At 40.6% G+C, this 243793-nt stretch overlaps 2 protein-coding genes, 1 long non-coding RNA gene and 2 pseudogenes across 6 annotated transcripts; 3 read left to right on the top strand and 2 right to left on the bottom strand.

The window, feature by feature from the left end:
- The first annotated feature begins 5389 nt into the window (after positions 1-5389).
- On the top strand, positions 5390-11130 carry Lysmd4 (LysM domain containing 4). 2 transcript variants are annotated; one of them, XM_027408114.2, is made up of 4 exons: positions 5390-5449; positions 5690-5854; positions 6449-6731; positions 8392-11130. In XM_027408114.2, the coding sequence occupies exons 3-4, from the start codon at positions 6459-6461 to the stop codon at positions 8998-9000; spliced, it is 882 nt and encodes a 293-aa protein (XP_027263915.1). In that variant the 5' UTR covers positions 5390-5449; positions 5690-5854; positions 6449-6458; the 3' UTR covers positions 9001-11130. The 2 variants fall into 2 exon arrangements, with proteins under 2 accessions (XP_027263915.1, XP_027263917.1); XM_027408116.2 differs by having other exon boundaries at positions 6449-6752; positions 8392-8524.
- Positions 11131-16040: 4910 nt separating this feature from the next.
- Positions 16041-148393, bottom strand: Mef2a (myocyte enhancer factor 2A). Of its 3 annotated transcripts, none has more exons than XM_027408111.2 (11): positions 147676-148393; positions 124409-124461; positions 86749-86939; positions 70731-70934; positions 49780-49917; positions 47387-47606; positions 46424-46483; positions 34753-34940; positions 25510-25636; positions 21545-21671; positions 16041-20150 (listed from the first exon to the last, which is right to left on the bottom strand). In XM_027408111.2, the coding sequence occupies exons 3-11, from the start codon at positions 86800-86802 to the stop codon at positions 19778-19780; spliced, it is 1491 nt and encodes a 496-aa protein (XP_027263912.1). In that variant the 5' UTR covers positions 86803-86939; positions 124409-124461; positions 147676-148393; the 3' UTR covers positions 16041-19777. The 3 variants fall into 3 exon arrangements, with proteins under 3 accessions (XP_027263912.1, XP_027263913.1, XP_035298353.1); XM_027408112.2 differs by lacking the exon at positions 49780-49917 and adding an exon at positions 49982-50113 and having other exon boundaries at positions 147676-148389; XM_035442462.1 differs by lacking the exon at positions 124409-124461.
- On the bottom strand, positions 70943-80518 carry LOC118238572 (annotated as a pseudogene).
- Positions 148394-212976: 64583 nt separating the features above from the next.
- On the top strand, positions 212977-213672 carry LOC100769952 (annotated as a pseudogene).
- A 3543-nt stretch (positions 213673-217215) lies between these two features.
- Positions 217216-241920, top strand: LOC118238571. The gene is made up of 2 exons (XR_004769153.1): positions 217216-217447; positions 241663-241920. It is a non-coding gene; the product is annotated as an uncharacterized LOC118238571 (long non-coding RNA).
- The last annotated feature ends 1873 nt before the right edge of the window (positions 241921-243793 follow it).

Below are 243793 nucleotides of genomic sequence, written 5' to 3'. Positions count from 1 at the left end.
ACCCAGGCACTCACGTGCACCTGTCTGCTTCTGAGTTCATGTACTCCGAGACCCCCTGTGAACAGAATCATAGGGGTTTTTCCCTTTTCTAATTGGCTTACTTTACTCAACAGAATGTGTTCAGGAGACGTCCATGCTGCAGTGTGTGGCAGAAGCTCCTTCCATCTCAAGGCTAAGTAATATCCCATGTGTGCCTGTGTCACATGTGCGATAGCCATGCACCTGTTGGTAGGTGCCTGGGCTGGTCCCACCTTGTGGCTACTGTGAGAATGCTGCCATGTGCCTTTTTGGTATACAGACCAAATGGGGGAGGTCCTTCTGTGTATATGTTTGTCTTCTTGGTTGATAAATAAAGCACTGTTGGCCAATAGGGAAGCAAGTTAGGTGGGACTAGGAAAGAAGGAGGATTCTGGGAAATGTAGGAAAGGCCATGTGATCCCAGGAAGAGAGGACACATAAGGCTGGTGTCCTCGGTAAGATAAGTCCTTATAAAATATATAGATTAGTAGTTATGGTTGATAATTAAGATTGAGGTAGCAAATAAGAAATCCTAGTCATTGGCCAGCAGCATTGTAACTAATATAAGACTCTGTATGTTATTTGGGGGCCCTAAAGTGGCGACAGAACCCAGGCAGCTGGCAGAAAGAGTTATCGTTACACAGATCATACTTTGTGTTTTGGGCCCAGAAGAGGGCTGAATCATCTAAGTCTATGCCTAAATTTTTGAGGAGCTTCACACCCCCTTTAACTCAAGCTTGCTGCGAAATAATTTACTGTGATTGAGATTAGACCATTGCTGGTTTTCCAGAAAGTTCTGTGAGCAGCTTTGTAAACAAATCCCACTCTCTCACTCCACCTCTGCCTCCATCTCCAACAACCCCTGATTTCTGTTCCTATCACCTTGCAAAACCAACACTGTCATTTAAGATGTCTAGCGTCTTTCCCTTGGCATCATGCTTTTGAGATCTTCTCTGAGGACCACATATATCACGGGTTACTTTTCATCCCTGAGGGACTTTTACTGTAGAAATGCCATCGTCAGCTTTGCTGTTCAGGGATTGATCTGGACGACTGTGAATCATGGCACCTGTATATCTTCCTGTTCTGGTCTCTGGGTCTCAGGTAAATGCTGACAGAGGAATCAGTGTGTCCAGCTTCTCAAGAGCCCCAGATCTTTGCAGCATCACCAAGAAGCACTGATGTCTTGAGGAGATGCAGAAATTGAAAACTTGCTTGGACTCCCCAGTGCATCTGAGTGATGAGTGATGGTTAGGATCTTAGATGCCCCATCTTGAGCAACTTGGGAGGAGACAGGGCCCTGGAGATGTTGAATTAGGAACTTCCAAACCTGGATATAACTCCCAAATGCCAGAGCTCAGTTCTAAGGTTAACCAGAGGAAGTTGAAGGATTGGGAAAATGGGGTGAGGGAAAGCTTGGGGATGAGGTCTTACTCCTCACAGGAACAAAGTGGGTATGTCAATCCCCACCTCTAAAACCTTTAAATGCCTACCCATGGCATACAGAAAGGACGTGAGTGTGACTCTGAGGAAACTGAGCTGAACCCTGAGGTGAGGACCTCAAAGCAGCCCTGACTTGAAGCAAGCAAGGGCAAGTGGCTGGAAGTAGGCTGTGATGGCCCACAGGCAACCTTCAAAACAGTCCATTCCAGAAGGCCTCATGCTCCCCACGGAAGTTCCTTGCATCTGAAGGGCAGTGGCCCTAGTTGACATCTACTTAGCACAGCTAACCCTGTGCAACAGGTTCCTGTCATTCCTGTCTCCAGGCACCTCCCATCCTCAGGCCTGGAGACAATTGAGTGTTATATATTGAGGGGATTAACTTTCACAGGACAAACCTGTCCCTGCGGAAGGCTGGGCCCTCCAGATGCTCCTGTTGGAGCCCAATCTGTCAGTTTCAGCTGCCTTGACAAAGTGCCTCAGACGTGTCTCCCGCAGTTCCAGGAAAACCTGAATCAGGGTGGTGGCAGTGGTGTGGTTCTGTGTGGAGGGTGGGGGTGTGTGTGCCTTGTCTAGGTTGTAGACTGCTGACGTCTCTTCATGTTCTTGTGGTAGAAATTGGGCAAGGAAGCCATTCTATCCCCTTCACAAGGACACTGGTCCCATCCTCCTCTCTAAGGCTCGGTCTTCTAAAAGCTCCCTTCAGAGGGCAGGATTTCAACAGCATTGGAAGGGGACACAAAAGATCAGTCCACATGGAGCCTGAATATAAATTTCTTTAATGAAAAATGTACTTCTGTGCTTCTAACTATAACCTCTTGAGGATAATGTAGCCAGCATGTCCTGCTTGCTGTGTGAGCATAGCCTGCTGGACACTCACCAGGGATCATCCCAGCAATGTTTAATCTTCATAATAGCAGGGGTTATTTCAGACCCTGGTCTAAAGATGAGAAAACTCAACTGTGAACACGATTCCAGTAGACACTGGTGAGAGTGCTTTCAGAGTAGTACTCCTGGACTGGAGAGCATGTGATCTGAGAGATGCTTATAGCAGGCAATACCAAGAAGACAAATGAACAAAACTCAGGCTTAAGCCACTTAAAGAAGACTGTTACACACATGTGTCCACTAGCCTGGTGTCTGGAGGGTGGTGCCGGTGGAATTTTTCTTTGTTTTTTTGGGAGATTGGTTGAGACAATCCTTCCTAATCATGATGCTTGATCCCACTCCATGAAAAAGCCAAATGCTTCTCTTCCCTGTTCCTCACTGTTAGAAACATCCTGATAGCTGAATCTTTTAACAAGTCCCAGTCACTTCACTGGTGAATTCCTAAGCATGGGGGCTCAGGAGCAGACTCTCACAGGACATAGCCTAAAAGTGACTACTTTCCGATCTTACAAGTGTTCCCAATAGACTTGGTCCCTTGTCTATTTTTCCAACCATATTCCACAGAACACACATGGCAATGCTGTGCCTGCCCCATGTCTGTTACCTACAAAGAATATTGTGAAGCCACTTGAGTTTACATGAATTTAACTGTAAGGATAACAGGGCTTGTTTTTTCCTGTACCTCTTAAATTATTTATATGATTTGGCAATTTTTCTATAGTGTCTTTTCTTGCTTAGATGTGACATTTTTATATATAAGACGGGAACATATCAAAGATGGCAAACATTCCTGTCCAATTCATGATAATTTCTTTGAATTTTCTCCGTTTTGAATTTCTCACTGTGTGTGTGTGTGTGTGTGTGTGTGTGTGTGTGTGTGTGTGTGTGTGATGGCAGTTGAGAGACAACCTCAGAGGCCTGTATGCATGCAACGTGTTTGAGACAGAATCTCTTGATGTTTACTACTGAGCACTAGGTTAGCCGGCCCCAAAGATTCCAGTTATTCTTTTCTCTTCCCAACCCTTCCTGCCACTGGAGCAGTGGGACTGCAGACCCACACAGGGACTGATTCAAACTCAGGACCTTGTGCAGCAAGGAGCATCTCCTCTTCCCCTTCTTTGACTTGTTAATTATATTTTATGTAGACAATACAGCGTTGTCCATACCCTCCCGTGGACACTGGCATCATTTTGGTGCTGCCAGCTCTGCCTCTCACATCCATACTTCTTCCAAGGGCTTTTTTTCTAACTCAACTTGTCCACAAGTGGGAATCAGAGCACTCTATTCCTTCTCCTTTACGGGAAGAAGGCTGTGTTCCAGCAGCCACTGGATTTTCCTGAGTCACTAGAGAACACATCACAGAAGAAACCTGAGACAATGGATCATTCTCACCACTCCTGACCATCAGGGTCGACTTGGTTACCGACAGCCATCCAGGCTATGAAGAATTATCAATATCTGCTGGTGATTCATGAGGAGTGTGTGCCATAAACACAGACCATGAGCAAACTGTCATGCACAGAAGTGCAGGGCCATGCAGGGGATATCTGGACACTAACAGAAGTGGCTTTACTAGTAATTGGGCTGTGATAACAGGCATACTTTGGAGTTGTTCTAGGCAGGACTGGGTGGCATCCCAGGCATCAGGGACAATACAGTAGAAGGAGAGGACCAAGCCTCCGGAAGCTTAGGGTCAAGATCACAGTTGGTGAGTAGACAACTGGCTTTAGTCTCTGCTTCTCTCCTGGCTGTGACTACTGCTAGCTGCTGTGTCTCTTTAATTTCTCTCTACAAAATAAAAAGACAAAGCTGATGAAGCCCCACTGCAGGTCTCTGCTCAGCCTTGGAGTTTGGAGTCATATCCTGAAAGCTAAATAGTTGGCCCTCCCACCTTGCACCCTCCTTCCCAAGAGATCAGGCCTGGGAGGAGATGACATGTTTTCCAAGGGTTGGAGGGTATTCAAGTGGACACCTCATCTTGTAAGGTTGGTTTCCACTGTCTTGGGGTCAGAGCAGTGGACCTTTTCTTGTGGCTGGGCCCCTGGCACACTTTGATGGGTGGGTCATACCCCTCATATTTCTCATGCAGCCTCATCCAAGCCGGGGAAGCTGTCACACACCACAAATACCTTGGTGGGGGACGCAAGTGTATCCGTGAAGGAACAGTTAGGCATATTAGCAAGCCTAGCCTCAACCCCCAGATGTTTAAAGCCAGAGAGAAGGGCCCTGTGGCTGGCAGAGAGGGCTATGACCCACTGCCCTCCTAGCGGTAGACATTTAGAATCAGACTTTTAGTTTTATTCTAAGCCATAGGAAGGATTTCTGGACTCTTTTTTGTTTGTTTGTTTGTTTGTTTGTCGTTGACTCCCAGAGAGGTTTAACACCTTGGCTCAGCTGCCAGCCAGCCATCTTCGGTGCATTGCCGGTCCAGGTCACATAGTATCTTCCTTATTCATTGGATGAGTCTTACTCCATTAAGGATTTTAGTCCTTGATTGTGTTTGTTGCAAACACCGCCAGAATATTACCTGCTTTTTCGAATAGCAGGGGTTTTCTGGCTAGCCAGGTGATATTTATTCTTGTTTCTCTAAATCTGGTCTGTGTCGTCGCGGCAATATTTCACATCCCTGGACATTTCTTTATCTCCGGGCGGGGGCTGGCAATCAGCCGGCCCCTCAAAGGATAGGTAGTGGTGGGAGGACCCCGGGTTGGGCCACCACGCTGGGGACGCTCCTGGCTATGGATCAGGACACAGAAGTCAAAAGTCTCTCTAGCCGGGAAGAAGACCAAGGCTCAGCAGAAAGCCGTGGCCACCACGAAAGAGGCCAAGTTCCACACCTGGCTCAGAAGTGGAAACTGGGCATGGCCTGGGCAAGCGAGCTGAAGGGCGAAGGTCCAGAGCCCTGCGTTGGAGCCCCACCCTGGAGCCCCGCCCATTAGGGCCCACCCCTTCGAACAGAGTGTTCTGAACTCCCCGCACCTTCTGGCTCTGCCAGTGCCCTCCCTCCTCTGAAGTCATTGGTTGATTCTCAGTCCCCGCCCCCGGAAGGGCTGCCTATCACAGCCAATCGACGAGCGCGGCGGCGGTGGAGTCTGGGAGAGAGGTACCCCGACCTGGAGCAGGGGCTGCGGAGTTGACTTGGGGGGCCGGGGCTTGTGGGGTCGATTGTCACCGTGGGCTCGGGGGTGGGTTGCTACTCTAGGGCCAGTGGCCGTGGCTGCGTCCGCGGAGGACTGGTGCCGGCTTGTGGGGGTGGCAAGATGTGCGCTCCATGGAAAGTTGGAGCCCGCCCGTATAGGCCCAGGGGTGGGGTCGCCTCTAATTTGTTTTGTCTTCTGCTTAGGGACACCTCACCTGTCACTGAAGGGAAACGGAGGTGTCAGGGGCTCAGAGATCCGAGACCAGAGGGAGATGCACTGAGGCTGGCTGTCCCCCATAAAGGGCCTCTCGGAAGGCACTTCCAGGAATGCCTAGAATCCCATTCGAGCCATTTGGAAGGGGAAAGGAGGTTAGTTGTGGCTCTGATGTTTGGCTCTAGGTAACGATAAAAGGGAGCATGGGGGTGTAATGAGGGCAGAGTGACCGTGAGAAAGGGGCAAGTTGAACTTTGACAGGCGTTTTTCCATTGCTCGCCTCTCAGGTCAAGTCAGCCAGGGTCAAAATAAGAGACTTTGCGAGCCATGGTTGTTCTCAGTTGTCCTTGGCCTTCCTGAAGACACCTTGGAATGCCTTTCGCGGTTTTTGTACAAAGAATCTGAATGTGAGATTCTTAGTGACTGGGAGCTGAGAACAGTACTCAAGACACAAGTGCCTTCTGTGTGTAGGCTGGGTGAGGGAGGCGCAGCTATGGATAGGGAAGAGGGTGGGGACGCTTTTGTTTTTTTGTACATAGTACATAATTAGGGAAAGCATGATTTTATTTTGCCTTTTAGGGAAAGCAAGACTTTATTTTGCCTAAGTTCCATGTGGGCTAGTGTGAGGATGTTGTCATTCTGTCCTGCTAGTGTTTGCTCACTATTTGCCATGTTGACAGTTCCCTTTAGGTAGCCAGAGGGGAATATAGCATTTGTGTGGAATTAACCCCAGGTTTGGTTGCTTCCAGTTAAGAAAAAATGAGGCAGAAGGAAGTGTTAGCCAAGACCTTCCAAGGCCCAGCTGTTGTCTGTAGGACTCCAAACAGCCACGTTTACATGTTCAAGAATGGCAGCGGGGACTCCGGGGAGTCCTCCGAGGAAGAGTCACATCATGTATTACGACCCCGTGGCAAAGAGCGCCAGAAGAACAGCATCCAACAGCATCCGGGAGCAGGCAACGTGGTTCTGCTGCAGCGGGAGCTGGCCCAGGAGGACAGCCTCAACAAGCTGGCTCTCCAATATGGCTGCAAAGTAAGCCGGCTTAGTCCCTAAGTAAGCTGATTGGTCAGTTAGCTGGGAACCTCCGTTAAGGGTGTGTTTTCCTTTGTCCTGACTTTCACTGCGACACTATGAAACTGTGTGGGATTTTGAGCAGATTGCATTTAAGATCTTAGGGGCTGGAGATGGCAGGTGGAGTTTACCCAAGTTTCCTTGGCATGCTTGCTCCTCTCGCTACTCGTATCCTGACCTTTTCTTAACATTAGCTAATCTGATCAGTAGAGTTTTTCCTTCTCTCTATTAGAACTGCATGGTCTAGCCTCTGCTGTGCATCTGTATAACCTTATCTTTCTCTTTAATTATGTTTTTAGCACTCAGAGTGATTAACAGTGGCAAAGTAAGTAGGAAAGCATTTCTGGAATCGCTCTTTCCCCCCTCCCCCGGATCAAAATGACTTGTTTCGAGCTGCTAACCCCATGCTACATACCCGGCAGCAGCTTTCACCAAGGCTGTATCAGCTGCACCATTAAAAAAGTCTTTACCTCCCAGAAATTGTCTGTTGTTTATCTAACAGGATCCAAATGAGCAAAAAGGATTGTGTGAGTGTGGGGGTCTTTCCCAGCGTAGTAGGGGCTGGTCTCTAGGGACACATAGTAGCTTCATGTTACATCAGCCTTGTGTTTGGATCGTCTCAACTGCTTCTGTAGGCATAACCTACGGACCATGGGCTGGAAAACAGTCTTGAAAGTTAGACTGAGTAGGCCTCTCAGATGATGGTCTCCAGCCCGGTTCCAATTGTTCCAGTTGGAGACAAATACACGTGCTGTTCGTCTAGCGCACAAACAGTGAAAGCTGTCAAGTTGCAGGGCAATGACTAAAAGCATCCCTCGAGCCTGGTCAATGAGACCCTAAAAGTGGTTGCTGAATAAAATAATCACACACACACCATGGACCTGAATACTAAACTCTGTGGCTTATACTTACTTTCTAGATAAGGTTTGCAAAAGTAGCTTGAGAGGGAGTTTAAAATTTGGCCTCTTGTCCCTTCTTTTTTCCATTAGAAGCTTTGTTCCCCTGACTGTAGTTGGGAATGGGGAAGTCTCAGCCTGGAACTCCTAGGTAGATTGCTGATTTCCTAACCTGCTTCTAGTGAGAAGTAGGACCTCCCAAGGTCAACTGAGTCATTTCTATTCAGGGAATAAGTCCCTGTGCCTGCACTACTTCTGGGAAAGTGCTGAGGCAGCGTCCTGAGGGAACCATGGGTGGTGGAGCCTCTGAATGTGTGCCCAGAGCCAGTGCAGGCTTTGGTGAGCTTGCCTGGCCACTTGCTCATTTGGATTCTGGTGTAAGAGGGGGCACTGTTGCCTCAGCGCTTGACAGAAGGGGTGACAGTGTTGGTCCTATTTCACCTGAAGCTTTTGTTGTAGTCACAACACTTTCCAAAATTGATCAGAAATTGTTCCAAGTATAACAGTTGATGTCTAAGCTATTCATTAAGAGGTTAAAAACCAAAGACAAAAAAAAAAAAAAAAATCCAAAGCTCAGGTTACTCAGCCAAACAAAGCTGGCTGTGGGTGCAGATTCTGGTCTTCACGGGCTTCTTCGATGGGATGGCAGCAGGCTGAGGGGTTCTGCTGGGGTTGGGTACTGGTTTTAAGGAACATTGTGTATTTATAATGCATGGCTTCCCTAGGTCGCAGATATCAAGAAAGTGAACAACTTCCTCAGAGAACAAGACCTGTATGCTTTGAAATCGATCAAGATTCCGGTGAGAAAACATGGGATCCTCACAGAGACCCACCAAGAACTGACCCCCCTGGGGGGCCCATCCTCTGAGACCAGAGTGACCCTGGTAGAACTGCCTGAAGATGAAGATGCCACTGGGGCACCTGCTCAGAGTAACCAACTGATGGATTTCTTTAAGGGAATTGATGAGAACATTGAGCGGGCTGTGCAGTCTGACGTCTTCCACAGTGACAGCTGCTGTGTGGAGGCCGTAGATCAGCCACTGCTCCCCACAACCCAGAAGCCACCAGCCGATGGTGCAGACTGCGGGATTCAGTGGTGGAATGCTGTCTTCCTCATGCTTCTCATTGGGATTGTGTTGCCGGTGTTTTATCTCGTCTACTTTAAAATCCAAGCCACCGGGGAAGCCTCAAGTAGCTTGAATGCAACTGTTGTCCCCAATGGCTCAATGACACTGAGCCCAATTCCAGGACAAGCCCCCAATTTGGCAATTCCAGTGCACACCCTCCCCCCTTCAGACAGCCAGGTCAGCTCAACCACCCAGGTAGGGGCCTAAGCTCATTTATTCTAGAATTGGCAATGCTTTGGCAATTGGCTCTTGATGTATGTAGCTGTCACTGGCTGTTTGCTGGGAGTGTTGCATTTAGCTTCCTGAGATGTATGGACATTAAAGAAGTTGTCATGTCAATCTGGATTGTATGGACTGAGGAATGGCCTGGCCTAACACAAGGATGCAGGAGCCCAGACATCAACATTGCAGCGAGAGAGACATTTGCATGAAATTAGTGGCTGTTTCTTGAAGACATGTAGGGACTGGCTGTGAGGTCCTGTGCAGCTACTCTGTGGGCTCCTAAGTAGAGCACGACAAGGTATCGGCAGTATTGGTGCTCCACTGTTAGATGGGGTCAAATGTCAGTGTATCCCTGTCCTCTAAGGGTGGGGGTGAGCTCACATGTCCTGTGTCTGGGTAAATCAAGGTGCTATGCAGTAAGTCATTGAGTTTTAGAGTGATGAATTGCAGTTATGACAGCTTGACATGTTTGCCTCTTCACTTGACCCCATTGAAGCAATGTCACATCAGAAGTGACAAAGATCTAAACTGCCATCCTTTGATTTAAGCTGCCATTCGGTCCCTCACATGGTTGGAGCTTTATGTTCTTACACATGGGCATATCTTAAGCCAGACACTGGGTCACCTCTCACATTCACAGTAGGAGCATCTCTGGTGATGGATTCTCCCAGTTGGCATCTTGGGAGCAGCTGTTATTGGCAAGTAGTCTGAAGGGACTACATCTGACATTGAGGTTCTAACACATGCGCCTCTGAGGCCAATCCACTGTCAGACCAGTGTTGGCAAGAACTGTAGGCCTCTACCCCACCCTCCACCTTGTCCATGTGTGCCTGAAGCAGAGTATTTTTCCTGCTGTACCCGTGACTATTTTTTTGGATAATATTCTTAACTTCCAGATTCTGTGTCTCAGTGTTAAAACCAGACATGATGCCGGTGAGCTTTCTGTTACTGTACAAAATAATCTTAAGTAGGAAAGGTTCATCTTGGCTCAAGGTCTCAATCCATGGCCTGATTTGGGGGTGCCTTATGGTAAGGACACATCATGGAGGAGAGTGTGTGGTGGAACAAATTGCTCATAAGACCAGAAAGAGAGAGAGAGACAAGGAGGTTGTTGGGTCCCAGTGTCACCTTCAAGGCCATGCCTGCAGTAACCTAACTTCCTCCCACTAGACCCCATCTCTTAATGTTTCCACTCCTTCCCAATGCCAAGGTGAGGACCAAGCTTTTAGGATACTTGCCTTTGGGGGACATCCGAACCCAACAGGGAGACATTGGCTGTGAAAGGCTATAAAAGGCAGCACCAGACACCAGAGGGTGCAAGACGCCCAAGGTTTTCTGAGGCACTCCCTGGAGGCGGTGGCCATCAGTGTGCTGGAAGGGGTAAGTCAGCTTGCCTTGTCACAGCAGAAAGGGACCGAGGTGGCTGGGGTCTCAGCTTCAGGGTAAACAGAAAGCAAGCACATTGCTCCAGTGGTGAGCGTGGTGGATGCTCGGGCCACTTGACACTTAGGCCTGGAAATCCGATCAGAGGAGCAGAGTCCTTGAGCCAGCTAGCTGTTCAGTCAGGAAAACAATCTGCCCAGGGTGCAGACAGCAAATTTAAATCACCTTCAGAATTAAATAAACCCATGGATGTTGATACAATATTGATCATGTTAAGTGATTTCTATCTGGATGCTCATGACCATTGTGGCTGTGAAGTTTCTCTTAAATGTTGTCACCAGTAACTTCAGCAGGCAGGGCTCAGAGTCCCAGGGAAGAACCACTTTTGCCAGACAAACAATGTCGCATTTTTTTTCTGTATTCTGTCTCAAGTGTTGGGGACTGTCTATGACTGCCTGTGCACAGTCCTGTGTAGGCTCCGAAGTAGAACATGACAAGGGATCCGCAATGTCAGTGGCCCTGGGGTTGGATGGTGTCAGATGACTGTCACAGTGACCCTGCCTGCTAAGAGTTAGGGTGGGCTTGGCTCAGAGATGCGTTCTGTGTCTGAGTAGACCAAGGTGCTCTGCAATAGTATCAGTATGTCACTGAGTTTTTAGACGAGTTACAGTTTTAACTTGTATTTTCTGTATTTTTCTCAAGTGGAATAAAATATTTCTTCTGTGAAGGAAACACGACTCCCTCTTTTCACCCGTGGAAATTAGTAACAGAGTTAAAATCTGAGGGACAGGTTTGAAGAAAGATGACTGTGGCCCCGGCCTCCTGCTGGGCCTGGGCTAGTTGTCCTGGGCTCTTGCTGCACACAGGCTTATGTGGCCAGAGAAGGACAGACAGACCAAGTGGTAACCAGTTCACTCTGGCCCACTGGCCTCCATAATGTGCTTTCTAGTTGAGTGAGGTCTGTGGAAGACATGGCATGGAGTTCATTTTCTGCTAACCTATTGCATTTTGGTGACTGGCGTGCTTTTGAAAAGAACTTTTACATTTTTAAGTTCTGTGCATTTGTGTCTCTGGGTTTGTGCATGTGAATGCAGGAACACTTGGAGTTCAGGCGAGAGTGTAGGACCCATTAGAGCTAGAGTTATGGGCAGTGGGTGCTGGGAACTACATTGGGGTTCTCAGTGAGAGTACTAAACACACTGAACAGCGAGCCGTCTCTCCAGTCCCCAAGAAAGTGGATATTTTAAAGAAATAACTCATTTTGGTTGGCCATAGTGCTTCATGTTAAACACTAAGGAATTCTTAGTATTGAACATGCTGACTTTACACCAGGCAGACAAGGCTCCAGGCTGGGTTAGGCACTGCTTGCCTGAAAGGCAGGAGACAAAGACTAGGGGGAATTAACACTGTGGGTTTATTTGACAGTCCTGTGGGATAGACAGGGCCAGGCCCTGGGGCCCTACTTAACCTGGTAGAGAAAGCTTAAAGTCACCAAACGTACTAAAGTATAACCCATCAAGTTCCTTGTTCACTGGATGCTGTGCATCTTGTGCAGTCCCCTCAGGAGTAGGCCTTGGCTGTCACCACTTTACAGGTAGAAATCTAAGAGCCTACAGCTGACAAATGGGGCCAGCTGGCAGCCTCAGTATTTGTGCTCTTCCTGTTCTGTAGCCTTTCTGCCCTGGTACCCACCAGCCTGCTCCTGTTGGGGATGATGGAGGCACTGATGACCTGCATGGTGTCCAGACCCTGGTGCAACTAGGTGTCTCTGAAAGCACCAGTGGTTGTGGCCTCTCAAGGCAAGGCTTCAGGAGAAGTGTGGTGGAGAGAATTAGACAATTTGGTCCACAAGAACACTGGCCAGTGCTGGTAAGAGTCATCCATTGCAGGGTCCAAGAACTGTGGCTGGCACTGAAGTGCCCACCTTCTTTTTTCCCTTTGTGGGGAGGAAGAGTGCTGGGGATTGACCCCTAACCCTGGCATCGGTTCTACCAGTGAGGTATGCTCCTAGCTGGATCCTAATTTGTTGCTTTTAACTTTCATTTTATTTTTGTTTTTTGCAGTGCCCAGAAGTCAAAGAAAAGGTTTTGCACATGCTAGACAAGTGTTCTACCACTTGGCCACATCCCCTGCCCTAGTTCCCTTCCCCTTCTTATTTGCTGGTGTAAAACTCACTGGATGTAGTATCTAAGCCAGAGACCCAGACTTCTCCCTCGTCTAAGAGTCAGCCTCGCTTGTGCTGGAAAGAACATCCCTCCTAGTGCTCAGCGTGGTGGGACAGGGTTTGTCCATGCTCACTCCCAGGGAGAAGGGACGGCTGCTCACCAGGCTGAGCAGGGGCATCTGGGTGGGGAAAGAGCGAATAGGCCTGCAAAGCTTGGTGCAGCTGCTGAGGACAGGTGAGGCTAGCCCCGCCCCGCTGCCTCACTGCCCCTGGAACAGCACAATGATGGCATCATCAACCTGTGCCCCTTCCTACCCCTGCTCAAAGTGGCAGAAGGTTCCAGAGACTGCCCCACCAATGGCATTGGTGACAGCAGTACCTCTTAACACCTCTCCAGGCTTTATTTGGCCCAGGGAAGACTTCCTCAGCTCTTCGGAAAGCATTAATTAGTTTTTGCGGTAACGCTGGCCTATAATTTGTTATGGAGTCTAGGCCTGTCCCCATCTCTAAATGCTGCCACCTTCACATGTGGCTGCAATTGGTTATTTTAAGATGCTGTTTCATTGCCCTGAATCAGAACACATGCTACTTTTTATCTGTACTCTACCCATTCATCCATCCAAGCACACATGCTTTAGTTCATTAACCTTTCAGAACAAAAGAGGTGATGATAACCAGGGCCCCGGACCCCTGCCCTCAAGGGGCTGACAAGCTGGGAGGGGATGTGATAAAGGCTCTGGGCCCCAGAGAGGCAGATGGTCACGTGCTAACTGGGAGAGCCATAGTAGGTTCTCTAGATGAGCTGACATTTCCTTAGCTACACTCAAAAGGGCAATGGAAGTCAATGCCACAGTGGACAGGTGTTTTTAAAGGAATGAACAAAGGACTAGAGGGTGGAACAAGGGAACTGTGCACACAAGAAACTGAGTAGCCAGTGACCTGGTATGCAGGTAGTGTAAATGGAATCTTGAGGAAATGTGTCAGGAATGGTTTGGGGCCAGACATGCAACAACCTGAGCTCTACATTTCAGGGCTTGGCATTATTTCAGGGAGAGCAGAAGTGACTCATGGTGGCATGAGGAGCCAATACCATTGAATAAAGTTTCCTTACTTACTATGTCTGTTATTCCTAATTCTTTTGTTCTTAGGTCTGTGAGTTCATATAGTTCCATTTGACTTGGAAAATTGCCGTCATCCTTAAATTTTCCTGATTATTCTTCTATTGTATCACAAATTCTAATTGATTTTAATAATAAAAATCCTGAGTCAGATATAGGGATAAATGCTGAAAGATCAGAGAAGTAAAGCAGCCAGCTACTAGATGGTACTAAGTGACATTTTTCTGAGATTATTTTGGACAGCTCCTAAAGAAGGAGCGATGGGGGTCTGGGGCTATAGCTCAGTGGTAGAGTGCTTGCCTTGCCTAGTATGTACAAGGTCTGGGTTCAATCCCCAAAACTGCCTGCCCCCCAAAAGGTTAGGATGCCATTCATAAATCCGAAACACAAATACATACATGAAGCCATTTATGATGGAAGAAGGGCACACAAAATAACCCCAAAACACCTACAGGAGAGCCCAACTGTGTAACAAAGAACCATACACAAAGCAGACAGGAACAAACTGTTAAGTATGATCGTGACTAGATAATGTAAAGTTAAGGCAAAGAAGCCCCGTCCTCACTCTCTCACGTACTTTAAAGTAGCCAGTAATGTGCATTCCCCAGGAAGGGATGGGATGGCAAATCTGCAACTAGTTTCTGTATGTACTAGGATGGAGTACGTCAGAGGATCATAGGTAAGAGGAACTGGGGTTCTTCCCAGAAGTGATGCAAACAAGCTACAAGTGAAGAGAGACGAGCTGAATACAAGGCTGCAGCCAAGTGGACTCAATTAGGCACCTCTAAGAGTGAGGGAGCATCCCCACAGCTTCCAGTGTGCAGAGCTCAATTGTTAACATCCCAGTAACAATGAGCACAACTACAGCCTAGGTTTTGGTTTCAGAATGTCATTCTGTAATAATTCAAACCAGGAATCCTTGAGGAAGCACCTGGTCCAGGTTAAGGAGAGGGAAAACACAAGTATGGAACATTTTGTGGTGCGAGTATCAAGGGTGTGCTGAAGCCTGGACAGGAAGTGCTGGAGAACTGTTGTGTTGACCCGAGGGTGCTCCTAAAGGCCCAAACTACAACAGTTTGTGGAGCGACACGATAGATTATAACCCACAGACTAAAGTACATTGCTGTCGATCCCTAAGATGCAACCAAGTGAGTGTATGTGTGCGTGTGTGGGAGTGTCAGTCACACCTCAGAGTTTAATTCCCCACTGACAAATGTAGGAATGTAGGCAAAGAAGGAAACAAGCAACGACTATGCTAAAAACCCGCTGAGGACAAGATGTAAGGTAGGTAAAAATTGGGGAAACCTAGTCAAGTTACCTCCAACTACTTACCAGTTACAAAAAGGAAGACAGCACTTTACAGTGAAGCCTAGCAGGAACCATCACCCCGGAGAAGGGACAGCCATCTGTAGTGAGACATTGACACCATCAATTCCAGAACTAACTAGGACAGCACTTTGGGCTATTCTTGCCTAAATGTAGTACCTCATTCCAGTCACCATCAGACTCATCCACAGCTGAGTGGTGCTTTGATGGACAGGTGGCTGGGGGTGGGCTGTAGCCCTCCAGCTGGCACAGGGCTCTGAAAATCACTTTCCCGGCTGGTGCCACTCAGACACAAAATCAGCTTAAAACTGAGATAAAGGCTAGAACAAGGCACCCATGGGAGCTGACTAGGAACTCGAAGTGAATTGATATTAAGTAGCTGCAGCTGTGATTAGAATATTTTTAGCCACAGGACTCAAGCAGCTTTCAAAACCTGCTAATAAGAGCCCCATTATAGCCAGCAAGCAAAACCAGTGCAAAAAATTAACTTAATTTGACACCAAGAATCTGCTTAGCTAGGAGCTGGCTCTCAAGGCAAAGGAGAGGAAGAGGACATTTTTTACTGTGGGTTTGAACAACTGTTTGGGACTTCTTTGGGCTTCCTGGCTCAGTTACGATTGGAAAGATGACTGACTAGTGGGAAGGGGTCACTTGTGTGCTGTAACAGATGGCTATCTCAACTAAAGTACAGCTGTCTCTTGCTGTCTTGGGCTCAGTGCAGTGTGTATGTGACATGGACAAAATGAATCTCGCCACAAACATGAAAGATAAACAGGACATGGCAGTGAGTGCTAATGTCCACCCACCCCTTGACGATTCGGGATATTTTCTATGTGTAGAATAGTTCTTGGAGACCAAATGGATTTAACTGAGCTGCAACATAGCCAGGCTGACACTGGGGAACAGATGGCTGGCTGCTTCCAACAGGCTCCAGGGCTGTCTAGATGCCACAGGGTGAGACTGGGGGGCAGGGATGCCTGGTGGCCAACCCAGCACTTACTGTTCCCCCAGGCAAACATGACAGAGTCTGGATGTGTGGTCAAAGCCAGGCCATCTTTACTGGAGTGAGTGCAGGAGACAAACAGCTTACAAAGACCTCTAGCATTGTCTTAACCATTTGATAAAAACTTCACTATAATATTTATTGTATAATGAAGAAAAAACAACACATTCAGGGAAAATTGAGATTAACTTATTTTTCTTAAAAGGTTCATCTCAAGGATGGCAACAAAGTCCAGCTTGTGCCGCCAAACGGTTTTACATGATCAAACCGTGTACAGCTTCTTTGTGTGAACTGTTGACTACAAACATTTACCAAATACATAAATCTCTTTTAAAAAAGCCATTTTTAAATATAGCAAAGCAGTGTCTTCTTGCACAGCAAAGTGAAGAAAGTTTCTACAGAGAAATAAAAGTTTTACATTTGTAGAGTCTTTTTCACATCCTAATCATCTAGCTTTTTATGATCCAATGCCAGGAGTTTTCAGGTTCCGTATTTACTATGTATTTCTTGTGCGCATGATGGTTAATACAGAAATGATGTTAATACATTATTAGTCGTCTTTACAGTTGAAAGGAAATGGTGAAACATGTACTGTTCTTTTAGAACAAACCCCTGATTTAGTTATAACACAATGGATGTAAGTAGGGCTCAAAGGGTGGAGTTTTGACTGGGACCACCTGTGTTCACACGATGGTGACGTTTGCTCTCAGTGTCGACCCACTTAGAGTTCCAAGAGAAACAACTGGTGCGGGACTTCCTATGTCCAGTGCAACTTAAGCTTTTTTTTGTTTCTGTTTTTACTAATAAAATATGTTATCTGAAGGAAAATTCTCCTGTGATGGTGTCTTATACAAAACACGAGTCTCAAAGGGTAAGAAAGTCAGTTTTAAAGCAATTCCGTCAGGCCCGTGCCCTCCCCACTCTAGGCTGGCTTCCACTGAGAGCTGTGGATGTGGATGTGTTCACACGTGAGTGTCTGGGTGAAGGATGTCAAGCCCACATGCTCCAAATCACATTGGGCATATGGGAAAAGATTAACAGTCAGATATTCAGTTCCTGAAAACGGAATACATTGTGACTTGGTCAGTGTAATTTAAATACAAACTCCGAGCCTTGTGTAGTATCACTTTAGAAAACAGTAGTTGTACTGATTATAAACCTGCATAGAAAGAAAGACTATTAGAGATACAGTCAGAAAAGCCATCTCATAAGGCACACAAGAAAATAGACAGTAAATGTGACTGTGTTAACTCCTATTCCAATATACAGCAGAAGTTCATGAACATGCATAAATAATAACGAAAGGGCCACTTAACACTTCCAAAGCTATAAATGGTTTACAAAGTGGTAAGTGTTATCTTGGAAATTCAGTGTTGGGAGACTGACTGTCTTGTTTTAATTATGTATGACCTTATGAAGAATGTGCCTTTAAGTCGATTCAGTACATTTCAAGAAGAAAATTCGATCTTTTCTGGTAAGAGCCAAACGTTGAGACTATAGAGAGGAGACAAAACATCATCCTCGCTTTTTTGGCTTCTATTACCATGTGCTGCCAAAACTGTCAGTGAAGCACTCTCCCATGCATAGCCCGTGCTCACCACAGTGCATGTACCCAATCCCTACATGCCAGTCAGGAAGCCTGGCTGGTGAGCCTGACTGGTGGTCACAAGGGCAGATGAGGAAATGCTGAAAGGAGCATAATTTAGGGGGAAAAGAAAAATGTAAGTAAAAACTGCAGGTAGCTGCTTAACATTGTTCAATATAAAATAGCAGCCATTTTAAAACCCTTTTAAAGTTTTTCAGGAAAAGGAGTATTTAAAAATCTAGGATAAAAGATATACAGGACTTTGAATTTTGTTCATGGCACAAGCCCAGTAAACGGATGAACTTGCTATCACCAACGAGTTGTCTCCCTGTAAATAAGGCCTTGTTCAAAATCCCAGCTGAGGGTGGCACCAGTTTCCATCAGGACAGCAAGAATCATGTCAAGGATCTGCACCGTTAAGAGAGCTGCTCCCGACACGCCCTGCCTTCCTATGGGACAGCTAAAAACCCTAGTGGACTTTGTAACCAGCTGCATCATTCTATCTTTAGAGTCAAGGAGAAAAAGATCCCTTTCCCCACAAATATTTCCCTAATTATTTACCACTTATAAAACCTTTGTGCTCATCTACTATTCTGCCATTTTCTCTAATATTTAGTTAAATTAGTCATCTTTCTACTGTTTTTTTTTCTCACAAAAGGCAAGTTTTAAATAATGCCTTATAAAATCTGTTACAACACATTTTATATTTATGCAGGATGAACTTAACACCAATTTTTTTGCCACTTTGCTATTTATGTACACATATAAAATATATAATGATGCTCACCCCATACAGCACAAAGATTACAACAGAACATCACACATTCACCACCAGTGAGGGGAAACCCCTTTACACAATCCTCTGAAAAACTGGGCTAATAATTAAAATCCAAAGTACAGTATATTTAACAAAATAGTAAATATTAAACAGTGAATACTCTACTTAAGGACTTCGCCTTTCCCCCCAAATTGGCGGCAATCCACAAAAATATACTTTATAATCTGGTGACCATACAATACATAGGTACTTACATCAAAGGTGATAATATATTTAAGATGCTATATACACAAAGAGTTTGGCTCAACTTTTAATTTACATATAGAATAATAAGTGTTCATGGCTTTTTTTTTCCAAGGTTCTGCTTGCAAGATATTTTTTGTTTTTCTCCCCTCTTAAAATAAAACTAAAAAGTTAAAACAAGATAAAGCTATTCTCTAAAAAAAAAGAAAAAAAGAAAAAAAGAAAAGTTACAACATACAGCTTTGGCTTATATAAATAATTCAGCAGAATGTGTTCAAAAGTAGTGGATATAATTTTATATATAGTCATCAATTCATTAAGGGTGTTTTCTTTCATATAAAATATACATGACCTAAAATCGGTTTCTTTAATTTTAAGGATATGAATGTAAAAGAAACTTCTGACATATTCCAATTATAACTTAATATATTAATTTTATTTTGTTAATGCTCTATATTTCTAGGCTAGTATTTCTGAATATTTCATGCGTGTTTTCTATTCTCTCTTTTTATTAGCTAAAGATCACTTCTTTGACCCAATACATTTTTTTGCACGTGCAAAACAGTTATGTGTGGGGCTTTTGTTTATTGTTTGTTTGTTTAATATCAACAGCCCTTTCCCATGCACCCCTTTGCAATAGACCCATGCCAGGTTGGGTTATTAATATAAATGACATTTTATGTACAGTATTGCTTTCTTGGTTCCTGCTTTTCTACTGCTCTGTTCTACAAAGCATTTTTTTTTTTTCTGAAGTAACTACAGTCACCGCACAGTTAAATAAAACAAATAGGGGGCCCCCTAGGTTTCTGCAGGCTAATGTGGAAGAATTATATATGGGTACACGTTTCTCTGCAAAAACTGTTTATCTTACGAAACAAGTAGTCCAAGGAAGTGCCAGACTGGTCTGTGCCTACAGGGTGCTTTGTCTGCCATGTGGACACACATCTGCAGACCTACAAGGAGTTTGCAGTAAGTGCCTGATTCTGTGTATGCAACACACACCCACACATACACACACTCACACCACATACATATATATGTAAAGGGATATATATGTATGTATGTACATATAAATATATTGAACTCATGTCCTTATTCACCAATTTAAGATATGTAGGGCAGTTCACTGCAGTAACAAAGAACAAATATGAACCAGGAAGCCTTAGGTCACCCATGTGTCCATCCTCATGCGTTTTACAGAAGGGCTTTCTCTGTCCTCGGTATTTGGGGGTCGGCCAAGCACAATGGGAGAATGGAAGTCACCCCGTGGATCCTCCCGGTCACTGCCATCGTAGGAGCTGCTAGAGCTGCTCAGACTGTCCACAGGGGAGCGCCCCATTTCCTGCCGGGGTTGGGGCTGTGGAGGCTGCGGTGGTGGTGGTGGTGGCTGCTGCTGCTGCTGTTGCTGCTGCTGCTGCTGGAAGCCTGATGGGGTCATTCGATCCCGGGGAGGTGAAATTGGCTCTGACTTAATGTTGATGTTCTGGTTGGTGTTAATGGACAAATTCGAACCCTGAGATAACTGCCCTCCAGCCCTGTAGAAAAATAACAGAGGTGAGACGGTTTGGAAGCACATCTGTACAACTCATACCCAGCTCAGCAGACACTGCCTGACTAGGAAGGCTGAGGGTCTGAGATCCCATACTTCTGCAGTTTTAGTGTCTGATGCTAAAAAGAGGAACAATACAACCTTGAATTCTGTTCCCCGTCTCCCATCCCTTAGTATCTTCTCTACTGGGGCCCCATGACAGGCATATCTCATCTCCTCACAACAGCTATGAGATGGAAGCTGAATCATCCTCATTATTCACAGGAGCAAATAGCTTCAGAAAGACCAGGAACTTGCTTAGGGTAGTATGGGAGACAAGTCTTTCCCTCTATGTCTAAACTTTAAGCCATTTCCACTTATTTCTTGGCACTTATGATTTTTTTTTTTTTTTTTTTTTTTTTTTGTTATCACTGTGTCTCCCTATGTGGCCCAGGGATGGTCCTCAATTCCTGAGCAGCTGGGACTACAAGCAGCACCAAATGCCCAGCTTTCGTGTCCACCATTTTTAATGCTTCCTTCGGAACAGCCCTAAGGCTTCAATAGCTATAGGCACAACATTTCCCCAAGGAACATGGCACTTTCACCCACAACACAATTCTCAAGAGCACTGCTGACTGGAATCCACATGTGGGGTGCTTGCACCCTCCAAGAGGAAGCAGTTACCGGCTCTCAGCAGAAGGCTAAGGTGTCCCAGTCCTGATCAGGTGCAAAGCAGACAGCTGGTACTATGCTGACCCTCTTCTTGTACTAATTCCTTCTAATGTTCAAGGGGTCCGGTCTTTTCTGGGCACCACCATAAATCCTCTTTGCCTCACACCCTGCGCTTAAGGAACATGCCCTTTAGGAATGAGGCAGTTTGTGCACTGGGCCAGAAACAATCAATCGAGTCCTCTGGCATCTGATTCATACACCGAGCATTCAGTCCTACTTTTTCTCTACTAAGATCTAAGGAGAAAGGAGAGGCACAGGTTTGTACCATCTTCTCCAAAACAAAAAGAGGCAAGGGAGGCAGCAGATGAACCTGAACGTTTTCAGCCGCCTTTCTTCAGGGAGCAGATTCAGGTGATGCTGGGCAGCAAAATTCATCTGTCAGTGAGTGAGTAGGGGCACACACAGGTGGCACCTGGGCCTGGGGAATCCCCTGATACCATTTGACTCTCTATGTTAAAAGGAAAAGTTCTGCTCCTCAAATCCTTTCAAGGAATGCTGGGTTTTCTCAGCAACCATGATACTATCTAGAGCTGTGTTAAGAAAATACTTTCTCCCAACACTTGTGTCTACATAAACAGGAATCACAGCAGGGTTGTACATGACAGCCTGCAAAGCAAAAGACTCCAACCGGCCATGTGTAAAAGCTCAGGGAAATTTCCAGTTACTCACACTAGAGAGCTGAGGGCTGCTTGTCCAAGATGGTGTTGCTGCCAGGCTGAAGCCTGCCCCAGAGACAGCATTCCAGGGGAGGTGAAGCCTTGCAGGGCCGACAGGTCAGCGCTGGTCAGTGAGTAATCTACAAAAGAAGGTTCCTATTACCACAAGCCAGTCAGGCTGGAGTGTTCCTTTCCAGTTATTATTCTAGATAAATAAGCCTGCCTTCTGGGACAGAGACACACTGGACTGAACCTGGATCAACACATCTTGATTGTAAGTAGGAAAGTAAAGACAAGCTTTCTTATGTGCCAAGCTTAGAACAAAGACAATAAACTTACATCACGACACAATTTGTTTTAATGGCTTCCTGAGTGCACACATCACCTCAAGTTCTTGAATATCTTTCTATGACACACAAGTCCTTTTCTACGAATGCTTCAGTCACAGTTACTGTTCCCAAGGCTTAGGACATTAGATCCTGCCTACATGAGGTAACTTCAGCTCATTATTAACACTTGGATTTTCCATTTAGTTCAGATGAAAGGTGACAAAGACTTCTACTTTTAACTTTCTTCTCATGTCTCAAGAAAGGTGTTTAAAGCAGTTGGTCTTCCTACTGAACTAACATTTTTTTTTTTTTTAAAAGGGAAAAAAAGACTGAGTTGAGAAAGTGCAGCTGGCACTTAGGTTTTTAGGTGACTATTCTTTCATACTTGACATGCCCTGAAAGTCTCAGCCATCCCCAGAGGATGGGGTGTATATCACACTAAGCCTACCTTAGGGACACTTCTAGTCCACAACTCTCTTTCAACTTCTTGACCTGTCCAGTCACCATTTGACATGTCCCACTTGGCCATTTCTACAAACACCTTAATTTTGGCACAACCCAATCCAAACTAGGCTCACATTCTCCTGAAAGCTGCTCTTCCTTTCTTGGTAATTTTCACCAATACACCAATGACTCATGCAGTGGTGTTAACTGAGTGTTAACATTCCTTCCTTGCTGCTCTATGACTCCACCACCACCAACTCAGTCTGGTCAATCCCATCTGCCATCTCTTCAGCTCATCAGGGTTCCAGTATGCTCTCACTACTCCAGTCTAGGCACCAGGAAACTGTTACTTAGACCACTAAACTACCTCTCTATGACTTACTGGCATTCAGTTAAAAAACAAAAGACTTATTTTTATTATTTTAATTATGTGTATGTGTATCTGTGCACACGAGTAAAGTTCCCACACAGGCCAAAATAGGGTACTGAACTCGCCTGGAGCTGGAGTTACAGGCAAGTTGGAAGCCACCTGACATGGATGCTGGGGTCCAAACTTGGGTCCTCTGCAAGAGTAGCACCAAGTCTTAACCACAGAACCATCTCTTGGAGTCAAATGACATTATTGAAAACAATAGATATGACTATGACACTCCTTGATAAAATCATTTTTTTCCCTTGCTTCCCAATGTTCTCAAGACAACATGAATCTGTAACAAATTGCCCACTTCTCAGCTCAATTGTAACTGCCCTGCCTATGACATTCATCTTGTTCTGCTTAGTGGACTCCTGCCTGTGTCCTTGATGACAGGCCCTGACATAAAAGGAACATGTCTTTCCACTTGCTACTTGTCCTTCTCTTACCAGAACTCAGCTCCACTGCTGACTACATGCTCTATTTACAGTGTCTGCTAGGGTTACCTGTCACACATATCTATAGAATACATTCAGTATATCTATCTTGATGTTGGGAGTGATGTTACTGACGAGTATGAGGAAGAGTCTATGTGATTCAGACTATTTTACTTTTATTTTAAAAACAGGCTCATTCATTCATTTCTTTATTTACTGCCTGGGATGGTGGGCTTGACACTAAGTATATACAGAAAGGAAAACAATATACACAATAACATGGCAAAATTAAACCAAATAGCTACTCTAAGAAGCAGAGTAAAAGTGGTATTGGATGAAATAACTGATGCTTAGAGAAAGGCAGATGATTTTAAGGGAGGCTGATTCCACTTATGTGTTTTGGTAATTCCTGAGACTTTGTAAAAATATATGTATTCAGTATTTTGAAATACTTATAGGTATATACATTCTTTAGGAACTAATAGCATTTGTAAAAATGAGTATTATAGTAGATTTTCAAGTATACTGGACCATCTGCAATGAAACACTCAGTAGACAGCAATCTAACTCTGACAGCCAATCCAAACTTGGCCTCCTCAGCTTCACTCATCTGACTGCTCAGGGTTCCTCCTTTCCTATCTTCTCAACTTAGAGTATAACTAGAAAGTCCAACAGTGCAGGACTTCCCTACACATGCTTACCAGCTAAGCTGTGCCTGTCTCCTCATCTGAAAAAAGTGAATGTCCTTAACTCAGAATCTCTTATGCAGCAAGTGATTGATGGACTGTAACAGAATTCTACAAATGCTTAAGCTGTAACCGCTTCTGGAATTAGCTCTGTGTAAGACAAAACAACAGGCTGTACATCTTATGGACCAGGGCAATGTCTTTTTCGTAGTGGTGGCTGGAAAAGTTAAGAGCATCCCCAAGGCTCCCTTTGTCAACAAGCCCACTACAAGCTGTTGCTGCTTGAAAAGGAGTTAAAGTGCCAATCAAATGTATAAACTGCCTGTCCCTCCAGGTAGTGCCACACAGCAGTTTTAGTGCTGGTGCCAAAGCACTTATCCTGTAGTCTAAATTAGGAGATCTCCACCAAAATCCACTTATGAGCATCATAAAAGAGTGACTTCCTTGCACTGCAGTCTCTGGATGACCGACAAGGTGTAATTTACTGCTTTCCCAGAGCCACAGGTATTTGGCTCAGCTGGGGAGAAAGTGAAACCACATGTGCTTCCTGCCTGCCTTAGAATGGTAAACCAACTGCACACTAGTTCTCCATATGGTCCATGTGGCTAGCAATGCCTCTCCTCCATCACCATGACACTCCTAAACTTTCTAAACAGCTGTCTGTCCATCTTAAGAGTATTTTAAAATAAAAAGTCTAAAAGACAAATGAATGAAAACCTATTCTCAGAAGCAGAGTGGCTGGCAGTGGAGAGAAATAAAGGTGATCATTTTCCTCCCCAAATACAAACACACAGACCAAACCGGAAGCTACAGAAGGAAAACACGTCTTGCTCTGCACAACAAAGCATCTGCCATACCCTAAGAGAACTTCTGCCCTTTCCCAAAGCAGGTTTACAGCATAAAGACAATTTGATTTTAAAAATGTAGAAGGAACAAATTACTGTGCAGTAAGAGACTACATAAGAATAGCGGAGCAATTAACCCCTACCATCCATGGCTGAATTCGTGCCACACTTGACACAGCTACCTGTTTTTTTTTTTTTTTTTATCAAGGAGTAAAAGGGGCTCCCCAAAGTCTACTCTTTTGAGGGCCTTACCCTGCCTGGGGAGTGGAGGGGGTATAGGAGGGAAACGGAGAAGGGATTGACATCTGAAGCAAGCTTGTTCCTAATTTGAACTAATAAAATAAAAAAAAATTGAAGAGAAAAAAAAAAAAAAAAAAGAAGGAGTAAAAGGCCAGGCATAGCCCAGCACTTCAAGAGGCAGATGGATCTCTATGAGTGAGACCAGCCTGGTACAGAGATGTTACACAAACACACACACACACACACACACACACACACACACACACACACACACACACACACAAAACAAAAATAAACCCCCCAAAAAACAAAACAACGACAACAACAACAACAAAAAAAAAACTGCTTCAAAACAAAAGAGCAAAAGGCCACATTGGAGAAATAACTTCTTTCTATTATCAATTCATTTTACTTAACTTTTAAAAGGTTTAGCATTTTAAATATATATATTTAAATTTGAAACAAAAACCCAGAGATAATATTCTTAACAAACATCCTAAAAAAGTGTAAAAAGTATACCTTGTTTAGAAAATGGTAAGAACAGAGTCCAGGAAAAGCACCCCCCCCCCCCCCCAGACAACTCACCAGTGTTGTAGGCTGTCGGCATTGCTGAGTACACTAGTCCCTGTGGAGGCAAGCTCGGAGTTGTCACAGACACTACAGGGGTGGCAAGAGGCTGAGTGGCTTGAGAACTGCTTATCCTCTGGGCATTCTGTGAGAGAGCAGAAAAAAGATTAAGTGTAATTATGTGGTATTTATGTTAAGACTGAATATTTTAAAAATAACTTTCAATTTAAATGTGACACTTTTCACAGTTTTATGTGAATGCCATTATTTCCTGAAGCAGTGATGACATGAAAGTCTTAAAGATACTAATGGGAATCACTAAATATTTAATTTTAAGAGATCTGCTTTTATAGTAAGTATCCATTTCCTCCTTAAAAATACAGCATATTAATGCCAGATACATTGTCTTAAAATAGAAACTTATAAGCAATAACACTTTTGTGTGCTAGCTTAATGAGGGCTTGATGTCAAGCTCCATTAAATGAAGTCTGTGTGGGTTTTAAATGGCCGATGGCAGACAAAGTCATTTGAATACATGAGATCATAAGTCAAAACTACTTCCTTTGCAGTCCTTATACACTGATGTTTTAGGTTGTGGCTTATCCATGCAGCTGTGTCCTGGAGTGCTATTAACTACTCAGTGACTGGCTGTATTTACATAGTAATTTCTTAGCTAGAGTGGGAATACATTTAAAAAAAAGTCAACTATTCTTCTTGAACTCACAGAGATCCACCTGCCTCTGCTTCCTCACTGTGGCAATTAAAGGTGTGCCTATTAAAGGCCGGGCCAAAAAAATAAAACCAGTCAACTCTTCAATCATGAAGCAATTTTAGGACAGTCCCTGTCTTCCATGATTAGGTATATGACAGAATCAGTTTTTCTTCACAATGACCTTAAATTGACATTTTCCAAAATCAGGGATCAGAGAATAGAAGTCACTCCACAGTTTGTATACAAGAAAGCTAAAGAACAACTATAATTTGTTTTTACGAATGAAGTTATAGCCTGATGACTAATATTTTCACAACAGTAGAAGTATCACATAGTGCCCATAGGTTCTGAAGAGTCCGGATGAGATTAGATTTTCTCTACTGCTAATTTCAGAAAGCCATGAGATGAATGGAGGCCTCTGGCTAAACGTGAATGCCTAAAAGGTGGTCTTTTGAAGAGAATCTAGACCCCAGCTCCTTTAATGTTAGCTTGTATTTCCTAACATCTTCCTAAAGGACATCTGAAACACTTCATAATGTGTGGGTACTGATTCACCCTTTCTTAGGCCTGGAGAAAAATCACTTCACTTTCTTTCCTGAGTCTTTAACTGGTTATAGAGGGTAGTGAGACATGTTTGTCCTGCCTGGCTCCCAGTGCTCCTGCTGGCAAAAGACTATTAGAAATGCACCCAAGACAGCATTTTTACTGTCCCCGACACTTTCTGTAGTTACAGTTTTACATTAGTGGTGATTCTAATAGACAAGTACATTTATATTCCTTCTGATTCACAGCCATTCCACTAGATCTGAGATGAAATAATTCCAGAAGTTCAAGAGCAAAAAAGTCAACACAGGACTGGGAGCTGGGCTCCTTTCTTTTCCTTCATTTCAGATCAGAGACATCAAATGATTATTTTGGGGCACCAACTGTTTTGAGTAACTTTCTAAGTTCTAGTGGACTGAATTTCTTGTTTTTCTTTGCATTTCAATTGATTTAATTTTTAGAGTCTGAATTCACTTAAACTTTAAGGAATGTGAATGGCTACAGTTTCTAGTGATCTTTCTTATTTTCATGATTTCCACATTTCAATATACTCAGAAACTATTTCTGAGATCCTGCAGTTATGTGTTACTTCAAGGAAGGCAGAAAGTCATACACTGTCATATACTGGTATGACAAGTGGAGACGCATTTTAGTCTCGGCATCAAGTCAACAATTTCACTGAGTTGGTGAGGGATTTACTCTGAACTTAATTTGGTCTCAAACCAAACTAGGTAAACAAAGAGAGTGTTGAGATGGTTTGGTGTGGGCTACCCCCACTCCAGGCTTCATCTTCATGGCAACCTCCTGGTATGACTTCATAGACTTGGGTGACACTCCATTACATTGGTTCTGTCCACCAAATCTCTGCAGCAATGTATTCCATGAATAAGTGACTTTGAGAACCACTAGAGGGCAACACAGTGCTAGATAATTAAGAAAAGCATGTAGGACAACTAAAGTTAACAGTGGGGTCTAGTGTAAGATAAATTATTTCAGTTTGAATCATAATGCAACCATTAGAGGTATCTTTAACTACAGCATTCTGCCCCAAAGATATTCATTGTATAATCTGATATCATTTTATAGCTAATCAGTGTATTTCAGATACCAATACAAAATGACATCCAGAACAAGCAAGCACAGAGCAAATAAAGGACCAGGTCTTATTTTAAGGGTAGAGAACAGATAACCTTATTTAAAAAGAAAACAAACTGTGCAAAACACACCAGCATGCATAAACATGTAATAGTAAGTAAATGAAACCAATGGATGCCTTTATACCCCATGCTCTCATGCACCCCTAACCCGTCCATGCTTAAATATGAATGCTTACAAGCTTTCATTCCAAGCAACTGACTTGGAATGCATATGATGACATCTATTAAGTTAGGGTTTTCATTCCCAACAAAGAGTTGTTACTTTTAGTCAAGTTTATTTTTCAGGGGAAAAGACAACAGAAAATATTTGCTTTGGAAAAAAAGTAAAAGCTGCTTTTAAAAACCAAGTATCTTCTGATTAAAAAGTAAATTTGTGTATGTTTAATTACAGATATTTGTTTCTGTTAACAGGGAACCCCTTGTGGTTCTCACTGTCTCATGCAGAATGAAATAATTCCAACTCTGAAAAAGGTGACCTCACCAAAAATGATGTAATCTTTTTGAAAGAAACATAACACAAGATTCTGTGTTACAATCTGAGGGACTCTGAGGGTGAAGTCATTTTCTAAAAATACTTTAATAATTTGGAGAGCCACATAAGGTATTTTGTGTATTTCCTTAGAAGAAAAAGCTTGAAGTGTCTTGTGCTCATGGGCAGCTATTTCAATGTCTCCCCCTCCCCCGAAATAAAATGGACCAATATATACAACAATAAACATAAAAACTAGGGTCAATAGTACCAGCAGATGACTTTCTTAATTATGAATATTTGAATAATGGAAAACAAATAGAAACATATCTGTGTAACCAGGGAACACTGATTGTATTAAAACATTTAAAATAATTAGTACTTTTTATATATTTTTCAACTCCCTTCAAGCAGGAAACCACACTCACCAACTCCAATTCCTCTTCCTCCGACTGCACTCAGCACATAAGAGGGATAAGAGAGTTAACTAAGACTGTTGGTACTTGCAACAAGATCTTCCTTTAGAAAAACATGGCATTGGATTCTAGTGGCTGCTATATATATATTCTATATAACTTTGCAGAGGTTATATACATAACAAACCATGTAAATTACTTGCCTCTATATTATAGTTGATTTTTCAAAATAATGGAAAATTCTTTTAAATTCTCTAGTCAAGGATTTAAACCCCCTAACCCCATCTCTCCCTCCACCTACTCTTACATGGGCCTCTCCTACACATAGCAAATGTTCCTGGGATACTTCCAAGTGCAACACTGTACTTACACATTTTAATCCCTGCATCACTACCTCACCTGTCCATACAGGATACATGTCTGTCTCCTACCAGACTCTGATGTTAGGAAACTGTTGTGTGCTTTATTTTCCTGGTGGCCAGCACAGCATTATAAAGCACAAAACATGTTTGCTAGTAAATGCTACAGTTTTGAGTAATAATATATGATTACCATTTGCAAATCATAGTATTCACATGAATAAAACTATCTTAGGGGAGTAAAACCTTGCATATGAAAAAAAAAGATGGGAAGAAAAATGCAATTAAAATCTATAAATAGAAAAAATGAACAAAACATGTTTTCTCCTTTTTTTTAAGCATTTGTGAAAAGTATGTTAAAAAGTCCGCTCATTTTTATTTTCCATTTTACTTGAGTAAAAGTCAAATTTCTTCCAACTTGCAAAGTGTCTAAGCCTGACTGATACAGAAAAGTCACAACCTTAAAGCAGGTTTCTCTGCAATGAATGAGCAAAAGAGGAGCAGGGTTGATTACACAACAAAACAAGCACTTTACAAGTGGGCAAAATACAGTTCAGCTATTCAGTAAGACATATCATTTCAGTATCTCCAACTTACAAGACAGACAGCAAAATAATGTCCAACTCTTGTGTATGTAAAATACAGTGTACACTTTAACCTACACAGATAAGTATATAAAATAGCTTATATGACAAAGGTTCATAGTTTTATTTATTTATTTATTTTCTGTGACTAGATACAATTTTATTCATCGGTTTTCAAATGTAGTTTGGGTCTTTCTAACACACAAGTTTCTGTACCATATGTGACTTTTTTTTTTTTAATTTCTAAAATTTAATTTAAATTCCAGCAAGGTGAGCAAGGAACCATGCCGAATGGTTGCTCTTCTCAGGCATATTGTTATGCACATTTGTGTTAACCTTTTTATTCCACAGCAGAGAGCACCTGTAATGAGAGCTCCTTCACCCACCTTACTCAGCTTTCTGAGGTTAACATACCAAAGAAACTGTTGAGACTAGTGACCACATTTGTAAAGCTTTACGTTTCACTAAGATTCCACCAGTATTGGTGGAATGGAAGACGTGAACTTCTGAAAGATTATCTGACCTTATCAGAAGGGAGATGTCCTCTTTTTATTTTAGTACTAGTGATGTTACACTGGTTACCTAAATTAAGGATTCTCCATTGTAAAACCACAATTTTCCCTTTTGTAAACATCACATATTTAGAGGACAATTTGATGCTAAGTAAATAATGTGTTTTGCTTTAAACTTTGCCCACTACCTGCAGCATTTATTTACTAGCCTGCATACAACAACTATGGATGTTATACTGTGCTATTCTAAAGCTGTTTTCCTATTCTTTTTACCCTTCCAAATTTACTAATTAGATCAGCTATCTAAGGAGGAGGTGTCATGTCTTCCTTATTTATTCAACCATATTTGTGTGAATGATAGACTCAGCATTTCTTTCTTTTATTTTTTTTTCCTTTTGGTTTTTTGAGACAGGGTTTCTCTGTGTAGCTTTTGTAGACCAAGCTGGCCCCAAAACACACAGAGATCCTCCTGCCTCTGCCTCCCCAGTGCTGGGATTAAAGGCCTGGGCCTCCACCTCCCAGCTAGACTCAGCATTTCTTATTCCTTGGGTTATAACTTCAAATTACTATAATTTAAACTTTTCTAGTTTTGGCAACTGGGATGTTTTTTTGGAAGACTGGTCCCTGAGACCTTTTGATAACTATATCCTTATTCCCTGGCTCCTCTGGTTTATCTTGTGCTTCCCTACACCAGTTCTATAACCCACCACTTCCCCAAGGAGCCCTAGTTTTTGAATGAGAGAATGGTGCTTAGATACCACAATCAGAGTACCAGGTACACTCAGACACTAGATGAATACTCTAAGCACACAGAGAATTAGTTTACACATGATGCTAAGTCCTGTTTATACACAGACAGCCTGGCTCCTACTAACTCCAGTACAAACAAACATTCTTAAGGAAGCTCTAAAAAATGATCTTGTACTCATTTTAAAAATTGGACTATATGTTTTCTATTTTTGAGTGTCAAGAGTTCTTTAAAATATATGCTAGGCATAAGCCCTTTATCTGGATATGTGATTTGCAAATATTTTCTCTTAATTATCAGTTGTCCTTTTATTCTTTGGATAGTGCCTTTTATACACTAACTTTAAATTCCTGTGAATTCTAATAATTTCTTCCTTTATGGATCACAGGTTACTACTGTATGGTTTTCTCTTGTAAGTTTTGTAGTTTCACATATTAACTAAGTCTATGATACACTTTGAATTAGTTTTTACATAAAACACAAATATGAATCAAATTTCCCTTTGGTTTTGCAAATAGGTATTTAATTATTTCAACACCACAAGCTAAGGGTAACTACCCTTTCTACACTGAACTGACTCCATGCCTCTATCAAGCCTTGCCAAGTCTATTTTCTGGGCTATTCTGTCTAAAGATCTACTGCCCATCCTTTTGTCAACACCACATTTGGAACTGGTGAAGCATTAATAATAGGTCTTAAAACCAGGTAGTGTCTTTCTTTTTTATTTTAGGTCTTTCACCTTTCCATTTATATTTTAGAACTGGTGTGTTGATCTCTATGAAAGAGCTTGTGATTTTGACAGGGCCTGTGTTTAATTTATAGACCAATCTGGAGGGAAGAGTGGCATACTAATAATACTGACTCTGATTCCATTAACAGGATGCGTCTTTCTCTTCATTTAGGTCATCTATTTTCTTGCAGTAGACTTCTGTTGCTTTCAGCATACAGATTACAAAAATATTTTTGTGCTATTTGGCTTAGCTATTTTTCCCTTTTCTGTATATATGTGCTATTTTAAACATCAAATTCTACTTGTTCTTTTAGGTTTAATACAACACACTGCTATACTGGCTTTGTTCTCTGATCTTGCTAAACTCATTGACAGCATACAGTGTTGTGCACCAGTGCTGTTTGTTTGGGTGGGTTCTCTGTGCTTTTTTAGTATGGAAAACGTTGTCCTCTATGAATAGACACTGTACTTTTCTCCCTTCCTCATATGAATACACCTTATTTCTCTTTTTTAACTACACTGGCTAGGAATTCCAGTGAATGTGAATGGTTAATAAGTGAAATATGCTATGTAACCTAGTCTGGCTCCTGGCACAAAGATATGCAATTTAAAACTAAGGAAATGTGTGTGAATATGAACTTTAGCTAATAATAATTTATAATACTAGTCATTCATTAATGTTAATAACTGCACCACAGTAGTATAAACTATTAAAAGAAATTGTGTATGAAATATAAGGGAACTTTATGATTTTAACAATCTCTCCAATGAGTCAAAAGCTGTTTATTCCATTCATTTATTCCCTCTGTTCTTTCTCTGCTTATAGGCAAGATCTTGTTGACACGATTATTACTCCTTCAAGAAGACTTCAACATTTCTTGTAGAATAGTTTTGAAAGCAATATATTTCTATTTTCTGTTTGTAAAGGTTTTGCATTTATTTTTTAAAAACATTTTTGCTGGGTATAGGGATCTGAGTTTTTGGTGTTTATTGTTGCTTCATTTTTTACCAGCTTTAAGAGAAGTATGGTAGTAATTTCCGATCTTTAGTCTGTAAGCCATGTGTTTCTATTCACTGGCTATCTTTAAGAATTTCTCTTTGCCCTTTGCTTCTAGCCGTTTGAATGTGCATGTGTGTATCCGTGCACACTCATACTAGAAGTTTTTGTCCTACTTAGTGTTTGTTGTCTCCTTTGGACCATTGTTCCTACTGTTCTCTTTTTTGGATGAACTACAATTTCAGACATGTTACAACATGCTAAAGTCCTGCAGATCTTGGATACTATTTGGTTTTGACTCTACTTGTAGGGCCTGCCATGGCAAAGTTTTAGTTACTTTTCTGGGGAACTAGACTGGGTTTCAATGTTAGTGTTGCTGTGGTTACCTTCAGTGTATTTACCAAAAAACCCCTTTCATTCAAACCCCTCTAAAGGTGGGAGATGGGTAGGCCAGTTTCCCCCAGGACTATCCCATTCTATCATTCCTTCTGTGATGTGCCACAGACTGCCTTCTCAGTCACCCTGCCACTCTCATGGTGCCCACCATGTCTTCTTGCTCCTTAACCATGGGTAGAAATACTGTCCCTTTCTCCATTTCCAGATACAGTGAGATTCATCAGTATTTATTTCATGGAAAAGAAAAATATTCAAATAAAGCTTGTCCCTACTGCAGTGGCCAGGTGGGCTTTCAGAAAGCCTTTTCCTGTCATATTTTGTTCTATGTGGTCACTCAGTGGGGTTTACAGTGAAAAGCCTGTACAGAAAACACTCACCCTACATTAGGGCTTCCGGAATTTCATGAGGTTCTACCCGTGTATGCTTGACCTCCAGAAATTCCCTAGTTACACTCGCACCAATGTCTTTCTCCACAGTAACCATCCTTCTCTACTCTCCAGGCTATCTGACCACTGTGAATTAGCAGCACTAAAATGGGCTCAAGGGAAGCCTATTATATATTAAAGCTATTTTTTCCCCAGTATAAAGCTGAAAGCAATTCATTTTAAATTTCCTGTTTTTCTAAATGAAAGCACTTTTTAAAAAGCAGTTTGAAATTTTAAACAAATTATGACTTAAAAATCCTGGGTATGTATACTGCTACTTTGGACAAGTGGTAAGCTTTAATTCCATTTTCTCATCTCTACATGGCCATGACTATAAGCTGACTGAGAATTAAATGAGAAAATAACCCAAACAAATCACTAATGTTTTGGAATTTATGAAAAGTTACACGAATGTAGAATCATCACCATCTGAGCCTGGCTGCATCATGTTAACAAAAACGCAAATGGCAAGTGTAGAACCTGCACAGTAGAATGAGCACCTGGCATACCATTTACTATGCTAATAGTCAAACTGCTGTTGAACTAAAAATATCTTTAAAACCTGCATATATAGTCTACAATTTTCTTCATGAAGCTAAGAAGGATACACATTCTGTTCTTCACATGAAAGACAATTCAAAAACAAATGACCCTACAACTGTAAAGACACTGTCAAGAGGTGTAATAGGGAGTATTATATACCCTTGTTAAAGAGAAGGGTTATGTGAAAAGAATAAACAGAGAAAATTATTTAGGGAAAAACTCTTTCCAGTTGGCAAGCATTCTTCCCTAGATAGTCTACAACAGCTCTCTTTTGTATACAGAATTTCCTAGCAGTTTCATTACTGCTCACAGAAAAGCATGTAATATATTACTGAAAGTATGCCAAGGAGAGAACAGAAATGACATGTTTAATTCATAAACTGGAATCAGATCTCTACACAAAGTTTTTAGCCTGGCAAAATTAAAATTGAGTGTAATACCTCTCCATATTCAGCTTTTATTTTAAATAACCAATAAGCAGTTTTACTTATTTCCATAATTTGGTTTTTAAACACTGAAAATAGATTTCTCTCTTAAAATCCTAATTTTGAACAGAAAATTCATTAAGAAAAACAAATGGACACTATGGAGGCTTAACAAACCTCAAAGGAAAATGCAGACTATTAGAAACGGTGTTTAAAGAAGAAAGCTAAAGAGTGGGTTAACTTACAAGTGGGGGCATCATGCCTTTGCTTGAAGGGGGAATGACAACTCGTAGATCTGGTTTCCGACTATTCATTCCAAGATTGCCACCACCGGGTGGAGGGGGAGACTTTGTAGGCATAATTTTGCCTAAACTATTTGCACCAGTATTTCCAATCAAATTTGGAGAGGCCCTTGAGTTTACAAATCCATTCCCTGGGAAAGGGGGAAAAAAGTGCTTATTAACATGTAAAGCATCACTAAAATATTTTAATTACTAAATCTAAAATAATGCTAACTGCCCATTTATAAATCTGTTTTTTTAAAAAATGGTTAATTGTATAAACAAAATATAAGAATTTTGTTTATGACATGTAAAGTTTACCATTTATAATAAAACACAATGCCATTGTACTATTATGTTGACAAATACTCGTTTATAGTTATATACTTTAAATCTTTTCTACTTTTGTTTCTGTATTTTAAAATCTTAAAGGGGGGTGCAGCTAGACTGTACTCACTAGGTAAAGGCACTTGCTACCAAGCATGATGTTTGATCTGCAAGACCCACAAGATAGAGAGAACCTGTAAGTTGTCCTCTGACCTCCACATGTACACCTCATTACCTGCATGCCCCCCCCACCAACAAACAAATAAATGAAAGGATAAAAAGAATACTTTAAAAATAATGTTTTTGTTTTGTACTTTGTGTCTGATATGTTGCAATTTGTATATTCTTGGAAAGGCTCTGAACCTATAAAATAGAGTACTTTACTGCTTTTCATACTGCTAACCACAGGTTTTCTCTCACTACTGAACACTGATGCCTTTGACTCTAAAAACAAAACAAAGCAAAAATCCCCACAAATAAACTGCATTCTCTCTAATTTAGTGGCCATTCCCCACCTTACATTAGGAACCCAGGGGAAGAGGGCAGTGTCTTCTGCAGCTGCCATGGGGACTGCTGTCAAACCAGCATAGTTGCTACTGCAATCAACTTTCCTGACATGTACCCAAGTGAAGACAACAGAACTAGAGCACTCACAAGCAAAACCCTCAAGGAAAAGGGGATATAAACCATGAGGCAGAACACAAATTCCAACAGATGCTTAACACACAACAAAGAAACTAAAATTAAAAAGACAGTAATATTACATTACAACGCCCCCAAAAGACAGCTTCTCTGTACTAGAGAAAAGACTAGACAGCTGAAATCTGAGAGGATGTGAGTCCTACTTACAAAATGTGTCAACAACCATGGGATCAAATAAACAATAAGGAGTTCAATTCAAGAACACAAGTCACAAATTCAAAGAAGACTCACACAAGAAAGTTACCCAGTGTGGACTGAAGAAACCAGTCACCTGGAGGAAAAACATTAAGATGTGAAGGAAAAATTCAGTAAGGAAATTGAGAAGCTGAAAAAGAACCAACTAGAAATTCTGAAAACTAAAGAACCAATCAATCAAATCAAATCAAAGGCAGAAAACATCTACAGACAAGATGAAACAGGAGAGCGATTTCAGGGATGGAAGACAAGCTTGAGATAGTAACATATACAGATAAATACCAAAAAAAAACAAAGTAAAAATTTCTAAGAACCCATAATAAAGAAAAAGGAGCTAAGATAAAGTTAATGTCTCAGACAACCTGTTCACTGAAATTGTAGCTGAAAATTTCCCAAACCAAGAGAAAGAAATAGACAACCAACAAAAGTACTTAGTACTTCAAATAGACATGACCAGAGAACTCATGACAAGAACATCTGAGCCAAGACGTCAAAATTACAAGAAGGGTTGGCAATATGGACAGGTGGATAAAGGAACCTGCCAACAAAGCTGACGATCCAAGTGAGTTCAATCTCTGGAACCCACATGGTGAAAGGAAAATTGACTCCAGCAGATTGTCTTTCAACCTCCACACACATTGCAGAGGCATATGAATATACCCACATACATATACACAATGAGATAAACAAATGTAATAGAAAATAAAAAGCACAGAAACAATACTAAAAGCTAAAAGGCAGAGTGAATGAGATGGCTCAGTATGTAAATGACATTGAGTGCAGGCAGGACAACCTGTCTTTGATCCCTGGATCCTATAAAGTAGCAAGAAAAAGAAAAAGACTGGCTCCTAAAAGTTGTTCTCTGATTTCAAAGCATACGCCATGGTATGCACATGCATGCATACACACATCCAACAACCCCCAAAAAGTTGTGAGGGAAAAATGCCAACTCACAGAAGCGGAAATATTAGAAAGAAAAATAATGGTAGGTCAGCAAGCCTGAAAGTCAGGAAAGCAAAGAATAGTTTGATTTCAATACCTGAAAGTAAAAAACTGTAATTAAACCATTATTGTCAAATCCAGTAAAATAATCTATTAAACTGATAGAAAACCAAAAATATTTCAAAACAAGTACCAGTTAAAGCAATATGTGACAATTAAGCCAGCAATGCAGGAAATACTTAAGGGAATACTAAACTCAAAGGAGTTAGATGCTTTACCCACAACACAAGAGAGAGTATATTTCATGAAAGCAAACAAAGGATTAACAAAGTCTAACAGAGACAGAATTAATAAGGTTCCAAACCAGCAAACATCCAATACTACTGTGTGAACAAACAAACAAACACACAAACAATAAACAATGAAAAACAAACAAAAAATGAACAATGAAAAACAAACAAACCCAGAACAACTGCCAACAAAATCGATGGCAAAAGCAAACCCTTCTCAATAACCTGAATACAAAGTACTAATTCACCATTTATAAATACAGACTAACCAACAGTGATTAAAAATGAGGTCTATTCATTGCCCCCAAGAAACTCATAAAACCTGAGTTTGTTCAAGGCTGAAATCAAGCTACCAATGCAACAGAAAGTTGCAGAAAGTTGCCAACAAGCTGACCTATGGATCAGCTTATTGTAAAGCACAGCCTGTATCTGAATTAGTAATTTGCCTTCAGGTAATTACTGAGAAGGGTTTGCTATCACCATTGATTTTGTTGGCAGTTGTTCTGGTTAGTTTTCATTGACTGTTTCATAAAACAAACATTAACAGGCACAAAGACCACATAAGGTCCTGACACAGTATAGCAGGAGACTTTATTACCCCCTCTCACACATAAACAGGACTTATAAAAAAGGAAAGCCAGCAAAAATTCTTCATGCATAAACTATAAAATAAATCGACTGGACTCAATAGGTATCTACAGAGCATTCTAGCTAACAGAGAATAATACACAAGCTTCCCAGCAGCCCATGGTAGCATTCCTAAAACTGATCATATTACAGACAACAAAGGAAGCTTTAATCAACACAAGAAACCCTGAAGTGATTCCCTGCATCTAATCAGATCACAGTGAACTAAAACAAGAAATCAATAGCAAGATTAAGCTCAGAAAATACATAAATACTTGGAGACTGAGCTATACCTTTTTAATGAAGCAAAGCTCATCTTAAAATTCAGGGGGGAAATTTTAAAACTCGCAGATAAATGAATGCCAAAGCACAACCCACCAGAATCTCTGGGATCCAGCCAAAGCAGTCCTATGAGGAAAAGTCTGTAACTCTGTGTTCATACTAAGAAAACCAGAAGGAGCTCAAGTAAAGAACCTAATGGACCTGAAAGCTCTAGGAAGTCAGGAAACCTACCCAGGACCACAAGGATTCACTGCTGAATTCTCCCAAATGTCTAAAGAAAATCTAAGTACAACACTTCTCAAACCATGGCACAATCTAGGAAGGGAGAAAACACCACCAAACTCATTCTATTAAGCCAGTATTATCTTGATACCAAAAGCAGATAAAGATACAACCAAAAAAGAAAACTAGAAGCCAACCCCTATAATCAACAGAATCAATGCAGATATAAATATTCTCAGCAAATATTTGCAAACTGAATTTAAGATTGCATTAAGATGCTATATAATGTCCTAGTTGCTATCATCTCAGGAACACAAGGCTGATTCGACATAAGCAAATCAATAAATGTTAAAATCTATATTAACAGACTTCAATACATAAAAACCACAAATATCTCAACAGTAAAGCTATTTGGCAAAGTCCAACACATATTCATGATAAAAAGTTCTGCAGAAAATAGAAGCAGACAGAACATACACCTCCACATAATAAAGGACACATAAGACAAAATTACAGCCAATATTATGATAAATGGAGAAAACTGACAGCAATTCCTCTAAAGGCTAGAATGACACAGAATGTCAGCTCTCACCATTATTCAATAAGGTGCTTGAAGTTTTAGCTGGAGTAATAAGACAGGAGAAAGATCAAAATGATCAAATTCAAAAAGGAAAAACCATCTCTCGTGGCAGATGATGTAATTATATATTCAATAGACCTCCCCCCATAGACTTCACCAGAAAACTTTAGGTTCAAAAAATACTTTCAGTAAAGTTATGATGCAAAAATCAACATATAAAGATAGAATATATATATATATATATACATATACATATATATATATGTTAAATACACACACCCCAATATCAAACTTACTAGGAAATAAAGAAAGATATCTTGTTTTAGATTTTTAAAACCCTATAAATAAATCCAGCCAAAAAAGTCAAAGACTTCTAAAATGGAAATTTTAAGAAATTAAAAGAAAAAAATCTGATATTAGATGAAGAACTTCCATGTTCTTGAACTGGCAGAATTAACATTGTGAAATGGCTATACTACCAAAATTAAACCTTACAGTCACTGCAATTCTTAGCAAAATTCCAAAAACATTATTCATAGACTTAGAAAAACAATCCTAAAATTCATAAAGAAACATGGAAAACCACAAATAACCAAAGCAGTATTAGGCAGAAAGCACACAGTCAAATATATCTCATTATCTCAGCTACACTATAGAGCCATAGTAACAAATGCAGCATAGAACTGGCACAAAAAGACATAGAGATCAATGGAATACAATATAGGACCTGGAAATAAATCCACACAGCTAGCTGCTAACAAAGTACATTTACTCTGAGTACTCTTATATCTTATTCAATAATGGTGCTGGCAAAACTGGATATATACCCACAAAGAAATGAAATTAGACCCCTAGCTCTCCTAACTGTAACACTGTACAAAAATTAATTCAAAGTGGATCAAAGACCTTAATTAAAAAACTGGAATACTGAAATTGCTATGGGAAAAGACTTTAAGATAGAGGTATAAGCATGAAATTTCTGAACAGAATTCCAGTATCACAGCAAATAGCCCACAGAACTGACAAATGGGATTCCTTAAAATTAAAAACCCTACAAAGCAGGCTGGAGAGATGGCTCAGGTTAAGAGCACTGGCTGCTCTTCCAGAAGACCTGAGTTCAATTCCCAGCATCCAACATGGTGGCTCACAACCATCCATAATGAGATCTGGTCTGCAGGTGTACATGCAGGCAGAACACTGCATACATAATAATTAAATAAACCTTAAAAAAAAAAAACCCAAAACCCTACAAAGCAAAAGAAACTATCAGCAGGTTGGGTAGTGTAAGCAGGATGGCAAAAGCATTCATGTAAGAAAGCCAGGTGTTACAAATGAAGAGAGAACTCAGTAGTTACTGAGGATCTGAGTTCAGTTCCTAACCACCCACAATCACCTATAGCTACAGTTCTGGTATTCAAGGGCACCTGCACACACACCACACCACACCACACCACACCACACCACACCACACCACACCACACCACACCACACCACACCACACCACACCCACATTAATAGTAAATTGTAAAAGAAATAAAAGCCAGGTATGATGGTACATGCTTGCAACCCTAGTGGTGGAAGTGTGCAGACAATTAGAACCTGAGGTGCCTGCTAGTTACGCCTGTCTAACTGGAACTTCAAGCATCAGGTTCAGTGAGACCCTGTCTCCAAAAATAAGATGGATAGATTAAAAAAAAAAAATCACAAAATCAAACTCTGTCATTATGCCACATTAGCATACAACATACATACCACACACATTTTAATTCTACAAAATTTCTTGAATAAAAATGTATGTTTCCTTAAAAATAACTTAAAATTGGTATACTGCTTGGGAGTTTACAAGGCAATTTCGGGTACACTGAGTAATGTACAGTCAAATGATAAACTGACATATGAATTCTACAATTTTTTTTAATTACACTTATTTTTTGGCCTGAGGGTAACAGGTATACATGTGGTGCACACATGTAGGTAAAACCCATACACATGAAATAATAAAAGTTAAACCATTAAAAATTATAAAGATGAAGTTTTAAACAAAGTAGAGCCCTTAAAATAATTATCTGCTCATACATATTACTTAAGAGTTTTAAAAAATACTGCTATAAAAATGAATTATTTGTATGAGAAAATAAGAGGTTATCATTTATCAATGTGACATAATCAACTCTGCAGAACCCTAGCCACTCTATTCCTAAGCCTGGTACCCGAATACCACTGGCAAAGACAAGCAAAGTAAGGACAGCGTCTGGGAACGGCCCACTGCTGCTGAGATGGTGCTCTGGGATGATGACCTCACTTTTCCCTGCCCTGTCTTCACCCAATTATTGCTCTTGTGGACAGTTTTATCATATGACACACCAGTTTTATTTGTGTCCTACTTTGCTGTGAGGACTGTTATTTTAGTTAATGTTGTGAGGCTATTTCCTGCATTCTGCTTTCATTGTCTTGAAGGAAATGTATTCAATCTGGGCTCAATCTGCTTTCCACACTCTGCAGAGCAATTTCCTGCATCCCCGTAAGCTTCGGAAAGCACTGCAGTTGAAGGAAAAACAAACAAAACAAAAACTCCACCTCTAGGTCATCCCCTCAACCCCTAGCAGAGCAAAACTTACTAGTAAACTAATCCATATTTTGTTATCTGGAGGATAAAAAATAGTTTACAAATAACGTATTCAAAATTAGAAGAATTTAATAGAACTTTATACTGCAGAGCAATAAGGTTAATGAGTTTTCTCTTAATATATATAATGGTAAGAATGTGTTTTCTGAGTCTCCAATATTTGAAAGACTTTTATGGACTTGCACTAAAGTCTAAAGAACAAACAAAAAACCCCACAATATTTCAATATTATCATCAGATGGTGCAAATATGTAATTTAGAGTTATCCATCATCGAGAAGTATGAATGCTGCTTTCCCATGTGAAATCTGTGATGCATTCATATGAGACCATAGTAACCCATGAGAATCAAGTTACGGGGGGGGGGGGCGGGAGGGTTTAAAAGCATAGTATCTTAGTGTTCCATCAGGGCACTGCAGCAGGTAGTAATTACAGGATGATGTAAGTGTCTGGCAACTTGCCAGGCTGAAGCTAATCTCAAGTGCAAGCTTGTTATTTCCTAGACTGTATCTGTATATGCCTCTTAGCTTCTGTTTAAATTCTGTGGAGACACTGTTCAGAATGCTCTGTGAAGTAGTTACATAACTCCTCTTGCCATAAGTCACAAATTAGTAATGAAAATGTCTTTTCTAATTGAATAAACTTAAGTTAGTGTGATTATTGCTAAAACATGTTTCTAGTTTACATGGTAATTTATTACTCTTAACAAAAACACTCGAGTAAATGATACACCTACGTTTCCAGAAATTTAACAGGCCTAATCTCATTATGGTACTATAGGTAGAAGGTTTGCTGTTTCGTTATATCAGTTCAGCTCATATTTCAGAATGTAAATCCTATCAGTTGAAGCAATGCACTCAAGTGGATGGCAAGTTTATTCCATGGTCTGAGGACTATTCTCATCTAGCACTGAACAGTAGATGATTATGTCATTAATGTTTTACTATGAAGCCACTTTTGAAATTCAGCTGCCAAGCAAACTTCGGAGGAGTCTTAAAAATTCAAGTAAGATTCAAGCTGGAAGTAGTGGCACACATTTTTAATCTAGCACTTGGGAGGCAGAGGCAGGTAGATCAACATAAGTTTGAGGCCAACCTAATCCACATAGTGAGCTCACAGTGACAAACAACAAAACTGACATGCTCAGCAGGTTACTCAATAAATACGCAAAAATACTAGTAAAAGATTAAAAACTATCATTTAGGTGAAGATTTAAAATTTCTTAAACCACAAAAAAAGACCATGATTTTGAAATGACAATTCCCACTAAATGGACAATATGGATCCTATTAGAAATAGTTAATGAAAAGTGTTTGAGCCCTACTGTCTAAATATTACTCCTCTTCTCAATCTGTCCAGGTTGGACAGCACTAAAAACACAACTTTCTCCTCTGCCACAGAATCATAATTTCTCATGTAATGTGAGGTGTCAATGTGAATTACAAATTTCTACTTCATTTCACATAATTTTTAGTTCAAATTCAACTGCCAGGGACTACTTTTTCCAGATAAGTACTGTCATCTCAAGCCAGTGTTTCAGACATCTTTATCCAATCAATGTCATCTCCCACCATTCCCAGGCCAGCTTCATAACACTATGCATCCAAACGAGTACAGTCCATTCACCGTTGAAACGTCTTTTTCCCACCCATCCATCCAGCTGCCACTGCTCTAGCACCATGCACTCCCCAACCCACTTTCAGTCAACACTTAATAATTCCAGAAGTTTCTTGAGCTTTTCTATTTCTAGTCCAATATATTTTTCTCTTTCTCAACATGTTTTTTAAAAATTGAAATATAAGCTAGGGAGCTGGAAATCAGTAAAATTCCTGTGGTAAATGTATGATGCCCTGAGTTTAGATTCCCAGCACTCACATAAAAAAGCTTGACATGGTGGCAACTACCTGCAGCCCTAGCGTGGAAGAGGGCAGTGGGACCTACAACAGACGTCAATTCCCAGAGTTTGCTGGTCAATCAGTCTAGCTAATCAATAAACTCTGGGTTAAGTGAGAGACCCTGTCTCAAATAAACAATGTGGAAGAGTGACAGAGGAACTTCTGGTCTCTGCACCATATGTACACCCACCTACCTATATGCACATGTGCACAAAATATACCTACATACATACAAACACTGTTTCCCCCCCCCCACACACACACACGCAAGTTTTTTTTTTTTTAGTGAAGGTATTAGATACAACTTTTTTTCATTCTTGACTTTACAATATAGCCCAAAATTTAAATAAACATCCAAGCTACACTATGAGTAACACATTTATATTCTCCATAGTGAAATATACTATGTACAACTGCCAGTTTAACTAGGCAATAGTGACAGATGAAAAAAACAAACACCAAAATCATAGGGAAAAAGACCAGAAAACCAGTTTACTACAATAAAAATTTTACAACTTTAGGGATAACATCACTATCATGTCACATAAAGTTCAAAAAGTAAAATAAAGGGGAAAATACATTATTTTATAACCTAACCATTAGAATCAGCTGGGGTTCCCTTACGCTTTTTTTCTACATGTATATTCTGCATAGGTTTAAATCACAACCAAAAAAATAACTCACTTGAAAATTACGTAAAATGCTGATTTCAACTAAGTTATCATGAACCTTTACATAGTCTACTTCCTTTTTAAAAGATTTGTTTATTTTCATGTGAATGAGTGTTTTGCCTTCATGTGTGTCTGTGTACCATATGAATGCCCAGTAACCATCAGAAGCCAGAAGGTGGCATCAGATCCTCTGGATCTGGAGTTACTGGAGTTATGGATGGGCATTAGCCTCCATGTGGGTACTGGGAACTGAATGTAGGTCCTGTGCAAGAGCAACCAATCAACCAGCTAAGCAGGCTTAGCTTTTGCCTGCTAAGCCACCTCTCCAGCCCCTTAGCTTACTTTAGACAGTCTCAGAAATGGGATTAGGGGCTTACAGACACAGACATTTCATAACCACTGAAGATCTTTAAACCTGTTCATCAAGATTAATTTACAAAGTATTAAAAGCATATATGAAGACCATCAGCTTCACACCTTTCAGGAATCCCAATTAAAAGGGAGTTCCAGATGGGAACTAGCAAATAAAAGTAATATGTATTTTTGGCATTTTTTGAATTTTAGGTTTACTACAGCTTGCTGTGTGGATCAGGCTGGTCTGGAACCCAGGATTCTCTTGTCCCATATGACCTTTGGGGTACTGCAATTACAGGTATGCCCCAGACTCACACAAAGACATTAGCTCTGACTAATTGGGTACACATTGCTGTTGGGTATACATTTTGTATGTGCAATGTTAGTGGTTAAATTCAAGGTTTTATACATGCTAAACAAACATTACTGAGTATCTATAGTCCCAAGCTACTTCACACAACAGGTGTCTTCATATATTTTCTACGTTTGATCTCTTAAGCCCATATACCAGTTTCTTAATCTGTTTAAGTCCACTAAAATATCATTTGATGCAGTGAACATATAACATCAAATTTATATTCTATCTTTATCACATGTCAAGACTGGAAAGACAGTAGTGTCTTTAAATATACCTTAAAATATTTTAGAATTATTTATTTTGTGTGTGTAAGTGTTTTTGCCTACATGTATGTATGTGACCACATATATGCCTGGTACCCAGCATAGACAGAAAGCATTGGATGCTCTACATATGACCATCAAAGCAACCCACAAGAGAACCACTCAGTTCTCTAACTTGAGTAGTATGCACGCATTTCTTAGTACTCCAATTTCTGAAAACGTTTAATGTTGTTTTAAATAAAGTACTTTCTCAATAGTTTAACTTAATGATGACAGAAGTTACAGAAAGCATCTCTCTAAGAAATGATCTTAGAAGGCAGCTGTTAGACTGACATATATTAATGCACCCATATATTAATGAAACTTTCAATTTAGACAGAGAAGCTGTTTCTGTTGTGGGCAGCAGTCAATGCAGAGACTCATAATGAATGACAGTGGTGAGAATAGGTGACGACTGAGTACTCAACCCTAAATGGAACATCCATTATCACCCTTTCCACCAAGGCTCAGGAAACCTCATGCAAAAAGGGGTAGAAAGAATGTAAGAACCAGAAGATGGGGAGGAATGCTGAGAAATGCTGTTTGCTGTCTTCCAGGCATAACATGGCCATCACACTCACCACCTCACAGAAGCTATGGCTACCTGCACAAGATCAAGCCTTTCAACATTCTACCATGGATTAGGGAGGGACTCTACCTCTAGCTGAGGAGACATTGGCAGTTAACAGATTCTGGGAGAGGGGAGTTATTTTTCTTTGGAGTTATAGTTGCTAGTAGGGTGTCTATGCTCTGGTAGATGGTCTCACACTCATTAGTAAGCAGGTAGCACTAACTGAACTCAGTGGATTATTTAAAAAAGAAAAAAGAGAGAACAATAAAGGTGGAAGGAGGGTGTGTAGGCATGGTGGGTGGGAGTGTCAGGGGAATTACGAAGAGGAATGTGGGCCAGGATATGATCAAGATACACTCTGTGACACACACACACACACACGCTCACGCACACGGTGCTGTCAAAAAATAAATTTAAAATATTCTCTAAAAGAAAGATTTTGATGTAAATGTTGCATTAGAGCAACTTAGTCTTTAGGAAAGAACAATGCCTGGTATAGAGGAAGCACTTAATACATAGTAAATGAATGAACAAACTTATAGTATATGTGATGAAACAGGGTTATTGCAGTATCATTAAGTTTAATAGTTAAACTATCCCTCAGAAGATAGAAGGCATTGTTTAAGGATAATATTTAGTAGTAGTTCACATCAAATAGACACCTACAAAGTTAAACAATAGAATTCACTCACCCACTGGACTATTTCCAGCTCCATTTGGCACTGCGAGATCTGTAGTGCTCAACATCCCACCTAGCAATGTTACACAGAAAAGAGAGAATGAATAAATTGGCTTTATCTCACAGTCAAATGAGGTCATCCAACTAAAATTCACATTCTATTCCTAAAAATCAAATCAATACAAAACTACCTCAGTCTACAGTTTGCAACTAATGTATAATTTGATATAATTTACATGACATACATATATACGAAGTATATAACTACAATGTAACATGTTTAACTACACGTTTTGTGGGGGGTCTATATGTAGTATACACATACATGAATTTGCCTATTAAGCACTTGATATACCTGCCGCCTTGTGCATCAATAGTAACTAGTAAATACTAACGAGGATGAGGACAACTCATATAGAGAACTATTAAACCTAGAACTTGGAGAAAGGCAATACTAAACTACATAGACTAAGGTGGCAAATTTACTGCAAATTGCTGCTGAATTATTGAACTAACTCAGCAGGAAGAGATACATAGAACATGATCACTCCTGGATTTCTAACATGAGGTTCACACTCAACTTTAAATGTTCGCATGCAACATTCAAGTTAAATTCTCTGCCTGTCACAGCATGAATTTCCCATGATAAAGAAAAATTATATGTGGTACATTCTTTATACTATTCTGCTTTGCCCAACAATGAGCTTATGCAGCAGTAACTCTTTTTTTTGGGGGGGGGGTGTTGAAACAGGGTTTCTCTGTGTAGCTTTGGAGCCTGTCCTGGAACTCACTCTGTAGACCAGGCTGTCCTCAAACTCATAGATCAGCCTGCCTCTGCCTCCCAAGTGCTGGGATAAAACACAGTGCACCACCACACCTGGCCTGACAATAATGTTAAGACTAAGGAGAATACACAATCAGCAATTTATTCCTCATCCTCTTTTTAAAAGAATGAAAAGAGTATTTCACAACATACTTGCATTGCCAGTACTTGGTGGTCTCTGCGGAGCTCCAGGGGACACATTTCTATGTAATGTGGCTGGGGGTGGAGATAGCATGCTTGAATCTGCTAATGTTGAGCTGGCTGCCAAAGATGGTGACACAAGTGAACTCCCTGGGTTAGTGTACGACAAAGCATTAGGGCTGGTCACAGGGACTGTGACAGACATTGAGAAGTTCTGAGGTGGCAAACCAGGCTGTAAGTAAAGAACAAGGAAGAGAAAACTATTGGTTTCATTTTCATCAACATTAAATAACTTTAACTAAGTAACTCTCATTATTAAAAGCAGAGGATGGGGACAGTTTCTTCACTTGCAGTGTTAAGCTAATTTCTCTAGAATTAAACTTGAACATGAATATACCTGCCTGACATGAACTTTTGTATTTTTAATTTTATATTGATACATATATGCTAGTATAACTATATAGTATATTTCAAATATTAAAAGAGATAAAATTAAAAGTTAAAACCTGGAATTAAAATAATATTGTTGAATTTAGACATTATAAAATATATCAGATACCAAGTAAACATTACATTTAACATTACATTTCTATTGGAAGACCCCAAATAAAACCAAAGGGAAAGTATATACACATTATTAACTTAATACATCAATTTTGGGATATTATCAATAAGTCCAGTGAATTGATTGACAGACATTTTTTAAACTAGAAAAATAATTATACACAGAACACAATGTAATTTCTATGTAAAGAAATATACAAAGAAACCACCTACACAGTAAGATTAATTACTGCCAAGTTAGAATAGAGAGTCTTGGTATCTTTAAAATTGTATAATTATTAAATTATAAACATTATAGAAATGATCTTATTGTCAAAATATTTCATGCTCTCAAAGGGCATTTCCTAGTTTCCTCTGGCATTTCCTCCATAGACCAATTTCAATACATTTGTTGGCCATGATAAACAGTGGGCTGCTTCATAATTTAGAGTTGTGGGGGGGAAGTCAAGAAACAAACAATGAAGCAATTTTATTATATTCTTGCAGCTTAAAAGTTTAACTATGGGAATAACATCCCTATGAGATCAGATAAATTTTATTTGCTACTCTTCTGTTTTTAATAATGGTATTAGCTTAAAAACTTGTTTAAAACTATTTTCATGTGATTCTTTCTATAGAACTACTCTGAAGAAATGACATATGATGAGTATCATTCTTTAGGGTATAATTCAAGAGATTCAACTATGCCAATGAAAAGAAAAAGAAAAAGAAAAAGAAAAAGAAAAAGAAAAAGAAAAAGAAAAACAAACTACCAGCACTGGAGCCAACTGGTTCCACAACAGCTATACAACATACACAGAGTTAGAGAAGAGATCTAGAGTAATGGAGAGTCTAGTGAGAAGATACTCCAACATTTTCAGTCCAGGCACATGAACTCAGTATGCTCAACACGGACTGTTTCACAGGGTTAGATAACTGTGCACAGAAAAATTACAGTGACTATTTGTTATGAGATTGGTTCAAGGACAAGAGTTCCCTTAAAGTAAATCCAGTCCTCATCTGTAGTGCTGAGAGGATAAGAAAAGAACAGTTATGTATGTATTCAAGGTTCTTGCTGTTCAGTGCTTTGGGACATTGTACAAAGAGCTCAACAGTCAGCCCAGTTCTTCTAAAATGAAGACAGTTACATAAAATAAATAAAAATGATTTAGAGGGCCAGGCGTTGGTGGCGCATGCCTTTAATCCCAGCACTTGGGAGGCAGAGGCAGGAGGATCTCTATGAGTTCAAGGTCAGCCTGGTCTACAGAGCGAGTTCCAGGACAACCTCCAAAGCCACAGAGAAACCCTGTCTTGAAAAACTCAATGAACTTATATTTAGCATTCTTAAGAGCAACTATATGTGTATATACATATGTATATTAAGTTATGGGAAAGACTGAAATATATATATATACATATATACACACACACACACACACACACACACACACACACACACACATACACACACACACACACACACACACACTTTATACTAAAAATCAAGGAATTTTAAAATTAGAAACAATCTTAAAAATTATGTGAGCCAACTCATTTACTTCGCAGATCAAGCAGTTGTAATTCAGGACATATAGATAGCTTATATAAAGATATATTTAAGATAAAAAGGGCAATTAGTGGCAGAACCTGAATTGGGACATTTTCTCTTCATTTCTACACTTAAGATACCCAACATTTATAAGATTTTTGACATTTGAAAGTTCTGTAAAACCAAAGAGTTAATAAGCACCTTCTTTCCTCTTATACTTATTGTCATTAATCCTCTGTTAAAAATGAGGTAGGATGTGTGGTCAATCTCTTCATGCACATGATAAAAGCACAAGCCATACTTTAGTACTCACTGCGATTTTATGATTCCGCATCATATTATCAAATTCCTCATTAATTTTTTTATATTTTTCTTCTGTATGTGGAGTTAGCACATAGGAAGTATCAGGGTCTGGGCTGTCGCACCCTCTGTGTTCCTTCTTGTTCAGAGCCTAAATATGAAGTTAACAAAAAGGATCAACAAATAAAAAGTAAAGGTAAAGTGAAAGTACTTACAGGGCCTCGTTTGAAAATAAAATCACTATCTTCATTTAGTTTGCTGAATCTGTCCTCCGAGAGTGGACTGTGCTCAAAGTAATCGTCAGCATCAGGGCTCTCACAACCATTAAGGCCTTTCTTTCTTAAAGTCTGAAATACAATTGGAAAATTCACACAAAAAGGATACTAACTTTCCATGAGTTTTTTGTAAAATGTGTCAAGAGAGCACAGATCGAATAAACGGCATTATTTAAGAGCCACTGAATGATTATCAAATGACTACAATACACTGCATTTGCCAAGTAACATAAGCCTAAGATGGGAGCAAACGGAGCTCTCCCACTGCACATTAAGAAAAAAAGGAGTATCTGCTTGTTTGGACTCTTACTTTTCAAAGTGCTTTCATAGGATACTAAAATCACTTCATGTTTTGAGACACAGTTGGCATATGGTTAGTAAAGTTAGTAAGAAAATAACAAGATAAATATCAAAACAATGTGTTGAGAAATTACAGTATCTTTATGCACAGGTCATGTCTGCCATTTTATCTTCTGGCATTCCTTTCTATCAGGATTGATTCTATTCATTAGGAATTATCCCAGAATCCCAATAATTTACTGCTAATTTGTTTTCTTTTATATTATCATTTTCATAATATTCTTAAAATATAAAAACTTCAAACCATACTTATCAACAGTGACTCTTCCCTATGTATGATGAATGTCAACTTTCTCAGTGACTTTTCATATTTTAAAAATCTATAGTGAAAAGTTACTCAGAATACACCTCTTCTCTCACTGCTAGCTTTTGCTCTACAGTTCCTTCAGTTAACTTTAATCTAGAGTTGATTAGATAACTTTCCTGAGTGTCTATGAAGTGTTCCCCTGGACCACATTCATTTTTTTTTTCTTATTTCGAAGTTAAAAATATAAGGGATGATTAGTTTTCTGATTTCTTGGGGAAAAAAAGTCATCATGAAACAAGATCTACTTTTTAAAAGAATAAAAACCCCAAGGGTTTAAAAATAATAGAGTATCAATTTACCTTCAGAATGCTTAATTCCATTTTTAAAATTCTGGTGTTACCTCACTCAGTTTAAGGCAGAGCTACTGACAACTCAAGACAGTTTTGAACTACATTGAGTTTTTAGCACAACCAAAGACAGCACTAGAAGTTAAATGTCCCAAGTATACCTGCCATTATTGGAGCAGAAACAAGTACAATCAAAGAGTTAGCCTAGACGTATCACCAGCAAGTGATTAACTTGGATGTAATAGCAATGATCCTAGTACCCTGCAAAACTTGACTTGCAATGATTATGGTTATTTGTTTTAGTCCTGTTTTTCCAAGTATAATGTATCCACAGAACATTATGATTTGAGAACTTAGTCTTAAGTTTCTTCAAATGATTTTGAAATTTCATCTTACTCAGTATGGCTTATTTTTACATGCTAAAATTATAAGCTAGACATGCTAGCCTCCTCCAAGTGCTTCTCATATGTTAGGAATTTTATACACAACTCTTGAAACTCATTAAATATAATAATTAAATATAAGCATGTTACAAACTACATCTACTCCCCCAGTGGCCCTAAGCCCTACAGACAGTCTAGCTATATTACATGTACATTTATGTGTATTTAGCTAAAAACGTTCCTATTGTCCAGTTATCCTCACCATCCGTGGTAGCAGATTCTACTTGCCAAATTTCTAAAGTTGTTATCAGTAGTGAAAATATTAACATCAAGAATGGAGCACATTGAACCCTTAAAACCTACACAGCTCTAGAAAAAGAATGAACATAGTGGCCTCTATATATATGAATATAAAATGAAATTGATCATTTAACTTTAAATCTCTGGGTACTTCCTCAGTTTTCATGTATCTTAGAGTACATAATTCCAGGCTGGGAAAATGGCTCAGTTGGTAAAGTGTTTACTACACAAGCTGAGGACTTACTAATCCCCATTACTCCCTTGAAAATGCTTGGTGTAGTAGTCCATGGCTCTAATGTTAGCCCTGAGGCAACAGAGACAGGAGGATGCCTAGGGCTGCATAGGCTCAGTAAAGACTCTGTCTCAAAAAATAAGCCAGAGAAGCAACCTAGAAAGACACCAACTTTAATCTCTGGTCTTCAAAGTTACACACACGGACACACAGAGAGATGTCAATTCCGCCTCGCTCTTCTTTGTAGACTGAATTGTTTATCACTGAGTTTTCTACAAATACCAACCACAAAGTATGTCTCTCATAGCATTTTTAAATAGTGCAAAACAACACAACTCTGCTTTAAAATTACATGTAGTTCTTAATTCTATGAAAGAAGGTTTAACCCTATTGGTACTTATGAGGAAGTAAAGTGCTGTGGTATCTGCAGCTCTGCAACCCATCATTTCAGATGGGTTCCTGGCACAAGGAGGGAATTTAAGAGGCAGTATCAGCATTGTAGATAATAAGCTAATACAGCTCTGTTTGACAGCCAACTCTGCTCCTTATCACCAAGCATGAAGAGTGCTTTTGAGGACCCAACTACCATATAAAGACTTTCTCTCTCTTTATCATTACTAAACAGCATAGCAGTAAAAGTTTCTCCTGTCTCTGGTACTAACAAGTGGAATGCTGCAATCTATTAACAAGGCCAGGCAAGGCACGAAGAGGCCGGCCAGTTTCAGTGTTCTCACCAGTTTCCACAACACTTGCTCATCATCCCAGTGGATAGCAGAACTGGGGCTAGAATCTACTTTTTCTGATGGTCAGTCTACTTTCCACTATGCTATATTCCTTAAGCTGTTCAACAACTGTATTACTCAACAAATCAAACTCGGAACAGACAGAGGCTTGTGATCTGGTCTCATTTAATTGCTGAGAGGACATTTATTATCTATGTAGTTGCAGGCATGTCTTCCCTTCTTCCATGATCCTATACATATCTACCTCAGCTTTATCTTAGAATCTTAAGGTCTTAGTTTTATGATCGTAAAAGGTTTCACTGCAGGAATTGTAAAAACAGTATTAACACTTCTTTCCCTACACTATCCCTCTATCACAACCATTTTGGGGGTCTTGTTTTTCAGGATCTGTATACTAAGTAGCCAGACACAGTTTGTTTCCAGAGAGAACTAATTTTGCAGCTGTCTTTTAATAAAACTTATTTTGAGTACATGAAAATTTAGGAAAGAATGAATATCTTCAAAAGTCATGGTAAGGTAGCTCAGGCATTTAATCTAAGCAGTCTGTAAGTAGAAATAGGCAGATCTCTGAATGCACAAGGCCAGCCTGGGGCAGATATCAGATTTCAGGCCAGTCATGACTACTTACTGACACAGTCCAAGAAAGCAAGCAAACATTAAGTTCTGACTTCTCGGCTGTCTGTTCTGTTTTTCTCTCACTTAAAAAACAAGCAATCCCTAGGAACTTTGCCTTTTATTTTTTACCCAACAAAATTTATTGAGAATATCCCCTTAGGTTTTTTAATACTGGAAAAGATGGTAACTATATATGAAGTCTGCAGGAGTCACCCAATGGCCACTGCTTTCTTATGGTGGCAGCCATCTGAAATAGCCAGGAGGCAATCTCTGCATCTATCTCCCTGTTTACCTATTGAGCCTTATGTTCTTGCTTGTTTCAGACAAGGTCTCATACTTCAGGCTGGCACCACCATGGTAGGATTTGTCTTGTATTTCTACATGCTTGATCTCTTTCTCTTTCTTTCTTTCTTTTTTTTTTTTTTTTTTTTTTTTTGTTTTTGTTTTGTTTTGTTTTTGTGAGACAGGTTTTCTCTGTGTAACAATCCTGGCTGTCCTGGAACTAGCTCTGTAGACTAAACTGGCCTCAAACTCATAGACATCTGCCTGCCTCTGCCTCTAAAATGCTGGGATTAAGGCATGCGCCACCACTTCCCAACCTTGATGTTCCATAATCTTAAAAGGGTTATTAGATTCTGAAACACAGGAAAAGGTGTCACTCTTCAAATGATATATAAATTTGCTTCTCTGATACAAGAGCTTTCTTAGACTTCTTATCTTATAAAATTTTAGCCTGAAATCTCATCTAATGCTGACACTTGGTTTATAAACTCTCAAACATAAATTCTCTTCCTCTTTTCTTCTTGTTACACATCTGCTCAGCACTAAAGAACTCTTACCGTAATCCCTTGGGAATAAATAGGAGAAAGCAGTAGATAATTCCTAAGGCCCCAGTTTTATGTGAAGGGTAATGCATTAGATTCATCAACTTAAAAATAAATGCTAGTTTTCACCTTGCACCTGGATCTATGAGATCCTGGCATTCTGCAACTGTTGTAATGGAGATGGGTACATGACTCGGGGTAGCCAGAACCTTAAATACCTCTTCACCTTTATGTTCTTAGTGTCTCTGAGATTTTTGGCTTGGCATAATCTTTCAGATTTCTTTTGACACCATAAAAACATTTTTATTAACAGTTAAAGTAGTGTTTTTGTCTTCAGTGGGAGAATTAGTCCAGATAACCTGTCCCTGAAATACTAAATTTTTTAGGAAAAATGAAGCATTTTTTCACAAAATCCAAATGCAGTTCTTTGTTGATGTTTTTACTGCATGGTTTTTGTAAGTTAGATATAAACCAGCATTTTGTAGCTTTTAAAAGCTTAAATGCAGAACTTACAATATAACCCAGGAAATTCCACTCCTAGTTAGACATCGAGAGAAATGAAAACACATGCCCATACCAAAAAAGTCTACACACTTCAAAGCCACAGATGTACTATTATTCAGACATAGGAAAAATCTTGACACATGTTACAATTTAGCTTTGAAAACATCAATGTAAGTAAAAGAAGTTACAAAAGACAATATATTGTATGACTTCATAAATGAAATACCCAAACCGACAAGTTAGTAGGCATAAAAACCAGATTAGTGGATTAATCTTAAGTATTCCTAAATATGTTGATAAATAATTAAAATATGCACTCAATTTTATTAACAGTGAAGACAGATATCAGGTAGTATGGGAGTACTTCATGTAAGTTATTAAAAGCTTTAGAAACATTGGATATGATCATAAATAATCATCACATTGGAATTTATACTTACAAGTACTATAACTAAAGACATGGAGATGACCAGTCAACAGGAACATATATTGTTTATATCTGAAAGAAACTAAGGGAAACAATTTCCCTATTCTATGTGACTCTGGAATAGCAGCCTTTTACTCAGATGAATATATTTCAAACCCATAAATTTCTCTTAAAATGCTGTTATCTATGTCAGGTTAATATTCTACAAAAATGGTGTAATTACTAATGTTTGAAATACCTCCTAGGGTGCCCAGAGTACAGGACAAGTGCCTCTGCCTTATGAGCTCTTCCCCACTGAATTCTCCAACCCCATACTACAGCACTTTTGTGCCACATATGTGGGGATATCCATTCTGAGAACTCTATTCTGTTCTACTGAGATACATGTCTACTACTATACAGATACCATATTGTCTGGATTCCTATTTACCACCTTCCAGGTGGGACATCTGGCTAGAAAATGCTTATCACCACTCATCCTCTCCCTACTACCATGACTAGTGTACTGGAAATCTGAATGTGGGGGGAGGAATGTGTTCAAAATCAGTACAACTAAGTAATTTTAGAAAACTTGCAGAGATGTATTTGTCCTGGTTTACCTTTGATACTTTAGATTGGTGCTTAACTAGTCACTGACCAATGTGAGAGTACCTAAACTAGAACTGAGCAAGATTAAAAATTTATTCTCTCAGCTGTACTAGCATATTTCTGGAATACAACTACTTGTGGCTAATGGCTGCCACAGTGCCCAGATGGAGAAAGTACCCACCAGGCCTGTTAGACAATCTTGCCTGTGACAATATTATGTGCATGTAAGGTCTGAAGCTGCTGGCAAGCAGGAGGACAACGCTATTGCATAAGCATGGCAGAGCCTGCTTTAGCAAAGCCTAAAGTCTACCACACTGCTGAAGTTTCTGTTGTGTGATATAAAAATATTCCCACTTTTTAAAGAACAATTTTAGTTGTGTGTTCTCCTGTTTTTAACTATTATTTTCAAAATGCTTTTAGGTGCCAGGCAGTGGTGGTGCATGCCTTTAATCCCAGCCCTTGGGAGGCAGAGGCAAGTGGATCTCTGTGAGTTCGAGACCAGCACTAGTTCCATGACAGCCTCCAAAGCCACAGAGAAACCCTGTCTCACCGCAGCCTCCCCACAAAACCAAACTGCTTTTAGATAAATTATTTCAGTCGACAGTTAAAGCCCATGAGATTTACAAGTTTAATACTTTTCTCTCTTGTCTCTTAAACACTGAGCTTATTAAGTAGCAAACCATAAATAATTGGACTATCAAAATATGTCAGAATGCTAAATACAAAAATTTACTTTAAATTAGGAATAAATGAAAGATCAAATACAGTTTAAAAACCTAAATTGAAATATCTTCACAAGTGCCCACTATGAAGAGCATTATTTTCTACTATCTTACATTGGTAAGATATGTTTAAATATGCCAACTATACAAATGAGGCAAATACCGCTCTCTCCATACCGCTTCAATACTGTCCTTGAAGTTCTAGCTAGAGCAATAAGACAACAAAAGAAGATCAAGGGAATACAAATCGAAAAGGAAGAAGTCAAACTCTCATTATTTGCAGATGATATGATAGTCTACATAAGTGACCCGAAAAACTCTACCAGGGAACTCATACAGCTGATAAACACCTTCAGCAAAGTGACAGGATACAAGATTAACTCAAAAAAAGCTGTAGCCCTACTATATACCGATGACACATTGGTGGAGAAAGAAATCAGAGAAATATCACCCTTTACAATTGCCACAAACAACATAAAATACCTTGGGGTAACACTAACCAAAAAAGTGAAAGACTTGTACCGTAAGAATTTTGAGTCTCTAAAGAAAGAAATTAAAGAAGACACCAGAAAATGGAAAGATCTCCCATGCTCTTGGATAGGTAGGATCAACATAGTAAAAATGGCAATCTTGCCAAAAGCAATCTACACATTCAATGCAATCCCCATCAAAATCCCAACACAATTCTTCACAGACCTTGAAAGAACAATTCTCAACTTTATAAGACCTAGGATAGCCAAAACAAGCCTGTACAATAAAGGAACTTCTGGAGTCATCACCATCCCTTACTTCAAGCTCTATTACAGAGCTATAGTCCTGAAAACAGTTTGGTATTGGCACAAAAATAGCAGGTAGACCAATGGAATAGAGTTGAAAACACTGTTATTAACCCACACACCTACGAACACCTGATTTTTGACAAACAATCCAAATTTATATGCTGGAAGAAAGAGAACATCTTCAACAAATGGTGCTGGCATAACTGGATGTGGACATGTAGAAGAAATACCCTCGAAATAATTGGTACAGGAGCTTGCTTCCTGAACATAACACCAGTAGCATAGACACTGAGATCAACAATTGATAAATGGGACCTCCTGAAACTGAGAAGCTTCTGTAAGGCAAAGGACACAGTCAGCAGCCCACAGGGCTGCTGGGAAAAGATATTCACCAACCCCACATTTGACAGAGGGCTGATCTCCAAAATATACAAAGAACTCAAGAAGCTAGTCTCCAAAACACCAAACAATACAATTAAAAAGTGGTGTACAGAACTAAATAGACAATTCTCAACAGAGGAATGTAAAATGGCTAAAAGACACTTAAGTGTTCAACATCCTTAGCCATCAGGGAAATGCAAATCAAAACAACTCTGAGATACCATCTTACTCCTGTCAGAATGGCCAAAATCAAAAATACCAATGACAGTTTATGCTGGAGAGGATGTGGAGAAAGGGGAACACTTCTCCACTGCTGGTGGGAGTGCCAACTTGTACAGCCACTTTGGAAATCAGTATGGCGACTCCTCAAGAAAAAGGGAATCAATCTACCACAAGATCCAGCAATTCCACTCTTAGGCATATACCCAAAAGAAGCACATTCATACAAGGACATCTGTTCAACGATGTTCATAGCAGCATTATTTGTAATAGCCAGAAACTGGAAGCAACCTAGATGCCCCTCAACCGAAGAATGGATATAGAAAATGTGGTACATTTACTCAGTGGAAAAAAACAATGGAATCTTGAAATTGTAATAGCCAGAAACTGGAAGCAGCCTAGATGCCCCGCAACCGAAAGAATGGATAGATAAAATGTGGTACATTTACACAATGGAGTACTACTCAACAGAAAAAAAAAAGGGCAATGGAATCTTGAAATTTGCAGGAAAATGGATGGAACTAGAAGAAACCATTCTGAGCGAGGTAACCCAATTGCAAAAGACAAACATGGTATGTACTCACTCATATTCGGTTTTTATACATAGAGTAAAGGATTACCAGCCTATAATCCACACTGACAAAGAAGCTAATAAACAAGGAGGACCCTAAGAGAGACATACATGGTCCCTTGGAGAAGGAGAAAGGGTCATAGATCGCCTGAGCAAATTGGGAGCACAGGAAAAGGGGGGAAGGAGCTAGGAAGGTCTACAATGTGTTAGTGGAATCTTTGTCAAGAGGAGAAAGGAGGACTGGAGGAATCGTCAGAGAATATTATCTATGTTCTATTTACCAGCAGTCCTTTACAGAATGTACTTGGAGAAGGAAATGGGGTTTAAAGAAAAAAAAGAAGATGAAGAAGGAAAGGCATGTTCTAGGTCAAGAAAACAGCTTAGGTGGAAGTTAGGAAAATGTAGTTGGCACTTTATTTTAAGTTGATATGAGCTAAGTATAGCTGAAGTATGGTGTTAGCAGGAAGATAACTAAGACCTGAGAAGCAAACCAGATCCTCATGGCTCCTATAAGGCTCTGTCTTTATCTTGGAGTTTTGTCTAGTCACTGAAATAGTGCAATAGAATAGCTGTCTAGGTTAGGTTTTATAACTTGGGCTTCTCTGGTGATAAATTGTGTTGGAATTGCAAGATTACTTTAAGGGGTGGGGAGTTGTAGAAAAAGATAGAAAAAGGTAAAAGATATTGAATGTAGTAGTATTTTTATAGTTTCAATTTATGATATGTTTTTTAAGTCATACCGCATGTCACATATATTATTAGGATACTGTGATTATAATATTAAATGGCCACATTGCTGTTCAATCTCTGACACATGAACATAAAAAGAACACATAGATACTAATTAGCAATCACAAAAACATGTCTTAAGGAAATGTGAGTTCTATTACAAAGTGATGTTTCATAATTTTCCTCCCATGAACTCTTATTTATGTATTAACAACATTAATCTCTCTCTCATGGAGTAAATATAACCCTAGGAAAAAACACATTTAGAGATATATAGTTCCTTATAAAAAGCACACAACTAAAAGCCAGTAACTGGCCAGGTAGTGGTGGCACAAGCCTTTAATCCCAGCACTTGGGATGGAGAGTCAAGGGGATCTCTGTGAGTTCCAGACAAGCCTAGTCTATAAAGCGAGTTCCAGGACAGCCAGAGCTGTTACACAGAGAAACCCTGTCTCAAAAACCCTAAATAAATAAATAAATGCCAATAACTGTATCATAAACAATAATATCAAACAGATATCATAATAAGAACAGTACAATTTAAATGGTAAGAGCTATGGTGGCTGCTGTGTGAGGTGATGGTGCAGTGAGATGTGAAAGAGGAGGGCTGCAAAGACTGTGCTTCACCCTGTGAGTGAGTCATTATCCTGCTGCTTCATGCTCTGTAAGGAATAAAAGAGCAGGGCAGGGCAGGGGGCTGGAGGTGGAGATGGAGGGAAGCTTTGTCTTGTCTTCAGAAGCCTCATTATCTTTCCCTTTCCCTGCCGCTCCAACTGCAGTCCTGTAAAAAAACATTAGACGAGTCTCTGAAATACTCTTCTGTCTGTTCCAATTTTCATCTATACTATGGGGAGGTGGAGGTGGGTGGGTGAGGGGGTAGTGGCTCCCAAAGTCTCTTTGAGAATAGTGTCAGACTTGTAGAAAATCCAAATGGAATCATGTCTTCTTCCATTGCTATACAGTCCACACAAGATGATCCTTAGAGACAGAGCCAATGAACAATTTTCTTTTTTGCCCACCTAAGTTCTTTGAACGATGTGGTCACAACCCCAAATGGAGTAAATGAATGTGAAATTTGTAAAAAAATAAAAGTGGTAACAATAAAAAGTTTATGAACATACAAGGACCCCAAATTAATTTACTATCAAGCATGTAAGCTGGGCATAGTGATGCACATCTGTGACCCTTTTGGAAGATGGAGACAGTCAAGAGTAACTTCTGCTACAAAGAGAACTCAAAGCTAGACTGGACTACAGAAAACGGCTTCAACAAACACTCAAAAGCCAAACCAAAACATAAGCTTCTTCTGTGCAAATATGGGGACAGTAGTTGAGATCTCCAGCATTCATATTAAGAGGTGGGAGGGTGCTTCCTGAGTTCTGAACTCACCCTTTGCACTGGGCATGCTATCATACCATAGAAACCAGCTAATGCTGCCTGAAACAGTCCTGCTATTGAAGACTGCTACCCACTAAGAAATGTAGTTTTTTTTATTACACATGCAAAGTTTTCTGCACTTACAGAAACATAATTCATGGAAAAACAGTATTTTTCTCTTGCAATTTGTTACTATTTATCAAATTAGTGTGTCTTTGGATTATCCTACATTAAGAATGCTGAAGAACTGATGCTTGAGTTGTTAATGTGTACACACACACACACACACACACACACACACACACACACACACACACACACACACACACAAAGTATCATGGAGTCTGAGTTGAGATTAGGACAGAATTTCTAATTTCTGAAACTGCCCTTATCGTTCTGCCGTTTTGTATTTCATATTTATGTGAAGTGGCACTTTTGGCACCGTTGATTACAAAATCAAAATACCAATTAACTGAAAAATTCTCTGGATCCTGCAATATTACAAATTCAAATTTAATTCTTTATATAATGGCAACTTACACCAATATTTGGTATACTATTTTAAACCTTGTTTGAAAAGATTTCTTAAAATTATGACTCATGCTTGCTCACTGTCTGAAATTAATTCAGGATATACTTTGAGGGATAAAATGTTTGAAAAAGCTTGATAATCACTGTCAAAAAAGTATATTCACTTCACAATACAATTCCACTTAGAACAAGTAAACCAAGATTTCTTAGACCTCATCTTCAAGATTTTTCTGAAAAAGTTCTCTGATGATTTAATACTGATAGTCAGGTTACCACATTTTGAGAACTACTGGTTTTAAATAATGTATTCCTGGAACAATCACTTTTATTACCATCTTTTTTTGTTGTTTTTAAGATTTCTTTTATTATTTATTCACATGTCAAAACCCCTAGAACTAGAGTTACAGACAGTTGTGAGGCACCATGCTGGTGCTGGAAATCAAACCCAGGTCTTTTAGAAAAATAGCCATAACCGCTGAGCCATCTCTCCAGCCCATTTTTATTTTCTAATTGAAGATGAATTTTATAGTGATAGTTTTTCTTTAATGTATTAGTTCCACCTTGCTTTGTGATTTAAATGAAAGAAAAATTAAGACAAAAAAGGCTATTTCCCTGGCTTGGGCAATAGCTCTGGGCAAATTGCTTGTTGTGCAAATATAGGGCTAGCAGTTCAGCTCTCCAGTAATAGCATTAAAAGGTGGGTGGGAACAATCCCAGCCTGTAATCTCTGTGCTAGAGAGTGAGAGACAAGAGATCTACATAGCAAGCTGGACGGCTAGACAAAATGAATTGAGTGAGTGAGAAACTTTGAGTGACAAACCTTGGTTGAATGAGAACCTTGACTCACTAAATAAAACAGATCAAGAAGACCCCAATGTCAACTTCTGGTATCCTCATGTGCACCCACAAACATGAACACACACATATATGCCCACACATGTGCAAACACAAATATACATTTTAGAATCCAATTATCATCCTCTTATTCCCTTTATCAGCAGTGTCTCAGTATCCTCAGCTGTATATTAGGGACATAATATGGACTCTAAGATAATATAAATGAAAACAGTGAGTCTATCAGACAAGGGGGATCAAGTGAGGGCTCAGTGGGTAAAATGCCTGTCATGCAAGCATGAAGAACTGAGTTTGCATCCCCATCACCAATGCAAATAACTCTAGAGAAAACGGTGGCAGAAATATGGGAGATAAGTAGATTCCAGCCACTCGGGTCCAATTACTGAGGCCCACTATCAGTGAAGAAACCCTGTCTGAGGCAGACATTCATATCAATGTCTGGCTCCACACACATGCATATATGTTCATATAACCATGCACACACCACACACACAAAATAAGTGTACCAGACTAAATTTTAATAAATGTTGCCTATTACTCTTATTACAATGATCTTAATTGTCTGTTAACCTCTTAAGAAAGTAATCATAGTTATTAATGCTATCCGTTATTGATGATATGCATAAAAATTAATCTATGGTAAAATATTTCAGAGCTTCATTGGATTCAGTAAACTAGGAAGCAAAGGATACAGTTCTAATCTTCAGTTATGCTACTCACTCACTACATAACTAAAGAATTTCTCCTTCTAAAAAACTGCAATGGCTGGGCCTTGGTGGCGCATGCCTTTAATCCCAGCACTGGGAAGGCAAACACAGGCAGATCTCTGTGAGTTCCAGGACAGGGCTCCAAAACAATACAGAAAAACCTGGTCTCCAAAAACCAAAAAGAAAAAACAAAACAAAACAACAACAAAAAACCCACAAAAAAACAAAAACTGCAATGTATGACTAGTAAATGAGAACAAGTAAGAACAAAAAAGAACAAGTCCTTCCTTCCATCCTTCCTTCCTTCCTTCCTTCCTTCCTTCCTCCCTCCCTCCTCCCTCCCCCTCCCTCCCTCCCCCCCTCCCTCCCTCCCTCCCTCCCTCCCTCCCTCCCTCCCTTCCACTGCTATGGTACTCCTAGGGGAGGGGCAACAATAACAACCACACCCTCTATTTAGTAACTGTAAGATATAACAAGAAAGAGAAATGGCCAAGTTCCTCTAGTTAGTTTGACTCTTAAATGAGCACAATGATCTCTTTGACCACATATGCTACGTACCGAATGTTTTTAAATGACGCTACAGCAGTATTTAAAAAATATTACAAACAGGATATTTAATACAAGGAGTTCTGCAAAAGGAGGGGCAATGGATTAAAAACAATCCCAGGTGTTACTTAAGTAGCATCTGCTAAAACCATAAGTACAATTATTCTGATGCACTACTCTAAAGCTTACACTGTTTGTACACCTGCATTTATCAGATTTATACAAACATGCATGTGAATGAATGATGGTGACTATGTGTGCTGGTCATTTTAACTTCTAGACTTATATATTCTAAAAGAGTGTCAATATGCTTATAGTTACATACAGTTAACCTTTTATTTTCTTAAGTTTTCTGAAAAGAAACTTGGTATACTTAATTACTTTTCGTGTGACTAGACAAGTCTGCTATGTAAGCTTGGATTATAATTCAGTGGCAAAATGACTACCAAGAATGTGCAAGGCCCTGAATTTGACCTCCTGTTACCACACACAAAGGAGGGGCGTTTGTATGTGTGTATTCATATTTAATGATATGAATATAAAACACATGTCTTTGATAATATTCTTTGTGGATTCTCACTAATGAAATACAAGAATCTGAGCTCTCAGGTTGTGAATGCATCCATGTGAGGTGAGCCTGGTGCCACTGAACTTCAAAAGAAAAGAGGTTTCAGCTGGGCGTTGGTGGCACACGCCTTTAATCCCAACACTCGGGAGGCAGAGGCAGGTGGATCTCTGTGAGTTCAAGACCAGCCTGGTCTACAAGAGCTAGTTCCAGGACAGACTCTAAAGCCACAGAGAAACCCTGTCTCGAACTCCACCTCCCCCCCAAAAAATGAGGTTTCTTTCAGATCTTGTTCTACGTGCCGTTCCATCTGATAGTTCATCTGTATTACAATATATTTTATAATGAACTGGGGGTAGGGGGTGTTTCCCTGAATTCTGTGAGCTGTTCTAACAAAATGTATTAAATCCAAAAAGGAGTTCCAAGAATTCTGGTCTAATAGAGTAAGGGATTACCATCCTACAATCCACACTGCCAGAGATACTAGTAAACAAACTTTGTCCCCTGATCCCCTGAGCAAATTGAGAACATGGGGAGAGGGGGGAGGGAGCCCCGAAAATAAGAAAGGAAGAAGAGGAAGGATGCAGAGGAGGTCGTCATAAGGAAGCAGAAAGGTTGAGTCAGGTGAAGAATAGAAGAAAGGGTATGTGATTGGTAGGGTTTTAGTTGGGGGGGTGTGGTCGGGGAGAAAGGGAGGGAGAAGGGAACTGGGATTATCATGTAAAACAAACTTGTTTCTAATTCAAATAAAAAAGTGATAAAAAAATTAAAAAAAAAAAAGAATTCTGGTCTATAGCCACTTTACTGGTCCTAAGTACAGACCACAACATACTATGTGCCTGAACCTTCATTCACTGAGGTCTGATACTAACTCCAGTAGACAACATCAGAATTGAATAAGTAGGATAGCCAGTGGGTGTGTACTGAAGAACTGTTGGTGTGTGGGAAAACGTCAATATATATGATTACAGAAAGTGTTTTGTATATTAAGCATAAGGGCAAAAAGAAATCAAGATACTACTCCCCCAAACCATGCAATTACAAGACTATAAAAAAAAGGACTATATTTACTTATTATTCCATGTATCTAGGTATCCTCTTGGCACACCATAAATGGCTGGGTAAGCAATAAAGACATTACTTACAAAACACACATGTCAAAATCTCTTGTCTTCATTTCAGTAAAATCTCTGTACTATATTCAAGACTTTTGCATAACAGGTGTCCTATTAACAGTAGCAAGCTAAAGAAATAAAAGGTTAAATGCAATAATATTCTCAGTCAACACTGCTAAAATTTAAAGTAATTTTCAGGTTATTTCCTAATGTTTAAATAACCTATTAAAACATAAAATGTTAGGTTTTAAGATATGAGTGTAAGTTCATAAGAAAGCTGATATTTATCATTTTTATAAAGATGAAGCTGTTTGTAACTCAGGCATTCAGTGCATATCTAGTTGCCAGTGTAATGTATGTGTCTTACTTATTATGCTTAGATATACATGTATCCAGATTTAAAAGTAGTGAGAACTATTTAGTACAGAAAAATGTTCCTTAAGTACAATATGCAACTGTGGTCCTACTTAGGAATATTACATCATAACATAACAAAATATAACTTGCATGCTAATTGAAAAGATAGACTTAACAAGATAATCTGACTTTCCTCATCTCTAGTATCCGTTACTGCTCAAAACTCTCCTTATGCTCTCAGGGTCCCTTTCTGGGACCCTGAGCAATACATTTACTTCACAGCATTTAGTCATCATCAATTTTCATTTCAATGACAGGACAAGAAATATAGGGACACTTTCCCCGGCTCCTGAGTAGTGTTAGTTATGCCAAAAGATAAAAGATTAGATTATGTTGCATATTATAGATTATTATCATTGAAATACAAAAGTAATACTTTAGTGTATGAGTGCATCCACATGAAGCTATATTTACATAATAGCTTTTCTACAAAGTTCTCAGTGATCTATACCTATGGATATTTATGCCTTTGTGTGATCTCCTTATCTTGAATACATATTGAACCTAGACACTTTGCTTCTAACAAACAGAACATGGCAAAACAAAAAAACAAAAAACAAAAACACAAGACATTGTATTTATCTGGCACTCCCTATTGCTGGCTTTGGTGATGAAGGACAGACACACATGACAAGAAATAAGAGTGACCATTGGGTAGTGTCAATACAAGTTAAGAATGTTAGGAACCAAATCTTGTCAAAAACTATTCAAATGTTTGAATAGAGACAAACTTTGTCCCCTGATTCCCCTGAGCAAATTGAGAACATGGGGAGAGGGGGGAAGGAGCTCCGAAAATAAGAAAGGAAGAAGAGGAAGGATGCAGAGGAGGTCATCATAAACTATTCAAAAGAAGCAGATTCTTTCTCAGCTGAACTTCATGAGATTAATAGCAATATTTTTTTCTGCAGACCTGTGATAGTTCCTTAGCAGAGACTCAGGCTATTGCTACTCCCAGATTTCTAACCCATGGTAACTGTATATTGATTTGTCATAGGTTTTGTGATAATTTCTTACATAACAATGGATAACACACTATGCCACAACTGAGTACCATATCCCATAACAGAGATAACACATATTCTTTCAAAAAAATTTTTTTATTGTTATGATATGTGGCACTTTCTACACTGTGTGGCTTCAGGTCACATCCTCTTTTGTCACCACTAAATTTTTGCTTATATGATCATTAAGTATATTTTCGAAAATTATGAGCCTTTTTCTTATATTTTTTTGGCATCTACATTTTTCACCTTGAAAATGAATGGCAGCAGAGTGTAAGAATGATATCCACTATTGACATTCTGAAACAAAACTGCTTATATTACTTTTGAAAATGCATCTTTTCAATGGAATTTAAATATCTTACATGATAAAATATTCTTGATATTGGTATGAATAAACATGAAGTTTTAAAAAGTGAAATAGAATACATAAAGCATTAAAACTCATTTTTTCAAGAAATGAAATTTTTGAAAGTGGTATATAAACATTTTATATAAGATGGATTTTCAAATATAATACTAGGTCATCATTTCAAAGAAACTGAATCACAAAATCTCTTACAAAGCAAACTCTAATGACAATCCTCTAGTTAACAAATGTATAAATTTTCATTGTTGGTTACTGATATTTCCCTGTTTGACGTACAATTTTAATTGTACAGTAATACAAAGGCATATACATACAGTAGAAAATGTACTTTTGAATTGTCACCTTTACTGGGGTTAGTGATGTGCAGTACAGTATTCTGGCAGGGACAGAACTATAGTTCTCTGGCAATCTGGCATCACCAGATAAACAAACTAGACTCTCAAGTATGCTCTGCTGCTGAGCTATAACATTTGGTAAGTTAGGTGGATTTCAATTTACAATATTTTCAATTTCTGGGCTTCTAGGACATAATCACATTGTAAGTTAAGGGGCATTTGCATCCAGCTTTCTTCAGATAGGATGGATATATATATATATATGCCCACTACCCACTGTAGACTTTATTTTTGAATCCCTAAATGAATTTAAAATATGTAATTCTGTCCATTAAAAAACCTATAAAAGAATTTTTATTTATCAACTCATACATTTTTTATTTTAAATTAAAATATTAGGACTAGTTATAAAACAGACATAAAATATGGAAGAACAATCAATATTCTGTATGTGCTAGAATACTTAAGCTTTAAGAGCATTTCAGATTTTCATATTAGTTGATGCTTATCCTGTACAATATTAATTCTGCAGTATTCTCAGAAAGCTTATCTGTTCTCACCCCACTAAGCTAATACATATAATCTTATGTAGCAGTATACAGGCATGGCTAGCAGCACAGTGTGCCTATTCTTCTTTCCATAGTCATCTCAAAGGGGCTTGTATGTTAAGGATGCAACGGAATGGAATAAACCTAAAGTAGATTACTTATAAATGTTTACAACTGTTTATCCATTCACATGAGATAGCCAAGGAATCAGAAACCTCACTGTCAACTTATTAGTAGTGTATTTATATAAAATCTTTAGGTATAAGATGTAACACAGTGGTTTATAAAACCACAGTATTCTTGTGGTTCAAATTAGAAATTTCTAAACAACTGCTCCCTGCAGAGCCCGAGGCACAGAAGACCCTCAAATGTCTAGGATATGAGTAAATGAATACCAAAGTGCCTGCCTACAACTACAAGTGCTTGGAAGGAGACTGTATGAAAAAGGAAATCAATGACAACAACAAAAAAAAACTTTTCAAGAGTACTATTAAAATTTCCTCAAATGAGATACTTGTAAAGTTCCTTGAGTGGGTCACTAGAAGCTCTTTGTCATTATTACGGTTACATTTAAACTTAAGTTTGGTCTACAATAATCCTTACAGATGCATCCATGTGAACCCAGCTACTAGTGAGGACACGATGCATCATCTTTTTAAGAGAAAGGAGGCCTGCTTGAATGTAAAATCCTTACACTCATGAAGATGATTAAGACTTGCTTGGTAAAACTTTACTATACAACAAAGTAAGGCCAGGGATACAGCTCATTTGGTTAAGTGTTTACTTAGCATGCATAAGGCCTTGAGTTTGATCTTGATCTCCAGCAGCATAAACTCGTGTGGGGATACACACCAATAATCTTAGCACTCAGGAGATGAAGGCAGAAGAATCAGTCATTCTCATCTAGTTTGAGGCCTGACTAGCACACCTAAGACCTTATCTAAAAAGAGACAAAGAATTAAGCCCACAAATAAAGCCTTAAGGTTTATCCTACCACAACAAATCAGTATCTATAATATAGCTATACTCCTATATACTATAAAATTGTAACTTATAGAGAACTATTAATAAGATTCATGTTAAATTACATCTAAAAAGGAACACTTAAAAAAAAAATCAAAATCCCAATGGGTAAAAGCTGAAGACATAACTTAGAGGTTAAGAGCACTTACTGCTCTTGCAGAGGCCCCAGGTTTTGTGCTCAGCAGCTACACCGTAGCTTACAATCATCTGTAACTCCAATTCCAGGATTCCACAGGTGTGCTGCATATAAATTCATACAAGCACACATATATGCAAGAACACCAGTGCTCTTGCACATCCACGCAAACAAAACATTTAAAACTCCCAATGGGTAAGTGAACTGCCAAGGTTTTCACTGGTACTGAATATACTAAAGCAGACTGTGACACAGGAAACTGCTAAAAATGTTCAGGATTTACTCTCTTACACTTTGACTGCTGACCACAACAGAGATGAAGACTGAGGTAGTCTGAAAATTCTGAGAAGTTTAAACCAGATTATATTCTTCACATTTTCTAAAGACGTTAGCTTTAGGTTGTGCGAAGTACCCTCAATTTCCAGAGGCCAAGAACAACACTGCTGCAATGAAAGAGTAGAGTAGTTAGGATTAAGAGGGAGATTGCTTTCTTCAATCAGCATGAAAGCAGCCAGCATACCTACTTGTTCACAATTCTACTCCTTTGTTCAGTGACAGGTTGTGGAATTTTTGATAAAACTTACAGATGTTTAAAATGAAAAGTCATTTCAAACATATTTGGGACATTCTCCACTTCAAGTAAATTTAAATATAAAGTCTCTGGGAAACTTACTAAGATGATCTACTTACCAATTTATAATACAAAATGTGATTATGAAGTCTAATAGGAAAACTGTAAGATAATTTGTGTTGCAAATAAGTTCTAAGATAGAAAATATGTGCTAAATAACAGTAATTGTCAAATGACATAAACATAACTGTATTAAAGAGTGTTCCTAAAGACATGGTCATATCAAAGTAATTAACAAAAGCAAAATTAAAAAAAAAAAACAGGTCAGGTGGTGGTGGTGCATGCCTTTAATCCCAACACTTGGGAGGCAGAGGCAGGTGGATCTAGGCCAGCCTGGTCTACAGAGCGAGTTACAGGACAGCCAAGACTACACAGAGAAACCTTCTCTTGAGGAAAACCAACAAACAAGCAAACAAAAATCAAAAAACAAAAACTTCACCCTCATTTCACAGGAGGTTCAAAGCAGTGACTCCTTAAATAAATCTGGGTAAATTGGTCATTGCTTTTACTTCTTATTGGAAATAACTCATTAATAACCATAAGGTAATATGTTACTTTTTAAGATAAGAATATTTTTTTTCCAAACTCATTACTATCCAAAAAAGAACCCAAAAATGCAGGAAGATTCAGGAGAAAAATCAAATGCATCTTCATAACTATATTATGTCTGAAGTCAATAAATTTGATTCCTACACAAGATGATGACAGTTAAGATCTTCACTGCCATTTCAACTGTTGGATGGTAAAATCTAACTCAGAGTGCATTTGTTCTCGTATAATCAGTTCTGTGTCATCCTTACATGGTTTCAGTACTTTCTCCAAGGAAATACCTAATTTAAGTGATTACTTTCTAATATTACATAACTAAGACAATGAAAGTATTTTTAAAGAAAACATTCCCCTCCAAAAATTAAAATGGAACAAAATTTCTAAATATAAGGAATAATACCCAAAGGTTATTGTGAAGTTAACTTATGAGGTGGCTTACACCTGTAATCAAAGTATTCATGAAGCTAAGGAAAGAAGATGGTGGCAAGTTCAAGGTAAGCCTAAGTTATATAGCAAATCTCTGCCTTACAAACAATGAAAATCAAACAGAAACCGTCTTTCTTTGTTTCAAAGTTAAATAGGTTGACAAAACTATGAGAGACACTAAATGAAGTGTGAACAAATAGAACAAGGACTCACTGCCTCTACACACACGGTATTGTGAAAAATTTACTTCCCTTTCATTATGTTTAATGTGAGTCATCACTAACATATAATACAATGAAATAATCAAAATTGCTAAAATTATAGCAATTGATTTTTAAGCAAAATAAGTAATCATTGGTTAAAAATATATATTGCTTAAATGTTAAAATTTGTATGGTATAGAGCTTAATTCATTTTATTTGAATAAATAGGAAGTTTTACTGCCCAATTAAGCAGTAAATCAAATAGCAAATGTAGGTCCTTCTAAGAAATAGTTCAATGTTTTTAGAAGTACAAAGAAATGTGACAGTTAATGTTATTTTTAAGTATTATTTGCAATTCACACATTACTAAATATGTATGTTACCTCAACAATATCCGAGTTCGTTCTGCTTTCATGAGGCTCATTATACTCTGTGTACTTGAGAAGAACTTTGTCCATGTCAGTGCTGGCATACTGAAATAGCTTGTTAGAGCTGTTGAAAATGATGAGTGCTATTTCACAGTCACACAGCACACTGAGTTCATAGGCTTTCTTCATCAACCCAAACTTTCTCTTTGTAAAAGTGACCTAGACAAAGAAAAACAGAATTTTTTTTTATTAAAAGCTTACCTGTATTCAAAACAAAGTCTCCTTAATCATGAGTCTTTCTTTATACTGAGCCAGAGTTCAAAGGTAAAAGGTTTCTAGCTTCATGCTCCACACAATCCTCCCACCTCCACTTTGCCACAGCATTACAGCCCTGTATTTACTGTGTATGCCTAACGGCTCTAAAAGAAAGGTATTATTCTCCTACCCTTGTCTCTGACTATACAACAGAAGGCAAGGGAACAGGTAACTAGCTGTTCTTATATTTCAGCTTAAATTGGTACCATCAGAAACCAACCTCTCCTAGCTTTCAGCTCCTAAATGATGAAGTAAAACTGTTAATTTATGCTTCTCTTCGCTGCCAAGCCTTTTTACTGTCTCCACTAAAATTCAGTCTAAAACCAGCAAAATTATGTGATGCCATCAATCTATTTCTCTAATTAAAACCTGCTAACTGAGGTAGTTTTGAGACCAAAACATTTTTTCATGTTTTTAAAACAATATATCCCTTGTTCTAAAAGTTCCTGGAGGAGAAGTCCTTTTTTTCTCCCTATTTTCTATTCTTTCCCTTCAAAATTCTCAGGTAGTGAGAAGTCTCAAGCTCCTACCATGAAACCCTCCTGGAGGTGAGCATGAGGTGACACTTAATCCTGTCACTTTACCTCAAGCAGTACCACCTGACTGCTTTTCCAAGTCCTGCTCCTCATCACCGATGTCACATCCTCAGTGCTACCACCACCAATAATCATTATCACAGATAAAATTCTCAACATCACAGAGTTCTCTCTGATTGCTTCTTGTTCATCTCTTTTATCTTTGTATCATCTCTCCAGACATTCTTTTACTTTGTCAAGTCCTCAGGTCCATCTACCTTACCAGTGTGCTAATGTAGGTCAAGTAATACTCATCCAAATTTTCAGAATCCAAGTGTGTTTCAGATCTGTGTATTTCTGGAAGGTCTGCTTGTTCACAGTGAGTTAGTTATCCTGAAGACAGGACCTTGAACTAGACAATGAACTTACCTTTCATATATACCTCATGCACACAAGCTGAAGGCAATTTCACATATTATTTTTTATGTACCTACATTTTGACTACAACACATTACATACATTAGGGTGTGAGATTTTCCACTGTGGCATTGTGTTAGAACCCAAAAACTTTCAGACTTTGGAGACATTTGGGATATTTGGATTTTTCAGATTAGAGATGCATAACTATCTCTTTTCACACCTTTTCTTTACTCTTCAAGTTTGATAGTCTATTACAGTCTGACCCCTTCAAATATAAATAAATTCTTTCCTCTTCTCTCATTACTATACTTGCCTGGCACAGCCCCAAGCAAGAACCAACTTTCTAACATATACCCAATTATCAAATTATCAACAAATACATGAACACATCTAGTATCTCTGAACAGAGACATAAATCTCACATGCAATGATGCTTAATACTCCTAATTTCATGTTTATTATATTATCATCTTGTCTCCTACAACTTCAATCTCCTCCAAAAACTACTTCACACTAGATAAAAAGAAGACGACAAAGAAAGAGGAGGAGGAGAAGGAAGAGAAGAAAAGAATTACCTCAACATTCTATCCCCAATCTATCAGTTTTTGGTTCCTTCATCCACACTTTTCTTAACTTTTCCTTCCTAATCCTACTCATCCTTATATGCCTCTCTTCTCTGTTGTGATTTTATTCACTCTGGTAGATCAAATACTGCAATCCTGTAAATATGCTCTGCCATCTCTTCCAACTCCACCTTATCATTCCAGTCTAAGCCATCCCTGTGTGCTTTGAAATAAAAACACCTGAAAGAAATGTTTAAGTGATCTTGAATCTGTATGATTAAAGTCAACAATTTCTGACTATCTTTCTGTACACCTCAGCAATGTTTGACAAAATCAGCCATGCTCTTTAATTAAACATTTCTATACCAGCTGTTTATGAACTAAACTCACTGCTTCCTCTCAGCCTTTACCTACATTCCCTTCCTCTGCTCACACTCCCTACATATCAGACTTCATGTGTTTAGGTGCCTGTAGGCTTCTAAATGGGGTTCCTTCCCCTTTTATCCTCACACACTTGACTAGAGGTTGTATCATGATTTTAAAAGCAAAAAACTGAGCTCCTTCCACTCTTATCTGTTTCAATAAATGCATTATCGTCTATTCAAATAGCAAAAGCAAAACCAATTTAAAGACTTATGCTGACTCCTATTTAATAATCCACACCATCAGCAAACTGCTGGCTTTACCTCTAAAACAGACCTTGTATCTTCCCTTGTCTATCTATATCACTACCACTCAAGTTTCATGATCTCTCGGATTTCCCAACTCATCCTAACACCCCATAACTGCCAAGTAACTTACAAAGTGAAATGTTCAACCTGTTTTAAGTGAGAGCTTGGTGCTTCTCACTGCAGTTAAAATAATATCAAATTCATTCAGCACACAATAGAAACAATCTATTCTCTGCTTCTTGTTTGACTTCATTGCCCACCCATCTCCCTTGTAGCCATTAAGTGACACTGGCACAGGTATGTACATACATGTGTGTTCTTTTCACTTTAGGAACTTCATTATTCCCTGCCTGAGGAATACATATTAAAGCACATTTACCTAATGTTTGCTTCCTTTGCCTTAAAAACTTTAATTTTTTTAAAATAGTCCTTATATAAGTACACATTTAACCTGTTGCCCAGTTTCCCTTTTATATTTCTGTATGAGGTCATTAATATATACATATATTTGTATAAATAGATAAGGAATTATACTGTACTACATCATTAAGTTGGAGGGTAATAGCTCTATGGTATTCTCAAACAATTTTATATTTCACATTAGTATAATTACTCCTTTTAATCTTTGTTAATGATAGCCATGAATAACAATCTTTTCAGTGTGTATTTAATGCACTAATTTGTAATAACTTGGCAATTTCTTTTTATCTATTTTCACTTGGGATTTCCTTTCTCTATAAAGTAACTTATCTTTTATCACCTTCCTATTATATAATTTATCCAGTACTTATCTAAAATACTCTTAGGCAGATAAACTTATTGCTCTACAAATGCCTTTAAAATTTTTCATTTATGTATTAACTTTATGCACTACTGTCATTGAAAAGACTTGTTGTTGTTTCATTTCAATAAAACTAGCTTTTTTATTTATTTTTTCAAGCAAAAGGAATGGCTTACAAGCAAGTGCAGATATGGACTGAGCGGGTAGGCATGGCCTGAAGCTTACAGAGGAATTGCTGTGTCGTAACAGACACAGCAGATCAGAAGAAACAAATAGTGATGTCTTGTCCGTTTGAGGAGTCTGAAGATGCAAAGTTAATCCGAAATTTTTGTCTTTAGAAAAGGTGCTCTTGCCAGGTGTTGGTGGCACGCACCTTTAATCCCAGTACTCGGGAGGCAGAGGCAGGTGGATCTCTGTGAGTTCGAGGCCAGCCTGGTCTCCAGAGTGAGTGCCAGGATAGGCTCCAAAGCTACACAGAGAAACCCTGTCTCGAAAAACAAAAACAAACAAACAAACAAAGTGCTCTGCTGAGTTATCAGGAGACAGACACTAAAGTGGCTTCTGGAGAACTAGGTGGGCTATGCAGGTTGAGAACTGGAACCAACTCAATCTTCTCATTTCCCACATATTCTACAATTTTCCTCTTCCTGTCTTTTTCTGGAAGGCATTATTTCTGTAAATCTGAAGCTGTTTCACTAATGTCATCCAGTGCCCTGTGAGAAGCAGCCTTCTTTGAAGCAAATTCATACTCTTTGGATACCAGCATCTGCACAGCTCTGTAACAGTGCTCACACCAATTATCCTATAATGAAGATGTATTTGTCAGGAAACCTCTTATCTGCATGAATTGCAAGTGGACAGAGCCCCGGAGGCTGTAGTACAAAAGACAGAAATTCACACTCAGCCTGCTACAATGTAATTATACTCTTCCCTCACTGCCTTGGCAAGACCAGACTTCCCATGATGTTCCTTGCAACATTCTGACATGCTGTCCAGTAACTCCTACAACTGTTTCATAATAAGGTTGGGACCTTCAGCCAAAATGTTAAGATCAGAGTCAGTTATCAGACAGGCCATCTCAATCATCTGATCCTTCTCAATGTCCAATCCTGACATCTCCAGGTCCACCATTTGCTGAACGATGTTCTTCCCTTGCTGCCATGGCTGTGCCACCTTTGCTGACACCTCATTCACAGAACTACCTGTGCCTGCCACCTATGCCCCACAATAGCCTGAGGCCCAGGGATAGACCTAGCATCACCAAGCATAAGCCACCATGACTCCAGCCCCACTAGCCCAGCACATGACTGTTTGTTTTTAAGCAGGGTCTCACTATATAGTTCTGGCTGGCGTGGAACTTACTTTATAGACCAGGCTGTCCTCCAACTCATAGAGTCCAGCCTGCTTCTACCTCCCAAGTACTAGGATGAAAGGAATGCACTATCATACCCAACCCCATTTTTACTACAGACTTAATGAATACAGGTTTTCTGAATCCTGGCATTACATTATACCTTTATTAAATATAAAATTAAATAAATATTAAATATTTAAATATTAAATAAAAATATATATGGTACCAAAACAGTTAAAACTAAATTACTTATGACTTGATATACCTAGATATACCAGCTACAATGTAATTTTGAACTTCACATATACTTTCAAAATCAATAAGGTAGTGTTTAAGATGAGACAAGTAATATGTCTTCAAGTTATAATCTAGGGAAGCTTAAAGAAAATTCTTCATAATCAGTATAAAAAAAATCTCTGCTGCCCTTTTTTACTGTGTTTGTGTATGTGCGTGCAAGCATACCTGCACATGGGTTTGTACACCTGTGGAGGCCAGAGGCCAGGTATCCTCTTCTATACATTTCAATTTTTTTTTAAAGATTTATGTTTAATTACATGAATGTATTTGTGTCTGTATGGGGACATGTGCACATGAATGTAGTGCCTGGAGGCCAGATGAGGGTGTCAGATGCCCTGGATCTGGACTTATAGGTTACTGTGGTCTGGGTGCCAAGAACCAAACTCAGCCCTCTGCAAAAGAAGTACAGGCTTGTAACCACTGAGCCATTTTCTCCAGCCATCCCCACTACCTTGGGTGAGTGTAAGCCACATGTATGTCAGAGTGCCCCTAGAGGCCAGAAGAGGGCATCAGATCCTCTGGAATTGGAAATGTAGACTTCTGTAAGGTGCTCAGTGTGGTTGCTAGAAATTGAACTCAGGTCTTCTGGAAGAACAACAAGCATCGGGAACCGCCGAGTGATCTCCCCAGCCCTTCCATTTTATTTTTTTAAGACAATGTAATCACCAGCTAGCTCAAGGGATCTTGAGCCTGTCTCTGCTCTCCCATCACTAGGGGCTACAGATACTGCCATTCCACATCTAACTTTGTGTAAGGATGCTGAAGATCAGAACTTAGGTCATCATGCCTGGGCAACAAGCATTTTACTCAGCCATCTCAGCCTCTCTGCTCATCCCAAAAATACATTTTCAAAAGCATTTCTTTGAAGTCATGAATCACAAAAAGTTGATGCTAAAGGAAGGAGTTAGTGAATCCAAGAACTTGGAATGTAGCAATCCGCTCTTTGTTACTTCAACATATTCCAACTATAGTCAGCTTAGAAGAGACCTTTTCAGTATTGATTTTTTAAAAATGCTTCAATGGTGGCACCAAAGTCAATGAATTGAAAGTAATAAAGTTAATACAGTACTTTTAGGCTTTTTAAATGCAAACTTTATTTTTCCTCCAGCACTCAGTCTAATTTTTAAAAACAGAGAGTATTTTTTTTTTTAGAGTAAAAGCACAATTTCTCACAAATCTCCCATCTCTATATATGCATGTCCTCCTCTGTTATCAATGTTCCCTGGCAGAATGACATGTTATTTATCATAACTAATGAGCCCATAGTAGTACATCATTGTCACTCTAACTCCATGGTTTACATCAGAGGTCACTTCCTGTACATTTTTCAGGTTTGGATACAGATATGACATATATTACACATTTATATTACCATAAAAACTTTTCACTGTCCTAAAACTACTCAATGTTAGTCCACTGTTTGGATATACTGTAGTATATTTCTCCAACCATGTACTGAAGAACACATTAGTGTTTTTCAAATTTTGGCAATTAAAAATAAGGCTGCTATAAGCATATATATACAGGTTTTTCATGGAATTAAGTTTTCAACTCTCCTAGCTAAACACCAAGGAGTGTAGTCTTCTTGGTGGGTTCTATGTTAGCCAGATTTAGTTTTGTAAGAAAGTGTCAATGAGAAGAAAAAGACAAAGTTATCTTGAGATAAAATATCTGTGAATAATACCTCATACAGGACATTATTCAGCATATAAAAAGAACTAAAACTCAGCAATAAGAAAACTAAAAATCTTATTTCAAAAAAGGGCAAAAGATATAAGTAAGCAACTTACCAAACAAAGGAGATACACAGAAAATCAGCACATTACATTTATATATCCTATGTCTTTGAAGAATTGCCAACTAAAGTAACATTGAGATAGTATTACCTCACAGGTTATACACTACCAGAATAAGGTATAATGTAAACTATGGACTTTGGGTGCTAATGATGTGTTAGGGATGCTCCTTGCCTATGACAACTGTACAACTCTGGTGTAGACTGTAGGCAGTGGGAGACTCTGGAAGAGACAGGAGATAATATAAGTGGATACAATTATACAGGTGTAAGTTTATGATGCTTTGTTCTGAACCTAAAAATGCCATATACTTGTCTTCCTAGGAACTCTTTTGGTCCAGACTAGACAAATCACACATTAGATACTGATGAAACAGGATTTCTTCTATGATGGAAAGTCACTGTACACACTTTAGTTGCTTCTCATAGATATATAATTACTGCATGTTCTTCTAAGTTATGGCTATAATATGGATATGCAAAAAAGGAGCAACAATAAAGAAAATGCAATTTGTTTCACTTCCTTCGTAAAGTGAGAAAACTAAAAAATCAGTAGAGTAGCTTAACGATGATCATTAAGATAGTTGTCTTGAGGCCATGTTGATATCAGTGATCCATGCTTGGGGGAGGGGGGGCATGTCTGGGTCTGCGGTCCTGCTGTGGTTAGGGGCGTGGTGATATCCATAGCCCATACTACCACCAAGGCCACGTGGACGTCTGTGGTCTGTGCCACAACCTGAAGCTATGCTGATGCCAATGGGCTGGGCTCTCACCAGGAAATGCATATCCATGGCCTGTACTACGGCCAGTTCATGTTGAAGTTCACAGCAAGCACTGAGGCCAAAAGACAGGTGAATGTCCATGGTCCAGATACCATGTGGAAGCCCATGATCCATGCTCCTGCTGACTGTAAAGGACAAAGAAGCTTCTACAGCTGCAGACTCACACTCAAGAAAGACATAGAAAGCTTTTGTAACAACATTCCCCCGACACACACACAAAAGTAACCACCTAGACAGGAAGCCATCAATGAGAACACGTAAAAATTGTGATAAGGATACTGAACTACTGCTCTCCACAACAGATGGCTACTAGTGGGTGAAGGTGGGGAAGGACTCAGTTTTTTTTAGGGGGCTGGCCACCAGGAGTTTGACCATGCTCCAGTGAATATATGGATAACACAAATTGGACTTGTTTGTTTTTAATCTTTTCAGGGGAGGGAGACCAAAATGGGGGTGGGAGGTGGACCTGGGAGGACTGGGAAATAATGGTGATGGGGTATATTATGAGAAGTTCCCAAATAATCAATAAAAATATTATGCTAAAAGAAGATAGTCTGCTTTCTTTTCTTTTGATGATACATTTTAACAGTCACACATCTAGGAATAAATATTTTTCTCTTAATTTCACAAAGATCGTAATAGTCTCAAAGTCATGTTATGGTCTCAAGTACAAAAGGTATAATACTTTATCTATGATCATTCAAATATCCCACTGTCCAATGAACGTCCACTTAACTAAAAATTTAAGTCACTAATACGATGTACTGTTCACAAGACTGAATATGTAAATTGTGCCATATATCCAAAAATCACTTTTTATGTAATATCTCTCAAAAGCTATCTTTATACTTTAATGTTTTTAAAAATATGAAACACAAGTTAAAAAAAAAAATCTCATCTTGGGTCCATAAGATGCCAAGCAAACTAGATGACCTGAGTTCAATCCCAAGATCTCACAATGGAAGGAGAAAATTCCTCAAAGTGGTCTTCTGATCTCTATATGTACACTGTATCTGCAAAAGCCAACACTCTGTAAACACTCTAATGAATAAACCTCTGAAATATGTTCTTAAAAATTCTCAATGTCTTGAAATATTTGTTTATAAATACATCTTAGGAGCAACCAAAAAGAAAATAGAATATAGTGGGGGAAGAGGAGAAAGAATAAAAGGATAATGATCACAGCTTAAGGATATAGATACTACACACCAAGAATTAAAATCTAGACTCTTAGAAACAAACAAACAAAAAATCAGCAGAGAACTGGCAAACCACACACAGAGAAAAAGGTTGCATTTCACCTTGTCAAAACAGAAAGAAAAGTATCATAAAGCTGAACCAGCAATTCTTTAAATGATACAAATCACACAAATGTTATTTGCCTACTTTTAAGGAAGTATGTTCACATGTACATACACAGCAGCAACCATAACAGTAACAACTGGATAAAGAACACATGGTCTTTGCTGCAAACATGATAAAACAAGCAGCTGAAATGAATGAATGACTCAGATCTGAAAAGCACCACAACCGAGGGAAAGGCAGCACAAATGACCATGCCATCATGCGGGAAACTAAACCTAAACCCATTCTGATGTAACACTAAACAATATCCTTTCAAAGAATATATGTTAAGGAAAACAAATGAGGGATTACCTTTATAAGGGAAAGATGAGTGGATCTAAAGAAAATTATAAGAACTAAATATCTCATTTTTGCTTACAAATAAAAATATCTATAGAAACTTGTCAGGACTGACAGACTTCCAAATAATGAACACATCAATCTTTGTGCCAATTTTTTCTATATTCAACCTCTGAAAATGAATGTTAGTGGTTTTCTCTTCCTAAGTCTAGGAAGGTATCTGCATTGAGATAAGCAGAAATACATATAAAGTCTTAGAAGCAGCAAGTAATCTGAAGCAAAGCTGTTGGCTAAGTTCAATATAACGAAGAACTATACTTTTATAAATGGCACTTAGTAACAAAACCAACAAAACACAATTTGAGAGGTTAATGAGGTGGCTCAGCTGGTAAAAACACTTGCCTGCCACACAAATCTAACAACCTGAGTTCAATCCTTGCAATGGACATAAAGGTGGAAGGAGAGAAACAACTATGGAAAGTTGTTCCCTAGCCTCCACAGCATGCTGCAGACCACATGCATCTCCACAAATCACAGAACTCAAAGTAATAATAATAAATAAAATTAAAAGAATAATTTTGGGCTGGGGGATAGTGGTGCATGCCTTTAATCCCAGCACTCGGGAGGCAGGTGTATCTCTGTGAGTTCAAGACCACCCTGGTCTACAAGAGCTAGTTCCAGGACAGCCTCCAAAGACACAGAGAAACACTGTCTTGAAAAACAAAAATTAATTTGGAGGAACTAATATTTTGTTTTGTTTTTAAAGTCAAATATCTAGAAATAAACAAGTCAAAAAATGTCTACGATCCACATTCTCAGAAGCACCAAACCCAATGGAGAGGCTTAATTAAAAAACAAAAGAAAAATCAATACATTCAAGGTGATAAGAGTCAATATTACAAAGTTTTCTGTGACCCTAAATGGATGCACACATATAGTGAGGAACACCTGAATCCAGGGAAATTCTTGGTTGGCTGCCTTTGTGTAAACATTGATTTGACAGCTTCATTTGGAAATGAAAAGCAAAGAACACCCGGCCTGTCCTGCAGAAATACAATGGTAGCCAACTATGCTATCAGATAGCAAATTATAGTAATTGCAACAGTGTAGAATTGAGCAAGGATATACAAATAATCAAATGAAAGAAAATACAGGGTCCATAAATAGATCCACAAATACACTGTTATTTGACTCAAACTCAGGCAGGAGAGAAATGCAATGAATTACACTGGGTCACTTAATATCCAATTGAGAAAATAATAATCTGATCCCTACACTTCAACTCAAACATAAATTCCAAATAGATAATAGATCTAAAACATGGAAAGTAAAACAAAACACTTAGAGAAGAAAATAGAAGAATTATCTCTGCCCTTATTTGGAGTCCAAGCAGGGAGTGCAGCTACTAGTAAATGTTTGACTAAACAACATGTTCTACCGGGAACATGACCTTCCTCACCAGGCACACACCAGTAGTAAGGTGGGAGGAAACACTTGTCTAGACAGCCAATTCAGCTGAATCAACTCTGGTGATTAAATGGGGTGACATGTAACATCCAGATTGTCCTTATATCTAAAGAATTTTCTTCACTGCCTTGTGGAAAATGCAAGTTCTTAAATACAATGTAAAGAGTATCTCACCAGTAAGGGGAAGAACAAAAGGTAAACCTAGATGGAGTGGTACCCCATGCTTATAGTCTCAGCTACTTAAGAGACTAAGATGAGTGGGTCACTTGAACCCTCAAATCTGGAACCATCTTGGGCACCTTAGTGAGACTCCCCTCCAACCTAAAAATTAAAATTAAAAATGTGTGTGAGGGTATAATGGCTATTCTTAGTTGCTGACATGACTACCTTGGAATTAACCAATACCCAAGTTGCTGGGTACACATGTGATAGATTTTTCTTGATTGGATCAATATATATAATTCTATCAGTTCTGTTTCTCCAGAGAACCCTGACTAATACAGGGTGTGTGCAATATTGACTTCTGAACATGACATGGTTACTAGACTCTTGAACTCAGCAGCTCTGATTACCTACACAAAACCTGCACAAGATTAAGCCCGTCAAGACCTTGTCATGGAAAAGAGAATGGCTCCCTCTTTCCTGATAATTTATAAGCAGTTAGCACAGTTAACTGATGAGGGAGTAAGAGACATTTTCTTCAGTAATGTAGCCACTAGTAAGGTACCCATTCTCCTGTAAAAACAAAAAATAACAAACAAACAAAAAACTCACCCATGCTCAGGTAAACAATCCTAGTCAAACTCACTGGATGTGCACACACACACACACACACACACACACACACACACACACACACACACACACACAATTTTGTTGATATAAAAACATAAAAAGGCAAACAACTTCCATCAGCTATCATTGAAACTTCAGATTAAAACTTGTTACTATTGTCTTCTAGTCTATTAGAACAGAACAAATGGAAAGGGTAATTCCTAGTACTAGTACAAATTTGAAGCAGCCAGCATCATACTGCTAGCTAAATATAAATTAAGCAGAAACACTTTAGAAAATTTTTGTCAAATATGGGTAATGACAGAGGTTAAGTAATTAGGTAAGGGACCAGGGTGGAGGAGGGAACCTCCCAAGGAAGAAGAAATAGAATATAGAACAGATACTGGAATAGAAGGATTAAGTGGGTAGGGGAATGGAAAAGCAGGATAAGGGAGAAATATGGGAAGGAACAATTAACACTAACAGCCTTTTGAAACACCATATGGAACCTACTACTGTAGAAGCTACAATATGTATATGAATGAAAGGAATTTAAATGGAGTCATTATATAATGGGAGAAACAGTATCACACCTAGACATCTTATGCCACTAAGCAAAATCTCCAGTGCCAAGAATGAGCTACATTTTGTTGAGTTATTGGCCAAAGGGGTCCCCTGGACCTCTGCTTCAAACACCACAGGCTACTGCCAAGGCTACTGATAGCTCTCTGCAACCTGATGGGAAGGACCCTATTTCTGAGGATATTTACTCATGCCATTGAACAAGGAGAAGTTGAGCTAGTTCTTAACTAGATGCTTCTCCTCTACCAATTAGCATTCACAGTGCTGGAAAGTACTACACATGCTAGCATAGGTGAAAAGTAATCATTCCTATCACCCAGCTATAAATCCTGCAATATATAACACATATAAAATATACTGGTGCAACAGTGGTGCAAATATTATGGGAGTATCTAATCACTTTTTGATTGGATTTAAGGCTCATTCCATGGGACAGAACCCATACCTGACATTGCTAAAGTGGCCAAGAATCTGTGATTAGATTGGTGATGCACCTAAGGCAGAAATCTACTATCAATCTGCTAAACGAACATAGCAATAATATGACTCTCAATGTCATTCTGCTATACCCATAGATCAGTACACCTCCCTCCATCCTCATTGGAGAAACTTCTTGGTATAGATAGGAATTAACACAATTCTCTGCAACTGGACTGTGAGAGAATGAGAGATTCTGGATCACTCTATCCTAAATTTGATGTCCTCATCAAAACCCCTCCCCTCAAGATTTGGGGAGGAAATGCAAAGACTGTAAGAGCCAGAAGGGATAGCTGACTCCAAGGAAAAGGTGTCATCCATATACAACAGGACTGATAGCAGCACACATAAAACCTATACAGGTTCAGGCCAGATAGGGCTCTGGCACTGAGAAGGAAAAGAAGATGCAAAGTACCTACTCCTAACCCAAAAATTATTTGCACTTGAGTGCTGGGAAAGGGGAAATCAGCTTTCTCCAATGGGCTATCCCTGGGTACTATCAGCCCCATTCCTAGGCAAACTTCCATACTGCTGGGGGAGGTGGGGGGTAGAGGTGTTATTTTTGTCTTATTGGATTGGTTTTTTGTGTTTGTTTGGACTTTCATTTTTTGAGGGTTTTTTTTTTCCTTTTTTTTTTTTTTGGTTTTATTTGTTTAAAAGAAAAAAATTCTCATCCACCATTACAAACGCTGATCATACAAAACCCTTCTGTACTAGATAACATACATAACCAAGTGTTTATGTGCACAAAATAAGAATAATCAAAAGATAACTCTTCATATGTATCAAAGTTAAAAAATGTCTATTTACAACAAATAAACATAAACACATAAGTTGTGGTAGTCAGTTATATACTGATAAAAATATAAAAATACAATGATACACATTTATATGCAAGAGTTAACATTCATGAATTTCACAAGAACAGAACTGCTCCAAAAAACAGGTATCATACAAATAAATTAGAACAACAGGTATATTTAATCTATGGTATGGAGGATTAGTTTAATGACTTCCCTTGGGGCAGGTGACAGGACAAACAGTGGCTCTGGAGTATGTTAGCTATAAGGCCATGTTCTTCCTTCCAACATTCACTGAATTATATATGCATTTAAGATGTGTGAACTTTTCCTTTATGTTTTACCTTAATACAAAGAGGACAAACACAGATTTTGCTAGTGAAACAGCTCTTTTCTTGAAGTGCATATTGTCACAAAGATTTTCCATGTGCTTTAACTGTAGTTAATTCATACTTACAATTCAAAAAACTACTTGCTATAAGCTTTTGTTGTCTTTTGCTAAATTATCCCATTAAGAGTTACACATCCGACATACACTCTCCCAGCATCTGATCTTACTTCTATATGCTATATATTTACATCTACTAGATAGAATATATTTACATACATACATACATACATACATACATTCATACACACACACACACACACACACACACACACACACACACACACACACACACACAAAATGGTTTTTCAGGATCTAATTTAGTTCCTTAAAATATACTTGATTTGGATAAATTAGAAACTATTTTTCCTTTTATGTAAGAATGAAAAATCTTTAACTCATAATTCACTTTTTGAAAAGTGGAATTAAGATACCATTTTAGTTTATGGCAGATGTGCCTATACCAAATCTAATCTAAAAACAAACTGCCCAATTAAATCTTCTCTCCTTCCTTCTTTGCTGAGACAGTATTTAAGACATTGGACAGCCATTACCCATTTGATAGCTTCACAAAAATATCACCATCACAACCAAGTCCAAGGTAGGAACAGGCTAATTCTAATTACTAAGCTTCAGTTATAATCCATTCTACTATTATCTTTCTAATATCTCATATTGGTGATGGTGCATGCCTTTAATTGCAGCATTCAGGAGGCAGAGACAGGCAGATCTCTGAGTTTGAGACTAGCCTGGTCTACAAAGCAAGTTCTAGGACAGCCAGGGCTACACAGAGAAACCCTGTCTTTAAAAAAAAAAAAAAAAAAAAAAAAAAAAAAAAAAAACCCAGGGGGAGGGAGGGAGGGAGGGGGGAAGAGAAAATTGTTTACATCCTGCTGATTTTATAACATAAGCCAATAGAAAAACAGAATTTGATAGACTAACACTTTCTCTATAAACAACTGGTCAAGAATGCATTTATTCTACAAAACAATAGATACTTTATTTTCATCTCAGGTCTATAGATATTTCAGCCAGTAGTAACAGGACTTATAAGATGTCAAAAATAATTTATTAGTTCTTTGATAATTTTGTACAGTTTCTTTATTGTACTCATCCTTTTCCTTGACTCCTCCCAGATCTACCCTCTCTCCCTTCCTGCCCAACTTTTTTATAGACAAAGTCATCCTCTCAACTTATAAAGTTCCTATTACATAGCCATCTACACAGGCCTAGATCCTCTTTCCCTTTAAATGTGCAGTCTTCAACACATAGGTCTAGACTAGCTATGGCCAACTTAACCATGGGTATTCATGTGATGAGAGCTGGGAGATTTTATGCCATTTCTCTGCTTGATTACAAGCCTTACTTAACATTTATATCTCTGTGTTCTTGTAAAGTTATGTACAGTCTTCTTTGGACTCATTCCTTTCCAATGATGGAATGGCTATTTTATCAATCTCCCCTATTTTATCAACCTTCATAATGTACCACACATACTGTATAGGCCTTATGCCTTTTTGCTAAGCAGTCTCTATGAGCTGAAACAGGGGCTTACTTCAATCCATGATGACTCCCACTAATACCCCCTTCTCTCCCTGAGGCTCACTGAGCTGTGTCTACAGTTATATCCGCATTCAAGTAAACTTCTACACTGGTCTTGAGAAAGCACATTTTCATTGCTGTGTTGGTCCTACTGAGCTTTACAGAAGTTGTTCTTCAAGCCTATGATAAACTTCCCAGAGATAACATCTCTCCCTATTGAACATTCTTTGAACATGAGGAATGAGCAGCTCACTGTAATATTCTCTGAAATTCTTTTTTATTCTTTTCTCTAAATCAAGAGGCCAGTCCAACTTTTCTTAATACAATCGGCATCAAAGATTTAGGAGTCTGTCCACCTTAGAGTTTTATACTAACTACTCAATATAAAAGTATACAAATGAATAGGGCATGGCAGTGATAAAAAACACTAGAAAAAATAGGTAGCTAGCTTTCGGGACAGATTGCCTATCAGTTTTAAATACAACAATTGGACTCCACAGATAAGAATCATATTAAAATTATCCTGAATTTGAAAGAATTCATTGACACTGGTACTGCAAACTTAGGCATACATTCCTTAATACAAGAGATGATATTCTGGCAACAATCATAAAAAAGTAGCAAAGGTGAATTGTATATCAAAGGCTAAGCACTGCATGAAAACTATATGAGTAAAAATGGAAGGATTTCCTTTTCCACTGCACACAAGAAAACATACTTAAAGTTTTCTTTAAAGCACAGTATACCTAATATTTTTCATTTATTCTGGAACTTTAAACACATCAGAGTTGAAATCAAATTTAAGAAAGATTTGACCATTCTATGTTTTTTAAATATGATGACCAATTAAATAAAATGTCATTTACCTGCCGGTTCCTCTCATCCATTATGCGTGTGATTTGTATTTTCTTCCGCCCCATTTTCAGATACCTTTTCTTCCTTGTATTCCAAATAATTAATTCAAAAGCTAATTTCTTCAATATCCTAATGCATCGTACACAGCTTCTGTTATGTAACCTTCTAATCCAAAGCTACAGCTGAAATTTTCTTGAAAAATCTAAAAGAAAACACAAAGGAGGAAATTTTAATTCTGTACAACTTGTAAATCATTAAATGCTGCATAAATTTCAAATATGTTTTTATGCTGACACAGTCTAAGCATTCTTAGGCTAAAATTTCTAGTTACAGAAATAGAATAAAAGCAGGTTGAAGTCTTTGACTTTACCCCTAAAAATTCACCTGGATCTCTTTGTATCCTTATCTCTAAGCAAATGAAGTTACAGTATTGGAGGTTTTCACAATGTACATAACAATAACAACAGCAACAACAATAGCCAACATGGCTAAGATTTTTCTATATACCAGGCATTTTTCTAAGTATGGAAAATCTCCATTCATTCATTTTTATTTAGAATCTCTTTAGTTAGACTTTATTATCTCAGTTTTGTAAATACGGAGACTAGGGATGCAGAGACACAGAAAAATTTAAATACTGTAGCAAAGGCCACCCAGTAAAGGGGCAAACATTGAGATAACACTTCTGAAGTCAGACTCCAGAACCTTCTATCATCAGCAACACACAATATTCTTATTGCTCCTGGTGACCTTCATGCAAAAGATAACTAAGTGAGTGGTTCCCATTTGCCCTTGTTAAGTTCTTCTAAATCAATTTACCCTACAGCCAAATTTTAATACTATTCATCAGTCTACAAAGATACTACTATATAAACTTTATATTATACATTTAAGTAAAATACTATTTCTCTGGCCATTAAATGAATACTTCCTCATCTGTTAAGATTCAATTTGCATATCAAATTGATAACCAGACCAAATTTTCAACTTTATCATGCAAATTCAGGGTTAAATGCAAATCTGCTTGAAGGCAATGGGCTCTTCATTTCCTACTATCAATGCATCCCTGCTTACTCTCAAACATCAAATCAAGCATAACAATAAAATGTTCTATAGAGCTAGGGCTCTGAGGTACAACACTTGTCTAGCACGCTGGAGACCCTAGGTTCAATCCCAAGCTCAGCAAAAAAGAGAAAATGGAAAAAAAGAGTGAGGGGGAAGGGTGGGACAAAATAGAACAAGACAGGCAAGAAGAGAAGAGACAGAGAAAAGGGTGGGGGGTGTCAATAATACATGGGTCCTTATCTCTCAAAGTCCCGAGTCCACAAGGGGAAAAAGACATCAAACCATTATATGAAAATGTTGTTTATCTAACCTATACTCAACTTGGATTTGCAGGTCTGAAAATGTTCATTTGAATATGAAGATATACATACAAGAGAACATCATATGCAGATGTCCTGCAACAAGAAAGAAGGTTTAGGAACTCAAAGATGTGGGAGCCAGGTAGAATTGCACTATCAGCAACTGTGCTAATAACTTTCTGTCATTCACGAAGAGGGAACCTCAACTGAGGAATTGTCTCCATCAGATTAGCCAGTGCACATGTCAATGGAACATTTTCTTAACGTTAATTATGAAGGAGGATCCAGCCCATTGTGGGCATGCCATGCCTGGGTGGGCAGGCCTAGGCTGTAAAAAAAACTGGCTGGGCAAGCCAGGGAAGCAAGTCAATAGCAGCTTCCCTCATTGATATCTTCTTCATTCAGTTCTTGCCTCCATGTTTCTATCCTGGCTTCCTCAGATAATGAAATGTAAACTGTAAGCTGAAATAAAATCTCTACTCTCCCAGTTGCTTTTGGTTGTAGTGTTTATCACAGCAACAGAAGGCAAACTAGAATAATAATGGAACTTGACTTATTCCAAATCATGTTTCCTAACAGATCACACTCCAATTCCTATCATAAAAAAATGTGCACTGTGCTGGTAAAATAAATATTAACACACACAGCAGAGATGTGACTACTGAAGTATGCAAGATCTTCTAGTGCCTCAAAATGTACATATACACTATCTCTATAGTTGGAACAATTATGAATTCTACTATGTATCTAAGTATTTTGTTTCACAGTTGTCAAACAGGACACTCTTAAGTCAACCTTCCTCTTAGAACAACTGAAAAAATAAAACTAAAAAGTATTTTAAAGCAATGTGTAACTTTTAACACATGATAATTTGCAAGTCTGAAATCTAGAAGAAACCAGTCTCTAGACTTCTGTTGTTGTTGGGGGAGGTAGAGTCTAAAACTATTGACTATGAGACTGAGAAAGCCAACAAACCTTCTAACACATCTACAAATGGAAGTGCAGATTAGATTCTAGGCCTGCCCAGGAGGATTAGCCCTAGTAAGCACACCAGGCACCTGGAAAGACTCCAAAGGCCTATCTATCCCACAGACACACAGATACCAGAGAAACAGAACATCCCACACAGGGAGGACAGCTAGAGTCATTTCAACACCAGGTGAGAGAAAGGTATCCTGGACTAGTAGTGAGAGCTATTAGTATAGCTACCATTCAGTAGCAAAAGTAAACCTTGGCTCAAACATAACATTACCATCATATTCATATAAAATACTAGAAATTTTAAAAAAACAAAAACAATTTAAAAATGGAAATTGAAACTTACCTACCTATATTAGATCAACAAAATAGTATTATCAGGAAAATTTTGGGTTAATTTGTTCAAAGAATTGCTTTTAAATGAATTAGAAATGGAAGAATAGTCCTGGAGAGATGGCTCAGAGATTAAGAGCACTAAGCGCTCTTCCAGAGGACCCAGGTTCAATTCCCAGCAACCACATGGCAGCTCACAACTGTCTGTAACTTCAGTTCCAGGGGACCTGACATCCATTGCAAAACACCAATGCACATAAAACTTAAAAAATGGAAGAATTTTAAAAAATACAATTTTGAAGGAAAAAAATTTATGAAATGGTTTAACAACAGACTAGATACAATTGAAAAAATATAAAATCAACAAACCAGAGCAGAAGCAAGAAGAAACCACCTAGACTGAATGAAATAATAATAATAAATCCATGAGAATGAGAAACATAGAAAAGTGTATGAAAAATCAAGAGAAATGGAAAAAAGATCCAGAAACAGAGATGGAGCTAGATAACTGGAAAGAAAAATAGTAAGGAGAAATTATTTGAAAACATGGTAGCTAAGAACTTTCCAAACTACCATGATATCAAGTTGAAATCCTACAAATCCTGACCAAATACTTCAATAATAAACACCCTGAGGTACATAGGAGAAAGGCCAGCAGTATGACTCTCAAAGAAAGAGCTTAAAGGAAGGGAAAACATTTCCAAAACAGCCATAAGATATGTAGTTTGCTGATTTGTTGCAAAATGTTACAAAGTAAGAGAGAATAACAAACTAGAACTCTGTATCTGAGAAAAATATGCCTTGAAGAAAAAAAAAAAAGGTCAAAACAGAGGCATTTTTAGGTGAATAAGAAGTAGCATCTTTCACATTATACTGAAAGGGACCTCTTCAAATAGAGGAAAAATAGATACCAGATACGACTTAAATGGGTACAAAAAATTAGTACAAGAAATAGAATATATAAACAAATCTATGTAAATACTAACTAAAATGTTAACAGTAATACTTTGAGGAATTAAAATATTAGAAGACACAAAATAGTATTTTTCAGGAGGGTAGCAAATGGAGTTAAAGTGCTTTAAAATATTTTGTTGGTGAGCAAACTGAATGCTCTACTTTAGACTTTAGTATGTCAAGGGTACATGTCACAATCTCTCGGGTAAAATGCTGCAAGAACAATAAAAAGTATGTGTAGCTTAAAAAGCTACAAGAAGGGGAAATGGACTAATGAGTCAAAAGGCAAAGAGGAGGATATAAACAGCAAACGGGGAGTGACACATTTAATCCAAGTATATGGATATTTACATTAAATGTAACTAAATTAAACATCTAAATAAAAAAGATAACAGAATTCCGTTTAAAAACAAACCTCATTTTATGAGGATTACAGAGGTAGCACTTTAACATGAAAATACAAGCAGAGAAAGGTACAATGTGTAAAACACAAACCAAAGGAAAAGTTTAATGCCATAGTTTACCATGGCAAACTTCAAGGCAGGATAGGCACAGACACAGGGATGAAAACATTGGACAATTTACAAAAAAGTTCTATTCAGGCCAGTGAAATGTCTCAGCGGGTAAAGGTGCTTGCTTGTGTGTAAGCCTGTCTACCTAAGTCTGTGAATTCATGACCTCCAGATGTGCAGCATGGCACATGTACACTCACAGACACACATACACCACTACCACCATCACTAAATAAATAGTTTTGAATATATATATATATATATATATATATATATATATATATATATTATATGTCTTGCCAGCATGTGTGCCTGTATGTTAGCTGTGAGTATGGTGCCCACAGAGGCCAGAAGAGGGTGTTAGATTTCCAACAGCTGGAGTTACAAACAGCTGTCATCCATCATGTGAGTATTGGGACTCAAACCTTAGTTCTCTTCAAGAGCAACTAGGGTTCTTAACCTCCAAGCCCTCTCTCCAGTCCCATGTAATTTTTTTTTGAAGTTCATTTTACCAGTAAGATATAATACCTAATATCACATATAACCAGAAATTTTTCTTAAAAATCAGATATTCTGTCAGGCAGTGGTGCCACATGCCTTTAATCCCGGTACCAGAGAGGCAGAGGCAGGTAGATGTCTGAGTTGGAGGCCCTCCTGATCTACAGAACTAGTTCCAGGGCAGCCAAGACTACACAGAGAAATTCTGTCTCAAAAGACAGAAAAACAAAAACAAAAACAAAAACAAATCAGATATTCTATACAAAACTATAACCAAGAGCTTATTCAATATTTTTAAGTGAGGAAATTATGTTGCACATTAAGTCATGCTCTCCAATCATTCCTCTTTTTTAAAAAATTTAACTGAAATATAAAAAATGCCCATTCACAGAAGTAAGTTATCCTGGTTAGTATATAAAATACTTACTACACAATTTAACAGGCAGTGGCTTTCTCTCTGGCACTTTCCCCATTGCACTTTTCAACATTTTTATACATTGCATAAGTTTAAGAAAAATAAAGGGCTAAAGAGAAAAGGAAATCAGACATACTGAAGACACATGTACATGGCAGGTGACGGCTCAAAAGCTTTCAATAGGCCTTCCTGTCAATAACAGCAGAGACACATTCTCTTTTACTACCCAGTATAGGGACTTTAAAATGTCTACATAAGAGTCCAAAACTCTACCAATTGCATCAAGGATATATTTTCTCATACAGTTTTACTACTGTACAGAATTTTACTTTATATACAAATGGACTTTGTCAAAAAAAAAAAAAAAAACTACATAAGAAACAGAAGTATAACAAAGTCAACCCCCAAAGGCCTGTCTGCAACCAGTTGTATGTAGTATGTTGATTTTAGCAGAGCATTCTTAGCAACTCATGGAACAAGCAGTTCAAAATGAATGAGACACAACCAGGTCAACAACTTCAGTGACAAGAACACTGTATATATGACTCCAGGAAATACTTTCTTTATAATCACACACAAAACTTGTCAAGCAATTACGTGTCAGGTCAAAGGTCAATGTAGAACAAAAACTTAACCTCAAAACCGGTATCTATCTCTCTCTCTCTCTCTCTCTCTCTCTCTCTCTCTCTCTCTCTCTCTCTCTGTGTGTGTGTGTGTGTGTGTGTGTGTAAGGATCAAACTTCTAAAAGACCCACACTTTAAAAATGAGAGCTATACTCGGGAGGCAGAGGCAGGCGGATCTCTGTGAGTTCGAGGCCAGCCTGGTCTCCAGAGCGAGTGCCAGGATAGGCTCCAAAGCTACACAGAGAAACCCTGTCTTGAAAAAACAAACAAACAAAAAATGAGAGCTATAAAACATTTTTCAAGACATGTATCAGCATATAATACCAACATACCAAAATCTGTTGCAGTTCTACACACTTAATGTGAAATAAAGTATATTAATCAAGGAAATAAATACAAATATACTAAAATAATTTAAAACACTAGTTACAAATATTACTAATAGATTATAAAACTTTACATATTAAGAGGTCAATACTATGCAAAGCAATATACAATGCAATTATATTAAAATCCTCATATTTTGAAGCATCTGAAAGTCATTCTGCATTTACACTGAATCTCAAAGGAATCCAAACAGTGAAAATAGTCTTGAAGAAGACTAAAACTGGAAGACTCACTTTTTATTATGTCAACATTTACTAAAGTGACAAATTGAAATAATGCTGCATAAGCACAGAGGAAGACATGCAGACTAATAGAATAGAATAGAGGGTCCCCAGAAATAAAAATAGATGCTTTTAAATAAAAGCACCAAGCATTCAACAGCAAAAGACAGTGTTTCAAACAAATGGAGAAATGAGATGCTCACAAAGAGTAATACAGCTGTGTGCTTACCTAATGCCACATACAAACATCAACTCAAAATTAATCTGAACTTGAAATCTAAACTCTTAGAAGAAAACAGAAAAGGCTTCAAGAAAGGGAATCTGACAGTAACTTCTTAGTCACAACACCCAAACCACAACAGATTAAAGAACAACAAATATACTTAATTGATATTAAAAACATGGAAGCTGGGAAAATTGCTAAGGAGTAAAGTGCTTGCCATACAACCACAAGAACCAGAGTTTGTATCATCAAAACTTACCCAAAGCCAAGTGGACATGACAGCTGCCTAGAGTCAGTGTAGCAACAGATCCTGCCACAAAAGAGAGAGTGACCAAAGACGACACTAGATGTCAAACAACCTCAGACCTCCACATGCACTACACAGCTGCACCCACACACGTGACAAACAAACATGAATACTATACACATATATACAAAATAATTAAATACATTTCAATGAACACTACTAGCAGAAGAGTAAAAAAGCAACCCAAAGAAAGAAAATAACTACATATATGACATGAGAATAATATCCAAAATATATAAAGAACTCCTAAAATCCAAAAGCAAAAAGATCCAACTTAAAAATGGGTAAAAGAGGTCCTGCGGCAGGCGCCCAAGCCTCAGATGAGTCTGGGTGATGCTCTGCCTCCTCCCAAACTCCGACATCAACCCCTGCTCGCTTCTGGCTTAGCCCACTGAGCAAGAGTGGACCTACCCAGACTGAGAAGGCACACCCTGAGTCTGGACACACCCCATCCTTGTCCACCCAGCACCCTCTGCCATCTGGCTGTCACCAGAGGCTGAGCCCTCCACCTGCCACTGGAGGGAGGGAGAGACCCCATCTGCACTCACTGGAAGAAGGGATGGGAAGAAGACAGAATAAGAACACACTCAACAACAGAAAAACCAATATGACACCACCAGAATCTAGGGAACTCCACACCAGCAAGATGAGCAAAGCCCAACAGAGGATGAAGAAGAGATGAACTTCAAAAATTATCTTAGGAAGATGACAGAGACCTTTAAAGAGGAAACAAGAAAATCCCTTAAAGAAATAGAAGAAAAAAAAAACAGGCAAAAAAATTACATGAAATGGAGGAAAAGACAAACCAAAAAATTCAAGAAGTAAGCAAAACTCTTAAAGAATCTAAAGAAAGCCAAGATAAAACAACCAAACAAGTGAAGGAAGCACTGGAAACAGTTCAAGGCATGAAAGCTGAAATAGACAAAAAGAAGAAAACAGAGAATGAGGGGATGCTGGAAATAGAAAAGCTGGATAAATGATCAGGAACTAAAGATGTGAGTATAACCAATAGAAGAGAGAATCTCAGTTGCTGAAGACTCACTAGAGGATATACAGTCACTGACCAAAGAAAATCTCAAGTCCAACAAATCCCTAAAACCAAATATCCAGGAAATACGGGACACCGTGAAAAGGCTGAACCTAAGAATATAGGTGTTAAAGAAAGTGAAGAAATACAGCTCAAAAGTTCAGAAAACATATTCAACAAAATCATAGAAGAAAACTTCCCCAACCCACAGAAGGATATGCTTATGAAAGTACAAGAAGCTTACAGAACACCAAACAGACTCGACCACAAAAAGGAGTCCCCTCGACACAATTATCAAAACACCAAACCTACAGAATAAAGAGAAAATATTAACAGCAGCAAAGGAAAAAGACCAAGTAACATATAAAGGCAGACCTATCAGAATCACACCCAACTTCTCAATGGAAACTTTGAAAGCCAGAAGGTCCTGGATAGATATCCTACAAACACTAAGGGAGCATGGATGCCAACCCAGACTACTGTACCCAGCAAAGCTTTCAATCACTATAGATGGAGAAAACAAGATATTCCATGACAAAACCAGACTTAAACAATACATATCCACAAATCCAGCACTACAGAAAGTTCTGGAAGGAAAACTGCAACCCAACGAAGATAACTACACTCACAAAAACATAGGCAATAGATAATCCAATTTTACCGAACAAGAAAAGAAACAGGAGGGCAAATACACACACAATGACACCACCAACAAAAAATCCAAAACAAACAAGAACCAACAATCAATGGACATTAATATCCTTCAATGTCAACGGTCTTAACCTGCCCATAAAAAGATACAGGCTAACAGAATGGATACCAAGACAGAATCCATCCTTCTGCTGTATACAAGAAACACACCTCAACTGCAAAGACAGGCATTACCTCAGAGTAAAGGGTTGGGAAAAGATTTTCCAATCAAATAGGCCAAAGAAACAAGCTGGTGTAGCAATCCTAATATCTAACAAATTAGACTTCAAATTAAAATCAATCAAAAGAGATGAAGAGAGCATTTCACTCATCACAGGAAAAGTCCATCAAGATGAAGTCTCAATCCTGAACATCTATGCCCCAAATACGAAGGCACCCACATTTGTAAAAGAAACATTACTAAAGCTCAAACCACATATAAAACCACACACACTTGTAGTAGGAGACTTCAACACCCTGCTTTCATGACTAGACAGGACCACTAGACAGAAATTTAACAAAGAAACAAGGGATCTAACAGAAGTTATGACCCAATGGTTTTAACAGATATCTATAGAACACTCCATCCAAACACAAAAGAATATACCTTCTTCTCAGCGCCACATGGAACCTTCTCTAAAATTGACCACATAGTAGGCAACAGAGCAAACCTCCACAGATACAAAAGAATTGAAATAACCTCCTATATCTTATCAGATCACCATGCTTTAAAGCTAGAATTCAGAAGCAATACAAATTGCAAAAAAACATACAAACTCGTGGAAATTAGAATAACACCCAATTGCACCATTCATGGGTTGAGGAAGAAATAAAAAAAGAAATTAAAGACTTCCTAGAATTTAATGAGAATGTAGATACAACATACCCAAACCTTTGGGACACCTGAAACCAGTGCTAAGAGGAAAGTTCATAGCACTAAGTGCCTACATGAAGAAACTGGAGAATAGTCACACTAGAGAATTGACACAACAGCTGAAAGCTTTAGAGCAAAAAGAAGTAGACTCACGACTGAGGAGTAAACGCCAGGAAATAATCAACCTGAGGACCAAAATCAATAAAGTAGAAACTAGGAAAACATTACATAGAATCAATGAAAAAAAGAGTTGGTTCTTTGAGAAGATCAACAAGATAGACAAACCTCTATCCAAACTAACCAAAAGTCAGAGAGAGAACCTGCTAATTAACAAAATCAGAAACGAAAAGGGGGATATAACAATGGACACTGAGGAAATCCAGAAAATCATGAGGTCACACTTTGAAAAAATGTACTCCACAAATGTCAGGATAAATATTTCTGCCAAAAGCCACCTGAGTCCCATCGCCATGTGTGTGCTTTATGCCAGCCGCCCGCCCCGAGTTAGGCACAAATAAATATACAGAGTCTTGTATTAGGTTCAAAGCTGCTTGGCCAATGACTAGGACTTCTCATCTGTTAGCTCAGTCTTAAATATCACAAATCTATATATTTTATAAGACATCTTATCGGACGCCTTATTGGCGTCCCTCCTTGTTGTGATCACATCTTGCCGCTGGAGCAGGAGGGGAAAAAAAGAGGTGCTTCCTGTTTCTCCTTCGCTTAAATATGAGTCTCCTTGCTATGTCACTTCCTGCCTGGATCACACTTCTCTACTACATTTCCCAGAATCCTCTTTGACTCCTAGTCCCCGTCTACTTGCTGTCTCATTGGCCAAACAGTATTTTATTTAACAATCAATAAGATAAACATACACAGAAGTATTTCCCCCATCACACAAATTTTGAAAATCTAAAGGAAATGGACAGTTTCCTAGATAGATATCACTTACCAAAATTAAACCAAGAACAGATAAGCAGTTTAAATCGACCTAAACCCCTAATGAAATAGAAGCAGTCATCAAAAGCCTTCCAACCAAAAAAAGCCCAGACCAGATGGCTTCACTGCAGAATTCTACCAGAAACTCAAAGAAGAGCTAATATCAGTACTCCTCAAATTGTTCCAAATAGAAGCAGAAGGGACATTGCAAACTGTTTTTACAAGGCTACAATAACTTTGATACCCAAGCCACACAAAGATACAACTAAAAAAGAGAACTACAAGCCAATATCCCTCATGAACATTGACGAAAAAATACTCAACAATATATTGGCAACTTGAATCCAAGAATACATCAGAAAAATCATCCACTATGATCAAGAAGGCTTCACCCCAGGGATGCAAGAATAGCTCAACATACGATAATCCATCAATGTAATCCACCATATAAACAAACTGGAAAAGAAAAACCACTAGATGCCGAAAAAGCCTTTGACAAAATCCAACACCCCTTCATGATAAAGATCTTGGAGAGAACAGGAATAAGAGGAACATATCTAAACATGATAAAAGCAATATACACCAAACCAACAGCCAATATCAAACTAAATGGAGAGAAACTCAAAGCAATTCCTCTAAAATCAGGAACAAGAAAAGGCTGTCCATTCTCTCCATATCTCTTCAATATTGTCCTTGAAGTTCTAGCTAGAGCAATAAGACAACAAAAGGAGATCAAAGGTATACAAATTGGAAAGGAAGAAGTCAAACTCTCACTATTTGCAGATGATATGATAGTCTATATAAGTGACCCCAAAAAGTCTACCAGGGGACTCCTACAGCTGATAAGCACCTTCAGCAAAGTAGCAGGATACAATATTAACTCTAAAAAATAAGTAGCCCTACTTTATACAGATAATAAATGCAAATCAGAGAAATATCACCCTTCACAATATCCACAAACAACATAAAATATCTTGGAGTAATGCTAACCAAAAAAAGTGAAAAACCTGTACAGTAAGAACCTTGAGTCTTTAAAGAAAGAAATTAATGAAGATACCAGAAAATGGAAAGATCTCCCATGCTCTTGGATAGGTAGAATCAACATAGTAAAAATGGCAATCTTGCCAAAAGTAATCTACAGTCAATGCAATCCCCATCAAAATCCCAACACAGTTCTTCACAGCCCTTGAAAGAACAATACTCAACTTTATATGGAAAAACAAAAAACCCAGGATAGCCAAACAACTCTGTGCAATAAAGGATCTTCTGGAGGCATCACCATCCCTGACTTCAAGCTCTATTACAGAGCCACAGTTCTGAAAGCAGCTTGGTATTGGCACAAAAATAGACCAATGGAATCGAACTGAAAACCCTGACATTTAACCCACACACCTATGAACACCTTATTTGTGACAAAGATGTTAAATCTAGACAATGGAAGACAGATAGCATCTTCAACATGCAGAAGATTGCAGTTAGATCCGTATCTGTCACCATGCACAAAACTTAAGTGCAAATGGATCAAAGATAGCAACATAAATCCAACCACACTGAATCTTCTAGAAGAGAAAGTGGGAGATACCCTTGAATGAACTGGCACAGGAGACTGCTTCCTGAACATTACACCAGCAGCACAGACATTGAGATCTGCAATTAATAAATGGGACCTCCTGAAACTGAGAAACTTCTGTATGGCAAAGGTCACAGTCAGCAAGAAAAAAACAACAGCCCACAGAATGGGAAAAGATATTCACCAACCCCACATCTGACAGAGGGCTGATCTCCAAAATATACAATGAACTCAAGAAGCTAGCCACCAAAGCACCAAACAATGAAATTAAAAAGTGGGATGCAGAACTAAATAGAGAATTCTCAACAGAGGAATCTGAAATGGCTGAAAGACACTTGAGAAAGTGCCCAAAATCCTTGGCCATCAGAGAAATGCAACTCAAAACAACTCTGAGATTCCATCTTACACAGGCCAGAATGGCTAAAATCAAAAACACCAATGACAATCTATGCTGGAGAGGATGTGGAGAAAAAGGAACACTCCTCCATTGCTGGTGGGAGTTCAAACTTGTAAGACCACTTTGGAAATCAGTATGGCAGTTAGTCATAAAAATGGGAATCAGTCTACCTCAAGATCCAGCAATTCCTCTCTTGGGCATATACCCAAATAATGCACCTTCATACAACAAGGACATATGTTCAACCATGTTCATAGCAGCATTGTTTGTAATAGCCAGAACCTGGAAGCAACCTAGATGCCCCTCAACTGAAGAATGGATAGAGAAAATGTGGTACATTTATACAATGGAGTACTACTCAGCAGCAGAAAAAAAAAAACAATGGAATCTTGAAATTTGCAGGCAAATGGATGGAACTAGAAGAAACCATTCTGAGGTAACACAGTCACAAAAAGACAAACATGGTATGTACTCACTCATATATGAATTTTAGACATAGAACATAGGATTACCAGCCTACAATCCTCTTCACCAAAATGACAGCCTACAGAATGGGAAAAGATCTTCACCAACCCCACATCTGACAGAGGGTTGATCTCCAAAATATACAATGAACTCAAGAAGCTAGCCTAGGAAACAAGAAGGACTCTAAGGGAAAAATTCGTGGACCCCAGAAATGGGAAGGGGCAGTTCCTGAGCTAATTGGGAGCATGAGGGTAGGGGAGAGGAGCTGCCAGAATGAGAGGAGGAGAAGAGGAGAGGAGGAAATGGAGGAGCAGAAATATTGAGTTGGGGGAATAGAGTTAAGTAGGATGAGTGATACCATATTAGAGGAAGCCATTATATGTCCGAGGAGAGGTCTGGCACTAGGGAGATCTCCATAGACCTACACGGATGACACAAACTGACAATCTAGGCAATAGTAGAGAGGATAATCTAAATGCCCTTCCCCTATAATGAGACTGATGACTACTTTTTATGACATCCTAGAGCCCTCATCCAGTGGCTCATGGAAGCAGAGGCAGTCACCCACAGATATACATTGAACTGAACTCTGGAACTTAGTTGCAGAGAGGGAGGAATGAAGATCAAAGGGGTCGGTACCAGGCTGGTGAAACCCACAGAAACAGCTGGCCTGAACAAGGGGGAGCACATGGACCCCAGACTGCTGTTTGGGAGGCCAGTACAGGACTGATCCAGACCACTGAACATGGATGCCAATTAGGAGGCCTCCACACACTAGGGCCACCTGATAGTCGATTAGTATTTTTCCCAGGTTTAAGAAGGGACTTTGAGAGCCCATCCCACATGAAGGGATGTACACATGGGGGAGGGCCTAAGTCCAGCCCAGGATGATGTGGTGGACTTTGGGGAGCCCCCTTCAAGGGTCTTACCCTACCTGGGGAGTGGAGGGTGGACAGGGTGGGGGATAGGTTGAGGGTAGGGGTGGGGTGGGGGTAGGGAGAGGGAGAGAGATTGACATGTGAAACAAGCTTGCTCCTAATTTGAACTAATAAAAAAATTACAAAAAAATGGGTAAAAGATAAGGCATGCAAGATGTCTCAGTAAATAAAGATATTTGCACCAGTCTAATGACCTGAATTCAACCCTGAAACTCACAAAGTAAAAGGAGTGAGTAAACCAACTATGGGCAAAGCAAAGTGAAGGACAGTTTTGGATGCATAATGAATTCCAAGCCAGCTTTGACACAGAATGAGATCTTGTTTCAAAAGAGGGAACAGACAAGTATTTCTGAAAGGATGGATAGATGGCCAAAAAGACATGAAAAAGGGGTTCAACATCACTAATTACTAGGCAAATGCAAATTAAAACCACAATGGAAACCCTGTCTATACAGATTCAGGTGACTACTTCCATTTTATTGGGGGGGGGGGCGTACATGTGTCATAGATTAAGTGTGAAGATCCACCATGTGGGCTCCAGGGATGAAACTCAAGCCATTTAGACTAGGCTTGGTAGAACGTACTTTTACTCACCCAACCATCTTACCAACCCAAAATCACTATTACTTTTTAAAGTATAAAAAGGAGATATTAACATGCCTATATAACTGAAACCCTTGTATGATTTATGGGAACACAAAATACAACAGCTGTCGTGGTTTAAAAAAAAAAAAGTAGGACAAAGGTTTTAAAAAAGAACTACCACTTGATCCAACAATTTCACTTCTACATACATAAATTATAGAATTTAAAGTATAGGCTGAGATAGGCACACTAATGTTAAAGGGGTATGATTTATAATAGTCTAAAGAAAAAGAGGGCCAGTGAGATGGCTCTGTGAATCAAGGTGCTTGCCACCAAGCACAAAGATCTGTGTTGGATCCCCAGTACACGGTAGAAGGTAAGAAATGACTGCCAATGTCTTGTCTTTCATGCACTAAGTGTGCATGTGCAAACCCATTGTCTGTCTGTCTGTTTTTCCCTCCCCTCCCCTCCTTCCTCCCTCTCTGACTCACTCAAATAAATGAACAAATAATTTAAAAACAATTGAGTAACAACCCAATGTCCATAAGTATTTGAATGGACAAATAAAATATGGTACACAATTGTGCACACACACATACAGACACACACACACACACACACACACACACACACACACACACACACTATTTGTCCTTTAAAACTTTTGGGAAAAAAGCATCCTATCACATTATAATACAGAGTAACAATGAAGACTTGGTGCTGAGGAAACTAAGGCATAGGAGGATAATCACATACACAGGCAGAAGGTGAATGGCAATCAGGCACTGAGAGGAAGGAGGAATTTTGTGAATGAGGAATTATCATTTAATAGGTACAGAATTTAGGTGTGGGATGATGAAAACATTCTTGATACGGACACACAGAAACACAAATCTACTTAATTTCAAAACATAAAAATACTAAAACAAAATGTAAATACATGACTTAAAAACTACAGGAATCAAATTTCATAAACTCCAAGTAATGATTAACAACCTGGTTTTTCTATAAAGTACAGCTAAAGGTTTTATTAAAAGACAACATTTAGTTGTGAGCCTAGCCTTTAACAGCTGAGTCAACATTTAGAACCTACCTTTAAAAAACATTTTTCACACAGAGTAATACTATGTCTTTCCCTAGGTGGAAGGATCTCCCTAATTAAATCTCAAGTCTTATAACTGTATTCAGGTAACTCAGGAAAAATTACTTTAAACTTTCTGATAACCCAATTGTTTCTGTGTCTTTAAAACTCAGGAATTATATTAAAAAAAAAATTCCTAACTCAGATCTACTCTCCTAATTTAAGACATGTCACAGAATCAAGCATTTATGCTGAGAATAATGTGGAATTAACGATGACTATAGATAAGTAAAATACCTTAAGAATAATCATGTCCACTATTTGGAGGAAGCTTGCTAAGTAAATAAGTATTTTAAGGGTTTGGAGAGATGGTCCAGTAGTTAGGAGCACTTGGAGCTCTTGCAGAGAACCTAGGCTGGATTCCCAGCAACCACATCATGGTTCACAAACACTCCTAACTCCAATTCCCTTAGTGCCTTTTTCTAACCTCCACAAGCACCAAGCAGGCATGTGCTGTACACACATTCAGGCAGGCAAAAACACTCATACATAACATAAAAAGAATAAATGTAATTTAAAATTTCAAAAAATAAGTATTTTAAGTGCAAAGATTTTTAACAACAAAGTAAAATCTTATTATTAAACTTGATTATAAGTATCAATTATTGAGCTAATCAAGTCTCTACTTTTGTGATTCTAATCAATCACATAACAAGTGTTTCAAAAACTATTAAAACAAACTCTGGAATAAAACAATTACATATAAAAATAGCTGAATCCTTTTAATAGGAGGAAATCCTTAATAATTCACTACTTCTTCAAACAAACTTAAGGATTCCATTTTGAACATATTAAACTTGAGGTGGCCATGGACTGGTAGAAACATCAATGGGAAACTCAATCTAGGACTCATTTTGCAGGGCTAAAAATTACACATTTGTGAGTCTCTAGAATATGGGCAAACTGATGAGACAAAATGTAAATTGGAAAGAAAATAAAGTCCACCCCAAGAACAAACATACTGATATCTGTTACATAATAATAATATGTCAGTAAGAAATGGACTCTCAACTTACTTTGAAAATTTCATTTTAAGTCTACTTTCAAAGCTTGCTATAGGGAAATACAACCTGGAAAAATAAAGTGGCAAGAGATCCATGTATATGGATGTTTATCCCAATACAATCAAAATAATGGAGATGTGGGAAAAGTAGGGACAGAGCACACAGGGATGACCTCTCCATATAATGAACTATTACAGTCATTAAATGGGCTGGATAATGAAAGTTATATGTTCATAACATATTTTTGTTTTTAGAAAACAAAATTCTAGTTTTGCTTTTAAAATTCTGTGGATAAAAGATAAAATGACCTAAGTCAGAAAACTGAAATTAGTAACTTAAGGGAAGTTTCTTCAGTGTTTTCACTTAATTACTGTGATGAGAGGAAAAAATTTACTACAATCAAAAACTATTGCTGCTTTCAAAATTTAGAAAGAAAATAATCATGATAGCAAAAATATATTTAAGACTGAACTTTAAAAATTATCAAAATACTGCTTCTACTTCTGCCCTTGGTGCAATTTCTGAGTTCTATTTCTCCATAACATGTTAGTTTACAATTTCAATGCATTATCTGACTGAGACAGCATATCATGCCTTGAATGAGAAAGCCCAGATCCTACTAGCCCCAAACATACAATACCATTAAACTAGCCAGAGGTCTTGGCAATTTCTAGGTGAAAATAACCTTAACAAGAAAGTTAAAAGTAAATGCATTATATGCACCATGGAGGCCAAAATAAAATTCTCAGATATTTGGGGTGACATAATCCAAATATATGGTATCACTATTAAAAACTATTTGTTATATAACATGTTACTAATATTTATGGTACCAAACCAAAGTTAGTATTAATATTTCTTTGTCCATACAAATCAGAAAACATAAAATGGAAAACATTTCATAATTTATTTTCAATAACTGGAAGAAAACCTGTGTATGTAAAAAGTTATAAACCTCACAAAAAAAACTAGAAACAAATACTATATTAAAACATGTATACATATTTTCTTTTAAGTATAAGCAGCTACTTTTATTTGAATTCCCCATTTATTGTAAGTTACCAAATAAGAAGGAATGAAAGAATGCTACCTAAGTCAATACTGTTCTGGGACTTACTTTAATCTAAATCCGTCCTTTACAAAGGTCAATAAAGCTGCCTTTAAAAGTACCTTATAATTTTCATACAATCTTAGAAATCATTACATCTTCAGCAAAAAAAAGATGAAATCTACAGACACTGACCAGTCCAATTTTAGTTAAAATGTTAAGAATTGAGTGATCCAAGGACTCGGGTAACTTAGCAGTACCCCAACTTCTAACCATGAGTATATCAGCTTCTTAAATTATGTGCTACTCGGCGCTGTTATCCACTCTTTTTTCTTTTTATCAATCTCCTCTTTTAGTAAATATACCTGAGTAAACATTATTGCTTTTATAAAAGAAAAAACTAGTATAATTTGCCATAGTAGGCAATAGCCTCAAACATAATAAAAACATAATTAAATTAAAGCAAAATGAAAGAAACTTACTAGTTATGTGATTTTACATGTAAATCATGATATATCTACCAAAATTATACAGTAAAAACATGTAACAGATATATTTACATAATTATAACAGTAATAACACCTGATTTATAAGAAAAATGTACACATGAGAAAGAGGAATGTTTGGGCAATCTTTTTTGGTAAGATTAGAAATACTGAAAATTAATTCCAAATCAAGGAAATGGTTTTACTCAGAACTTTTGCCTCAGTTATTTCCAGAGCCTTTTTCCTAAATCTGAAAACACAGTTTGCAATATTCAAACAGTGATGGGGAAATAGGTATTACTTACATCTATCTCTGCCATACATTTTTATTAAAAGACACTTTAAAGTGTTTTGAGATAACAGTCTTGCTATATATAGTCCTGATGGCCTCAAAGTAACAACGGCTTTGCCTGAGCTTCATGAGTGCTGGAATTTTAAGTACATGCCACCACGCATGGCTTTGTAAAGGCCCAGGCATGGTAAATGACTTTTAAAAAGTCTTTTATCAGGTCTTTCTAATATGTTTTCATAGTATGTTCATATAAAAACATTTTAAAATTCATAACCTATTTATAAAATTCACATATGAAACTGTAGTACAGGCAGTAAATAAATTACTACCTTAAAGTCACAGATATTATTACATTCTAACAGAAATTCGGAAACTAAAGATGGTTCTATGGTTGAATGCTTGCTGCTCTTCCAATGGACCTGAGTTAAGTTCCTAGCATCCATCTCAAGTGGCTCACAACCACCTGTCTACAGCTCCAGGGGTTCTAATGCCCTCTTCTGGCCTCCATTTCCATGGGCACCTGCACATATGGGGCGTGAAAGTGTACGTGTACGTGTAGGTGTACGTGTACGTGTACACACACACACACACACACACACACACACACACACCCCTACCTACCTACCTACCTACCTACCTACCATTTCTTACAAAGGAACCCAAGGCTTTTATTAGTTCCTCAGAAAGGCTAGTTTCAGGTGTCATGCACCAGCCTTGCCATTGGGTCCAGGACTATCAAAACAATAATCTGCAATCCTAGTTTTATTTGCAGAAATTATTCACCTGGCTACTAGTTAATGGAATGAAAAGAAGTCAAGAATACAACCCAGAGACTTAAATAAGCTCCAGAATTGTCACAATCTGATACTTCCCTTCCTTGTATTTTCCACTCTGAGTGAGCATGCCAAGGGATAGCACAATCCTTGAATGTGCAGATGTTACTTCCTATTTGTCCACACTTGGGAATACGGATCTTAATCTATCTTATCTATCCCTTTTTTTCATGTTTTTAATTACTTATAGCAATTTTAAGTCTACAGTTAAAATAAATAGAAATATGCAGTTTTCTGCAATATAGTATATACACTGTGTTTAGCCTTCACATTATCAATACTACCTACTAGGTTAGGATTCTTATTATAACTGATGGTGCTACACTGATATAGCATTCCAACCACAGAACCTCACTGGCATTAGAATTCACTCTTGGTGTTGTTTTACGAATTTGTGTGAACATATAATGGAATGTACTCACCATTTACAGTGTATCACATAGGATAGGTTCATTATAAAAGAAATCTGTACTCTTCTACACATCTTTCCCTTCCCACTGATTCCTGGAAAACATTCATCTTTTAATAAGCCCAGGATTGTATCTTTCCCAGAACGCCGTTATCATCTAAGTCATATAGAATACATCCTTTTCAGACTGGCTTCTTCCACTTAGTAATATAATCTTTGCTCTGTCTTTTCACAGCTTGAAAACTCATATTTAAAATTTAATTAAAACACAGAGGCTGCAGAGTTGGCTCAACAATTGGCTTAATCCCAGCACCCATACAGCTGCTCTCAGCTCTAGAATTCCAGTTTCAGGGGATGAGGTCTCTTCTGACCTCCTTGTGCACTAGGCGTACACACATAGTACACATAAAAATAAGTAAGAATTTTTTTAAGTTCAACTAAAACACAATTACAAGCCAAGGGCTATTACACAGAGAAATCCTGTGTGTATGGGGGGGGGGGGGAATTACAGAGCCAGAGCACAAACACACTTTGTTAGGATCTAGCAAGAGATCTAGTTCATCTAGTCCTCCCCATATTTACCCCACCAAACTCCAGGCTTGGATTTGAATGCACGTCTTGCACATCAGCCCAGTCATCTATGTTAACTAGGATACATTCCACCTAAGTCATATCCAACCTCTAAGTCTAACCCAACCTACACAGCCTCTCTTCTGCCCCAACCTACTTTGCCCATATCAGACACAGAATTAACAAAAGATGTCCATATATGCCTAGATCTCATCACAAACATACAAACGATATGAAAGTACAAGCAATATCAAACCCCTAAACATCCACAGAAATGTTTGCCAATAAGAATTACCTAGGTGAACCCAGGACACAGAATTTAAAAGAACACGCATAAAATTCACCAAAGAACTAAAGGAGTTTAAACACAAAAATCAGCAGCTTAATGAGAAACAACTCAAAGAGATTAAATGTCTGAATGATGCCAAAGCAAAACAAAACCACAAAAATGATGGAAACCACAAAGACAACCCAGAATTTGAAAATGTAATTCAATAAAGATAGAAATACTGAAGATGATTCAAGCTAAAGCGAAGAAGGAATTTAAAGCCCAACTAGACAACTCAATGGAAAGCCTCAGTGCAGAATGAATTAAACAGAAGAAAGAATATCAGGACTTGAAGAAAGAGTAGAGGATATAGACAAAATTACAGATATGTGTATATGTTTGTATATGTATACAATACATACATACATACAAGGAACATACAGGAAATGTGGGACACTATAAAAAAAAAGTTTCAAATCATAGTAATAGATGAGGAGAAGACTCCTAAGTCAATAACATACACCAGATTTTTAACAAGATCACAGAACACATCCCAAACTTAGGAAGACATAGCCATACAGATACAAGAAGTACAGAGAACACCAGCTGACTGCAATCAACACACACCTTTAAAAATAACTTTAAATATTAATACACTCAATTCTCCAATCAAAAGACACAGGATGGCTAGCTAAATGGATCAAGAAATAAAATCCACCTGTCTACTGTCTACAAGAAATACATCCTGCTGGGAGGTGGTGGCATACACCTTTAATCCCAGCACTTGGAAGGCAGAGGCAGGATCTCTCTGAGTTCAAGACCAGCCTGATCTAAAGAATGAGTTCCAGGACAGTCCAAGCTATTATACAGAGAAACCTTGCCTTGAAAAACCAAAAAAAGAAAAAGAGAAGAAAAAAATCTTAGTTTTAAAAATAAAAGGATGAACAAAAGTACTACAATTAAATGGAACCATGAAGCAAGTGTCACTATCCTAATAAAATAAACTTCACACTAAAATTACTCAGAAGTGATAAACAATGGCACTCATTCTAATCAAGGGAACAGTTAACCAAGAAAACATTACTAACACACACACACACACACACACACACACACACACACACACACACACACACACACACACGTGCGCGGGCCCATGCGTCCAATTTCATTTAAAATGTTCTACTGGAATTAAATGCACAAATTAACATAAACCCATTAATAAATAGTACAAGAATTAAATACCCCATTTTCTCCAATAGATGGATCTTCTAGGAAAAAATATAGAGACATCAGAACTAAATGACATTATCTATTAAAACACTTAAGAATACAAATTCAACACACAGCAGCACATGGAAGCTTCTCTACAACAGACCTCATCCTGTAACACAAATCTTTACAAATTCAGAAATACACAGTAACTTCATGTATCCTATCTAACCAGCAAACAATTAAAACTTAAAATTCACAACAAATAAATCTCTAGTAAAAACAGAAACTCATGAAGATTAAACAACTCATTATAGAATAACAAATGGGTCAAATCAGAAATAAAAATAACCTGGAACTAAATGAAAACACAACACAACAAAACCTCTAGGACACAGTGAAAGCAGTCCTATGAGGGTAATTTATAGCTCTAAATGCCTAGACTAATATACTGGGAACAGCACAAATAAATGACTTAATGAGGCACATCTCAAAAATTTGGAAAAACAAGAACACATCAAATCCAAATACAGTGTATTGCAAAAACTACTAAAAATCACAGCAGAAATTAATGAAATAGGAACAAACAAAACAACAAAAATACACAAATCAATGAATCTAAGAGCTGGTTCTTTAAGGAGATAAACAACATCGATAGACCCTTGGCCCAACTCACCAAAAGAAAGAGGATCCAAATTAACAAGATCAGAAATAAATAGGGAAGCATTACAATAGGCATCTATGAAATTCAGAACATTGTAAGGGTGTAATTTAAAACCTGTATCCCATTAAGTTGAAAAACCTAAAAGAAATGGATAAATTTCTAGAGTCAGCCAAACCACCAAAATCAAAGAAAGTAAACAAACCCATAGCAAGTGAGAAGATTGTAGTAGTAATAAAAAGCCTTATACCTAAAAAGTCCAGAACCGGATGATTCACAGCAAAATTCTACCAGATTTTAAACGAAGTATCTATAACCAATCCATCTTAAGCTAGTCAAAAAAAATAAACATGAGTACTGCTAGACTCCTGTGAAGCCAGTATCACTTTAATAAAAAATCAGGTAAAATTACAACAACAAAAACCCTACAGGCCAATATCTCTGATGAACATGAATTCAAAACTGCTCAATAATAAAGATGTACAGTAAAAAGATTATCTGTCATGATCTAGCTGACTTTATACCAGATTTACAGGGATGGTTAAAAACACACAGGTCAATAAATGTAATAAACTGCATAAATGGACTTAAAGACAAAAATCAGATGATCTTACCTACAGATGCAGAAAAAAACTTTGACAAATCCAGCAAGCCTTCATGATAAAAGTTTGAAAGAGAACAGGACTAGAGGGAATATACCTAAATATAATAAATGCTGTATATGAGAAAGCTAAGCCCCACATCATCCTAAATGGAAAACTTGAAGCAATACAACTGAAATCAGTAATGTGAGAGACAAGGGTTATATAAAAAAGTCAAACTATCCTTATTTGCAGATGACATGATACTATACATTAGAGTTCCTCAAAATTCTACCAGAGAAATTCTAAAAACAAACAAATTCTGCAATGTAGAAGGAAAAACAATCAACTTCACAAATCAATAGGTTATCTATACACCACCAACAAACATATAGAACATATGGCACACTCCCATGAACAATAGCCTCAATGGAAAGAAAATATCTAAGAATAAACCTAACCAAGAAAGTGACAGACTTTTACAATAAAAATTTTAAACCTTTGAAGAAAGAGATAGAGAAAAACACTAGACAATGGAAAGACATCCCATGCTCATGGATTGTTAGGGTTAATACTGTGAAAATGTCCATTCTACCAAAAGCTACTTACAAATTCAATGCTTACAATCAAATTCCCCATCTTATTCTTCACAGAAATAATAATAATAATAATAATAATAAACTATCCTAAGATTCATATAGAACCATAAAAGGGCCCAGACAGACAAAACAACCCTGAACAAAAAGAAGGAAGGAATTATCATTCCAGATCTGAAGATGATTATTACAGAGCCACAGTAATAAAAATAATACGGCACTGGCACCAAAAAAAGACATGTAGACCAACGGAACAAAACAGAAGACTGAAACATGAGTATACATAATTTCAGCCACTTGAATATTCAACAAAGAGCCAAAAGTAATACATACTGGAAAAATAATTTAATAAATGGTGCTGGGAAAACTGTATATACATGTAGAAAAATGAATTTAGACTCATGTTTATCACCTTACACAAAAACTAATTCAAATGGCTCAAAGACCTAAATATGAAACCTAAAACACTGAAACTGCTAGAAGAAATCTCTGGCAGTATCCTACAGGATAGAGGTGTGTGAAAGGACTCTACTGAACTCCCAAGAATTAACCCCAACAACTGGCACAGGGGACATCATAAAACTAAAAACTTTTGGATAGCTTAAAAAAAAAAAAAACCAATTAAGTGAGAAGGAAGGCCTCAGAATGGAATAGACTATTGGCTAGCTATACCTCTGACAGGATTAACATCCAGAATATATAAAGAACTCAAAAAGGAGCCAAAAAATTCAAAAATGGGCCTTGGATCTAAACAGAGAGTTCATTGTCCCTAGCAGTTAGGTAAACTGTTGCAGAACATTCCTTTACACTGTGTGAAGATATGTCATTATGATTGGTTTTTGAAAGACCTAAATGGACAATAGCTAGACAGGAAGTAATAAGGTGGGACTTCTGAGAACAGAGAGGGTCAGGGAAGAAAAAAGATGGGGCCACCAGTTGGACACAGAGGAAGTAAGACATGCAAAAGGAGTGGTAAAAGCCATGAGCCATGTGGCAGCACATAAATGGATAGAATGTGTTAATTTAAGTTATAAGAGCTAGTTAGAAACAAGCCTAAGCTATAGGCTGAGCTTTCATAATTAATAAGTCTCTGTGTTATTAGGGGCTTGTGCTCCCAAAAAGCACTTGCTACAGTAAATGCCAATCAAAACAACTTTGACATTTCATCATACCTCAATCAGAATGGCAAAGATCAACAAAACAATCACAACAAATGCTACAGGAGATAGAGAGTTAAGGAAAGCCTCATTCACTGTTGGTGGGATTGCACACCACTGCTTTGAAAATCAGTGTGGAGAACTCTCAGAAGGTGAAAATAATTCTATCATATAACTAATCCATACCATTCCTTGGCATATGCCCAAAGGACTTGAATTCCTATTGCACAGATAATTGCTCAGCCACGTTCACTGATGTTCTATTCACAAAAGCTAGGAAATGGAAACAAATGACAAATGGATAATGCATATGTGGTACATACATACACTACTGAACACTATTCAGCAGTGAAGAAAAATTAAATGATGAACTTTGCAGGTAAATGGCTGGAAATAGAAAAGACATATTGAGAGGAGTAATGCAGACACATTAAGACAAATATATTCACATCTTGAGGCTCCTAACTCTAAATTTTCTGATATTCAGATGTGAGTACATAGTATAGAGTAATTTCATAAATCAGAAAAGTAGAAATGGACCAATGAGAGTGAGGAGGGCAAGAATGAGGGGAATAGCAGGTACAAGTGATCTGAAGCGGTAAATGGAGGAACATGGGGCTTCTATTTAGGTATGGGGGTGGGGAGAAGGGAAAGATAGAGAAGGAACAAAGTAAAGATATCTTAAAAAGTCATAAGGAATCATGTCATAAACTATCTACCTAAAACAACTTATAATGCATATAAAGTAGATAATAAATATCCATTCACATAGTTCAAATGAAATTTCCCCATTTTTACTGACAATGCTTCCCCCACAAGAGCCATAGACTACCTAACAAAAACCCCAACACCAGGTATGAACAGCCCGCTTTTGAGTCATTGGTTGGGGTTGTCCAAGAGAGTCCCAAAAGGTTATAAACTATTCCTATTGCCCTTGGTTTTCCCCAAGAGGTAGAAGGTTAGTCCCTGATGCTGAAGATACCATGCACTTTGTACACACTACCCAGAGAACCCAAGTTGGATCTGACCTGAAAGCACCATTCAAGCTTCCAAAGAAGGAAAGAAACCAATAGTGTTACCTAGCTATGATGCCTATGAACCATAACAGCCAGCATGGCATGATAACCCTAAGGATGCAGTGCAGTAGTGGTACACATACCTTGGTGGTAACCAATAGCTCTCTAGTTGGACTTAAGACCAGCTCAACAAGAAAGGAAATCATGCCTGGTTCTGAAAATCTAGCCAACTAACTATCCAGGGCTAATGAAGCCATGCATCTTAAAGGAGAACATATGGTGACCACTTTACTAAACCATAATAATCCCTAGCTACATTCTAAATATTTATCTTCATACCCACAGATAAGTGTACCTCAACCCTCATCAAGGAGGTTTCTCAGCATAACTCCTGCTGAGTGAAAGAGGGGACAGAAAGATCGTAAGAACCAGAGGAACAGGAAGTTTGCTGTCTCCTAGAAAAGTCAAGAAGCTACACCTATGAAGTTTCACCACCATAGCTACCTAAACATAAGCTGAACAAGGACAACAACAACAGACATGATAACATGGAAGAAAAAAGTTCACTAAGCCTCAACCCTAAGCAAAAATGACAGGTGACTAAGGAATGTTTGCACGTGAAAAATCATCTTCCTAAGTAAAGAGTACACCATTTGATTATTTGATTCCAAATGGTCAGCCCTGAAAACATACATACAAGTAACAGTATAAAGACTGTGCAGGTTGTATTTAAATATTTAGGAATACACACACACACACACACACACACACACACACACACACACACACACACTATTAAAGAAAAAGAGAACATGAATTTGAATAGGAGCAAAGGGGTTGTATGTGGGAGGTAGGAAAAGAAATGGGAAATGAGGTAATTATATTATAACCTCAAAAAACTTTGTAAATACAATTACACCATTTCTCTCTTCCTTTCCTCTCTTCAACCATTTTCATGCCCACCCACCCCCCAATTCCTTTCAAATCCATGGCCTCTTATTCCTTAATTGCTACATACATGTGTGCAAAAAATAATGTAACCTGATAATGAGTCCATTTAGTTTGTGTGTGTGTGTGTGTGTGTGTGTGTGTGTGTGTGTGTGTGTGTGTGTGTGTGTTAGGGCTGACTACTTGGGATTGGGTAAACACATAAGGTGCTCATCTCTGGGGAAGATTAATTCTCACTTTCTGGGCAGTTTGGACAGTTTTTAAATTTCCTGTAGCTCTTCATACAGGGCTGAGGCTCCATACAATTTCCCCCACTTATGTTGGTATATCAACTGTTCAGGTCTTGTTTAAGCAACCATATTATTAAGATTTCATGAGTACAGCTTTCCTGTCCTGTCTAGAGAACACAATCTTACAGAAAACTTCCTGGTTCTCTGGCTCTGAATGATCTTTCCACTCTTTCTATGCTCTTAACCACTGAACCACCTCTCCGGCCCTTTGAAATAATTTATTTCATTTTTCAATATAACTTTAGGTATATGCTTAAAAATAATCTCAAATATATTTAAAAGTTTCAAGAACTGTATAGAAAATTCATTTCCCTGAGACTTAGGTAACTGGTGCTGGGTATCCCATGTTCAGTTGTTCTCTGCATTTTGGTTGGTTGTGGCTTTCTGTAATAGTCTCCATCAACTGTGAAGATCCTTGAGGGGGTGAGAGCTACACTTATCTGTAGGTACAGAACACAGTTAGGAATTATACTTGTTCATAAAAGTGGCAGTAGTAGATTCTCTTCTGAGATCTATAACCTCACTAGCTAGCCACAGGTGGTTGGCCAAATGGAAAATATCAGGCATGGTTTCCCTCCTGTTGAGCTGGCCTTAAGTCCAATTAGACACCTGTTTGTTATCACCAAGATATAAGTGCCACTACTGCACCTTTAGGAATAGCTTGCCATCCTGATCATTGTTGTGGTTCATAGGCATCACAGCTAAGTAGGACTATTGAATAGTGTATCTATTCTCTAACAATTAACATTCATGCACACCTTAAAAGAACATATGAAGCATGTCCTCAGCAAGCATGCTTTTGTGAATTATCCTAACAATATTGGGGCATTTTTACCCTCTTTTACAACATAAACCTCAAGGAACTGGGATAGATTGATCATGTGACATCTGTAGGAAAAACTTAACAGTATAAAGGGACGCAAGGGTCAGATGTCATGAGACAGAGATTTTATTTTAAATGGAATAAAAAGCCAGAATTCATTTTAATACTGGCTCTATTATTTTGTGAGCTTGGAAATGACCTTCAACTTCTCTAAGCCTAGGTATAAGAATAACACTTTCCTCTCTATCATATTGGTACACACTGGTATGCATCAAACCAAGGGCCAGGCACTTACTAAGTGCTATGTATTTTCAGTATTTAAAAGTCTAGAATGTATAAGGTACTTTCTAAACAAAATATGTAGTTTGAAAACTATAACCTCTAATAAACATATCACTATATTTCAGGAGCTATTATATAGATTTGGGGAAAAGAAAATGTTCTTATCTCTTAAGCATGGGGTGCTATAGAGAAGGTTAGAGGGACCCAGTGCCTGTCCCTTAGAATGCAGGTTTTCTGCGCTATCTTTTCTGTTAAACAATAGCCATCTGTATAATTTCAGGTATACCTGCCTAAAATGATCACAGCTGGACATATGTAATCTTAACACACTTTCACAGAAAGAAAAGATGGACAGAGCCATCCCATCCCATCTTGATAAATATAATTAATCCCCAACTGCACAAGGTCTTAGATCTTGAGGAGGACCTACAGTGAGATTGAGGAAGACTAGAGAGAGAGAGGTCTACCTGTGTAGCTATGGGGAAGCCCTCATACATACTGGGTGAAAACTTTCCAGTGTGGATGCTTTTTGGTACCCACGCTCTTGTCAGTAATCCCTTGTACATTATCTGCAAGTAAACCCAATAAACTTTTTGGTTCCCTGGGATGAACCTTGGTGAAAAAAAATTTTTTACTACATTTCGCAACTCACAAGCATCATATTTATTAGTAGTATTTTAACTATATTAGTAATTATATAATAGTTATATTATAACTATTATATTAGTAGTATTATAACTATTACTATAGTTTCATGAACTTCTGGTTGTGGAGAAACAGTCACTATGCTTTTTTAAGTATTAATTTCATTCAATATAATTGTTAAATAAACCTATTTCTATGGTTGCAACTACATAAATAGAAGAAACAAAATTTAAAATAGGATCTTTAGAAAAAAATCCCAAGTAAAAAAGTCGATGATTAATTACTGGTTGTTTGTCTCCCTCCCCCTTGGGCATAAATGAGTTCTAGGTAATCCATACATTGCTTAAGAATGTGCTGGTACTGAATAGCAAAACAAATTTAGAACAAACAGTAGAACACACATGTTTAAAAAAGTGCAAAGATGAAGAAACTCTGAGCCATCCTTGGAACCACCTTAACAATGTTTCTCATTATAAGGAGATGATAAAAATCATCATTTATTCATTTGTATTGGCTAGCCTCTCTATTACACTTGCAGGAAAAAAATTGGCACCTACAAGCAAATAATGTAAGAGCAGATTATAATTTGTTTCCAAACGGAGAAAGACATAACAGATATTTCAAAAAATGTTTGCTAGGCCTTTTCGTAACAAATCACATTTTTTTTTCTTGGACTGTCATTTCATCCAGTAATTTTTATTTTAACCATAAAAATGGTGTGCTAACATTAAGCACTGATAAGACTTTTACGTCAAAATATCAAAAGGGAGATAAGGCTGGAGATATTCCTTGTAAATAGAGAGATAGGTAAGTCATTAAGATGAGAGCTTCCAGCTGGGCGGTGGTAGTGCATGCCTTTAAACCCAGCACTAGGGAGGCAGAGGCAGGCCTGGTCTACAAAGCTACACAGAGAAACCCTGTCTCAAAAAACCAAAACCAAAATGAGAGCTTCCTACTTATCTTTGCAACAGACTGAGACCATTACAGAAGACCACAACAAATCAAAATGCAGAATTGTGTAGTCCAGTACCAAGGACACATCTACATTACAACTCTTGCACCTAAAGCTCAGGAATCGTTTGGGAAGAGTGGGCAGAAAGATTTTAAGAGCCAGAAGAACAGGGAGTTTGCTGTAACATTCTGTCTCCTAGGGATATCACACACTATACCATAAAGTCTCACCAACATGACTGCCTAAACAAGAGCTGAACAAGGACAACAATAATAGTCTACTCTAAGGTGGACGGGAGCCCAGGAAGCCTCAACTAAGGAGGACCAAACTCTAATTTATCCTCTACTCTGAGCTTTGAATCCCTAAGAGGGCAGTATCCATCTATACTCAGAAGAACCTGTGCAGTCTGTGACCTAGCTATGACATCTCCAAAGTAGCTATTTGTTAGAAAAGTTAGAACAAGGGAAGTGTTCAGTCTTGGTCCTTCCTAAAATCAAAATGCCAAAATACCACTTTTCATAAGGCAGTTACTTCTTAAGTTTTAGGTTAAAAATTCAGTGCATCAAAAACAAACAAACAAAAAACAAAACCAGGTTTGGCTAGGTAAGAAATTAAAAACATTTTAATTGGCTAAAATATAGCATCTTTATATTTTAATTCATAAATCTTTAATAACAGGTTATATACCATCATATGTTTCAATTCTACACTTTATGGTTTGAGACACTTAAAGATGAATGCTGAAAAGTTACAGAGGCTTAAATGTGAAACATTAAGTAATGGGCTCTATATCTGTTAAAGAAATAACACATCATTTTAAAATAATAGATAATACAGTGCCCCCATCCCTAAAAATGTGTTGGTTATAAGTACTGGTTAATGAAGCATCTTGAATTTGCTAGACAAATTGGAAATTTATGTCAATAGTCACTCCTTCTAATTCTATAATACACTCAAAAATTTTACATATGCTTCCTTGAAACACAACATAATTATTTAAAACCCATAAACTATTATCATGACTAAAAAGCCGTGACTTTAAATTTTTTTTCAGAATAATTAGTCTACAAAACTACAGTTTTTGGAAACACCAATGAACTGTCAATGATTGCTAGTGACTCACTTCATTTCTTCTACTATCCTAATTCTTTTCTACAAAGCGGCACCAGAATATACTCAAAGCTCTACAGGAAAGTATGAGAACTGTTACTTACAAACAGGTAAAATATTGCCCTTAATTAAAATAATCCTATCTACACATAGCTTTTCATCCCCAAATTACATCTAACAAAGGGCAATGTACTGTCTTTGTGTGGGACACATAGGAGAAACAGACTACAAATACAGCAAGATTCGGAGAGAACATTCTCTTCCTTACCATCAACTTGCTCTTAAAAGTAATACTCATTTGTTAATGCAGACACTTATGCCCAGCCCAAATAATTTCAGGACAGCATAATAATTTCTAGGAAAAATGTTTTGCAAAAATTAAATTCTACCTAAAAATAAATTATTATTTCTAAAAAGAATCTGAGTTATTATCTATATGATTCAAATAATATATTCCTGAGTTATCTACATTATGACTGGAAGTAACATCGTATCACCTCAATGAAACCTGCGCATAAATGTAAACATTTTGTTATAGCCTTACATTCAGAACCAGAGATTTCTTTTCAAAGTATCTCATAGAGTATAGTAATACAGGCAGGAATCACAGTTTGAGTCTAGAATGTTCCCCATAGGATCTGGTTTTGAGCACTTGGTTTCTAGCTGATGTAATTGATTGGGAGTCTATGGAACCTCGAAGAGGTAAGGTTGCATGGTGAAATGATAGCACTACAGGAGTGGGTCTGTGAAAGTTTATAGTCTACCTCTTGTTCTGGTCTAGTTTTGGCTGCTGTCTCACACTATGAACACAGAGGGAGCCAGTCCAGGCCCTTTGCCTTATGCCATCATGATGGACTGTACTCCCTAAAGACACTAGACAAAATAAATCTCTCCTCCCTTAGTGTGCATCTGCCAAGAATATTGTAAGTGATAAAAATAATTAATATGTTAAGCATGCAATGGAACTTGAAATTGATATACATTTGGTATTTAATATATAATGCCTTTAAACAAAGTATGGTTTTTTTTTTCATGAAGTATAACAAAGACACACAGACAGAAAACAAAGGTACATAGCTAAAGGATTTACCATAAACACTATAATTAAATTAAATACTACAAATTCTATAATTAAAATCTAAGAGCACTTCCTGATTATTTTTATAGTAATATACAATACGTCAGTATTTAGTGAGTTCCCATAACTAAGCATCTTCTCTAAAACATGTACTATCAATTACTGGAGTTATCACAGAACCTCTTTGTGGGATTTCCTAGATTAGTAATAGGCTAAGCATCTCTTCGTATGCTTTGTAAATATTTAGATTTCCCTTATGAGGTGTTTTTCCAAGTCTCTTTCCCTTTTTACACTGGCTGGTTGTCTACTGACTGAAAGAAGTACTCTGAATCTTTGGATTTGTCCCTTTTGTCTGTTAAATGTATTGAAACTATCTTCTCCACTTTAGTTTGACCGTCTAGTCTTAGTAATCTATGAAACAGGATTTATTTAATCAAATTGCCTCCCAAATGATTATAGATTAATGCTGCTGTCAGTTGTGGTCTGAAAGGATTCTTTATGTAGTGGGCAGTGGCAACTGCTAAGATTCACAACAGGTCACAGTGCTGAGAATAAATGACGGTAAATCTTCAGTCATAAATACATCTATATCACCCCTTCCAAGTCTCAAGGAACATCCAGAAGAGGGAGGGGGAAGAGCATTAAAGTTGGAGTATGTGATGGAGTGCTGTGGAACACTATCTTCCAGACATGACATAACCATTATACTCTAGAATGCACAGCAGCTGTGATTACCTGCATTACCTATCGTGTAGCGGAGGATTCCAGAGGCTCCATCCTTCCCTAAGGATTAATAAGCAGTAAAAAATAATGAGGGGGAAGGGGCTCATGTGGCTCTACCCCTCCCTGAGGAACTATTGATAGTTAATGGTTGCTGGGAGGTAAGGTCTCCATGTTCCTGTAAATAAACTTCTCACCCATGATCCTATAAGCAAACCTAATGAAATTCATTGGGTCACCAAAAGCAAAAACTTAAAGTAGAAAGGGGACAAATTGAGAAGAAATCAACAGGAGTGGGAGGGGGCAAGATATGGTAATGGGGGTGGATATTATCAAAACATACTATGTACACGTATGAAAATATAATGAAATGTATTAGGTTTAATAAATATGTAGTAGTCAAAACACCAAAAGCCTATAAAGTTTGTTAATGTTTTATAGTAACAGCTTTAATTTCCTTTGGAGAAATCTTTGCCTATAGCAGGGCCTAGTAGTACAGGGAAACTCGGGAGGCTGAGGCACAAAGATCACAAGTTCATTATCTGTCTGAACTACTGAGTGACTTTAAGAGCAGCATGGACAACTTAATAAAATACTATCTGAAAATAAGAAAGGTAAAAAGGCTGGGCGGTGGTGAAAACACACCTTTAATTCCAGCACTCAGGAGGCAGAAACAGGTGGATCTCTGTGAGTTCGAGGCCAGCCTGGTCTACAGAGCAAGTTCCAGAACAAGCTCCAAAGCTGCAGAGAAACCCTGTCTTGGAGGGAGGGAGGGAGGAAGGGAGGGAGGTAGGGAGAGGCAAAAAGTACCAGGGATCTACTTCAGTGCTAAAGTACTTGGCCTAGCATTTACAAGACCCTAGACCTACTAGCTATGGGGGACAGGGGGATATATCAAAGTTTTAGTATTCAAAAATTATCTCCATATTCTCCTACAGGAGCTTGTAACTGTTTGAATCCTTTTCCATGTTTTTGATTCCTTTTTGCTTAACTCAGTATTGTTATTTCATGGAATTAATTATTGCAAATGATTGAAAACATCTGATTCAGCTGATATCATACTCCTTCACGAAAAAAGGTCAAACCGTTAAGATCCAGCATCCAAACAAAATATAGAAAATAAAAAGCAGCAAAAAAATGTAAGAACAGTCAATATAGAGACCCAGAAATTATAAGCTTAAAGCTTAAACAGATAAATAGATGAAGCCATTACAACAATTAAGGAACCAGGGAGGTTGCTTTGTGGGAAAAGTGCTTGTTGTGCAAGGATGAGGATCTGAGTTCAGATCCACAACACTCATGTAAAAGCTGGGCATGGCAGCATACATCTGAAACCTCAGTGCTAAGGAAGCTATAGCAAACTGAGTCCGGGCCTTGCCAGATAGCCTGTCTAGTCAGAATGGCAAGCTCCAGGTTCAAAGAGACACTATCTCAAAAAAATAAGGTAGAGAGGACTACTGATGTCAACCTTAACCTTTATGCATGCACATACAAGGACAAACATACAAATACAATCATACACATACAAGTTCCAACACCCTACACAAATTTTAAAAAGATATAATTTAGTACGTTCGAAAAGATATGGACTCAGGAGTTGGTAAAGTGCTTATCTTGTAAACATGAGGACCTGAACTTGATTCCCAGCACCCAAGTAAAAGATCACGAATGGTGGCTCACATTGGTAATCCCAGTGCTGAGGAGGCAGAAAAAGTGGGTCCCTGAGGTTTGGCGGAAGTCTGGCCTAAAGGGCAAGCCCCAGGTCCCAATGAAAAACAAAGTGAAGGATGGTCCATAAGAATTGGCACCTAAGATTGAATGATGGCCTCTACACACATATATACAAGCACACACACACACATGAAAAAGCGTACAGACAAGAAACAGTAAAGAAAGTAAGGAACATGTAATAAATTCAAATAAATCACAGAAAGAAAAAAGAAACTGAGATGAGTGCTGGTACCAGTGACAATGAAGACAATTCAAATACATACCACTTGAAATTACAGGGGAAAGACTAGGATAATTGGAGTATTTAAGAAATAGTAGCCAAGCCGGGTGTTGGTGGAGCACGCCTTTAATCCCAGCACTCGGGAGGGAGAGGCAGGTGGATCTCTGTGAGTTCGAGAAACCCTGTCTCCAAAAAGCAAAAAAAAAAAAAAAAAAAGAAAGAAAGAAAGAAAAGAAATATTAGCCAAAACATTTCTGCATTTGATTTTTAAAAATTTAAGCAAAATCATCTCAAAGAAAATCATCCAAAATACACACACCATAATCAAATGACTAAAAACCCAGTAAAAGATGCCCGACGCCCCCTCCACCAACCCTTTTGAAACAATGGTCTCACTGTGTAGAGCAGGTATGCTTGAAACTCAGTAGGTACTTCAGACATCAAGCTCATAGCAATCTTCCTACCTCAGACTCCTGAGATCTGGGATTACAGATGTGTGTCACCACAACTTTCTTTTTAAGTCTTTTAAGAGGCTGGAGCGATGGCTGGATCAGTGGTTAAAAGCACTACATGATCTTGCAGAAAACACGGGTTGGGTTTGGTTGCCAAAACCCACATGGCATCTTAAAGCCATCCACAACTCAGTTCCATGGGATCTGGTAACCTCTTCTGGCCTCCCTCAGCATCAGGCACACAAGCAGTGTATTTACATATCCATAGGTAAAACACTCATACACATAAACTTTAAAAAAATTAATTAAAGCAAAAGTCTTACAAGCAGCAGCAGCAGCAGCAGCAGAAGCAGCAAGAAAAGTTGCAGTATAAAAGTACAGCCAGGTGGTAGTGGTGCACGCCTTTAATTCTAGCACTCAGGAGGCAGAGACATGTAAGTTTCAAGCCAGCCTGGTCTACAGAGTAAGCTCCCGGATAGCCAACGCTATGCAGAAAGACCCTGTCTAAAAAATAAAAACAGGCTTTCTGTCTGAAACTACACAAATTATTCCTGTAACTACTTCATAACCTATTACAGAGATAAAGAAGGATATTTTATGGCAAAAGACCCAATTCCTCATAAAAGACATAATACTAAACAGTCATATGTATCCAATAATAAAGCTTTGAAACACATGAACCAAGAAGTGAATGAGAAACATATCCATGTATTATATTAAATTACTATATCGATCAGAATGTCAGGATGTATGCTTGAAGTGTTAAAGAACACTCAAGTAACTTGACCTAATTTTCACTTTTAGAAACCTCAACTCAGACACATCCTTCTAAGCACACATTAAAACATTCACCAACATAATCCATTTTCTATGCCTTCTCATAAATATCAAAACGTTCAAATGAATTATGTCATACAATGCATATCTTGGAACACAACAGAATTAGAGCCCTGTAAAAGAAATATGTCTGGAAATTTATGTAAATATTTGGAATTAAATAGATCACAGAAAGAAGCTCACAATGGAAATGTTATAACTTACAACTCAATGTAAATAACTATGTGACACAAGGAAGACTATGAAAACACACAAGATTAAATGTGTGTTCCTACACAAGCATGCTCTGTCCTTCTCAATGTCTGCCTATTCTTAGGCCTACATTAAAACCTTTTCATGGGCTGGAGAGGTGGGTGAGCAGTAAAGCAGCTGCCTAACATGAGAGCAAGGGTCTAGGTTTAATCTCCAGTACTATAAATAAATAATCTTTCCTCAAAAAACTCTAACTTTCCTTTAATGAAAAAAAAAAAAAACAGAAGAATCTGAATTCTTCACAAACATTTCCAGAAAGAAAATAAGACCTGCATTAGCCTAATAAAAAAAAAAAAAGAATAGGAACTAGAAGGATGGCTCAGTGGCATCATAAGGACTGGCATTCGAAACCTAGTATCCATACAGCAAGCCCAGCAGCCATCACATAGTAAAAAGTCATACTCTCAGCCACCACCAAGATAAATGGGCACAAGAATGGCTACATTCCTACAGGAGGTTCATATCACTCTATTCTGAGCAGTCAGTAAACAAAATACAAGAGAAAATTTACATTTAAAGATTTACAACTACCCGGGTTTACATTTAAATGAGAACTGGACTTTATTATTATCACCCCAATGCCTGTAAGAAACTGAAGGACACTGCTTCATTTGCAGTAACAAGCATTTCCTCTCTTGTTTTTTAGATCACCAGCTAGCACTGAATGGGCTGTTCTGCAGTCAGGCTATAAGGAGAGAAATAATATGCAGTTAAAGAACTGATATGCCTATAACATAAAAACCAATTCTTTCAGCCATTTAATTATTTAAAAAAAGTTTAGGACTGTTAAGCAGCAAAAATATTCTCTTTAAGATAGGATCTCATTATGTAGACAATACTAGCAAGCATCTTGCAATCCTCTTCCCTCAGTTTCCTTAGTGGTAGAATTAAAGTGTGCCACTATGACTAGGTACAAAAAGAGTCCCTGAAATGTCAAAGAAAAAAAAAAAAAAAAACAGCCCCACAATTAACAAGCCTTCCCCCAAGACTATGTGTTTATCAGGTTCAATCCCTATTAAATATTTCAAAATTACTTATTTTTAAATAATCTAGTATTAATACAATTTATGTGTCTTTTACCTTAAATAAAAAGTGAAATTCAGATGAGGTTTTACTCATGAAAACATCTGAGGACCACACATCTTACTTGCTTATTCTAACCCTAGCCTAGACCAATGCAATCAAAATAAATTAGTTCGTAACTTTGTAAACATAGGCTCAGAGAAGGCAGCAACTTCAAAGCCACACAAAACAATCCTCTAAACAGCCCCTAAAATGTGTTCTCTTTTCTTTTTCTCTCTGACCTTCATTTCTTCTGAGGCATGGCTAGACTTCCTTTGACTTATTACTTGAAAATCTTTCCTTTGACTATTTAATTCATGTCCTCTAACCTTATTTTTCCTTTTCCTATTTATTATCACAGGAAACAGGATGTTCTACTGAAGACGGATGTTCAAATGAAAATCAATATGCAATAACATTTTGCATGAATTACATGAGATGAAAAGTTTAAGGTTATCTTAGGGAAGCCAGATAAAATATAAAAAAGCTTGACAATATATGTTCAATATTACACATTCCAATGGGACCTTACAAATTTTCTCAATAAATTTAAACTAATCACCAAGATAAACTCTATAATTATTGTCATTCAAGGTCACAAAAATAGCTTGATTTTTCAGTAAATGTTTCACTACAGTTACATTTCATAATATGGTAAACAGAAAAATATCTTACTAGACATTAACTACTCTTACATTTGATCCTTGCAGAGAATTCTTCTTTGTTTCTTTTCCACAAGATACAATTCCTTAAGGACGAAAAAAGGAAAAAGAAAGGAACTGGGTTATTATTCTTGACTCTTAGAGAATTAAACATGTTTTATTATTACAAAATTCTAATACTTAATACCATTCTTGGTAGATAACTCCAAAAATATTTGCTGAATGATGCAAAGTTCAATTGGCAAAAGGCATTTGCTTTACTTAGCTAAAAAAAATGCCAGCTAATAAAGTGTATCTAATGTCACACCCATTTTTTTTCAGGAAATATTGCTTCAATGCTCAGTAATAATTGTAGTATGTGATTCAAAACTGGACTCCTAGACCTATTTTCCTATTCTTTACATAATATGGTATTTTTATATTAACTTCACTGTGTGTACAGCCTATTGAACTCATTAACTGCAATAAAAAACAAACTAGTTTAAAAGAGTAAATGTTCTGTATTATGTTTTTAAAAAGAAAACACACTAGAGGCCATGATTTGCATCATCCTAAGATTTGTCTGTGCTCCTATACAAGATGTATACCTCTACCTTCACCACTATCTTCTAAAGTAAATTTAAAAATAAGATAATGAACATACAAGGACAAAAATCACTTTTAACGATTCAGCTCAATTAAGAAAACCAACCAATATTCTACATACATAAAGAACATCTAGGTCTTGACATTGTTGCCTGGAGACAGTAGTGGGTCTTTTGGGTTAAAGAGAAAAATGTCTAAATCATACAGTTTAATGAAATGATACAAAAGTGGATGCTTAGGTAATTTAACTAATTCCCAAGTAAATCTACTTTATCTTATGAAAATGGATCATGTCTCTGCAGAAATCAAGTGTTAAGAATCTAACCCAACAGTTTTAATTGTTGTGAGGTCATGACTTTTGTTTCTGTTTTGAAAGGGACACATCCTTTATAGGAATCACACAAACTGCCAAATACTGTTTTTACATTAGCAAATTAACTATTAAGCACTCAGCCATTAAAAGACACACAAAGCCTCTTTTTCTTGGTAAAGGTAATAAGAAGCTTGTTTTGAAATGATGCTTTGAGCTTTTAGCCTAATTTTATTAAAAAACAGAAAATAAATAAGTTAGTATTTGCTTGGTGTGTCATAGTGGACATGTTTACCAACTTCTTTCAAGGTAAGTAAATGATTAAATAGAAATTTAATAGATCATGGTAAATATACTTCTATAAAAACTTGCTCCTCAATCTTATAAACTGTTATTAGTCATGCTTGATGATCTTCTCAAATAATTTTCAAAAGACAATATTAAGAATAAAGTTTCCTAATTCTTTTATCATGATCGATAATAAAACATACTTTCAAAAATCTAACTTCAAACTTTAATTTAGTGGCGTAGACAATTATAGAATATCTGACTCCCAAACTCACTGCCTCATCTGGCTGAGAATAAGATATCCTGCACTGCTGGGCATTGGTGGTACACGCCTTTAATCCCAGCACTCAGTAGGCAGAGGCAGGCGGATCTCTGTGAGTTCGAGGCCAGCCTGGTCTCCAGAGCGAGTGCCAGGATAGACTCCAAAGCTACAAAGAGAAACCCTGTCGCAAAAAAACAAAAAGGATATCCTGCATCTCTGTAGTTGCTAGCACTACTTCCTCTGCTATCTATTTATCTATATTGCCCCTAACTGGGACTATACACTGCCTGAACTATTAAGCTCTTCCAGGAAATGACATTCCCCTTTGTCTTCTATAGTGATCAAATAAATGTTCAGTTCAATATCACCAGTCAAGCCATTCCTGGCTATCATCACTCAAAATGAGTAAAAATATTAGTTTTCCAAGTATAAACCTCTTCTATTATACTGATAATGCATTTTGTGTTTGTTTTGTTTTTCAAGACTAGGTTTCTCTGTGTAACAGTCCTGGCTGTCCTGGAACTCACTTTTGTAGAGCAGGCTGGCCTGGAACTCATGGAGATCCGTCTGCCTCTCCCTCCTGAACACTGTAATTAAAGGCATGTACCAACACTGCCGGGCTACTGATATGCATTTTAAAAGATCTATGTACACCACTCACTTTTTTATATCTTCAATATCTAGTCAATATCTGGCACATAATTCAAAACAATTCAGAATATAGTTACTGGGACTCTAATATATTCCACACATTTTCTAAGTTCTAATGATATATCCCTACCTTTATTTCTCACCTCAAAGAACTTAAATCCTGGTGAGAAAGAACTTAACACAAGGAATAAATGTGGTAGCTTAATGGAAAACCATTAATAAGAAAAAGGTAGCAGGGAAGGAAGAACTGTTGGAGGGAAGGAATTGAAATTACAGAAAGGACATTCAGGGAAGGCCTAATACAACACTGCAACACAGTGAAGTGTTATGATAAAACAGTACACTAATTACTTGGCATATATTAACTGATAAAGGACCAAAAAAGTCGTCAGTGTCCTATTTTTATCCTCAAGAGGAAATAAAAAAATAAAGAAGCAACTCCTAAAGACATACAAGTAAAGTGGTGAAATCAGGTCAATATCAAGGAACAAGTTCATCTGCTGTGTAAAATCACATTTACAATAACAAGTGAAAAATTTTAAGCTATAGAAGACAATATAGGTTAATAACATGAAAGGAAATGACACTGTATTATAAAGAAATAAATATGATCTCTGTTATTTATTCCTGACTCTTAGCCCAAAGTTTCACTTCTTAGGATCTCTAGAGCAGTGGTTCTCAACTTCTGAGTTGCAACCCTTTTGGGGGTCAAATTACCCTGTCACAGGGATCCAATCTCAGATATCCTGCATATCAGATATTGACATTGTGATTCATAACAGTAGCAAAATTACAGTTATGAAGTAGCAACAGAAACAATTTTATGGTTGGGGGTCACCACAACATGAGGAACTATACAAAAGGGTAACAGCATTAGGAAGGTTGAGAACCACTAAGCTAAAGTGATAAATGATCTTTATGAAAATGAGATAGCTGGTGACTGGAGAGGGAGAGGGAGTCCCCTAGATAGCTTCCGGATGTGATTGGACTCACAAACAAGACTAAATCATGATTAGAATGATCATAAAATATACTCCAATCTGATTTTCTCCCATCATACCAATATCTGAGTAGAAAAAGACTAAAAGGTGAGTTGGTCAATATCTGGCCAACAGCTAAAGATGTAATAAATCATACCTAAGTAATAAACCCTCTAAAGATCCCAGGCCAGCCTGCTGGATACACTGGGGGTGTGGAGGACAGCATGTCCAGAGAGCTCCCTATGCCTGTCCACACACCTTACTCTCTGCACGTCCTCTCTGACACTTCATCTGTATACTCTGCACAACTCTTCACAACACCCATCACAGACTTGCACCCAATTCAAATATCCAAAATCAGAAACATTTTAATCACTGACATGATTCCAGAAGCAGAAAATTCTTCAAACATGAGAAGTATATTAAGAACAACATAGTATCAATAAATTTGACAACTTAAAAGAAAATTCCTTGAAACATAAATTATCACACAGACACCAAACTGTAGTAATAACCTCAAGTTTAATAAAAAGTTAAAATCATAATCAAAAGGCTTTTACCACAGAGAAAATTCCAGGTCCAAACAAGCCCACTAGTGGATTCTTTAAACATCTAAACATTTAATGTTAATCTTATAAAATCTCTCTTAGGAAAGAAATAGGAAATAGGTCTTCAATATGTTGAAGATCAGCATAAATACCTCATATAAAAATGAAGCAAAGAGACAGAAGAAAAAGAAAGTATATACTAATATTACTGATGTGTACATATGCAAAGGTTCTATAAAAAAAATTACCAGGTCAAATCCATCAATATATAAAAAGGAACATAATACAAGTGAGGTTTGTCTCAAGGACATAAGGTTGGTTCAGTCATCAAAAACATAACTCACTACATTAACATCTAGGGAAAAATCCATTCATTTAATTTTAATGAATATATTGAAAGCTATTCATAACAAAACACCCACTCATAAAGACAGGAGAGGAAATCTCAGCAAACTAGGGATGAAGGGGTTACTTCTTCAATCCAGAAAGGGCACCTATAGAAAACCTACAACTATACCATCCTTGAAGGCAGAAATAGAGCTCCTTCTTTAAGATTAACAACAAAACAGTGATGCCCACTCTCATCATATCTAATCACCATTGGGAGGGGAGCGGATCCTAATCACTGCAATAGTGCAAGGAAAACATACCCAGACTGTAAAATAGCTTCTTCACATACCTTACATGACAACATATACAGAAAATGCTAAAAGATTATAATAAAGTAACTAAAACTAAAAAGTGAGTCTTGCAAGAGTAAGATACAAATCCAAAATTAGCATTTTTATATTCTAATAATGGAAAACACAAAATTCAAAAATTGTTTAAGATTTATTTTTATTATATATATATATGTGTGTGTGTGTGTCTGTCTGTCTGTCTGTCTGTCTGTCTGTCTGTCTGTATGTATGTATGTATGTGCATGTAAGCAAAGGTGCCAGTAGAGGCCAGAGGCTACTGGAGCTAGAATTATGAGCATTTATGAGCCACTGAGTATGGGGCTGAGAACCCAACTTGAATCGTCTGCAAAAACAATTATGTGCTCTTAACCTCTGAACCATCTTTCAAGGCCCAACATTTTAAATTTTAAAATGTCATTTATTTTGTCCTCAAAAGCATAATATATGTAAAGACAAATTTAGCAACACATGTGCATGACTAACATGGTGAATACTAAGAAATGCTAAAAGAAAAAGGAAAATCTAAAATAAATGGAGATGCCATGCTCATTCATCTGAACCTCAATACTCATGATACAGTCTCCCCAAATTACCTACAGATTTAGCATAGTTGCATTCAAACTTCCAGCAAACATTCTTACAAAAAACTGACATGGGCAGGGAGGTAGTAACAGAGGCAGGTGGCTTTCCATGAGTTCAAGGCCAGCCTTGAGTTCCAGGATAGCCAGGGCTACACAAAGAAAAGTGCGCGTGCGTGCGTGCGTGCGTGCGTGCGTGCGTGCGTGCGTGCGTGCGTGTTGGGGGAGCAGGGTGGGAGAACTGATCACTGCCATAATAGTACACACCTTTAATCACAGCACTTGGGGGGCAGCAGCAATTTCTGTCAAGATCAGCAAAGGTGACAAAGGGAGAACTTGACTCAGAAACAAAAAATGAAAACAACTGACATGGCAATTCACAATTGGTAATATAAATGCTATGGTTTGAATACAGAGTGTCCCTCACAGGTGCATGTGTTTCAACAGTTGGCCCCCAGTTGGTGGTGCTGTTTTAGGAGGTTCTGGAACATTTGAAAAGTAAGGCCTAATTGCAGGAAGTGGGTATCTGGAGGCTGGGTTTTGAGGCTTACAGTCATGCTTCCTGCTCCATCTCTCCTTCCTTATCTCCCCAAAAGTGAACAGCATGCCCCATACTCTAAGCACCACAGCTCAGAGTCACTCTGGCCACCACACCTTCCACACCACTGAACCACAAGCCATGAGCCAAAACAAATCCTTCCTCCCCTCTGTCTATTTTGCCAGTTACTGGGTCAGAGTTAAAAATAACACAACCACTAACACACTTTTATGAATAATCAAATACAGGAGGACTTATTCTACCTGATTTTCAGAAAATGTAATACGGTGCACCCTTGTAATTAAACACCCCTACACACAAATCAGTTGAAAATAGTGAATATAGTGAGCACTCTGTCTTTCCACTCTTCTCTCCCTCGCCCTGCCCCCATCTAATCTTCAACAGACATACCAAATAAAAGTCTCAGCAACAAATGATAGACAAACAGATAGACAATGATATTAATTGCCATTTACAAACAGAGCCAGTGAGATGGCTTATCAGGTAAAGGCTTTTTCCCATCAAGCCACACAACCTGAATCCAATAATCAGAACCAACAAGGTGGAAGGAGAGAAGCAACTCTTGCAGGTTGCACACTCATCTGCCGGGGGGTGGGTGGGTGGGTGGGTGGGTGGGTGTGTGTGTGTGTGTGTGTGTGTGTGTGTGTGTGTGTGTGTGTGTGTGTGTGTAAGGATAAATAAAAATTAAAACGGTATATATTTCATAAACCTTAATTTTTTCTTAATTCTGCTAAAAGGCATAGGTTTGCAAACAGTGTACAAAAAAAGATACATTAAATGAAAACACTTGACAAAGAAAATGTTAACCAAAATTGAAACCTGTTCTTTGAAAGAAATCATTAAGAGATTAAAAAAAAAAAAAAAAAAAAAAAAAAAAGGTCCATGATACAATGGAGACAATTCAAAAAGGCCTTTTATCAGGAACTGTCCTAGTTCCTTATTTGAATTTGTTGTTTGGTATGAGACAGAGTCTGACCATGTGGCCCAAGCTGGCCTTGAATTAGCAATCCAATACCTCAGCATCCACAGCACAGGAATTACAGGTGTGTGTCAAGCCCAGCCTATCATGAAAATACAAAGATTTCTTATATAAAACACAAAGAAACCAATTTAAAATAGGCAAAAGATTCATTTCACCGAAGACATGGATAGCCAGTAAGTAAATGAAAAATGTTAAATATTATTAGTCATTAAGGATATGCAGCTTAAAGTTATAGCATGATACATGGACATGGTTATACTAACTAAAGTGGCTCAGCTTTGAAAGCAGACAATACAACATGCTGTTGAAAATAACAGAAACCAGAACTTTCACTCATTTTTGGTTGAGATGGTAAAGCCACACAATTACACTGGAAACTAAGAATCCTACTTGTTTATATTTTGCCATAAAAATAAAAACATATGTCCATATAAAAATTGTATTTGTTCAAATGTTCAGGTTGTATTCATAATACAGCTTCAAACTTGAAACAACCAAAATATCCATCAAAAGTGAATGTAGAAAATGCAACCTAGACAAAATGAAGCCTATCACTTATGTACAATAAACACAAATAAACTGGGAAAGCAGGATGATGAAGGTAGGGGGAGGCAGATACTTGTACAACTGTCCAACCTGTGGCTTCAATGCATACCAGAAGAATGAACATGGCCCAACACATTGGCAGATGGCATGCAAATGATCAGACAGCCCCACGAGTACACACTATGATTTCATTTAAAACTTTCCCAAGTTTGAGGTACCAACAAAAAATACACATGATCCACAATTCATAATATCTGAACAAAGTTTTAAAAGAAAAAAATTAAAGAAAAAGACCTGTAGAGTAAGGTGTGGTCTGAGGAAAGAAATCAAGACAGTAGAAGGAAGAATGAGAAAAAGTAGCCTATGCTTCTACCTCAATTATACATATTCTCTATTTCTGTCAAACAAAACATGAGCCTAGCTAGCACTATGCTGCGTAGGAAGTGGCCCTAAGCACTAATTCTTTAAGAAACAAAGGTCTGCTGATATAAAAGGACAAGCATTAGTGTCTTTCACAAGCTTATTAAAGAAGACTCAGATTTCTAATTAAATTTCTTCACCACAAGCACAAGATCTAATACTCACTTTGTGTGAACTACAGTTTGGTCTCAAGCTCTTTCCCTCTATCATCTTCTATTTATGAAAAGTCTTCCATTCAAGACAAAATGTAATATATATATATATGATTTTCAATTTTGATTCTTTTACTCAAAAATCTCTCTCCGTAATACCTTTTATACAAGTTTAATTAAAAATAAAACCTTTCTCTCCAGCTCAAATATCAATGCCTCATGAAGCATGCTCCATCACCTGCACACCCTTCCTGAACTCTGTCACCCGTCATAATTTTTTTATTTTTTGTTTTGTTTTATTTTGTTTTTCAAGACAGGGTTTCTCTGTGTAGCTTTGGAGGTTGTCCTGGCACTTGCTCTGCAGACCAGACTATCCTCAAACTCACAGAGATCCGCCTGCCTCTGCCTCCTGAGTATTGGGATTAAAAGCGTGCACCACCACCACCTGGCTGACACCAATAAAACATGGTATCTAATAGAATTTACCGCTCCTAAGCCACTACTACCTAGTAGCAAAGAACTACATCATGTATCTTTCTATTCTAAATCAATGCTATAAAAATAGTTAAGACAGTAGGATAAAGAATAGAGCCCATAAAAGGAGATGGGGGAAGGGCAAAATCAAAAGAAATTACCTTGGAGAGCTTCAGATTTCAGTGAAAATAAAAGAAATTTGGGAACGAATCAATAAAAAGCATTAATTTTGGCAAGTATTCATCCAAGTGAACAATAAGGAAGAAAGAAATACAAAATGTGCATTTTCCAATGGACATGGATATGGAACCAGGCACTGAAGCTAAATTCTACTCTGTGGATCCACACAGTCCACAAAAGATGTGTTCAAACCACAGAAATAGTGAGCACATCTCAAAAGAATGTCTGTTCAATGCATAGTCATAATGTCTTAACTTATGGAAACGATGAAAAAGAAATTAAAGCTCCTAAGTGAAGTTCCAATAACCAGCCTGTGGGAATACATACTGATTACATTTAAATAACACTCAAAAGGCAGGTGGATAACTCTTAAGCAGTTACTAATATCAAAAGGTTTTAATTTGTATTATAAATTGGAAGCAACGTATAGTGGGGCAGGACCACAAATCTGAGAGGAAAAAAAAAATAGGTGGAAGGAGCAGTATAACTTGATTTTCAAAAATTTAACATCTGAAGAAGTTACCGTTTCAGAAAATGCCACAGACTACATTGCTATAAGAATAAAAAGTACCACAGGGAGCCCTTGGCTGAATATAGTAGGCCCGATAACTCATATGTTTGTAAAAGTAAGGCATTCTCAATTTATACTACAGACATTAATCTTTAAATTAACCACCTTGTTTTTCAGGAGAAAAGCATGAGTCTAACAACAATCCAGAACTAGCATGCAAGTGCTATGAGAATGAGGCATGAGTATTTAATTTTGATGTGTCTATTTTTCCTCCAAATATTCTAGAGCCTCTAGCTAGCTCATTAATAGAAGGTGAATGCTGAAGTCTCTTCCCAACTAAAAACTTTATAGCAATTGGCAGTATAAGTCAATGGATCCCCTACCTGAAATAGATTTCAGAGAGCAGTGGTGGTAGAATAACTTACTCTAACATATTTCAATTAATTTTATTTTTTATAGAAAGGAAGACCACACACCATAACTTGACACAGAATGCTGTTACTGAAGAACAGCTGTGAATAAAGGAGGTATAACCAAAACCTTCCACCTGACCTCTGGAGCTGTCACACACTGAACTCTAACAAGACTTTGTGAAAAAGAGGCTAGCAAAAATCTAAAATTAAAACGAATAGATAAAATACATGGTGAAATGAAGGCAATAGCTGAATCCAGGCTAAAAGTAGGGAAGAAATACAAATCATTACAGAAATGCAGCACCAATAGTAAGATGTATCAGGGAAAATTGATTCAGGAGAGTTACAACACATCTTATGAGACACATGCATCCATATGTAATGCTCTTCATTTAATTTCTGTAAGTCTCCTACTTCACAATAACTCACAAGCCACAATACTTCATTCACATCAGCAAATTTTTTCATTGTAAAGTGCTACATTCTATGTACTTAGTATTACTTAACTGAACACAGCTGAAATTACATTATTTACCCTTTCTTTTAATGTGTCATTGGCAAAGTTTCTGAGTTTTGTTTCCCTATACTCACTGATCCTATGGACCTATATGGTTCTCTAATAGGAACACATATGCTGCATTACAAAAATGTGTATGCGCATATATGAATCAGGACACACACATTTTTAGCACCATCTACTAAAGAAGGAAGGAAGACAAGGAAGGGAGGAAGGGACAGAGAAAATAAGTAAATCTCACTGTAGCAATGAACACATCAGCATCCAGATGCGGATTTCTAAATACCATCCTCCAAAACAGGAAGTCAAGGATCTCTAGAAATGATTCTAGGGTTGAAATGGGGAGATACAAAGCCTGGAGTTTCTTTTAAGTGTTCAGAAAGAATATGGGTTATGTCAGAAGGACATAGGAGAAAGAGAAGAGCTTTTTAGTGGTCAAACCATAACAATCTGAGCAACATAATGTACATCAGACTACAACCTACAAAATAACATGGGCACCTTTTAGTCTGTGCTGATAATAATGAATCAACATATAAGTAAAGGAAAAGGAATGCCTCTTCATTAGAGAGGACTATCAATTTATAAATGGTTAAGGGAGAAAGAAACTACAAAATCACCAGTAGGTAAATTCCACAATGGTAAGTAGTGCTGTTAAGTCCCACTGATAAATGCTAAAATGAATGGATGAGAGTGTGAAGAGATACTGGAAATTAGCAGAGCTTCAAAATATCTCCCTGAAGATATGTATCAATTATAAAGAGAAAAACTGACTTTACAGAGAAGACAGCAAGCACCACCTTAATTAAAGGAACAGAGTAGCATCAATAATAGGTCACTGACATTATATACTCCAATACAAAACACACCTCCTGATAGAATACCATTACTTCAGGGACAATACTGCAAAAGAAATGCCATACCCCAAATATGAGGGAAGCATCAGTGAAACCTACACAGCAGGGCAATCTACAAAATAATGACTGTATTCCTCTCAGCACTTGTCTAAGAACAAGCAAAGAACAGAGATGAGAGAGTTAAGGAAACTAAAGAGATACAAGGAACAAGTTCAATGGAGTGGGATCCTAGAACAGAAGAGAGTTATTACGAATTTAATTGTTCAATGGTAACATTTCACTATTATGTTCCTGGTTTTGATAGTTACATTATGGTCCAACATTAGAGGAAGCTGCATGATACACAAACACTCTAAACTACTTTTTCAAGACATTTTATTCCCTAACATTATTCCACAGTCAAACTGAGGCTGTCTATTACTGGGAAAGGAAGAACATTTTTTAAAAACTATATTAGTCCAACTTATATAAAAATTAAATAAATTAAGATATTCCTATGATAATTCAAAATGCCTATCAATGACAAAGTACTCCATCACTCTGTTCCTATTAACATCCAATTTGTTATACTAGAAAGAATAATAGAATAAATACACACAGAATGACTTTTGCTGAGACATAAATGAGTATTGAAGAGTTCAATACTATATACTGTCTATATATAGAGAGATATAATTTCAAAAGTCCAAGTTAAAAATATAGAACACACATAATGACTAGGAAGATACTGACACATCCACTGATCCACTATATTATTCACCTCATTTTAAATTTTTAATTAAAATATAATTACATCATTTCTCCCACTTCCCTTTTCTCTCTTCAATACCTCTCATTTCCCCTCCCTTAGTACCTTCCATGCCCTCCCTCAAATTCATGGTCTCTTTTTTATTCCTGTACATAAACTATATACATGTAAGTATATAAAACATTTACTCCATCATTTGTAAATCTGATGTTTCACAATTTTTATTCACTACTTAACATCAGTTTTAATAGCTGGAGCAATTTAGCTACTACTGAGTAGCCACTTTTAATGTCTGGGGCATTAAATAGTCTGCTTTGTTTGGAAAAAAGAAGCCTTTATTGGGAGGGGTGTATGGTTTTCACATAAGACAATGGTGAAAATACAGCATTTGAAATTTTTCACTTCTATTTTTCAAAACCAAACACTAAATACTTTGAGATTTAGTGTTCAAGATAAGGTTCCTGCCTTAGGGCAGACATATCCTCAGAATTTTCCCTCTAATAGATAAGTCCTTTCACTTCCCTAACCACTTCATATCTCCTTTCCCATTCCTCTTCCAACACCCATCACAGGGCAAAATTCCTAAGCCATGTCATTACCAAGATCTGTTGCACTTCTGGTAGCAAAGTCATACATTACATTCTCTGACTACATTCTTCAAGGGCATATCTGAAATCTGCTCTTCCTTCTGTTCTTTCTCTATCAGTTGACAGTCCATTCCTTCCACAATTGCCCAATGCACAAAACATTCACTCCATCACAGATTCCTTTAGTCCTGCTTCTACATATAAAATACATCCGTTTCTTCAGTCCTCTCCCCACTACTGTTATCAAAGCTACTGTGCCCTTTTCCAGTGTAAACCTCCTAATCATTCTCTCTGACTACCAAACTCAACCATTCCAAATGTTGAAATAATTCTCCAAAGTGCAGCCAGATAGATCATGTTGCCATCACTCCCACTACCTAGGTTTGAATCCCAGACTCTACTCAGATAGAGCACTAAACAGTCCCACAAGCACGGCCTTTTTTATTAATTTCTTCCTGGACATAACATGTTTTGATTTTCAATGGATAAAATAAAATACCTTTAAAAAGCTTAAAGGTTTTTCATAACCTGGTCCCCATTTAACCTTATCTTCCACTATTACTTGGTGCACGTCCTCTCTTCCACTCAGCCATATGGTACTCGCAAATTTCTTTAAAGCAATCTGAGTTCTTCTCCTTCACACACACCTAGTCAGCTCTATTCTCCCTCTTCATAAGGCTAAGTCTCATTCACATTCTTTGTTTTGTTTTTCTTGAAGAACAGTGTATCTTTATTTAAAAGGTTCATAGTGGGTGGGGCCCTGTAAAACTTCTCCTTTTCGTGTTAAGTAAGTCTATTGGTTTTGTACTTCTTTGGTTCTTGCTTAGGTAGCTATATTGTTAAGGTATAGTGGGTGTACCTTCTCTGTCCTATCTTGGAGACACACAGCAAACTTCCTGGTCCTCTAGCTCTTACAAAGTTTCTGCCCACTCTTCCTAAATATTCCCTGAGCCTTGGAAGCAGGAGTTCTGTTGAAGATGCATCAGTTAGGCTTCAATTCGGATATCAATTCCTTAACTGCTCCTTCTACGTATTTCTACAGTATTCAATGCTGCATGCATTAAACACATCAAAATCAAGCAACCAGCCAAATCGGAATACAAACACGGAATACAAACTCTCAAGCTAACTATGAAAGCCAAGCCTTGTTCAAGTATACTCCCCAGCACCTCAATGAAACAAATAAATAAGGTAGTGAAAACTAAAGTAAAATTACCAAATTAACAGAATAGATAGAAAAATAACTCTGATACCTCACTCAAGAGCAAATATTCTTTGCACCATACATTGTGGCATTAATTTTACTTCCATAAAAAATTGAATGCTAACTAGGTATACAACATGTGAAAAAAATTAATAAAGATTTAGATGTAAACTCATTTTATAATTTGGTTAAAAAAAACAAAACATAAAGCAACAATGTCAAGATTACACATTCATATGCATTAATTATATATTTTAATCACAGGAATTAATTGTTTAAAAGTGAAAAAATCTAGTTTATCATTTATTCTAATACAGCAAAGTTATAAAACTAACATGAATTAGCAACTCACTTAAAAGAACAAATTCCACAAAATTAAAACATAACAAATATCAGAGTATTAATTTTGATATGAGGCAACACTGAATCATTTTGATCATATATTATAAGCATATGGCTAACCGCCATGTTCAAAGTATTATAAAACACACTTACTGAAAATATAGACTTATGAAATAGGATTAGTGCACCCATGAAGCTCAAAATATAATTTGGAAACAAGGACCAACCACTGAAGAACTAACTAGAAGAATCAGGTCCTAAGAATCATGCCTTACTTGAGATTGTTAACATTTCAAAGACAACAGAAATGGGCTGGTATAGACAAGCCCCTGGATTTGATGGTGGAGAGGGGAGTCTTTCTTCTCCCAAGTTTTGGAATGTAAAGACAAATTACAAACTACCACCTGAGAAACCAACATAAGCTACATATTTCTTTGTTTGACAAATTAAAAGAACCCTAAAACAATGCAACTTCAATGACATATCTACTACCCAGTTCTTTATACTCTTAATTCATTTAAAGGTGTGGGGGGGTGTAGTTCAGGAAAGGGCTCAGCACTGGATATTCTTCCAAAGGCCATGGGTTCAATTTCCAGTACTCACATAGTGGCTCACAACTCTCTGTTACTCCAGTTCTAGGGGATCCAATGTCCTCTTCCAGCCTCTGCAGGCACCATGCACTGAAGTGATACAAAGATATACATGCAGGCAACACACTCATACATACAAAATACCTTTTTAATTAAAAAAAAAAAATCACGTTACAGCTAATTCTAGAATGGCAGCAAGAAAATCCTAAGGATTATTCCAGACTATCTTATTTTTCTACGAAATAAGGATCCAAAAATAAAAACATGTCAAAATAAGCAATGAGTGAAACCAAAGAGTTACCACTGACCAAATGTGGGTTAATTTGAAATATTTTTCAAAATGTGTAAGGACAATAATAGAAAATAACTTATGTGATAAAAAAAACCTATGAATTCATATTGGTATCAATGAAACAGGTAAGAAAGAAAATCCCTTTACAACAGAATGGAGTACCCTCCACATAGTGTAAAAAAAGTGGGAGAAAAATACCATCTGCAATTACTGTGTGTGTGTGTTTGTGTGTGTGTGTGTGTGTGTGTGTGTGTGTGTGTGTGTACCTGACTCAAGCAAGAATCACCAAGTGTGTGTGTGTGTGTGTGTGTGTGTGTGTGTGTGTGTGTGTGTACCTGACTCAAGCAAGAATCACCAAGGAATGCCAAAACCATTATCTGAACATTTTTAGGTAAACTGAAACAGATGCTTCAACAACAACAAAGGAGATGGTGACACCTTTTATAATAGAAAAAAACTGGCAGGAAAAACTTTCACTGAGCAATCACAGTAAACAGCACAGCATCCTCGGGCTGACATTAAATTACCACCAGATGTGATGAAGCACATGTCATCACTTAACATGGAATTATGCCAGAAGGACATTACCTGAATGTAATTACAAAGAAAGCAAAAGAAATCTTAACTGATGGATAATCCTACCAAAATAAAGACCCTACATTCTTTAAAACTATTAATGATAGGAAAGACCGAAAATGGTTTTAGAACTGTTTCAGAGTTAAACAATGCAAAAGCTAACACAACTAGATGCAACACATAACATCAGAATGAAAAATGTTATTAAAAAAATATTACTGGCACAGCTGGAGACTATTTGAGTATGAACTATATCAAATAATAATATCAACATTAAATTTCTTATACCTACCATACAGTGATTATGGAAGAATGTGTCCCATTTACTAAGAGGTACCAGATGAAGCATTTAGGAGGAAAGGAGCAAAATGTGCATAACTTACTATCAAACAATTCAACAATAAAAATAATGGAAAAAGGAAGAAGAAAAGAGAGTTAGAAAAAGAAGAAGAAAAGAGGAGCTATACTGCAGGCTCCTGATATCACAGTACAGTGTATGTTAATAGCACATGTTGCTTGAGTGGTTTCCTTGTTAACAATGTACACACACATTCACTAAGCATTCCCAGCCATTACTATTCAGGCACCTGTATGTTTGGTCTTAGCCATGTTTCTGATCTTAATCAAACAAACATGCATTCCTTGGCATCGTCCAGAAGATGTAGAAAAGGAGCTTCAAACTGTAAATAAAGCAATGTTTCTAGACCCTGTGGTCACTCTGCAAGCACAAAGAGTGACCAAAAAAAAAAAAAAAAAAATGGAAGTGATAAAGCAAATGTGGCAAATGTTGACAACTGGCCAACCTAGATGACAGGTCACTGCATTACTCTTACTTTCTCAAAGCTGGAATTTTTTCCAATTATTTTTTAATTTAAAAAAAATCTTATTTTACATACCAATCCCAGTTCCCTCCTCCTCCCATCTTCCCATTCCCCCCACCATCTCCCCATGCCCTCCTCAAAGAGGGTGAAGCCTCCATGGGGGGGGGGGTCATCAAAGTCTGTCACATCACTTGGGGCAGGACCAAGGCCCTCCGCCATGTATCTAGGCTGAGTGAGTAACCCTCCATAGGGAATAGGTTCCAAAAAAGCCCATTCATGAACTAGGGATAATACTGGTTCCACTGCCAGATGCCCCATAGACTGCCCAAGGCCCTCAACTGACACCCTCATTCAGGGGGCCTGGTTCAGTCTTTTATGCAGGTTCCCCAGCTGTCAGTCTGGAGTCCATGGAGTCCACTCCCACTTACTCAGGTCAGCTGTTTCTGTGGGTTTCCCCAACATGATCTTGACCCCTTTGCTCATCACTCCTCCCTCTCTACAGCTGGATTCCAGGAGTTCGGCTCGGCTCAGCGCTTAGCTGTGAATCTCTGCTTCTGCTTCCATGAGCTACTGGATGAAGGCTCTATCAATGCATTTAAGGTAGTCATCAATCTCATTATAGGAGAAGGGCATTTAAGGTAGCCTCTCCACTATTGCTTAGATTCTTAGGTGGGGTCATCCTTGTGGATTCCCGGCAATCTCCCTACTGCCAAGTTTCTTGTTAAGCCCATAACAGCTCCCTCCATTAAGATATCTCTTTCCCTGCTCTCCTTCTCTGTTCTTCCCCCAACTAGACCTTCCTGATCCCTCATGTTCTCCTTCCTCCCTCCCCATCTTCCCTCCTCTTTCTCCTATCTCCATCCCCCAAATTATTTTAAGCCTTCTGTCAATACTAAAATTTTACATCTGGGAAAATTAAATCACATCTGAAAGGAAAAACTTAACCACTAGCTTCTTCACTCCCTTTCATAATCTATGTGATCAAATTAAATCTATCACACTAACAAAAATGTCTTCAGTATCAAAAACAATATGCTAAAGGAGTACTTCTAAGTCAATTGTTTTACCATGTGGAATGATTTTCACTATTACAAATGATGGGTAGGTTCCTAGTGTTGGCCACAAGTTTCAAATTTTTCCTTGGCAATACAGATGCTAGTAGTACATTTCTTGAACAATGTGTTAAATTGGAACCTTTTTCTGAAGAAAAAAAAATGTGAAATTAGCTGGATAAACTGAAAGGAGAGAATAGAAGGAGGGAGAATTTGGGTGAGTAAGGAACAAAAGATTATATATCTCAAAACAGAAATAAATACACCCTTTAGTCAGCAGGGCTACCATCACCTTAAGAGAAAGCAACTGACTTTCAGGAAATGTCACTGGCCCTCAAGAGCTCTTTAATTCCTTTATAATGATGAAAATATGCTAATACAGAAAATGCATGTTAGGGTTTGTGATCTATAAAGTAAAATTTTAAAAATCGGAGTTGAGAAAATGGGATGTCAATTATTCCAGTTGATTAGAGCAACCAACTTCAACATTTCCTCAGAATTCACTCCTTAACAATATGGTAGATACAGACCATAGGCGAGCTGGTCTCTGATCTAGCAGGAGAGGGGCATCAGTTACAATACCCCAAAATGAGATTTATTCTACAAATGATCTATGTATCCAGGGCTTACAAGCATACAAGAACAGAAAGAAAAACTCATCAGGAGAGATTAAAGCTGGAATCATGGATGAGATAACATTTGAACTAGGACTTAACGGATAAGTAGTTCAGTAAGTCTATGAGCAGGAGACCATTACAACCACCAGAGAAAATTCGAAGAAAGACACAGGAACATTCCCATACTCGGTATCTTCCAAGTGCAGCCAGTGTGTTGTTAATGACTGACAAGATCTTGCTACCTTTGTGGAGTTCATATTCAGATAATGGAAAAGAAACCACAAACAGAGCGAACACTGAACAAATCAGACTACACCTAAGTGCCTTAAAGGAAATAATCTACATGTGAGTGTCATGGTTAATTTTTTCTTGGGGGGGGGGGAAGTCAATTTGAAACTGGCCTGTTAGCTGAAACAAATCTCAATTGAAAAAAAGTCACATCGGATTGTCCTATGGGCAAATCTGTGAAGTATCTTCTTGATTAATAGTTAATGTAGGAGGGCCCAGCCCACTGCAGGTAGTGTCACCCTTGAACAGGTGGTCCAATGTTGCGTAAGAAAGCAGGCTGCACAAGTCACGGACATCAAGCCAGTAAGCAGCAGTCCTATGTGGCTTCTGCTTCAGTTCCTGCCTCCAAGTTCCTGCCTTGAGTTCCATGCCCTTGAGGGATGGAAGCTGGAGGATCAAAAACTCAAGGTCATCCTCAGCCACACAGCAAATTCAAATACAAATTGAACAGCCTAGGCTTGTCTCAAGAAAAAGTGAGTAGGTGTGAAGGTGGGAGAGCTCACAGGAGGCTACTGGAGTAAATTACTAAAAGACAAAAATAACTTAGACTAAAGAAGCAATAGAGACTAAAAAGATGTGCTGAAGATAAACTGTGAAGAACAGGACTTGTGGATGAATTAGATTTGAGAATGAAACAAAAGTATTTTATTTCTGGCTTGAATGAAGTCATGTACTAAGATAGAAAGGCCAGTAGAAACACAAGATTGTGGAAGGAAGAAAAATAGTGGAGAGGAAATTCTAGCTCTATTCTAGATATATTATGTTTGATATTCCAAATAGATGTCTAAGTAAGCTCAGGAGAATTCTAATCTAGAAAGTTAGAAGGGAGGAGTTACCACCTTGAAAACAAATGGTTATTTAGGTAAAGAGCACTCGGCTGGTCTAGGCTATGGCTGACTGTAAGTCTGAAAAGACTAGAATGGAAGATCTTAAGAAGTGAGCCATTAACTAAATGCAGCCACAGTAGCAGAACAGCAACAGTACAAAAAAAAATTGCACACTATGGGAAACTTTACGGAATCCACTCAACAACTCTATGGAGACGATGCTACTATCAGTATTTTAAACAATGAACGGGCCTCAAACAGAGACAGGACTTCTCGAAGAACACTAGGTAGAGGGGTTATTTTCACTTAACAGTCTGATTTTAGAGGGCTATCTCTTAACTTAGTCTTACAGCTCCTCTACTTATCTTTCACATGCCTTCAAAATTTTTGTTTCTGTTTTTGGTTTTAAATAAACTGGCACGTAGGGATGAAACTGGTTCAGTTGTTAAACGCACTTATTGTTCTTGAAGAGGATCTGTTCCTGTTCCCAGAATCCACATGGTGGCCCACAACCATTCTTAACACCAATTTCAAAGGATCCAACACCCTCTTCAACCTCTGAGGATACAAGGTACATGTGGTAGTCATACGTATGCAGGCAAAATACTCACATATAAAATAAGCTTTAAAAAAGACAGAACTGACACACTGGTCTGAATTTTAGAAATACAATTCTAGTCTTACATAGTAGATGAACTTCTAAGAGTAGGGACCAAAGGTGCAGCATTATGCAATGCCAGAGCATCTTGTTTTGTTTAAAAAAAAAAAAAAAAAACAGAAAAACAAAAACAAAAAATTACATGTTATCTTACCAGGTCAAACAGAAAGCAGTTCATTGCTCCAAGAGTCACAAGTCATATCTCAAACAAATCCAGCCAAGCTGTATATGCATGCTGCTAGTCACAAAAACAAGAAGAAAAGGACTAGCTCATATAATGCTAACTCACCATCCATTACTGTATTCCTGCATAGAAAATAAAACTAACATTAATCCAAAAAAGCCATTAAAAGATGTGCCTTGAAGGGCTGGATGTAGCTGCCACACATGAGTTATGCCCTGGGTTTGATCCTCAGTCATGTAAGAAAAGATATGCCTTTACTGGCATTTGCTAGAAATATGATTAATATCTGGTTTCACCTATGTTAGAAAGAGCTCTCTGGTTTCTGCACCACCAAGTGCTAACTAATCAAAATAAATTATCTAACACTATATAATACTGTATAAATACGGTGTTCCATCTCACACACATTCTAATGTTTTAAACTTAGCTACTTGTGATTTCACGTTCAATTACTATTAAGATACTCAATATTAAAATTAAATGTGATATTTATCAACTAGATCCAGTTAATACAAATACTGCTAAAGTCTGTAAAACTTAGTATTAAAGTAATTGCTAAATTAAAGCCAGCACAGATCCTATGCTATAACAGACGACTTTCAAATTAGCAAATGAGCTTACACTACTTAATTGTAATAAACTGGACAGAGGGTGCACACTGGAACACAGCTAATGTAAATGCAGGTGAAGTCATTTAGCTTCACAGGCAAAATGACATATGAAAAAATCAGAAATTATTTACTAATGAAAAGCTATTCCAGGGAGGTTGAACAAATACTTTTTTTCTAAATTCAAATTTTAAAGATCATATCTTGAAAAGAACTCTCATAACTAATACAAGACATAATTCACTGAGGAACTGGAATACTACTGATATTCAAATCTAATTCTAAAACAATTGGGGCAGAGTGAGACTAGAAACAAGTCACAATCGTATATCAAAAATCTAAAGTGAAACAGTCAATGAAACATTTTATATATGATCTGACACTGGCACTAGGATATTTTTTCAAAATAGACACATGAGCATTCTCCTATACTAAGTCCTTTGTGTCACAAACACTAAGCATTCACACTAACATACATATATAATCTTCATAGGAAAAGACATATGAAAGGAAGGAAGGAAGGAAGGAAGGAAGGAAGGAAGGTAGGAAGGAAGGAAGGAGACAGGGTAACAAGAGTTTCTGTACATCAAGGCTCAAGCAGTGAGCCATGAACTCATCTCATTTAAATTCTAATACCATGGGACAGGTGGCACAATTCTTTTCCGCTTTACTGATAGTAGTTCATTACTTTTTTCAGTAGTAAAGTTAGCATCTAAATCAAGATCTGACTTAAAAAAAAAAATCAAAGCACCTTCCTTCAAAGCTTTCAAAATCAGAATCCTTTCATGAGCTTATCTACCTTAAAAATTCACTCAATATACCTATTTACTCTTCTTTACTTAAACTAGAGAAGTCACTCACTTTTCAATTTATGAAGAACACATTTACAAATCTCTTTAATCTTGTAAAACAGCAACAGTGATCATTTTCAATACACAAAGCAGGATTCTCATTGCCCCTTCACTGATAAAAAGCTTACACCAGACTTTGTAACATTCCTATGAACCAGGAGTTTATCTTTAACAGGGGAGTATGATATGATAAGGCAGAATGTTTGAAATTTAAATACCTCAGAAAATCCATGATTTTCATCAATGTATGTTACAATGAATTCCTCTTTTTACCAGATTAAAAGATGCAAGAGATAGTTTTCCAAATGGACTGACAAGCATGCCACTTTCCAAAAACAAATTTGATTGTGGATCCCTCCTAAATCAGAACACAATCTACTAAGATTTAACTACACTAGAAAACTTCACCTTCAAATACGAAGCTTTAGTGAAAAAATACTGAATCAGTATTTAAAACAACTCAACATTTAAAAAACTGTATTTCCAATTGCATTTACTAAAACCAAACAAACAAACAAAAAACCTTTGTCACCTATACCTGTTGTAGAAACATAAAAACTACATAGAGAATCAAATTATTCTCAAGGCATAATTCAACATCCTAACACTACAATCATTTTTAAGCCTCAGCTCTCCTTCCTTTGATCACCCTCCAATTCTTCAACTTATTATCTTATAAGAAGAGTTAGTGCAATTTTACCTTCATGAAAGACTATGATTTTATGTCTAACAACAGTATAAATTAAAGGAAATACATTTGTATTTAGAGAGGTCACCGTTCTTCACAAGCATTGACTGCTTTAGTACATACATATTTTTTCAAAATCCTCTTGCAACAAGAATTATTAATCTAGAGTCTGAAAGCATGAAAACAGCCAGTTTTAGCTCTCCAGAGTGCTTTCACTATTTTAACATTATCCTCTCAACTTTTACAACTAAGAATTAAAAGTAATTCCAGTTCAATAAATCCACAGCAAATACTAACTTTTACTGTCTTATATGAAACACAGATAAGTTCTAGTAAACACTCCATTTGTATAACATTACATTTACTATCATTTTAATCATCTTTGAGGGAACTTGTCTCCCTAAAAGTTGCAATTTACAAGAAAAGAAAGTCAGAGCTCTGCAAAGATACACAAAACAAAACGGAATATACAAGTGTCATAATAGCATAATAGTTGCTTCATCCACATTTCCGAAATTCACATTAAAAGAAATGTCATTTTAATATGTTTGGGTAAAAAAAAAAAAAAACACTACTTTGTTTACCTTTTCCACAGACTGTTCAAGCACTGCCAAGGTAACAGAGATTTTAAAACTGACAACTAGACTACTTAGCAGTTGCCAAAACAACGCAGCTGGATTCTTAAAGGGAAAGTACTCTTGTGTAATATACACCTAATTGCTGCTCTAGAGAACTCACTGTCACACAGTAATGGATACAAGACATAAGGGAAACACACTGAGCTACAAACTTGAAAATGGTTATACAATATTAGTTTTCAAATGCGTATACCGTTGTCAACACATCGCAGCGGGTCTTCCAATTGCAGTTACTGGAACCCCAATTTCATAGTAAACTAACAAACAGGTTCACGCAATGTTGTGTTCTATCTACACACGGTTCCCTACTGGATCGTGACAGGAGGCTAGCTTCAGAGCTTAGGGAGCCTACTCAAGGTCTGAGCAAGAATTTGATAGTTACACTTTCGCAGGGAGAGGGAGGAAATGCTAATTCAGAAACGCTCACCTTTCCCAAACTTGTCTGCATTATTACCTATCTCTAATCCTCAACTGTCCAAAAACAGATGACATCGAACCCAAAGGCAAAGTTTCCATCTCACTACGCGCCCCCTGCGTGGCGGGATCGACTCAACCGCAGCCGGCAGGGAGCGGGTCCCTTCTGCAGCCCCCACTTCCCGAGACCTTGCCCCGCACCCGCAGGTGCTCGGATCACGGCCGCCGCCCGGGCCAGCCCCAGCCACACACACACACCCTGCCACCGACATCCCCACCGCGGAGTTCGGACCCCTACCTTCCTCCCCGGCGAACCAGCCTTGCCCCGAAGCCCAAGTGGGGTAACTTCAAGTGCGAGCACAGGGCCGGACACCCCCCAACACCCGCCGCGCACTGGAGGTCTAGCGCGCTGGAGGACCCCGAGGTTCGCGAAGCTGGAGAATTGGACCGAGCGGCTCCGCGGCCCCCTGGGAACTCCGTCAACTTTCAGGGAGGAGCGGTGCGACGCGGCGGAGGCCCCCGAGGTGGCGCGCTCAGGGAGGTGGCCCACGACGGTCCCCCCCACCGCCCCTGCCGCCGCCGCCGCCGCGCCCGCAGCCCCCGGGCCCGCCCCGGGGCACCCCGCCCCCACCGCGCGCCGCCGCGCCCTCCGTTTTCCCGAGGGCCCCACCGCCCCGCGCCCAGCCTCGCCCCGGTCCCCGGAGCCCCGCGGGCGCCCCTCCTCGGCCGCGCCGCACCCCCCCCACGCCCCAGCGCCCCACCTCAGTGCGGCCCGACCCCTCCCCAGCCGCCGCCACATCCCCGCAGCCCACGGCCCCTCACCGGGTCTCCGCTACAGCCGGCGGGCGCGCACACACCGCAGCCCCGGCCCGGCCCGCCACAGCACTCCGCGCCGCCCGGAGCCGCCTCCTTCAGCCCGGGACTCGCCGGGACATCCGCGCGCACGGATCCCCACACCGGGGCTATTTTTAGGAGTCAGGCCTCGGCCAGACCGGAACTCGTTCTTCGCCGAGCGCGTGCGCACTGCGCAGACGCCTTGGTGTCCCTCCGCCAGCCTTGCCTCTCCCTTCCTCTCGGCTTCCTCTCTTTCTTCTTTCTCGAGGTGCCCCTTTAGGGCTGATTTCTCCTCTCGGTGGGTCCTGAAGGTCTTGGCACGGGCCAGGCAAGGGGACAGGCAGACAGAATCGCGCCGTGTGAACAGCTACCGCTGCTCCACAAGGACATTAGGGGCGGACTATGTTTTTCCGGGTGGGTGAGGAGACAGATCACCCGGCACAGGAAGGAGATGACGGCGGCTTGGCGCCGGGGCTGCAGGCTGGAGCGCTCTTCCCTCTGAAGGAGCGTGTTCTCCTGGAAGGGATACTGGTCACTTGATGAGGGCCTGGGCGCCTCCCTGGGCGTGGCGGGTCGGCGGCGTCGCGCCCCCACCGCCTCCTGGACCAGCCCACGGCTCCGGTGACGCCACGCGTGACCGGTCCCAGCGCTTGGTCCACGACCACAGCTGAGTCCGGACACCGCGGGGTTGGCCCAGACGCGCGGGGCCGAGGCCAGCTCCTCGTCCTCGTGCGTGCTGGGCCTGCCCAGACATCGGCTCGCCACGCCCTCACTGTGGTCAGGGCCACACCTGTGTCCCGGCCTGGACAGCAGCCGGGTCACCCACGCTGGGCAAGCACAGTTGGACTCCGTCCCTGGCCACTCCATCCCAGCCGGGGCTTGGAAAGCAAACGACTTCTTGAGAATGAAGCAACCTGCCTATCCGGGCTGTTGATAATAGTATATATAGCTTTAGAGCTAAACCGTGTCTCACTTAATCCTCACCTCCCCATAAAGTTCATCTCACTCTCTGTTCCCTTTTGACAGATAAAGGGAAATTGAGAACCACTTTGACTAGGCAGGGCCACAAAGCGTCAGAGAAGGTTAATGAAGACTTGAACTCCTAACCATTCGGCGAACTGATTTTTCTAAGAGGGAAAAGAAGTCATTGAGACTGGTTGTGTTTTGTTAGGTTACTGATTTTTGCCAAGAGAGATCTATTAGAAGTGAGCCTCTGCTGGTCCTCATCCCTAAAGTTGCCGCCTCTGTAGAGGTCTTAGCTTTGGATTGTTTGTCCGAACCCAGAGGTGCCACGCAATGGACATAGATCCAAATGCATATTTCCACTCGAAGATGAGAGATTCAATCTTGTGTTCAAGACTGTAAAACAAGTCACTGGGGTGGGTAAGCAGATGTGCAGAGGAACTGGGAAGTTACAAAGGAAACTGGAGGCTCGCTGGCTTCCTCCCTCAAGGACAACAAGGCGATGTGCTGTTGGGGAGGGTCGAACACAAAGGCAGTACAGAGATACCAGATACCAGACACTGGAAAATAAGCACAGAGCCTCACTTCAGTGTTCAAGGGAGTTTGGTGGAGGGGGTGGCTGGGAGCTTGTTATCTTCCCCCTCTGGCCTGTCAGGTCCTTTGAAGGAAAAAGGCCCTGAGCCCAGACTGCAGGGAGGATTTTAAAACACCCTAAATCTGGTGGAAAACAGCAAGGTATGTAGAAATGCATGTGTTTTAACCTGCCAGAAACTGCTGCAGCAGCCGTGTTCAACACCTCTACTCCAGAAAAACAGAACTGCTTTCAAGATTTTCTTCAAAACCAAGGGTAAAGTACAATGAGGACTGGCTCCTCCTCACCAGCTTTTCACCTGGGAAAGAAGGAAGGGCAATGAGGACAAGTGGTTTCAAAAGGTGCTTGACTCTCTCAAAGCTCCCCCTGACTCTGCCCTCCTCCTGGGACACCCAAGACTGAACCCAGACTGCCCATCCACTGCCTCATGCCACTGCTTTTGGTCACCCTAGAAGCCAGGTGGAGAACTTGGCCATGAGTGCAGCCAAGGCCAAAATGTTTTCAGAGTTTTAGAGAGCTTTTCTCTGAAGCTCCTACATCACAATGCCACTGCCTAAGAATTAGTATAAGAGGATACAGGGGAGACAGGGAAGAAGGAAGAAGAATATAGCTATTGCAAAATAGAGTACCAGAGCACACTCAACTGTTATAGTTCAAGCAGATATTTTGAGGAAGGCGTGGAAGCCTCTACAGATCTCAAAAACCTGCACCTGAAATCCAGTAGCCACCAACTTCCAACACTTCGCTTGGCATGGACCATATCTCTGCCCAGCACTTCTGTGTGCTGCTGAGGAGCAGCACTTGGTCCTCCTACTCTGTCTGCCCTCCATAAAGCCACAGTTACCAGACCACAGGGGCTCAGCATAGCACTGGGCACTGGACAGGAGTGGAGAAGAACAGCACTTCTTCCTCCGAAGAGGCTACCAGGTTATAGGGATGATCCAGCTTAAGACACAATCCAGCTTCTCTGTCACCTTGAAAGGGACTTCCTCCTGTGACAGAGCAGATAAGGAGTGTCTACAGAAGGAAGACCAGTATGGAAGGCTTTTCACAGAAGACCATGCCCATCGTGAATCTAGAAAATTAAAGGGGCCCTCTCATTAGCTTTTAATTGAAGACAAAAGAAACAGGATCCCTGCTCACCTGGTCAGATTCTTTCTGCCTGTCACTTAACTGTCCCCACTCAGGAAACCTAACAGCTGCTTGTGCACATCAGCCTGTTCTTCCACCTGAAGGATAAACCTCTTTGTACCCGGAAAGTCTCTGCTTGGGCACCATTTTGCATTGTGGCCCTTCTCTGAAAAGTTCATGCTTTTCTTTATGTCTGTCTCCTCCCTTCTAGAGGGTACACCCCATAAAGAAAAAAAAAAAAAGCTGATTTACTTCATGCACTCACAGTGCTTGGCACAGAGTACAACTAAAATAAATCCTTGATATATATTTAGGGGCCTTTCGGCTGACAGAGTGTTCTCCTCCGGGGTCCTCTTGAACATGCCACAAGAGGATCCATGGCTGGGATGGTGCACCCTCCACATGGAGGACCACCAAGTAGTGGCACGTGAGGCTGGAAGTTTCGCTGGTAGTGAGGTAATCCAGAATCTGAACATACCGTCTATTTGCCATTTATGCTGAAGACAATGGGGAGCTACCAACCGACATTAAACAAGTGGAAAGCTTGATCTATTTGGGATACTGGGGAGCAAGAAAGAAAAACTGTCTCAGCAGATCAGAGGAGGCCAAGGAGAACTGGCAATGAAATGCAAAAAGGAGCTGGACCCTAGACTCAATTCTTGTACACAAAAAGAGACATAGATGGGAAAGTGGTGAAATTTAACTAAGGTCTGTAGTTCAATCAACTTTTATCAATATTAACTCCTAGTTTTGATAATCATACCTTTATTTTAAATAAAGTGACATTCAAAAAAGAACTTAGTAAATTTGCTATGCCAGTTTTGAAAGGTTTTGTCAGCCTAAAATTATTTTAAGACAAAATAATATTGGAAGAACAAGATAACATTTTCATATTGTATAGGTTACCAGTTCCCCAGTCATAACCTTTGGAGTTAAGAAGTGATATTATGGTTATATGAAGTATTTTTACTATAAAATATGTCTCGCTTCAATTTGAGCAATATTAAACTGCTGGTAAATGTTTACAAGAATTTGGGGGTGACCAGTGTTCTGAGTAGAGGGGAAAACAGGAAACTGTTTTTAAAATGCTTCCAGTTACAGCACAAATCAATGGAGTTTCATGTCTCCCATGTACTGGTTCCTAAACTTCAGAACCTGACATGTCCACATGCATAACTTCTAACATTGCCTGATGCATTCTTTTGAGGCATTAAAAGTGCTGTTTTCACTTTTCTTAGTTTAATATCACATGGGCTTTTATTCTCGTATGACTGATGATGAAAAGGATGAATGCAGGCTCTCAAAGAAAGGGATAAAAGAGATTTCCTTGGCTCAGTTAATATTCTTCCACGTGAAAGTCTACATAAAGATTCAATAAACTTGAAAAACACAAAAACTGGAATCTTTGACAGCTGGGTGTTTTACACTATCGAACTTCAAATAAGTCTTTCAATTCCTATTATATGTTGTCATTTTGCTATATTGTAGTTTTCTCTTCTGTACAGAGTTTATTCACATTTTGAAATGCTCTCCAACAACCAGCATTAGATTCATGCGTCAATTACCATAATCCCAAACCTTGAGTTCATTATCTTTTCTTGTCCTGTTTCCTTCCAAAGAAGGGCTGTATTTCACATACACACCTCCACATCCCACCCACATCAACTGCTTGGGTATGAAACTCGCATGATTGCGCTCTGCCTTTGTGCTCTTATCACAGCTGTTTCTCCCAAAGGCTGATACTGTCCTTTGGTCCCACATCAGTAATTTCTTTCACAGTGCATTCCAGCATAACGAATCTCTGCTGTGTCTACTAGGATGTCCGCTTCGACCCATTCTGGGTCTAAATGTCCCCAAAGATCTCTCATCCAGAGAAAATGATAGATTCTCTCTATGACACGTTTGCAAATTATAATCAAACTTCAATTCACAGCCTAGCAGGAATTTATGTCTGTTAGAATTTTAAGGTGCTGAAATTTGAAAGAAGTTTGAGAGTCACCAAAAAATGTAAAGCCACAAAATTTAGAATCAAATAGTCCTATGTCACACTTCTACCAACTTTCCCTAGGTATGTTACATTGGATAAATCACTCAACTTCTCAACCTAAATTGCCCCATGTATAGAGTGATAGAAATCCTTCCTTGAGGTTATTTTGAGGATTGAGTGATCCATGTAAATTGCTTAAATCAACAGCAACTGTATGTGTGATTGCTCATTGTTATAGTCCATGAACCTCTGCAAAGACCCTAATATGTGCCAGGCCCTGTTTTATGCCCTGGAAGTACAGGAAAGGCTCATGTTCTCATAGAGCTGGTAGTTATGAAGGCAGACCATAATAGATACATAAAAACTGTCATATGTCAATATGGGCTATGATAAAGACTACAAATTTCTCTATTAAGATAGAGGAATTGTGCCGATACTTTAGCTTTGGGAAGGCTTCTGTGAGGCAGCACTATTTAAACTAAGTGTCCAAAGTCCTGGGAAACTGAAGAACTCAGAAAGAATGATTCGAGCAGAGGAAAGAATGAAGTGTTTGGAGCGAAACAAGGTTCGTCCGTTCCAAGTACAGACAATCACAAACATGTCAGTTAAGTCGGGAAACAGTGTCATGTTTAAAGCTAGGGGAAGACTGGTTCGTTGTCATTACTTATGCAGGAAAAAGAAAACAAAAGACAAAATTGTTAGTAGGTTAATACAAACTGCTTCCTTATTGTACAAAATGGGCTTAACACCTGTCCCTTGGATCATTAGTCAGTGATTTATCTATCTATTTTAGCTGTAAGAAACTCAAGTCAAACTGACATATGCCATAAATTAAAGAAAAAAATATGTTGGTTTGCTTACCTGAAGAGTCAAGAGTATCAGTCACCTCTCTAGTAATAGTTTTGCTCTTTGTGGCTTCAGTTATTGGTGGTTGTTAGAAAATGAATACAATAGAATATTTTGAAGTAACAAGAGATCACATTCCACATAACTTTTACTAAACCACATTGTTATAATTCTATTTTATTGTTGATTTTTTTTAGTTTTAATTTTACATTTATTGTGTGCATGTGGGTGTGGGTGTTACAGATACACAACTGTCATGCATGTGAGCTTAGAGAACAACCTTTGGAAGCTGGTTCTCTTCTTCCACCATGACCAACAGATAGAACGGCACCAGTCATCAGGCTAGATAGCAAGCACCTTACCACACCCACAACTTGCAAGTCCCTATTTTTAACCTTTTGCTTTGCCTAATTTATAAATTAAACTTTATTGTGGATATCTATGTATATGAGGGGGAAACATAGCAGATAGGGTTTGGCAGTATCTGCAGTTGAGGCTCCCACTGAGGGTCTTTAGTGTATTCCCTATAGATAAAGGGAGCCATTATAATTCTAGTTCCACCACTGCTGGTGGGAAGTTGAATTAGCACCTCCATTTGTCTCCCTCTCCCCACTCTTTTCTGTACTTCTTTATGTTGCTCTCACACACAGACAGGGGTGCTTTTTGTATAAAAGTCTTAGAATTTCCTATCTAGCAATTTCCCTCAAAAAAAGTCTTCATTTTTCATTAGCAAAGTTCCACTTGAGCCTGGTCCAGTTGCATGTCTCTGAACCAACCGCAATGGCCAACATAATAAAATAATCTGATTGGTCAAATCTGGGTCACTAGCTCACCCTCTGAGTCCTGAGAGAGTTCAAACTCACCCAAACCCCAAGGACATGTAGATTGACAGAAAGGGAAACTATTCTCCCACATTAGGATGCTATCTATTATCAAAAGATGAGGTCCTGCTTACCAGATGGTCAAGAAGAATGCAGACCTCACAAAAGTTGATCATCGAGTGTCAGTTGTATGCTCATGTTAGGCTCTAAGTGGCAGAAATGTGGTCCATACCATTGACGCTAACCCTGGGCTCCTGTTAGGAAAGAGACATGAAAGTCAAAAGAAACACAGCAGATGTTGCCATGACATCTTTGACCTTCACAGGACCCTGAAGGCTGACTACTGCTCTTACTTCCACCCAGTCCTCAACCTAATAGGCTTCACATTCTTTGCAACCTGCAATATTTTCAGACAAATCTCTCTCATCTTCTGGCAGGAACTGGGACTACTGCACCCTATTGTTATACAACACTTGTCTCACTTGGGCCTTTCTGAGGCATGCTGCTCTTGAGTGCCATCCCTGTGCAGCCCTACATGGTATATGGTGTCCTTCTCTTCCAGGAAGTATTTGTAACTAGCAGACTGCTGCTTTCACTCATTTTTCCAGTACAAATGTCTTGTTTTTGGTTATCTCATGTTAATTGGGGCAGGGGAATCTCTTCTTCGGCATGGGGTGACTAGCAAGCAGTCAGATCACAGCCTTTAATTGCTTTTCCGGAAGTAGCCAGAGCTCTTTGCTCAGGTCTGTTCATATGGACCCTAACTAAATTATGCCAAACCCACAGCCCCAGGAGCTCCTGCAAGTGGACCTAGAGACCACCACACACACCTGACTCCAGCCCCTCTCCTTGGATGTCCTTTCTTTTAACAGGGGGTCCAACCAGCAGTCATGGGGTCTTTCTCATTAATGCTTTCTCTACAGTCTAGCACCTAGTAAGCTTTCAATAAATATCCTTGGCATGAAAAAAAAAAAAAGCTGTGCATTCAGGCAGGCAGTGGAAGAATACTTTGGTCTTATTTAAAAACTCGGTTAACTTAGAACCAAAATGTGCCACTCAGAAAACCCAGGAATGGAAAATCTATTTCATGCTGGGCTTTACAGAGGAGATAAATTCTAGAGGTCAGAAAGCCATGTTTTTCAATGGTCATGTTAGTGAAATACCAAAATGGCCTCTAAAAAGAATAGGCTACATTTTGTGCTTAGATTTTTCGATGAGGTTCCTGTTTTTGTCAGAAATCTCAACCTCTGCTGGGTAATTGCACAACTCCTGACTTTGCTCAGCCAGTGTAGTCTTGGCACGATCGACATTTCTTGGTACATGCTGTAGGCAAGATTTTTATGAGGCTTGATTCTTGTCTTGGCTTCATTTGATCATGTATATCTGTAATTCAGCACACAGATGAAAGCAGACAGCACCTCTCAGCACCAAGAGGGGCAAGTGCCACAGAAAATGATAACATGTTTATCATGCACACATCTACAGGACACATCTACAGGAATGCAATGGGCTTTCCAGCAGCCGTGCTCTGGCATGTTCTGCAGTTAAGCATACTGTTTGAAGGGGCTGGGTCCTCTCCTGGAGAATCATTTACAATTTTCAGAAGCTTAAATACATTGAATGCAGCCCTCAGAAAGGAAAAGGAGCTGAAGAGCCCTGTCAGAGCTCCTCGTCACTGTTCCCAGTCCTGGCCTTTAGATCTCCAGGAGGGTGCATTTTGAGCAGCTTCTCCCCCAGAAACCTGTCCTAGAGCACAGAGGCAGATGTGAGGTTACCAGAAGACCACCATCTTCATCTTTCCAAATGGAAAAGATGAAAAGGTTTTTGTTGTTGTTGTTGTTTTGACAAGCTGACTTGGCAAGGGTGTACAGAAACAGGCGTTCTTGTACATTGTCAGAAGAGTAAAAATTGCTACAATCTCTTTAGAGGACAACTGGTTAATATCTGTCATCATACTAAATGCACATCCCCTTGACCTAGCCATCTCCTATCAAGGAATTTTCCCCATAGAACACTTATCTGTATTTATCACAGAATTATTTAGAACAGCTAACAAAATCAAAAGACAAATACCTATCCAAGTGAAATAGAATTAAGCAATCTTTAGTATAAACATGTAAGAGAATGCTATTTCTCTATCTTATACATACATTGTCCCCCCTTCATCCGTTCTAAGACCTCAGTGGATGTCTGAAACTGGCTCAGTTCTGAATAATCCCATGTATAGCATGTTTTGTTTTGTTTTCCCCACGCATCCCACAACAGCGCCACACAGTTTGCCCTTCCACATGCTGTGTCCTGGAGCCTCCTTTGCAACACTACTCTTGCTATCTGAGGCCATACTTATGTAAAATAATGATTACTGGAACACAGGCACTGAAGTATGGTGACAGTGAGCCTGATAACCAAGAAAATTGCACAAGTAACTAACAGGAGGGTAGTGTATACAATGTAGATATGCTAGACAAGGGGATGAGTCACATCCCTAGCAGGACAAAGTTTGATGACAAGATTTCATACTACTCATAATGGGGCACAATTTACAAATGATCCATTTGAGTTTTTCTGAAATTTCCCCTTTCTATTTCAGACCATGGTTGACCACGGGTAACTAAAACCACAGAAAGTAAAACTTCAGATAAGGGGGGAAACTATTGTTAATGACAGAGGAGGAGTGTGTGGTGTTCCTCAACAAGGTCATTTCTGGAGGTAACTGTGGGTAGGCCTCTAGTGCGGTGGTGTCCAAGATGCTCTGGAACATTCTAGAGCGCACCGAACAGCCCCTGTGCAGTAACAGAAAAGAAGTATCCTGCACATGTCAACAGTGCTCAGGCTAAGAGATCCTTCTAGAGAAATCTCCCTAAGGTTCCCCAAAGAACAGCAATGACTGCCGAAGAGAGGGGAAGTTGGCTATGACCCTTTCACCCTGGTGGAGCTTCATGTGTGCATGTTCTCCATATGTATTTTTACAGTCAGGGTTATGCAGTTTTCAAATGTGCATTCTTGAGCTCTCTCCTGCTGCGTGTGCCTCAGGCAGCAGCCGGTCCCATAGCAGGCATGTGTTTATCCTGCCTCAGATCCTCTCCTTGCTAAGAGTAAAGAGAAACAGAGAATGAGTTGTAATTGAGAAAAAACTATTTGAAATTCACACATTTCTGGGCCATTTCTGTCACCTGGAGAGAGAAACATCACAAATTTGTTCATTCCCAAAGTAAATATAGAAAAGCATGTAGATTTTGCTGACTGCCTCCCTTTCCCCATGTTGACTTGAGAGCTTGGAGATCTTAGGCAAAATGCTCTGTCCCTTCCCCCAGCATGTACACAATCAACAAGGTAGACAGATGACCCCGGGGTTCTGAGAGTCCAATAGCCTTAATGTGCAAATTTTATAGTTCAAATGGCAAATTATCTGCTGAAATATCTTAAATACCAGTTGAGAATGTAACCACAAGAATATACCAAAAATTCTAGGCAATGAAGGGGGACCATTGTATGAATAAGGTAGAGAAATAGCATTCTCTTACGTGTTTGTACTAAAGTTTGCATAACTCGATCTCACTTGGATGACAATATTGTCTATGAGGGCAAGAATCTGAAAATAATAATAGAGGCCAGGAAGAACTATGTAAATGATATCAAGATCCTCATATGCAATATTCTTCCACTGCCTGAAATGAGCCAAACCATGTCTGTTGATGGTGGAATTATCTTAGAGTTATCTTGGAGAATGCTCACCTAACATGGAATTTCAAATCCCCTCTTAATACACAGACAAAAATATGAGAATCTCATCATGTATTTTCTCTTGAGAGAGCAACTGAGGCAAAGATGTGAGGAGATGTCTTGAGAAGCTTGACATTTTGTTCTGCCTCATGTGTTGTTTAATATTCTCACCATGTATATGTACATACATTTTCATTTGAAATTCTTTCATGACAACGGGATGCTAAAAACATATAGCCCATGTAAGTGGTGTTTTCTCCCAGGTTTTTATTTATGAAAAAAGCATACAATATATAAATTCAAGTTTTCCCAGCTCATGATGGTTTAATTTTTTTTTCTTTTTGACCTGATGGCTCTCTGTATGTGAGGAAGGGATATACATTCAATAGAAAGGAATTTAGATTTTGAGGTTTGGGGCCAGCAAGATGGCTCAACAGGTAAGGCCCTTGTCACACAAGCCTGATGATCTATGTCCAGGCCATGTAATGGTGAAAGGAAGGAATTGGCGTGTTCTCTGATCTCCTAATGTGCTATGGCATACATGCATACATACAGTATTCACACACATGTTTTTTAAAACAATATTTTGAGTTTTGCCATGTTTCTGGGCTAGTGATACAAAGCACAACCTTTTCTGCCAAGCATCAATAATCAGCAGGGAGCTACACAAGGCCCCAGTCAAAGAGAAACAAACACTGCACTATAGTGGGGTCGAGAGTTGATGGAAGGCTATTTTCAATGTGTGTGTGTGTGTGTGTGTGTGTGTGTGTCTGTCTGTCTGTCTGTCTGTCTGTCTGTCTGTCTGTCTGTCTGTCTGTCTCTCTTTCTCCCTCTCTCTCTCCCTCCCCCCCCCTCTCTCTCTCTCTGTGTGTGTGTGTGTGTGTCTGTCTGTCTGTCTGTCTGTCTGTGTCTGTGTCTGTGTCTGTGTCTGTGTCTGTGTCTGTGTGTGTGGTGTGGTGTGTCTCTGTGTACGTGAAGTCAGAGGACAACTTGCAGGAATAATTTCTCTCCTTCTACCATGTGGGTCCCAGGGATCAAACCCAAGATTCTCGGGAATGGAAGCCTTGGCAGCAAGTACCTTTACCCACTATCTCACTGGCCCAATGACCAGTTATCTGGTCATTTCAAGATAAAATTCTTGTGGTGAAAGTGTGCTTAAATAGGTACATAAGTCCTGTGTCTCGATATTTTATGTTTCCTCCTGATAGGAAATGTAAATCTTAGCTAACTGGGGGAAGAGGATGGCAATGTGGGCTATTGCAAGTTAATCTTACTCAGTCTAGAAATCCCATTGTGGTGGTTTGAATGAGAATGGCCCCCATAGGCTCATATGTGTGAATGCTTGGTCCCCAGTTAGTGGAACTGTTTAGGAAGGATTAGGAGGTGTGGCCTTGTTGAGGTAGGTGTGGCTTTCCTGGAGGGGTGTGTTTTGAGGTTTCAAAAGCCCATGCTAGGTGCAGTCTCTCTGCTTGCTACCTGTGAGTCAGGATGTAAAGCTCTCAGCTACTATTCCAGCACCAGGCCTGTCTGATTTCTGCCATGATGATCATGGACTAACCCTCTGAAACTGTAAGCAAGCCCCCAGTTAAATGTTTTCTTTTATAAAAGTTGCCTGGGTCATGGTGTCTCTCACATCAATAGAACAGTGGCTAAGACACCCATCCTTCCCTTTTTCCTAAGACTTACTAGCATGAAAGGAAAGAGACTGGTTTGTGGTCATTCACTGAAGCCACTTGTATTGCCAGACTCCTACAGTTCCTTCTGGTTCTTAAGCATAGTCACTCAGGTGTAGGTGTCTGCCCAGATTTTGATGTAGTGACCCCTCACCTAGCTGCAGAACTCCTGGATCAGACTCTCTCTTATTTACAGACTGTCTGTTAAACTCTACTGGATCAAGACCCATGAGACAAATCCCCTCCTCCATTTGCTTACTATTTGTGGTTCTTAACTTGGCTACCTTGGAGTTACCGGAAGAGCTTCAAAAATGGCAGGACCTTCCCCTTCCCCAGTATCTCCTGATTTACTTGGCCTTGGCCACAGCCTTGGCATCATTTTAAGAGTCCGTAGGTGATTTTGAAACACAACAAACCATGAGAACTACTGCTCTACCCAGAGCTACCCAGTTGGCTAGCTGAAGTTTTAGTTAGAGAGACCACCCCTCTTGATCAGTTAGGTCTTTTTTTTTTTTTTTTTTTTTTTGAGACAGGGTTTCTCTGTGGCTTTTGGAGGCTGCCCTGGATCTAGCTCTTGTAGACCAGGCTGGTCTCGAACTCACAGAGATCCGCCTGCCTCTGCCTCCCAAGTGCTGGGATTAAAGGTGTGCGCCACCAACGCCCGGCTCAGTTAGGTCTTTTGATACTCTCTGACATAATCATCATTTCTGGATTCAGCGAGCATGGCTTTGGATATACACAAATAGATAATGACTCTGTGTAAGAGAAATGAGTTTTCTTCTCACACAATGCAGGAAGTTTCCAGTAACAATCAGAGAAAGGCATACCTGACTAAGATTTCAGGGTATTCCAGAACTACCTTGGAAGGGGTCATCTCCTAGAACAATCCAGTTACAGGAACAATTCAGATAAGTCACTGAACAGCTTGGAGCAGATCCCAGGCCAGAACTGTCCCATACATAGGAAGAGAGTGCCTGGAAGGCCTTTAATATGACTGACTCAAGGCCATTCCGGAGTTGCTGGAGCAGAACCCATCTTGGCAGCATGGCTGATGGGGGATGGGAGACTAGAGAACATGACAATCAGAACACTTGCAGTGCTCCACTGTGAGTCTGCTGGAAGTGAGTCTTTCATCTGAATTCCATCAGCACATCTCATGCCTGTGTGGTGGGAGCAGCTGTTCTCACTTTGCTACAGGACAGTTGGATGCATGGAGTACCCACAGCAAGTACTGAGGGTGTGCACATGGAACTCCTAAGAAATGCACATCTAGGCAGTAAACAGATCCCATGCTAGGCTAGGATAATAACAGGCCACTAAGGATTCTCTGTGGGGGCTAGAGGTAGAATCAGGATCCACTCCAGGAAGACAGGAATCCATGTGATGGAGAGGGCAACTCTTGATGCCTAATACCAGGTGACACACAATAGTCCAGTCATTGGTCCAACAGGTGCTCAGACTTCCATCACCATAGTTGCTATAAGCTCCTTGATAGATCACAAAAGCATCTGAGGTCAGCCATTTGGTTTGAATAACCCCAGGAGCCCCAACTGCATGTCACAGCTGTCCTTAGCATCAGGCAGGCAGGCCAGCAGCCACTAGCAGGTGCCTGCCATAACTGCTGTGGCCCAGAAGTTGATCCTTGATCTTTCAGCTGTTGAGCATTATATGAAGCATATGTCATTTAGTGGATGATGCCTATGCTACAAACTACAAACTGAGATCAGTTTATAGATGGGCTATGGTCTCGGTAGTTTATTTATATGGGAAATAGCTTTCCCTGCAAGGCAGACACAATCTGTCATATGGGACAACAGTCCGTGATTCCACCAAATATCTCTGGAATGGATATTTCCTCATTTTTTTTTTGTTTTGTTTTTCAAGACAGGGTTTCTCTATGGCTTTGTAGGCTGTCCTGGAACTAGCTCTTGTAGACCAGTCTGGTCTTGAACTCACAGAGATCCACCTGCCTCTGCCTCCCTAGTGCTGGGATTAAAGACGTGCGCCACCAACGCCCGGCTGATATTTCCTCATTTTAAGAGGTATTTTATTCATGACTCATTAAAGGGATTTTTAAAGACTATCAAGATTGCATATAACTTCAGTTTTAAATCAATGCCTTAGAAAATTAAATTGTTTTTCCACATTGTTCAACAGATGCATTTAAAATAAACACAGGGATGACATTAACTGAGGAGAGGGAAACTTCTCAAGGCACTAAGGAAAAGGGGAGGAAGGGGAAACTGAAAGGGGGACTCAGTGATGCAGTATGTTCAGAATCCACACAGAAAGGGACCAACGAGATGGCTTAGGAGGTAATAGTGCTTGCCTCACAGGTCTGGTGACCTGAGTTCAAGCCCCATAGCTCATAAAAAGTTGGATGCAGTGGTGTAAGTCTGTAGTCCCAGCTGTCTTATGGTGAGAGGGAAAGCAGAGACAGGAAATCATCCCAAAGCTTGTGGATGAGTCAAGGCTGGAGTACACAGCATGTGGCAAAGACAGTAAGAAAGCCCTTGCTTCATTCAGCAAGAAGGGAGGAGAGAACAGATCCCCAAAGATTGTCCTCTGACTCCCCCATACTAATTAATTAATTAATTAACTGACTAACTAATTGAAAAAGAAATCACACAAAAAAGAACTGAAAGAGATACAGTATCTTTTATACTAGGGTGGTAGAAGGTCCACAGATATGTATTTGTATTTTTCTGTACCTTTTTGGTTTGTTAAAATAGTATTAGAGATCAAATCCACAGCCTTACACATGCAAAGCAAGCTGAGTTAAATACTTATCCCTCTTTCCCCTTTTCCTGTCCCTTTTTCCTTTGAAACAGGGTTTCACTAAATGATTTAGGTTGGCCTTGGACTTGCAATCCTCCTGCATCAGCTCAGATTATAGTCCTATGTCTTCAGGCTCATCCTTTTGAAATTTTGTACCCAAAAAAAAACCATTTTTTTTTTTAATGAGAGAGTATAGTGGGAAATTACCACTATGGAGCCAAGTGGAAATATAAGGGTATTTAATAGGGAAAAGCCTTACTTACAGAGCGACCTAGCCAGCCAGCGTGGCAGCGGTCTGTTGGCAAGCCCAAAAGTGAAACCGAAAGAGAGACACAGTCCCTTTCAAGTCTCGCTCTATGTCACCCTGACCATGCCCACTCAAGCGTGGTCAGGCACACCTGTAGCCAGCCCCTAAGTAGGCATGGCTACAGCTTCCCCTACAATTCCCCTTTTAGTCTAAAAGAGGATTAAAACTTAACAGTGTAAAGTATCCAAAATTAACAATCATAAAGGTAAAATATAAGAAGATATAACAATCTGCTTATATCACATCCTAACTATCTATGTTAACTAAACCCTAAAGTCATCTGAGAATACCTCCTTCCAATCCCAACCATAAACAATAGGTAGCTCTCCCTAACTAGGTATATACACTATCCTAAGTGACAACAATGGGGGTAGGGGGCGTAGCATCCTCCAAGTTACTTCCTGCTGAAAGAAAATATGCTTGATATAATTGAAGTGTATGCTGGCCTATTTCAAAGGGCCATGCATTGTTCTTTTGCCTCAAAGATGAAAAAAGAAAAAAAAAAGAAAAAGAGAAGATGAAAAAAGAATGAATGAATATCAAGGTTGGACATGTACAACATAATAAAATTATACAGCACACACATATTTACTTAGTTCTAAACTCCATACTCACTAATCCACTTAGGTACTGGGACAAGCCTGTACGTGGGGACAGACTCACCGCACAACAAAATGGTTTCAGGTGTTGAGGTTTCCTGCTTGGGTTCTCACAATTTTCCAGTGCATGAGTCTTGTCACAAGTGAACCAGCAAGAGGTAAATCTCAACCTCTGTGTAGTTGTGTGTGTGAGATGGATCCATGATGAACAGGCCTTGATGCTAGAAGGGTTGAGATACCAGACACTACAGGGGGAAACCCCTGTAGACAGCACTTTTTGTCCCAACTACCCAGTCCTAAATAAACATATAGAAGCTTATATTTATTACGAAATAATCTGCCTATAGCTCAGACTTATTAGTAAACTAGCTTTTACAACTTAACCCATTTCTACTAATCTGTATTTTGCCACATGGCTTGTGGCTTTACCTGTTCTCTAGCATGTCTTGTTCCTCTGGTAGCTGGCTCAAATTTCCCCTTGACTCCGCCCTTCTTCCTCTCTGTATTTTCAGTTTGGCTTTACCCCTAGTCTTATTCTGCCTTAGGCCAAATCAGCTTTATTATCAACCAATGAGAATAGTATATATTCACAGCATACAGAAGGGTTATCCACAGCAAAACCCTCTCACAATCATACCATCTTCCCTTCATTGTCACTATTCTCTTGACTGCTAACACCAAAGGTTACCTTAGCTTGCCTGTGAAATTTATTTATTTGTTAGTTAGTTGAGACAAAGCTTCTCTGTGTAGTCCTGGCTGTCTTGGAACTCACTCTATAGACCAAATTGGCCTCAAACTCAGAGATCTGCTTGCCTCTGTCTTCCAAGTGCTGTGATTAAAGGTGTGTGCTACCACTACTCGGTCATGTGAAATTTATATAAACAGGATTTTGGGGGGAGTTTTCTTGCCAGTTATGTTGTCTATTCTACTAGATATAGTTATTAAACTAATGTGTATCATTATATGTACTGTAGGTAACTCATTTTCATAACTGAAGAGTCTTCTGTTGCATAAATAGATTGTAATTTATTAACCTATGCTAGTACTGATGAACATTTGGGAAGTTTCTAACTTACATTTCCAAGTTTCTTAGGCTTATGCTGCTATGTGTATTTTTTTATGTAGATAGCTACCACTTTCTGTATAATGTACTCTTACAGACATCTTTAGTTTTTATAGATACTTCCAAAACCATTTTCCAAGACGGTTGCACTAACATACATTCTCTCCAGCAATGAGAGATCACATTCTCCCTATAGCATCAGTTGGTCTGTATACTTAGTTTTGTTTTGTCTTCATTTGATTTCTATTGGTATGATAAAACACCATGACCAAAATGAGCTTGAGGAGGAAAGGGTTTATTTCAGTTTACATGTCCTGATCACTGCCCTTCATCAAGGGAAGTCAGGGCAGGAACCTGGACACACAAATTGAAGCAGAGGCCATAGAGGAGAGCTGCTTACTGGCTTGTTAATCTTGTTTTCCTGTAACACCCAGGACCACCATCCACAGTGAGCTGGGCCCTCTCACATCAGTCACTAATTAAGAAAATGCCCTACAGATTTGCTAATAGGCCAACTTTATGGAGGCATTTTCCCTATTATGGTTTCCTCTTATCAAATAATTCTAGCTGTGTCAAGTTGACAAAAACAATCATGGTAGTTGGGTTTTTTGTTGTTTGGATTAATTGTCTTACTCTATACCTCACACTGTCCTGGAATGACTAGTTAGCCCAGGCTGGACTCTCTAACTCACAATAGTCTTCCTCACTCAGTTTCCTAAATACTTGGGTCACAGGCATGAGCCGCCACACTGGCCTGTGAATTTTAAAAATAAATATATTTAATTACATTTTAATTTGTGTATTTATGGGTCTTTTGATTGGGGGCTGTATGTATTACAACATGAGTGTAGATACTTGCTAGAGTTGATACTGCCTATGCTTATTTGAATCAGAATTCAAATGAGAGCCCCTTAGACTTACATATTTGTGCTGTGGAATAATTCTGTACACTGTGAAGAAGTGTCTTTGCCAAGGCACCTCCTGATTGGTTTAATAAAAGAACTGACTGGCCAATAGCTAGGCAGGAAGAGATTGGACAGATGAGCCAGACTTTGAGGATGCTGGCAGGAGTCCTGAGCTCAGAGCCTTGGAGAAAAGCAGGAAAAACATCTTGAACTAAAAGAAGGTACTGCCATGTGGCAGAGGGTAGATAAGAAATATGGGTTAATTTAAGTTGTAAGATCTAGTTAGCAACAAGCCTATCGGCAGAGCATTTATAATTAACAAGTCTCTGTGTGGTTATTTGGGGAACTGGTTGTCAGAACAGAAAAGTACACCTACATGCTTGAATGCTTAGTCACCAGAGAGTGGACTGTTGGAGAAAGATTAGGAGGTTGGTGTGGCCTTGTTAAAAGAAGAGTGTCCTGGGGAAGAGTGTTGCCAAGCTCAGTCTCTCTCTCTCTCTCTCTCTCTCTCTCTCTCTCTCTCTCTCTCTCTCTCTCTCTCTCTCCTGGTGGCTTGGGCCTATAATCCCATTTACTTGGGAGGCTTAGGCAGAGGGACAGCAAGTCGAATGTCTTCCTGCACAATAGAGAAAGTTCACAACCAACCTGGGAAACATGGTGAGACTCTTTCTCAATGTGAACAACTAAAAAGGCCTGGGGTTATAACTCAGTGAGAAAGCGCTAATCCTGGATTCAATCCCTAGTACCTAAATAAAATAACCAACCAGTCACTAAGCAATTATATAGTTCTTACAGATTGTCTATTTGTATTCATTCTGTAATCACTATATTCACTTTCTTGTATAAAAGAATTTTAGTTTCCTAGATTATGTATCCAGGCAGGTAGAAAGGTAAGATTTAAATCCTAGACTATCTAACTATGAGCCCACATTTATTTTACTGTATGATGTAATATACTCTATACTGTATGTCATACTATAGCATAGACCATGCATACTAGACAGTTTCATCCCGTGTGTCACAACAGAGATACTGCTATGTACATCATACAATAGTATATACTATACTGAACTGTGTGTCACAGTATACTCTACACAATGCTACGTATCACACTATACATGACACTATACTGGGTACCCATACATTACACACATTGTAGATCATACTGTCCTGTAAACCATAATACTACACTATATCCCCTCCTACATATCACACTCATACATGATACTCTAGGTCACAAGATGCTGTGCTATACCATACTATCCATGCTATGCAGCCTCTTTATAGTCTGGGATGAATTTGTATCTCCTGAAAATGTACATTCCCCCGTATTTCACCTTGACTGAAGAACTACTTGGTGAAGTCATTAATCTGCTAGTCATGCCCATTTGTTATTCTTAGTTTCTACACAGTAATGAGAAACTCCTTTTACATGGGAAAGAATTGTTTGTTGTTCTTCACATTTCAAGCTTCCCCACAGGGGACAAACATTTCAAAGATGTTAAATAACTCCAGTTTGAAAGCTGGGACACACTTCCTGCTCCGCAAGCCTGGGAACTCCTCTCTGTTTCTCCAGGGTCAGGAGGCAGGAAGGCCAGGACCCTTTCTGCTCTTGTCTGAAGATGAACCCAGAGGGATGGAAAATGGGTGGGTCATGAGACAGTGGGAAGCTGAGGCAACAGGCCAGGCTTCCATTTCTGACTCTGGCTCATGAGCTGGGAGCCATGGGCAATTACTTGCCCCTTGGGATTTTTGCTTTTCATTTTTAGAAAGTTTATGTTGGATTAGCTGGTTTTATGTAGTCTCCTCTTGGGCAAAAATGATATAGTTCTGTGTATTTTTTAACATAGATTGTGGTAGTTATGTTGTTTTCATTTAAAAAAAATCCCACAACTAATCAAAGTATTATATCCACTACAGTGCAATGGCACCAGAAAAAAAAAACTGTAATACATTTTTAAATTCTGTATCTCTGGTAGAATTTTATTTTCTGTGTTTTTCTGCATTTTTTTCAGTTTCTGTACAATGAATATGTATTACTTTGTAATCTAAAAAATGTATTTTGTTTTTCTTAACACACTGGAACTTCGAAAGACCCCAAAATAGAATAAAACAACCCAAACTTTAGTGTCACCAGATGGAAGGTGTAATGTCCTACATATTATGGAACATTTTAAGATGTCAGGGGTTCAGGATCTCATCTGACAGATGAGCTCATCAGCAACCCGGCCCTCTGAGCAGCATCCGGGGACAGTGTTTCCACAGTGACTCACAGAGATGGTGCCAGCCAGGCCCAGATCACAGCCTTTTCCATTTCCAGCCCCAGAGTTGTGACGACCTGACACTGTGGTTCTCATGGAATTCTGAAACAAGCCTGGCCTCATCATAATGATTGCCTATTCAAGGCAGCAATGGGAAGGAGGGTATGACTAATGAAATTTAGTGGGGGGCGGGGTATGGGAACAAACCCAAAAATTACAGTGACTTTCTGGTTGGGATACACTGGACAGGAAAAGAACTGTGTGTCCACAAATTCAAGAGTGTATGTATGGCCTGGCTGAGGAACCAGAGGCAAAAATGAACAGCAGGCTTAGGTCATTTCTCAGTTTCCAGTGATGTCTTGAGATCCAGAATGTGAGTTGGGCAAGAAGACACTTGATGGGTGGACTTCTCAACATCAAGGGAAAACTGCTTTAGCTTCAGGACTGCAGGAAGACCCATCTTGGCATGAAGGGCATTCTCAGTTATCCTGCAAATACTGTTTTCTGGCCTCTGTACCCAAACTCTCCCCACCACACCTGGTAATATCAGGCATATTAGTTATGTTTGCATCATCATGATCAAAATACCTGACAGAACAAGGAAGTAAAGGTTTGTTTTGTACATCTGTCATGAGGGAGCAGCTCCATTCATGGTGCTAGAAGCATGCAGCAGGGACTGCTCACAACACTGCCGATCAGGGAGCAGAGAACAACATCAGAACCAAGGGGATAACCTTCAAAGGCCTGCCCTTAATGACCCACTCCCCCAGCTAGTGACCATCAACAGGAGGGCCCACAGCCTCCCAATTTAGCACTATCAGCTGGGGAACAAGTGTTCACAATAGGAGCCTGGGGGGTGAGACACATTTCAGATTCAAGCCATATCAGATTAAAATCAAATCCTGACCAGTTTACAAGCTTAGCCAATTGTGTAAAATGTACAATTTCCAGAGAATCCAGTTTCTATCAAAGTTCATAGCATGGATCCACATATCTTTAAGGGATCCACAGACAGAATTAGAAGTCCTTGAATGCAGATGAGTTACTAATGTCTTATTGAAATTTAGCCTTTCCTCCCATAAAGCATGCTGGCCACAAATTACATGTACAGTACAGAACCTCAACACTATCATAAATAGAAGGCATGGGCACATTTAGATCCCAGTGCCACTGTTGCATATGTCTCAGAGTAATGTTTATTTTCATTACTATTTGAAAAGTCATGGGATGTATTAGACTAATTGCTAGATCTGGTTACTTATTGCAATCACTAAGAAGTACGTTGATTAAAATAGTAAAATTTAACTTAGCAAAATTCTTACAAATGTACCTGCTATATGCCTCCCTCTTCATTTTAATTTGTGCATTCAAACACATTCTAAAGACACTTCATGAGATGACCAGTGGTCTGCAGTGTTAAATATTTAAGAATGGCATTAAACTGGACATGGTGGCAAATGCCATAATCCCAACACTCGGGAGGTGACAGCAGGAAGACCACAAGTTTGAGGAAAGTCTGAGCTACACAGGATGAATGTTCCAGAAGATGGAATGGATCAGGAAGTGTCTCAGAAAAATTCAGCAAACTCAAAGACATAATGATAGGAACTCCAATACAGGAGAGGGACAGAATCAGTGAGCTGTAGAACAAATCCTGTGGCCTGTAGGACAGCACTATTGAAGGCACTGTGAACTTCCAGAAGGAAGAGCCTTATGGGATATCCTTAGATCCTTGGGGAAAATAACCCAGAAGGGGATTATGGGGCCCTGGCCATTTCTGTTTTCTCTTTTGCTTCTTGGTGTTGTAATGAACAATTTGTCCAAGCAAACACTCCTTACAGGTGCTATCAGCACACCTACCAAGGCCCAGGCAAAAGAGTCCACCCAATCTTGGACCGAAGCCTCTAAAGCTGAGGACCAAAACCAAACAAAAACCAAAATCATCTTTTGCTCCCTATATGCTAATTATCTCAGTTCTCTCATTGCAGTGTGGAAAGCTGATTGACATAACTTCCAAGCATTGAGTTGATTAATGTTTGTAGAAGTCAACTCCACCTGACAGCAAAATATATGTTCTTTTTGAGCACAACTATTGACTAAAAAGCAGACACTGTTCTGGCCCTAACAAGTTTCAGTAGGTTTAAAAGAATCCAAGTCATACAAAGTAGAGTTTAGATCTATTTGGAACTAAGTTAGAAATAATTAGAAGATACATGGATATTGCTCTTAGTGTTTGGAAGCTAGGCAACATATTTCTCTAGGACCCACTGACTAAAGAATCAATCTTTCTTTCCTAAAATTTACTCAGCATAATTTTTTTCTGTATAATATATTTTGATCAGTGTCCCCTCCCTCATGTCCTCCCCTATCCTCCCAATGTGTCCACCTTCCCACCTTCTTTCTTTGTCTCTCTTTAGAAAACAGACACATAAATCCAGAATAAAACAAAACAAGCAGAAAGAAAAAGCATGAGAAACACATACATACTCAGAGATACACATTCATACACACAATATTATAAAAACACATAATTGGAAACCATAATATACAAGCAAAAGACCTGTAAAGATTTAAAAATACCCAAACAAACCATATGAGACAAAACAACTCCCCAAATACCACTGTGTTTGTTTTGTATTGGCTGTCTACTGCTGGAAATGGGGCCTGACCTTCCGTGTGATGTGTATGCTCGGTAAGACTCCAGACAACTGGTTTTTCCATTGTAAGCCGTTGTCCATTAGAGATAGTTTCTGTGTTAGGGATGGCAGTTTGTGTCCATCTGCCTTGGACATGTATAAGCCCTGTTCATGCTGCTAGAGTCTCTTTGAGGTCATATGCATGTCAGTCCTGTTGTATCCGGTAAGGCACTGTTTCCTTGGTGTCTTCTAGCCCCATTGGCTTTTAAAGTCTTTCCTCCTCCTCTACTTAATAAATCCCTGAGCCCTGAAGGGAGGGATTTGATGAAGACTTTTCATTTAGGACTGAGTATTCCAAGGTCTCTCACTCTACACTTTGTCTCTGTATTAGTTCCCACACACTGCAGGAGGAAGCATATCTGATGGCGGCTGAGCAAGACACTGATCTAAAAGCATATCAGAATGTCTTTAGGTGTCATTTTATTGCTATGTTCCTTTACTAGAACAATACTATTTAGTTTTCCCCTAGGTTCATGGCCTATCTAGTCTCATATTCTTGGCCAACTAAACAATGTTATAGGTTCCATCTCATGTAGCAGATCTAAAATCTAATCAGATAGTGGTTGGTTACTCCCATAGCTTTTGTGCCACTATTATGCCAGTGTATTATGCAATCAGATCAAAAGGTTTGCAGCAGGTGGCATGCAGAGTAGCTTTCAGTACCATGAACACTAATCAGTTGGGGTAAAGTCTCTAGTTAGGTACCAGCTTGGCTTTTCCATGTTCAATGAGATATTAGGTGTTGTCTTCAACAATAGACCCTTACTCTCAGTTTGTGGAGAGCAATCAATAGACTTGGAAATATTAGCGTGAGTTATTTATGGGTTTCCATTTGGGCCCCTTTGGCCAACAACTCTATTAGATATAACACATTCTTGGCATGGGAGGCTTCACTTGATGGAAAGAGACATCTAGTTGGGGTTTTGTCTCCACACTATTTGGTGATTCCATTTAGATTTCTTTCATATATGTATATATTTTAAGAAGCTTCTGCTATAGTTAGTTTTCAAATGACCTCTCAAATGGTCCTTAGTGTTAGCTGTCCCTTCCCATATTCCCTCCCATACCCTCCTTTCCCTACCTCTTTCCGTACCCTCTCTGTTAATCCTCTCATTCTGTTCCCCTATCTCACCTCTCCATAATTATATATTCTATTTTTCCTTCATTGGGAGATCCTTCTGTCCCCCCAGTTTCTTACTTTATACCTAACCTCAGTGGTTATAAGGATTGCAGCATGCCTACTGAAGGCTTAAGAGCTAACATCTACACTTAAGAGAATACATACCATATTTGGGGTCTGGGTTATATCACTCAGGGTGATTCTAGTTGTTTCCATTTACTTGCAAATCTCATTATTTAATTTTTAAAACAACTGAGTAATATGCCATTGTATAAATTACCACATTTTCATTATTCATTCATTTGCTGATGGACATCTAGACTGTTTCCAGTTCCTGACTATTATGAATAGAACAGCAATGAACATGGTTGAGCAAGGGTCTCTGCAGAAGGATGTAGAGTCCTTTGAGTATCTGCAAAACTGGATTTTGAATAGCTTGATTCCCAGTTCCCTGAGAGCCACACTGATTTCCATAATGGTTATATAAGCTTGCATTCCCACCAGTAATGGAAGAGTGTCCCCTTACACTGCATCCTCATTAGTATGAACTGTCATTTGTTTGATGAATTTTCAATCTTAAGAGACATTGGAAGTATTTTGGAATGGATTACAAGACAAAACCCACCATGTTGAAATTTGTGGCTAAGGAAGTACACAGAATAGTCTCTACAGCACTGGCTGACTGTGATAGAAGAAACAAGTCTTAAGCTAGTCACCTCAGATTTCACCTTAAGAGACTTGAAAAGGAGGGACAAATACAACCCAAGACATGAGAAGCAAGGGAGTAGTGCAATCAGAGTGGTGTCAATGATACATAGGACATAAAGCAACTGATGGAACCCTTGAGCTCGTTCTTGAAGAAGATCAATAAATTCATAACTCTTGATAAACTGACAAGGAAAAAGTTTTTCCCCCAACAATATTTGATATCCCCATAGATACACAGACAGTAAAAGGATCATAAGAATGTTAGGATCCATTTGTGACAGACAATGTATTTGACAACTTAGATGAAATTAAATAGACAGATGTCTTAAGGCTACAAGTCACTCATGGAAAAAAATGGCAGCCTGAATAGGCCTGTGTTACCAGAGAGAGAAAATCTATATCTAAAAAATTGTCAGTGTACACAAAAACTCTGATGGTTCAGATGGCTTCACTAGTGTGACCTGGTAACCATCGAAGGAAGCCATACAACAGATTTTACAGACTGTTGCAGAAAAAATGAATAGGAAATACATCCTGACTCCTGAGGTTGGCATTACCCTCATTCTAACACAGACCATTAACCAGAAAGAATCTAGAAACTCAAATCCCTCATGAACTCATTTATAAAATGTTTAATGAAATTTTAGCCAATCAAGGCAACTCCTTGAAGAATGAGTTGGTTCCACTATTCTTTATTAATAAGAGTGATGCTGTCATCTCATGTTTTTTGAGCCCTTTCACTAATGTCAGCCCAGAACAAGGACTACTTCATGTCTTTTCTGAACCCCGTGAAAACCCTTGGAGGCAGAGCTGTTCATCCTGTTTCTAGATGAGGAAAAGGAAAACCAGAGAAGGTAAGTCCTTGAGGTCACAATCCCATGGAGTGGGTTTGACTCTAGTCTTTTTAATATCTCTGTCCTTGCTAGAAAATACATGGCTTTTCCTTAAGGAGTTCCCCCACTGTACATGCAGTGTGGCAGGCTGTCTCCTTTATAGCTCCTATCAAGGCATTAGACATTAGCTTCTTGATAAAACCACATTCTCTAATGTTATCAAGCCATTCCCTCTAGCATATCTTGCATCAGAACCCAGTGGACCCTTAGCCACAGCATTTCAAGATTTCCAGAAGGTGACTGGAGGGTCTGTACTGAGCCCTATAGAGCTCCTGCCCAGTATCTATGGGAGAATAGTTCCATACACACTGTGTAAACCAGAAACCATTGCAGTTGCTACTTATCTCTGCACATTTTCCCATAAGCTTCAGATCATCTCTAAAACTTGAATATAAGGGACATGATAATAACATTGAATATGATAACATTGAACATGATAACATTGACTATAATAAGGGAAATGCTACTCATACTGTTGTTATACTATGTTCTTAGGGAGCATTGACAAGAAGAAGCTATGCACATGTTCAGTACAGACATGGTTTAAAAACTTTTTGACCCATGGTTGGTTGCATCTGTAGATGCAGAAATTGGACATAGAAAGCCTGACTGTAGCCAGGTGTTGGTGGTGCACGCCTTTAATCCCAGCACTCAGGAGGCAGAGGCAGGCGGATCTCTGTGAGTTCAAGGCCAGCCTGGTCTCCAGAGCAAGTGCCAGGATAGGCTCCAAAGCTACACAGAGAAACCCTGTCTTGAAAAACCAAAAAAAAAAAAAAAAAAAAAGAAAGAAAGAAAGAAATGAAAAAAGAAAGAAAAGAAATATGTATATGCTGTGTTTTCCCCTATACAAACACATTAAAATCAAGTTTAAATTAAAATAGTAAAGGATTAACAATAAAAGTGGACAATTATAATAAGTTAAGTTAATGTGCTTCTCTCTGAAACTATCATGTCACAATGCACAGGAAGAAGTCAGAGGAAAAGTTATAGGAGTCTGTCTTCTCCTTCTACCACGTGGGTCCTAGGAATTGAGTTCAGGTTATCAGGTTTAGCAGCAAATGCCTTTGTCCACTGATCCATCTCACTGCCTTTCTCTGGAATATCTTCCTGTACTGGACTTCCTTCTTGTTGTTAACCATTTGTGATGAAGACTGTTGAAAGCAAACCCCCCAGACCAGGCGATCTGCTGTAGAAGGCACTGGAGGCACTGTCTCCATCATTTTTCTCACCTAAGTTTCCTCTAACACCTCCCATTGCCTTGCAAAGCTAACTGAGTGCACGCCACCCTCTGTGCAGACCAAGAGACTTGAGCTTTGTTATTGACAAATGTCCTTACTTCCAGCCAGAGGAGTTCACACATCCACCTGCTCAACCTGCATGTGCAGGATGGGCTAGGACAATATAAAGAGCAAAGCAGAGTAAATAGTAAAGCCTTCAGAAAACCAAACCCTGCTTCCAAGCACGAAGACCAAGAGAGGAGTGTGGCTGTTAAAGAGCCTCATCTGAAATCAGAGACAGGAGGGACACCAACCCTTCATGACCTATGGATTCATAGACACTGCTTTACCCTAGAGGCAATGTCTTAGGATGAAGACCAAAAGAGAAAAGAAGTGCTTCTTAGATCCAATCTAATGCACATACTTTATTTGATCTATACCAGCTTGCTCTTCCAGATACTTTCCATTCAATTTGGTTGAATGGGGAAGGCTTCATCTTCACACACACACACACACACACACACACACACACACACACACACACACACACAGAGAGAGAGAGAGAGAGAGAGAGAGAAAGAGAGACCATAGTTTGGATTTTGATTTTTTACCATTTTCTTGGACAGCATCTGGGCATGGATGCACTCTGACAATGGTGGGCAGGAACAGAAGGCTGCCACTCTCAGGCAGTGAATGATCACAATGACGAGCAACAGAGCTATAGTGCACTCTGTTGCCTGCCTGCTTATAGACAGGTTTTAATACATGACATGAGGCTGTCAATATTTTCTCATAGACAGGCTTTGTGTTAGATGAGTTTGCCCAGGTTTAGGCTAGTCTGAGTGTTCAGGGCATGTTTATCAAGCTAGGCTCAGCTACAATGCTCAGTACACCAGATTTAGTGAATGCATTTCAACATAATATTTTCATCTTGCACTGGGTCTCTCATGACTTAACTCTGCTGTACATCAAGGAGTGTCCATATGATATATGGGGCTGGCAACAGGCTTTGATAACTTAAATCATAATATTATTATAGTGACAACATAAAATGCATGAAATCAATGGCTGGAGAGATGGCTCAGTGGTTAAGAGCACTGGCTGCTCTTCCATTGGACTCTGGTTTGATCCCCAGCACCCACATGGCAGCTCACAACCATTTGTAACTCCAGTCCCTAGGATCCAATGCCCTCTCTTGGCCTTTGTGGGTACCAGGCATATGGTGAAAAGACATGCAAATAAAACATATATATATATATATATATATATATATTAAAAGAAAGTTTTAAATGCACAAAATTAAATATTTCAAATCTGGAATAGCAATTCCTTGGGTGATTAAGGAATGGGTGTAACTATGACATAATAATTTTTAGCTGGGTGACAGTCTGAGAAACCAAAAACTCCAGGGTTCTAAAATACACTGGACTTTCTCCTTTTTGTTTTCTACGCTATGCCAGATGAAGAGGATTGCCTTTTACTCTTATTGGACTCTTTGAATATTTCCACATGCTTTCATATAGCAACATGTATTTGGAAGAGGGGGAAGTTGGGTACCCCAAGTTTTCTTTCATGGAATAATATTTTTTATTATTAATTATAGTAGTTACACAAAACATATTTCTACTTCCGGTTATAGCAGTATGTAGGTACTGTATCTTCATGTATAAACTACTAGAAAATCAGACAAGATATATGAAAATGACAGTTTTAAGATATAACTAATGGACATGATAAATAAATGAAATGAGCACTAAAGATTACCCCAGTTTGCAGCCTAGAAGCCTGTTTCAAGCTGCAGTGTGAGGAGGTGGACACATAGAGAACCAAGTGGTGTCACTGAGGTACAGTACGAATTTCGAGAGCTGACTTCTGGAGAGGGAACTACATAGATAAAAAAAGGTCCTGAATACGGGGGCGGGAGGGCTTGACTATTTGACTATGTTTTCCTCTGTACATGTGTGAAAAGAAGCCACTCAAGACCAAAAGGAAAATCACTCAGAAGCTGAAAGTTTGTATCTTCCAAAACCCATGCTGAAGGCCTACCCAACCGCAGTGTAGCTGCCTTGGAATAAGAAAGCAATTAAAGTTAAATGAGATGATAATGATGCGGCTCTCAACCTCTAGAATTGGTGATGTTACAAGAAGAGAAAGAAGAGAGCCTTTCTAATACACCCTGTCCATATAATACAGAAAGGCCATGTGAGGACGTAGCACAAAGGTAGCCATCTGCAAGCCAAGAAGAGCACCTGTGAACTGGGACTTTTGGTCTCCAGAAGTGGAAGAAACACGTTAAGTCACTAAGCCTGTGGAGTGTGTGTGTGTGTGTGTGTGTGTGTGTGTGTGTGTGTGTGTGTGTGTGTGTTTCTGAGACAGGGTTTCTCTGTGGCTTTGGAGGCTGTCCTGGAACTAGCTCTTGTAGACCAGGCTGGTCTTGAACTCACAGAGATCTTCCTGCCTTTGCTTCCTGAGTGCTGGGATTAAAGGCATGTGCCACCACCACCCGGCACCTGTGGTATTTTGTTTTGTCAGCAATAAACAGATTAGTAAAATAGTACATCAGACAATTCCTGGAGATAACACATTATTGGGCCTGGTTCGCTATCTCACCACTTAACCACGGTATTTAAGGCACAGGGCACTGGGTAGTGATAAGGCTAACTTAGCTTAAGCCTCTGTCATCTTCATAATGAGCCCTACGATGGAGCTTGAAAGGTTCAGCTGTCCTACTGGCTTACCTGTGTTTCAGAAAAAACAAACATTATTTCAAAAATACAGCATACAATTCTCAGTGTTCAAGAAGTTATCAGTTATGGAAAATACATTCCACAATGATAATAAAAAGCTTAGATATTCAAGCAGTCATATTGTTGAGATGTAATGGAATCTTAATTATATGGCTATTGGAACAAGACCTGAACAATGACAGTATCTGTAAACTTCCCAGTGTGAATTGGGGGGAATCTCATGAGGCCCTTCCCCTAGATGAAGAGCTATAGGCAAGTAACAACTGCTTAGAGAGGGAAAGCCCCCTAAATAGTTATCCAGTCCCAAGTGGTCAGCCCTAAAATCATATGCATATGAGCAATACTAAGCAGACTTGGCAGGTAACTATTATTATGAAATAATAAAGAAAAGCAGAGGTCATGACTTTGGAGGAGAGTAGTGGTGAGAGATAGGAAGGGGTTGGAAAGAAGAGAGGAGGAAATTATGTAATTAAATATTGTGATTAAATAACAAAACCTTAGGTTTTGTTTTGGTTTAGTTTTGGTTTTTCGAGACAGGGTTTCTCTGTGTAGCTATGGAGCCTATCCTGGCACTCTCCCTGGAGACCAGGCTGGCCTCGAACTCACAGAGATCCACCTGCCTCTGCCTCCCGAGTGCTCGGATTAAAGGTGTGCACCCGCCCGGCAAAACCTTAGATTTTATTAGAGATGAGTAAACTATTTTAAGTGACATTAAAGTTTCTACTGTACATGTGTTCTATATGATGAAGTAGATAGTGAAATATAGGTTGAAAAATGAAATGAAAGATTTAAAAAGACCCAAATGAAACTGCTAGAGATCAAAAATATATGCCTCAAGTAAGCGAGTAAGAGAGAAAGTATATGTAATTAAGAAATTAGACAAAATAATTGGAGAAATAGAAACAGAAAATCTACAGAATGAGGTTCTGAGTGGGTAAAAATGAATAAAAATGAACCCGTGAGACCAATCAAGGACTAACAGTGCATGGTTGAGATCCCAGAAGAGGAGAAAGCATAGAGAGAAAATAGAAAAGAATGATCAAGCAAATTGTCAAAGATTTGATTATACACTCACACAGCACTCACTGAGAAAAACACAGCAAAGCTCAAGCAGAAGGCAACTTATAAAAGAAAGGTTTATTTGGATTTACGGTTCTGAAGGGTTAGAGTCCATGATGGTGGAGCCTTTAGAGGCATGGCAGCAGGAACTGCTGAGAGTTCACATGTTGAAGTCTCATGCAGAAGACAGAGAGCACACTGGAAATGGCCCAGGTCTTTTGAAACCTCAAAGCCCACCCCCAGTGACACACCTCCTCAAACATATGAGCCTATGGAGGTCATTCTCATCCAACCCACCACAAACATCATAATATAACTTCTGAAAACCAGTGGTCAAGATTCTTTTTAAAAAATTAAAGCAGCAAGAAGGAGGGGGGCGGAACTTGTTGCATACAGAGAATCCGGGATAAGCCTGACAAATTTTAATTACAGACTATGCAAAGCATTAAGAAACTAGACAAGTATTGAATACGAGTCCTGTCTATACACAGAATGCTATTCCTGACAAAATGAGATTTCAATAAAGGCAGCAAAATGGCCAACAAGAGACAAGAAACTAGAGTCCTAGTAGACAGGCAGCATAAGAAAGAGCAAAGTTCTTCTTGGAAAAGAAAACTCATACAGATGGAACTGTGCACTTACGCAAAGCAAGGGAGCACAGGGCGTAGTAAGCACGTGGGCAAATAAGGAATACTTAAGACTTCTTTGTCCTGCAAACTGGCCGCAAGTCTCTTTCTTTCCACATGGCTCTTTGGTTGGATATGCGGCTGCTTTTGGGAGACAAGGCAGCGCTCTACCGGGAGACCTGTCAGGAGTGGACTCTAGGACCTCAGAGCTTGCCTTAAACATTGAGCTGGCTGGAGAACGTCAAAACTATTCTTGCTGGGTGGTTTGCTGTTTGTCTGACTATTTCAAGGCCATTGCCAGCTACAGTTCTGAAGGGCACAATGAGAGTGTTATCGCCACCATGCTTCTATGGGGGTAGCGGGAACGGCTGTGGGCCCAGGTGAAGGTGGTACTCAGCATGCCTGACTGATCCCTGCTGCCCTCACTGACCCTTGCTACCGGCCTCCTTCTATTTAATTGTCGCATATCTTCACATAGTGTTCTCTCCATGTTACAGATGAAGAAATTCAACAAATAAATAACTTCTGAGAGAAGCAAGTATAGAAGAGCGAGCACAGCATCTTTCGTGTTAGGAAGAGGGGAGATTTAAAAAAAAAATGTAAACGTCTCTGCTTTATTCACAAGTGAGAGGAAGGGATGCATGGAAAGGTACTCAAGAGACATTCTTCCTCCTTTTCAGTAGCCCAGAGTTTTGATCTACACAGATACCTTCCATATTTAAAAACAATGCTTAGCCGGGTGGTGGTTGCACATGCCTCTAATCCCAGCACTCAGGAGGTAGAGGCAGGTGGATCTCTGTGAGTTCGAGACCAACCTGGTCTACAAGAGCTAGTTCCAGGACAGGTTCCAAAGCTACAAAGGGAAACCTGTATAGAAAAACAACAACAAAAACCCCAATACTTAAATTGAAGCAAAATGAGGGGGTGGGGAACTAAAGCAGAGCATGGATTTACAAATGCTATAGCCAACTGGTAACATGTTCATATGGGACTGTTTCAAATGACTTAAGCTGACCAGAAGTGAATTAGTGGTTTCCATGAACATGAAGTTGTAAAGACAAGCAACAGGACTGTGGTACAGTGAGAAAGCCCTAACCAAAGGTATTCTGCCTTACTCTTTTATGGACAAAGATCTTCCTTCACAACTCTTACCTTCCTAGGTAAACCAAAGATTTATCTGTAACAGCAGTACAGGGTGTCATTTTGATGATAGTTTCCTAAATAAAGAGTTTATAATAACACGGTTCCTATGCAAAGGTATTTAATTAATCTAAGGAGCTGACTGTCACAGTGTGGAGGAGATCCTGGAAATACTATTTGAAGTAACATGAAGATAATTTAATATGTAAATGTATATGCTTTGAATGTATAAAAGTCCATATTTCATATATTGCACAAATATCCATATGTTATTAAACCCTAGAGCAGCCACTGAAAAAATAAAATCATGATAAGCTGACCATGGAGAAATAACAGAATTATAAATATTAGTCTAGGGCATTGGTTCTCAACCTTCCTAATGCTGTGACACTTTAGTACAGTTCCCCATATTGTGGTGATCTCCCCAACCATAAGATTATTTTCATTGCCACTTCATGACTCTTGCTTCTACTGTTATGAATCATAATGTAAATATCTAATATGCAGGATATCTGATATGTGAGCCCTGTGAAAAGGTCATTATAGCCCTAAAGAGGGTTGTGACCTACAAGTTGAGATACCCTGGTCTAGGGGCTAGAGACATGGCTCAGTGATCAAGAGCACTTGCTGCTGTTCCAGAGGTCACAGCAACTCCAACTTCAGGGGATCTGAGGCCTCTAGGCTGCAGGGGCACCTACATCATATACACGTGCCCACTCGAGAGCGCGCGCACACACACCTATACATAATTTAAAATAATAAATTTTAAATGGTCCAAACTAAAAGGGGAGATACACAATTAGAACCTGCAATAGTTAAACTTGCTTGCATGATTGTATTAAGACACCTCTGGGTGTGTGGCTATAGGGCCTTTCCAGAGAAGATTAGCTCATGAGTGATGGATTTACAATGTGATGGTATTATTTGGGAGGGGTAAAAGTAGGAGGTGGCCCAGTTAGAGGAAAACAGGCTACTGGGAGCCTGTACTTGGGGCCATATCTTGCCCCTGACTCCCCCCTCCTTGGTTTTTTGTTTGTTTGTTTGTTTGTTTTGCTTCCTGGCCACCATGATGTGAACTGCTCCATTCTGCCATGACTGGTGTCTCACCATGAGCCAAAATAAAATGTTTCCTCCCATAGGTTGTTTTCACAGGAATTTTGACACAATCTTATAAAAGAAACTGTAGTAAATCACCAGTAAAATTTTAGCAAGGTAGATTAAATTGAGTCATGCTGATAGTTACATGAAATGTGGATGATATAAATACTCTGGAGAAGGACAGAGTGCTCGATTAGGCTTTAGAAGGATGCCTATAAGAAAGCCACTTTATGGGGCTGGAGAGATGGCTCAGTGGTTCAGACCACTGGCTGCTCTTCTAGAGAATCCGTTTTAGATTTCCAGTACTTACATGGTGGCTCACAATTGTGCTTTAGTTCTGGAGGATCTGATGTCCTCTTTTGGCTTCCACGGGCATCAGGCATGTACATGGCACATAGATGTACATGCAGACAAAATTCCTGTGGTGGTTTGGATGAGTTGTTCCCAACAGATAAGTCTTTGAATATTTAGCCCCCAGTCGGTGGCAGTTTGGGGAAGGCTAAGAGGCCTGGCCTGGCCAGAGGAAGTATGTCACTGCAGGCAGGTTTTGAGGCTTCAAAAGACTAGCACCATTTTGAGTTAGTGCTCTCCGATTCTTGCATGTAGTTCAAACTGTGAGTTCTCAGCTGCTGATCCTGCTGTAATTTAAAACAAACAAACAAACAGGGCATGAGAGAAAGACCATGTGACAGAGGGGTTGGGTGGAGGGGTTGTTTTATTGGGGGAAAGTGAATGGGAAAAAGGGGGAGGAAAGAAGGGAGACCAGCCTCTGGGGACAAGAGCCACAGAAGAGAAAAGAGAGAAAGAGAGAGAAAAACAGAGAACAAGAGAGGGAGAGAGAGAGAAAGAGGGCAGGAGGGAGGGAAGGAGGGATGATGACTTTTGTAGATTGAAATTTCAGCATTGGTTTGTCTCTAATTGGATATAAGGATATTGAAAAATGATCTGAATACAGTATTAGAAATCAATAGGTCAAAACTTGAGAAGTTGTCAAACATTTAGGGATTAAATAAAATATTTTAAAATTCAAGAAGTAATAACATGAATTAGAAAATATTCAGGATTGAATGTAAAATATCATATTTTATATATGGTAAATGTATGCTGGGCCTGGTGGCACAGGAGGAATTACAGTCCTCTAATTCTAAGATATATATATATATATATATCTTAGAATTATATATATAATGCAGGAAGCTGAGGCAGGAGGATTACAAGTTTAAGGCCTACCAAAGCTATAGAGTTAGTTTCAGTCCAGCTAAGGTAATAGCAAGAGTCTACCTCAAAAAAAAATGTTTTTTAATGGGCTAGATTACTAGCTCAGTGACAGAGTGTTCGCCCAGTGTTCAGGGCTCTGGGCTTAGTCACAAGCACAGACAGCCCCTAGTAAATAAATCATAGCTAAACCAGTGTTTGAAAGACAATAAATGACATTAAATGTGTATGTCATGAGAAGGGTAGTTATCAAGCCATAAGTTAATGAATTATAAAGCACTGGATTCCAGTCAATGCTGTGGAGACACTTGGCTTCTCATACATATATTCTATGAAGAAATCAGACCAGTGGAAGGACCTTGCTCTCCTGGTCCTTCACTCATTTTCACCATTTCCAACATGCAAAATTATAAAAGCACTGCTCTTGTAAATTTTTTAAAAGTTATAACAAAAAGTTCTTAGCCAGATGGTGTGGCATAGCAAAAATCTGTCTGTTTGAGAGGAAAAGTGAATAGAAGAAAAAATATCCCTAAGTTTATTTCAGATCTAAAGTCCATGAATCCCCTGTTCCTGGTGGTTAGATACAACTCAGATCTGGGAAGCCCAGCATCTGTCCCTGGCAACAGTGATGGCCTCCTGGACTGAATCCCACCACCGTCATCCTTGCCCAATACCAACACCAACACTGTGGCCTCTCTCCAATCCATGTCTTTAACTTGGACTAAGAGCCAGTACACTTTTTAAAATTACATCTATTGATTTATTTTTAGGGCAGGGGTGTGTGCCACAGCCCTGTGTGGAGTACTACAGGAGTAGGTTCCCTGTTCCCATCATGTGGGTACTGGGAATTGAACCCAGCTCACCAGGCTCCTTATGGAACACCTTTATACCCTGAGCCATCGTGACACCCTAGTAGGTGACCATCGTCCTGGAATTGCATTCACTCTAGGCCATTGTCTCCCTTTGGATCCTATGGTGGTATTTAGAAATATTTGGGCCATTGCCTTACTTACTGAATTCGTAGAAAACTGGCAAGATTTTATAGAATCACACAGAACTATCTGGAGTCATCTTTACAGGTTTTTAAAATACAAGGTAAAGGTGATGGTCACATAACCTCCCTTTCTTTTCTCTTTTCTATCAGGAGCCTTCCTTCCTCCTTCCTTCATCTTGATAGCTTCTTTGTATCCATCAGAAATGAGCCAAGCCAAATTTCTACAACTCAGAACAATCTTTCTGGGCCTCCCAGACTGGATCTGGCCCAGTTATAGTTCTTAGATCCTGGTTCTTTCTAGTATTGCAGGAGGCCACTGTATATTTAGAACTTCACAGTGTCTACCTACCACTCCCTCCACGCCCCCTTAAACCCTCACCACCCACAGATCCTCATCAGATTGCTCATCTGGGCATCCTACTTACTAATGCTTCCCACATCAGGAATTCAGTCTGCATTTGTTAAGCAGTAGATTCAATTTTTCATTAAAGTCCATGAAGTGATTACAGTCTTCAGCAGGAAGACTTAGTTGAGGGCCAGTGAGATGGCTCAGCTAGTAAAGGCACTTGTCATTATCCTGGTGACCTGAGTTCTATCTCAGGAACACTCACAGTAGAAACAATTTCTGTAAGTTGTCCTCTGACCTCTGTGTGGTCCTGATGGTATGTGTGTCCTCCTGGCAATAAATAAACACAATTAAAAAAAAAAGATTGAGTCAAAAATAACACAACAACATAACTTAGCTAACACAGTTCTTAACTGTCTGAAAGCCACGGGCTACATGGAAAAATGTACACCCGCAAAATTCAGGGGGAAACCTCAGGCAAAGGTTTATATGGAGCAGAATATATAGGAAGTAATAGAAACATAGTTTGGTTTATCCAAGCTGTGATGTGTTGTTTTAGGAGTTCATCTTTAGAGGTGCTGGATAGTATCTGTTTCTGCTGGCAAATTATTTGATCAATTTGGGAGCTGCAGAGAATGATTTAAAAAGAAATTAATACAAAGTCCTCAACATGTAACTGTGTTATACAACCTCCTGTTTATAGTAATGCGTTTAGTAGTAATGCATCCCTGAAAGGCAGCTGTCTTGACTCCAGCCTGTAGATAGAAACTGGGCTCAGAGTGATACAGTAAGACTGAGGCAGTGTGGTTACTAAGGGATGGAACCAGAACCCCAACTATGTCCAGCTAGCACACCAGCTCCAGAGCACTGTATTGTCTCCCACACCTGTGAATCACAGGCCAGACTTTGTGCATCACCCCAGCTGCTCTAAGCTCATTCTCCACGCTCGGTAAAAAGGGTGCAGGTTCTCAGATGCACCTTTTCCTTTGAGTCCCTAATACTTTGGACACACATCTTTAGTAAATGTATTACATTCATTTCTCTGAGCATGAGTATCTATACACAGGTGCCATAGTGTGCATGTGGAGGTCATAGGATAAGTTGGGGACTTGGTTCTTGTCTTTTACCACATGGGTTCTCCTGCAGGTTGAACTCATGTGGTCAGGCTTGGTGGCAAGTGCCCTTCCCGCTGAGCCATCCTTCTGGCCAAATAGTTTGAAAATTGTCTTTAGCGTGCGAAGTGGAACATTTTGGAAACCAGAATAAGAAAACTGGGTGTTGGAATAAAAATAAGAAAGGTCATATTTTCTTTGCCATGCACCTCAGACAAGACCATCAAGTCCTATTGTGATATTGGTTATTCTACTGCAATATTATATTATTATTTGTATTATCATGTTGAGAAATACAGATCTAATACAGCAGTTTTAACCCCTATGATACTCAGTGCCTTTCTTTATGTCTAATATTCTAGAATAAAATTCACAGATAACCTGGATTTCAAATAACAAATATAGTACATGCTTTAGTTAGGATTTTTATTGCTATGAAGACACCATGACCATGGCAACTCTTATAAAGAAAACATTTAATTGGGGTGGTTCACTCACAGCTTCAGAGGTTCAGTCCATTATCGTCATGGCTGGGAACATGGTGGCATGCAGACAGACATGGTGCTGGAACTGAGAATCCTACTTCTTAACTCAGAGGCAGCAGGAAGTTGACTGACTGTCACACTGAGGGAGGCTTGAGCAAAAGAGACCTCAAAGCCCACCCCCACAGTGAGACACTTCCTCCAGCAAGGCCACACCTCCTAATAGTGCCACTCCCCTTGTGGGTCATTTTCTTTCAAACCAACACGTGCACTGAACACAATACAAAGAAGAAATAAATTTCAATAAAATAACATATATCCCAATGCACACATTCTCAGCTATGCTTAGAGTCACAATGAGCCAATCTGTTTGTGCCCCACACATGAACATGGCCTGTACCAGTACTATTGTGTTGGAAATGCAAAGACCATGAACAATGTTGCTAATTAAGGAATTTCTTTTTTTCTGAAAAGGTGAACAACTCTCAGTGAAGGTTTCAACAAGCAGCAAACATTTTTTTGTTTTGTTTTTTAATTGATAGTGTTCCATTCCTGGAAACGTCAGCAAATATTAATTCTCTTCAAATGCTACTCTCTGCTTATACATATATAACAGTGCTATAAAGGCACGTAATTACAGATTCTCCCATTGATTAGCTGGTAGGACATTCTAAAGTTGTGTGGAACTCGGGACAATTCTTTCATTGACAGTTACTCCTTGTTTAACTCTCTCAAATGCCAGTCTTGTTTTCCCAGTTTGAAACAACCACAACATATTGTCTCCCCACATACTAGATTTACAGCCTCCCCACTAGCATGTCCCAGGTATGATGCAGCATTAGCTCCAGATAGTGTTTTTTAGCAATTCACTGGTTTTTCCTATATACTATTAGCACACCCCTTCAGGGCATCCCATGGCTCTGTGTTCTGGAAATAAAGCTAAGAAAAAGATCGCCAATGCTTTCTGACTCTAAAGAACAAATGATCTAATAAACGAGACAGATGACAAATAGAAACACATTAGTAAACCATGTCAAGGGCCATGGAGGAAAGGATTGCTGCTGTGCAATGGAGTAACACTTGAATCTAGTTTAAATTACAGCACTGGTGAAGGCTCTCTGAGCCAATCACCTGTGACTGAGACCTGAAGACTGTCAGGGTGGCAGCTAGATGAAATCTAGCTTTCCCCTGAGTTCTAACCGGCTGAAACTATCCAAGTTCAAGTCACTGTAGTTCCAAGGGCCATTAGCTCCAGATTAAAAAAAAATGAATGGGTAATGTTCCCAGAGAAGATAAAGAAGCAAAATACACTTTTTAAAAATGCTCTCTGTGAAAAATCAAAAGCAGAACTACATTGGGTACTGATCGACACAAGAACAGTTATAATAAAAATATGCAAAATAAGCATGAGTAGTGATATGGAGGAATCTGAACCTCGTGCATTGCTAATGGGACTTTAAAATGATTTAGCCATGGTGAAAACCCATAGGAAAAAATCCAGAAAATCATTATATGATCCAACAATAATATTCTAGGTACATGCTCAAAGGAAATTGAAAACAGATACCCAACCCCTTACACAGGAGTGTTCATAGTGACACTATTCAAAATAATCAGAAGCTGCAAATACCCAAACCCCTGTCTGTCAGTAGACGATGGGTAGATAGATGGTGGTAGATACACACAATGGAGTATTGTTCAGTCGTAAAAAGAAAGCAGTTTTATGTTTTTGTTTTCATGAGGCAGTATCTTGCTGTGTAGAGCAGACTGGCCTCAAACTTGCAATCCTACTGCTTTAGCCTCCAGAGTGCTTAGATTATAGGATGTCTCACCATGCCAGCTAGGAAATGCAGTTTTAATATGTGTTGCAATGGGTAGTGGTCTTGAGACGATTATGCTGTGTGAGAATTCAGACAGAAAGGTCACACACTGAATTACTCCATTTCTATGAACGTCTAGAACAAATTAGTCTTTAGAAAGGCAAATAAGACATGGGTATCAGGTGCCCAGGGTATCGGGGGTAAGTGCTTAACCAGCACTGGTATTTTATTCTGGGATGATGGAAATGTTTTGGAACCTGGCATAAGTTAATGTTGTTATAGTGTTGCGAACATATCAAATACCACTGAGGGCTGGTGAGGTGGCTCCAGGAGTAAAGGCACTTGCCACCAAGCGTGACTACCTGACTTCAATACCTGGAACTCCTGTGATAGAAGGAGAGAACTGATTCCCAACAGTTGCCCTCTGACTTCCACGTGCACACTATGGCACATGTGTGCACATATACATACATGCATAAATAAATGCAATGTAATAAAATTCCACTGAGTTCACTTTGAAATGTTTAATTTTTTTGTTGATTATTTGGGAATCTCACATCGTGCACCCTGGTCTGCCCTCCCAACTGTAACCCTCCCCCTAAAATAAAACCCAAACAAGTCCATTTTGTGTTGTCCATGTGCTCTCTGGAGCTTATTCAAACTCCTAGTGGGCACCTCCCCTCCCCAAGGAAAGGTGTATCTTGCTCTACCTGCACCCGGGACAGAAGCCATCTACTGTGGAGAGCCATGCAGAGGCTGGTAAAGGGCAGGGCCAGCTCTAACCTGTACCCAGGCTATGTCATCCAGGGGCAGAACCAACTCTCCTGGGTTCCATGCCACTGACTGTGCCTCTGTGAGGTGGCCGCTGGACTCCATACCACAACTGGCTCCACATGTAGCAGCCGAAGAGGGATAGGGCCAGATCAGGATGGCCCACAGACATCTACATGCATCTGCAAGGCCTTCTGTAGTAATATTGGCCACAGACATCAGCACAGCCCCTGGCCATATCAGGACCATGGTTGACTCCTGGCCCTCTATGTCCGCACAGACCATGGGCCTCAACATGGCCTCTGGTGGCTACACATGTTCCCGCACACAAAATGTTTAATTTTATATTGTGAGTTTTATATCAATATTATTAGTATTATTATTTTGGTTTTTCGAGACAGGGTTTCTCTGTGTAGCTTTGGAGCCTAACCTGGCACTTGCTCTGGAGACCAGGCTGGCCTCGAACTCACAGAGATCCACCTGCCTCTGCCTCCCGAGTGCTTTTGTTTGTTTTTTCTGTTGCTGTTCTGGTTGGGTTCTTTTGTTTGTTTGTTTTGTTTGTTGTTGTTCTGGTTAGGTTTTTGTTTGTTTTGTTTTGTTTGTTGAGACAAGGTCTCACTATGTAGCCCTAGCTGTCCTGGAACTAATTATGTAGATCAGGCTGGCCTCAGACTCACAGAGATCTACCTGTCTCTGCCTCCTGAGTGCTGGGATAAAGGTGTATGCCACCATGTCTACAATATGCATACATACATACATACATACACACATATGGATATGGATAGATACCACCTCTTATCTTCTTAAGAGTTTCCTTCTCTTTTTGTTGTCAGGGATCACTCTTAGGTATGCATTCATGTGCTTTGCAAGCAACCTGAGCTGTTTATATATTTCCTCCCAATATAAAGAAATGCATGTTACTCACCAGACACCTTCTCATGCAAACAGCAGTTAGAATGATGGAAAAACTCCTCTCTCAAGTTCAGGGCCTATCTGAACATCCCTGAGTGGGGTATCTAGTGTTATGGAGTGTCCTAGAGCATTGAGTACCATCCTCTAGGTCCTAGAGTCTAGGAGGTGCCAGATGGAGAAGGTGGAGCATGATGGTAAGAGCCACAAGGACCATGGAAGAGAGGAGAGGACTTAGCGGGATTTGAAGGAAGCTGACCATGGTGTGTGCTGGGAAAGACCCCTAAGGTCAACCCTATAGGAATACTCAAGATCTTAGAAAGATTTCCAAAAATGGGCATATTTGCTTTCTTTTTGTTTTATACAAGGAACTCATTTAGATAAAAGTGAAAATTAGAAGTTGAAGGAGTTATTATTTCCCCCACAAAGATGGAGGCTGTGATCTTTGTGGTTGTGGAGGGACATAGAGCCAAGGAAGGGCAACCATCTCAGTTGTAAAGCAAATAACTCAGACCAGAATCCAGTTAGTCTCCATTTTCTAGGTCAGGGTACACTGTAAACATCAGAAACCACACTATTTTGAACAGAAAGGGAGTTAATACAAGGATGTGTGCTTTTAAAAAGCACTAGAAGGTTCCAAGTGCAGACCTCAGGATGGGTGGAGAGGAACTATGAATACAGCTGTGCGGGGCTGCTGCTGAAGGATTGGGGTGGGGACACCCAGAAACTGTGCTAAACACACTACTTACAGGCAGCAGCACTCTAGTGAGCCAAGAACCAGAGCAGAAATCTGAGCTCACAAACTAAGGGGTGGTTTTTAAAACAAATATTTTTATACTTGATTGACTGACTGACTGACTGACTGACTGACTGACTGACTGACTGACTGACTGGTGGATTTAAGTGTGTGCATACAGGAGTCACTGTGCATGTGTGGAGAAGAGGACAACTTGCAGAAGTCATTTTTTTTCCTTTCCTTCCACTGTAGAGTTTCTGGGGACCAAACTCAGGTTGCCAGGCTTGATAACAAGCACTTTAACCACAAACCATTTTTGTTGGCTCCCAAAATGTCAGCTTTTGGCCCACAAGCAAAATGACAAAAAAAGGGTTAGTGAGCCTCTGATGTCCTGACATTGAAGGAAAAGACCGAAACTGGATTGGCTAAGGCAGAATTCAACACAGCCTCTGCATTTGTCAGCAGTAGAAATAGGGGGTGGACAGAAGCAACTTCTGCCTTCCAAGCTGTGCATGCCATTTAATAGATCAAAGGGAGTGACATCCAAAAGTTGAGCTGCAAGGGATCCTGGAAGATCCCTTTAAAATAAAGCAAAACTTACATACACACACACACACACACACACACAGAGAGAGAGAGAGAGAGAGAGAGAGAGAGAGAGAGAGAGAGAGAGAGAGAGAGAGAGAGTTCATGTGCTACTGCATCCATGTGGAGGTCAGAAGACAACTTGTTAGAGTTGATGATCTCTTACTACATGGATCCCAGGGATTGAACTTAGGTTATCAGGCTTGGCAGCACAGGTGACTTTACCCACTGAGCCATCTTGACAACCACAGACACTGGTAACCTTCTCTTCTTGTGCACACACATTGCAACTGAAAGACAAAATGGAGTCAGAACTCAGTACTCACTGAGCTTCTTGCTTCTTGCTTCCCTCCTCCTCTGCCCACACCCCTCTCCCTTTTCTTCTTTCTCCCCTTCCTCCTTTTGCTATTTCATTTGGGTTTTCTCAGGAGTTTGGTTTTTTTGTTTTGTTTTGTTTTGTTTTTGGCGGATGGGGTGAGATAGAATCTCACATTGCAGCTCAAGTTGACCTTGAACTCAAAAGTCTCCTGCCTTTCCCTAGTGCTGGGATGGCAAGCGTGTGCCACCACCCCCAGCTCCACGAAACCTTTTAATAATGTTGAAAGTATGGTAAAACCAAGAGTAGATTCAAGTTTGTACCTAAACATAGCCTCTTTGACTCTTATCCCCTAAAGAGCGTACAACTCTTGAAAGGGATAGCTCCCATCCAGACCTAGCACACCCCAAGGATTTTAGAGCAGGAGGGAAGGGAACTTACTTTGTCTTCATACAAAAACTAGGGAGAGAAGAGCTCAGAGGAATCCTGGGAGTTCACATTCAGCCTCAAGCACTCAGAACCAAATAACACCCCCCACCCCCCCGTCCTGTAGAAACACTTGCTATTCTAGGAGGAAGCTCCTAAAGTCATATTTTCATAGGCACTGAAAGAGTTTACCCACCACAGAGGCAGATGTGTAACTGAGCAGCCTTGTCATGCCTGGGGCAAGCTTCAAGTGCCCCTCTGATTTGCCCCCTAATTTGCCAAACCATGGAACAACAAACCTGCAATTGGAGCTGTATTTTTAAATCATCTGAGTTTTATGTGGCACTTTCCCCTCTGCATACAGTCTGGCCAAATGCTGTTATTTTCACAGAGGAAATACAAAGAGTGGGCTTGAAATTACTAGTCACATTTAAAGTCAGGAAGAGGGAGTGGGTTTTCTGGGGCCACCTCCAAGCTGGACTCTACTCGGTAGTCTCAACTTCATGATGCCACAAAGTCTAGCACCTGGGACAACCATGGCCGACCCTAGAATAGGGAGACCACCGCTTCCAGTTTTTCTGTGCAGATCTGTGTGTGACCTTAGCAGCCATTAGAGGAAAAAAAAATGCATACCTTTGGTCGGGAATAGGGAGGGAGCCTGGCCCTAGATTCCATGTCACTTAAATGTCAGCTATGTTCTTGTTGCTTCTGTGGTAAAATGTTCTTACTCCACCCCCCAATGAAGCTCATGACATTTCATCTGTTCTAGAAATGACAGAAGACAGGTCCCTCTGGGATTCACGCGCCTCTGCTGGGATTTTCACACCATTCGCCATGTTAACATGAAGCAACAGCTGGGTTGAAGAGAGCTGATAAAAATAGCAATGTAACTCTGCAAGCAGGCTGCACGGGAAGAAGGGGAGTTGAGCCTACAGTGTGGGGTGGCAGAGATTTCTTTGCTTTTCTGACTCTAGACTTGCTCTTCTTACAACCCCACTTTTTCAGAAAGAGCAAAGCAAATTGATTTTCCATCTATATGTTAAGCAGGAGAACAGAAGGCAGCCAGGCTGTTTCAATCTTCCAAGGTGGCCCCATTTGTAGGCAACTGGTTGACCCAATTGTTAGCCAATAGATCAGGCACCTGGGCAGTGCAACCCCTGAATGAATGAGCTGAGTCAATGTTGGGAGTTTGATTGTTTAAGGTTGCTGTGTGTCAGTTCAGGAGCTTCCCACCATTTCCCTCTCTTTCCATTCATTAAAGTGAGGCTTGCAACTGAACATTCTGACATAACATAGCTGAGAGTTTTGGCAGCAGCATTAACCATATTCAAGAGTTTCCTCAGATGACGTTAAATTTTCATATCCTCAGGAATGCCTGCCACCTTTCTTTAATAGCCTGAGCAAACACACCCCTCTCAGGACTTCATTGTTCCACCATCTCCCCCACTGCACATATGCTCCTTTTAGAAGTATGTTGACTGTGTGTATTTATAGAATCCGGATGTACATAGGTGGGTTAGTATTTCACATCTTATAAAAAGCCAGTCATCTGAATGGACCTCACAGAAAAGTTAGTGAAGTCGTGTGTGTGTGTGTGTGTGTGTGTGTGTGTGTGTGTGTGTGTGTGTACGCGCGCGGGCGCACGCGCGCGTGCACACACTTCACAAGATCATATTTTTCTCTCCTTCTAAACTATTTAGTCATTTTACCACAAAATTATATTTTTTAAAAAAGAATTTATTCATGAGCACTAACCCTTGGGATTTGAAAATAGACTTACATGTTTAAGTCAATAATGAACACAACAGTTTAAATGGAAACGTGGAAAAATGAAGGTTTCCTTCTCTTCCTCCATAGTGAAAAACAGTCTTCCTATCTACCTTTTTTCTAGTCAAATTTAAACCAGAGGAATTAGTTGGTTAACCTTTCTGGCTAGGTAGAAGACTGGGAATGCTCTAAAACTCAATTTCATTAATATGCAAAGCAATACAGTGCAAACCAGTGGAAAGTCAGAAGGAATGCGTTTTTCTCAAGCACCCACACAATGAGATGCTTGTACGTTTCTTGGATGGCCAGTGGTTCAGAAAGTTCTTCATTTCAAATGTGGTGGTTGTAGCCTGAATGACAGTGACAGGCAGCAGTTGCCATAGCACAATATGGTTAACTGGGATTTTAACCCCGTTTAAAATTTCTGAACCCAATGAGCCCCATTCAAACTTGACAATCGAGCTGTGGCTACAATTCTGTGCTCCTGACCAACTACTCAGTGCAAAAACACAAAGATAGCTAGACGAGGACCAGAGTAGCAATGGCATCCCTGACCAACTATACTACAAATTTACACTTCACTATCTCTATGTTCTGGGTAGGGAAAGAGATGCTAAAAAAAAAATTAAAAACTCAGCTGAGCTGATGCAGTTAAATGGGATTCAAATTCCTGCTTCACTGGCTCCATGGCTGACACAATAGCCAATTGCATGAGCTTGCATTTGTCACCTGACTCTTTTGGACTCATCATGTATCATATCTCTGCGCAAATTAAAATTAAATGTGATGATTTTCATTGACTTCTCCTAAACACGTGCGGCACGAGAGAGAGAGAGAGAGAGAGAGAGAGAGAGAGAGAGAGAGAGAGAGAGGGATTTTGGAGTCTGATTTCTTCAGCCAATGATTTTTATAAATGTTTCAGGCCCAACTTGCTTGGATAGCCAGATGCTAAAATTGTATTGCAGCAGTTTGGGCAGCTTCTGAGGAAGTGGGGCTGCTTCCTGTGTGCATTTGTCAAGTTGTCTGTGGCTTTAGTCCTTCCACCCACCAAGGCACATCTGGCCAGAGTGGGTGCCTCAAGCAGTTAGGCCAAGTCCAGCCAGGTCATCAGACAGAGATCACGGAACCCAGGGCTGGGGCGGGGGGTGGGGGTGGGGGCGATGTGACACTTGTGGGCACCTTGGTTTCCTAGATGAAAAAATGCCATGTCCACCAGCAGCCAAGGCACATAAGACTTGGGAGGCTGATGGCCGAAAGGATGTTCTTTTAAAAACAACTAAAGAAGGGTGAGGACGGAAAGACCAAGGGAGAAAAGGCAGAGGAAGGAAACCATAGATGTGCAGGAACAATCAAGGCCAATTACCCAGTATCAAGGGACACTACCCAGGATATCCACTCCTTATTTTAGCCAGGTTGTTCTTGTTCATGGCTGGGGGCATGAAGGGAAGCATAACTAAACAAATTGCAACTAAAAATTGGTGAAACCATTGCTTCATGCAGATAATTCATGAGGAAGATGGGTTGCCAGCATCCGCTGGGGCCATGGAGCCCAGAGAAGCTGAAGGCAACCCCTTCCCTGAACTGTTCTTCCTTCTCCTTGCCTCTCACCTGCCCCCCCCCCCTCTCGTTGTTTTTCGAGACAGGGTTTCTCTGTGTAGCTTTGGAGCCTATCCTGGCACTCGCTCTGTAGACCAGGCTGGCCTCGAACTCACAGAGATCCGCCTGCCTCTGCCTCCCGAGTGCTGGGATTAAAGTTGTGGGCCACCAACGCCCGGTTCACCTGGCCCTCTCTTTAAGGGCAGGCTTCACTGTCTCAGACCATTCCTCCATGTTCTACTTGGCAGACCAGAGCAGAGCCCTCTTCTCCTCCTTAACCACCCTAGGCACCAACAATTCAAAAAGTCCAGGCAGGATGATATTGTGTGATGAACCTGCTGAACCAACCCTTGTAGCCAGGGATGGATGAAAGGTTCTGTGATTGGTTCAGATGTGTTGTGTGCCCACCTCCTAGCCTATCACTTTGTCCAAGAGGCAGGTAAGGTTTTGATGAGTCCACCTTTGACCATCTACTTATCAATGGAGGGAGGGGATAAATCCTTTCACAGGATGCTGGGCAGTTGGGGTCTCTAGCACATGAAAAAAGTGGAGGTCTGTCTTCCTGTCCATATGCTGTCATCGTGTTCCAACAGTTGCTTCATCTATTAGCACTCAAACAGGAGTAGTCAGGCTGTATTTGTTGGAAGGTCTTATCAGAATCTCAAGGGGTGGGAACAGTTTCACTAAAATATTTTAAATTCTTCTAATTCATGTGTTTGGCTTGGAATCATAATATTTGATTCCACTAGAAATTCCAAATGATATTAAGGAAGGACACAACATGTTTCTTTTTTGAAAATGTGGAAGAGTTAAAAATGTTGAGACACGGCATTTAAGGCAAAGTTTCCTCAACTCCCTTTGCCAGTGGGAGAATCCATTCCAATTTGGATGGAATTTGACTTGGTCTCTTCAGGTGTCTGTGAGATAAATGGAAGAAATGGTTCAGAATGTCCCCGGAACATGGGGGTGGGGAGAAGAACAGGGAGCAGGGAGTGGTAGGAAGACAGAGGTAAAGGCCCTTGTACAAGGCTCTGCCATGTATCAGGCACGTATGCACATTCTTTAAATGACCTCATTTCATCTTTTGTGGTATCTCAGAGAAGGGCAGCCACGTGGGCTATTTGTCACAGGTGCGGCTGCCTTTAGATAGGTGTTCTGGCAACTTGCTTAGTCTCCCAGTTTGCCAAGTGGCGAACAGTGCATCTCATCTGCGTCAGAGTTCAGGGAGGATTGACGGGATGGTGCCCACAAGCTGGGGATGATAAAGACACTGCTTCCTGCTCTGAAACCTTACTAGGATACAGGAGAGCTCTTTCAACCCTACATCTGCTGGGGTTGGTCTTGCTGCAGCCTTAAAAGCAGCTAGCCGTTTCCGCTTCCTGCCTAGGGCTGCAGATAATGGTGGCAGTGAGCGGAGGGCTGAGTGACCACAGGCAAATCACGATGATCGGAGCCACTTCACCCTCCCTGAGAAATGGAGGTGACAACAAGAACCTGACCGGAATTTTGCTGAGGGATAGGGGAACGACGGTGCCAGGTTTCCGACGCAGTGCCTGACGGGCACTCTGGGTGCGCAGGATCCGTGTAGCTAGAGTTACAAAGGGAGCCGAAACAGCTGCCAACTTATTTTAATTTTATTTATTTATTTATTTTCACTCTGAGCTTGGAGGCCTTGCTTTGCTCAGCTTACTGGATGGCAGCCAAGCTAAATTAACACTCTTATCTTCTGGCCCCTGCAGCTGGCAGCCCTCCCTGCAGGTCCTTCCAGCTTTCTCCTCGGGCTCAGCCATGAGCTGCTGGGAAGGCATTCTGGGCCATCAGAGCCTGCTTCTGCTCAGCGCTCTTTCATCTTTAGGCCTGGACTCTGCTTTAGGGCCAGATGAGCTCATGCTTTTACACAGGAAAGGGAAGGTCACTGAGGTGGCCTAGCTCCTGACATAGTGGAAACCAGGCACAGACAATCAAAATGTTACCCAGTTTTGCCAGAGTGAACTCAGCTAGATGCTTTGGACCTGTTAAGCAATCCAAACTGTGCCAGGGGATTCTGCCCTAGGGTTTTCTTAGACACTTTTCTGAGATCCTAAAGAGCCTGCCAAGCTCCTAGGAACATGATTAAAATGTCAATTGCACCTGAGGAAGTCTGGAATGGGGCAGAGACCCAAAAGTCCTACTGAAGTTGCAGGGGTTGCTCCTGACCTGGCTGGGCTCTGAGACACCATCTCTTGTACTTTAGTCTTGGCCCTTGTCACATGTCATCTTTTTTGCTGTTTTTTTTTCCTCTTTTGTTTTGATGAGATAGGCTCTCACGTAACTCAGATGGGCCTTGAACTCACTACGTGTCCCAGGCTGGCATCTAACTCAGGAATATGGTATTCTCAGCTTTCCAAATGCTGAGATCACAAATGCATAACACCATGCCTGGCTTTGTTTAGCGCTCTCTCTCTCTCTCTCTCTCTCTCTCTCTCTCTCTCTCTCTCTCTCTCTCTTTCTCTCTCTCTCCCTCCCTCCCTCCCTCCCTCCCTGTGTGTGTGTGTGTGTGTAGAGGCCACAGGTTGATGTTGCGCTCTCTTGCCCACCCCCCCAAACTCAGGTCCCCATGCCTGTGCGGCCAGCGCTTCACCCACAGAGCCATCTCCCTAGTTTCTTGTTTCACTTTTACTTACCTTAGGTTTTCCTTTCCAAAAACTTTTATAACATGCTTCAAGATGGCCTACCTTCAACTCAAGCGTGTGTGTATATTGCCATGAAGGCAGTAGTGAGTGCTTTCTGTTTTATTGCATTGGAGGTGAACTCAGAAGTATTTAAACTGGAAATCTTGGATGTGAACATCTTTGTCTAGCTTGGGTGTGGTGTCATCTTGTGCAGAGATGCATCACTCGCAGTGGTCCAGGGCGAGTTATCAACCCAAACCTTGGGTATGAACTTTTCAGCTCCAGTGACTGCTTTAGCTGCATGAGCATCTGAGACTGTGAAACAGGGTCAGGTGATTTGGGGACAACATTTTAAAAGTAAAGAGCACCTTTCCTCACCCTGCAGGCTGCTCAGGAACCGGGTATCCTACCCGAGGCCAGGACACCAAAGCACTCTCCACCGAAGCTACAGCCAAATGACTTTTTCTGGAGGGTGGCCACTAATTTGTGAAAAAACCTGCATTGGCTAGAGACTAGAAAGAAAGAAAAAAAATCTTAATTCCCTGCAGACTCCAAGGTGCTTGTTTACAAAGTCAAACCTCCCTGGTGAGTCGTTTCATTTATAATTAAATCTAATAATAAGCCATTGTGGCTAAATTAATTTTGAACTAATTACATGGGAACTCCATGTCCTGTATAGCTTCTGAAATCGAGTCAGGTGTCAGGTAGTGTGGTGCATTCCAAGGCCAAAGCCTCCAGGGACTATTCCAGAAGGCATGTGAATAAATACTATGTTAAGAGACCTGAGCCCCTATAGGCCAGAGACACTTGCAGGATGGCTTTGGGGTACTCTGGAGGCTGAGTAGGGATCACTTTCTGTACATACACCTCTGAGATAGTCCAGGCCCAAGCAAGGTTTTCCAATGGAACCTGGCTGGCTCTGATGATATCTAGGAGGAATCAGCGTTCTAGTCACATGGGTTTCTGAATGGACCCTTTAGTACTATGAACAGATGATATGCTTGGACTAGGCATCTTCACAAGTAGAAAGCTCAGAGCTGGAATTTCCACCTATGCTCAGTGAGTGACCATGCTATCCCTCCCCAGAAATGCTGGCTGTGAGGAACCACTGCCCTTCCAGGCAGTCCAGTAAGCATCCCTAGTCCCGAGGAGTGTGTCTTCATTTGAGTTTCTGACTCAGTGTTGGTTCTCCACTTAGCTGATCTAACCCTTCACACTTGAATGTGCTTGAGTCCGGGGATTCTGTGAGCCCTCTGCTCTGTGGTATTGAGAATGAGGGCCAAGGGAACCCTAATGTGGAAAGGGATTCTGAGGACACCAACTAAACCCTCTGGGATGACTTAATCCTAGGAAGAGAGGCCACCTTTCTCTTCTGTCCTTTCATTAGCTGAGTGTGTCCTTTGTCTGGGTGCTGCATTCCTGCCTTTGACTTACCCGTGTAGTTGTCAAATATCCTCCCTGCTCATCTGAAAATTTCTCTATGTTATGTTTATGATTTATTCAATTTGATATATGGTGAGTGTGCCTAGTAGAAAAATCAGGGTTATTGTGCCATGAAAGGGCAAATGGGAACACCCCCATTATCTGGAATTGAGGTGGCAAAAATATGTGCTTTACCCCAAGCAACCAGCACCTGCCTGGGGCTGTTTTCAACCACCCCAGGCTAAAATACTTTCTTGGTTATGTGGCTGGTTTGGATTATTAAGATGACCTTTGAAAGAATTCACAGAGAAGGTCCTTTTGGGGTTTCAGAAATGATGCATTTTAATCTGAGTTGTTTTTCAGAACAAAGAGATTAGGTCAATGATACTGCCACTGTATTTCCTATTGGCTTGTGACACTATAGTCTCCTGAATATCTTGGCCTTTCCAAGTGCCATGGGTTGTATCTGAGGCAATAACTGAGACACTGAGTGTGGGAAATTTGGAGTCCTGAAGAGTGAATGCTGTGAGGTGATTTGCCCGTGTCAGGGCCTGGGACAAATGACATTTGTATTCCAGGGTAGGATGTCTTTTCCAATTGAATATCCTGGGCATTTACCTGGCCTTCACTTTGGCACTGTTTGTGTGTTAAAATGCAATGGACATATCTTTGAATGGATCCTAACAAACACCCAAATTGATGTGGCTGTTTGTTTCCAACCAAAGGAAGTCTATAGCATCGATGAGCAGGGTGATAGGAGATACAGAAGGGTTTAAGATTTTGGAAAGGGCAGGAAGAGTCACCCAGCCAGGCTGACCGAAGCAACCCCAGAGACAGGAAACCGTAAACACAGTGTGTGGAAATACTTGCTTCTCTTCCTGTCTTGTGTCTACTTTGACATCTGGTGGCTGGCACCCCCTCCCCCAACACACACAGTAATAATTGCTTCCCTAGGGGAAATGGCTTTTAGGTGCAAAAGAGGCCAAAAGGTCTCTATGTGGACTAACAAGGAGCTGCCTTCATGGTCTTCCTGGGCCTCTTCCTTTCACCAGCCCTTGCTTTCTCTACCTCTCTTTCTTCATGCAGTGCATGGCAGGTTGTCATTGACAGTCGCATCTGAGAGTTGAGATCTTTCTTGATGCCTCTCTGTGTGAACTGAGTGTGGCAGAATCTAGTTTGTGTCACTTTGCATCTGGGGAAATGGGAGGGAGGGTGAGGAGAGCAGCTGTCTCTCAGCAGCTCCGTTGTCAGGCAGTGGAGCTCACTAGTCACAGTGGTTCTTCCTTCTGTTTCTTCTCCTAGCCCAGCAGTGATGGGGGTGGGGCTCCTCTGACTCACTCCAGGCTGCTCAATGGGCTCTTTCCTTGTGCTTCTTCTTTTGACCCCAGTCATGCCTATGTTCTTCCTTGTCACTTAATTTCTGTGGCTCCATCAGGTCACTTGATTTGGATCTTTGAGTGGAGCATCTTGGAGACTCCCAGAGAGCCTCCTTAGTAACCTCATCCTGAGAGTCTTAGGGAAAAGAGAACCCTGGTGATTATTTGATTTTTTCAACATTGGAACATGCTCTTTGCTTGGAGAATCAACACTGCTGCTTCCACCACTACCAATGATGCTGGTGCTGATGCTGGTGCTGGTCCTGGTGCTGGCGCTGGTGTTGGTGCTAGTGATGGTGCTGTTGTTAATGATGGTGATGGTGCTGGGGCTGGTGCTGGTGATGGTGCTGCTGGGGCTGGTGTTGGTGCTACTGGCAATGGTGATGGTGTTGGCGCTGGGGCTGGTGATGGTGATGGTGATACTGATGGTGCTGGTGAAGTGTCTATGTGTTGTAGTCTTCATGTGGAGTCAAAGCAACCATTCAAAAGGTAGTGTGTCCGGCAACTTCCTTCTCCCAGAATGCCTTGCATCTAGGCTCAAAGTTTAGCAACCAACACAGGAAGAAATGGATGGTAGTGGTCAAAGGGATAGTGTGCTGCTGAGCATACTCTTCAGACGAAAGAAACAAGGATGCTGAGTGGAGGTTCTGAGGGACCCATTAGGCCAGGACTGTGCTGTGGTTTGATTTCTTGCTTGTGCTGTAGACCTCCATGTGGTTCTCTCAGCCACCTCCTGTCCTTTTGAAAGATTCCCTTTGCCCAATTAAGCCCAAATTGGTGTCTGTTGCTTGCTTTTCAGAATCTTGTTACAAACAACACCTGTCTCCTCCTGCCTCAAAGCCCATCACAACCCTTTCTCTTCATTCTGTTTTCTTTGTGGCTCTCCAAACATGCACTACACAAGGAAAGGGAGAGAGATCCATCTGAATGCCTGAAGGGCTAATAAAAATTATGCAACAATGACAATAGTCACTAATAACCCAAGATTTTGGCTTCTTTAGTAAATAAGTGAGCTGCAAGCTAGGTAAAAGCAAGCCTCTTGAAGAAGCCGGTGCACACCCTAGTGCCATAGTGGAAGTAGCCATATTGTCAGGAACTTCATCAGATGGCTCTAGGTGGTCTCCTTGAGCCCTCATCAACCCAGGGTGGTCCAGCCAATGTGTGTATAGCACCAAGGAAACACAGATGTGCTGGGAGGCTTTGATAATGGAGTAAGAGGACACAGAGGCACCTGGTTTGACCCAGCAACCGGGCAGACCACAGACAAAGGTGCAAGACTGTGGGCACCAATATCTGGGAGCCAATGAGCATTGAAGATCTTCGTCACAGTTATACCGTTTCTCTCAGTAGAGAATGCATCCTACCTAAATGTGACATCTGGACAAAAGAATAATGAAAAAAATCAGGAAGTGACTCCACTTTTATCCCTTAGATTGAAAAAGATTTAGTAGTGACATAATGTGGATAAGGGGTTGGAGCCTAGTTCAGTTCAATGGGGAAGTTTTTGTTTTTGTTTTTGTTTTTGTTTTTTTAAGTGAGTTACTGATTTGCATGAATCAGTAAAATATATGCCCTCTTTACTTCCTGTGATAGCCTTAGGAGTGATATGTTCTAGGCAGGAAGGGATGAAGATAGGAGGTTCAAAACCATCCACCTTTCAACTCAGCATCCCAGGTGTGAGGCTGGGGTAGTTAATGGTAGAGCACTTGTTTACCGTGCAGAAGACCCTAGGCCCAATACTCACCCCAACTCTCTCTGCCCTCCACATACGATTTCAGGCTGTCTGAACTGTGGTTAAATCTCTGAACTTACTGTCAAGGAAAATCTCCACAAACCGGCCTTGAGAAGTGATACCTGCCCATGGGTCATAAAGAAAAAAAAAAATCAAGATTCTTATTCTGGGAAATTCACTTATTTCCTGGGAAGAAGAAAAATGCTACAGTGAATTAAAACGAGTGAGATAAAAACCAGAGGAATCAATACATTTCCACTTGCCTTTGCCACTTCAGACTCTGTCTCTAGAAGTTCAGGTTCGAAGATCATTGAGTGTCTATTAAAGAAGTGTCCCCAAAAGATTAGCATTCTGGGGCTACCAGGCTGTGCCAAAACCCACCCCCACCCTCATCATACCCATCCTATCATACAGGGCCCTTTTCCCACACTCTTTGGCTCTATGTTATTTCAGAAGCATCTCTTTGGGGCAAGTCTGGACAAATGGCTCCATTCTTTCCTCTTGCTTTCACGACACCTTTGGATTCCACAATAGCCAGAATAATATCTGTCATATATGCATCTGTTGCTTTCTGTACTCTGACTTGGAGCACAGACACTCTTTTTTCCCATCACAAGCCTGAGGTAGAGAATTTGAGATAGTCCCTTGGCAATCCCAGAGCCAGGAAGCCTCACTTTCTTCATTATTTAAGGTGCTTTATTTAAGGCTAGCTCCCCTCCACACACTGTTTTGTTCACTGTATTATCTCCTCATTCAGAGGGCATATTTGCTTGCCTCCTCCACCCTGGGAAAGTTAGGGGTCATGGAAGCTTCCCTCAAGATTTCAGAGGAAAGGGGGTTGGAGAGATGACTCAATGGCTAAGAGCCTTATTGTTCTGCCCCAGGACCGGATTTCAGTTTCCAGCATCCACATGGCGGCTCACAACTTCCCGTTCCAGGAGGTCTGACATGCATACAAACATGCAGCAAAATACTCATATACAGATAAAATAAATCTCCAAAACAAACAAACCAGGCATACAAAAAAGATCTTTAAAATATTTCTAAGGAAAGAGAAGTATAATTTTTCAGAGGGGAGTAAGTGCTTACCTTGGCATTAACACCTTGAATTGTATTGATGTGCTTTCTCTTTTTCATCCCCCCCTTACTGGTGGAATTGTCCCATTTTACCCCAAGTTGCCACTGTCTGTGAGGAGTGGCTGGAATGACAGGGACACTGAAGCGATAAGAGGACTCTGTTGCCACAAAAGAAGCCCAGGGATAGCAGGACTGAAAACGAGCTTTTAAGTACAAGGTTTTGGCCCTAGTGTGATTCTGGCCTTAAAGTAGATTTCCCTTAAATATGAAAATCTTGTCGGGTGGGCATGGAGCTGTTGCCTCACAGCACAGAATGGGAAAGGTTTCACAGCCCAGCATAGTAAACCGGGTAGGAGAGGACCAACCTTCCTTGTGGGGAATGAGCCATAAAGAAGGGACATCTTCAATGGAGGAGATTATGAGAGAAAGACACTCTACAAAGTGGGCAGGGCAAGAGTGTGAACATTTTGGGTGTGGACATTTCGGATGCCAAGGAAGGACCCGAAAGTATATCTTCAGTTTCTGTTTAGAAGTAGAGTCCTTACCTTGGGGGGGTGGGGGGCTCTACATGCAGATAGTGATTTCAAGAAACAGTGGTATGGCATATTTAGATAGAGAGTAAATCTGAGATACAGTGGACCCATTCCCCTGGGTGGGGTGGGTGTGGGGCTTGGGTGAGATTTACAACTTCCTGTGTGGGCTGGAGGCAGAGAGCAATAGCGCTAAGATGGCTGAGGGAGAAAGAAGCCAAGATTACCTTGGAAGTTAAGAAAAGGTCATGGGACCCCACAGGGTGACCTCTAGATAGCTCCCACACACACTTAGTGGAAACTCCAGGACTTTGGAGGCCTGGAGTATGGGTTTGCTCCATATGGAGTGGAAACCACTAACTGGCCATGCTGTGGGGCAGAAAGACTGCTTTGAAAGGATAGAGGTCTGAATAGGACTTTAACACTTTGGTCAACTCAATTAAACCCTCCATTGCTTGAGCTATGATACTGAGGAGATTAAAGTTTTTAAATGAGAGAGAATTTACTTTGGAGCCATAAATTCCTTTCATTTGTTCATTTGTTTAGTTTTTTTAAATTTCAGTAGAAATAGGGCTTTATTAATTTGATTAAGTACAATTTGGAGTTCCAGCCATCTGGGGCACCAAGCAGTTTAAACCTAAAACACCACCCAAACAGATATGACCTGAAGTGGTATGGGATAAGCGACTGTAAGTCAGCTTAAGGGACAGTGGTAGCAAGATCAGTATTGTCATTTTGTTTTCAAAAGTCATGGGAGGGGGCATTTTCTTCATCGTGTAGTCACTGGGAGCATGACCATGCTCCTGTAAATAAGCCCTCAACCAGGTATCTACAAGTAACCCCAATTAAAATTCACCCCATGCCCTAACACACACACACACACACACACACACACACACACACACACACACACACACCAAACAAAAAAGTAGAAGACTATTTGGGAATCGATAGGGGATCGGTGGGAGGGGCACAAGAGAAGGAACGTCAACACAATAAAAATACACTATATAGATGCATGAACACGTCATAATGAAACTCACTATTAGATATAATTAAACAATAAGTAAAAATCTCCCTCTGGTGGGTCTACAATATATAAAAATTCTTACAAGTCAATAACAGCAAAATTAAGAACAGTCTTAATTTTTTTAATGGATATAGGAACTCCATTGGCATTTCACAAAGAAGATGCATGCCCTGGCCAAAAAGCACAGCATGTATAAACATTAGAGAACTGTAAACTAGAGCAGTGACAAAACACACTTCACATATAACACAGTGAATGGTGACCAGTGTGTGGAGATGGCTTCGAAATCAAAGGGGATGCTTTCAGGGCTAAGCACATGGTTCTACTCTCGGCTACCAACCTCGGAAGAGAAGTTTATGTCTACACAGAGGTATGTGTATATATATATGCAAGAATGTCATAGCATAAAAATACATAAAGAATTAATTTTTAAAAGTTGCAAGGGCTTTAGAGATAAATCAGTAGAGAAAAAGCATTTGCTACGCAAACCCAACAATGTGGGTTCAGTCCCTGAATCCCCTGATGGAAGGTGAGAACAGACTCAGAAGTTGTCTTCCCAAAACGTTCCCAGGGGTGCATATTTGCATGTGGGGGTATACACACATTAATAATAGTCAAAATTTTAAAATTAAAAAAGAGTGTTTATAGCACTCATACATTGGAAACACTCTGGCCTGGTTAAGTTTTTTTTTTCTTTCCCCTTTGTCAACTTGATACAAGCTAGTCATTTGAGAAGAGGAACCTCAAGTGAGAAAATGCCCCCACCAGACTGGCCTGTGGGCAAGCCTGTGGGTCATTTTCATGACTGATGATTAATGAAAGAGGGCCTAGCTTACTCTGGGTGGTTCGAGTGGGTGGTCCAGAGTGCTTTGAGAAAGCCATGAAAAACAAAAAAAAAACAGTAAGCAGCCTTCCTCCATGGCCTCTGGGTTCCTGCCTTAAATTCTTTCTCTGACTTCCCTCAGATAGGGAGTGTGACCTGACTATTGTAAGCTGAGAGAAACCCTTCTTGCCATGGGTCATGGTGCTATTATCAAAGTAATAGAAACCCTAATACACACCCAAAGGCTTGGCAATAAAACAAGAACTAAAAGTGGCAAGCGCAACTAGTGGAATGGTACTCAGCACCACCAAGACTCATTATATCCATCACATAGATGGATCTCTAAAACAATACTGAGTAAAGAGGCCAGATGCAAAACAAAACAAAACACACACACACACACACACACACACACACACACACACACACACACACTGCACGATTCCACTTCACTTCTGTAAATCTAGAAAAAGCAAAATGGAGCTATACTGATATAAGTTCAGAAGTAGCAGAAGTAGTTGGTGTATGAGGGAATGTCCCAGAATAAATATATTCTGTACCTTGTTTCCAGTGATGGTTACACAAGCACATGCAATTGGTCCATTCCACCCAATGGAACACTGCAGACCTGTGCAATTTATTGTAAATAAATTATGTTAATCTTTTTTTAAAATTAACGGTTTGGCTCAATTTCTTACAGCAGGAGTCTCAGCCACAGCCTTCAGGAAGGCCTGACCCCTCAACTCCATCTCTCAGCCTGCCCTTGCAGACCCTTGTCTTTCCTCCCATAATCTCCAACTGCTCTAGAGTCATCTCCGGTTCTAAACCTCAGCATGCTCTAAATCATAGTTTGTGTGTGTCTTTTTCAGTAAAATACGGATGTTTTGAAACCACTTTCCCCTCTGAAGGGGCCTCCTCCTTCCTCGTTAACTCCGTGCTTAGCCATTTCATAAATTATGCAGCTCCCTCTCTTGTTTCAGTTAGAAATGAGCTCTCCTCTCTCTCTCTCTCTCTCTCTCTCTCTCTCTCTCTCTCTCTCTCTCTCTCTCTCTGTCTGTCTCTCTCTGTCTCTCTGTCTCTGTCTCTGTCTCTCTCTCTCTCTCTCTCTCTCTCTCTCTCTCTCACCCTCTCTTCTTCCCCCACCTCCAGCCCATCTTCCTCTTTCCAGTGACATCTCAGTTTCTCAAGTCTGTCTTTTAGCCACCCTTGCCTTAACTTAGACTAAGGGCTCACCTGACCCCAGAAGAAGAGTCTACTTGGGGCTTAGCACATTTTTAAAGGTATGTCACTCTCTTCTAAGTTTCCTTTGCCAAGCCAGGTGGCTGCTGGGCTCCGTGCTCCAGCCTGGCAGTCTGTATGGGAAGCCTCTTTGTGGACATGGTTCCCTAGGAGATACTCTTCCCACAGGGTCTGTGCACACACTATTCGGACAGGACAATACATCCCACATCAGCTTCTAAATCACAACGGTTTTGAGCCCTTGCCTGCTGTGCTGGAAGCATTCATTTCCAAATATTTCCTAACACCACACTGACCAGACAAGGACCTGCCCCCGCTCAGCAAAGCTGGAAGTGGATGAGGCCAAGCCTCCAGCTCTTCAGATGGCCTCAGTGATGTTGGGTCTTTCCTGTCCTGCCTCCAGATTGCTCTTCTGAACCTCATTTGGGAAGCAGATAGCATCCTTGTTCCATTCATGCAGCTCCACGCTCGGGTTGTCCCCTAAGGGAACCAAAGGCTGTCCTGGAATCCAACCCAGGTCCTTGAAGTTCCCAAGGCCCCAGTGAGAAAGCATCTTATCTGACTGGTCCCAGCTGTTAACAGCACCAGGGAGGCTACTCCTGAGAGAAGTAGCTCTATAAAGGCCAGTGGGTGAAGTCCTGACAACTGAGGTCAGTAGTCAGACTGACGACTGGTAGATAGGCTCCCCAGAACCAGCCCTGTAAACACTTTCTACAATACACACAGCATTCCTGGCCACATGGGCTGAGAACGGATGCTGAGATCATTAGTGAAAGAGTGAGTAGGGTAAAGGTTCATTAACAAGTGATACTATGGAGGGGGAAGGGGTTCATGAGCCCCCACCCCCAGCTGAAGAGTTTCTGGCAATTGATGGCTATTGGACGAGAGATAACTAGTTTTCTTTAAGGGTATAGCCTGGTAGATCAACCATGTTCCAATGGATGGCCCCATACTCACACTTATATAGGCAGCACAAATTGGACCCAATAGGTTATTAAAAAATAATTAAATTGTATTTTAATAGCAACATAAATTTGGAATGGGAGTGGGAGGTGGGGTGGATCTGGGAAGAGTTAGAGGGAAGTATAGGAGGTGAATATGATAAAAATACATTTGAATACATATATGAAATTCTCAAAAAATTAATAAAAGTATCATATTTTTAAAAAGTGATGCTAGGAGGGGCTATGGTGTCCTTGTGAGCCCAGCAGCAATAGTTTCTTGGTAGACAGAGGACCTATAGGGAGGAGGGAAGTTATTTTTTCATAGGAAAACATAGGCCACATATAGGATGATGTGTACTGAGAATGGAGGTGCTGTCTCCCAGACCTAGTCATGAGTCTAGGGCAGTTTTATTGATCTGGGGAAGGTAATTCTTCAATGTCTATGGGCAGGGAGGCCTGTGGTGGCTACATCTGTGGTCCAGCATAGTCAAGGAGATGCTGTGATGGGGAATCATTCCTAGGCTAATAGCATCCTAACCCATCCCTCCTCTGACCCTCATAGTCCCAACCCAAAAACCTGTCTCTGGGCTTAAAGCTTGGAATATGGCCTGACCCTGCCTTAGGCTAACCCTTGTTGGTAGGTTGCTTTGGCCAGCCTATATCTCAAGAACTGCTGGTCTTGGGCTGCCCCTCCCTGTGGGGCCCAGTACCAGGGGTCACAAGAGAATCATGTAGTGATACCAAAGGTAGGATGGAAACCAAGTGGTATGATGAGAGAGGAGGCTGGGAAAGTAGGCAGGGTTACACAGAGAGGCCCAGAAGTCATGCCTTCTTCCTTAAAGATGGTGATGAGATGCTTATGGGAACTGAGAGCTGAGTTTCTGAAAGACACGCCCAACCTTGGCTATGGGGTCAAGGACTGAAACCTCCAGACCTATTCCCCTCCACCTCCCCACCCCCAGCACTGTGCCTTCTAGCTCCACTCCTGTGGCAGCTGGCAGCTGGCAGTCATCGCAGCCCTGCCTAACTCTCAGGCTCTTTGATGTTCCACCCACTTTCATTTCTGGCCCTGCTCTCCTTCACTTCTATCCTGCTCACTCACTCCCACAGAGTCTCCAGCTTGAATCCCAGATTCACCACAGTGGGACTATCCTCCTGTCTTCCTACTTCTTCTCTCCACATTCTCATGCCTCTTCCTCAATTAATTATCTCTATCAGAGAGGTCCACTCCATAGCTTAATCTTACTAGTTCCAGAATTGAGTTCAGCATTAAACCTTTAGTTCTAGTATTATAAAAGGTATTGCCCATAGCCTACCTCTTAATTCATATGTTGAGATCCCAGTGTCCATGGTGGTAGCACTTAATCTGAGCTTTGTAAAATGTCTTAGCTACTCTTTCTCTTGCTGTGCTAAACACCATGACCAAAATGACTTGGGGAGGATAGGGGCTATTTGGCTTACATGTCTCAATAACACTACATCACTGGGGGATGTCAGGGCAGGACCTCAAAGCAGGAACCTGGAGGCAGGAACGGATGCTGAGATCATGGTGGAACACTACTTACTGGCTTGCTCCCCAAAGTTGGCTCAGCTATCTTTCTTAAACCACTCAGGACCACTCCCTTATGGTTGACACACACTCTCTGGTATCCTGAACCCTCCCACATCAATCATTATCAAGAAAAATCCCCTTATAAGCAATCTAATGGAGTTTCTTCTTCCCAGATGACTCTAGCTTTTGTGAAGTTCACAAAATCCTAACCAGGATTGGAGGTTATTGAGCCATGAGGGTCAAGTCTACATCCTAACACAGGCCCTGTGGGCTGCCTTACCCCCTGTCTACCATGTGGTTACACAGTGAGACACTGGTGGCCTGCAACCCAGAAGAAGACACTCTCAGATCCTAACCATGACCAACTTGACCCTGGACTTTAAGCCTTCAGACCTGGAAGACATTTGTCCATAATAAAAGGGCACCTGGGGTCCTGACTGTCTTATTACTTGTTAAGCAGTTTCCATCTGCTTCAGAATTTGAGGGAAGAAGAAGAATGCTTTATTGGACCTTCTGGCAGACCCCAAAGTAAAGACTCTCCATTTTTTTGAGAGACTACCGCCTATTTTGTCACTTCTGTGCTTTCTCTGTTACATAGTCATCCTATAGGTGTTTTCACCTGTTGCTGATTTGAAGGGCAGAGGAAAGGACTTCCACACCCAATAAGGAGTAGAAGGCAGCTGTATGCAATCCAATGCTGCAGCAAGGAGAGAAAAGACAGGCACATCAGGACAATCTTATTTGCAAAGAGCCTGGAGGGATACAGATGTGGGGAAAACCAATAAACAAAAATATGTGACAAAGAAGACCCCTCTCCAGGCTAAAGAGTCAGAGGCTTGGCTTCCTGTAAAATGCCTGGAAAAGTCAACAGAAGACTAAAAATAGGCAAGGGGAGGGTCTGTGTAAACCTGAAGCCTAGCGTGACCCAGATCCATCCCTCATGGATGGAGGCGCTCAGGTCCAGCTCTAACATCCAGCAGGGGGAAAAAGAGGGACTTTATTCTGCATCCTGTAGAGTTCTTTTATGCCAAATATCTAGTATACACCACCTGTATGACTTCTCTTGGACATTAGCAATACTCAGGGATCTATCTGGGTCTGCCTCTCCAGCATTTGGGTCACAGTTATGTGCCACTGTGCCTGGCCTTTTAAAGTATAGATTCTGGGAATTAGAGAAAGATGGTATGAAAGTGTCAAGGTTTGAGTGTCTAGCCTATGTACCTCTGTCACTGGGGGGAAGGAGCAGAGAGACCTCAGTAGGTTGGAAATCCCAGAGTGCAAGGTGCTTACCTTGTACCCACTATCCAAAGAAGGCCAGCGCGTCACATCCTGCAAAGCGCCCAGCCCATTTCTCAGATGGGCACCCAGACAGTGCTATGCTCTGTGGAGAGACACCATTTCTTCAAAGACTCTGAGTTTGTTCACAGTGGTCAAACTCATAACTTTAGTGTGACCTGCCCTCCTAGTGTGACAAGTCAAAACAAGATGCTTCAGCAAATGAAGTTTAATAGAAATTAAGTAATGTTACATTTCTGCACACCCAAGTCTTAAGAGTTTTATACCCACTACCAATACCTAGGCCCCAGAGTTTGCTTTTTGTCCCCTCTGGGAGTCAATGCCAGCAAGTTTTCCTTGGCTTCTGGAGCTGTTTGCTTCAGATCTGGGTGGGGCCCAGAAGCAGTAGTCACAACTCTGCAGAGGAAACTCCTTCAGATTTCTTCCCTGGGCATGGTGCCACACACATATGTCGTAGTCAGTGCCGAAAAGCCCTCCAGGGCCTCGGAAAGCCATTCACCTCCAGACTGCTCAGACCACTTCCCAGTGCCCTCTTCCTCTGCCACCTCTCCTTCACCCAACTTACCCACTTTTTCCTGCTCCAGGAAAAATATTTGGACACTACACATTCCTCCTGTAACAGGGGACAGAGGATGAGGGCAGGTCTGTGGTTGCCTAGGTGACCTCAGAGCACTTCAACCATGCAGCCAGCCCCTGGGGGGCTTGGGCTGGGTGTCTGCTGCCAATCTGAGGAAACCGGTCCCTGCAGTACCTGGGAATGGTGCCAGGGATTTGAGAACTCAGAGCATCTATGGCCCTCACAGATGTGCTCCCAATGCTTCTCTGCCCTTGACCAGTTGGGGCTCTTTGAAGGCAGGGCCAGGTAGGGCTAGTTTGAACACTCATGTCTTGTCTGTTTTTGCTGTCCTTCCTCCTGGAGTGTCTCTCCACTTCTCTGCAGCCTTCAGCAGTATTGTGGAGGTCAGAGGCTCACATGGTTCAGGCCAGAAGTACTGATGAGTCCACAGTAGCACAATTCAACAGACAGAAATGGACTCCACATCACTCACATTCTCCCAGAAATCTCAGACACAAACATGCTCTTGGACCCTGTGACACTTCTGTTGGCCCCTATTTTTCTTTTCTACCACCCTCAAAGCAGAAAGAACAAAAATGGTGCCTTTCTTTCCCCAAGTCATACCCTCCCGGAGCCCTAGCCTTCGCCCATGCTAACTCCATCTTCCACTGACTTTGCTGCTGCCCCTCACTTCCTGTGCCCTAGCCTTCCCATACAGAGAGGGCACTTAGAGCCTGCTATGGAAGGGGGGATTTGAGCAAAGTCATCGAAGCACTGGTATATCCAACCCACATCCTCATCCTGGCAAAACCTGCTAAGAAATGGCAGGACATGCTGGAGAGGGTACTGAAGACCCGGTGACCCAAGTTTTGACAAGTGGCACCTTTGTTTCTATAAAGGGAAGAGGAGCGGTGCCTATGGTTCTGATGGAGGCAGGCTTGGGTCCCTAAGGCAGGGAGGTTTGTTCCTTTCTCCCAACACTCCATCCTTTCTATGACCCTCATGTCCATCAATGCCCTGTCCACTGTTCTACCCTCTGTCACTAACCCATGTCCCTGCCTTGTGTATGTCTCCACCAACAATCTCAGCTGTGATCTCAGGGCCCATGTGGACACCCTGGGTCCCAGCAACGAATTTCCTAGGAGAGGCAGGAATCAAATAGGGCCAGCTTGTTATTCCTGGATGGGGTTGGGGCTGTGTCAGGCTGCTTTAGAGGTCAAGAGAGTTCAACATGTGTGTAGTTAGCCTGAGTCACTGGGTAGGCAAGGAAGCTGTCAAGTGGCCTGGGGAGTGGGAAGGAAGTGGATGGTGTTTGTGATACTGAAACTAACTGGGGGCTTTTGCTTATTTATTTTTACATTGTTTTTCTGTTGTGCTTTGAAGGTACAATGTCCTCTACAGTCTCACATGTTTGAACACTCCGTTTCCAGGGCGCACAGGCCTTGCTTGAGACAGGAGCTGGCTGAAGGAAGTGGGTCCCTGCGGGCAGGCCCGCTCCTTGACCTGTCTCTGCTTCCTGATGGCAGATGTTATGTGACCAGTCAAACCACAGATCTGCTGTAATGTCTCCCTGGGGATGATAGATTATGTCCTTTCTCAAACTACCTGCAAAATGGAGCCTTCCTTTCAGGGTCTTCTTGTCAGTCGTTTGGCCACAGGAGCAAGTAACTCATACATAAGCCTTACCCCCTATAAAGTATGGCATTAGAGGCGTATGGGTGTGCCTCAGTGAGTAGAGTGATTGTCTAGCAAGCATGGGGCACAGGGTTTGGTCTTTAAGACCGCATACATCAGTGTGGTGTGCATATCTGTGATCTCGGCATTTGGGAGGTGGACAAAAGGATCAGAAGTCCAAGAGCATCCTTGGCTATATAATGAATTTGAGGCCAGCCTAGAATACCTGAGGATATGCTGGTTTGATTATCATAACAGAGATGTTGACCTCTCCAACTATAGCTTTGAGTCTGCACATCAGGCAAGCCCTTCTATTCCACGTAGCTTCATCGTTTAAATTCTTGAAACAGTAAGTCCATGCAAGAATTTTCTTTCCTTCCTTAGAGATCAAATCTGTTCCTTCTTTGATCAGCATATATGAGGGTGTAGATACTCATCCCTGGTCCACTTTTCTGGCATGAGGTATAGAGACTCACACAGCAAGGACTATGCTGTGCCTGGGCCTGTCTGGATCCTAGGAGACACTGCCTGTGGCTTCCATGCCTCATTCTCTTACCTGTGAGGCAGGACTTAGAGCGTTGTTCTTGAGGAGTGTTTTGAATGTTTATGGAAACAAACCTTGCTAGTTCTACTCAGACGATTCCTGCTCTGATTAATGTAATCTTTGCATCTGCTCAGGAAGTAAGTTCTATCATATCCACGTGTACAGAGAAGCAAGCTTAAGGTCCGGGAAAGAGACATGGGTGTTTTAAAAACCACATGACACATATGTGGCAGAAGTGGGGTCCTAACTCAGGCAGACTTCGGGGAGCTCCTGCTGTGTTCAGCTGGCTCAGGCAGAAAGGCAGATATGAGAACCAACCCCAAATGCCTGCAAGGGCAACATGGAATACAACTGTGATGCATCAGGCACCCCGATATTTCAAGAGCAGCTGGGCATCGGGATGCTTAACATTCCCAATTTAAAATGTCAAACCTTTTAAAACTTTTGGTGAGGAAAACACAAAACAAACAACACACTGTTAACTCCAGGCTATCTCTAGCTCATGGGTGGTCTGTCCATGACATTCTAGTGAAGGCCAAGGAAGGTTAGTTTAATCTCAACCAATGTTCCATGGTTGTGGCTGCCTGGAAAGCAATGTTGAGAAGGATTCAGAGTCTGACCTCCATGGGAAAGACTAGCAATCTATTGGCAATGTCTGCTATGGGTATAGCCTGGGAGAATTATATCATCTATGCTATGAGTTTGCTCTAATGGATTAGATACTATACTGGTGAGCTAGAGGTTAATTCCATTCATCCTGATTGTACTGGTATCTGGGTCTGAGAGGAGCTAGAGGTGGTAACAGCCTTGGGAAGATGTCTTGGTCCAGTTCAACCTCCAGCTACAGCTCCAATACCAGCATAGGCTCAAGCAGTGGCTCCAGCTCCTTCTCTATATCCATTATACAGGAAGTTCCCACACATCCCGAAGCTCCAGTTCTAGCAGCTCCTCAGGCTCCCTGAGCCCTTCTCACTACAAGCATGACAACAGGCAATGTCCTGGCTCCACCTGAAAGAGATGAAAGGGAGAGGAAAGGGTAGGGCCCTTCACCTAAACCCCCCAAAGTGCACATGGGAAGGCCTATCAAGAATGATCAAGGATCGTATCATGGAAATCTTTTCTACTTATGGGAAAATAAGTGATTGGCATGCCTGTAGAAAGGATGCATCCTCATCTATCTAAAGGCTATGCATATGTGGAATTTGAGATTCCAGATGAAGCAGAGAAGTCACTGAAACACGTAGATGGAGGGCAACTGATGGCCAAGAGAGCACGGCTACTGCTGTGTTGGCCCCCAGGCTCCGCCACTCCGTCTGTGATTCCACTCACCCAGGAGAATGCTTCCACCACCTCCCATGTGGCACAGGTCATTCACAACCATGATGAAGTCTTATTCCCTAAGGTACAGGTCCCCCATTCGGAGGAGGTCTCCATCTCCCGATCTCCCCACAGGAGCCACCCCAGCTCTAACTCCTTCCCACAAGCAGGGACATCGATGTGTATCTCTATAACTTATGTTCCCTGGCTCAGTTTTGTACTTTCTCTAGCCAAATGAGGATCTGGAAGGGAGGATCCCTTACCAGGGCAGGCTTTGAAGAGAGCAGTTGAGATTATTTCCTCTACAGGAGGAGTCTGGCTACAGAGGTACTGTTGATTCAGGACTGCCCTGTAGTTTTCTGCCTAGAAAGTTCACCCCCTTCCAGTTCTTGAGTCTTGTTGGTAGCAGAGCCAGATGGGGCAAACAAGTCGCCATATGGCAACACATAGTTTTCCACCGATGACCGGCAGGCAAACTGGTCATGCCCTTGCGGTTGCTGTGCCATATCTGTGGAAAGGAGACCAAGCTGCTGTGCTGTTAGGTCTGACCATGTTCCCTGAGGAGTCCTCTTCAACTTCTAGGGTTAAACACCTTTGAAGGGTTCCTCCACCCCATAAAGTGTTGTCTTTTCCTCTCCCCTTGTCTCTGTTACTCTCTGAAATTGGTGAGCCAGTTTTCTACAGGATCCTGGTGGAGCCTACCCCACCCCTACTGTCGCCTGCTATTCATGGTGATGTTGCAGATTAACCTTGGCATTTACTCTCTGCTTCTTTTGGCTTTCATTGTGCAGTCAGTACTATAAAATTTGTTTTGTGTTTTATAACTCGGTAGCGTTTTAGATAAGGTTGTGTTTGCACTTGTGTAAAGTGGAAGGATTGTGTTGAAATAACCTAGAATTAAAATGCAAAATAAAATCCCATTCATCTAGACTCTGATTGTCTCTGCTCCGGCTCTCCTCCAATCCAGTATGCCTTCAGATTCAGCAACTTTTCGGTGTGCTCCACATGTTCCAGGGGCCAAGTATGCCACCCATTGGACCATTTTGGCTTCATCTAAGCAGGGATTACAAGTTCTGCAATCTCCAGTGTTGCCACAAGAAGCCCACTCTACCCAGGCATTTTATGGCTCATCCAGGCTTCAATTGTGCCTGGCAAAGGGCCATTGTACAGTGCGTGTTATTTTCACCTGGCAAACGATTCTTCTCCAAGGTGCCTACTGCCTTGCCCTGCTTTAGTCCTCCCCCCCTCCCCCCCCGCCACACACACAAGAGCCAAGGACCTTGACTCTCCACCAGAGTCTGGCTTTCTCCATTGGGAAATCCTCAATCCCCTTTCTGGGGCAACAATCTCATGTGGTTTGAGTACACCCTTCAGTATCTCTCCTTGTCCTAATTTGCTTAAAAATGTGTTTTCCCCAATGAAGCCAGTCTTGTCTTGAGCAGTTCTCCCATCAGCTACTAACATAAAACTGAGCTCCAAAACACTAAGGTTTCCGTGAAGCCACACGGAGGCCACTCTTGAGCCACCTCAAATGGGTGCTACTTCAGACATCATGGTGACAGACTGGTATCTTCCCTTGTTGCAGCCCTGTTGAGTTCTACTAGGGCTTAATCTGACCCCAAGTCTCCTTTCCCTGTAAATGATAAGATGCAAAAATATAAACATAGACCAGTGACTCCAACTTTTGACTTTGGATTTTCAACATCCACTTTTAAAACATAACAGAAAAGTAATCTTAGGAATCTGGGCTTTTTTCTGTACAAAAATAAGACTTTTTGAGAGAGAAAACTACATAAGTTAGGGCATAAGGTTTATTTCCCAAAGAAATGAGAAAAGGAGCCGGACGGTGGTAGTGCACACCTTGAATCTCAGTACTTGGGAGGCAGAGGCAGGTTAATCTCTGTGAGTTTGAGGTCAGCTTGGTCTATAGATTGAGTTCCAGGACAGCCAGGGCTACACAGAAAAATCCCTATCTCAAAAACAAAAATCAAAAAAGCTGGGGGCAGTGTACCCTAAAGACAAACCCAGCTTTCCAAGGCCCAGGGAGAAGAGATGGCTGACAGAAGGCTGCTATTCTCTATCCTGACAAAATGGGTCAGGTTTTAAGGAAAAGAAAGAATCCTCTAGATGAGTTTGGGGAAACTGAAAAGCAGGAGAAATTTTCAACAGATGCCTGATAGGGAAGCCTTGAAAAGAGACCTGGGTGCAAGTTAAGCAGAATGGTGCAGCCTCATCAGAGTCTCCTATGACCCTGCAGACATTGGGAGGAGAGCCCACACTGTCTGTTCCCCTGAGATGAGTATGGCATGAGTAGAACATGGAAGACACTGAGCCAAGGTAGTGGTTCATTACCACACAACAAGAAGACACAGTCACCAGTGGCCAGATGTGCTGTGCAAACTGGCAGCTACATGAGGATATGCTCAGTCTCATAGACACTGACAACAGCAAGTTCTGTGGTTTCAACAAATGCCAATTGAAATGTATGTTGGTAGCTAACGCTGAACATTATATATCTCAGTGGAAACCAGTACTGAATGATTGTTATAGTCAGGATAGATGAGTAACTGCTGCAGTAACAAATAAACCCCAAATCTTAGTAGCTCAGTATGTGAAAGTGTTTCTTTTTCATTGTGCTACAATCCATTGCTTGTCTGGGGGTTTTCTGAATAGCCTCCTTCTAAGCAATGACAGAAGGATCCCAGCTGCTTGGGAACAATGAGACACCTCATTCTATGATTCCATGTGGTTTGTGATGCTTTGTTAAGCAACCCTATAAAACAAATATAATTTATTTGTTTATATATATTTTTTGTTTATATTATAATATATAATATGTAAACATGCTTTATATTTACGTATCATAATTTGTTTCTATTATATTATAAATTGCATTATAAATATTATAGCTCTCCATGCTATGAGGAAGCCCAGGTCACATGGGGAGGATATATATATATATATATATATATATATATATATATATATATATTCTGTAGTTGAACCAGCTGAATACTCAGGACCACCCCCTAGACATCTGAGCCAAGCTGTCTGCAAATAGTTCCAGCCCCAGTTGTCAAGTCACTATTCATCCAATTGCAAATGCCACAAATGAGGCCCAGGCACTATGCTGCAAGTAGCTCCTACATGATCTGCAAACATTATAAACAGGTGTCTCACCCCATCATGTTGAGAGGCTTTCTGAAGCAAGAAGTGTGTGCTCAACAGCTAATGATGTCCAAAGCTAAGTCTGAGCCCAGCTTCTCCATCTCCAGAACAGCCTTCTTTCCATTCCCTAGTGCAGGCTCAGCCATCCTTCTGTCTCAGAAGGTTCCAGATAAGATCTTTGCTGAGTCTTGTCGCTGAGGAAGCAGGGTTGGCACAAACAGGTTAGACTCTTGAGGACCACTTTGTGTCGAGGGAAACCATCTCCCTTGTAGACCTTCTCTGAGCTTGAAGTATGGGCCAGGATCCTGAACAGGCAGCCTACTTTTCTGGATCTGAGCTAACTCCCTTCTAGGTCTGAACACTTAGAAAGGTCTAGAAACTGTAGGTTTTGCTTGAGCTGGTTCCCATGGTTATTTTGCCGTTGGGTTCAAATAACATCAGAGCTGCTGCTGGGAGGCATAATATAAGCTGGTGTCTGGTTGCCTAAGTTTAAATTCTAGCTGTATACTTGCTAGTCATGTGACCTTAGAGTGTTGCATAACCTCCCAAGACTGTTTATTCATCTGCAAAATGAGAAAATAGGAGCAGCCAGAGGTCCTCAGGAGCCTAGTCAAGACATTATCAGGTGAAACATCAAGTAGGAGACAACCCAGCATATAGTCAGTCCACAAGTAGGTGTCATCTGCACCAAGAGGTGGTCCATTCGCTTTCTTCACTGCAGATGACTTGTCTACCTGGAAGCTTCCTTACAAGGGGAGAAATCATTTAAAATAAACCTGAGGATATTGGGCTGTTTCAAAGGTAAGTTTTGTTTTGTTTTAAGGATTCCAGACAGGCTTAAGGTAGCATTTTTATTAATGGTTTTATTGTTCCAAACAGTCTTTTTAAAAAGTAACATTGAAGCTCCAAAGGGTAGCAGTTAGGGTTTCTGGTGGAAGCCATCACAGTAGATAAGTCTTAGGAACGAACTGAGTTGCCCCACTTTGGATTTTGTGGTCACTGTCTCTGTGTATCTCCCACTAGGCCTGGGCAGGCATGCCTGCCACCCCAAGGGCTTCCAGAAAGAGAAAGCAGATAGGATGCTGTCTCAATGAGAGCCATCACCTCCCAACCCACGCTTCTCAGCCTGCACCCTGGCAAGCCCCTTCCACCTAGTACTACACCGAAGCACAGCTCAGAGCCCTGAGATGCTTACAGCCTCTTTCCCCAGCACTGGCCAGGAGATATGACTGCAACCTGCTTTTCTGGATCTGAGCTAATTCCCTCCCTCCCAAGCAACAGTCAGCCCTGCAGCAGCACTTTGTCAGAAGCAATCTCCAGGCTTGCGCCTGGCAGGCTGCATGCTGGCTGCAGGGTCTTCAGCCTGCTCCCTAGCCCTGCAGGGCAAGGCTTGTCCAAATATTTGGCTTGATCCTGCTTTCTGATTCACCATGTGCAGAAACCTCTGTAATTTCATCCACTGTGTGACTCAGAAAAGAGCTGAGCACAAGTGCTGTGCAACCCCACCTGAAGCCTTCGAGGAGGCCAGGCTAGCATTCAGCACCCACTGTGCCCTGGGCTGGGTGAGAGGTGCAGGCACTCTTCAGCCTGCCTGGCCGGAGATTAAATCTCTTTAGTCTGAGATGATTAATGGAGCCCCAAACACGCCTCAGCATAGGGTGTAAAATGCACTTTGTTCCTTTTCCAAGTCATCCCCCCCACCCCTTTTAAATGCTAAATCCATTTGCATCTCATAAATTATATTGGCTCCAAAATGAAGTGCTCCTGACAGCCCCAGGAAGGGTGTGGGTTTCATGGAAGAGTTGCCCTTATTGTCGCCTCACTAGGAGACCCTAGGAAAGATCCTGCTTATCTTCTAAGGGAGGAGGGAGGAACAGCAGAGAGAGTGACCTAGATTCCAAATCTAAAGACAGGTAGAGCTGGCTCACCCGCCCATCTTCAGTGGGCTGCCAGGCTAGGTTTCGGAAGAGTCCTGCAGAAGGAGGCTTCCTTGTGGCCCATGCAGAACATGGCCATCTTCTTCCTCAGCAAGTTAAGAAAGTGCATACATTGGGCTAGTGGAATCACTAGATCCTCCCAGGGCCTCTTGGTGACACTATCTGGGTGGGAGGTAGGGAATAATTGACAGCAAGGGTCGATCATTTCTTATGGAGCTAAGAGCAGGGAGGGGTATCTGACCAGGGAGTGGGGCGTGGAGGTGGTGATTCAGACACCAGGGTGTCCGGGAACCAGAGGCATTGGGTTCTCAGCCTTCCTTCCCAGCCGTGTGGCACTGGGCAAAGTGACTTGATCTGTATGAAGTTGTTTTCTGATCCATGTGTTACTTCAACATGTATTTCCCTCTGTGCCAGGCCTCCACCCCACCACTGTCTTTGAATTCTAGATAGTACACAGTGTGTACAATGGCTGCATGCATTCACAGTATGCCAGGTGGTGGTAAATCCTGAAATGATGCTGTGGCATGCAGGCCAGAGAGCCCCAAGGCCATCAGTAAGCTAGGCAGAGGCTAGGAAGATGAAGGCTACACAGTAAGGGGTAGAGGAGCAGCCAGTGAGCTGGGAGGGACCTGCAGAGACCCTGGGTGAGCTGCTGCTGTCATTATCTGACCACTGGCAGTGGGGTGTGGGATGAGGATGCTAAAGGGAAGGAGAAAAAAAAAAAACTGGAAGGAAGGTGACTTGGAAGCCAGGGTAGATGACATAGCCATATTCAGCTGTCTATGCACACCCATCCTCCATCCCCGCCCCCCCTCCCCCGCCGCCTCCAAGGCACAGGTGGCTTCACCATCCCAAAAGGTCAGCAGGCTGGGGTTTCACAAGCTAGCATTCCAATCCTACCCCCCCTCACTGCACATAGGGAACACTCTGCCTGTGGTCAAGCCTCCCAGTTCTCAACCAGGACCAGCTGCCTGGGGGAACTCCGACCTATCCAAGGGCATCAGCTGCTGCCAGAGAGGGGTGGGGCAGGAGAGGGAAGGGACAGGCAAGCCTGCCTCTGGCAGCTGTCCTGCCCTAAGGACCTGAGCCATACATGGTGAGGTATGGGGGTACTCCAGGAATGGGAGCTTGAGCGCGCGCACACGCGCTCACACACACACACACACACACACACACACACACACACACACACACACACGTGTAAAGGTTTTTGTAATCATCCTCATGTGTGACTTTTCATTTCCGTAGTTTAATTTAATGCCCCATATTGTAAGTAAGGAAGCATGTACTGGAAGACAGATATGAAGCAGAGATGCAAAGGGCAGTCCCATGTTTTCAGGCTCTGTGCTCTGTGTCTTTAGGCCCTGGCCAAGGTTCAAGAGGACACCACTGTGGGATCTATTTTGTTAGGGTGCTGGGGCTGGAACTCCAGGCCTCTCCCATGCTGGACTATTGCTCTACCACTGAGCTCCACCCAGCACATCCATGGAAGCTCTCGAAGACAAATGTCTTTATGACCTATTGACAGAAACTAAAGGGAGTTTTTGTATTCCTCTTACTTTACTCACCTATTTAATTAATTTTACTGAGTCCCACCCCCACCCTCTCACCCCCCCACCCGACTCACCCCATATTAAACAAGGGTTTTACAACCCAGTTCTTCCCACAATCCTCTTTTCCACTCTGTGAGACTGGGATTCATTCAGTTTCCCAAGCTGACTTTGAATTTGCCATCCTCCAGCCTCAACCTCCCAAGTCCCTCAGCTTGTTCTTCAGGCTCAGAGAGTGGTTAGAAGTGGGTGGAGTTTGGCCAAGGCCTCCTCTGGCCCTCCCCCAAGAGGGAACCTTGCAGACTGGGTACAAAGCCCACACTCAGCACTTTTCACTCCCTCCCCTTCCCCTTTCACTTCCGGACATGATTTGGGATCATGCCTGTCTCTTCCAGAGGCACAATACACTGTTCCTCTTCTGGATGGATGTCCTACAGTGCCAGGTGCAGTGGTCTCAAACAGGGACTCACTCTGGGTTTCTTCCTTTGTCTCTGTAAGGGAGATTAGAAAACGCTGCAAGCTAGGCAGGGCCCAGCTTAGACAGCATGCCACCAGTGTGCAGACTCAGCTGAGAAATACAATCCTGCCCAGGCTTTCTGTGGGCACAGGCAGTGTGCTAAGAGCTGTCAAGTGACAGCAAGGAAGCCAACCTCAGCCTCGGCTGCTATGCCAGCCAGCCCAGCACCGAACAATTCCTGTAAGCAGAAATCAGGCCTCCCTGCTCAGTCACAAAAGGAGGGCTGCCTTTCAGATGGGGCCGGAGGAGAGTGTTTCAGAAATAAAGAAAGTAACCTTTACATCTTGGGGAAGTTTAAAGGTATCCAGAGACTGAAATCTCCGATTCTGCTGTCCTGAAAGCCTGAGACTGGCCATGATTCTCTGCCTTTGTTCCCTTCCTTTGTCTTGGCTACATATGCCTGGCCACACTGTACCTGCGGTTTTATTGTCATCCCTCCTGGAAGCGGGCAGGGTATAAATCAGTCAGTGAAAATTTTAAATGCAGTTCTTTGCTCTCGTCTAAGGAGACAAAGAAGAAAGGGGAGCTTAATGAGAGCCACTGGAAGCTTGGGGTTTGTGTGGGGCTTCAAATAAAAGGTAAAGCTGACTTTGAGGCTACTCACACCAAAACCAGGGTGGCCTCTGGGCTCTGGTCACAGTGATTTGCAAACTCAGTGCCTACAGCCACCAGGGATCATCTGCCCCATGGCCATTTATGGGCCTTGGCAGAAAGGGGTAAAAGCCATGGTTAGCAGCTGACAGTGTTGAGTCTCTCCTCCAGAAAAGAGGAAGCTGGATCCAAACAGCCTCTCTAGCTGCTCCTTCTGCCTCCCCCAGGGCCTTCCCATGGTCCTGAGTGTGGCTCTGATAACACAGGGTCAGGCCTCTTGGGGTCTTCTCTATGAAGCCGTGCTACCCCCACTCCTGGGCATGTGGTGTCAGAAGTGGTTGGCCTATGGGTGGGAGGTAGCTGCAGAGGAAGCTGAGCTGAGAGGCTGCTGGTGAAGGCTCACCAGACTTACGGAGAGGCTCCAAGGCAGGATTGTAAAATCCTGGCCAAAAGATAGAAAAGGAATGCTTTCTATACTGGAGTCAACTTGTGGAGGGAAAAAAAAGTGTTATGATGTGCCAAGCCACCTACCTCCAACCCCTGCACTTATTTGGGAGGGCAGTCACAATGAAAACCTCCAAGTCAAGTCAAGGTCAATGGGCCGTCCTGAGTCATTAGCCATACATAGATTAGTAGGTTAATATAGAGCTGTCTCGACAGATGAATTACACCCAGAAGCTGAGTAGGAGTCCTTGGGCTTGACATTGAAAGGTCCAGTTATCATAGGGAGAGTGATGCCTGCTTAATTTTGATAGGGCTTAATGATTGTGATAAATGTCCTTGGAGTTTAACTCCTTCACTGCCTTTAGGAGTATGGGCTGGTGTACTCCTGTCTCCCAAAGAGTCACATGTGGTAACTAATCCAAATGGATGGTATAGGAGGACACCTTTGGGAGGTGTTTAGGTTCAAACAAGGAGTCAAGGGTGGAGCCCACAATGGGTTCGTGAGAGAACGTTTAGAATTTTCTCTCTTCACCACATGAAGATGTAAGAGACACAGGATCTGCTGTTGGCTTGATCTTGGGGGTTTTTCAGCAGTACGAGGAAGAAACGTCTGTTCTTGAATATTCTCAGGTCTGTAATGTCTTGTTATAGTACCCTGCACTGATAGAGACATAGTTAAAGTCCTCCAGAGAGCCAGAACCAACAGAAAATGCATGACAGACTAGGGACTGGTGAGATGGCTCAGTAGACATGGGAGCTGGTTGCCAATCCTGGATTCAGTCCCCAGGACCCACATGGTAGAAGGAGATTACTGCCTCCCACAGGCTGTCCTCTGAGCTCCACACACCCACCAAGACATGTGTTTGCACGTGTGTAATCCAACACACACACACAATAAACAAATACATTGATTTTAAAAGAAGTCGTAATGTGGGAACTGGCTCAAGTGACTATGCAGGCTAAAATGTACCACACTCTGCCATCTTCCAGGTGGAAACACAGGAATGCTGGAAAGGATTTCCTTTGAGTGTGAAGGCCTGAGCACCAGGGGTGCTGATGGTATAGGTCTCCCTCAGAGGCCAAGACTGAGCACTGGAGGGGGGGGGGGTGAAGGTAGAGCCAGACAGGCCTTATGCTGAAGGACTATAGCTCAAAGATGAAAGACAATTCAAATTCACCTTTCCCTGCTTTGTGCTCGGAGGGTGGCACCATTTGATGATGCTACCATGTTGATGAGGATGGAGCATCTTCAGTCCATCCACTGATGCAGATGCTAGTGTCTTCAAAGAACCTCACAGTCACATCTAGAAGGTTTTACCAATTTTGTGGCCATCCCTTAGTGCAGACACATTAACAGACAAAATTAATATTGCAGACAGTGTGTCAGAATGAGGACTGCAACCTCACCTGGATATGAGAGGGCTGGTCCCTTTCCTCCCCACCCCCACCCTGGGATCCTGGGAGACAGTTCACAAGGAGTATAAACCTATCTCTATGTGTCTCAAAAGGACACATCTGCATCATCCGGACTTGTCTCAAGGCTCACTTCAAATAAGAGTCTGATTGGAAGAAACTGGGTGTTGGTTGTCTTGGAACAAACATATAGTTGAACAATGATACCTCAAGGGAGTCAGACATACAAAGTGCCAGAAAATGCAGGAAGCTATTCCATGTTTTAAAAAAGCCACTGATGTTTGGGTGTGTGTGTTCACATGTGTGCTTTTTCATGTGTGCAAGTGAACATGTAGGGGAAATGTGTGTCTGATATGTGTATGTTCATTTTGCGGTCGTAGGGAAACTGCAGGGGTCATTTCTCGAGTGTTGCCCACCTTGTTTTGTGAGATGAGGTTTATTATTGACCTGGTACTCACCAAGTAGGCTAGACTTGCTAGCAGTGGGCTCCAGAGATCCACCTGACTCTACCTCTCCATTGTTGGGAGAAAAGCTACACACCAGCATGTCCCTCTTTTTATGTGGGTACTAGGGACAGAACTTAGGTCCTGATGTTTGCAAGATAAGCACTTAACTGATTATTCCATATCCCGTATCCCAACTTATGTCCTTACCTTCTATCACGGTCAGTTTTTGTCATCTTAACACAAATACAAATATATATTATATGCTGACTAATTTTATGTCAATTTGACACAAGTTGGAGTCATTTTGGGAGACGTAATCTCAATTGAAAAAGTATGCCCCATCAGACTGGCATGTGGGAAAGCCTGTGGTGCATCTTTTTTTTATTGATATTGGAGGGCAGAGTTTGCTGTGGGCAGTGCCACCCCTAGGCCGGTGATCCAGGGTGCTATAAAAAAGCAGGCTGAGTGAGCCATGAGGAGCAAGCCTATAAGCAGTCCTCCTCCATGACCTCTGCATCAGTTCCTGCCTCCAAGTTCCTGCCTTGAGTTCCTGCCCTTATTGCCTTTAGTGATGAACTGTGATGTGTAAGGATACTTGCTTTTGATCATGATGTCCATCACAGCAATAGTAACCAGGACAGAACTTGGTACCAGGAGTGGGGTATTGCTGTGGCTGACCTGACAGTGGCTTTAGGATGATCGTGGAAGGACTTTGCAACTTTGACCGAGAAAAGCCATTAAGTGTTGAGAGCTCAGTGGGGTGTTCTGTAGGACCTTGGAGGATAAGAATGTAGAAAGCAGTGCAGATGGAGGCCTGGCTTGTGGAGTGTCAGAGGAAAGCAAAGAGTCTACTGGGCCGTTGTGTGAAGAATCTGTGGTGTCTGGGCAGCTGCTCAAGTAAACCTTTGATTCCCTAGGATAACGGATGCCAGTTAGCTAGGGCTGAAGAATCAGCTGTGATTAAGAAGAGGCCAGTGAGGTGAAGTCTTCTGGAGGTGTTTCCTCAGAGTTAGCACATGCAAGCTGTATTCCAGAGGTTGGCAAAGCTGCATCTCATGCTGGCAGCTAAATTTAGTAGTGTAAAAGTCACTCAGGTGGTACTGGTTTTGAAGGCAAGAAAGCGTCATGGATGGAAGCTGAAGTCTGGCATTGTATGACAGGGCTGGAGTCCCTGAAGAGAGCCCAGGAAAGGCTTTTGGTAAAAGGGAAGCCCAGTTGCATTTTAAGACCCCAACATTTTAGAAATGCCAGTACCATGGGATGACCACCAAGAACAGCAGCAGGGGTGGAGTAGAGCTAGTCAGAGCCTGGAAGATAAGCTGTGCGTGCTGAAGTGGATGGAGCCAGAGAAGTGACACAAGCCCAGAAAATTGTGAGTGAATCCCAGATATTGAACATTGAGTTATTTACCTTGTTGGAGTTTGATTTTGCTTTCTTTGTTCAGAATGTGACTGTGCCCTGGTTCTTCCCTCTCGAAGAAAGGAAGTGTTTTTGATTTTACAGGAGCCCAGAGTTGACAGATTTTAAACTTTGAAGAAAAAAAAAGAGAGGTTTTGGAGTTTTACAGAGACTTTGGATTTTAAAAGACTGGTTATTCTTAAAGAAACCTCTTTCAAAGCATGTGAATTGTAAGGCTGTGGGACTTTTTAAGTTTGTAAAATGTTTTATATTGTGATGTCTTTAGTAATGTGTGATCCTGGGGATGAACAAGAAAGGAAAGGTTATGGATTAACAGTGATATGTTTGTGTGTCAAGTTGAGAAGGAGTCAGTTGTGCTGGCTGGTTTCATGTCAACTTGACACAAGCTATAGTCATCTGAGAGGAGGGAACCTCAATTGAGGAAATACCTCCATAAGATCTGGCTGTAGGCAAGCAGATGTTTTCTTAATTAGTGATTGACGGGGGAGAGCCCAGTCCACGGTGGACGGTGCCACCCCTGGGGTGGTGTCCTTGGTTCTACAAGAAAGCTGAGCAAGCCATGGGGAGCAAGCCAGTAAGTAGCACCCTGCCATGGCCTCTGCCTCAGCACCTTCCTCCAAGTTCCAGCCCTGTTTGAGTTCCTGTCCTGACTTCCTTTGATGATGAACAGTAATGTGCAAGTGTAAGCCAAATAAACCCTTTCCTCCCCACTTACTTTTGGTCATGATGTTCATCGAAGCAATAGAAACCCTAACTAGGACACCAAAGGAAGTCAGTCCCTAGGATCAGAAATGAGAACAAGGTTGCTGAGTGAACATACCAAGTCCTCATGCTCTGACTAAAAACATTTCTCAAATGTACCTCAAAGATAGTTTGTAAAATATTTCTCCAGTCCACACTTGCCTTTCCATTTCCCAGGATGCTGCAGGAACGGTCGACTCTGCAGCCTGCTCCACCTCTACTCCTTTCTCTCACCCGAAAGCACACATTTATTTCTGACTCTCACGCGAGACTCCTCCATGGTTCTCAATGACTCCCAGTGGAGCATTAGTCAACAGGGACCCAGGCCTATGGCCTGGCTTCATGTGGCATGTGGGCCAGGCAAGCTAGCTGTAGGAAACCCTCTGCTTCTAGGCCATTGTCCTTTCTAGTTAGAAGTTGCCTCTTTCTGTGTTACCCTGCACACCTATTTATCCTTTTTCAAGTCACACATGGCCTCTTTCCCAAGGCTTCCCCAGATTCCCAGCAAAGTCAAGGGCTCCCTAGGCTACAATTCCAGGACCACACCACATCCTGGTGACTTGACTATGGTGGGTCTCCTGCCTGGATGGTCAGACCCCGGGAGACAGACGTACTACGCACAGCCTCAGACAATAGCTAGATGTCCCTTCCAGTCTAGATCTCCCAGGCCCACTGTAGACATCACCAGGAGCCAGGGAAAACCCCAGCCAGGCCTGTTTCCGGCTCTCCACATCCGCACAGGTCTTCTTTGCCCTGGCTTCTTCCTCTCCAGAGAGTTCCTTATCTGCAGCCCCCACCCACCCCAGTGCAAGCTGGAAGAGGCCCCTGCCGGCCCATTTCCTGCCTCAGCCACTCTGGATCTGAGTCAGAGGGCCGGTGTTTGAAACCAGGCTCTGAACGTCTTCCCAGCTCCGTGAATTTGGCCATTGTTCGCATCGCTGCCAAGCCTTCCCTTCGCCTCCACAACGAAGTGGTTTTGTTGCTGCTGCTTGCATGTTTAGTTAAAATTAAAAGTGTTCCTTCCAACCAATCTCCTTCCCCTGAAGAGTCTCTGTTAGTTCTTTCCAGTGGACCTGGCTTGGCCAAAGTTGATTCTGTCTGACCCTATGGGTCAGTTAGCTGATTTCCAACAACAGAGATAGCTAAGTGGGTAAAGACTTGCTATCAAGCCTGATGGCCTGAATTCCAGTCCCAGAAACTCTCAGGGTGGAAGGTGGGAACTGGCTCCTCCAAGTTGTCCTTTAACCTTCACATGAATGCAGTGGCAAGTATGTGCCTACACACACACACACACACACACACACACACACACACACACACACACACACACTAAATGTAATAGAAAACACATGGGGCCAAGGAGATAGCTTTGTGGGTAAAAGTGCTCACCATGTACATCTGATGACTGGAATTTGATTCACAGAACAGATGTAAAAATTCTGGTGCAGTAATACATATCTGTAATTCCTGTGCCCCATGGTTGAGTGGGAGGCAGAGATAGGAGCATTGGCCAGAAACTCCAGGGCCACCTAACCTGGAGTAGACCATACATGGGTAGAAACAAGAGAGACCCTACCTCAAAACAAAATAGGAGAGAGCCAACTCCCTGAAAGTTGTCTTCTGACCTCCACATACATGCTACCATGTGCCTGTGTGTATGAGCACACCCATATGCATTTAGTCAAATAAATAAATAAATCCAATTTGATGAAAGTTTTTACTTTGTGGTCATTGTAGATCTGCCAACAGCTGTAAGAAAAAGCAGAGAATACCATATATCCCTTCCCTAGTTTCCCCAGTGGTAAACTTCGCCAAACTATACATGGTTTTGAAACAAGGATATTGGCACTGAGACAGTCAAGAGGTACCCACAATATCACATTGGCTGTTTTAAAGATATAACTAGTTCTCTACCAATCTCAGCCTCTACTCCCTACTCTCTCTATTCCTCACCCCAAGAAATAAAGAAGATGATCACTATTTCTATAATTTTGCTATTTTATGAATGCTGCGCAAATGGAGCCACACAGCACAGTATGTAACATTTGGGAACTGTATTCATCACAGCACAGTTCCCTTCAGATTTATCCAGGTTGTATGTACAACCATTGATTCCTTTTCATCGCTGGCTAATAGTCCTTGAAACGGATGTACCACAGTCTGTGTAACCATTCACCATTAGAGAATACCTTGTTTGTTTAGAGTATGAGTATATAATATATTAAACTGCTACAAATATTTGTATGCAGGTTTTATGGGACTATACAATTTCTTTCTCTAAAATAAAAACCTAGGATGCAATGCTGGGTCATGTGAGAGTTGCATGTTATATTAGTTTATTTTCCACACATAAAAATGTTTAATTAAATTTGTTTTTAAACAGATACAAAAAGCATAAAAACGTACGTATTAGTGGGTACCGTATATGATCTCAATACCTTTTTAAATTGTATAATCGTCAAATATACCTATTTAATCAAATGTTATCATTTTTAGGAATAAAAACACCCCCAACTTCTTTCTTCTAGCTTTCTAAAACATACCGAACCCTATCGACACGTGTGGACACCTACTGTGTGGTAGCAATCAGAATTCCCCGATGCTCTGCAAGAGTAACTTAGTGCCCACTGATCCCCCTTTCTGCCTTCCTCTCCTCACCTTCTGGTGACCCCATTGTCCTCTCTATTTCTATGAGGTCAACGTTTTCTATATCTCACTCGCCATGAATGAGTGAGACCACACAGGTATCTTTCTGAGCCTGGCTTATTTCACTTAACAATATGTCCTGTTCCATCCACATTCTTTTTTTCAAATGAAGCAGGTCTAGTTTTATACCAAGCTGCTCTGCAGCATTGTCTAAGCCATTTACTCCTCTACTACGGCACATATTAGCATTCCAGTTCCTCTGCTGGCATTTAGCACCATCTCTATCTATTAATATTCAGAGAATTGAGCGTAGGCCCTGAGTGTAGGCTCTGTCTTTAATTTAAACCATCCTGATAGATAATGTACCAGAATCTCATTGTGATTTCACTTTTCATGTCCTTAACACCCAATGTTGTGGTCCATCTCTTCATGCTATTTTCTAACTGGTTTTTTTTTTTTTTTTTTTTTTTTTTTTGCTTTTAGTTCCCCTGCCCCTACATTTTTAAGATGTTGTTACATATTCTAAACATAAGTTGACCACAAGATAAGTATTTCACAAGGATTTTTTACCCCCAGCCTTGGGAGTCTTTTCATCCTTAGCAAAATCTTTTAGAAAGTTTTAAACTTTAATGAAGTCCCATTTGTCAAGTTTTTCCTTTGATGAGATATGCTGTTGGTATCTTGTCTGGGAACTCTTGGTTCAACCCTAAATTCCAAAAAGTTCTCCTATTTTTTTTTTTCTAAAAGTTTTGCAGTTTTACATTGAAGTTCACAGTCCATTTTGGATCCTGTGTGAATTAGATGAGGAATTAGGTCAAAGGTTACTCTTCTGCCCACAGGCATCCAATTGCTCTAGCACCATCTGGTGCAAAGGCTCCTCTCTCCCCTGAATTGCCTCACGCCTTTTCCAGCTATCAGTCGGGCATTTTTGTGTGGGTCTATTTCTGGGTTCTCTGTTCTATTCTATTGATCTATGTATGTAACCCTCTGCCAGCACCAGTCTGTACTGCTGTTAACTAGATAATAAGGCTTGAAACTGGACAGGTTCTTCTTTCTATATATTAAAAAAAAAAAAACTTTAGGTATTCGAATTCATTTGCTTTTCCGTATAAATTCAGAATGAATTTATCAACATCTATAAAAAGCCACTGGCAGAATTTTTATAGGAACTATGCTGAGGTTGTCTGCGAGGTAGGGGAAGATTGAAGTACTATGATCATGCTTTGTTTCTCTAGTTTTTTTTTTTTTTTTTTTTTTTTTTTTTTTTTTTGGATCTTCATTCTCCTTCATCAGAGCTTTGTAGTTCTCAGTCCACTGTTCTCATATGTCTCATGAAATTGGCATAAATTCCTCTATGCAATATTTGTAAAGTGCAGTCCATGTTTACTTGGTTAGTAATCACATTAGTATAAGAAGCAGCTGACTATTGTACAGTTATCCTGGATCCTGCAACATTCCTGAACTTAACTATTCTAGAAGTGTCTTGGCTTTGCTATGGTTTGGTAAATGTCTTGGGATTTCCTGCACATCAAAGTACATCATTTGCATCTCCCCCTTGCAAAGCTGTAGGGTTTTTTTTTTTTTTTTTTTTTTTTTTTTTTTCTTACTGCAGGTCAGAAGACTCAGGACTCTACTCAATGACCACAGGGGACTCTGTTCCTAATCTTAGACGGAAAGCATTCTGCCTTCATGATTAAACACAAAGTCCAAATTTCCTGTGAGCTCTCTCTGTCAAGAAGAGGCATTTCCCCCTCATTTCTAATTTGTTGAGTTTTCTTAGGCGTGAAAGGGTATTAGAGCTTGTCAAGGGTTAAGACTATTAAGTTTGTTTTGCATCTGAGGTGTAGTCTGTCTTGTCCCATATTTCCCATTTCATTGCAGTAGAATAAAATGTTTTATAAATATCGATGAGATATTGATAATATTGTTGTGTTCATTCATATCATTGATGCATTTCTGTCTAACTGTTGTATCAGTTCCGGAACTCATTTCCATCTAGTCCTATAGACCTATTTATTCTCACACTCTGTCCTGTCATATTTTTCCTCTTTTCAGTTTTTTGTAGTGCTGTTCTCTGGAGCATACACATTTGACTGTTCCATTTTGGTGGGTTGAGCTTCTTGTTTGGAAATGATTCTGCCTTTGGTGATTTTGCATGCTATGACACATGAACAGGTTCTTCAGGTTGTCAGGCTCAGCAGCAAGTACACCTACCCACTGAGGCCTCTTGCTTTCCATCCAAAAATAAACAGTTTTAGGGCAGACTTAGAAGTATGAAAAGCCGTGAAGAGGGTTCCCATGTACCTCGCATCCAGTTTTATTAATTATTAGCACCTTACCTCAACATGGTGCATTTGTCATGCATGTCCACTAGTATTAATCAAAGTCCACATTTAGTTCACATTTCCCTAGTCTTTAACTTGTGTGCTTTTCTTTCTTTCTTAGTTTGGTACAGGGGATCGAACCGATGGCCACACAAATGTCACACATGCCACACTTCCAGCCCCACTACCATCCTTCCCCTGTCCACCACTCTTTTAGGTTACTCTATTACATTTGGTCATCATATCTCCTTAGGGAAGTCATAGATATGACACTTTCTCAGACCTGCCTTATTTTTGAGTAGTGGCAAGATATGTTGCAGGTCTTCTCCCTTCAGCTGAAGCTTGTCTGGTGTCTTTCTCATCATTATTAGACTGAGATTACAGGCTTTAGAGAAACAAGATCACATCCTGTTAGGCACCATCTTCATCACTCACACACACAGTGCATGCAAACGTGGCTTAACCCTGTAAATACTAATGTTGATCCCCTGGCTGACACAGTGCCGACCAGGCTGTCTATGGTAGTTCTTCTCTACACCATACCCCATCCCACCCTCCTCCTTAACCCCCTCTCGATTTCTTTGTAGTCTTTGGAAGGGTATTAAGAAGGTACAATCCACACTTAAGGGGTGAGGAGTTACAACCCCTCTCCTAGAGGAAAGTGTATCTACTTGTTTCCCACATGAAGGGTTTATCTATTTTCTTCATTTACCCGTCTATTCAGTCACTTACTTGTGGGTAGGTTGGCAGCTTTCTGCCTCTAGTCTTAGAAGTTCTTCCCACGGCTACCGCATCCCTTTGTCACACTCTCATCATCGGGTTTGGGTTGGGCTTGATTTTGAGTACTTTCTTACTTTTAGACATCAGCATGACCCAGGATCATCTTGCATTCTCCTCTCCAGCTATAGAACGTGCTGTCTCCACCAGGGCCCCTGGTTACTTTTGCTAGAAAGTAGTATTGGAAATCAACATCCAGACACTGTGTGTGATTCTGCTGTGTCGTTGCTTCTGAGCCTCTCACATGAAAGAGCAAGGAAATCTGTGTGGGCATACTAACCTGCATGTCCTCACACATCTGTGAATGTGCCCATGGGTTAAGCATGACTCCATACTGATGTCTCCAGCCTTCACCCATTTGCAGTGGCTTACTCCTTTGCCTGTCTGTTTCAACAGTGACTCTTGCATTCATGACCATAATTGTTTAATTCCAGTATACATACACTCGTTTCTGAATTGTTAGGCCAACACCCTGTGGAAATCAACTTATCAACTAGAGTACAGGGCTGTAGACAGTCTCTCCCCCCACACACACACCCCTCCTCAGACTTACAGCTTCTATTTCCATACTTGCTTAGGTCAGCTTCTTCTTCCCCTGTCTGTTCACAGACATCTGCACTTATAATACAGTCAGATTATCTTTTCATAGAGAATGTTTGCAACACTCTGAAGGCAATGCCATCCAAACCATGGGTCCCATGGAGTGTTGGGGGACTTCAAGGGGAAATACAGTGAAATGCATGGGTACCCAAAGCAGATATAGTTTTGGGTTCTCAACCTCGAGTCAGCTGGACACGCTCCCCTGACTAACTCATCCACTGATGGCGGGATTCTATTTGACAAAATAGTTCTATGGCTAAAAGAGGAACAGAAAGCCTTTGGAAACCACAGCGAACACACCTGAGTTTCTTTCCATCTGCGAGTTTCTGTGATGACATTAATCAGAAACTGTCCCAGCCATGTTTTCGAGGTGGTTAGGATAGGAGCCATGAACTTGAGCATAATGAGCTTGGAGTGCTTTTGAAAACAAAGACTTTGCCATCAAATTAGCTTAAGCCTAAAACTCTCTTAGTGCATTTATAACAGCATTTAATTTACAATACAGCTAATTAACATACACAAGTCTTTGGACATAGATCAACTATGTGAAGCAAAGAGTGTTTGTATTAAGATTCTTAGCTTCCTCAGTTCTGTTTGGATGGGTCCTTAGAGAAAGCAACATGGATTTGCGAAGAACCGGTCAGGAGATAGCAAAAATGTTCGGAACCTCACAATAAAGGTTCTTGGCTACACAAGTGCCCCACCCCCAGGCACCTCTTATCTTCCACTGGGCATGCGCATCTCACTTCAGAGGCAGCTACTGCACATTCAGCTTGGTGACACCTTTGCTTTGATAATAAATGCATATCAGAGCAGTGTTCTGCCCATGGGGACCAATTTCCTTTTCCATCACCTGTGGCCTCTCAACATAAAATTATAGGCAGAAGCAAGTAATTGCAGCTGGTGGCAGGTCTCAGGGCTCATCTATCACATAAGGACCTTGTCTGTGTACCTCGTTTCTTCTTGTCCCTTCCACCTCTATTCAGGATGGAGAATGGAGAATTCAGGCTTGATTTGCAAGAAAGTGGGTCCACCCAGTTAGAGTACAGCTTCCTGACATCTTCAGGAAACTTCTGGGGCTAGCCCAGTTATCAGGCTTCTCTAGGCTCTTCCCAAATGCAACGTTTGGAGAAATATTTTGCTAGCCCTGTATCCTACTCAGGTCTATCAGAAGCTCCTGTGGGAACCTCCACCCTGGAGGGAGGGGGTTTGAGGATGATGCTGTCTTCCCAAGGGAGAAACCCTGCTGACTGCTTAGAGGGAGAAGGCAAGAAAGACAAGGCTTGTCAGTTTATCACAGTGCCCATCTGGCTCTGGCTAGAGTTATTGGTGACAGTGCCTAGTCACCCAGTCACACCCAGGTGTGCCAAAACAAACGATAACACAGCAAGTAGGAGGCAGGCACAGGAGTTTTGGATGTAGGCAGTGAGAGAACCCTCCCAGTCAAGGAAAGGACATGGTTATGACTTATCTCTAGAGCGAGGAAAGGGAGGAGCTGATGAGGCGTTGGGAGGAGCAGCTTGGGGTGGAAGTAAGGAGTTCTGGTGAGGGGAGATGCCAGCTGCTATGAGCTGGAGCCATGGGAGGCACCAGTTGACTTTGTGCATTCTTCTTCCTCCACTTCACACCTGGTAGAGGTGGCACCCATCTCATAAAGTCAGATGGTCCCCTTCCCCCCAACACCTTAGTGCCCTGCCCAGCTTCCTGTGGGCTGCTTGTGGACCTCTGTCCCCACCAGCTGGGCTCCTGGGTGCCGGGCTCTCTTTGTGGTGGGGCCCCACCGATAAGAGCCCACTCACAGCTGCCCACCCACACCAGTCAAGTGTCATGGAAGGAATGTGGTGGCAGCTGGGCTTGGATCACAAGACCGAAACACCCAGGACACGTAGTCAGGTCAGGAAGCGCCTTCCGGAAAGGAGAAGCCGGGAGGGAGGTGGCTGGCAGAGGAAACCAGCCCAGTGACTCAGCCTGCAGTTCTATGGGATGCAGTGTGCACTGCCCGAGAAAACAAATTCCTCCAGCAGGTTTACCTCCCTGGGGAGGAGGTAAAATCAGAAACATGCAGTGGCAGGGAGGGAGGCCCTGGGCCCCTCCCAGGCAAGGGCCCTGTGCCAGGGTCGGCTGGGTCAGCTAGGCTGAGCAGGATGAAGGATGAACTCTGGTGGGTACCACCCATGCCACACAAGCTGGATCAGGCCCACCTAGGCATCCCACCTTTCGGGGCCACAAGGAAGAGACAGCTCCTGCAGAAACAAGCACTGATAACTGCTTAAAGCAAATGCAGGCACAGATTTTCAAAGGCACCATGTGAAGGTCTCCATGGTGACCCGCTGAGCTTTCAGCAGGAAGCCTGTTAGGATTGGCAATCCCAAGTGGGAGGAAGGGGGCATAGTTCAAGCTCATGCGATGCTGGCTCCTGATTGTGTGTAGTGTGCAACCTGCCCAGCCATCCCCTGGGGCCCTGAACACCAGGTCCCAACTCTCCATCTATATGGCAGCAATTATACTCAAAGAAAGAGTTCCTATGGGTAGCTGTGTGGGGAAGAACCCATCCCTGGGGAACTGCATGTAACACTTAGGAAAATAGGTCCAGGTGGGGCTTGTTCCAGAAAGCAAGCACACCTTAACAAGAGCTACCTGGATGTGCTCACGGCTTTTCCTCTACCATCTTTCCTTTTGCCTCAATAGCCTTACTCCTGCAGCACCAATATTGCCTAGGAGCTTCTCAGAAATGCAGACACTTGGGTCTTTCTAAGAACTCCCCACCCCCACCCCCACCCCCAAAAGAAAACAGAAAACCTCAGGGTGATGGTCTGTGTTTCCTCCTGGGGGACCGAGATGCCTGCTGGCTTGGGAAGCAGGAGGGCAGCTGACTCTTGGCCCTGAAATCACCTAGGGAACTTCAATGTTTGAGGAGATAAGTGTTTCACTGGTTTGAACACTAAGCAAAGTATTCCTGTATTAAAACATTGCATGGTGCCCTACTAACATCTGTAAATTTTAGATTTTTATGTATCAATTAATTTTTTTAAAATTTGGGTGACTTGGTCCCACCCTCGGAGATCTGGGGTTCACTGGCTGGGGTTCAGAGTGGGCATCAGAATTTTCAACTGTCCCAGGGCAGAGCAAATTTTCTGGAGGGCTTGACTCAGGGCTCTCATTTAGAGCCTGAAGGTCACTCCCTAACATGATGGCTGCCTAGGACACATCACAATCTGACCCTTATGTGGCGAAGGAGAGTTTCTTGGGCTTTGGTGTGCACCAAAACCAAGCTGGCTGTTGGGGGATATGGTAGTCATTGAAGATTACTGGAGCTTTCTCTAGGTAACCAAGTCAGCTGTGGGGTAGGGCCAGAGAACACTTCTATGTACATCCAATTCTAGTTTCTTCTCCACCGTTATTCCCCACATATATGTTTCACATATAACTTGGGGAGAGCCCTGATTATCTCTGTGGTGTCCCCAAATTTCATAAAGAGAGGATTCAGCTTGCTCACCCATGGAGGATGGGGCAGACATAACAAATTGCCGGGCTGTCTCCCCATTGGCCTACAGTTGAGCTGGTGCAGAAGAGGGCTTGGTAGATGTGGTTTGTGTTGTAGCTGAGAGATCAGGATGTGGGTGGGTGTACCTCACAGCTCCTGGCATCTGGGGGCAAGGGGTATACATCAGAGCCCAACTATGGGGTTGTACCAGATAAAGAACAGATCCCAACATCCAGGTAGCCAGATCTGAGACTGAGAAGTCAAGATATCCAAGATGCTTTCTTCTGATGGACTTTACCCCCGGCATCATCAGTTTCTGTTCCACTGCTCCTGACCACAGCCAGATGCAGGCACTTAACTGATAGAGGATTCACTTCTTACAGATCAAGGCTAGATGCCGAGGAGGTGGGTGGAGCTGTGGGAGAGAGCACTGGGGACCTGGACAACCTGGAGCTCCCAATTCTGCTGTCCCTAGCATCCACTCTGTCCTTAGTCACCAGATGCCTACCCCAGCCAGACCCAGCTTCTGCATTCAGGCAGGAAGTGGCGAGGAGACAGGGCGGTGACCATGTCTGGAACACCACACTTCCCCAGGCGCCCCGGCACCCTGCCACGTGCAGCTCGTTGGTCAAATGGATTCTCTCCAAGTCCCAGCTTCCCCAGAGCCCAGCTGCTTGAAACACAACCCAGGTGGTGAGGCAGGAGCTGGCACAGGAGTAGAGTGGGCTTCCTGATGGGCCACAGAAAACTTAGATACCTCCAGGCTGGCTTTCCTCCAACACCCCGTGGCCAGGTCACAGTGACCCTGCCCACAGGCTGCTAGAGGGCAGAATAGGGCCTCCCACTCCAGAGGGTTCTGAACCCTAAAAGTGGAGAATGTATCCAAAGAGACAACGCCATTGAGTGGGGTGTCCCTGCCTGGGAAGACCCACTTCGGTCATCTTTGGTGAGCCCTGTGGTTGTGTCCCTCTGCTTGCAATCCTCCATTTCCATCATAAAAGTCTAATCAAAGTACCAAGGCTGAAGCCTGCCTGTCTGGTTCCTCAGCTCTTATCTGCCTGGTTTCCCCACATGGATCACATCTGTATTCTCATGTCTTTGCTTCTGTTGTTTCCAATGGGAACCATTGTCTCCCTCTAGCAGTTACTGGCTCCAGAGACTGACTGGAACCCCAGCCCACCTCTTGTGGTCCAAATGCCCCCCAGTCCCTGTGCCTGAAAATCAGACAGGGCCTCTGTCATGCCCTGGGCTGCAGGGTGTCTGACCTTGGAGAGCCTTGTGACCTTTCTTGGTCAGCACTCCTTCACCTGTAATGAAGAGATAATGCTGCTGTCTCCACTCAGGCAGAGGCTGAGAAGGGGGGCTAACAAAGAGCCCAGCACTTGGCAGACCTAAGCGGCCCTGGAAATGCTTCATAATCAAAATGCTTTTCCCCTCTTTGGAAAACAGAAATGGAGAGAGAGTATAAAGAATGGAGAGGAGAATGGGGTCACAGCCTTGGGAGGAGGAGGGAAAGGACAGCATTTCTGTGGGTACAGTCCCTCTTTGGGTTGGGGCTGTGACTTTCTTCACATGTGGCCCAGGGAGCCCACCACCCACTCACTCACTCAGCAGTGTGTGAGCACACGTTTCACATGACTAGCAAGGATGAAAGTCAAAATGTCCCCCACCTCTGTGCAGAGACCACCAGCTTCTCCGGGGTGTGGAAGGGAGGAGACTGTGGTTATGACACCCTGCCCTTCATTTAGCCTTACAGAAACGAGACCCTGTCCAGAACTTCTGAGCAGGGAATTTGGCTCACCCTGATAATCTGAACTTTCCTAGGGTGACCTAAAAGCTCTCACTGACTTCAGAGTCTCCTTCACCAAGCCCTTCTCTGCCTCACCCCCTCCCCTGATGTTTTGCTGTCCATTTTATAAGTCAAATATCAGGCCACAGGCTCTCAGGAATCAGGCTCAAAGTTTGCAGCTTGTCCCAGGAACTCAGAGCCTGTATTGGGAGGGGAGGCATCCTGACTGTTTGTTTTGTCAATCCTTGTCATGAGGTGGTGGGAGGCAGAATGGGAAAGCAGAGCCTGTGATGTGTGGTCCCACAATGCTGACACGTGCAGGAGTCTGGAACTTTGATCTCCTAGAAAAGGCTCAAGAGGTGGGAGTCTGTTCATTGTCCTGTAGCCTCTCCGAGCTTTGTTCTCACTGTGGCTTGTCCTTCCTGCAAGAGGGTGACCTCACTGGGGACAGAGGACAACCAGAACAAAGCAGAGGGACTGGTCTTCATACTGGGAGTGGCTTCCCCCTCACTGACAAGTCAACAAACAACAAACCACTGCAATGGGGCATGGAGGCTTGGGGGCTGGGCAATGGATTATCTATTTATTTATTTATTTATTTATTTATTTATTTATTTATTTTGGGGTTTTTTAAGACAGGGGACAGGGTTTTTCTCTGTAGCCCTGTCCTGGAACTAGCTCTGTAAACCAGGGTGCCCTCGAATTTACAGAGATATCTGCCTGACTCTGCCTCCTGAGTGCTGGGCCTAAAGGAGTGCACCACCACCTAGCAAGTTTTATAATTAGTATTAAAGAGCCCGCAGGGGTGCTTTGGAGATTGAAGCAGGAGGAGTGCCAGTGAGTCCTAGGCCAATCTGGATTATAGAGTAAGACCATGTTTTAAGGGAAAAAAAGAGAAATGAGCTGGACAAGCATATAGTACAACTGTAGTCCCAGCCAATGGGAGGTAGAGGCAGAAGGATCCGATATTCAAAGTCAAGGTCTTCAATAGCTACACAGAGAATCGGAGGCCATCTTGACATATATAAGACTCTATCTCATAGAACAAACAAAATTATTAAAAAAAAAAAATGGCGGGGCTTGGAACATAGCCCAGTGGTAGAGTGTTTGCCTAGCAAGCACTGGGCTCTGGGCTCCATCCACAGTGCTTCAAAAGCAGCTGATTACTGGCACACATCAGTAATCCCAGGATCACAAGTTCAAGGTCATCTTCTGCTGTGCACTGACCTCAAGGCCAATTTGCAGCCTAGATTCTCATCCCTACCTTCTGCCTGGGTGCCAGGACTTCTGTGTCTCTCACTCCTTCCCCGTTGAATTCTGCTGTTGGGGCAGGGCATGGTTACTTTAGGCTGCTCCTGGGGCTTAGTGTTTTCATGTGGGTGCCAAGAACATGCTTGTGAGGATCTGTTTGAGGGGCAGGTACCTTGTGTTGACACTGCTTGATGGAGCAGTGTTTGCCTTGGCATTTTGATTTAGTTGCTTCTGGACAATGGAGATTTCTAAGATGGGATCTCTGAACTCATGCTCCCTTCCAAAAACTGAAACCGACTCTCTCACTTGTGAAAGTAGACTCTGCATTCAAATTTGCATTTCCTCACCTGTGAATGACCTTGAATAACCTTTTGCATGCAAGTGACCACTTGTTTTTATCCCGTGAACTCCCTCTTCACAGCCCTCCCCTTCTTCCACCAGCTGCCCCATTTTCCTGTAGGTTGTCAGACCCTTTCTCATTGATCTTGAAATGCTTGTTATATATTAAAAACAGTGGTCTTATCTGGCATCTCTTTTGTTTTCATTCTCCCAGGTATGGTGACAGTCATTACTGTTATTTGGGGCCACGAAAGGCTTTCTTTGCATGACATCAAATATTTTTTTTAATGTCAGTGCTTCTGGATTAATGTTTTAGAAGGCCATCTCTATCCTTCTCTATCTTAACATTTTTTAATGCCCCCCCTTTTATTTTCAAGTTTATGGTCAAGAGCATGAGCTTCAGGAATAGATGGTCTGGATTCAAATACCAAGACCCCAGCCTCCTGTTAACTCTGTCCCTGCCTGTGTAAATGGGAATAGGGGACCTGCTTCGTAAAACCAGGTTGCATACTCGCTACTCTCAGGGATTTCTGCTTGGAAGCATAATGTGAGGAAAGTTAAAAACAAAGGATCGTGGACCAGAGTAGCTGTTTCCTGCTCTCCCACCTCTACCTAAGACATGGAGCTTTCTCTGGGCTTGCTTCCTCCACTGACGACTCTCAACCCAGAGACAGGAGCTTCCCAGAGTTTGGCAAGCCCGCAAGAACTGGGGAGCCCCTGAAATCCTATCATGAGCTGCACTGTTCCTTCTCAAGATTCACATGTTGAGGTCCTTACTCCCAGAACCTCAGAATGTAACCATATTTGGACATAATTAAAGAGATAATTAAATTAAAATGAAGTCCATAGAGGGTTGCTAAACCAATTTGACTGGCGTCCTTATAAGAGGAAATGTGGACAGACACAGTGTGTTGTATGGGGGAGCAGACAGAGAAACAGAGACAGAGAGAGACACAGAGAGACAGAGACAAAGAGAAACAGAGACAGAGAGACAGAGAAACAGAGACAGAGAGACACAGAGAGACAGAGACCATGCAAGGACACAGAAAGGACCAGCTATCTGAGAAGAGACACCTTAGAAGAGACCATTAACATCTTGAACTTGGACTCTGGCTGTCAGAAGTGCTAGGAAGCAAGTTTTTTATGCTCCAGCCATTCAGTCCGGAGTGTTTCTAGGGCAGCTCACTTACACCAGCATAGAGGCTGTGCCCGTCCTGTGCTGAACTGTCAGGTGTAGGACTCCTTGTCTCTCATTCTTCAGGCCCCAAAATTAGGGTGAGAAAGGTATGGGTCCTTATCAGTGTCTCTTTTACCGCCCCCCCCCCCACACACCTGAGGCTGATGGCCATGCCCCAGGTGTAGACAGCTGTTCCCAGCCTTCTTATCTCCACAGTCACAGAATAGTTTGAAAGACAGCATGTGAGGCTTTGGCTTTGGACCAACATCAAAGTCAAAGGACGGGTGCTCAAGCTCTTTGCTGTGTGTGGACAGAACCCTCCACAAGGACTTCCCCTAAAGCCCCGGCACACCCCAGAGGCCCCAAGACAGCTGCGGCAAGGACAGGTGTGAGGCCACAGGAAGCCGGAGTGTGCAGCACAACATGGTGGCTGGAGGCCAAGATGGGTGAAGAGTAACTGGGAAGACAGTGGGTACTTAGATCTCCTTGTTGTCCTGGCTGTGGTGGGTGGGGCCTCTTGAGGGTGGCGGGCAGGGCTTTATGTGGACCCTGACTTGGCCTCTGCTGAGTCGTTTGGCAGCATACCTCAACACTACTAAAACTCTCCTGGCTTTTTCTTCCTACTGTCTCCAAAAGCTGGCCATCTAGCCCCCAGGCTGGTGGGAAACAAAGCAGTGGGGCACACAGGGAGAGACGGGCAAATGCAGAGGTGCTGACTTCTGGTTTAAAGGCTGACCAAATTTGGGAGACAGCCCTGCCTAGACAGATAATCTGGGCCTCCCTCCATTGTTCCCCTGGCCTTGGGGAGAGCTCTGCTTGGAGGGAGGAGCAGGGCAGAAGCCTTTACTCTAAGACAATGGCAACTCTGTGTAGTGTCTTCAGACTTTGCTGTTTGGAGCTATGTGGGGGAGTTGGCTCCACTCCTCTCCTCTAGACCTGAGATCCAGACAGGCCTGGGTACTCTCCTGGACCTAGCTGTGCCCTCCAGGTAGCCATGTCTGCTAATGAGTCAGATGGTGACTGACCCCCCTGGCTGGTTGCCCTGGCCCTGCACAGTATGTGAGGCCTGGAGCAGAAAGACAGTGGTGGTGATGTGGCCAACAGAGCCTACTTGTTTCCAAATGCAGATGTCATGACATTAGCCATCAGGCAGAAGATCTGGAAACAGCTCCTTCAGGTGAAGAAGCCTGAAGCCAGATAAGGCAAGCAGTCCTCCAGGTGCAAACCGGATGGAATTTTAAGTCTGGTGGGAATAACAGAGGAAGAGAAAAGTGGCCAGCTGCTGCTGCTGCCTCCACCACCCCCCTGGGGATTGGAAGAGACTGTGGTACTCTGGTCCTTTGTGGAAAAGGGGCACCCTTCCTGCTGGAAAGAGTCTCCTGAAGACTGTCATGCTTCTCTGTCCCCTTTGCGGGCCCTTGCCCACTAGGGTTGGAAGGAAAGAGATACCTAGGGCACACTGAGCGTGGGGACAGCTATAATACTTGACCAGTGTCCTAGGATTTGCTGAATTATACTCTCTTGGTCTACTTCCTATGTCTCAAGATTATTATATTTTTTTTCTTTTATAGAACTTGCTGAAAGCTATGGACCTCATCCTTAAAAAATGCACACAAAAATAAAACGCCAAGCTGGGGAATTGGCTCAGTGCTTTCGAGCATAAGAACCTGAATTCAGATCCCTAGCACCCATGTAAACAGCCAGATCCTCCTGTACCATGGGTGAGGGGGGGATGGACCCCTGAGGCTTGCTGGCCAGCCTATTGGAATCGATAAGCTCCAGGTTCAGTGAGAGACCCTGTCTCAAAAAAAAAAAAAAAAGGTATTGAGGAAGATGAAGATCATCAGACATCCTTCTCTGGCCTCCCTATGTTTGTCTATACACAATGAAGCATACCCACACATACATGTGTGTGCCCACACATGTGTACATGCACACTAAATAAATAAAATGTGCACACTCTCCCGGAGTCCCTGAATTGTCTAGTTCCAGCCACTCGTGATTTCCAGTCTTAAGTGTGCACAGCAGTCACCATGTGCTCATTGAAAACACAGATGACCAGCTCGTTGGGGCTTGGCCAGTGTCTCAGGTCTTTCAGATGCAGAGCTCAAAACTGCACTTCAGGAAGCCTTGCTCCAAGAATCAGTAAAAGGCCAGGGAGGATCCCACTTTGAGACTCTCTGAAGATTCTCTAAGTCTTAGCATCACAAAGGAAGCTTGGAACTGCCCGATTAGGGCAGGGAGAGGATGCCACACATCTTATATCTCTGTTGACAGCCCCCATACCTAGAATGTCATCCACAAGCATGGTGTGCTTGTCAAAACTCTTTAGTGTTGCCAAGGAGGAGCCTGCACAGCCAATGCGCCTGATCTGTTTCTCTTTCTATGGCCCCCCAGGGCCAAATGATGCTGGGTGCCTCCTTATGATAGGATGAGATTTCACTCCATCTTCAGGGGCATTTAGAGGGGGCTTCAAAATGGTAGAAATAATCCCCAGGGCTGGTGGCATTCCTTCGGGGACTGTTAGATCATTTACTCCTCTCTTAGCTAGTTTGAATTTGGAATTCTAATCTGATTGACTAAATAACTTTCACTCTAATCAGAACAGTAGGGTTTGTTCTTAATCTGCAACCATTTAATCTTCCGTCTCATTAATTGTACATGGGTCTTTATAAATATGCAGATTGGGAAGGGAATAAAAGATTATTTGACCTTGAAGGAACCACATAAAATAAGTATATATTTCCCAAGCCTCCTGTCTTCTTTTATTATGCAGATGCAAAAATTGGTGAGGCTCCAATTCAGACTACTGTGGGTTATGGGCAATCTTGTAGCCAATTAGCACCCAGCACTCTGATGAGCCATACAAGTTTAATAATTAGTATAGTATTTACATGTGAGCGGCTTGCTGTGAATTTGCATGTAAATAAAGATGTGGCTACCAAACCCAATCAGAGGCAGTCTGCTGATGAGAGCAGTCAGAAAGGCCCAACGTGAAAATGGAAAACGCTTATGCTGGAAAAGGTGAAATGTCTCCTAGCCTCGAGTTGAGGCCCTTCTGAAGGACACTGGCTCATGGTAAACTGTCTTTGAGCACATATGTTTGTCTTCTGAATATATACAGTCTTTCCTTTAATATTGATAGTTTCTCCTTAAATAAATAAGGGGGAACATGGGACATGAAGCCAGGTAAATTGGTCTCTTAGGGTTTCTATTGATGTGATAAAACACCATGACCAAAAGCAAGTTGGGGAGGAAAGGGTTTGTAGGCAGACTTTTCTGTCCCATCAGCCAACTCCCAAATAACCACACATTATTACTAATAATAAATAATTACTATATATTATAAATTAATTATAAATGCTCAGCCAATAGCTCAGGCTTGGTAATAACTAGCGCTCACAACTTAATCCATATTTCTTATCTACATTCTGTCACGTACCAGTACCTTTTTTCAGCATGTCAAATTCATCTTGCTTCTCTCCTCATCCTGCTGGTGACTCTGCTCTTCTTCATCCCAGAGTTCTCTCAATCTGATCCACCCACCTAACCTCTACTTGCCTAACTATTAGAAAGTTATCTCTTTATTAACAATGACAGCAACACATCTTCACAGTATATAAAAGGATTATTTCACAGCAAGGTTTTTTTTTTTTTTTTTGGCCTACACTTAAAACTCTATAGTCCATCACTGAAGGAAGC

Source organism: Cricetulus griseus, chromosome 3, assembly GCF_003668045.3.
Source record: "Cricetulus griseus strain 17A/GY chromosome 3, alternate assembly CriGri-PICRH-1.0, whole genome shotgun sequence".
Lineage (NCBI taxonomy): Eukaryota > Metazoa > Chordata > Mammalia > Rodentia > Cricetidae > Cricetulus > Cricetulus griseus.
Note: the sequence above shows the minus strand (reverse complement) of the source record. Positions and strands in the feature narration are given on the sequence as shown.

Excerpts from the sequence above, each read along its gene's own strand:
- Lysmd4 (XM_027408114.2), top strand. The coding sequence starts at position 6,459 with ATGAGGCAGAAGGAAGTGTTAGCCAAGACCTTCCAAGGCCCAGCTGTT. Across the intron at positions 6,732-8,391 it reads CTCTCCAATATGGCTGCAAA|GTCGCAGATATCAAGAAAGT; the intron begins GTAAGCCGGCTT and ends TGGCTTCCCTAG.
- Mef2a (XM_027408111.2), bottom strand. The coding sequence starts at position 86,802 with ATGGGGCGGAAGAAAATACAAATCACACGCATAATGGATGAGAGGAAC. Across the intron at positions 47,607-49,779 it reads TGCGGAATCATAAAATCGCA|CCTGGTTTGCCACCTCAGAA; the intron begins GTGAGTACTAAA and ends CTTTACTTACAG. Across the intron at positions 25,637-34,752 it reads AAGGCATGATGCCCCCACTT|AATGCCCAGAGGATAAGCAG; the intron begins GTAAGTTAACCC and ends GCTCTCTCACAG.